We start from the raw sequence: 288358 nt of genomic DNA, 5'->3' as shown, positions 1-288358 counted from the left end.
ATTATCCCCGAGATTGCGACGCGAGACGATAGAACATAGCTCGTCGAAAACGACAGGCAAGGGGGCGGCTGTCGATCATGGTGAAATAACAGCGTAGGTGGAGAAATCCCCTGCGGAGAGAAGTACAAAGGTTGTGAGCAGCGGAGAGAGAGTGCTTTGTTACGGGAGTGTTTTTGGTTGCCAGCACTCGCTTGTGACCACGCCGAACAATGCGAGATGCGTGCTGTAGCAGCTGGACCTAACAGGTCAATTCACAGGGGCTGGGACCCAAATTAAACAGGGGTTATTTAATACATAGCTTGTGAACTGCGTTACAGTGAAATGCACCTGTAAAACCTGCATGAATATATGTAAATAGCGGGAGTCGCATTCATTGAAGTGTGAGTGACATTTTTAAAAAGATATATTTTATTTTCCCAGGTAAGGCCCACCGAGCTATGTAGCTCTTTTTCAGAAGCGACCTGGGCACAAATGGTTGCTCAACGAAGTGGCTTATCAGGTGGAAAGGTACAACAGCCAAACACTCTACAATAAAACTATGAGCGAAAACAGCGAATGCATACAAGCCGCTGTAATACTGTGATGCTCAATGCATAGTCTGAACTGAACTGCGGTCACGTTTGCATAATACATTCCAGTATGTATATCTGAAAATGTCACAAACCATGGCCATGAAGCATTTCTGAAAGACAAATCAATCTTTTTTTTTTAGAAAATGGCACAATATATAAACTCAAATTGAATAACCTTGAATAACTCAAATTGAATAACATCAATTCGTAAAAAAATTAGGAGGGGGTACCGATGGTGCAGTCTTTATTGTACGATACTACGAACTTGGTCACATAAGTTCAATTCCAGGCCACGGCTTACATCGGTGGTGAGTTACATAGTGAAGTGGAGGCAATGACAAACGGCTATACATTATCCTCTTTCAAGCCATTCTCTTTCCACTGCTAGATGATGGCCCCTTGAAACTGTCACCGTCTATTCCCAATCTTGCGACGTAATAACCTGGTTCAATCATCACTCCATCTCCCCAGTGAATGCTCTCTGGGACACGTTCCGATTTTTCGTGATCAGTCATTATTATTATTACCATACACACATAAATAGTACACTGCACAATACGCATAAATACATATTATTACAGGGCTAGTATGGTACATGACATCACTGTAAAACCCAGTGGTAAAGAACAATTCCTTAATTTATTAAAGTACAAACGTTTTTTTTTACATATGTAGAGACATGCCTAGCGACATAAATATAAAATGCATCATTAATAGAAAATATCAACACGTACGCGTAATACCAAAGCCACACACACAACTACGTTAACCGTACGACGTATGCGGTGGCAGGTTCATACGTGTGGAGGCAACCGGGCAGAATGATCAGCCCAGGAGATTGGTGTTACAGGGAAGTGACATTATGCACCTGCGAGGCCATGGGATCATACGCCCCCCGGTCCCTCATATCTCGCAGTGCACTTACGGAGCCCTTCGCGCTCCGCATACACGCTCTCGTGAATGCGGCTCCAGCATTAATGGATCTCACCCGCGGATTTCCCTGCCACCACAGGGCACTCGAGTGTGCCCAAGCGAGCCTCAACCGACCGCCGAGTTATTTTGCGAAGTGAACGCCTCACGGTAAAGTAGCCCCAAGATGAAGGTCCCTTAAAAAAAAAGCAGGAGCAATACGGTGTTGGTGCTCGAGATTGAAATTCGATGACCTTTCCCATACGATACACAGTTTTCTTTGTTTACCCAGGGAAACCTTACTAAATCACAAACTACTTTCTTTCAAGAGGGCCTTGTTTGGAATGTTGAGGCCATTCTTAAACTTAAGTGTGGAGTGTATTTCTGCATGCAGCAGACCTAAAAGAAATCAATTCATACGAGGAAATGGGGAATTCTGGACAAATCTCTCTGATGCTAACTCATTGATAATAGTGATTTGCTTTCATCCCTTTGTAAAGCCAAGGCCTGCTGACGATACCATTGGTCATGGGGGTTTTAACCGCCATTCACCACAATGGCAAGTCGGTGAAGGGATGCCCAAGACGAGTTGAGATTGTACTCATCATCGATGTTAGCCGCGAGTGTGACATTGAACTCAGGTTAGCTCCAACCCGTAAGACAGCATCAAAACAATATTATTTTGTTGTTATCAATGAGAAATCAGGAGAGATCGGATGAGTCTCATTTGCAAGAGTTACCTCGGTCAGCAAAAATGACAAAAGCGAAAAAAATCAAATAAAAGTACAGCAATTAAGCAAAATGTAAATTAGAGCAAAAAAACTAAAAAAATAAAATTCAAAAAGAAAGCAGCGGAATAACACAGTCAGTATGGGGGCCTTGGTGCTAAAAATGAAATGGAGACAGGGATCCAATTCTTGTCCTGATCATACCATTGTTGATGCACGACCTTGCCATTCGGAATTTGACCGTGTTTGGTTATTTTTGGATTGTTTTGTCCACGTTGTTGTTGTGGTTGCTGCTGCTGTAACCAGGTGTCTGCAAACCAAGTCCACATCGAAAATCAGAATTGACTGCCCAGTGGGTTTTACTTGTGCCAAATTAAACCTAAAGCCACACTTTTTGGCATGTCCGTTCAGCCAACCTGAGGTGCAATTAATCTCAGGCTTATGGCAGGCTTGTGTTAAATCAACTCCAGCTGAAGAACTTTGGTTTAATTTATTCATACCGGAAATATAGCACAGCACCATAAAAAATACACGACACAAACGCTAAATACACTACAATTACAACGTTATGCAAAAACCATTTCGCGATAAGTCACATCGTGAAGATACATCTTGCATCAAATCGTGAGATGTAATGTCGTGGCAGGCCTACTTCAAAGTATAGGCTGGCACCAAGGGGGGCAGGAGGCAAAACCAATTCATTAAGATATCAGAGCTTTGTTCGTGCAGGCTAACTAGGTGAAAAGATGCGGGCTATGTGTCCTTTACGATGTAAGTAATGTTGGTGCCATACTTTGGGTTGTTGGGGATTAGCACACCATTTAACGCGTGTATGCTGAGAACGCAAACTGCCAGAGTGGAGGAATGAACCTCCCGGCGCTACGATACTTGTAAAAGTAACTGTGGATTCGTCAGCGCTCGAGAAACACAGGCGAGCGTTGCCTGAACTCTCACGCTGCACACGCTGTGCACCCAAAGCAGAGCTTCATGCAGTGCAGATCCTGTTCGGCTCGCAGGATGAACTGGTTGACAAGGTTGCTTTTAATTATTTGCTTTAAAGGCATCTGGCCACAGCGGGACAATCTAAAATGAGCTCATGGGGAGACACAGATTCCCAATCGGGGAAGCGGCAGACGTAAGCAACGGCTGTGCTGATAAACTCAAGGCAAACACGCCGCGTGTATTGCATTATACAAATGCCGCGAGTTGCTTTACACTATCAGTGAAATAATAGAGACAAAATTTAAAAGCAAATAAAATATTACGCGAAAAAAGATGTTTACTCTTGGCATAATGTTTGTTGTTTACACCACATTGGCATCATGCAATTATTTGAATGCGGTATTCCCTCGTTATTCACAAACTTGCTCTCCGCAAATTTGGCTATCCACGAACTGCATCTGGAACTGGAAAAATGCATCGAGAGAGAGAAATAAACAAAGAAAATGATGAGATAAAGTGGAGAGAATGTGATGCGAGAAAGTAATGAGATAAAGCGATAAATTCAAGTGATGATGCGTAGCATGATCATAATTTAAGGTAAGTTAATTTATACATTATTAACTAATACTTAATTTCTTTTTATTTAAAGCTTTTGTGACTGCAGGGATTAATATTCTTGGTTCTTTCGGTAAAGTCACGTAGAAGGGAAACAATAAAAATATTAAACAATACAATTCTCACGACGTTTCGACTGCAACACAAGCAATCATCATCAGGTGTGAAACGTCGTGAGAATTGTAATGTTTTATATTTTTATTATTTTATTATACGAAGGCCGGTGATTGGTTAGGAGGGTGAGTGGTTAATGACCGGCGCCGCTCTGGCGGGAATAACAAGGCCACGTGAGGCTGGGGGCCTGGGGGCGAGTAGCGAAGCGGGGGGTGAGATAATTGATTGGGACTGATTAGTGTGGGGATAAAAGGACAGCGTAACGGAGAGACGGGAGTCTTGGTGGGAGTTGGAGTGATCGGTGCCCAGGGAAGAGAGGAGCAGCAGTGAGTAGAGAAGATACGATAACGGTAGCAGTGGATAGAGAGAACGTAGAGATATAGGACAGAGTACGGTAGCAGTGGATAGAGAGAACGTAGAGATATAGGACAGAGTACGGTAGCAGTGGATAGAGAGAACGTAGAGATATAGGACAGAGTACGGTAGCAGTGGATAGAGAGAACGTAGAGATATAGGACAGAGTACGGTAGCAGTGGATAGAGAGAACGTAGAGATATAGGACAGAGTACGGTAGCAGTGGATAGAGAGAACGTAGAGATATAGGACAGAGTACGGTAGCAGTGGATAGAGAGAACGTAGAGATATAGGACAGAGTACGGTAGCAGTGGATAGAGAGAACGTAGAGATATAGGACAGAGTACGGTAGCAGTGGATAGAGAGAACGTAGAGATATAGGACAGAGTACGGTAGCAGTGGATAGAGAGAACGTAGAGATATAGGACAGAGTACGGTAGCAGTGGATAGAGAGAACGTAGAGATATAGGACAGAGTACGGTAGCAGTGGATAGAGAGAACGTAGAGATATAGGACAGAGTACGGTAGCAGTGGATAGAGAGAACGTAGAGATATAGGACAGAGTACGGTAGCAGTGGATAGAGAGAACGTAGAGATATAGGACAGAGTACGGTAGCAGTGGATAGAGAGAACGTAGAGATATAGGACAGAGTACGGTAGCAGTGGATAGAGAGAACGTAGAGATATAGGACAGAGTACGGTAGCAGTGGATAGAGAGAACGTAGAGATATAGGACAGAGTACGGTAGCAGTGGATAGAGAGAACGTAGAGATATAGGACAGAGTACGGTAGCAGTGGATAGAGAGAACGTAGAGATATAGGACAGAGTACGGTAGCAGTGGATAGAGAGAACGTAGAGATATAGGACAGAGTACGGTAGCAGTGGATAGAGAGAACGTAGAGATATAGGACAGAGTACGGTAGCAGTGGATAGAGAGAACGTAGAGATATAGGACAGAGTACGGTAGCAGTGGATAGAGAGAACGTAGAGATATAGGACAGAGTACGGTAGCAGTGGATAGAGAGAACGTAGAGATATAGGACAGAGTACGGTAGCAGTGGATAGAGAGAACGTAGAGATATAGGACAGAGTATGGTAGCAGTGGATAGAGAGAACGTAGAGATATAGGACAGAGTATGGTAGCAGTGGATAGAGAGAACGTAAAGAGATAGGGCAGAGTACGGTAGCAGTGGAGAAAGAGAATACAGAGTACGGTAGCAGCGGAGTAACGGACCTCGAGAGAGCAGGAGAGCGAGCGGAGAGACATAGAGTGTCGTTGATGGCGGATAGCATAACGGAGCGAACGGGGAGACACGGAGCGGTGATGAGGAGAAGGTGTGAACTCTAAAGTGTGAATAAACGGAATTATGAAAGACAACCGGAGTACGAGTCCTACAAAGGTAATGTGTATGTAATTCGAAATTTGCTATTCACGAGTACGGGACTTATCCCTCGTGGACAACGAGGGAATACTGTACAGCAATGGATATCAATGAAATATAAACACATGTCAAGTTGCTTCAGAGTAAGGATTGCCACTATTAATATCCATACAAATACATGTACAACAACAGCTGTCAGTGTCATCACGACAGCACGTGTGCCAGACGAGGTTCACTTTGAGCCCAACCGAAGTTGAGAAGGCTTGCTGGCAGGAGGTCACAAGACAGACTCAAATGTTTCAGATTAACCAACCAAGATGACTGGCAGATGGAATGTACAATGATGCACTCGATCATACAATATATATGTACTGTACTGCATAACTAAAGAGAGTTGTCTAAATAGTTTTAGTAAAATTGACAAAACCCAATTTCGTGCTTTTGCTATAATAACCTGGAACACAGAAATAAAAAAGGAATATACACAGTACGAATATATATATTGCATTGGGAGGACTGCAGTGTATTTAAAATATTCTGAAGATTTTGTGACTAACCTTTGTAAATTTAAATAATCCTGTTACTTTAGAAGTTAATATAAGATTGGGAAGAAAACTACATTCTTTCATATAAGCTATGCTGTTCCGCTTACCTCATGGGTATTCTATGAGTGGATATATTCTCATAAATATTCTACGTGAAAACCGTGACTATTCACTAGTTTTACTAATTTTATACTTCTAACTCTCAAGACAGATTAGAGAAATGTGTTGTTTTTAAATGAGGAGAATGGAGGCCTCTTTTATATTATGCAACAGTAGGTTACTTGAAGCATCCTCACAATAATATTGTCTGAAAGCTGAAAACACTTAAGAGAGGTAAGTACAATTGAGGGTGTCCATGCATGTAAAATAACATCAACAATTCACAAATATCGCCTGTGCATCGTCTCCCTCTTTAGGCTAATGGTGAGGGACATTTTAAACATTAGGTAGTCCTTTCAATTTTTTGCAACACAAAGGATATCTCAGTGGCGATCATCCCCCAAGTCTGACTATTAAAGCAGTTGCCATTTCGGGCGTGAACACAAGAAAATACAAATAAAGCGAATGCACACGTGACCACAAATAGCTGCACGTGCACGCACGTCCACAAAGTGGGGGAAATTATTAGCAAATGCAAATGAGCGACATCCCAAAAAAGTAATACCTTTCATGAGGAAACAATGTCAGCAGAGTTTACAGCGAGCTTGAAAGGCTCCCTGCAGTGGCACAACATTGGCCGATGCCAACATACCGGTGTGTATCAACGAGATGGCACGGAGCCGAAAGCTTAGCCAAGCCCGAGCCGGGCACTAAAATGCTGAGATCGCAAGAGCAGCCGGTAACACACCCCAGCTTGCCGCAATCACTCCGCGCGAACAACTCGAGCACCAAGAGCACCGGGCTCGATGGCATCCGGTGGTAGCCGGCCAAATTCGCACGCACAACCCAACGACGCGGTCAGGGGTGAAAACGAACGTGCCGCAACGGGGCACGTTGTGACCGTCGTACCGTAGGGCTCACGTGACCCGAGGCCTCCTTGCACTGGTGGAGCCAGTGGGGGGTGGGGTGGCACGTGCCCTCCCCCCCCCCCAAATGATCCGATCGAAATCCCTAAATTCGATCGGACCATTGGGTTTATACAAAATATATAATAGTCAAGAAATGTGTGTAATGCGCGTGACGTCACTCCACATGCTGCACCCTCCCCCCCCGTCATTAATAATAAAATAAACAATTTTGATTTGAAGCTTTCGTGACTGCAGGAATCCATACTCTTTGGTTCTTTCGGTAAAGTCACGAAGGTAGAAAAATAAAACAAAAAATAACATATCACGACGTTTCGATCGCAACACAAGCGGTCGTCCTCAGGCGGAAAAAATAATCCAGCAGTGGAACTGCTGAACCAGCGAGAGAGCTGTTACAACAAGAGGTTATTTATGTGGCGATGGGCAAGCAAGCGGGGTCTGAGTTGGAAAGGAATTCCATCCCCGAACGCAAGCACATCAGTTGTGTTAATGGGGGAGATTAGGGAAAGAGATTGGCATGAAATGAGCTTCCGTTGCCGCATAAGAGTATCATCTCCTCCGAAACGTCGTGATTAAAATTTATTTTATTTTATACCTACGTGACTATACCGAAAGAACCAAAGAGTATAGTATCATCCCCGTATATATGCACAACGGCAGTGTTAATGGGAGATTAGCACTATGTTGATGGGATAGATTAGGCAGGGAAATTAAGGGGATTAGTAAGTTAATGTCATGTCTATGTATAACACAAGCTGCGCTATGAGGTAAGAGCGTCCACGCAAGGGAACCACCGTAACGGTGGTCGCGCCAGTGAGACACACAGCCCATCACACCGCCCATCACACAGCCAGAACCATCGGTACATCGAAGCTAAGGGGACAGAGGTGGCCATGCTAGTGAGACCCTAGCTCGTTAATGCAGAAGCACCAAACAGGGCAATGCAACCCAGAGAGTCGGAGATAACAGCCAAACGGCAAGGAAGAATGGAAGCACTGCAGCAAGTCACGACTTTGCTTGGTTAATCAAGTCCTTCCAATGATTGCTCAGCTTATACCCATCTTCTCGGTTGAAATTGTCTCAGTGTTTATATATTTGGATGGCTTCATGGACAAATCTTTGATAGTAGCCCGAAGGTTTGCAGAGTACCTTGGTCTCGTAAAAAACAATATCGTGCGAGCCCATTGCGTTATAACAATGATCAGCCACTGCAGAGGTATTGGTTCTGCCTTGTTTCAAATCTGCCTTGTGTTCGCGAACACGGTCCGAGACCTTCAGCGAGTGCGATGCCGAGCATGCACGGTTCGAATTCGACTCTCGATCGATGGCTTCGCCATCGCCGCACACCCGTCGAATAAAAAGCAAGGGACAAGTCCTTACTAACAACTCCTATCATTTTTCATTGCTGGAGGGGTTGCCCCCTCTATCTAAAAATCCTGGCTCCGCCGAAATATTTGTGCGACGCTGCTGCGTCGGCAGTGGTGCACAAGCACAAATAACAACAACAACAAAATTCGCATTCATCAATAACACTGCCTTAAAGGATGACAAAAAGTCAAACAAGAAGCAATGTTTTTTTGGACATTGCACAAAAAGTTGCGTGTTCACCCAGGGGTTGTTTTGGTAAATTTTAGACACTAGCATATCCAGGAGTTGTTTGTGGCAGCCAAACACGGCCCCTGAAGCATGTTAGAATAAATAAATAGAAAACAGGTATATTCCAATATTTCATGTGTGATGTGCATGTTACTGTATGCATGGGGAGCGGTCGTGTAAGCGGTTAGTGCTACGCTGCGCTACAAACCCAGCGACCCGAGTTCGATTCAATCTCACGGCCAACACCACTGACAATTATCTGAATCAGTCCTGGGTCTCCCCGAGGTTGACTCAGCCTCAAATGAGTACCTGGTAAAGTGTGTAAACATCGCCACTAGGGAGACAAAGGCGGCCAGGCTGGTCACCTACTCCCTCGTGTGCCTTGCCGGCCTTCATAGGTGCTTGCCAACAGCACTTGCCCCATCAGTCTGTTAAGGCTATAGGGGGATCTTCGTCTTTGTTTGTATATATGGTGGGCGAGTAGGTATGTTATGTATGTTGAACTTAATTCGCACCACACGTTGCCAACCGTGCTTATCGGAGGTGCGAGGGAGAGACAATAAACTACAGACAAAAATCAGTATGTGTATATCCAATCCAAGGCCGTAATTATAATACACATCCCCCCCAATATTCAAATATGCTCAAAATGTTCCCCCCAATATATTGCTATAAAAATTTAAAAAGTAATAATAATTGCTATGCAATGTAAATAAAAACAATTTGCTCAACCTTGGCCACAAAATCTGGACTTGTCTTCATAGAAATCAATGCATAGATTTTTGTTTATATGATTGTGGTTTTGGTTGCACTTTATCAATCCCTAATCTCAAACATTACATACAATTAAACAAGAAATGGTAAAAAATGTAAAAACAGAGCAATGTAATACAAAGCACTATTAGACATTATTGTAAAAAATAAATAAAAAGTCCATCCCATGTGTTAGTGAATTTTTTTATATTTTAGGCAGGAAATGGCAAGAAATTAGTTTTCAAATTTAGATATTTTTCTGGGTTGGGACCCCTAGACCCCCGGGAAGATTTGGTGCCCCCCAATGTTGACTCCATGGCTACTGCCTTAATCCAATAAGATTGTGTTGTAGTAGAGTTCAAATCACAGTCACAAGTTTTATTATGTAGGAAGTCATCAAGACTCAATTTTCAAACAGACTTGTCCCAACCATAGGAACGTGCAATTTCCACCACTGGGTCAGCATCACCAACGGAGGATAATCTTTGAGCACGGGCACTCTTTGATGCGTTTAGCTGTACATATGATCTGCATTGGCAGCCATAGACAGTTCAAATCATTATTTCCCTCCAGCCGCCACAAAAAACACACACAATATGACCTCCCCCCTGCCTCCCCCATAGGCATTGCTCTTCAATTGCAATTCTGTCATGTTGCCACTGTGCTGCCATCACACTTTCATTCTGCTGTCACCGAGCTTTCATTGCCGCTCCAATCACAGTCTCGACCATCGCACAGTCTCACCGCACCTCAATCGCGCATCCACGGCACGCACGCCATTCTCCCGTCACGCATTTAATAAGAGTCATCATGTTACCACCGCCAGCACATTTCAATCGAATGTTACCGATGCCCGAGTGCTTCTGTGCATTTGTATTATTTTCATAATCAGGATTTGCTTTTGCAGGAATTATAGGCTCACTGGGTGTGGAGACGAGTATGTGTGTGGTTTTTCTGAATCTGAAATAAAAACCTTTCTGAATTTAAAGGGGTCCACTGCTTGGGATGCTGAGGAAAAAGTAGAGAGTATTTTATTTCACGTGGGAAAAAAGTGGAGTGCCTGAGAACAGCCACGCTTAAACATGGTACTTATATATCATAAACCTACTTGTAGCCCATACTCTTATGGGCATCCTCTTGCACTGCGTAAAGATACGTAACACACAGGCGATAACCTCATCTCCAATTCGGCATGTGCCACCACATCCGTCTAAAGAGCAGGGCCACAGAACTCACGTGATATTTTTCTGCTCCATGCACAGGCACACTGGGTCCACGGTTGTAGACTGCACAACGCAGCCATTTATGGACAATTTGTTCAACCGGTACTCGTCGCACACAGGCACGCACGGACGCACGCCGACTTGAATTCAGACCTGGGTTGATGTGTTCTTAGACGTGACTACCGCGTCGGTTTTGTCGGATGTGCTGTACAGCTCCGACGCCTTTTGCGGGTTGTACCGCGTTGTTGTTGTTGTTCAGCAAGATGCCCGTTGTTTCTCGCCACAGGGCTGGAAGCTCACGGCACGTGATGGGGAAAAGTCAGAGCTCATGCAGAGCAACACGCGGTGAAACCTGAAAACGCATCGGAGAGCGACCGTAGACCTGATGCAAAGTTCACAGTATGCTCCCCCCCCCCCCCCCCCAATGAATCATTCAAGCCCTTCCATATGTTTGGCATGCATCGGGCCGATACAAAAAGTGTATCCTGGCTGCTGCGAAATTGGAGCTTGGCAGACTTGCCTTATTAAGATCTCAACCCAGCCCAGGGCTGATTGTCATCAACAAACACGAGGGAGTGTGAACGACTGTTCGGTGGACTCCTGCAGATCTGGGCGATGTGCCATGCTGAACCGGATGAACTGGGCAGCCTTGGCAGGTACGCAGCCTTGAGCTGTACTCAACAGACTACCCAGAAGAGTTCAAAGCAACATAAAAAAAAATTTATTTGAATTATTCCAGCTGCACTGGCCACCATAGGCAACATACTCAATACATTATAGATTTGAAGTTTTCGTGACTGCAAGGATCCATACTCTTTGGTTTTTTTGGTAAAGTCACGTAGGTTAAAACATTTATTCGTTTCCTTTTTTAACCTACGTGACTTTACCGAAAAAAAAACAAAGAGTATAAAATACGTTCCTGGTTTTGTATTTGTAGATAGACAAGTTTTTTATTTTCATGCAGGCGGCGCTGTGGTTAAACCAACACTGGAAAGTGGTAATCTCATATTTCAGTTAATTGTCTCTCAGCCCATCTGATGGGTGATCCGGTGTGAACATTTCTCCACCGGCTTTGAAGTTCGTTACGTGGTGGTGCCCTGCAATTGCTTGCTCACGAAACTGGCTGGCAAAGGGTCCTCCACTCGAGGAACCTCCAGACAGGCCCCTGTGAAAAGTCTTTTTAAATCCTTTATATTAAGTTCACTTGTTCGCTTGCTTGCGCGCTTACGACCGTGCAAATCTTTCGGTCGTTTTTTAGCCCACTTCCCGTGATCCAATCGAGCTGACATTTTGCACACAGACTCGTTGTGCGTGACAATTAATTTTCGTGAAAATTTTTTTCCCTAAATTTTAGGAAACTTTTTTTTATATTTACTTACCAATTGCTTAATGGTGGCAGGCAATTATCTGACCCATACGTGGCAGCCATCTCAAGCCAGAGGACGAGAGGACTCTAGCCGCCCGTTTCAAAGACCAATGTGGGCTGGGTTGTGGCCCATTGAACACGCATATAAAGGATTTATAGTGAAAAACTTTGTTTTTACGGGTTAATTTTTTTGTTGCCCTGTTTTTCAATGCTGGCCCGATGTCTTGTTCTTGTTGTCCTGTTTGTTGCTGTCACGTTCTGACCTCCCCCCCCTTACTGGACGTCTGTGCAAGAGCTTTATAGATAATCGGATTCCCCCAGCATAAATACATACAGTATTTTGATTCTGTTTTGAGAGAGGTGTTCAGAGCCCACACTTCACCCCACCAAACGTGCCATGCCGAACAACTAACTGTGGTGTAGGGATTTATGCTGCTGGATTGCCCGATGATGCTGGATGCAATTACCAGCGAAACGTCGCACTACTCAAATTGTAAATGTTGTGGTTTCACGCTTCAACACACCGGTGGGCCAAAGCAGTGAACTATTTGTCTTTTGTCAACGTGACACTTTTTTACTGATTGGCCGTGTCGGGTGGTGGAGGGTTACGACACATTTATAAATAACGCGATCTAAACCCAAAAACGTTGATTATTAATAATATTGGTCGCGAAAGCCTGCTACGTGTTAAACTGGATGGACATAGTCGGGGGGGGGTGGGGGGTGCATTTAAGAAACTTGCACCAATACTGATTGTAGTCGACATTGTGTGTTAACTGGCCTGAACAATAATCTTAGGGTGCATCTATTTGCTCCCAAACCAATTCAATGAATCGTTCCAATTCATAATGCAATTCGCTTGAATTATATATATGTGTGTGTGCATTTGTTTACATTACGGCGAATGAAGCAGAAGTAGCTTCTAGTCGCTGGATGTATCACGTGAACTATTTCACACACACAATGAAAACACATGATGGCCAACCGGATTTTGAAGCAAGTATCTCAACCTTAAAAATGTATTTACAACCTTGAAATTAGCTTAGAAATGCTATACTTAGTCATAAATTGCACAAAAACCTCGCATTAAGATTTCAAAATACACAACGGTGTCCTCACAATCAGCAAGGCAGACACAGCTCCCATGGCGACTTGCATGCCACATCATGAGATCGTCAGTGTGTGCACAATCATCTCAGCCCCGTCTAAGTGATCAAATTGGAAACTGAACACGTGGCCGCTACTTTTTCCCACACGCAGTAAGGTCTACTAATATGAATGTGTAAAAAAAAAAGCCATTAAATTATCAGCGCGGTTGATCCACTTAGAAAGTTATCTAAAACTAGAAGGGTGAGGGGTCTTTTTGCTTTTCATTCTCGAAATATTTTTTTAAATAACCGAGCACTTTAAATGTTTCCCGAGATTAAATTTGCGTTTTTTCTCCGTAACTGCTTTTGGGTCATAGAGTACTTGCGTGAACATTCCATAACTAACATACACATGAGAACCTTCAAATATTAACATAATTTTACGTAAGGATATGCGCTGCATTTCCGTATATTACAAAGCACCTCTACAGCGGGCGAGACTGTTGCTTTATCATGTGGAAAACACCCACGCACATTGGCAATTCGTAATTCGAACATGTCATTGAGTTAATTAGCCAAAAACCGATCCACTCCAACTCATAGCATTCAAATGTAAAATAATGAGCTCAATAACTTACATTCAAAGTCACAGACCACCATGAAATATTTACTACGAAAAATATTTATCTTTAAATAGCACTAATTATCAAACACAAATAATTGAGTCAATATGAAGAATGCAAATACGAATTTCTGTAAGGCAAATATATAAAAATAATCCCAAACTAAACAGCAGTTATTCAATTGAGCTTTCCAATTATTTATTTATACAAATATGATCCCGTTTATGACCATAATTAGTGTGTGAAAATATAAACAAAGCATTGTCCATGCATTGGTTGTGCTATGCTCAACTACTCTAAGAATGCGCACACAATGTAGCCATGCAAATCTGAATTGGCACAGTAAAGATTAGTGCCTTTTCCAATTCTTTCATCATTATATAATTATATTTGTGTCTAATGCCTTGTAATGTTGTATATAATAACTTATAGTATTAATCTTGAATTAAAGCTTTCGTGACTGCAGGCATTCATATTCTTTGGGTCCTTCGATAAAATCACTTAGATAAAACAATAAAATAAAATAAAAATAAGGAATATTTATTTATTTTATTCACTTTATTTGCATTTTTATTTTATTGTTATATCTACGTGACCTTACCGAAAGACCCAAAAAAATAAATTATAATATAAATTATTCTATATAATATTACATTTTATACGATATATATCGGGTGTTGTTGTTTTATATATATAGATAGATAAATATATTTTGAAATAAACTACCAGCTGTATGACTAATTTTCGAAATCGTTCATTTGCATATAGGTGGTCTGATAAAGCAGCGTGCTATTTATTTCAGCATGACGTGTGATTCATAATATTTGATGGTTTGGGACACACAGGTGCTTGTCCTTCGCCGGCACTGAATATTTAGAAATCAAAAGACCCAAGCCACCGTTTTCCACAAATCGGCTTGGTTGTCAAAACCAAAGGCAGCCTGGGGGTAGGGGGTGGGGGGTTAACGCTCTTGACAAGCACCAAGTCACATCGTGCAGGCGAAGACAATCATAGTCACTTCGCATTGTTTGCCATGTCGGATTATTTCATTACATAATACTAATGCGGTGCTTACATCTGTACGCAGCAGCAGCAGCATGAGGTCTAGAAATGCCGAGCACGTGTTATATCAGGGTTGTTTTTCTTTTAAATAAAGGTTTCTGGTTACTACTATTTTTTTTTACTTCATGTGTAATGGAATGTTTTTTTATATATGCAAGATGAGGTGAAGGAGTGGCCATTACAGCATCTTCTTAGGTTTTTTCGGTAAAGTCACGTAGGTAAAACATGAAAATTAATGAAAATAAAATAAAATAAAACAAAAATCACGACGTTTCGGAGGCAACACAAGTCGTGATTTTTGTTTTATTTTATTTTATTTTCATTAATTTTGATGTTTTACCTACGTGACTTTACCGAAAAAACCTAAGAATATGAATCCTTGCAGTCACGAAAGCTTCAAATCTAACATTACAGCATCCTTTAATAGTCTTACCATCATCAGCAGCCGCTGCTGGATGAAGGCATCCCTTAAGCCACCATCATTTATCATTGCCTCGTGATTTATCATTGCCTCGTGATGCAACAATCCACGTTGCTCCTGCACACGAGCTGAAAAAATCATTGCTCCAGCTCCCCATGGGGCATCCTTCTCGAGCACGTTTCACCGTTTTGGCTGCCGTTCCATCGTTAGTCTCGGCCACCTGCCATCATCCCCGGTGTATCCTGATCAAACTCACCTTTCGTAAACGATGTCTATAACTTGTATGTGTCTTCTGAGTCATGTCTTCCTCGGTCTGTCTCAGCGCAATCCCCACCGTTCACCCCTCCATGCTTCTTTGGGACACTTTTCATGTTGTTACATTTTCCTTGTCAACGTCGATATTACTGATCCTTGTCATTGCAGGTAATATTCACCGGCAAAAAATATATGTATGGCGGAACAATGTTGCTTTTCATTAACCACATTAACTGTTTTAACGCATTTCAACCTACTCTCACCCACCTATTTATTTAAAAGTTTTTTTTTTTATATTCCGGTCCACATTCAGGTGCGTGCCTCCAGGATACCTTCAACTGTTTCTTGAACTTTCTGCAGGTGACTTTATTTTGCTCGTGTTTATCTTGAGCCCAAGCTTGCAAGCTTTCTTCAAACGGTTCTTGAATTGTTTCCGGTCGTTCTTATTCCACTGGTTACTCTCATAAACCAAGACCTTCATTATTAATGTAAGAGATAAAAACCCCGCAAGGATGGAACTGCTTCGTGGGAATTGTGCAAATACCAAAACACACATCACAAAGGGCGTCAGACAAGACAACACCCGCAAGCCACAGTTCGTCACAGTGATATCCATACGATCCGGTGTCTCAAAGATGGAGAAATAAAACACGACTTAAATTGAGAAACGTTAACCGTCTTAGATTTCCAAATGATGGTAAGCACAACTACTTAAAAATAAAGTACACAAAATGACTGAAAAGCGTAGCTCAAGATTTATCTAATCGTGCACACGAGTAAGACACTTTCACATCCAACAACCACCTTCATGGAGCGAAATGATGTGTTTTTTTTGTATTCAGAATCACCAAGTAAATTAACCTTATCACAAATGCCTACTTTTAATTGACTCTTCTGGCAACGACAAAACTGCTTTTTTTTGCATCGCTCAAGCTGGTCTGTGTTGCAGCTTTGAAAATAATTGGGGTAAAATAACATTATCTACTGGGCTGCCAGATGGAGTGAGACTGGTGCAGCCCAGTGCTCAAGCTGTACATGTGTCTCCTGTAGTCACGTCCGGGAAGCAAGCAATGCAGCCTAGTCACGGCAGAAGGCGACCTACCCCCCCCCCCCTGCCCTTAAACCTCCATGCATTCCTGGCTATACACGGCACAACTGCTAACCAGCATCATCTGCACCACCCCTGCATTCATTGCCATGACCTTTGGGAAAGAATCGTTCGGATGGTTGTGTGCCTCCCAACGGCAGCAAGCTTTCCAACCGCGGTCCAAAGGCACATTGCGCATTATGCACAATATACAGCACAACAACATGCAAGAGACCGTCCACAGCGCCCATCAGCCAGCTGTAGCAGGAAACCTAGGCTCATGAATCACTTCTTAACCCTCTAGCTAATGTGTTTTTTTTTTCATTCATCAGTGGGCAACATTTTTTTTTCATGTATGAAGACTGTATAGCATTTGATAGTAACCTACCTTTGTGTTTAATTAAAACAACGTCTTTCAAGTGTCACAATATAACGGTCGGCTACGTATGGTGTGAAAAAAAGGTTCAACAACATACTTGACATATGTATAATGTATACTCGCATGCATTCTGTAAAAACGAAAGTTACACACATATATATACAAATATCTTTACTGAACACCTTCAACTGGGGTTGTTTGGGATGCCTGCCCAAATACATTCGAATAATATTTTGGCGTGTGGAAGAAAACGAGAAAATAAATTGAGGAAATGCACGCATTCAAGGACATCAGAACTATGTCTATAGCCCGTAAACCTACTTGCTGGACAGCCACGTGCATACACCAAATCAGCCTTCAGGGTGCATACACTGGTAGGAACCCACTGGTTCCACCAGCTCACAGGGGATTATTGTGTCCGTCCGTCGTGCAGGGAGGGGCTGGGTGGGGAGGGGAGGGTGGGGAGGGGCTGGGTGGGGAGGGGCTGGGTGGGGAGAGTGGGGCTGGGTGGGGAGGGGAGGGTGAGGAGGGGCTGGGTGGGGAGGGTGTGGAGGGGCTGGTTGGAGCTGGGTGGGGGGTGGGAGGGTCACCTCGTGGTGCCCTTATAAAACTCAACGTTTAACCTACTCACGCCGGCTTGTGCCTGCCCCCACAGTCGGGCATATTTGCGGAGTACACCACGCCGCCGTTGACCCTGGCAATTGACCGAGCAACCCAGCGTTCCTACCAGCTCCCTCCGCAAGAATATGCTTTCATGACATAGTAGTTTCTAAACATGGTGTTATGAACTCAATTACCTGCGGAGTTCAATTCCTGGCCATGACTAACAACATCCATCACACAGCGAGTAACATCCCAACCAGTTCTTCCCCCAAAGATCGACACGGTATGAGGAGGGCGTCATCCAGCAGTGGATTAAACGATGAGGTGAATTTGTTTCACGAGATCTCTGTCTGCGTACGATTCACCAAACCTAACCGCAATTATTCGGTCTGCAGACGAGTGCCACTACACAAGCAACATGTATGCTATCTATATATATAAAATCGTGAATGTCTGTCTGTCCGTCTGTGTGTGTGTGTGTGGATTTCGGACCATAAGCACTTTCATTGGACGGCGGTTGCCCCTGGCAACGGATAGCGACGCCTTCGCCGCTTTCATTGGACCTGGCAACGGCTAGCGACGCCTTCGCCAAGGGCTGCAGTTTCATTGGACGGCGGTTGCCCCTGCCAACGGCTAGCCACGCCTTCGCCACTTTCATAGGCTCCGTAAATAATTAAATAATAGCCATTACACAGTGTTGTTGGAGCGCTGAGGGGGGGGGGAAGGCACGCCACCCGTACCCTGCCTCTGCCGGGTGGACAATTTAGGCGAGGCCGCAGGCTCTGCACGCTACTAGGCCTCGACACCCACCACGCCACTCTGAGGTAAATTCCGCAAAGTTTGTCCTACTCTTCACTCCACCCCCACCACAATGTGTGCAATTTATATTACTTTTAAACCCAACGCGCCAACAATTGATTACTTAAATGTTCACTGTACAAATAGTCACTAAGCTGGGTCAGCGTACTGCCAGTCTATCATGTAGACTGTAGCCTGCTTATTAAGCTCGGTGAGCGTACTGCCACTCTATCATGTACACTCTAGCCTGCTTATGAAGCTGACTGCGTGTACTGGCAGTCTATAATGTGGACTGTAGCCTGGTTATTATAATCGATTCTTTATATGTTCTTTGTACAAATAGTCATTAAGCTGGTTGAGCGACCCCAGTTCGATTCAAACTCACGCCCACCACCGCTGACGATTATTTGAAACGGACCTGGCCCTCCCCTAGGTCCACTCAGCCTCAAACGCGTAACTGCTGTCGTGTGTGAACATCGTCACTGGGGAGACAAAGGCGGACGGGCATCGTGGATCCAAGTCCCGGGCGAAGCCGGGTCTTTTGTGTATGTGTGTATGTGTTTATGTGTATCTCTGTGTGTCAAGATCGGCCTCAGTGGAGGAGGCTCGTGAAGGACGCTACTGGGCAGTTGGAGGCAGTCGCCCTCCAACAACAACGGAGGGCGGAGGAGCGACGCTCACAACAACGAGCGGAGCGCCGGGTGGCTAAAGCACAGCAAGTTGGCACAGTAGGGGGCACAGTTGGTGCATCAGCCAGTCATCTCGGTCATCTCGGTCAGTCGACCCGTGGCACCTGGGTCTGCCCCGTGACCTCCTGCCAGCGGGCTTTCGACACTTCACGTGGCCTCAAGGTGCACTTGGCCTGGCACAAGCATCGTGGTGACGTCACCGCCACTTAGTGGCGAATGGCGGTTGTTGTTGTTGTATGTGTTTGTGTGTGTGTGTATGTATGTGGGTTTTTTTCTATGTCTTTATGTGTATGTCTGCGTGTCTGTATGTATGTGTGTATGTACGTGTGTGCATGTGCTTGGGTGTATGTATGTGTGTGTCTATGTATGTGTGTGTATGTGTTTCTGTGTATGTATGTGTGTGTATGTATGTGTGTTATGTGTCTGTCTGTGTGTCTGCATGTATGTGTGTGTGTATATTGTGTATGTGTTTGTATGAGTTTGTGTCTTTACGCTCGCATTACACAAATGTGTTGCAGGTCTAAGGCGTTCCTTGCGCAGCATTGCCGCTTTATTATTTCAGTCGTTTCCTGCCGTACGCACCCTGAAAGTCGTGTGTGTCTGCAGCAAGCGCGTGTATGTGTACCTATGGACGCGCGCGCGTGTGTTGTGTAGGGGAAACGGTAGTGTAGTGCTTAGCGTGCTGCCTGTGTCTGTGTGTGTGTGTCTGTGTGTGTGTCTGTGTGTGTGTCTGTGTGTGTGCGTGTGTGGTGTGTGGGGAGCGGTAGTGTAGTGATTAGCGTGCTGTCTGTGTGTGTGTCTCTGTCTGTGTGTGTCTGCGTGTGTGTCTGTGTGTGTGTCTGTGCGTGTGTGGTGTGTGAGGAGCGGTGGGTGTAGTGCTTAACGCTACGCTGCGCTACCAACCTGGCGAACCCAGTTCCATTCCCGCTCACGGCCACCACCGGTGACGATTATTTGAACCTCCCCTAGGTCGACTCTGCCTCAAACGAGTAACTGCTGTAGCGTATTAACATCGCCACTGGGGAGACAAAGGCGGCCGGCCGTGGTGGATACAAGTCCCGGGCGAAGCCGGGTAGTACAGCTAGTATGTGTGTATAACTTGGAGAAAAAATATCGATGTTTACTATTATGGTGATGTATATTGAAAGAAAACTGTGCGGAACATATTTTATTTCAAATTTCATTAAACATTTGTAAACTGCAGATAGCAGTTTGCCTCTTTTGAAACGGGTTGGGTGTTTGATGTGTTTACAGCCAGTTACATTTACTGCTATTTTCACATTTCACATTATGAAAATAACTGAAATGGCAAATATTCTGCTCGCACGTCACCATACAGACTCGTGTTATTGCAAAAAAATATAAACATAATTTCCAATATAGAAAAGAGAAATTCTGAAGATTATTTTTGATAGATATTCATTTGAACTCGACAGAAAGGTAAACTCAAAGCTTTTTTTTGCATTAAATCCGTTGGAGCTTTACAAACAAACATTCCCAACGCAACACAAATTCGCCACTTTATAAAAGCAAAGCACCTCAAACAAAGTTACACCACTATACGTGGCATTTTTTCCCCTCCCCGTGGACCTAGAGAGAGAGAGACCGGGCCACAGCGTATTGCACGTTCGAGCATTGTTTGTGAAATTAAAGTGGCGTGGTGCATCCACACGTGTAATTCAATGCTGCTCATGGATAGGTGCATGAATATTGATCGCTTGGGCACAAATCGGTCATTTCCCCCTGCGAGTGCAACCAACATGATTTTACACGCATACAAATCATACAAGGTTGCCAAGAACGTCAAACTTTATTTTCTCTTTGAAGACAATTCAATACCTCCGTAAAAATGATCTACAATAACATGAAATAAAGTTTTCGTTTTTTTTGACTGACCAATCATGCATTTCTAGCAACTCCTGCTGTATTAGCATTTACCTCAAAATGACATTTAAGGACTAACGTTTCAGCACCCTGCACTGTGCTCTAAACGAACCAAGTCACCTGGGTTCCACTCTGAAACAGCACCAGTGGCCCTTCGTACCCGATCCTGTATAGTGCCACACATTGATCAACTCAGACTAAATTAAGCAGCAGGTACAATGTGCCAACATCAGCCATGGGGAGACATAGGTGCTCGCTAACAAACAAAAAAAGACTTGTTCCAACAGTGTATAACAATAAACATGGATTTGTCCTTCCAGGCGTGAAGGGGCGTGACGTGTTGAAGTGCTGCACTAAATCACGACCTATATTTGATTCCTGATTGCACTAGATGGACGAGGAGGTGGAAACCGCAACTGAATGTACATCCCTCAGCTCTCATTTTAGCTCAATTAGTGAAGAAAGAGTGAGAAAGTACAGACTGTGTTTTCACGAGCATTAACAAACCAGATCGGACCAATGGCGTGCTGGTCCTGAACACGGTCAGTGCATTAAATCACGACCTATATTTGATTCCTGATTGCACTAGATGGACGAGGAGGTGGAAACCGCAACTGAATGTACATCCCTCAGCTCTCATTTTAGCTCAATTAGTGAAGAAAGAGTGAGAAAGTACAGACTGTGTTTTCACGAGCATTAACAAACCAGATCGGACCAATGGCGTGCTGGTCCTGAACACGGTCAGTGCATGACTCATACTCTTAGTTTTATCGGTAAAGTCACGTAGGTAAAACAATGAAATTAAAATTAATAAAAGTAATAATATAAATAAAATAATAAAAATCACGACGTTTCGGAGGCAACACAAGTCTTCGTCATCAGGTGGGACCGTCACAGCCAGATTTGCTGTATCACGTGACTTTACCGAAAAAACTAAGAGTATGAATCCTTGCAGTCACGAAAGCTTCAAATCTAGAATTAAGTGCATGACTCGTTTATGATCTTGGCGAGCTCAGAACCTCGCCTGTGTCCTGCGCACCCACTCCCCCTTCCTTCGCTCCACGACTGGAGGTTTTTTGATTATAAATTGTTTAAAACAGTGGATATTACCGTCTACGAGACACTGCTCGAAAATAAGGTAACTGGTGGGAAAATATCTGGCAAAAATGTAAAGAGCGATAGAATGGCAGACAAGGAATGGAACGCGTACAGAATAATCCACAATAAAGGTTTTTATAATAAGATTGCGTAAAATAAAAAATAACCCGGCACAACCCAACACAGCCAATGAGTAAGGTTTGTCACGTAAACAGAAATTAGTTACTACTTCAGCACACCGGTGTGTTGGAGAGTAAACCCACACCATTTACAATTTGAGTTGATGATGATTACAACCAGCTTCATCAGGCAATATCCAGAATTGATTGTGTCGCTGGTAGCAGGTTTAACACTATGTTTATATTTACGCGATCTAACCCAACAAAAAACTTTATTATGGATTAATATTGGTCGCCAAAGCCTACGTGTTAAACTATTAATTTGCACTTTTTCATCTAACAAGCATTTCAATTAAATTCCTTCCAGTTAAAATGTATGGCTTACAAGGTGATTTGCCAGAATTGTGAAGAAATCTTCCTGTTTTCGGTTTAAATAAAGTGAAGGTGATGTCATCACTGTGAGCCCGTTCACGTAAATGTAGTTTGCAATAAAATGTTGTTAAATAAGTGACAATAGATTATGTTAATCAGAGAATATGCAGCACATTATTCGTTGGGTAACTCACAGTTAATCAACATATAGTGGGATGCTTTTATGTTTAGTGTGTTGTTCCTCCCCGCACCTCCGATTAGCAGAGTTGGCCATGCATGGTGCGAAAGAATATGAGAACATACAGTACATATTACCGGTTGTATTAGTCAGTTAATGAAAATTTGGTAGCCTACATAGGCATGCAATTAAACAGTGTATTGTTTAATAATACGCTTCCAAACAGCACTAAGCCTGCAGCTATGAGAACGGTTAAAAACATTTTATTTCTCTCAATTTCAATAGATACGCTAATTAGTCTTGGCGAGTAATAATTAGTTTTACACAAACATCAACATTAACAAAAGCAATTGAATGTGCTTGTTGGCATGCTTGTTCTGCAACTGCGTCGAACAGAAATAGAAATGAGAAGACAGAAGAGAGAGATAAAGATACACACGAAACAGATGCGGTGAATTGAGAGCGAGATGTGGAGAGAATCATGGCACGAGTTTCAAGCTAAGTTAATTTTCTTTGGATCTTTCGGTAAAGCCACGTAGATAGAAAAAAAAAATCACGACGTTTCGATCGCAACACAAGCAAATCGGTCGTCAGGTGAAAAATGACGAGTTGCTTGTGTTGCGATCGAAACATCGTGATATTTGTATTATTTTTTCTTCTTCTATCTACGTGCCTTTACCGAAAGACCCAAAGAATATGAATTCCTACAGTCACGAAAGCTTTAAGTCAATATTTAAGCTACGTTTATTTTAGTTTAACCAGGTTGGAACTCAAGAGACCAGGATAAGTTCAATTTTGCAAGAACGACCTGGGTTGCCAAAATGTAAACAAATAAATTACAACAATGAAGTAAATATATGACAGACAAGATGGGCATTAATTAGCTTTTTTTAATGTTTCTGTAATTAAAGATGATTTTGTCTTAGAAATCCTGGGCCCCCATGAGCTGCTTGGGGACCTGAACATTAGCTTAATTTGAATATGCCTCGTGCCACTCCTGACGACGCGTCCCAGTACAAGTGGGCCGTGTGGCCCGATTGCAGCTTGCTTTGCTAGATGAGGCTGCCTTGGGAACTGAATATCAGCCACGTGCCGATTTCGCGAACTGGAGCAGCCGAATATTGAGTGAGCATGGGGGGAATACAGCCTTAACCCATACTCGTGTGCTGACCGTAACAGATGGTCATTAAGAGTATTTAGCCATAGGATGAAAAAAGTTAATTATTAAACGTAATCAGGTAATCGCTTTCGTTTGATTCCCAGGTTATGTCACGTTTCTTATAAATGTTTAAAAAAACAGTTGAACATTCAAGCATGTCGATTGTCATCTGAATGTTTATTTATCATTTTAATGATGAATGTTTACAGTCTTTGTGGCTGCTACTGCAGAGAACCAAGAGAATGCATCTGTTACTTTTCCAATTTAAGTAGGGAACTCCTTTTCTAAATGATCATTAACTCAAAAGTTCAGTTTTATACGTGACAAATTAGGCAATGTTAAGTGTACACACATTAATCAGTATCAAATGAGTCATAATAGACCCTATTCATTAAACATTAACCAATGTACATTATTGCCTTGTATGTAATAAAAAAAAAAATTCCCACCCAAAATTTGGACGTGTGTTTTTTAACGTTACCCACAATTAACTCAACAATCAAGCTTTTGTGTTGCAACATGTCTAATCCGTGGATTGTATTTGCCGTGGACTGTATAAGCCGGTTCAAATCAACTCCCCCGCCCCATAACACATCGAAATTGAATTTCTAGCAAAGCGGCATCTGCCTTTCAAACTAAGGGAGATACTGCATTGCTCTCCGTTCAAACCCCTATTGCCTTGAGCAAGCCCAAGCGCTTTCCTTTCTGTACTATACAACGACAATACCTTCTGCAGAGAGGCTAAGTGACAGCCAATATTTTCAATTTGTCAGCTTTCATATCTTTATCAAATGTTACGTGGCCCTTCCGCCCATCAATTTGTCCATCGCCATCACCTTTCCTGCTGCAGATGGTCGTACACACGTCGGAGAATCACACATTTCAAATTCATGTTTTCATTGCGAAAACCACGTTGTCTTCACAGCAGCAGCAGCAGCCACTTGAGAATGTAAATAGGTAAGTTTTAGCATAATGAGAAGCCCTTAACTTGGGTTGCATTGCAGTACAAGGTCTTGCCTGCACGAAGCAATGACTGGACTGCGAATTTTAGCAGCGTTGTCTCGTAAAATGCATACTTACACAGTACATATTCGTGGTTCTTTCGGTAAAGTCACGTAGAAGGGAAATAATTTAATAATACAAAATTAACATAATAAGATAAAATTCTCACGACGTTTCGGCCACAACGCAAGCTTTCATTATTTCCCTTCTACGTGACTTTACCGAAAGAACCAAGAATATTAATCTATGCAGTCACGAAAGCTTTAATTCGAAATTTACACAGTACAATGTATATATGTACAACTTGCACTGACTAGTGTGGTGAACCATTGGTGGACAGATTCTGATTCTGAAATGGCTAACAAATGCAGTGTTGGGGTGCCTTCATCCAGCAACAGATTGACAAATGGCTGTAATCTACCTATACCCAATACATTCAGACATTTCATAATTTTACTTGGATTAATCTCAGTCTAATTGGCAGGCTACACTTGGTAAAATGCATTTACTGTAACCAATTATTGAGGATACGCATTTCCATTGTATTTAATTAACATTGATAATATAAGTCCACGCTTTCTTGGAAATATAATTATATCGCATGTAATATAATTGCCTCAACATATCGATGACTGGTTGATCTTTCTTTGGTGAAATGTTCACTTTGTTTTCACGGCTATCCTCTCCCTTCACATCCGCGGAATCTAAAGTACGAATGGCTCGATGCGCCATTACTACATTTTCACAAACCACCATCTCTCAGCCGCACCGATTGGGAACTTCAACCTCAGCCTTTCTTAGACGCTGATCTTCGCGAGAGCTTACGATGCCAAACCGAAGCTGACAGATATTTCGCAGCAGATGTTGCCTCTGCTCATTCTAATGCCCACCCAGAAAAAAAAAACATGTAAAAACCTCAACAGCAACGGGATGCTGCAGGTCTCACTCAAATAGGAGGGCGCATTTAACAATTCGCATAGAGGCCGTCCATAAATGACGTCACGCACCTAGGGGGGGAGGGGTCAGACATTTGTGACGATGTGTGAAGAGGGGGGGGGGGGGTGAGAAATGTGACGTCACATCAAAATGCGAAACTTTAAATAAATATAGACAACACTTAGTTATGTTAATTAAATAGACTTTTGAATCAATGTTTTCTCCTACAACATCAAAGTGCAGCGCCACATTAAATACGCACTACAATGACAATAGTTTAAAGCGATTTGAAGCATGTTTATATATTTGAGGGGGGGTCTGACTTTTTGTGACGCCATGTGACGAAGGGGGGGGGGGTCAAAAATCGTCCCAAAATCGCGTGACGTCATTTATGGACGGCCCCATACCACAGCAAACACCAGCATCTCGAGTACACATGCTCTTCTTGTACGAAGCGACTGAACCCCAAATGTCAATACATGGCGGCACAGGCTAGTTGCGTTCACGCTGTCAGAATGAACTCCGCTACTATTCAGCGAGCCGGCCAATATCTGTGCTCGCAAGAGAAAATGCGAAATCGCTTCGCTTCTCATCGATACGCCCATTGGGAACGCAAAGCGGCCGTGGTGACAAAATTAAGCGTCCGAAAACAAAGCACATCCCGAAGATTTCCAACAACCTTGTCCAACTCTTGAGCAAAGTCAATGAATAAAATAAATAAAGGCAAATAATAATTTTCATCATCGTTAGGATAATCACAGTTTGGAATACAAAAATGTGCAAATTTGAATGATGGTAATGAATTACAGTTGCCTAGAATTAATGAAAGCCATTGCTCAAAGTTAATTTTCTAATTCACCATTTGCAATGTATGCAAAAGTGTGCGGAGAGTATATATTTGCATGCGATCTGTCAAGAGCAGTGCATCATTCACGTCGCACGAAAATGTGCGATTCTGTAATGAAGAGCTTTCATGTGGCTGAGAGTTTATTGCCTTCATTGCAGGTATATGTAATTGGTGCGTTTTAGCAAAGTGTATAAAGGAAGATTGTAAATGCTAATGAACCTTGAAATACATCTCCCTTGCATTCTAATGCACAAAGTGTATTGCTTAAATCCTCAAACCTTCCCTTCCCATTTGCTGATAATGACCATCAACTATTTTTAATTAGAAAATTCCATGCATGACAGATCCTGTCACTTTTCAACTGTTTAACCCTTTCACATTGCAATGCCATACTTGCCGTCTTCATGTAAAATTGTATCACTTTGAAGCAAAAAAAAAGTTTACGTGTTTTTATCATTTAAAATATCACCTTGCATTCAGAAGTGCACATGCCTAAGCACACACGTGTCTCATTTTGCCACGTAGCAATATAGCAACAGTTGAGGCAAGTGCTGTTCGCAAGCACCTATTAAGGCCAGCGAGAGGGTTTCTGTATGGATGTATACACATTGCTTCAGATAGTCACGTAATGCTGAGTAGACCTAGGGGAGGCCCGGAACAAGTTCAGATAATTACCACTGACAAACTCAGGGCATTGGGTTTATAACGAAACGCATGAACCACTATCCCACAATTCCAAGCACACACACGTGCACGTACAGAGACACAAATCCCCGTTATAGCCAGGACAGACTGTTGGGGCAAGTGCTGTTCGCGAGCACCTATAAAGGCCGGCACAGCACACGAGGAGGTGGGTGGCCAACATCACACAACATTAGGTACTCATTTGAGGCTAAGTCGACCTAGGGGAGAACCAGGACCGGTTCAGATAATCGTCACCGATGTTGGCCGTGAGCGGGAATCCAACTCGGGGCACCGGGTTCGTAGCGCAGCTTGCTAACCACTACAATACCTCCACACAGACATACACACGCTAAATACCGTACGGTTGTATTATTATCTGTTGGGAGATTATACTATTGTAGTCATGTTGACTGCATGTCATTGCGCTTTTTGTGTTAGTTTATTCATCACATTAGTTTATATTCCTGTTTAACTGTACTTTCCCATCACAGGAGACAAGCAATTTGTGTGTGTGTGTCAGTTTTCCCTGACATGAATAGACAATCTGGATTTCTCAAACGTAGCAAGAATAGAAACACTGACAGTCAGTCGGCTCACTTGCAATGCTGGCTCTTGCATCTTATTTAGTTCCAGGGTCTTTGGGCTTCCCAGTAAGAATGCAATGGGTACTCAAACCAGATTTAGGAGAGGTGGCTGGCTGACTCAGGCTGAGTGACTCTGGCTTCGTGGCTCAGGGGGCCAATGTTGTGCTCATATCAGTGCACTGAGTCAGCACTGCTGGGATCCTTGGTGAATATCACAGGTTTCCCATTGGAGATTAAAAAGGAGGATTTCAAAGTGTAAAAAAAAAAACTCATGGTATCTGCCTGGTCACCGCTTTGGTTTGTCAAAAAATTAGATCGAGCCAAATTCTGAGACCCATATATATATAAAATTTGATAATAAAAAAAGAAAGACTTATCTAAGTCATCTACACCGCAAGAAAAGTAATTGACAGTTGATTGCTGGTGAGAGAGCTATTGAAGGTGCCAGATGTAGACACTTGGGACCCGATTCATGCACAATTTTCTTTCACACTTTTGTAGGATTTTGTTAGCTCGGACTGAGTTTGAAAAAAAATTGTCCACGTGGAATAGGTGGAGTCCCATTCAGCAAATACATTCCACAGCCTTTCAGAAGCTGGGAGGAGAGGCAATGCAAATCAGGCCTCGTGTCCTGATGTCAACAGGCTCGCGCATACAACGGGCCAATTCAACCAATCAGGCTCCAGCCTTCTCACATGTGAAGAGCATGATGAAAGTGAAGATGATTGTGATTCATCAAGATGATGGTAGTAACGATAAATGAAGTTGATGATGTTGATGATGATGATAATAATTGTGGCGGTTGGAATAATCCGTGTGACAAATTCGGTGGAGGATCGGGGTAACATATGCCATTGGTAATAATACACGTAGAAGATGATGATAGCAGTTCTCAGGAACGATGATGATTATCATCATAATATTAATCAGTCGTGGTTGTTGCAATTGTAATAAAAGGACTCAGACACTTCTTGCTGACTCCGTGTCCTTTATTTGGGGTTCGCGTTCTCCTTCCCACACGGCACTCCTCCTGAGACTCTCTCCCTGGCAGCCCCACATCTGCCTTCGCTCCCGTAGCCTTCCACGCTCCTGCAGCTCCGCTGCAGGCTCTTGGTACAGCCCTCTGGCTGCTCCCCCAGCAGCTCCATCTCTGCTCCCTGTTCCTCCGTGCGTGGCGATCTCGCCACCTCCCAATGTCAGCCCTTCGTGGCCTCTATGGCTATCTCGCCATTTCCTACCTCAGCCCTTCGTGGCCTCTGTGGCTATCTCGCCATTTCCTACCTCAGCCCTTCGTGGCCTCTGTGGCTATCTCGCCACTTCCTACCTCAATCCTCCACTCTCTCTTCCACCCCGCTGGCTGGCGCCGTCATGAGCCCCTCAGCCACCAGGCTGAGGCACGGCGACCACCCAACGTGTTCACCACCCTTCACTCCCCCGACTGACCCAGATAGCTTCCTGTCTCCCCGCTATAACTTCTCCCCCACGTCACCCTGACTCCTCCCTCTCGGATCGTCATATCCGCCCCGCCCATTTACGCCCGCATTACACTACCCTCCCCCGTAGAGAAAATCCCAGCCGTCCTCGGCTGAAACAGAACAAAATAATGCGGGCGAAGGCATCACAATCAGGAGTCCCCCAGACACAACGGAGATTATAACAACAACAACACAAGCAACGAAAGGGGAGGTATCAGGAACTGGAACAGAACACCGGCCTGTCCTCCGCGCAACATCAACAAGAATAAGAATGGCACAATGAACAACAACGGCAACTGACACGCAAGAACGGCCAACGCGCACAACCCAGAATGTGATGTTTTAGTGCGTGTCCATGTTGCAGTTCCATCCGCTCGGCTCAAGTCCAACGTCAAAGAGCAAGTGGTAGAGCAGAATGACGAACGGCGCTCAATTGCTCCTTCAAGTCCTCATCCAGCTAGCACACCAGGTAATACCCAGTGCGACAGGAGCTGAAGAATCTGTGACGAGAAGGAGAATCCAATCCCCTGAGGCACAGCACAACAACGCACATCCGCATGTCGTACACGACAGCCACCCGGCCTCAGGGTAGTGGAGATGATGTAAATCCGGCCCGCTTAAAAAAAAAACCCCAATAATTACCCAAATTAACCGCGATCGATGCCCCAGTATTTACATTTTAACAACAATATTATTTACACGTAACAACAACAACAACAAAATTTCCTGCTCTTGCCCACCAGCAGTCCTCCCTTGAGGACCAGCACAGACATTGCACGTACACAGCATGTACCCACGGTCACTCTCAGCAACCCAACAAAACACCTAATCACACACCCTCGCGTGGAGAGAGCCACGCTCCCCAGCGGTAACGTTTAACTCGCCCTAACCCCCACCGTGGTCGTCAACCCACAGCAACATCCACTGACCATACTCTCAGCTAGTGCAATTTCGGGGATGAGCAGCAACTCGGCCATGCTCCTCCCTTACTATCCCATCAGAGATGGACACACACCAGCCTCGTATAGTCCGATGCTTTATAGCCCAGGGAAGGTTCATCCCCCAGCAATGCCAGACCCCATGTACTCCCCCCACGGGGCAATGTTCTCTTATAGAGACAATAACACCCTAACCCAGATCCCGTGAGCCCCCGGCACACCAGGTTCAGTCTGCCACCGCACAACTGAACCATGACTCCCCGAGCCATATGAGCACATGGCCCATTAGGTTAAGACATACCACGGAGGTTTCGCCTCCGGGCTGTCAGGTCAGCCATCAGCCATAGGCCGATGTGAGCACAACTCGTGCATCACCCAATCAACAATGGCAGGCATAACAGATGGAATATTTGCCCCACCCCGGTTTTTCCCGCGCGCTCAAAAATGGCGTCCCCCTTCGCCCAGCGCGTTCGCGCAATCTCTCGCGCGCACTCAAAATGGCGGCCCTTTCCGCAAAGCGCATCGTCGCCATACCCCGCGTGCGCGCAAAATGGCGGCCCAACGTGCGAACACGTGGCCAGTTTTCTCCATTCGTGCACCCCAGCTTCCCTTAGCTGGGGGTCACAAGACGCATCCCCCGTCACGTTATAACAACCCCACCAACGATAGACGCACAGCCCCAGCTTGCTGCGCACAGCTGTCATATCGTGGAATTTTTAACCAATATTTTACCAACCACATTGGTTACACAACCCAACTCGCCAAGCAACTCGTGGCTGCATGCGATCAACCGAATACGCGACGCCACTTGGCGCCAATTTACGGTCCCATTAGCATTAACCTTTGAGACACCCACAACGGCGTCATCGCGCACCCTCATTTTCAAAAAGCTCAATTACCCCTATAATATACACGCAATCTCGTGTGCACAACACCCATACAACCAAATTTTATGGTCCCCCTCTATAATATACACGCAATCTCGTGTGCACAACAACCATACAACCAAATATTTGGGTCCCCCTCGAATTTGTTAGCAATTTCCAACAGGTACGCACAATATAATAACAATCTCAATTCCAATAGTCAACCACTGCATCGCACCCCATAACCATACAGAACGGTATAACAGCACATGCAATCAGCATATCGCGATCACACGCGTACATTTAAGCACAATAGCAAGCAGATCTGCAGGCAACCAACACACCATTAATCCTGTCGTAACTTTGCAGCAACAACACAATTATTCTCTCTCTTGCAACAATCGCATCGCACACAGCACCTCGCAGCACAATACACCAAAAAAATATATATATATTTTTTTCCCAATTAAGCCCATCGCACAAGGTAACCCACAAATAATACAGCGCAAGATACCCCACGCTCCCAAGTTAATAATTAACTTCACCATCAAGATAAGAACTCCACGCAGCAGCACACACACACAATTTGACACTCAGCAAATACAGCAGACTCTCCGTCCATTCTCAACACACGCACACACTTATATTGACACCAAGCAACAAGCAGATAGCGCGTTCATCGTCATTACACACACATACACACAGTCCGAACCGCGCTCCGCACAATCGAGTCATAAGAGAAAACCAAAATAGCCCCCCCCCCGGCCCTCGAAAGATGAGTGAGGTGTGTGTTAAGGCCGGGTGCGTATCGTTATGACTCGCCCGGGGCTGCAGCAAGAAGAGGACGGCAGGGTGGCAACTTGAGACGCCTCGCAGAACTCGTTCGGCGACTTGACGGCTCCGTTGTCACGCACCCGAACCAGGACGGGAAGCTCCCGCCCCAGCAGCTGCAGCATCGGCGTCTTCTCCTCGCAGCACCCCCTCGAAAAACAGCAGCTCACAGCAGGCTGCTCACCCCGCGGCACCTCCAGATGGCAGCGCAAAGCTGCCTCTCCGCCGTGATGTTGAAGATGGCGGCGTCCTCCCGCCGCGGTGAAGACAAGATGGCGGCTTCCCGCCGTTTCTCCCCTGCCACGCCCAAGATGGCGTCTTCGTGCCACGTGGCAATGGCGCTGGCAGCGCAGGAAAGGCAGAGGCCTGCGGATCACCACCGGGCCTCCCCGACGTCGTCCTCGGCGTGGTGAACTCACACAGTCGCGCCAGCACGATTTTCAAGGTCCCCATCTGCATCACCATCTGTCTCCATCGTAAGTTGGCATCCTCCGGCACAGACAGGTCCACCGACGCGGCGACACCTTGCTCACCCGGACCCGTACTCGTTCCAGAACGGATCTCCTCTTCCATCGCAGGCAGGTCCACTGTCTGAGGAAGGTCGTCGTCGTCGGATGATGTAGCAGGAATATTTTTTTTTCTTCTTTCTCTCAGTTGTTTTGAGATGCCGTTTCACTTCTGACTCCAGTGTAATAAAAGGACTCAGACACTTCTTGCTGACTCCGTGTCCTTTATTTGGGGTTCGCGTTCTCCTTCCCACACGGCACTCCTCCTGAGACTCTCTCCCTGGCAGCCCCACATCTGCCTTCGCTCCCGTAGCCTTCCACGCTCCTGCAGCTCCGCTGCAGGCTCTTGGTACAGCCCTCTGGCTGCTCCCCCAGCAGCTCCATCTCTGCTCCCTGTTCCTCCGTGCGTGGCGATCTCGCCACCTCCCAATGTCAGCCCTTCGTGGCCTCTATGGCTATCTCACCATTTCCTACCTCAGCCCTTCGTGGCCTCTGTGGCTATCTCGCCATTTCCTACCTCAGCCCTTCGTGGCCTCTGTGGCTATCTCGCCACTTCCTACCTCAATCCTCCACTCTCTCTTCCACCCCGCTGGCTGGCGCCGTCATGAGCCCCTCAGCCACCAGGCTGAGGCACGGCGACCACCCAACGTGTTCACCACCCTTCACTCCCCCGACTGACCCAGATAGCTTCCTGTCTCCCCGCTATAACTTCTCCCCCACGTCACCCTGACTCCTCCCTCTCGGATCGTCATATCCGCCCCGCCCATTTACGCCCGCATTACACAAGTATTGATGAGCCACAAACTCCAAATCCACCAACCCACACCAGCCCCTATCCTCACGACGATCCACTTCACCGTTAAAGTGCACACCACGCAAGGCACCCATTTAATGCCGAATTGCCCTGGGGGAGTTTTATAACAAGTGGGCAATGATATGCTACGTGGCCAGTAATCAAACGTTAGTTATTGGGTTCATAGCACAATGCGTTAAACATTGTAGCCCCAAAACACAAAGACGCTCCGTAAAGCCTCAACCGAATGTTGGGGCAAGTGCTGTTAGCGAGCAACTATGAAGGCCGGCTCGGCACACGAGGAGGTGGGTAGCCAACACCTCGCTCGGCCGCGTTTATCTCCCCAGTGGCGATGTTTATACACTTTACTAGGTACTTATTTACGGCTGAGTCGACCTAGGGGCGGCCCAGGACCGGTTTAGTTATTGATCACCAATGTTGTTCGTGAGCGGGAATCGAACTCAGTTTGCCAGGTTGGCATGCTAATCGCTACACTACCGCTCCCGGTTGACGATGCTCAAACGTCTGTATATTATTATGACTTATTATTATGAAAGCTAAATGAGTGATAATGCATACTCTTTGGTTCTTTCGGCAAAGTCACGCAGATAGAAAAACAAATAATAGATAACGACGTTTCGATCGCAGCAACGAGCAACCGTCTTCAGGTGACAAAGAGAAACATGCCGCTGTGACGGGGCATTACAAAGATCCCATTGAAGTAGGGAGGGGAGGGGCAGCCGCAACCGGGGTGAAATTCAGAGGGAAACAAGGTGAGTGAGAGAGCAGTGGCGACGATGGTTGGCACGCTGCGCCACAAACCCGGCGACCCGAGTTCGATTCCCGCCGCTCAAGACCACGACCTAGGTCCACTCAGCCTGAAATGAGTTTCGACGTAAAGTTGTTCGGGAAACGTAGAACATTAACTGGTGTCCTGATGATGGTTAGGGGCCGTCCATAAATGACGTCACGCGATTTTGGACGATTTTTGAGCCCCCCCCCCCCCCTCGTCACACGGCGTCACAAAAAGTCAGACCCCCCCCTCAAATATGACGTCACAAAGCTCTGCCCCCCCCCCAAAACCATATTTCCATTTTGAAAATAAAACATGCTTCAAATCGCTTTAAACTATTGTCATTGTAGTGCGTATTTAATGTGGCGCTGCACTCTGATGTTGTAGGAGAAAACATTTATTAAAAAGCCTATTTAATAAAAAAAAAATAGAGAGAGAAAAGGATGAAATCCTTAAAAAAAGTGTTTAAAAAACAACGGTTTTATTTTCAAGTGCACTGAAAAGTAAATAACTCGACTGGACAAGGGGAAGTGGACGACATCTTGATTACAAGAGACACGTGGCACCTGCTTCTTGTGCGAGGCGATTCCAGAGTTTAGGGACCGCGGCATTTTTGAGCTACCCAAATAAATATTCAATTAATAAGTCAATTAATTGATTAATTGACGCTGATTTTGATACAGGCATGCATTGTCACCGGATCTGAGTACGTGTGCTAAATGTGGAATTGATTGGAGAACGGGAAGTGGACGAAATTTTGATTACAAGATTTGACCACGACAAACAGAGCAATCAAGTTAAATAAAACCGTTGAAAAGAAGATCCAAACCTAGCAAACTTAGAAATGTAATGCGACTCAACCAGGTAAAGTTGACACTTTACCTGGTTGATCAACGTCCAACCAAAGATTGCTGATAATACCTGCTGAGATAACACGCCAAGATACCAGTAATGCCAAGAAATCCATCCAAAGTGCATACAACAGTAGACTTCCATTCATTTTGGCAACCATAAAAACAAAACGTTTATTATCATAATAACTTTTAACAACATCCTTTTATTAACCCACCGCCGTCCCACATCCATCTATGGACAAGCAACCCCCATGAATGACACCACCCACTCTGATTGGCGCGAGTTGGTGAAGGGGTCAAAAAGACGTTCGCTGTGGCTGGAAAATCGACCTCGGGTCACTGGATTCGTGGCAGTGTTGTTGTAACAGTGCCGTCATTTTCCCACTGTTTAGTGAAATTATGGCTAATATAGCAAACATGAACTGGGAAAATGTGTTTCCGTGGGTCAGTCCATACTCATCAGGCTATTCCTGAAGCACGCTGCTGGTTCACCAGCATTGACGTGAAGACATAAAGATGTTATGCAACTCCCCACCAAATGAAAGAGTGTGGCGGGAAGCTCCGCTGTATGTGGATATATTCGTAAAAAATACCTGTGTTCTTTTAACTCTGCGTCTAAAATACAACACGACCAATGGACTATAATGTGTGATTTAGTGCATATTCTAAAATATCACGTAAAAAGCGATTGGTTTACCACAGCAAACAGAGCAACGCCATTGCGGGCTGTCTGCAGCTGTCATGTCCATAGCATGGTGACATGTTACTTGCACAAGACTAAACCGACACGGGGCATTATGGATTGAGCTAGGGTTAATTGTAGGTCAGTGATATTTGTCGTTAATTTGATTTTGATGGAGACAATGTGACGGGAATTAATGCGATACAATTAATTTCTACAACGGACGTGGAGCGTTTCTTGTCGACCAAAATGGTCACAAGACGTTGCGAGCCCATCTGATGCGATGCTGTATTATGGCATCGTGAAAACATAATTTTTTTTATTTGTGAAACAAAAATGTATCCGTTTATTAACTGCAAAAGAGCCTCACAATAGGAAGTAATGTCCGTTGTTGTGTTTTTATTGACAATTGACTGAGTTGTACGTAGTGAATCGTGTACTTGTCGACATATGTATGAGTATTATGGATTTTTAGATGGCAACCACTTGACCATAATACGATATCTCAAAGGCACAGTCAGATACTTATCAAAACGTGATTTGGAGGTTGTGGCCACGTCCGATTAGCACGGTTGGCTACATCCGGTGCGAAAGAAGTTCTACATACGGTTCATAGATCTGAGTGAGCCATGACAAATCACACCTCCTTTCCCATGTGTCTCTTCACATAAAACAATATATACACACACACAATCCATCAGCCAAACGGCCTCCTGGGAATGCATCTTAATCAGCAGCATTGGTTCAATTCAAGCAAACGCCGAACCGCTTTTGACCTTCATTGTCAGGCTTGCGTGAACCCAATCTTGGTGAACTGTCAGATGTTTGTTGTTCGCATCTAGATTAGATGTTTGTTATTTTGGCATTGAACCCTTTCTGTCTCTACAGTCAGGATGTGAGTCCTATTTACAGAGGCAACGCTAATTGGCCGTGTGCACTGATGCGTGTGTGTGTACGTGGGGTCATCAGCTATGCGCGTGTGTGTGCGTGCGCATGTGTGTGCGTGTGTGCGTGCGTGTGTGTGCGCGTGTGTGTGCACCCGCACGTGAGCGCACATGCGCACGCACGCGCCTGTTGGACCATACACTCGGTGCTCCGTCCCAGCACTTACCGACGGATGACTTAACAGGCCTCCGCGTCACAAGTGCAACTGTTTTTAAACGGGCCCACTTTCCCTCGCCATGTCATGCCAGCGATGCGGATCAATGGGAGGCGAGAGCAAACCACCTGTCGGCGGCGACACTCTCGTTTCACAGCCCGGCTTTGACAGCCCCTTCGCTTGAATGCTGCCATCACTCAAAGGGGGTGGTGGTCGTGGTGGGCTCCCAAAATAAAGTTGCCTCTCTCTCGCATAAAACCAAAAAACAAACGCAGCCGCAGCAGCATCCGTAACCACCATTCGAACCGGCACGCAGCCAGTAGGGTCAGCCGCCAAACGGGACACACAAATCTTCTTGGTTCTTTCGGTAAAGTCACGTAGAAGGGAAGTAATAATATAATAAAAATAAAACCTAATAAAATATTTTTTTATTATTGTATTACTTCCCTTCTACGTGACTTTACCGAAAGAACCAAGAAGATGAATCCCTGCAGTCACGAAAGCTTTAAATCAAAATTTGAGACACACAAACTTGCAGATCTCGACAAAGTGACGATGATATTGACAAGAGGCGGGAGATTTGTGTGGAAAAAAAAATATCCCCAAACAACAAATTGCAATCTGCATCGATCTTGCCAGATTTATGGATAATTTCGGTGGAATGTGGCAAGAGGTGAAACTCCAGTGGCTTGTAAGTTATCTTTTGACATTTTGAGAACTACGGAACAACCAATAAGAGCACGATGATGCACACGAGAATCAGTTTATTGTTAGGATATGTTTTGTTATGGTTTTAATTAGGATGGCTGAAATTCAACCATTGACCGTGTAAGTACAGTACACATTTGGTTTATGTTAGACGCTGCGTGGACTTAAAGATTGCGTGTTAAATAGTTAATGTTAATGCGGGTTTTCAATCATTATTTCCAGCCATGATCGTTCCACTGCTGGATGAAGACATTTGCAAGCTGTGATGCCCCCCACCCGCTCCACTGCCCCCTCCATCCAGTCTCTCCGTTAATTCTAAGTACTGTATGCGTCTCTCCGTGCTTTTTTGAGCACTCTACAGTGCTTGTTCTATTACCTTTGAAAAATGGGCATGTTTCGGATGCATTTGTAAATGGAGATAATATACACTGATTAAAAAACATGCCTTTTTTAGGTGAATTGGCAATGTTGCTTTGCAACATCAGGTTCAGTTTTCCAAAAGCACTGCGAACTTGCTTTAATCCAGCTGATGAAATGCAGGATGTATTCAAATGAAAATAAAACAGTCGTTAAAATAATTTAACATAAATAAGCTTCCTCTATCTATGGCGACATGACACATTTTAATAGTGAAATTCATTAAGATATCATAGGCAGGTCCACTTTAAGTAAAAACTATCTAAATTTCAATAAACCTTATCTGTCATTGTAAAGCTTTCATTCGATGTGTTTTGATGTGAAAAGCCGGATTAAAAGTGCCAGTGTAGAAATGCTTGATCGCTTTACGCATGCCACGTCTGACATGTAGACTCACTTGCATAGACCGCTTAAAAAAATAGGATTTCGATTTAAAGCTTTCGTGACTGCAGGGATTCATCTTCTTGGTTCTCTCGGTAAAGTCACGTGACTTTACCGAAAGAACCAAGAAGAAAAATAGGATTTTTTTCCTTCCTAAAATCAGAATGAATGCTGCCTGATTAGTGGCCCAGGATACCTTCATCCATGCCTGATTTGCCCGACCTGTTACTTGATAGCACCATCGGACAACGTTTGCCTCCACGAGCACTTGACTAACCTGGCAGACACTGGACTTTTTAAGTGGAGACAATGTGGCGTGTTCAGCTGGCACGACAGCAGCATGTGCCACCAAGTGAGAGCTACAACTGATGAAACTGGATAACGATCAGCTCACGCAGCTGTGTGGGTGCGTGTGCGTGTGCCTGTGTGGCACAGGTGGTGCATCAGCCAGTCATCTCGGTCATCTCGGTCAGTCGACCCGTGGCACCTGCTGGGTCTGCCCCGTGACCTCCTGCCAGCGGGCGTTCGACACTTCACGTGGCCTCAAGGTGCACATGGCCTGGCACAAGCGTCGTGGTGACGTCACCGCCACTTAGTGGCGAATGGCGGTTGTTGTTGTTGTGTGGGGAGCGGTAGTGTAGCGGTTAGCGCGCTCCGCTATAAACCTAGCGACCCGGGTTCGATTCCCGCACACGGCCAACACCAGTGACGATTATCTGAACCGGTCTTGGGCCTCCCCTAGGTCGACTCAGCCTGAAATGAGTACCTGGTGTGGTGTGTAAACATTGCCACTGGGGAGACAAAGGCGGTCGAGCATGGTGCTGGCCACCCACCCCTTCGAGTACCGTTCCGGCCTTCATAGGTGCTCGCTAACATCACTTGCCCCTACAGTCTGTTAAGGCTATACTGGGGATCTTTGTTGTGTGTGTGTGTCTGTGTGGAAAGAACCGGCAACATTGGGGCCCCATTCGTGGCCAGTCTCACGAAAAGCTCTTCAACAACCGTTGAAAGAGGCGTATATAAAAGTCAAGAGCAAGCTTGTCTTAAGTGGTGATATCAAAGACAAGTTTAATTTCAGAAACGTTCCTTAAAACATTTTTTCCGACCTTCCATGAAATATGAACAGTGCACGATTTAAAATGCGGTTCACCGCACATCTAAAGAAAACCAGTGCATCTTCGATAGTCAGCATTGCATTTAAAAAAGTAAATTATTACACGATTCTACAAACGGCAGTCAAGTAAACGCAGCCTTTAAATGCCTCACTGCCGACCTCTACCACTGTCGCTTATGGAAAATGTATGCATGGCCAGCATTTGGCCCAAGGGACATTTTCTTCCAAGCAAACAGATCTGTGGAGTACAGTCCTAACTCCAATGACAATGGCATCTATTGTCTTTGTGTCATGTTGCCATAACTATTATTAACGCATTCCCCCCTCCCACACCCATAAGTATGTATGTGTAACTTACATAAGCACCGCACATAGCCCACCGTGCTCATAGGAGGTGCAGGTGAAAGACAACAAACGAAACACAAAAAACCGTACAAAAAATAGATATAAAGGGGACAGCTCCAGTGACTTCCTAATATCGGAAGGAAGAGCGGTCCAGATGGCCGCAGAAGCGAAAGTGCTTGATACAGTGACCGTCAAAAAGCTTCTGTAGCAGCAGAACATTATTTTACAATATCACATGACAAATGTTTCATTTGCGTTACCTTTATTGAGATTATGTTTTTAAATCGGCACTGCAGCCCTCAACTTCGACGTGAAAAACATGGGCAATAACATTAATCAAATAAGACCGTTATGGTAAATGACGCAAATCAGGCACGGTGGAAAATGAAATTTTCCACAGTCCAGTAAAAGGGTCACGCAACTTGCTGTCCGTCAGAGAAACACAATCAAATTTGAGCGGTGCAGGCAAGTACGGAAGACTGCAATTACCCATAATGATCAGCCTCGGCAAATTAGAATATTAACGTTGCCACGTTAATGCACTTCAAACAGACTGAACTGATGCTGCTTAATGAGCTATAATATATCTCAGTACAATAAATCATTTTGTTTTCTTCTTCTGCACTCATGATGCGTGTATTTCAGGGCATACCGCAGGTTTATTTTAATTAAACACGTTTGGCTGACGAGCGGCAAAATGTGGTCGAAGTTGGATGGGTGACGTTTTAAATCATTGTTCATTTCTTTGCGTCTTTCGAGGAGAAAGCGCCACTTTGCCGAGGTTAAAGTGTGACCCGTTTAGTTCAAAACTGTGCCAAGGCAATAATTGGCACGCAGTTAAAGCAATTATACAGTTGCGAGGTAATCGCAAACAGCACCGACCTGAAAATAGTTGTCACATGCCACTGCTGACAGAAGAGCCTCCAGTAAATGGCGAGATATAGATGGTATTTTTGGCCTACTCTTCCATACCCAGCTCGGAACATTTGAGAATAGCCACTAACCACACTCTACCCAAGAGAGCCTGAATGGATGCACCGCTGTTAATCGACAGACAGGTTGTATATCCTCTTAGTTTTTTCGGTAAAGTCACGTAGGTAAAAAATGAAATTAAAATTAATAAAAATAAAATAATAAAAAAATCACGAGGTTTCGGAGGCAACACAAGTATCCGTCATCAGGTGGGACTGTCACAGCTAGATTTGCTGTATCAAGTGAGGAGAGGAGGGGAGCTTATCAGAATGTGATAAGCTCCCCCCCTCTCCTCCCCCTTAACTTGTATTTAAGAACTTGCATCTTGGAATCCCTGCCTCACTTGATACAGCAAATCTGGCTGTGACGATCCCACCTGGTAACGGAGACTTGTGTTTGCCTCCGAAACGTCGTGATTTTTTATTATTTTACTTTTATAAATTTTAATTTCATTTTTTACCTACGTGACTTTACCGAAAGAACTAAGAGTATGAATCCTTGCAGTCACGACAGCTTCAAATCTAGAATTAGGTTGTGTATCGTGAGGTAAGTGAGAATAATAACAATCGGAGAGTATTAATGCCGTTTTGGTGGAGAAGCGGTGATGGGGGAGGGATTTACAAAACCTGCACGTGCTGTATAAAGCCATTGTGCTAACCACATCATAGACCGTAGTAGTAGTAGTATTCGTACCATGGAATACGATATTGTCGTCATATTGCAACATTAGTTTGCCAAGATGGCAAGATTTTGCCAATTCTACGATCCTGCTATGAATCACATTGAATTCTAATTGTGATTCCAATATTGGAATTATGATCATTCTCTCGTGCTAGTTGCAGGTACTATCTGTATCTGCACCAGTCCAGTGAGCTTTCCTTCACCAACCACCACTGACGAGCATGGTGAAGTATCGTCAAAACACCCCAACATAACTGACATGGCATGGGAAGGCCTCCTTTCAGCAGGGGATAGGAAAGAGCTGTAAATTATTGTATTTTTATATTCATGTTGTGGTTACAGTGTTATGGTTACAGTTTGTGAGTAGCCAGTTTAATACTACATCATTGTAATTTGCAGTGCATTTATCTAGGATCTCTCAAACGAATGTTAGATCAAAAAGACACAATTAGCATCACGCCACGATGCAAGTCTAAGTTAAAAGCAAACACCTACTACGTAGCGATGTGTAGCTACAAAGGAAATATTTTAGGATATAAGAAACGTAGACTGAAGGATGTGTTGTTTTCTTCTCCTGGCACATCTTCAAATTACGAAGACCATTCAGATACATGGTTTGGATTAAGCTGCCAACATTGGCCTGGAACTGCATACCACTCATTGTTATGACATCTCACAACCAAAAATACACTTCACAAAGTTGCACGGTCAGTATAACAATCTCACAATGCTGTAGTAAAAACAAATATGGTCACTTTCATCTGGCTGATGACGATGGTGATGACAGTGATGATCTGTGCCGCTTTAGAATGTGCACCTCACATTTTCCTTATCAGCAACTTCTCTCGTGATGTTTATTGGTTCGTGCCTTGATGTAGACTCCGCACTGCAGGAACAAAAAGGTCGAGTAATAAAAACCTTAATTTCAAGCATCAGCAATATTAACCGGTATTATCGGTTATAACATTGCTTCTTGAATTAAGTCAGGTCCTGTCCACGTGTCCCCCACCCAAGCTTCATTTCTGAAAACTGCCAAGGTCAGCTGTGGCCAACACAATAAACTGAGTGATTAATAGTTCTGCATGCAACTTACATTAATTACATTGGCCACACTATGACCTTGCGGGCTCTACAAAGCTCAGCTTGGCCGACGGTCGAGAGAGAAAAGGGCCACATTTTTCAAGTAAAGGTTAATGTGTAATCTGATATGCCACTAATAATTGCAAGAAGCTAGCGGTGGACACAGCAATACCCATGACATTAAGAGGCTCAAATAATACTTCCTAACATGATAGTTACATCCGTCCTGGGCATCATAGCGAATTCTCATCATTGGACGAAGAAACATATATGAAAATACATAATCTCTAGTGAGATGAAAATGGCCATCGATTTATTAAAACGCGTGTGGAAAAAAATGCATGTCCTGGGACAACGCATCTAAGAGACTTGATGACAACGTCTTGGTAAAACATGGGAAGTGAAAGATAAGTCAGCACCAGGCACATAATCAGCACGCTTTGGCATGTGCTGTGCTCGGTTTAAACTTAGCCTTTCAAATAGGGACAACTCCGAGCCTGTGTTACAGATGAAATTGAGCTTGGTGTTTGCTACTGATCAGGGCGATTCCACAGAAACGAGCTCCAACTCATCATGCACTCCATTTCGTTAACCAAATATGTAAATCTAGACCAACCCCTACGTTTATTCCACAGCTAATTCCACCCACTATATATGTCAGTACGTATGTTTAACTTCGTAGGCACCTTATGTAGACAACCCTGCTAATCGGAGGTGGAGGTGAATAACTAACTAAATACAAAAAGCAGTTCTAAAGAAATTAGCTTTCTATTTAAATGTAAACGAGCATGCCTCCAATGGCGTCCAAACAGAAGGAAGAGCATTCCAGACGGCCGCAAAAGAGCATACGAAAGCGCACAATGCAGTGACTGTCTTTGTTCGCCGGTTAGCCAAAAGCCACTACGAGGATGGAAACGCGCATCTATTCCACAGCTAATTAAAAATGAGAGAGCATTTGAGCAAATTATGGAAAGTCCACCCAGGACGCATCGTGTGGACAGACTGCTATCCAAGCGCGTCCAAAAATATGCCATTTCGACAGCTCTCACGTTGCAGCATGCGCGCGTGAATTCCAATCTTTGGCTTTGGGTATCTTTTCACTGCGAGCACAATTAACACTCCTTTATTTGCTCATTAAACGTAATCGTATGCACGAATACACCTGCTCAAACCCATCACGCATCAGCTAAGCTGCAATGCACGGATCAGGCATTGACTCTTGTGGAATGGAGATGCATTGGCAAGTGTGATGATTTCCATCCCATTTTGGGGGTATGTCGTGTACAGCGGTCGGGAGGGTTTTTTTTGTTATTTGCGCGTGCGCAGTTACAAAGCAGTATCCCCTATTAAATCAAGTTAATGCCTCTGTAGCCAATACATTTCCCTTGGTTTCAATTTCGGCTGTCTCAGCAGATTCGGAGGGGGGGAGAAATGCATTTGCACACTTCTATTTCGGTGAACGGACTTTACTCATCCTATTGGCAAACTGACATGGCAGTGGCTTGCTTGGCAGCTGAGGGTGATGTTTTGTAATCTTCTGATATGGCACATTGAGGCCATAACCTCTAACGAAGCCGGGGCAGTTAATATTGACCATAACCCCTTATCAGCTCTCAAAAATAGCACTGACAGTCGATTGGCTATAAACTTGACATAATGGTTCAGTAACAGCACGGTATGTTTAATTTAGTCACATTCATAGCCGGCGTAAGATGCATCAGCGCCATTTAAATGCATTCGAACATGCAACACACGAAGTCTTTAATTTAAATTAATGGGAGACGTTGTGACAGAAGAAACCGTTTCATTAATAGTGACAGTCGAGCGATCCTTTGGATTTTTTGGCTGCAGGCCACTGAAGACGTTTTAATGTATAATTAAAGTGATTTCATGAAACTCGTACTTTTGCCTTTCTTTTGAATGTTAATTTCATCGTCCTCTAGGTAAAATAATATTTGGTTCTCTTTCTAGTTCAATGTCAAAGATGAAGTGTTCCATTCTTTTCCAGGAACTGTGTAAACATGATGGTCACTTGTGTACAGCCAATTCAGCATTTCAAAATTTTTATTACATTCTTAGTAGAAAACTTAAATCATGGAATTTCGCACGGATGTTTTGTTTACACCTTCACTTAAAATTACAACATTTTAATTCTAAATCTGGAATAAAGGAGATTAAACACCGTGGGTTTGCAGTTCCCATTGCTCTTGTATATAATTGTGGTATAGTTACTGCAAGCTTGTTGGTCTGTAATTAACGATAAAAATCTCAAGCAATTTTTTTTTAAATACGTATTTGTTTTTTTATAAAAAGGCAGAATTTATTTTTAAGAAACCATACGCCCAATTTAAACATTTCCCACCTATAACGTGACTTACAGAAACAGACGATAACATTTAATCGTACACTTTGGATGGAACGTCTATATTGTGCACCAATGGCATCGCATTCACCCATTTACGGAATTACGTCGTAAATAAATCACTGGAGGCAAACGCATTGACGCGTCGATAGACTAGCTCATTTTAAACCTACTGTATAGTAAATAGATTTTTTTTGAAATACTAAAAAAAAAGTTACAGACGTTTTAATATTTCACAAAGTAATTACGCTACAAATGAAATGCGAGAGAGAGGAAAAAAAAACCTCAAGGACATTTTCTCTTCGGCTTGTTTCCATCTGCACTCGTAAGCAATGCATTACCCCCCCCCCCCAAAAACACATTAACCTCGAGACATTGACGCGTGTGAGGGCGTCCAAACAAAGCGTGCATAAAAGGACACTCCGCTCCCAAACGAGACAATGACAGATCATCGGACAGAATGAAACGGTTGTTGGGCTCAGCTTGGCACCGTTGTCGTTCAGACCTCGGACTGGGATGAAGGGCTGCTGTTTGAGGAGGGGGGGGGAGAGTTGTGCCCCCCCCCCCCCAGTTGAGCGAAACAACGACCATCTCCCTCCACGCGCTCGGGCTTTGCTCGGCTCACTCTTTCTCTTTCTCTCTCTTCCGGCTGCCACCGCCACCCCCTCCTCCCACCAGCCACCAAAACACCCCAACAGGAACAAAATAAATCTCCATTTCAACGGGGCACCCACTCATGTTACACTTCAAGTGTACTACTGGCGGAGCAAATCCACGTCCGTTCCGCTAATGTCAGTGTCAAGGTGACCCACCGAAGCAATGGAGACGAAAGAACGCGCCCAAGCAAACGAGGGCGGGCCGAAAAGGTTGCGACAAAGACATTTCGCGAAAAACCTTTTTTTTTCCCCCGCGACATTTTTTTTTGGACGGGAAATGAACAACCCCTGAGAAATAGGTCGGTGTCGACGTGACGCTTATAGGCATTTAAACGACGTGGACATGCGTAATTTTTCACGTAAAAGGGCATATTCATTTATCACACGTGCACGCGTGTATACATGTTGAATGTGAATGGCCCTATTATTTTGTCTACCCAATTTCCAGGGCACTAAGGTTTTGATGTAAATGAGCGGTGTATTTAGAGTTTGGCAAGGAGGAACTTTCCACTCCCTAAAACAACTCACAAATATCGCAATGCTTGCCAGGTTAGTATGATGAAGTGGAAAAGCTTTCAAAGTCTATATTCTGGAACGTTTCACACGTGGTGTTTTTTTTTTCATTTATCCTGGAAGCACAATGCCAAGGAAGTGGGTACCGCCTTGGTTTAAAAGCACACTTGGAAATGTTAGATGTTAAATTAAATCACTTGCGGCGGTTGTTGGTACATTGTTGAAATTGTTTGCTGGTTTGCATGTTTCTGATTACAAAAAACAACTTGTTGCATTTAATGTTCTGGAAAGGGGGGAGGGGGGAAATGTTCATATCTGCATTCATATATATGTGGAATTAATCTTAGAATATAAATTAAAATGTATTATATTCAACAAGGAGATCTACCGCCTGTTTATGTTTCAAATATTATTTCCCAAAGTTACTTCAAGACAATTTCAAGACAACCTTTCATTCACGTTCAATTGTCCCTTCTCACGCTGTCATTTCCACTTCCCTTTTACCTGGGGATTTTTTGTTGTTACTCTTTAACACGACCTTGGGAACAGATGTAGCACGAGTTCTGGACACGTGACTCCCTCAACAAGTCACTTTCTCCGTATTATCCCACTTCAGGGATGTCCGGGCTGATGTATTGCACAGCTCACCGCCTGATGCATGAGCTTGCCATTTGATTTCAAGACTCCCACCAATACAAGACCTTTGCAGGATGTCATAATTCTGCCCAGACCAATTTGTCATTTTATAAAACGACTGTCTAATTGCTTTATATACAGCCATGAAGACTCTTCTTTCAAACTGTCCATATATTTGGAAGGTAGTCAATAATAATGGATTGGTAGGCAAGTAATACAATATGCCTGAGAGGATGGTCAACTGGGGGATGGTCAACTGGGAGATGGAGCAATGAAATCAGTTCGTGTGCAGGTGCCTGATGGCTTGATACGTCGCAGGATTATGAGAAGCGTTCGCAGCTTGGAGGTCTTCATCATCATCAGCCATGGGCCGAGTATGGCTGATGGTGATAAAACCAAGTGCATATAAAATATAATGTATGCGGTACTGTGCAAATCCTGTACATATAAATATGTATGCTCAAGAGTAAAGGATTTCTAAGAAAGTCGGTGCACACATATGCGAGTTTGGATGTGGTGTCATGATGTAAAATAGAAGAGGTAATGAGAGCCTCTAGAATTTGTATAACAAACCGAGACGCATTATAAAATGATGCCCTCTGCATCCCAAGTGTCAAACACCTTAACAGCCTCCTAGCAGAGCCAAACTACAGGATCACTGTCATTCATTTTTCATCACTCCAGGGTGTCTATCCTGTTGTATTGATGCACCCTTCTCCACAGATGTTTTTGTTGTAATGATGACAACAACATTTCACCTCACCATTTCACCTGGAGCCACCTTTACATAGATAATGTATAGAATTACGTGAAGTGGAAGTCTCGGTTTTTTTGGTGTTTTCCTGGAATGCCTTGTAACACGTCATTGAAGACATGGTGAAATGCGCGTATGTGATCCTGAACAAGACATTTCAATCCGACGTCATCTCGACATTGTCCCAGAATTGCCAAGTGCCACATCAGCAGCGATGGCAGTTACAGATGCGGCACAATGCAACAAGTGTAGAGGCTCTGAAGGCACACACAGAGGTAGCCCAGCAGTAGAGCTAGCAAGTCGCAACTAGATGCGTGTGCAAATTAAAATCCTGATTGGAGATCGACTCAGCCCATCATCCTGCCAGGGTCTGTTAAATAACGCACCAATTTTTTTTTTAACAAAACGTTAAATGGTTTTCCTATGGATGGCCTCACTAACCCCCCTCACCCCTTTCCATAGCAATGTAACAATTTGCAGATAGGACAAGAACACCACTTCAACACTCGTGCCAGCAGGAATCACATTGGCTCCACTTTGTACATGCTGTGCAGGAACATCGCCGGAATGTTTGACCGACACAGGCTACCAATTTAGAATACATTTCCATCCCATACTTGATGGATGATGGCCCCATTGATGTATATTGAGTTTCTTAATTGTAGCTTATGGCGTTATTCATTGGTGGTGTCACCAAGCCTTAGGTGATTTGGATTGAACCACCAAGTGCTCGTGTTGTGCTTTATTAATGTTGAGGCCATTATGGATCAAATTACTGTACAATTTTGTATTTAAAAAACAACTCCTCCCATGAGCACGATAAGTGTTAGCATGACAATACTATTTCACATCTAAAATAATACATTGTATCATATGCTGTTTATATAATTACAGAACCTGAAACATTTAAAAGCAAGAACGTTATCCAAAAATTCCGTGTGAAAAAAAATACATTCTTTTGTCCGAGTGACTTTGATTTAAGTTAATGAAAGTTGCTGTAATCAAATTAATTTGACAGCGGTGGTGATGACGCCTTTTGGCGTCATCTGGTCCAACACCATGTGAGACTAGGTTCTAAGAAAAGCTGTCTCGGGAGTGGATCAATCAATTTCAAGGACAGTGCATACATTATCAGAGTTGCGTGTTTTTGTTGGCATTCCGACCGCAGGTATTGTGGTCAATGCAAACATGACTCCTCGTAAAAAAGGTGTCAGTTTTGTTGCCAGATAGAAGGGTAAAAAAACTATTTTCAGCGGTGGTGTTGTTGTGAGGTTCATGGAAAATTCGGAGCCGTGCTGCTAAATCAGAATGTGGATTCTGCGTATCGATCATTAAGAACCATTATTTATGAATGTTTAAAAAAAAACCCTCAATAAACTGCACACGAGGAAGGCATACACCTCTTGCGTTTATAAAATGGGATTTTACGTGCCCATATGCCAAGAAATCTCCGCTGTAGTTAGAGATATGGTAATTTTCTGTTTCCTCTGTTCAGGGAATTCTGTTTCTCAGTAAGTGACAACCGGTACCTCAACTGGAAATGTAAAAACCACCACCCACCCAACAGTGACGCAGCGTCTCTTTCTCTTAGCCATGGACTTATCCCACACGTAATTAGTATATGTACATTCCCTTGTTCCCACAACACGCACGTCACCAACACCTCCTATTCATTGAATGCACTTTAAACTTGGAAGCGTCATCTCGAGTGGCAACCATTAGTCCCTCGCTGCTCTTATAGTACAAATATAATTCATTAAAACACACACTGCTGCTGCAGAGATGCTGCGTTGCACATTAACATCGGTTCTATATTTCTGAATCTCAGTGAGAAAAAGAACAAAGATGAAAACAATATTTCGCATGGTAAAGTGTCACGAGGTTAGCCAAAAGACTTTCAAATAACGAGTTTCACATTAGGCAAACGAACAAAATGCAACACTGCGGTGTGCTTATTACGCGACGAGTTGTTGCACTATTCAATCTCAGGAGTGGCTTATGGTTATTATAGCAACATCTCGTTTACAAAAGATCAATTCTGAAAATGCAAATTTGCACCCAAGCCCCGTGCAGCAAAGGTCCTCTTTAAAAAAAAATGACAGAACTCTCCTGCACTGTGATTAATTTGTTTTTACGTTTCGACAAAAAATTACCTTGTGAACAATACAATGTATGCCATTGAAAGCCCCATTTCTTTGAAAGATGTTATTAAAAGTATAAATAATCTATTGTTGCTACTGGCACATCAATTAATTTTACCCCACTGAGAAGCAATCTGTATATATCGAATAAACCCATACAGTTGTTGCTCCATTGATTAACTGATCCAAACCAATTATGGAATTTCCAAAATTATATTAAAAAAGTAACACGCCTGACTTCTGATGAGACCCAGAAGGTCAAAACCAGTCCAGTTTTTTTTTCGCTTACTTATTTTATAAGTAACTTCATTGTATTTTCCCACATTGATACATCAACTACATGATCGCCATGATGTTCAATCCCGACACTGACGATGCCCATATATTTTGAGTCCACATGTTCTTCCCATGGCCAGTGCATTTTTCTCTACGTCCTTCGGTCTTGTCCTCCACGCTGAGAAACGTGCGTCGAGTATTTGGTCGCTACTATAAATTCCCACCGTGTGATGATATCAGCCACCTACATGAGCTAGCATGCGTGGCCAGGTCGCCTCTGAAAGTGAGCTAATAGCTCAGTGGGACTTTACACGGTAAATAAAAAAGGTTTAGCCTAATGATGTCACGAGCAAAAGAGTCTATTTGAGACTATCGAAAAGCAGTGCATCACCATCCTGTGTTCGAGAAAGGTCTGCAGAAGAAAGACATCACTGAACTGCTTTTTAAATTTGCTTCAAATGACCTGTTATTTGCACTACGAAGGTGGATGGCAGTGGGAGGGGATGGCACTTCCCCACACGACCTACTAAAGAGAGAAATGTCTGCCACACGATGGTTAAACTGATATTGTTTTCTTTTCAAGAACCCAAAAACGCAGACAGAGGGAAACACGGGTCATGAGCACGCAACAAAACCCGCAGCAATACACCCTCAAATGGAGCGACCGATTGGAGGCACTTGAGCTCACTGCCCGACCTCAGTAGGGGCAACGATCGCGAGCGGTAGATTTGCCGGGGAGGGGAAGAACAAGGAAGAGGCGGGGGGGGGGGGAACCAAACATAACCGGAAAAAAAATAACATTAGCGTGATGCTCAAGTTTATCATTCTTGATTTGAAGTTTTCGTGACTGCAGGGAATCCATACTCGTTGGTTCTTTCGGTAAAGTCACGTAGGTATAAAAGAAAATGAAATCGCGACGTTTCGGGCGCAACACAAGCGTCCGTCATCAGGTGGGACAACCACAGCAAGAAACAATTGTTGTATACCTACGTGACTTTACCGAAAGAACCAAAGAGTATTTATCATTCTTGTTTTTCCCTGAAGAGCAACGGTTGCCACGCGTCTGCAATAATGGTTGCAATGTGTCAAGAGTCCAACAGACATTGTTAATTCTCGGGGAGCTAGCAGATTGCCAACGTAATTGAAAATCCAAACTTTTATGCGGAGGGCATGGCCTTTGGTCAGTTTGCTTGTTTTAAAAGAAAAAGTGTCCCATCCCTGGGCTCAGCACTGCCAACAATGTGGAGCGCCACCCAACCATGCTTGTTCGAGCAGGGAGACCATTTTAGTCTGCCCTTGCATTCTATTCGTGCAACGCACACAGATTACATGCGAAGTGAATTGAAAGGCTAGTGCACGAGATCACTGTGCACAGAGGCTCAAGACCCCAGTTATCGGACACCGCCTAAAATATTTTTTCCACTTCCACTTGCATGCAGCAATGTTCGGCAATGCTTCACAGAGCCAGCTGTAGCTGCAGTTGTGCCCTAATCGAGGAATCGCAAAATGTCACGCATGCCCCTAACATATATTTGTATGCAAGCTGTCATTCATTTCACGAAAGGATATCAATACTGAAAAGCACATTTTTGCTAAATCATGCATTTGTGAGTACCATGATACAGCAGCTGCCCATAAATGTCTGCTTTTCAGCGATTATTTGTAAAAGCTGTGACTGCCAATGCATGCGGATTAGATACACATACCGATTTGCCCATTAATTTTTTTGGAACAAATTTGCTAAAAGTTCTGCAAAATTCGTACAATTTAGACACAATTATTTCATGTTCTTCTGTAAAATGTCATCAATTAATGGCTGCTACCATAGCATATTAAGTTGCACTGGCACACATCGTGTGCTTTGCTGGCAAATTAAGCCATTGATGTTTATTGCAGGAAATTAGTTCTTTAAGTTAACATTTGCTTGCAAAAAACTGACTTTAAATGGCCAATTCCATCACTGTATGAATGGTATGCTAACGTGTACTGCCATAACCTTGATTTTTTACTGATATTTTCGAGATGTAGGTGAGATATTTCAGAAGAAAAGTTTAAAATAAAGCGAACATCAATATTATGCAAACAAATGTGAAATGCCACCATGTCTCCCCCCCCCCACCCTCCTCAAAAGATTTGGTGTGAAACGCAATGCCACCATGAAATAAACACCTGCCAATACGTTGCTAAAACATTTGGACAACTTAATTATTAGATGCAAAGGGGCGTGGGGGCAACAAAAACATCAAAACATCCAACAGTTAAAGAATACAAAAATATTCATTTTCAGCATCATACAACTCAGACATATATTCATAAATAAAATTTAAAAAAATCTCATCAGAATGTAGCACTATCGTGGCAATGTCTTGCACGCCATGTAAACTCGTGCAACAATAAATGTTACACATTTTTAGTGTCCTGCTCGTATACGAGAAAAACTGGAGTGACGCAAAGTCCACAAACCACCAAACAAAACACTGCATCGAGTCTTCACCCGCACTCGGCAGAGCCGATAAACTTCTTACGCCTGCCATCATTCAAGACTGTTTTATCCATGTCCTTTTTATGTACAAGGAGTGGAGCAACAAACATTATCCCCATACAGCAGACAACACACAAACACTATCCAGTCAGATCGTGCACCACAACACACAAAAAATACGATTCTCCCCATGGTCACGCCTTGAGAATATTATACTTTTGTACATGGACTAAAGCTTAAAAAGTGAAAAATCCATCTGGCTTAGGCGAGGAGTTTCTTAAAACTAGGATTCCCCCCCCCCCACCCAATGCAAGATCCAACAAGATTGTAACAGTGATTTCCAACAAAAAATTGTCAGCCTGGGACAACGAACACTGCTGGTATCGGTGTGATGGCAGGAGAGGAAAATGCTACTTTCTTTTTGTACCCAGAGCGCCGTATCGAAACTGGACGTCTACAGCTAAATTTAAGCTGCTGTGATGGCAAATATTCAAATTATAATTTATCTGCGTTAAAGTGTCACTCAGCCAAAGTCGTCTTGAGTGTCATGTGGATGAATGGCAGTGTAGTCACGTGATCAGAGCAACAAGTATGGCTTTGTACATACAAGTTCAAATACACAACACTGGTCACTGCATATATTTTTAATCCTCAGAAAATTTCAAGACACTTTTAAAAGGAACACAACCCTCATTTTTTTTTCCTGTGAGAAACACTATTTACTGCTGCGCACCAATATATATGAACTTTTAAAAGAAGAGTGTAGGACGGATGATATGAAGGGGCACAGCTTTCGATTTAAAACTTTCGTGACTGCAGGGATTCATCTTCTTGGTTCTTTCGGTAAAGTCACGTAGAAGGGAAGTAAAAAAATAATAAAAATAAAACATAATAAAACAATTATCACGACGTTTCGGCCACAACGCAAGCAGCCGTCCTCAGGTGAAACCAGGTCTGTCGAGGCGACAGCATCTGAAAGTGTTTCTCACCTGAGGACGGCTGCTTGCGTTGTGGCCGAAACGTCGTGAGAATTGTTTTATCATGTTTTATTTTCATTATTGTATTACTTCCCTTCTACGTGACTTTACCGAAAGAACCAAGAAGAAGGAGCACAACGTCAGACAAAAAAAACTTGCACAAGGCAAAGAGTTGTGGTGCAAAGGGACCACTTCATGTCTAACTTTACAAGTTAAGATTCCAATTGCACATTTGGAATTAAAATACTGTGTTGCCAAAACCACAATGCCTATTTGCCCTTTGAATCATCAAGGAGAGTTCATTCCAAAGAGTAAACTGCTCTACTTAAAACGAATGATGGACCCAGCTTCAGTCGAATGTGAGAGCCATCAACATTGAGGTTCTGCTCTCAAGAGATAAATCTTCAAAAGGCAAGCCAACTATTTAAACAGCACAATGTGTGGGAGGGCAGGGCCCAGCGTTCAGGGCATGGACCAGAAACCAGATATTTGGAACCTATGGAAGGAAATAACATCTGCTAAAAGCAGATGACAAAATGTTAGAGGCAAAATACTCCGTGGAATATTTTAATAGCCGTTTCAATTAGGGCTTTTTTTTTTACCAAATGTTGATACAAAGATGCAAAAATGTGAAAAGCAATAATGTCGGTATGCCCTTATATTCTTGAAACCAACACCATAACCATAGCTGCCTTGCCGAGTGTAGACAATAACGCGCATGGCTGTGCATGCCCACAAAGGGCTGTCCCAGCCACATTTTCAGTCTGCATGGTCAGCATTATAACAACAGTCAATGGGCCCCCATTGCAGACAGGAGGTACAATCCCATCTAAACTTAAACGGACATTGAACATAATAGTTTATGGTTACAATTAATAATTTGTAATAATTGTACTTATTCATCCAGGAGAGACACCGCGAGTCATGTGACTTTTCAGGAGGGTCCTGCATTTGGGTTTTTGTTATAAGATGCTTTCAGCCAATTAAATCATGAGTCTTCTTGGTTCTTTCGGTAAAGTCACGTAGAAGGGAAGTAATAAAATAATAAAAATAAAACATAATAACTATTATATTATATTACTAGCATAAGTACCCGGCGTTGCCTGGGTGAAAAATATATTTCTTAATAACCTTACATATATACACAGATGGGCTGCTACCCCTGCCCCCCTGCCCCCCCCAGCCACGATCTCCTCGGCCGCTGTGCAGTAATATGTACGGCCTATAATGTGGTGGGGTGTCGAGGCCTAGTAGCGTGCAGAGCCTCCGGCCTCGCCTAAATTGCCCACCCGGCTGAGGCTGGGTACGGGTGCCATTCCCCCCCCCCCCCCCCGCGCTACAATAATACTGTCTAATCGCTATAATTTTATTATCTACCGACCCTATAATAGTAATTGCACACATTGGGGTGGGGGGGGGGGAGTGAAGAGGACGTGAAACTTTGATTAATTTAATGCGTGCGCCTATTTTTAAGGGGAATTAAAAATGGCGTCCACCCCGCGGCGAATGCGTCGCTACACGTTGCCAGGGGCAACCGCCGGACCAATCGTGTCTCGCAAATCCCTGACATTTCGTCCAATGAAACTGCGTATGGTCCGATACACAGACACACACACAGACAGACAGACAGATTTGCGATTTTATATATATAGATTTTATTATGTTTTATTTTTATTATTTGATTACTTCCCTTCTACGTGACTTTACCGAAAGAACCAAGAAGATGAATCCCTGCAGTCACGAAAGCTTTAAATCGAAATTTAAATGATGAGTGTTTATTATACGAGTGGGAGGAAACCAGAGCACCGAGACAAGACCCACGTGTTCAAGGGGGTCAGACAAACCCCCCGTACAGATATAGACCGATGGTTCTTGTCTTCTCTTGGCGAACTAGGGTATAACCAGGGTATAACCAGGGTATAACCAGGGTATAACCAGGGTATAACTAGGGTATAACCAGGGTATAACCAGGGTATAACCAGGGTATAACTAGGGTATAACCAGGGTATAACCAGGGTATAACCAGGGTATAACCAGGGTATAACTAGGGTATAACCAGGGTATAACCAGGGTATAACCAGGGTATAACCAGGGTATAACCAGGGTATAAAACCTCGACATCTGTGTGTGATCCACCAATCCTCGCCTCCACAGTGCTAGATTCAGGTGTGCATAGCCACAGTCTGAAAGTTCATGATTTCCAGCACGTGACTTGTAGCTGATAAAATATACCATTAATCTTTTTTGCATGTTTTCATACACGTACATTACTTAGTACAGTTGAGTCCAATAACACAATGGATCAGGCGCCTTTAAAACGGACTAGCCTTCCAATTCTGCACGTGTGGAAACACGTACCGAATTGACTCCCAAAAACACATTTGTGCGTACAGTACAGTTTACAGAATAACATAATATTTGGAGACGATGGCGTTGAGCCATGTTTTATAAAAGAGCCACTTTGCACAAAGTTTATGGTTTGATTTCCATCACGAGTTGGGAGGGGGGGGGGTATATTCTCCGGAGGACCACTGAAGCACAATGCGTTCTGTGCCTGTGCTACGACATTAAACACCACGTGGCATGGAGTCATTTAGAAGCATAGGTCAGCCCGTGTATTGGTGTCATGAGCCAAACCCCAAAATTGAAAACATCACTACATTAGTCTGAACGTAATTATGGCCACGTACGTTCCTCTTGGGGAAGCTGCTGTAAGGACAAACACTTTGGATTTGTAATCCAATAATTGCCAGTTTGAGCTCCTGTCCAACCAGCTGTATGGATGGGTATACCAAGGGTAGATTGTGCAGCTTGCCATGTGGTGGGGTAAAGTGTGGGTAGCCCTGACTTTTCCAAGATATCTACACTAAAATAGCCTTGAAAAAGGAGCTTTGGAGAGCTTTCTCCAATAGAGAACCTTGTGCCAGTATTGGCCTGAGCAAGATATTGACCTTTTTTTGGTGTCCTTGAAAGGGCAATTTTGAATCTCAATAAATTCTCCCCTGATTATGCTAAAATGGAGATAATTAACATGAATACTCCAACCAAAGACTCTATTTTGGATGAAATTACACAAGACTATTGTTGGATTTACAATTGGTAGCTAGGCGTTAATGACGCAGGAAGTCTGGCATGCAATGACAGCACCTTGGAAGGAAAAGAAGCTGCAACTTTCGAATAATATTCTCAAAATCATGGGACTGTTGTCGTTAAACAGAAGCCGCTTTTAAACATACAATATACGCACTGCACTTTTGATTTGTTACGGAAAGGCTGACAAAATATGTGGCAGATGTCATGTCGTATATATCTTTTCCATTTAATATTCAGGCACAGACATATTCCATATATGACTATACAGTACATTGTAATACAATATAACACATTGTTAGTCCGAGGAGATATATTTCACTACAAAAGACAACATACCCTTTCAGAAGATTTCAGTGCTATTGTGGTACGGTTGCAAAACATAACAATATTACAACAGTGTTGTTTAATAAGCGTAGAATAGAACATGAGGAGATTTGCACTCCAGTAACAAACACGAATACCATTGCAACATTATTACATTTTACTACGTGTGAAAAACAGGGCCTGTGAGATGTCTAAACAATCATGCTTATTCAGGATATTTAAGATTTTAATAACGTGCATATTCTAGGTATAAAATCAGGGCTTTCTTTCTCAGAATATTTTCTCGGGCCCCCGTTAACCCCATTACCTCCCCCCCTCATCCCTCCACCTTGTGGGAGGTGGTCGGGAGGGAACCACTTTCTGGAGCTCAGCCCCAGACAGCTCCAGCTGAAACCACTTCCCCTTGGGTATTCGAGTGCATTCACATACATTACACATTTTGCTCGTCATTACACCGTAGTGTACAGCACGCTATATACACTCATCTCACCAACCATTGGGAATTAAAGCCCCGTGGCTGTATACACGAACGGAGGACACACTTGCAAGTTAACCACACATAGCTTTTCGAATTCAAGGCAAAAAAAGGCCCTGTTATTATTAATTTTCAAATTTGGAATTTGGGTCATGACACCAACACCCAGTGGCCAGCTCTTGCAAATGATGTCACAGAGGTTCCTGACATGCACTTCACCAGGGAGGACTGGGCGGTTTGGTAATAACCACCTTGCAGAATTACCCAGCTTCAAGAGAGAGGTCTGAGCAATGAATCCCAGGCAAAAATGGCCGAGCGAGCAAACACGCTCACCTAACCACAGGTTCAGTCGGGTTTCGGCAATGTGCATGTGAAGATTATGAAATCCAACTTTGCATCAGGGCATGCGTCCTTGGTAATTATTTTTTTTATGAACATGTTACTGCTTTCTATGCATACAATTCCATTAAAATGCTATAACCTATATAAAGGATAAATAAAATCAACAGTAATTCACTCCGAGGTTGACCATTATGTATAAGAAATTGAACATGAAGTCGTAACTAATTTTATTACGAGCTACAGAATAGCATGTAGTACTCGCTTGGTTGCAGTTTGATAATTATACTACACAACTGTATTGGGGTTTCCCCCCGATGACATGTAGCCAAATTCACACGTAATTTTACGCATATTTTTTTTTACGAACGATGCAGCTGAACATTTTACTGGATACATACTGTGCTATATTGTTAATAACACAGGCAGAATACATTATACGTGATACATATTGCACGCACTGATGTATAAATAGCACGTGCCGCAGGTTTACTTGTGATTTATTACCCATGAGCAAAGAACAATAACCAAACCGCAATAAATGATACAAACCTGTTATGGAATGAAGACTGCAATGGCATCGCTGTTTGATGGCCTCCATCCTTTTTGGTGGACATCTCTCATCCCTGCTCTTTGATTCGCATCACCTGGCACAACAACTAAAAACCACACACAATACACTGTTATTTTTCAAAAGTCCGTTTGTTTCGGCTTACATTGAACAAGGCCCAAAACTTGGTATAACACGACTCTGCACAACGAGACAATTCGGTTCATCTACAAGGTGGCCGAGTAGGCTCAGATGGTTCCTGTTATGTCCATTGTCATAACACTTCGGGGCCAGACAATCTACAAGATGCCGATTTTTCAAAGCAGGTGCTGCCAAGCAAGAAAACAAACAAATAACAGTATTTTATTCTATGGTTCTTTTGGTAAAGTCACGTAGATAGAAAAAATAAGAACAATAAAAAAAAGTGAATAGAAATATCACGACGTTTCGATTGCAACACAAGCGGTCGTCATCAGGAACAGGGAGGTTAGCCTCTGAGGGCAAGCTGTTTATAAAGGATTAGAGATGGGCGGCGCAGCTAATGTTAATGAAGGAGAAAGCTCCGACACCGGCAGTAGGTCTACACCAGGGGTCGGCAACCTACGGCTCCGGAGCCGCATGCGGCTCTTTACGGGCTGCTTCTTGACGATATGTACGTATGTACAGTATGTACTCAGATGCATTGCGGCTCTTGAAATACTGAATTTTGTACCAAATTGGAAAGAAATGGCTCTTCTTGTTATTTTAGTTGCCGACCCCTGGTCTACACCAATCAAAGAGCTGTTTATAAACATCATGTGACCTCCTTTGCCAGTAACAAAATATGAGAATATGTTTTCCCCCTTTTTCTGGCAACAAAACAGGTGTTAAGATCTTGACTTAAAGCTTTCGTGACTGCAATAATTCATACTCTGTGGGTCTTTCCGTAAAGTCACGTAGATAGAAATATAATAAATAAATGAATCACGACGTTTCGATCGCAACACAAGCAATCGTCCTCAGGTGACAAAAGACAGCAGGCGGACTGCTGAGGCAGGAATAAATGTAGTGAGAGAGCTACTGCAGCCAAAGGTTATAACGGTTTTAGATGGGTACAACCCAAGGGTAAGTGGGCGGGGCTAGAGATAGAATTTGCAAGTAAATGTAAGATCGCATAGCTAGGTATACCTCGGCCATTGTGTTGCTAGAGATGAGCATGTCAATCTGTTAATGTAACCCCGCGGCTACGGTGCTGAAGAAGCCATTGCATTGCTCGAGATTAGAGATTAGCATGTCAATGTGAGACGGCTCCTGCAGCAGCGGCTGTGTTAATGAGACACATTCAGCCTATTAAACAACAAGAGCCAACGCCACATCGGGGAAAAGGGAGCAGCAGCTATGTTAGTGAGACATTTAGCCTGTTAATGTAAATACATTTAACAAGGTAATGTAACTCAGAGAGTTGGAAATAACTGCTAACATAGGTAGGTAGGATGGAAGCATCACATACCTTTACTCGGTTAATAACGTCCTTTCAATGATTGCTCAGTTTGTACCCATCTTCTCTGGTCGAACACGGTTTGAGACGAGGCTCGAAAGAAAGCTGTCTCTGGTGTAGACAAATCAGTTTCAAAGACAAGAGTATATTTTTCTCTTCTTGGTTCTTTCAGTAAAGTCACATAGAAGGGAAATAATAAAATAATAAAAAATAAAACATTATAAAATAATTCTGACGGTGTTTCGGCCACAACACAAGCAGCCGTCCTCAGGTGAAGAACAGGTCTGTCGGGAAGACAGCGTCTGAATGAAACACCCCAGGCTTGGAGCGTATATTTAAGCTGGGTTGGAAGGGGAAGAGCGCCTTGACAAAATAATTTGCATATCAAGATGAATTTAGCATATTTATGGGAAATGCAGATATGGGATTAGTACTACTTGTGAAATGCGTAGGAGGTTGGGTTTCAAAGTCATATTATGCCCGTGCATTATGCAGGATTAGCAGCATCAAAGGGAGGGGATAGGGGTAGCATTAATAAAAGGAAGGAATGTTAATAGTATGTAGCTGCAGTAACTAAACCACCACATAACAAACTAACGTATAAACTACATAGTATCATCAGTATACTAAATATACTCTCCTATAAGCTGAGCTACTAACAGTAAGTAATACATTACAATTCTACGTCGCAAAAAATATAATATACTTCCAGCTAAACTTTATTTTTTGGGGGGGAAATTAAGTGACATGTCTCGGACCGTGTTCGTGAACATAAGGCAGATCTGAAACACGGTAGGACCAATACCTCGGCCGTGGCCAATCATTGTTTTAACGCTGTGAGCACACATGAAATGTATTTGTCCAAGACGAAGGTACTCTGCAAGCCCACTGGCTATCAACAAAGATTCGTTCATGAAGCCATCCATATATATAGACACGGAGACAATTTCCACCGAGAGGAAGGTTATAGACTCAGCAATCATTGGAAAGATGTCATCAACCATTTTGGGTCAGGACTTGATTTGTGTTTTCTTTTCAACCTCCACCGTCAGCATTGTGGGTGTGTGGAGCGAGGTGCAATACTTTGATTGGTGTCGGCGCTTTCTCCTACATTAACATTAGCTGCCCTGCCCATCTCTAAACCTTTATAAACAGCTATTTGATTGGTGTAGACCAACTGCCGGTGTCGGCGCTTTCTCACACATTAATATTAGCTGACCCGCCCATCTCTAAGCCTTTATAAGCAGCTTGCCCTCAGAGGCTAACCTCCCTGTTCCTGATGATGACAGCTTGTGTTGCGATCCAAACGTCGTGATGTTTTTATTCACTTTATTTTGTATTATTTTATTGTTATTAATCTTCCTATCTACGTGACTTGACCGAAAGAACCATAGAATATTAATTCCTGCAGTCATGCCATTTTTAAGTAAAAATTTTACAGTCTTTTAGTTTGCGCATACTTAATGGTCTCAGTAAAGTCGTAAATGCGAGCACAAAAAACATGTTTGAGAAGAAATAATCGACTTTAGCACATCATAAAATCAAGTGCCACTCTAACGGGCTTACATTGGAATTGGACAAGAAACAAACGTTTTGCTTGGGCTGCACAGCTATAGAATGTACACTTCATACGATGCGCTGAGGAGTCATGTTTGGATGGCAGTAGGCCTCGTGTGCCTACTGCAATCAGGGACTTCTCAAACTAAAACATACAATTTTCTAAATAATAGGTTAACCTTATCACGTGGAATCTTTGCTTTAGAATGGGGCCCAATGCCAGAGCTCATTGGAAACTGCTCGCAGTTGGCAGATTTTATTTTTATTCCGTGATTTTAGTTAACCTGCTTTTCTTGAAGTGTTTCTAAAATTTCGGTGCTATTTTAGAGAAAGTAAAAAAAATGACACTTCAAGCCAATTTACTTTCAGAGGTTTTTTCCCACGGCTAAACGTGTTCCAGCATGGCGCAGGTTGCGAGTATTTATGGCCAGGAGTTGATAATTGAAAGTTCACCGGAAGGGCAACGCTTTTATTAGCGTGCGGAACTGAACTTCTTTGGAGAGTAAATATTTTATTAAGCGCTGTGCATAAAGTTGCCGCTAATAATTAATTTTGCTTTGGTGTGGTATTTAATGGTTGCAGAAAATTAAACTTGGTCAGCATTTATTGAAAAGTGTTCGGACCTATTGAAACAATTATTTTAACCGAGTTGAAAAATAAAGCCCAGCCCAAATTTGAGCGAGCGAGCAGTGACGCAGCAGTTTTCACAACGTGCTGTGAACTCTGCGCCTCAAGGTTCGATCCCAGGCCATGCCCAACACCTACCAAGCCGTACGCACCGACCAACGTGGTGAAGCATGGTCAAGCATCCCCCGTGACTGATGCAGCATGGGGAGACCGTCACCCAGCAAGTGCATCTGAAATCGGCTATACATCATTATTTCTTTTGTGAAACTGTCTTAGCTTGACATTATTGATACTCATAATGCATTTCTGTTTTATTTATAGCTACACTGTGGTTTTGTTTTTGTTGCGTTTATATATTCTGTACGCGAGTTGTTTCGTTTATTTTATCCGACAATCTGTCTCAACAAAGCAGACAAATTGCTCAACTTAAGCACGAATTCACGTTTGTGGAAGGTAAATGTATATTAATATACCTTTAGGCAGCAAGATAATAGCAACAAATCCTTAAAAAACAGACATTGATCGCTATAAACATTAACCTGATAAAATCAACAGCATGGTACATTCTAAGTGTTGCATAGCTTTGGACTAAATTAATTGTCTTTGTAGTTACAAATACCATGAGCAAGTAATTCCACATTTGTATCTAATTTATGAGGGCTGATATGGTGATTATGTTTCAACAAAGAGGCAGTTTCAATAAATTAGCATTGCTAATAAAAAAAAAACGTTCTTGCTGTTAATCATTTAAATCCTGTAACAAGTAATTAATATAATCTTTAAGCATACTCAGTGGCTCACAGCAGTGCAAGACAACAAAACCGTTTTACCTTTGCGAATGGACGGCTTGGCAAGCAACACGGACAACTTTCCCCAAAACGTGCGTGGCACTGTTTAAAGAAAAACACGGATGCTTTTGAATTAGATAATACTTTCGTCAAAAAAAAGTTCCAGCCCGGGTAAATCTTGAACTTGGGACTTGATTAAGTCTTCAGCAGAGCACACCACACATCAGGGAATTACTCCATTCAGGTGCCTCCCTGGACCCCTTCCATCCGCTCCTTTTATTTTCGCTTCTTCGTTTCTCCTAACGGTCTCCCAAACGACCCATCATTTCCATGTGGTATTTGCCAGGCTCTTCTAAATTCATCCACCATTCCAAAATCAGATTGTGTGCTCTATGTTGGCTCTCCCCATGATAGCTCCCCGCCAATGAGAGAGTCGAATGCGCCATTTGAACTCACGAGCCGTTAGACGGTTAGACCCTGATGAGTATATAGAAGTGTATTTCACAAAGAGTTCATACGTCAGCCTCCCTTACACTCTTAGCAAGCAAATCTTGGACAGTCCTATTAAACTCACTTGATCATCAAGTGCACCCAACTGTGATGCACAATCTTGATTTGAAGCTTTCGTGACTGCAGGAATCCATACTCTTTGGTTCTTTCGGTAAAGTCACGTCGGTATAACATAAAATAAAAATAAATCACGACGTTTCGGGCACGACACAAGCATCCGTCATCAGGTGGGAAAGCATGGTCTGCTGATGAGGCAGACTATTTTAAAACAGTCTGACTGCTTTCCCACCTGATGACGGACACTTGTGTTGCGCCCGAAACGTCGTGATTTATTTTAATTTTATTTTATAAATACGTGACTTTACCGAAAGAACCAGAGTGTGTGATGCACAACACATGTGTGCCTTTATACCTTAGCCTCCAAAACAAATCACCACAACATTGTCAGCACATGGTGGTTTACACGTCTGGTCCAATAAACTAAAAAGAATACAATTGTACAGTACATGGTTACATAGCGCACTGGCTCATTATTCCCATTTAGAGATAATCTAATTATGAGCAACACCTGCAACCGGTGTGGCAATTGAAATTAAATCCTTGATATGAATGTAATGCGAGTGGTTTAAATGCAATGCAACTAAAGGGGCCTAATTGAGAGTTGGGCAGTAGCTCAAAAAGAACCCTTCTGTTTCGTGAGAACCCCAACATGGTGTATTTTACACCAATCTAGTGAAGATATTGAACTCATGAAAGTGTGTAGCTTAGCATAGCAGAATTGTGGAATATCAAAAGAGATGTGACTTGCCATTAGGGCTGTTGTCCCTGATAAAAAAAATTCTCACAATACAATGATACAATATACATTTCTGCAATATGACAATTATTGTAATGTCAGTTGTTTTTATAATGAATTCATTATATATGGCATTTTATTGCTATTGATTAAATATTAACTATCATTTATTTAACTGCAATTGAAGTAAAGAACCCTGCAATGTCTTCTAATCATTGCAACTTTGCAATTTACAATGCTTATATTTCAGTCAGTTTAAAATGAATGAATCAATTCCATAACCGAACGATGAAAATTATGAGATGACAAGAACCTTTGTTGTCAATTACATTGACAATTTTTTTTGTGAATATTGGTAACGTGTAGAGGAGAGAAATACGCAATGCGCACAATTAAGTGGGTGCAACGGAGGGCAAACAGGTGTGCGCGTTGCAACACAAGGTTTACACCGACAGTAGTTAAGGGGAGAAGCGGGTGCAACGGAGAGCAAACAGGTGGGTACACTGTGACCGGAGGTTGCTGTCAAAGAGATGGGAGATGGGGGGTGATTAATGGGCCAACAGGCGCCGGCCTGGCCACAGCTTGAGGGAGAGCGTGTAAGGACTCGGAATGAGGGGGGGATATACAAGGAGAGTGTGCGTGAGCGAAGGGAGTTGTTGCCGGGGAACCAAGAGTGAAGACATCTCGCCGCTGCCGCTCCAGCCGTCAACGGGACCTCAACCCTCACGCCGTCGCCGGGCAGGTTTTGGCTGAACCCCCCGCCCGGGACAGATGGGTGAGCGGGTCTCAGGGAGCGTAGGTGAGGGCAGAGGTCGAGATGCAAAGGCGCTGTGTGCGGAGTCACTGAGTGCAAAGACGCTGTGTGCGGAGACACTGTGAGTAAAGACTCTGTGTGCGGAGACGCTGTTTTGCGGAGTCACTGAGTGCGAAGACGCTGTGTGTGGAGTCGCTGTGTGCAAAGACGCTGTTTTACGGAGTCACTGAGTGCGAAGACGCTGTGTGTGGAGTCGCTGTGTGCGAAGACGCTGTGTGCGGAGTCACTGAGTGCGAAGACGCTGTGTGTGGAGTCGCTGTGTGCGAAGACGCTGTGTGCGGAGTTGCCGAGTGCAGAGCTGCTGAATGCAGGATAAATGAGGTGCAGAATAGATAGGAGCGGGGAGAAGTTGAGTATTTGTGACCGTACAGATAGTTATAGGAGTGCCGATAACTGGCGCAAGAGCAGGTGTGTAAGCAGGTGACTTGTTACAACGTGTCGGTGTGCGTAATTTTTTGATTTAGAAGCGAGTAGTTTTTCGAGAGAGAACTCGATCCGCTGTGGCCAGTCCGGCCTGTGGCAGTGCGCCTTGGTGTTTAAATATTTTGTAGTAATTTTTGTATTACCATAGTATAAATACATGTTAATTTTAATTTATATGTTGTTGTTTTTCTGACTTTATCTGAACGAAAAGACACAAATTCGCCCGTTTTCTCTTTGAAAATAGGTCATTTTCAAAATATCAATGTCCTGGTCACAAAAGCAAAGTTTGTGGAAAATAATAGCCATTTTCTGTACTTTTGAGGCATAAGCAATTAGGAAATAAGACTTACTACCCAGGACCAAAATTGTTTTTACACAGTGCTATTTTTGCCAGTAAATAACATAATTAACGAATAAAATCAGTAACGATAATCACCACATTGCAATATTTTTCTAGATGGCCAATACAATTATCGGGGACTTTATCCTAGTCAAACCCTGTCGTGGCAACCCTACTTGACATATATATATATGTTTAAAAGCAGCCTCGAGTAAAGATACGTGCAATACAATCCCGTGCTGGCCCTGACCGTGGTCGACATTCCATGATCACGAGGCTTAGGCAGGGTTTCCCAAACGCCAGTCCCCACCGCGACGCCGTGTCTTTCCGCGTTTGCCGATGTCCTCCTCCTCCCCATTTCAACACAAATGAATTCGCGTCACGCTGCACGCGCCCGATGATTGTTAAACACGTTCCACGTGACGCGCTAAGAAATTAATGCTGTCCGTGTCACGTGGGACACGAGCCCACACTGAGATCTCAATGTTAATTAAAATAGGCGCTATTGTTTAGCGTGTCACGTGGGACGTGTTTAACGATATTCGGACGCGTGCAGCGTGGAGCGAATACATTGGTAAACGCGTTCAGTCGTAGCGAGGTGAGTTTTGAACACTGGTGTTTGGGAAATCCTGATCACGAGTCAAAACAGTGGGAGTTGAATGCTACAATTTCGATTGTAATGTAAAGAATTCATTCAGCTGGGCATGCCCAGAGTGTCAACGAACGTGGCATTTGCCAAGCATTCTCAAACGTACCGGCATAATCAGTTATTAGCGCACGCGTCTAAAAATAGTTGAGAGTGGCACTTAAAAAGATTGCGTTTCTTTCACGAAGAAACAGTTAAAAGTGTCAAGACTTTTTTTTACTTTCGGTAAATTGAGATAGTTGTCCTCTAGTTTGGAAATGATAAAACAAGTTCCGTGTAACATCTCCCACTGATTAGGCTTCTGGAAATAGGAACCGCATTGGCAATGTTAGCAATGGTACAGTAAAACGTTACAGATATGACGAGTCGGGCACGGTGGTATAGGTGGATATATGAGAAGGTTGGAAAAGTGAACATTGAGAGAATATAACAGTCACATCACCGTGCACAAATGGGTAAATGGACAAAGATAAAGCAGGCAGCTTTAAATATGGAAAATATTTTACTGTGTTTCAACGAAAGAAACATTATACAACGATGCGGTGGACTTAAAAGTAGACATATACAATAGGCAATGTTTCTGGGCAATGACCCTTCTTTGTAAAACGTTTATGTGCTCATTTATGTGCTATGAAAAAGGGCCGTTGCTTGAAACGTCACTTATTATACTTTTTCTAAGGCAGTGTTATTGACGATCGTTTGACTGTTTTTGTTATTTATGTTCGTGCACCACTGCCAAAGCAGCAGCAGCAACATCACTAAATAATTAGTCGACTGTACTGTAGAATTAAGAGAGTAAATGCAAGAGGCGTATTACAACACTGCGTGTGAAAAAGTGGATTTGTGAACATCTGTAGAAAATAGTAATTATGCCACGCACAATTACAGCCCGAGGATGTTGGCGGTTAATCGGACGTGACGGTCGGATATTGGATGATGTTGTACTTTATAGAACACACGAAAAGGGTTCTGTATAGGACGGTCCAGATGTATTGTGACCCCCATTTTTTTTTCTATCAAACTTTTTGCGTTTTACGTAGGGTGTTTTTAAAACAAATGGATGGATATGCAAAGATAAAAACACACGTTCGGGGTCGATTAATTCGGGGATCACAAGACATCTGGACCACGCTGTAGAAAGCGAGTTAAAAACACGAACCGCAACTACCCCCAGAATCAAGACAAAAATCACCACGTGTGTGGATTATGACACACAATGGTGCCGTAACATACGCGTCAACTGGCCTAATTAGGATACGCCAATGAGATAATTGCTCGAAATTAAATCACTTTAACAATGAACTCAAATCGGCTTAAGAGGCCCCCAAACAATCAGGTCTGCAATGCTAACTGTGCGTAACACATGTTTGAGACACGTGGAGAGAGACTGGTGATAAAACAAACAGGGCCATGGCTTGAAATGCGTCGTGGCTTTAATAAAGGGCATACCGGTGTTTGGGAGGAGGAGAAAAAAAAACATCGCCCGTCTGGATAATATAAAGAAAAGTATGGAACTGTGAGTGAGCGTCTCTGGCAGTGGCAATAGATAGGACGAGACAAGAATAAATGTTTAATACCGTGCTTCGCTTTGAAGACACATCTGCTGTTGCAATGGTTCTGCCCATGGATATCCCAGTAAACACGCAACCTAACATTGCACGTTAACATGGAGTATTGTGGTGAATATGAACTCCAAAGAGTGGCCGTGTCATACACTTCTCTGAGGACCAACTACGTCCCAATGTGTTTCTCTTGATTTCTGTCTCCAATTCGACAGGGTTGAAATCACTTGTCTGATTAAATCACTTGCAGGTGACTGCCCAGAACAAGGTACGTTGAATTTCGATGTAAAGCTTTCGTGACTGCAGGGATTCATCTTCTTGGTTCTTTCGGTAAAGTCACGTAGAAGGGAAATAATAAAATAAAATAAAATACAACATTATAATATAGAATTCTCACGACCTTTCGGCCACAACGCAAGCAGCCGTCCTCTGTTGATATGTAAACTCCTTTGTCAAGGCTTTCTCCTCCTCCGATCCAGCTTAAAAATACGCTGCCAAGCTTAGCAGTGTTCATTATAGGACGCTGTCTTTCCGACAAACCTGTTCTTCACCTGAAGACGGCTGCTTGCGTTGTGGCCGAAACGTCGTGAGAATTGTATTTTATTATGTTTTATTTTTATTATTTTAGTATTTCCCTTCTACGTGACTTTACCGAAAGAACCAAGAAGAAGCTACGTTGAGTCAACGTTGGCTCAACTTGGAGCCAACATTGGTCAACCATTGTCCAACGGTTCCAGCCACGAGCCAATTTTGGCCCAACGTCGCACCTCCTTTACTGGGTGAGTGCCGTGGTTGAAGCTGCCCGACACAATGGTGAGTAAATATTTGTCCAAAACTTCACCATGTTGGTCAGTTTGGGTTGATAAAGATACCTCGTCGACATGAGGAGCACACGACTCGCACACATCATACCACCCTAAACCACTACCATAAATATAATTATGATCATTATTATTTTAAAATATATTTTTGGGAGTTTGCTAAGCACTGTGTTGAAAGTCAGCTTGAATAATATAAAAATATGAATATCCTTATAACAATACAATATTGCTAACAATATTTAATATATAAAATAGTGGTACTATTATATAATTTTCTTGGTACAGTATACATGTGTGTTCTCATGATGCAACGTATTCAATAATTGTTATTGTAATTATGCCATAATCTTGAAATTGTATTATCAATCAAAAAACTTGTGACTGTGATACAATACAGTAATTGAATAAATTCAACTGATAAAAGACAGTTGCACACACCTATTGTGAATGTGGAGGAACCAAAAAACGTGTACATTTCAAACGCTGCTAAACGATACCTCCGGTTAGTAAACATCCCAGCGAGGAGAAAGTTACGATGCTCGTCTCATCTCTCCTGGGCTGATTCCAACGCCCTATATCTCACGCACACTCAGACGCTGCGATCGTGGGGTGCGCATCACACGACGTGTCAATGGGAGATGTCACAGGAGTTGTTGTTGCCTCACATTTCCCCCCACTCGTCGTAGCTGTCACTGTGGAAGGTTCACGAGAGGTCATGGCTTTATCGATACGGCTCTGACTCTTGACCCCGACTGAAGCAGTACAAGGAAATCAGTCTTAATCACTATTGTCTTCGCGCGTTTCCACGCCGAAGAAAAGCAGCCGTAGTTACCACTGCCTTGAACCATAACCCCAAAGCGAAATGTTAATCCCAACCCGAAATCCTAAACCCTCAATTCTAAAACCTTAAATCGAGGCTTCGCCGGATTCTGGAGCCCTGAAACCCTGGAGCTGGAGCTGGAGTTTACCGATGGTGTATGGGATCATTGGCTATAGGGTTATCGGGGTTGGGGTTACTGGAGCTGGGGTCACTTGAACAACTGGAGGCTGCAACCAGAGCGGAGGTTCTGGAGCAGCTCCACTATTGTCTTCTTCCACTCTTACATTATGTAGTAGTCGTAGTACGAGCGGTGGCTGGGTTTAAAAAAACCCAATAAGTCCTGTATATGCCACAAGGTAAATTGTTTCAGCTGCCGCGCCTGGAGATCGAACCGGCAACCTTTGGATTGCAAGTCCAGTGCGCTGCACCACGGCAGCATCTAACGAGTATTAATCACATATATTATGGTTTTGATATGCAATATATCTGTTAATCGATCTACAAAGCAAACATTGTTTTGTATAACTGTATTATGATTAAAACACAGGCTTTTCACAGAGCCCAGAACAAGCTGCGATATCACAATTCACAAGGCATGCTGTGATTCATAATAATAATAACAATACAAAATTGGGTTAGGTCACATAAATATAAATGTGTCGTTAACCCATCATCACCGGACACAGCCAATTAGGTAATGTTTGTCACGTGAACAAAACATGACAATTAGTTACTGCTTCAGTGTGTTGGAGAGTAAACCCACACCATTTACAACTTGAGTACGACTTCTCGCTGGTGATTGCAACCAGCTGCATCAGGCAAGTTGTCAGAATTGTCAAGGAGTCTTCCTGTTTCTGGTCTTAAATAGAGAACACAGGGCGGTCTATAATGAGACCGTGCACACTATAAATAACGCGGTGATGTCACAGACCACGAGCAACTTGTGATTTTTACAGTTCACATGTCACAATCACATCGCATGCTGTGATGTCACAGACCACATAGCATGCCCCGGTGTCACAGAATACAGAGGACAAACACAAAGATTGCTGTGAAATCACAGTACACCGAGCAGGCTGTGATGCCGCATTGCACAGGGCGTCCAGCGACATCACAGTTCAAAGTATGTTAAGCTGCGAACTATTAGTGCACAGAGGAAGGTGTAATTTCACGTAGCAAAGAGCACGCTGCGAGGTGACGACACGCAAGGCGCAGGGTGATGTCACCGTGCACAGAGCTCGCTATGATTTCACGGAGCCCAGCGCATACCCGTTCGTATTCTCCTTCTTCTTGTTGCATATGGCCTAAGTGAATAACAACTTCAAGATCTATATTTAAGTTTGAAAGCCATGTGACGTGTTCAGGTAAGGCTGAATGATTTGCTCCGCTGAACCTCCGTTGCATTTCCAAAGTTGGCTGTGGTTCAACTTTGGAAATAGGATGATGCTGTTACAGTACTGTCAAGAAAATACTTTACTGATTATAGTTGGATTTTTTTATGGCTCCAAAGCAGGAGCCATCTAAGAGTGTCTGGAGTTGAAGCAGCAGTGTGGAGCTGCTTTGTAGCTGGAGTTCTGTGTATATCACATTTCGTTTGGCATTTTCATGCCTTTTCATAACTCTCTCTTATTCTTTAACATACGTTGTTCGTTTGAAATATCTTCTTCTATGTCTGCTGCATTGCTTTGCCCAGCACGTTCAGTTAACTGTCCATGCCAATATTAGTGTGTGATTAAAGTGGTAACATCTATTTCATCAATTTGCTTTCTCGGGGAATTGAATGTCTTGCTTACAATAAGTGTAAATTCCCTAACTCATTAACTAAATGTTTGATGTTTGCCTGTCTTTCTTTCGCGTGTAATTGGGTTTGTTCTCTTTGTGGCGATGTGGAAGTGTAACTTCCATCGCACCAGCGTTTCTGTACTGAGTTTGTTGAGAGTGGAGGGTCCTCTGACAATGTGGGGTTTGCCCATGATAATAATATAAGTAATAATATAAATCGAATCTCTGATATTTTCATTTGAGCTTCTCCATGTCCAATTTCTAGCCTCATTTTTGAAAAAGATGTTTATTACTTCCACGTCCCTGCTGGCTGCAAACTCTAAGACATTTTCTATCAGCTCATTACTCCTCTACCAAAAGTACTGTCATCATCATCATTTAGTATTATTCATACCATGCCTTACATGCTGAACATCTCAAGACGCCAATCATCCTCTCATCTCTGCTGATTTTATCGACCTCATGGATAGCGTGGTGTGGTTTGCCAGTATTTATATTTGGACAATTTTTTCACACCTTTGGACTACGTGTGCATCTTCGTGGCTTCATGTTGGAGCGATTATTTGAATGAACTTCATGTTCTAGTAGTTAGAGAGCCTTCATGTTGGCTGGACAACTCTTTCTGAAGTACCCTTCAACCTTAGAACCGTATGCTGTATATGTTTTCTGGTGAGACCTAATATTCCCTCTCGCCCATAACTCCTGTCATCGTTCCCGATGTGATAGAAAAGGTTACCCACTTATCTTCTTGGCTCTTTCGGTAAAGGCACGTGACTTTACCGAAAGAACCAAGAAGATGAATCCCTGCAGTCACGAAAGCTTTAAATCGAAGGTTACCCACTATTTAAATGTATGAAGTCAACTGCTTTTCTGTTCATCTCACTGAGGCCGACTAATTGATTTCTCCCAGTTCTATCTCCACTTTGACAACATTGATTAATAAGCATTTCAGTTTCGATTTAAAGCTTTCGTGACTGCAGGGATTCATCTTCTTGGTTCTTTCGGTAAAGTCACGTAGAAGGGAAGTAATAAAATAATAAAAATAAAACATAATAAAATAATTCTCATGACGTTTCGGCCACAACGCAAGCAGCCGTCCTCAGGTGAAGACCAGGTCTATCGGGGAGACAGCGTCTGAACATTGTTTTATTTTTATTATTTTATTACTTCCCTTCTACGTGACTTTACCGAAAGAACCAAGAAGAAGCATTTCAGTGTTAACTTCTTACAGACCCCACAAAAGCCCCTACATTTTAATTGTATTTCTCCCTACGTACAACGATTATGTTTACTTATTTACAAAATTTAATGAGCAATACATGACGATAACAATCACTGTAACAAATAACAATTGCTCAAACAGTCCACAATTATAGCAATGGTAAACTCCAAGCATAAAATTCTAAGTGAAAAATCGCGGGTTTCGACTGATAACTCAGTAATTGGATCGTACAGCTGAAGATGCAAGGCAGAAGGTTGTTATTTATAACTGGTGATGTTTCAAAAGCATTGAGAACCCTGGCTATAACAACGTTCTTTACCCAGGGAATCCATCCGAGTTTGAAGACTCTTCCTCAAAGCATTCTGATCTTTCCTAAAATTCCAATTCCATTGACGAGTCATTTTTCTTTGTAATGTGGAAACTGCATTACCCATAAGAAAAAACTCATGAAATATGTGGGGATAACATTCAAAGATTTCCACATGTGGCTTTCAATCCATCCATTGCCTCACTGCTATCTACTGGTCACACCTCTTGAAGTTGGATTATATATATAAAGTAACGGCTAAGTTGCAGCCCTGGAATCATTTTGCAGGGCCTCGACTAAAGAGAACTCGATAAAGCTGGAGGGTACGATGGACTTCTCTTCCACACTGACCAGACGTCTTGGAAGAGGTGGGAGTAGCCACACTTTACCCCATCCCACACGGCCCTGCTAATCAAACTGCAGTGTATGCTGCTGGGTCGAGAGAGGTTGGTGGCATTTAATAGACTTGAACCATTGTTTCAACTGCCACGCCAGGCTATGAAACCTGCAAACCTCCGGATTGCCAATTTATTGCGCTACCCGTTAGAATTCTACGACGGCAGTGAAATGAACATCACGTAACAAAAACAACCACGCACAAAAAAACACAACAACGCGGAAAGGGGAAGCGATTGATATACACGGGTTGCCAGCAAAGTGCTAAAGAGCAGCACCGTATGAGGATTTGCATAAACACTCATTGATTGGCTGAAAACACCTTCACATCTGCACCTCCGTGCTTAGGGACCGTGCAGCGTCGGGTGACGCGCTTGCATACCTAACGCTCCGATATAAGCGCTCAATTTGAGCGTCATCATTTCCCTCGGTCTCCTCGAATGGTTTTGTTATTTTAACTATTGCATGTGGGATGTCGTAAAGCTAATGCATGGCCAGAGTAAAGGACAGGTCATTGAACTTATTGCGACCGTACGCTGCATTAACTTTACGTCGAGCATTCATTCAGAGGATCGGTATATGTTCTCTGGAAATGTTATTCTCATTAATAGACCAACAGCGCTCGTATTCTTTGTGTTGTTGTTGCAATTTAGCGCGCTTTATAACGTCATAACAAAGAGGTATATTAGTTAATAGTACACCCATTACGCAATCGCTTGCGTGAGTTCCCTGTACAAGCGCGCGCACTCGTCACACACGCAACACGTGCCACACACTGACAAACACGTGTCACACCCACAGCGGCGCCACGTGTCCATTATACAGGGACAGCGATGTATGCTGTATGCAAAGAATACGTATTCGGGCTCTCGAAATAGATATTGAGTGCATGGCAAACGATTGAAGCCGACGTAGAGCTGCGGTTTGTCGCACGTGAAAACATATCTCGAACAACTCACGCACCATTGTTACCCTATTAACTTGACACGCGAAAGGAGCTGTCCGTCGTGGTCTATGATGGTGAGTGCATTGGACTTGCAAACCACAGGTCGCTGGGTCGTATTCATCCGAGACAACAATGTACATCTCTTAAATCGGTGGGTTCGCTATAAACACAATAGCTGAAATTGGTTACCAGTTCGAACCCGTAATCACTTCGCTTATGATCTAACAACCCTGATACGTGTGCGGGGCGGGTGGTTGGTGGTTTTAAGTGGTGCTCGCTAACAACACGCGCACCCACAGACTTAATGCACGGTGTGTACACCATGCATTCATGTCTACTACATACTGCACTACATGATGTGATTATTGATTAGTGTGTATACCTGCCGGGTTTGTATGTATGCCTTCGTCATACATTGCCTACAGTTGATTTTTTAAATTATTGATACCCAGGAAAACCTCACTAATGAGGCATATTCATGTTGTGCAGGAGGATCTTGCCAAGTTTTCGCAGCAGGTGGGCGATGACTACTCTGTACAATCCAGTTGCGTCTATCTCGTTTACATGGTGACAGTGCACTACGAACAACACGCATCAGAATCAAAACACGTATTGGGGGGACATGGCAATCTACGAAGCTCCTCTTCAACAGAAAATGCGACAAAGGATACTAGAGTCAGATAGATGAGAGTTAAGCAAGTCCCTTTAACATAAATAACATACATATGAATAAAGCATGGAAGTACAAATTGCACTCGTACATAAAATTCCAAGTGCAAGCTTTGACCTGGCAGCAAAACATGTACAGAAACGGGCGTTTTTGGTGTTACTATTTACAGCTAGCAAGATGCATTGTAGTCTGCGTTTTCGTCACAATGTACACAAATGCATGGGCATGGGTACGTCATCGTCGTGTGCGCATTGAAGAGTGTGTCTCAGTCGGACGTTGCGTGTTCACGTGTTTACATTACAATCAAGTAGCCCTGCATACAAACGACAGTCTGTTGGGGAAAGTGCTGTTAGAGAGCACCTATGAAGTGCCGATGTTTACACACCACACCAGGTACTCATTGAAAAGCGGAGTCAACCTAGGGGAGGACCAGGACCGGTGCAAACATTCGGCACTGTTATTGGTCGCGAGCAGGGATCGAACTCGGGTCGCCGGGCTCGGAGCACAGTGCCCTAACCACTGCGCCACCGCTCCCCACTGCATACGAACATACACGTACGTATGCAATACTGCATTGTGACGCATTTACCCAAATATGTAAGTGACGACACAAACACGTTGCGCTTCTGCAGGAAATGCTGGTGGATGTTGCATAAGCACGGAGGCTGCACCTTTGACACATGTTTGCTGCGTGTTGTGTAGTGACATATAATGGGTCACGACGGCGGCTAGCGCCATCTACCGACAGAGAGAGGAGTTGCGTGTGTAGAGTACACGATGTCATGGAAGAGGTCTCGAGGGGAGCATGGTTCTAGGGGCTGGCAGAGTAGGGGGCATTTGAGAAAGTCGTAGCCCGGTTGACTGGCAAGGGACGTGATAGGACAGGGTAAGGATGTGGACCAAAGGTGACAGAAGGGACACGTGGTGTATGGTCCAGAATCTTCTGGGAAGTTCCGGAAGGGGGCGTGGCCGAGGCCGGAGCCAGGCCACGCTGGGGGGGGGGGGGGGGCAGGGGGGGCATAAAAGGGAGGTCCCGGGGTTCCATAGGGGCTGTCCGCTGGAATGGAACCCGCCGTGCTACGTCTTCTCCTCGGTCTCCGGTCTTCGTGCTCGGCATCGTGGGTCAGGCAGTGTGCCGACGTGACCTGACCCGTTTATATAGTTACCCCGTGGTGGTTACCGGTTATGTAGTTATCCCGTTGTGGTAACTGGTTATGTAGTTACCCCGTTGTGATCGTAAAATAAACGTGTTACCTCCAGAATGTGTGTGTCTCTCAAGTGAACCCACTACAGTTGTTTGAAACTTGAATCATTTGCATTTGACACTGGTTCCATACACACCTCCGCAGTCAGCATGTCCACGTACATGCTCGTGTATACGCCATGTACACATACACGTACAGCCCTTTGTCAATCCACTGCTCGATGAAGACCTCCCCCATGCCATGCGCATCGACGGAGGGTTGCATGACCATACTTCCCCACACTGATCATGAGTGTGGACTTGGTGAATGCAGGGAATGGTGACGTGGGAGCTTAGAGTGTACAATACAACAATGGAATTTGCTGCTCTGCTCTGTACTGCCGACAGCGCGGCTCAGAAGTCTATGCCACCTGTTATGCGTAGTGCATTCGCCCATCCAAGCACTTGTCCAGGTTTAAAATTCGCTTCGGTTATCCCGGATATTTGATGAGATCGTGCACACATTCCAGGCGATTTTGATTTTGTCTTTTGCATACCCAAAATCTCTTTAGTTCTGCACGAAAACTCACTTGCACAGAATTCGTTTGTTGTCCTTCCCCCGCACCTCCGATAAGCACGGTTGGCTATGTACGGTGTGAAAGAAACACGACGTGCATATACATACAGCTCAGGTGTATGTACATCTCCGCACCCGAGCTTACCCCAAGCTCTACGTAGTCTGCACGCTACACGTGTATGTCATCATATTCATACATGGAGCTATTTTTTTTCGCATATTTACATAACAATGCAGTAACATACAAAACGCATGCAATTTCAGTAGAGATAATTTCCTCTTTGCAGTAGATGCTGGTTATTCTATAGCTTTGCACTTACAGATCAATTCACAAGGCATACAATTTTGCATGTATGGGCGTGTGTGTGTCATAGTCACGTGGTTATTCGTGCGTATGTCGCAATCATGCATGCAGATATTGTAGTACACGGTCCATGTTTTTCTCACAATGCGCTTCTGTGGCCGTCTGGAACAATCTTCCTTCCGATATTAGAAGCCACTTTAAAATCGAGATTGAAAATTCTTTTTTTTGAGAACTGCTTTTTGTGTTTAGTTTGTTGTCCTTCCCCCGCACCTCCGATTAACGCGTTTGGCTACGTACGGTGCGAAATAAGTTCAACATGCATACGTAACATATGTGTCGTGACGAACTCAGAGACACTAGGAGTAGGAGGCACTCTATTTATTAACAGCCTTCACAGCTCACAAGAGGTAACTACAGCTCCCAGTCAGGACAGCCGGCAGACTGCCTGACTGACGACGCAGAGCAGGCGAAGACTCCAGCAGCACGACGAGGGGATCCCAGCTTTCATAGGTCCTCGCTAACAGCACTTGTATGCGTGTGTATGTCTTGTGTGTCTGTGCGTGCGTCTGTGTGTGCCCTAACAGTCTGTTGAGGCTATACGAGGGATATTTATCTTCGTGTTACATATATAGAGTGTGATCGGCCAAACTCCAAACGACAGCCCCGAGTTCCCACTTGGGGCCCTCTTTTATCTTACCAACGTGGCCTCGCTCCGTCCCGGCCACGCCCCCCTTCTAGAACCTACTAGCGGGTTCCCGGGCTTCCCCCACGTGCCCCTTCCCCCACCTCTCCCCAACACCCCTCTCTCTGACTTGTCACGTGACCTTCTGACAGACAGGACTGCTGCAACTGCAGATGCCCTTCTCTGCCAGCAACCCGCGCTATGCTACGTAGTGACCCATTCCATGTCACTACACACGTATTTACAAGGTATGTGTATTGCAGTGTTCAGCATTTACTGTTTACATTGATCTCCCACGCGCCATACAGCCCGCACCTGCCAGTCATTCTCAATGGCTACGATGCATGCACGTGCAGGTTACATCACATGCGTTGTGTACAATGTGCACACGTTTGCAACACTACATCTACACGACAGGCGTTTCTGAAGAGTGCATTCTTTACTCTTTACGCTGAGTGGCCGATCACACTCTATATACAAAGATAAATATCCCTCGTATAGCCTCAACAGACTGTTGGGGCACACACACACAAGACATACACACGCATACAAAGATCCCCCATATAGCCTTATCAGACTGCAGGGGCAAGTGCTGTTAGCGAGGACCTATAAAAGCTGGCACAGCACACGAGGGGGTGGGTGGCCAACACCACTCCTGGCCGCCTTTGTATCCCCAGTGGCGATGTTTACACACCGCACCAGATACTCATTTGTGTCTGAGTCGACCTAGGGGAGGCCCAGGACAGGTTTAAATAGTTGTCACGTGAGCGAGAAGCGAACTCGGGTCGCCGGGTTTATAGCGCAGCGAGCTAACCGCCACACTACACAGAGACACACACACACACATCTACACACACACACAAACACAACAACAACAACAACCGCCATTCGCCACTAAGTGGCGGTGACGTCACCACGACGCTTGTGCCAGGCCAAGTGCACCTTGAGGCTACCACGTGAAATGTCGAACGCCCGCTGGCAGGAGGTCACGGGGCAGACCCAGCAGGTGCCACGGGTCGACTGACCGAGATGACCGAGATGACTGGCTGATGCACCACCTGTGCCCCCTACTGTGCCAACTTGCTGTGCTTTAGCCACCCGGCGCTCCGCTCGTTGTTGTGAGCGTCGCTCCTCCGCCCTCCGTTGTTGTTGGAGGGCGACTGCCTCCAACTGCCCAGTAGCGTCCTTCACGAGCCTCCTCCAATGAGGCCGATCTTGACACCGCTGGTACCAGTCATCGGCAAGTCCACTCAGCTCCACGTCCTCCTGTACCACATCACTCCATCTCTTCTCTAGCCCGTGCCGCGCCCGTCTAGCCCCCTCGATCCGGCCGAACAAAAGCTGTTTAGGCATGCGGTGGCTGGGCATGCGGGCTACATGACCCAGCCAACGCAGCCTTGCCTGCCGGAGGAGCTCACTGATGGGACTTTGCCCACTAAACTACACAAACACACACACACACATCTACACGCACGCGCACACAACGGGGCACGCTGCCACGCACGGCCCCGTGTTCAATTTCCCTGCGTGACGTCACAAGGGGGAGAGAGCCGTGTAGCTCCGCCCCCATCCCTCCCCTCCCCCTCCCTCGCTCCCGTCTCGGCGAAGCGCGCCCCGCAGCTGCAGCGTAGACAGCGCGGCCGCTCTCCAGCGCTGCAGCCGCCTCTTGCGCCGGGCTCCGCTGGTGTTGCCGTCAAGCGGCGTTATCGACTGTCGTCTTCTCTCTCATCTCTCTTCTCGCTCTTTATCTCCCTTCCTTCCAACACCAGCACCACCAGCAGCAGCAGCAGCAGCCGGATTGTTGTCCCGCTTCTTGTGAAGGCGGTGAGTAAAAAGGCAAAACCTGCACCCCGAATGGCACCCTCCTTTTGACGAGCGGTGTCCTTTTTTCACGTTCTTCTTTCTTGACTTGCTCGTTATGTATACTCCCCCCCTCCCACACCCACCCACCCACCCTCCCTCCCCTTCCTCCTCTCAATTGAGATGTTTATTTTTTGGGGGAGATGCGGTTGGTGAAGTCTTCTCTCTTACTCTTACACACTGCGTCGTTTTTTTTTAACTGCTGCTGCTGCTGCTAGAAATTGCGTGATGAACCCTGACTAGTCACTCCTGCTGCCGTGTGCGGTGTCTGCAACGTTGAAGCTCGACACGGGGGGGGGTGGGGGGGTGAGGTTGTTGACCGGTACGCGACGTTACAAACCTACCTACCCACCACCACTGCTGCCTTCGTCGTGATGCATCTGTAGCGTGATCGTGGTGTCCGTCTGTTTACTGCCTGCAAGGCACGGAGCGCTTCACATCCATTTGATCTGTAAACGCACTGCCAATGACGCAACGAGTAGCTCTGTGTGAAATCACAAACTACTGCTGTGCTGTGTGTATGTTTGGATTCGCTGTGCAGTCTCTAAAATATGAAGTGTAACGGTGCGAAATTGTTTCATGTGTGTTGGGACGCGGGTCTCGAGTGGTCGTTCAAACGCAGTCCCGACGACTGCGACTGGCTTCTTGTTAACTGTCTCGGTAATGCCGTGTAACACGCACGCACACACACACACACGCGCACTTTACTTTTGCTAGTTTAATTGAAAAAGCCCAATTAGACGCAACGGCGATTCGCGTAACCTTCTTAGCACGTTGAAAAGAAACAATTCAGATTCGATAATGTGAGCAATACATAGTGGCCAGGCTGCTACAGCATCCGTCGTTTTAGAATGTGCTCGTGTATACACACACACACAGTGCTTTATACAAGTATCTTAGGGTTTGTTTAATATTCAGTCGATGGGTAAGCTTCTGTGATTAAATGTGGATCAACTGTTCCGTCTTTAATTGTGCTCGTGTCTAATTTATCTTAGCCGTGCGCCCGCCCGCCCGCACACACACACACACGTGGTACACGTGGTACACGTGTGTGTGTGTGTACACGTGTGTGTGTTCATTTGGTATCTTAACAGGTGCTCGCTAATAGCTTTCAATCGTCCTGTGACAGTCTTTTGATGAATGGGGTAATCATCGTCGGTATCCATTTGTCATTGTCCTCATTTTCGAAATTGAATTTAGCTAACTTCCTGTTGAAAATAAAAACCCTGCTGTAGACACCCCAGTGTGTGAAGGTAACGGTCACAAAGACGTCAAAATGTCATTGTCACTACTCCACACAGCACTATTATACATCAGAGAATGCATCACTCACAGTGACGCATTGCCATAGTTGGGAGAAATTGGTCGTCTGGTTAAAACGTCAAGGCGGCTGGCCTGAATAAGCCAGACTGCACGCGAAGTGCAAATCCCGTTGTGCAGGATACCAACTACGACGACTAACTCCGTGGCAGCGCGTATGGCATGCAAGGAGGCTTCGCATCGGCACACAAGTTAGAGACACCGGCACTTGCATAGTTAAAAAATCGAGGCAAAGCGAATTGGAACGGAGCTGCAAGACGGGGGGGGGGGGGGGCAAGTGACGGGAACGTCGGGAAGGGTTTTGAGCGACAGGCACGCGTACCTTTAGAAGCATCCGTCCGACTGCGGTGCGACCTGGCATGGCATCTTAAGATTCTGCTCGTTAGGACTTGGCTCCGAGCCGACGGCAGTCGTGAAGTCTCGGCGGCGTCCCATTGCCACACATACCCCCTTAAGCATTTGTTAAAGTGCCGTATTAACATGAATACTTTATGCCTCGCCTTTGGTTTATCCCTTTATGATCAAAGCCATTAACTGCGCAGGCAATGCTTAGAAGTCTTGCCTCGCACGCCGTCAAATAAAATAATAATAATAATGATTGGAGCTGTTTTTCTGCAATCCACTCACCGCTTCAATAGTTGCTGAGGAGAACTGCTATTTTAAATTCGCCCGTGCCGTGGGGAGATCTACACGGGAATATTATCACATCATTGAGTGCTGCAGGAGTTCAATCGTTGACATAATTAAGCAGCCCTCATCATTCGATCCGCTCGTTTCTAAACAAGTGCACGAATTACACTGCTATTCTTGAGACAATATAATGCATTGTGAAATGTGAATTGCACGTGCGCGGCTTCCTGTTGTCGAGGAAGGCGCATCTTATTGCCACCTACTGTTGCCTATGCATACCCACATTGCTATTTAGTGTATTGTAGTTCCTGTCAATGTTGATAATGGATGGGCGATGCTGTTGACAAAACACGGCACTTAATTCCACCATAACCTTGCAGCTAAAGCCCCCTTCCTTCCACTGTCTGTACAACTGTGGGAACTGACGACTACCACTGCAGATTGACGAATGGCTAGACATGAATCATTTTGACACAGTGTGTGTGGGCAAACTTTTTTTGTTTTCGATTCAAGGCTACCGGGTATGGAGTAGTTCTCTACAATGCTGGGCGTCTTACACACTTTCCGAGCAGATGGACGACTGAGGTCTGCAAGTGTCTCCGGGTTTTTAAATCAATGTAAAATAAACATGCAAAAAAATAAACTGACAGAACGTAAGTTAAATGCAATTTAGTTAAGTCCCTACAATCTACTAAGTTGAGGCATTTTAAGTCGTTTATTTTAGCACCTGTTAAAAGTTTGTCTTCTTGTACCGGGAGCCCAATGATGAAAAATATTGATCGGCCCGTTTTCCGAAAAGTTATTGCCTGCCTTGTGCGCACATGCAATGCGTAATTGCTTGTTTCATTTTCTTCCGCTGACAAGAGTTCACGGTCATCCAGAGGTGATAGTCCCCACTGTCACACTCTGTGACGCTGATAGAGCTCCATGTCCATGATGCTCCCCGCCAGCCAGAGGCTTTCCATTTCTTTGACTTATTAAGGGGTCATTGTTCACAGCATCAGCTCGTCGTATATTAAGTTAACATTAATAATACATTTACACAACTTTGCCAATCCACTGATGGGTCAAGACCCCCCTCCATCTCATATAAGTCGTGGGGATTGTTATCTGAACGTGCTTCGTGTTGGTCGGTGCGGGTTTGCGAAGTGAGCTCAGGCCCAGGTTCGGTTCAGGCATCATTCGCCACTGGCACTTGCCTTGGCCAGGAATCGAACTCGGGTTGCTGTGCTTACCGCGCAGTTTGCTAACCGCTGCATCATTACTGCCCACTCTTGTGCATTGCTGAATCTTCGATAAAAGGTGACTGTGGTTATGTACTTTAAGCCTGTATCTATTGGTCAATGTTTTATTTTTATGCACAGTCTGCGTATGTACGGACCTTTATGCATAAATTATTTCATTGGCAATGATAATGGCTTGAGCAGAATGCATTTCCATTAACATGCAGTGGTGATTCCTGTGACACCTTGGCTTGTGCCAAGGTACAGAGCTAATGCTTTTTTTTCTGCCTGATTGCTCAACTCCGCACTGATTTTGTGGTCAGTGCCGCGAGTGGAACAGAGAAAGTTGTGACTGTATGTCTGAGCAGCACGCATCCTGTGCATTTTGTACAATGTCAAAGGGAGATCTAAGTCACTGGGGACAAACAAGAAGACAGGTTTTCATTTGATGCCCTTTTGCAAGCGAGTAGCAGGAGAGGCCATGCGAGCATTGAATTTTAATAGTTATTTTGAATTTGGATTTATTTCATTTGTTTAAGATATAAAAACGAATGGTATATCTGAAAATACTGCACCTTCAACAAATTAATTTCTATCACGAGGTATAATGCTGATTAGCTGGAAGACGGCGCTGTGTAGAGAAACATGAGCAGAAAAAAAAATCCTTAATGCTGCAAATGAAAAAAATGCAAGACTTGTGAATTGTGCAAGATTGCAGAGAAATGCTCTTAAGCTGGGTTAATCATGCTACATTGTTGTGTGCGCTCCTTTTCACGGGGACGGGGTGGAGGGTTGGGGGGGGCGATGTGATTTGTTAACATTATACACGAGAGGACAAATCAAAAGTTCAAAATTCCGAAGCTTGCATTTTTAAGTCGGCCGAGTCAATTTCAAAGGACATCACTGTGTCACGCTGCATCCCTAAAAGACTAGTGATATTTATTAGGTGATTCTGATAATAATCGCACGCGTGCATACGTTCGAAATATACTGTGAAAATAATGGCATGTGTTTGAAAAAGACGTATTTGCATATTTTCCTGGTGATGATAATACACCACATTCGAATTTTCTAGAATGTATTCCCATTATGTGGATATGAATGACTCGTGTTCTTTTATAATTAAATACACATGTAGAGTAATATATGCTGATATATATTTTTCATAATATGCATGCACTCATTAAAAGTGCCATTGCCAAAAAAAAAAATTCTAATATCCCCCAATTAGCATGAAATTGGCCAATGGTCAATGCTAATGATGGAGCCGCAACCTAAGACTATAATGCTTCGGAAAATCACGTCCGCCGAGGAGATGGAGCGATAAAATAAGCGCGTGTGCAGTTGCTGGGTGGATTGTCCCGTCGCAGTTTCGTGATAAGATGGTGACAGCTTGGAGAGTCTTTCCTCCACCAGTGGACTAATCGTGGATGATGATGATGCGCATGCAAGTTGCCCGTTGTCGTGAGCGAAATATCGTGAAAGTTTACTCAACGTATCATGAAAATGTGTGATGTTGTTTGCTCTGTGCTGACACTTGCACCACCAGGACCAAATAATAAATGTGCTGCCACATTTTAATAGCTGCAGTGATTCCAGTGGGAAAATGTGATATACATACACAGTTGTGGAGTTTTCTCACTTGTATTAAAATAGGTAGTTAATCGTGAATGTAACAAAAAATTGCATTTTTCTTGGTAGCAATGTAGCAAGCTAACAAATCACAGCGTGTGTTTTTGCACTCCTAACGAAATGCCATGACATAATGAATACTGTATCGAGTATACACTGTTGATCAAAGGTTTCCAATATGTTGTAATGTTAAAGGTCTGTTTTTATTGTTTATCATTTTAATAGAAGCATGGTAAGTCTATATATGTTTTATTACATCCCACTTATGCATCACTGTCGGAACAAAAAGCAGTCTGCGGCTTGTAACCCACCGCTTGTGAATATTTCCCATATGCTACTTTGTATTGAGGTAAAGAAATAGATATATGAATGTGCACACACAATACAGCAGACACCCTAGCCCTGGTTGTGTAAAATGAGTGGCTCTGATGGCAGGACAACGTAATTTTGCAGCAATGTCCTCATCTGTAGCCGCAGCACCCACACCCAAAGGGTGTGGTGTTAATGCGGTGAATGAGTTTTCAGAGAAATTGCCATTGTCTCAAATTGCTTTCATTCCTATTGCACCTAAATGAAATGTGTCTGGGGAAAATGTTTAATTTGACCTAAAGACAAAGAGAGGTTAAAATTGATGGCACTGCGTGTGTGTGTTTGCAAAGCAGTGCATGCTCTGGCTCTGGTTGTAGGAGCACATGTGGTTTGATATGAAATCCATTGCATGTTATTTTTGTTTGGTGTTTTTTTTTTCTTCCTCCATACCACTACACCTGTCACAAGTCTAAAATAATGTTCATAATTCCCAGGTATAACCCATGGCGACGTGATATGTTATTAAACCACGTTCAGAATACTGCGTCTTGCAGATCATTCAAAGTGTGGAGTTGGCAAAGAAAAATAACATTCGTGATGCAATCATCTAAATACAAAGCGACACTGTAATGTTTAAACGCTCCATGTTGCATGCCTTCTGAGCAATTTTTCGGCTGCAATTTAAGCTTGGTGGTTTTGCACAGGGTTGGGTTGCACCAGGTTTGCTCGGCTGTAGGGAGCAATGCAGAATTATTAAAATGCAAAACGTTTTTTTTAGCATAGACGGGCTATGCCTGGATGTTTGTGTTGCAATAATCAAATAATTTTTCGAACTTAGAGTTGCACGTGAATGAGGGAGACACAGATTCTTAAGTACATGTTTTAAAGATTAAAAAAAATTAAAGTCATAATCATTGCATGCTGACACATTTCTAACCACCATCGTAGTGAGGTGTATTAATAGTTATCATCCACTGCTGGACGACGGCCTCCACATATCGTGGCAGTCATGGGGGATGTTCGACCAGGGGAGGACCAGTCAGAACTATACAATTAACCACTGGCATTAAACATGATCATGAATCTAACTCAGGTGGTTGATCAGTGAGCTAATCACTGCTCAATTCTCCCTGCTCGCCTGCAAAGTCGTTACAGGTAACAATATTTGTATTACAAATGCTGTGCTTACATCAACACATTGAACTACGTGATTTCTAAATCCCAAGTGCAATAATAATTATGTTTATTGAATACGCTGATAATAATTTACAGACATTTTGTCAATCCGCCAGATGAAGGCTTTCTGAGGCCATGTCATCGGGGTTATTGGTCAGTACCAGTTGGTGATGGGAGGACGCAGGAGTGGGTAATACATCACTCACCACGAATGTTCGCCATGGACAGGAATCAAACTCATGACGGCAGGTTTGTTGCGCCATACGCTAACCCCTGTTATGCCACTCTGCTCCATAGTAAAGCATGCTTCTGTTTGATACACCAATGTCAACTGCATGCACAGTACTGCATTTTAAAATGACAAAAAAAATACAATTCTGCAACGGTTACTTTGCTCAGTATCGCACGGTTGTGATTTATTTTGGGCATAGCTTGAGTGACTTGTTATTATAGTACAGTAACACAGTAATATACTAACATCACAGGATCAAGGGAGATGGCGGTTGCTTTGGGAGGCATCTATCCAGCAGTAGACTGATCATGGATAGTGACAATGGTGAATACAGTGATAAATGACTTATTGTTTCCATGAAAAAAAAATGCATGTTTAAATGAAAACACAATATTTTGTATTTTAAGGTGGATTGTGGCATAAGGGTAGGTGAACTGTCGTCTAGTGGTCTAGACTAGACTGACTGAACAGACAGAATCTGAATATTTTATCAGACTATTTATTTGTCCTGGAGAAATCCGAAGAGCTCTGACACCATTTTCACGGATCTCCAGTCGTAGGGCATGCTCCTGGCTCTCTTTGCCTTGTAGTGGACTGTGCTATGCACCTGAGTTTGATTCCTAGCCATGGCTATATCAGTACGGAGCGATATCTGAACCAGTCCTGGGGACTGCCCCCTTCCCTAACTTGACCAGCACCACACTAACCACCACGGCGAAGTGTGGTCCACAACCCCGTGACTGACACGGCATGCGGAGGCGTTTGACCAACAGTGGACTTAACAAAGGGCTTGTCGCTTATGAAGAATAATCTGAGAAGCGAATTCTGCATGGTTGAGCCCACCTTACACACCATTACTGTCCTTTGTTAAGCATGTCCCCGAAATCACTCCTGATCCGTTGCCATCGGCTAGCATTGAAGGCTGCGATTATGACTAAAGATGATGGTGTCTTACCTATCGTTGGCCCTGAAAAGGCAGACATTGAACATCATGAGAGGCTGTCAACATAGTTACCAATAGTGGCAGCAGTGTAACATTTGAAAGCTTATCGCGAATTAGACCATGGCAACTCTAAAAAGAAAAATGCATGACCACCCACAGTTAATGCAATTTGCTTGAGGCATTGAAGACGGTCCCATTGAAAGAAGAATTGGTATACCATATTGGGCTTTTACCGAGCTTTTAGCGTAAACAGAACAGCTTCATAAGAAGAGGCTATATTAAGGGCAGTGTATAAGTCATGATATTCAATGTGTGCTGAGCAGGTTTTGGCGTATTTCCTGGTATTACATCACTGCTGATGGACAGAATGCGTCGTGCAAATTCGTAAATATGCTGGCGTTTGTGGACCCACTGTGCTTTTTTTTCGTCTTGCATAGCAGGTGTTCAGCTGTAGAAGTTGCCAGCCTCGAACATGCAATAATTTGTACGTTCCATTGGCATTAATCTCACATATTGTGATCCGTTAATTTTCATGCACAATCCAATTAGAAAATGCGTATTACTGCACAGTAACAACCTGAAGGTACTCAGAAAGAATTTAAGATGTTTAACTATTGGATTTCGTATATTTAAGCATTATTTTGGATTGCATTTTTTCGAAGATAATTTAGAAGTTGTAATAATTTCATCTGTCTTGGTGCTCACAGAAGTGATATCAGCTGATGTCAAGTGGCATCACTTTTGGTAGGAAAAGCACACACGTGATGCCAAGTTCGTTTGTTCGTGGCATCACTTCCTGCAATGTCATATTGCCAGATCAATTGAAACATTTGTACGGATCATCTGACATTTTTGCGATTTAGAAAAAAGTCAGGAATACTATCGTAGCTCGGGACCTTGTTTCAGATAAGACAATCCATGGATAAGAATTGTCTTCCAAATAGCCACACAGTAAAAATTACTTTAATCTGCAACTTATCTGCAATAACGGTGGATGCTAGTATGGCAAAGTGTGCTCGGATCAGCGTAGAGTGCTGTATCTGGAACAATGATGTGAAGAAATGCAACACTGTCCAACACCAGCACAACCCCTATCCACCAATATGTTCATTTTAATCATCCATCATTTTAATAATCATCATCATCATCATGCTGCTGCTGCAACTGCTGTAATTGGTACTGGCCTTCCAAGGTCTCCTACTGTACCTGCACCACGTGGCCACAGCAATTGTCTCGATCTCACACTTGGTTGCTGGCTTCTCCTCGTGCTGCTCCGGTGCTAAGTGTCCCAGTTTTCACGGAACATTCCCGGTTTTATAACTTTTTTCTCGGTGTCACACTGAATATGCAATCATTGGGTATTTGACCCCTTTTATAATCTTCTCATGTTCATTACATTGCATTGTTCAGGTATCCTTCGATTTACGGAAGGGATGCGTTCTTTAAAAAACGCGCGTAAAATTGTATTTAGTAAATCAGAATGACTTTTCCCATTAATTTAATTGAAAAAATGAGGGATGTGTTCCAACTCTACTCCTAACCTAAAAATATACACCTATATGACGTTTCACAATGCAAAAAGAATGAACATAAATATAAAAAAAGATAGAATAATAATGTATTGCAAACAAACAATTATGAACCTTTTCTGGGAACTCACCAAAACATTTGCATTTTGGAATGACTGTAAATGTGATGTGGAGGCATTACTGTTGCACTGCAGGGACACCGTCACACTGTTGCAGATGGATGATGCAGCCTCCCAGGTGCTTCTTGTTTGATCTCATGGTGGCGTGTCACGTGATATTTAGTTCATGTGGAAATTCGATTTCGTTCATCGAAAAGTGTCCATAATTTGCCAATTGCGTGAACGCGAAATATCTGTAAACCGAACGTTTGTAAATCGAGGGGTACCTGTACTGTATTGGGAAAGGGTTGATCTACCTAAGTGGTGTAAGGTGGGAGAAGGGTGGCAGACAATTAGACGGGGATTCATACTCTTAGTTCTTTCGGTAAAGTCACGTAGGTAAAAAATGAAATTCAAATTAATAAAAATAAAACAATAAAATCACGACGTTTCGGAGGCAACACAAGTCTCCGTCATCAGGTGGGACCGTCACAGCCAGATTAGCTGCATCACTTGATGGCTGTGACGGTCCCACCTGATGACAGAGACTTGTGTTGCCTCCGAAACGTCGTGATTTTATTGTTTTATTTTTATTAATTTTTATTTCATTTTTTACCTACGTGACTTTACCGAAAGAACTAAGAGTATGAATCCTTGCAGTCACGAAAGCTTCAAATCTAGAATTAGGCGGGGGCCTATGAGTCGTGGCGGGGGCAAATGTTAGAAAGAGCAAGGCCACTGTTTGGGGCAGGGCTAGTGATTGGGTGGGAGTGACTGTGTAAAACTAGGCGGGCTGAGAGAGGTTGGAGCCACCAACTCACTACGGCATCCCGGTTGAGTCTCCAGGAAATCCCCCCCCCCCCACCCCTCTTCTGGCAAACTGTCTCTTTTGGCAGTGACTGGCAAACAATCGGTGGAAACAATCAATGCCCATGTCACCATCGTCATCATCCATCATTGATGGTGGCGAAAATAGTGGCAACGGCTAGAGCAGTGGCGAGGTCAACAATGATGACCGCCATCTTCTTCCATCAACATTATAGAATGGGCAGTCACTGACTTACAAATGGGTTAACGTTCCTGAGACCCATTCGTAAGTTGAACAGTTTGTAAGTCAGAACACAAAAGTGTGTTTAATTTGCACGTACGGTCGGTGGTATAGAATGTGTTGCGGTTCAACAAAAATGGGAAGCATTGTTAAACTCGTAAATAAGAATAAATATTGTACATTTGCCAAACCGAAATATTTCCGTGGTTCGGTTCGCAAGTGCGAGTTAAAGTTCGCAAGTAGGATCGTTAAACAGGAATATCTTGTGGAAGTTATTTCGTAAGAGGGGATTGTTCGTAAGTTGGCCGTTCGTAAGTCGGGGACTGCCTCTAATCCATCATCAGTTGATCACGGATAATACAATTAATTTATTGCCATCTGCCTTTCTATTTTACATAAATATAGATATTATGTTAACACCCACGTTCAGCTCCTCCCATACTCTTCCTATTGTCGGCAACATTGTGGATAAATGGAAGGCCAATTCATGGATGACTGGAATATTGTTTTATTAGTGGCCAATGATAATGTGGCAGACAATATAACTTTTACTCTATTGTGCATTATTCCTCCTTTTCACAATTATTATTTTCTGTATAGTATTACATACAGTAGTTATGACTACAAATGCAAATTACATATGAATCTGACGCATGATCTGTACCAGTGGAAAGTGCAGTAATACCACACATTGTTTCATTCGTATCATAATTTACAATTCAGTTCATAAATATATGTAACAAAACCACCTGACAGACAGAGTTTTAACATTCTACACAGCCCAATATACTATACCTTATGCATTATGTACCCTACCTTGTTGGAATATTTATGGTAATGTGTTTTAAAAATCGTGTTTTACAATGCAGTAGCTTTCATAAATTCATAGAGCTTGAGATGTTTTTTGTTACGGAACTTTCAAGACTTCTACGATTTTCAAAAACAATTTGGCAAACTGTCATCGCCAAAAGTGCGGGCACAAATATCATTTTGTTGAGCATGACCTTCGATCTTATGAGATGAGTCGCCACGAAGCGTTTTGACAATAACACGCAAAAAATAAATATCTGACAAGACCTAATTTTAGGCCTGTAATAAAGGCCTCATGTTTATGAACCGTGCGACTTTATAGCACTCTAATAGGATAAGTGCATTGATATTGCCGGTGACAATTCAGATTTTAATTAATAAGTGTTGGTTAGCATGTACATTTGATTTCTAGCTCTCGAAATGCTTTTATATACATTGCCCCCACAATCTGCATGACGCCATTTTGTTCCCTGTCCAAAATCATCCCGCTGCTTTATGTGGTTAGTGGCAATTTCCTAACACTGTCCGATCTCACCATTGTGCTTATTAATTCTACAATGGGGGGGTGAGTTTTGTTTCACCGTTATTGGGCACTTAATATCCAGCTAGCACTAAGATAGTGGTGATCAGGGTGGCCCCAGGGCCGCTGTGGTAGTTTGTAAAAGAGGCATGTGATTTGCATTTGTTCAGTAGAGTATTAAAGTGCTGTCAAAATATATCACAGCTGCAACAACTAAGATGTTGTTTTTGTTTACCTACTTATTTAGAATTTGGAGACTGTGGTAATCAACCGTGAAGATGGCAGTGGTTTAGCACTCTGCACAATGGTCTGATGTTCCCTATTATGACAATAGATTGGGACAGGAGTGACACTCAGGGGGCCATTGCTGTACTGATTTATCCAAAAATGCACATATACCTGGACAGTGTTGGTATGCTTGTGCCATTAATGTAAATGCATGTGAAGCTATTCTCACTCCAAAGAAACCTGCAGTTTATTTCAATGGAGCAGTCCGTTAAAATAATTAAATTGATGCGTTAATGGCATGCACAGATTATGTATTTTCTGCAAAAACCAACAGCTACAGAAATATTACTGTCATAAGAATGTCCTATTTGTGGCCCTTTAAATGGTCTACTGTTTTTAAATCATTGCCAATTGGAAATGCCCAAGCGTATGCGTGAGACAATTTTTCATTCCTTTCCGTATACATTTGTTCCTTATCTCTAAATTATGTTTTTATTCGACTGCTCGTTAATGCCCAACAATTGCATTCTCGATACAAGTACTCTTATTGAGCCTCTCCGTGCACTTGGTATTTGTTTTTATCGTGAATAAATAAACAAGCTGCGTCCTCTGTTGTTGCTGGCCATGGAAACAAGCAATTACAGGAGCGCTGGCTTCCGAGATGTGTGTGTGTGTGTACTTTTTTCCGTGGTCAACTTTAATGAGCAATTGCGAGGTAAGTTTTCGAAGGGATAAAGGTTGTTTTCATCGAGTCAGCGAGGGCACTGCCATCGAGATTCCGAAAAACAAACGCTGCTCTTGGGGTCGCGGAGTCATTTTGGAAGAGACAGGAGTGAGCGCAAGTGGCCAAATTAAGGTTCCCCCCCCCCATTGGTTATTATCAACCGAAATTCTGACATCAAGTAATAAGTCTACAGTGAGCAAGGAAGCTTAGGCTCACATCTAAGTGCAGCTGCTGCCCGTTCTGCCAGGCACCGATTTTATCCAACGGTAAATATATCTGTTGAAGCTGCCGCGTCTTGCGCGACTCATTTCTTTTCATGAAGGAGTGGGATGACTGCAGTAAACGGCGGCACTGTTATGGGCCTTTGCCAGCCCAGGCATGACCCCTTTGGGAATGGCAAGCCACCTGCTTCAAAAGTCCCCCCATTTACTGCGCAAGTAACTGGAACCTGATTTGTGGTAAATATCATCTTGGTACCCTGGCTTTTGTCTACGGAAGGGGTCATTAGCCCAAAATGGCATTTCTTTAGCGACAAATGCTGTGCCGAGTTGACAAATGATGCAATTAAGATGCCGCTCTTGCATTTTTAATGTACTGCCAGAACTGTTTATTATAATTTCATGTATATACTCAACACGCAAGGGATATATAATGTTTTTGTGTTCGACTATACTGTAGTAGTTACAATATTTTTATATAATTTGTGGCGCATATGCATTGTGTACCGTGGCGTAAGAGGTGTAATGGTCACATTTTGGGGAATGCATGCACAATAATTTAGTTTGCAGTGTTAAACCTCCTATGTCACAGTCTGAAAAAGAAAATGTGGGTAGCAGTTGCGTAAATGATCATGAATTGCGATACAAACACGTTTTTGGAAAAATGACAATTAATTTTACAACAGTTGTGGTTTTAAGTCAAGAATTATCCACGCAAGTGTTTTACAATATTTGGTAAAAATCTTAATGATCTTTATACCCTCACATGTTTTATTAAACAGGCACTTAAGATTCCTAAAGTTGCTCATAAATACTGTACACTGCAGTATATACAATCAGAAGCATTTAATGTTTAATGTTTGTCTATGACTCTATCGATCCGCACGCTTCGTGGGAGAATGTGCATTCTATATTCATTCCGGAACTCTCTTCCACAAAAAAAACACTACTTGTGCTGTACTGTGTGCCTGAAATAGGTAATGCTATGCGATACATATAAATCTATCGGGACTCTTAAAATGTATTCTTGGCTCTGACCTTACACTTGCTCTTTTGTATCATTCCAAAAAGATACACATGCATACAGATGTGACTTTTTAGTCACTAGCACCATGATTATCCAACTGTTTGTGTTGCTGCGGAAAATGTAAATGTGATATTTGCAGCATCTTGTCCCGCAGTACGTCGATTTTACTTCGAGGCTCTGCGTGATTTTGATGGACATTTCGTTTGATTTTTACTGCATTTTATTTCTATTTTAATTCACAATTGTCAGGCCCTTTTCTCAATCCACTGACGGATGAGGGCCTTTCCATGCTGTCACACATTGGGCGGGTTGTTTAGCCATGCATTACTTCACTCTGCTGGACAGTGTGAGCTGGTGAAGATGAGGAAGGGAGAGAGGGAGGGGGGTATGGGGGGGGGTGCAGGACCAGTTCAGATATCATGTGTTTTTACCGGTGTTAACCGTGGACACAAGGAATCAAACTCAGATACTCAGGTTCGTAACTCAACGTGCAAATCGCTTCGCCACCTCTCCACACTTTTGTTTTACTGCAGCATCTAGTACAGTGTTACACTACATGCAGCCCTCATATCTGAAACTCCTAATATCTGCAGGCTTGGGCTGATTCATCGTTATTATCATTGCCTTTGGATCGGTATTTCTAAGGCGTCACAGTATGGCACTAAATTGTGCACGCAAACCACATACAAGCCATGAACTGACAGGCGCTAAATTAAGTCTATTACCAGTGATAATTCATTAATAATAGAGGTGATGATGAGGATGATGGTGGTGGCTATGATGTCAATCATAGATGCTGCTGCTGCTGATGATGATGAAGATTATCGTTTTCCCCATTACTACTCGAGCGCTGCCACTACTGACGTTGCTGACGATGGCCAAGGTGGTCGATGTTTGTGCCATCGTTGTTGCCAGTTGCTGCTGCTGCTGCGGTGGCTTGTTATGACGGGCGACACCCAAAAAATTGGGTGACCACGTCAGAGATGAACAGTCCCACGGTGCTGTACCCACATGATAGGATGCGATACGACAAACCTCATGGTACAGCAGAGTACACCAAAACATCTGAGGATGTTGGTAATAGTACACCGGGCGGTTTGCCCCATTACTGGTAATGGGGCATGTTTTACTAATCCATAGGTGTCTTGGATTGTGTTGTGTAGCTCGTTATTGGGTTGTACCACGTGTTATTCTGCGTGCTGTCGAATGTTTTGGCATCATGCTCAACTATTCATTTTCCTGAAGGAGCTCGCAGATCGTTGAGCGAAATTGTTGAAAATCTTGCCAAACAAGACACGGTACCCACTCTAAAACACATCGGAGAGCTACGGGCATGCCTTCACAAAAAAAAAAACTCTGATGAAAACAAACATTGTTAAAGATCAGGCTCTGGGCCCATAATCTGGTTATGTTTGCTTCGGGCATGTGACTCACAATTGGAGGGCTTGCAAATTCAAATCCTAGTCTAGGTTGACTCAGTTCTATCATCCCACAAGGTTGTCCTGTGGATACATCTCCCCCACAATTGGAACGTGGAACTTCTACCGCTGGTTCTGCACTGTGCACCATTCAAATATAATTTTTACTCCGTAAATCATTTTTTTAAATAGTTTAAAATTTGGTTTCAGTTGTTTTTGAAGAGTGGTGCGGGATTTGGGTTGTTATGATACTCAGTGGACGACGATTACAAATGATGTCAGATGTTCTTTGAAAGGCTTTCAATTAGCCGTGAACGTCACACTTTAGTTAGCAAAAAGAGTCACTCGAAAATTACAGGAATCATGTGCGAATGGAAGAGATGAGACCCCGGAGTAAATTGAGATCTCTCAAGTCTTGCACATTTGGTGTCGTCTCTCTCTTGCCGTTGACACTCGGGCATTGGGCGTTCCTCGCCCTGTCGCGATAACGGTGGTTAATCTCATGCACGGTAATGAGCACTTCTTGAATTGCAACAAAGGTAATGATTTCAAGTGCCAGGATAAAAATATATACTCGTAATCATCTTCATCATCATCATCATCACCCGTGATCTCTACACTACTGGGTGAAAGTCTCCCCAAGCCATCGGCATCTTTTGAAGGATCTTATGGCGCAACTTTATCTGGCCACAGCACGAAAATTGATCTCATGCCCCATTTCCATCCCTGCATGTTTTTTTTAAACAGGTCTTCGTCTGTCTGTTTCTCAGCGCAATTCCAAGCATGCGCCTCTCTCCGTGACTCTTTTGCACATTTTACCGTCCAGCTTGTCATGTGGTCATGTTTCTGATCCATTTGTCGTAAGCAGGTACATTTTACTGATTAAAATATAATTCTTCTTGGTTCTTTCGGTAAAGCCACGTAGAAGGGAAATAACTAAATAATACAACATAATAAAATATTTATTACGTTTGATTTATTATGTTTAATTTTTATTATTTTATTATTTCCCTTTTACGTGACTTTACCGAAAGAACCTAGAAGATGAATCCCTGCAGTCAGGAAAGCTTTAAATCGAAAAATAAAATATAATTGTTTAGGAACATTGGTTTATTCTAGATTTGAAGTTTTCGTGACTGCAAGGATCCGTACACTTTGGTTCTTTCAGTAAAGTCACGTAGGTGAAAACGAAAATAATAATACAATTTAAAATTAACATTAAAATAACTCAATTTGTATTTTCACCTACGTGACTTTACCGAAAGAACCAAAGTGTATGAACATTGGTTTGTTCTTTTCTACGATTAAGCTCTGTTTTTTTCAAAACCCCTCCGACCTGTTCTCATCTGCCTCTTTATTTCCTAATTTTGATACTGGTCCACCTTCAGTAACTGCCCAGATGTGAATACGCAAATGCGTTTTCTCTGATGTGTTATCGTCAGTGGTTAGCAGACTTGTAGCATATGACTTTGCTGTTTTGCTCTTTTTAAATCCTTTATATTAAGTTCGCTTGCTTGCTTAGGACCGTGCAAATCTTATGGTCGTTTTTTAACCCACTTCTCGTGATCCAATCGAGCTGACATTTTGCACACAGACTCGATGTGCGTGACAATGCATTTTCGTGAATTTTTTTTTCCAAAATTGTACACTGTTGGGGAAAATAAATAAATATGTAATTACCAATTATTTAATGCTGCCAGACAATCATCTGACCCATAGGTGGCAGCCATCTCAAGCCAGAGGACGAGAGGACTCTAGCCGCCCCGATGCCACGCATATAAAGGATTTATAGTGAAAAACTTAGTTTTTACGGGTTAATTTTTTTATCTTGAGCGCCCACTTTACAGCTGTCATTATCAAGTTATTTAATTGTTTCCTGTTGTTATTTTGCATTGTTTGTTATGATGACTGTGTTATCAAAGGATTAAAATAACGTATTAGAAGGGAGGAGTCAAACAAAGGCACTTGCTTGTGCTCATTTAATTCCATAGCGACATGAACAGACTTATTAAATCCTTAATATTAAGTTCACTTGCTTGCTTGCTTGTGCGCTTACGACCGTGCAAATCTTTCGGTCGTTTTTTAACCCACTTCCTGTGATCCAATCGAGCTGACATTTTTCACACAGACTCGTTGTGCGTGACAATTTATTTTCGTGAAAAACATTTTTCCAAAATTTTACACTTTTTAGGAAAAAATTAATTATATTTAATTACCAATTGTTTAATGGTTGCAGGCAATCGTCTGACCCATAGGTGGCAGCCATCTCAAGCCAGAGGACGAGAGGACTCTAGCCGCCACGCATATAAAGGATTTATAGTGAAAAACTTTGTTTTTACGGGTTAATTTTTTTTAAATCTAGATTGGACAAAATTCAAGCATAAAGGACTGACACATTATTAACCACCTGAAGACACCACCACCTGAAGACACCTCATACGGCCCACACCTTACACAGCCCACAAATGTGTAAATAGCATCGGCCCCATCCTACTGATTGTGACTGATCAATTGTTTTACTCAAAAGAAACCACAAACGCAGCCACTGTGCCCCCACACTGCCCATCCACCGCATGTGCCCCCTCCCCATCCCCACCATCCTTCACGGATCACATCTGTTCAATTAACCCTCACAGACTTCCAGTATCACGCCCACCACAGTCCAGTCGGGCACAATTCACCTTTGCCAGCTTAAGAGCTTTAGTCAGATGGCTTAGTTGGTGAGCGTGCCATATGGTAAGTTCTGTAACAACCCTGGGTTACCACCCGTCCTGATTATCCCAGGATATTTGAAGTCCCAGGATTCATTAGTCGCATAACAATCATCCGTAATAGAGTTTTTTTGGATTAGATCGCGTAAATATATAAATGTGTTGTTAAAACCCGCCACCACCCGACACAGTGACGAATTGGCATGTTGAATGTGGTGGGTTTTAACGACACGTTAATATATTTACGCGATCAAACCCCCCAAAAAAACCTCTATTATGGATGATATTGGTCGCGAAAGCCTACGTGTTAAACTGATAATAATCATCATACACCACTCAAGATAATGCAATTTACATTTAGATCTCCCCCGTTCTGGTATTGTGAGATATTTGGCTTCTTCCCGTGACATGTCCCAGTGTTTTGTACCGCAGAGGTTGGCGACCCCAGCACAACGAAGCGTGTGCAGTGCTTTCGTTATGGGCGCATGTTGAGTCTTGCTTTATTCGCGGTGCAACAACAACTGCTGCACGTCACTTGCAGTAGGAGGCCTTTGCTATTCGCAGTACAGTATTGTCCTGTGCAATTTTCAAATCACATCTTGCACACCCTGCTATCGCTGCTATTATTTATGGCGTTATGTCATGCATTACTGTACATTATATTAACCCCGTGAGCAGTACATAGAGCTCTCAGAGTGTATGATGGGGTATAGGAGCAACCTGTTTTTGATTCAGATCCTCACAAATAAATGCATTGTCCACATTTAAAAATAACAATTTAAGAAACTTGTGCTGCGGTGGTATTCTGTAATACCGTTCCTGGGTCCACTTAAAATACCCATCCATGCGGGAGTTTGGGACAGCTTGCCATGCAGCAGTGGTGTGTGTTTTTTTATTTTAACAGGGTGTTTTGATATTTAAAGTGGTACATTGTACAATTGTTGCACTACACTGACCTTGCATTAATGCTCAGAGAGCTGCTATTCCGAATGGAGACGTAATAGCTCAAATAAGCACCCACAACATTTTTTAAAATCAACGTTTTTGGGTTAGATCGCGTTATTTATAAATGTGTCGTAACCCTCCACCACCCGACAGGGCCAATCAGCAAAAAAAGTGTCACGTTGACAAAAGACAAATAGTTCACTGCTTTAGCCCACCGGTGTGTTGAAGCGTGAAACCACAACATTTACAATTTTTTTTTTAATGTGACACTTTTTTTGCTGATTGGCCGTGTCGGGTGGTGGAGGGTTACGACACATTTAAAAATAACGCGATCTAACCAAAAAACGTTGATTATGAATAAAAAAATGTAAAGTTGAAATTCTCTTCTCTTTATTGTGTCAATACAACAAAAATCCCCCCCGCCCCTCTCCAAAATGTTACGAACGGGTCTGTTGCAGCGAACACTTTTTTTTAAATACATAAATATCACAAAAATGAACAAAGTACAGCGATACAATACATGTTAAGCTTCACAGCTGCCCTTCAACTCGGAGTGCTTATTCTGTGCGTTTCCCAGACGCCAGTACACCAGGGCCGCTCTTGCCCTGTGTAAATATTGTATCGCTGATTGTCACTCCACAGCTATACATTTACTCAATCCAGCCTCGGCATGTATTTCTTTCAAATGTGCCCCCCCCCCCACCCCGATCTATATCGATCTATATGTCACAGTACAAACAATACGTGGGACGTGAAGAAAAAAAGATAGGCCACACCAAACAAAAAAAATCAAACGCCTCCTCCCCCCCCCCGCCTCTCAACAATATTTAAAAATGCTCCGACAGGCGTGTGATTCCATTGGAATGTTAACCCCACCTTATTTAAGGTTTAATGTCGAAAATTGCCGTCGCTTAATGTGCGTGGCTCCTGTCCGCCGTGCCTGCTCGCAACCACCCCCGTTGCTCGTTAGGTGTAACAGAAGTGAATGGCATCTCCTATCTCACGAGCAATCCCTCCCCCCCTCCTCCTCCTCCTTCCCGCACGCAACAACCTACCTTGTCAGTGATGGTTCAACAGAAGCCATTTGATATCCGCAACAGGGTGGCAGGTGGCTGGGTGGGGCGGCTGGCTGCCTTGCCTCCATGCAACTTGAGAGCCTTTAAGCAGCAAAGCAAGGAACCAACATGCAAGACGATCACAGATGTGTGTGTGTGTGGTGGGGGGGGGGAGGGACCTGTGCTGTCGATACGTGAACTCACTTCCAAAATCGAGTTTGGGGGGTAGGTAGGGAAGGAGGGAGGGAAACGCGTTGTCAGCAATGGTGTGCCCGTGCATTCCAATCGAGGAATTGATGGCAATTTCACACACATGCTTATAAATAGCTTCACATCTCCGTTTCAAGTTCTTTGAGTTCATTAAAAAGCAAAGAGTTGCTGTGTCTCGGTTGTGTGAGGTGTGGTGGGGGTTAGTTGGTATTTAGGGGTTTTCTTCGTAAGTGTGATCGATTATCACGTACAATTATACATGTATATTCATCCGTATACCAACGTTCACAAACCCACACCGATCAACACGATAAAATAAGGTAAAAAAAGAGTCCCATTGCCGACGCAGAATTGTGAGGGCGATTCATCCAGCGGTGGACAGCCAAATGGCTGTGTTTTTTGTAAATGTATTTAATATACTGTAATGGGTTTAAACAACGCGTGCCAATTGTCTTTGATTGTTTTAAAACAATTATCATCGATTATCGACAACAATTATCGTTGATTAACATCCATATTGATAATTATGCAAATAATTCATAATGGCACTTCCCTTAACGCATTAATTGGGCACATCCACACACTCGAGTTACTGGTGTAAGGTATGGGAAAGTCAAAGCTATAATATACACTATAACGTGAAGCTATAATGAAATTCCCATGGGTGTAAATGAAAGTCTTGACTTATCGAGACCTGTAAATACTCTGACCACAATGGCTTTGTAAAATTAATAGGGGAAGAAAGAAATCCCACTCGTTTTCGTCACGGGTTTTTTTTAAGGCGGTTTGTACTTCTTAAGCCTTTTCAGTAAAAAAGAAAAAGCTGCAATTTGAAACCATGACTAAAGTTGTTAAACCAAGCGCACCTATTCATTGGTGATAAAAGTGCGTACACGAGAGGAATGACATTACGCTACGCTGGTTAGTGGCACCATTCCATTGCATCAGTGGCCCGGGTGCTATTTCTTGCCCGTACAGATCAGTAGCATGTGAAATATGTACGTGGCGCAGGCCTCTATAAAATCAATAACATTTTCGCCGTATGAACAATTAACCCATTAGCCTCTGATCAAGCCACCCGGTATGTGCCCACGTCTCGTCACATCTCCAAAGCTAAGTGGAGTCGAGCCTGTGCAGTGCATGGATGGGTGATAAATGCGAAGAGAGCAAATGCCGGAGGATGCAGTAGGGGGTTACGTTATCAGCAGATAGAATTGCAGCAAACTCCATTGTTTGTACTGAACTATACTCCGTTATCTATATTCCACGTCTTCACTCATCCGCACTGGTGCACGTGGCGAAGCATGGGCAAATAACACCCACGACCTGCATGGTGTGGCGAGGCCCTAATCAGGCAGTGAATGGACCAGCGCGTGTTACATGTACGTGTGTTAGCAGTGTGCTTAAGAAAACGGCGACATCTGGATGTGTGGGTAGTCCCCCAACACCTTGCTACGGGCTGCATTGTGCGAAACTGGCGGTTATAGGTGTTTGTTGACATTGACGAGGACGAAAACAAAATCATGGTTTCCGTGATGCTCTCAAGCATGTGCGTGTGTGTCACTGGAAGTATTGGAAAGCGTTTAAAAGAAAATAAAAAAGGCAGTGTCACGTCATTGTAAAGTCTATGCCTGTGAACGGCAGTGCTGTAAATGTTCTCACCGCACTCTAGACCCCTGGTGATAACACGATTAGAAGATAACTGGTATGGCTGAGGCTTCTACACATTAATAATTCGCACACTTTACTGTTTCTCAAGTCCAGGCATTTAAATCTCCGTAGCAGGCGAGCAGACGTGCTATCTGCTCGTAAGGACATGATCAAATTCACTGGCGCTTCCACGGATGGGTGAGGCTACTTGATAGTAATATTTCAATGTCGTTTATCACAGAATTGCCTCAATGACTCTCGATATTCACTTTCTGGAGGGTCCTGCTGTTTTTGGATGTTCGGACAATTTATTTCACTTGAGCACGTCGGTTTTCGCGACCAATATTATTCATAATAAAGCTTTTTTTTTTTTGGGGGGGGGGGTTATATCGCTTAATTATAATTGCTTTCGTGACTGCAGGGATTCATCTTCTTGGTTCTTTCGGTAAAGTCACGTAGAAGGGAAGTAATAAAATAATAAAAATAAAACATGATAAAATAATTCTCACGACGTTTCGGCCACAACGCAAGCAGCCGTCCTCAGGTGAAGAACATGTCTGTCGATAAGACAGTCTAAATGGCACGTGTCATTTAGACTCTGTCTTATCGACAGACATGACACGTGTCATTTAGACTCTGTCTTATCGACAGACATGACACGTGTCATTTAGACTCTGTCTTATCGACAGACATGTTCTTCACCTGAGGACGGCTGCTTGCGTTGTGGCCGAAACGTCGTGAGAATTATTTTATTATGTTTTATTTTTATTATTTTATTACTTCCCTTCTACGTGACTTTACCGAAAGAACCAAGAAGATATAATTGTGTCGTTAACCCACCACCACCCGACAGAGCCATTTAGTAAGCTTTGTCACGTCAACAAAACGTGGCATTTAGTTGCCAATCAGAGTAAACCCACAACGTTTACAATTTGAGTACGACGTTTCGTTGGCAATTACAACTAGCATTTCTGGCTAAATCGCTGATGAAGCTGGTTGTAACTGCCAACGAAACGTCGTACTCAAATTGTAAATGTCGTGAGTTTACTCTGCAAAATGCCAGTGTGCTGATGTAGTAACTAGTTGGCACGTTTCGTTTACGTGGCTAACCTTACTAAATGGCTGTGTCGGATGGTGATGGGTTAACGACACATTTATATTTACACGATCTAACCAAAACAAAAACCTTTAATTATTGCATGTTTAGTTGCGGTGTTTTTTTATGCGAGAGGAAAGTAGTTTGTCCAGAGAATGCTTCAAACTGACAGATTGTTGCCATCCTACTTGCTGATCTGCCACCTCCTGGCCACCTTGCACAAATCTGTGTGATGCATCAACTTTTGCCTGCAAAGTTCTGGATCACAGCTTATTCTCCGACCGTATGTCGTTGTTCTTTGAAGTGCAGTGGCAGTTTATAGCTGCAGGTGGTGGATGTTGTTGTTTTCCGCCCGTAACTTCCCACTGCTGGATAACGACTGCCCGCCCTCGTTTTCTTCATCTCCTGAGTTATTCATGCTGAGTAGTGGCCTATGAATTTGTTAATTTTGTCGCAACTGCCATCTCCTCCGCTGTCTTCCTCTGCTTATTTCGCTTACTCTTAGTGTCCACTACATAGTTAATTGTATCCATTATCTCTCGTCAGCTGTTCTCAGGATATATCTCACCAATCTCCACTTGATTAATAAAAACATATTTTTCTTATTATTATTATTTAATTCCTTAACCCACCTCTTCGACTGACCCTGGCTCCAGGTTGAGGAAGCAACAACATCAGCCTCGGGATTTCCAATGTCAGGTGAAAACGCCGACAGGTGGATTCTTTCGGGAAACTGAAATGTGCTGGCAGTAGCAATTTGTCTCATAGAGGCCCGTAGGCTCACATAGAGGCCCATATTCTCACATAGAGGCACATTGGCTCACATAGCGGCCCATTGGCTCACATGAATTCTCAACCAGACTGGGTGCACGCACCCTATACTGCTTCCCAGATTCCCAGGAGAACTGGTCTGGCGGAAGCTCAGCACTGGCACATTATCACATGTTGCCTTTGTGTTCCATTTATTAATTAGCCTACCCACGCATTGTACACATCTCCGTTGACTGGGAAAGACAACCCAGACTTTATTGCATCCTCAACGGGGAGCTATGAACCACCACTGTTAAGCATGTAGCCACACACGCATCACTGAAGCTACATGCTGGCATTGCAATTTAAGGAGTATATTAATTGATTTGTTTACGTTGTATCAATATCAAACTAAGCAATGTTACGTTTTTTAATTAATTAAATGTGTGTTCAAACCACCTGTTGGATAAATATAACAAAAATACAACGTAGAAGATCCCTGGTTTTGATCTTACACGAAGCTCATGGTCCACCCTAAATTGCATCCGCACAGACCATGGCACATGTGGATACCTGATGCTCAAATGTAAAATGTTAAACTCTCCAATGTGGGACTGTGGTCATCCAGAACAGACCGTGCAGCGTACAACGACGCAACGCCCCGATCCACAAATACGAAGGAAACATCGCAGCGATAACACTCCGCTGCTCCTGATGCGGTTATCTGGGCTTGACCAACCTGAATTTGAAATTGTAGTCGTTGTCCTGCTTCTACATCAGCCGTACAAAAGAACAAGAAGAGTAACATGCAATGGGGTGTTTGCGCAATTAATCGTGGAGAGGGTATGGCATAATGAGTGGTACAGTGAAGCCAATTTTGACAACGGCAGAACACTGGGCAGTGCTACATAGGACTGAACTCAAATCGAATTATACACTCGCAGTACTTTCTGTACCAGGAAAATTCTGTATCATTAAAACAGCAAGGATGTAACGTGTGCTCTGTAGCTCTACGTGTACAAAATACTGTCCACTCGGCATCTACGGTTCGGATCGCAATAAAAAATCCAAATCTAAACCGATTTGATGCAATCAATATTTCCACAGATCAAATTGGTTTGGTCATTTGATCCAATCCTCATCGATTGGGATAGGATTTTAATTACAGTGAAACTCCTTTTATCCATGACCCTATTTATCCGCAGGTCCGAATCGTTTTGCAGAAGCTCCCACGGATTTGATTCTTCCTGTGTCTCTTGATATTTTTTTTTGTCGGTTCGAACGAGTCACCCAGAAGTGGTCACGACAGGCAATAAATCCCTCGTATTATCCGCGTGGTCCACTGATGAGAGGAGTTGGGCCCATGCCAGGGGACCAAGAAACCGTCCCGACTGGAGGCTGTTGATCTATCGGCAATGCTGCAGATTAGAGACCTATCTTGCTTCCATTTCACTCGCGGAGATTAGTTTTTTTTTACATTGTGATTAATATATCGGCCTCTAGTGGCTGCTGGGGTCACGTGAACCTATTATGTACAACACATACTAATCGATAAACATCGATTTTTATATACGTGATACGATGCACGTATAGTTAGCTTTAAGGATCAATATTCATTCATTAATTGACGAATCATTACACGAGATTGGAGTAGTCACGTGACTACGAGCCACAGCTTTGGCGCAAGAGTTATACTGGATGTGGTGTGCTAGGTGCAGAGTTATGTTCTGAATCGCTACAGCTGGACAGACCGAGCTGAAATAAAAACTGGGTTACACCCCTAGGAGCTCTTCCAGGTTAATGCTTAAAGCAACTTTCCCAATGTGAGCCACGTCATCCCTGAATTTCCTGTTGCTGTTTGCTTTGCCTCAAAATTTCTGTGACTGACAATTAGCTGTAATTGTAAATGATACACAATATTGACGGATGACTGTCAATAAGCAAATTAAAACGTGAACAACACGATGCTCCTGTAATGTATTAAATTATTATATAATGTTTTTTTTTACACCGAAATGTAACCAAGTCTTCTGCCGTTGTATTCTTATGAAGTAGGGGGTGTTAGTAATGGATATAAATCTAAATCTTACTCGATGAAAAGTTTGAGCCAGACTTTAAACATGAAACAGATGCGTTTATGTGAACATATATGGGAGTTAATTATGCCTGCGTTATTATATATCTAAGTGTATCCACATATTAATCTTAGGAATTCTCACGTATAGTATTCAAACTTCACAATAATATTTAAAGTTCTGATTAATAGCGATATATGGGAGATAATTATGCCTGAGTTATTATACATCTAAGTGTATCCACGCATTAATCTTAGGAATTCTCACGTATAGTATTCAAACTTCACAATAATATTTAAAGTTCTAATTAATAGCGATTACCCATTAAACAAGTAAGTTGAGAAAACAATTCCTGGATACATTTACGGGACAGTGGTTACATTGTGTCGTTTTTTTCTAATAGCATGCACATATAAGCATTATACATTGTAACATTGTAACATTATAAGAACTAAGGTAGGCTTGTGTTGATTGAACCTGCAGTTAAATTACTCTGAAGCGATGTTTATCCATACGCGGTGTAAACCACATGAAATCACAAAACCAAGACGACATGAATGCTAAAGTCAATTACTGTGCAAAGTGCAGAGAAATCAATGTTCGTCGTAGTCGTCCTGTCATATATTTAATATCATCTCGGATCATCAACAATGATATTACAGGCACGCACAATATTTATTAATCTTGTTTTGCAAAAGCCCATTTAATTATTTATTTGTTGCAATATAGGATGTCGTATATAATATTTGATAGTAGCTTTTAATCTTTTTTTGGAAGCATAACATGCAAAGATTTTACCTAATAATGATGAGCACATGAACTTGGACATTTACAAGAGTTAAACCATGCCACAATGAGTAAACCTAGCTGCCAACATGGTCCTTGATCGTTAGCCCCGGAGCATGAATTAATTGGAGCAGCAATTATACAGGCTGCCAGGCTGCACAGCTCACTCGGCGAATCATAAAACATTTTAAAAGTGCACTATTAAAGTGTTTTTTTTTATGGAGGCAGTTGTGTGAAGTGCCGTCTTGAGCACGGAATAACCGCATGCAAATTAATTCAGGCTCTAAGGGCAAATGGTCACTTGGGTGATGTGGCAGCGAAGTTCACGAACGCTCTTCACTCCGAGCATAACCACTGTGTATCTGATAACATCCTCCCCCAGCGAAAAAAATAAGGAAGCGAAAATGTCAGCGACTTTAAATTTGTTTTAGAAATACGCCGAGTACGTTTGTTTCAATAGCAGTGTACTAACTATGTTTCAGTTTTGAACAGATTTGTAATTTTGTCGTGTATAATATTATATTGAACGTGTTGCCAAAAAACATTTTGATTAAATTACGTAAGAGGAAAAAATTCTAACTAACAAAAATATACAATGCTCTACATATATGCGTGGTATGACGGACACCACCAAAGGTAACACCTTCAGTCTATGTTTTTATGTCCGTAACTTTTTATTGCCGATAAAATGTTATGCACATGCACTTCCAAGACGCTGACGGAAACGAATTTTCACATTTGGTGAATTGTGTCTGCAGGGCAATCAGATGCCACCCAGTCCTCCTCAATCACAGCAATGCTTTGCTGATGTCGTCAATGAGCATGAACCATCACGCAAACTCCGATCATTCTCGCAGCGGCTTTTAGCTAATCGTCGAACAAAGACGGTCACTGCATCGTGGAACTTTCAGATTCAGCTTCTACGGCCGTCTGGAACGCTCTCCCTTCTGGTGTTAGGAAGCCACTGAAGCTATGCGCTTTAAAATTTAGATTGAAAACGAATTTCTTTTAAACTGCTTTTTGTGTTTAGTTTGTTGTCCTTCCCCCGCACCTTCGATTAGCACGGCTTGTCTGCGTACGGTGCAAAATAAGTTCAACATACATACGTCAATACAATGTCAGACCACACGTGAACCAGACAGAGAACAGAATACATTGCTACAAGCAGTGAACAACAACAAGCATTGCACAGTTCAGGTGAACTATGTTGCCCATCCCCTGTACAGCCCAGATATGGTACCTTCAGATTTTTGATTCACTTTATTTTCATTTTTATTGTTATTATGTTATTGTTATATCTACGTGACTTTACCGACAGACCCAAACAATATTAATTCCTACAGTCACGAAAGCTTTAAGTCAATATGGAAACCGTTGTTTAGTTTAGATAAAAAGTAATTGGAAACACGTTCTTGTTGTATTCATTTTGGGGCATCCCTCGTGCTATTTATACAATTGTGTCAATTGCTACAATTGCATCTGTAATGACTATTTTAATGTGTATGTGTATATTATGGCTTACAGGTTTACTGCTATTTCACATATACAGCCCCATCTGACAAAATATAAACCAAGGGGAGTGCATTGCCTCCACGAGATGGGAATTCAGTATATTTGAAAATAAACAAGGTTTCCCATAATAACTTTTGTTTTACATGCACACTAATCTTAATCTAAGTAGCACTGCTTAATAGTAAAATCTAACGTTCAACAAAATTAAAATGTGTTCTCTGGCAGGAGAGTGTTTTTTTGCTTTCTAATTTGCAATCGCTGATTCTGTTGACATCGTGTGCAACCACTCTCACTGCAGTCTCAAGAAACAAGAATGGAAGTTTGCTCGACTTGAGTAAGTTTCCAAGTCACAGGATTTACAATGATGCAATAACATTGTATCGCATTGTAAAATACCTTGCAGGCACCATGGCAAGCGACAGAGTAACTGGGTAGGCAATTTAAAGTGTGCGCGTGTGCATGCGTATGCTTATGTATGTTTGTTTCTTTGCATGTCTGCATATTGTGCCTGCAGACCTTGACATATACAGTCATGAAAAAGTAAATCGAGAATCCACGCAAACCAGTTCACACACGCATAATTAACTTATTTTCATCATCATCAGCAGCAGCGGTTAAATTTCGATTCAAAGCTTTCGTGACTGCAGGGATTCATCTTCTTGGTTCTTTCGGTAAAGGACGGCTGCTTGCGTTGTGGCCGAAACGCCGTGAGAATTGTATTTTATTATGTTTTATTTTTTATTATTTTATTATTTCCCTTCTACGTGACTTTACCGAAAGAATCAAGAAGAAGCAGCAGCGGTGTTATCAAAATCTACTGCTGGATGAAGGACTCCCCACATTGGCATGTTCCCACGTGGTCTTGCGATGCCACATTCCATCTTTTCTGTGCTCATCCTATCGGGCATGCCGCATCCTTTGGCTGCCATTCTGTCACCAGTCTCGTCCATCAACCACCGTGCCTCATTGCGATGTGGTCACGTTCAAGACCACTTACTTCTTTTCACAGTCAACGTGATGTCACTAACTTGTGTTTATTCTCCCAACCATGTGTTCCTCTTTCTCCTCTGAGTGCAATTACGAGCAACACGACATTAACTATATCCTTTGGTTTTTTCGGTAAAGTCACGTAGGTAAAAATAAAATAAAATAAATTTAAAATAAAAACAACTGAATTAAATCACGACGTTTCGGGCGCAACACAAGCGTTGCCCCCACCTGAAGACGGACGCTTGTGTTGCGTCCGAAACGTCGTGATTCAATTTAGTTTTCATTTTAAATTTATTTTATTTTATTTTTAGGACAACGCTTGTGTTGCGCCCGAAACGTCGTGATTTAATTTAGTTGTTTTCATTTTAAATTTATTTTATTTTTACCAACGTGACTTTACCGAAAAAACCAAAGGGTATAGTTAATGTCGTGTTGCAATGATTTTCTCCGCTTAAGGAGCACAGAGTGCAGTGGTTTGCTACTTTGTCCAGAGTTTGTGTTGCACGGCCACAATCACGCTGCGGATTGGGTGGGATTCGGTAGCCTTGTTGCAGTCCACCTGTAACCTGTTTTCACGTTGCCTTAAACATCTTTAACGTAACGAATCGTGTCATCTTGACGGATGTCGTAAATTTGAATCCAGACGTGATCAGTAGAGACCGCCCCCCCCCCCCCCCCCCCATTTATGCTTCGTTATTCACTGCTCCTATCCAATGTTCGGTTAAAAGGTTTTCTTATTTGACGATGAGTATAATTCGTGAGAGTGTACCACTTTGCCTGACTCCTCTTTCGAGTTGTATTTCATTATCCTCGACATGACATCTCACTGTGACCATTCTATCTTTATACATGGTTTTCATTATTTCTAAAGTTTCTTTTTTAATAAGATCTTCATTTGTGAGTCTGGATGACTGCATCAGTGTGCATGGAATCAGCCACCTTTTCCTACTCCACAAAACCCGGGCATAATAGCATTTGATATTCATTTTTCATTTCTAGAATCGCAGTGTGTGTATGTGAGCAGTGATATCAAACTTTGTTTCTATATCCAGCTCGTTGACTTGGTTGGTTAGCCTCCAATGTGTTCGTTATATGGTTCTTTGTGATCCTGGCAAACAATGCATTTACGTGTGATTTAAAGGATGCTGAGTCTTATCGTTTTTCAAATCAGGGTTGTCACCCTTTTCAATAGGAGAATGATGTATCATTTAATAATTGAAGTCATTCACGTCTGTGTGTGTACACGCGTATGGTATGCATATAGACTGCCCAATATCTGGTTCAAGCTTTTGATGATGTCCGCAGTTATTTGCTGACCGATTGTTTCATCTCATCAACATTTGTTGTGTTCAATGTTCAACTATACCATCGCATGTGTAAACACTTCTCTGTCTGCTTCTTCCCTCTCACTGCTTGACTTTGGAATTCCCTCCCGCCGTCTCTTTCCCCAAGCCCTCATAACCTTGCTCAACTCTGATAATGGTGCTGTTTTTCTTGGTTCTTTCGCTAAAGTCACGTAGAAGGGAAATAAAAAATAATTTAAAAATAAAACATAATAAAATAATTCTCACGACGTTTCGGCCACAACGCAAGCAGCCGTCCTCACGTGACTTCACCGAAAGAACCAAGAAGATGAATCCCTGCAGTCACGAAAGCTTTAAATCGAAATTTAATGCTGCTGTTTGTTTCTGGCCTCTTGCCTTTTTGGGCATTTGGGCCTGTGCTCAGTAACTGTATATATATCAAACAAACAAATTTTGTTTGGCAATGTTTTCATATTTTCATACTACAAAGAGCTGTGGTTACTAATTGCAGTGTGACATCTGGAGCATCCTCCTCCTTGCCTGAATAGTGATTCGTTTCCTGGGGTGTACACTTCGAGTTTGCTATAGAAATCTGTATAATGCCTCCACTCGTTTCATTATTTTTGTCTCTCTCGGTCTCTCGCGCAATTATGGCTCCGTCTGGCTCCTTGAGGCCCACTGTGTGATTGGCCGATCAACTTCCTTTCACTGCCTCCATGCTCCAATTTTCTTCTTTAACTTTCGTGGGTTTTTTTGGTGAACCGGACCAACCGAGGTTGCAACCGAACACAAACCAACTGACAGTTTTACTTGATGCAGCAGTCGTGCTGTGACGGTTCCACCTGAAGACGGAAGCTTGTGTTGCCTCCGAAACGTCGTGGTTTTTATTTTATTTTTTATTTTACTTTTATTAATTTTAATTAAAAAAAAATTTACCTACGTGACTTTACCAAAAAAACCTAAGAGTATGAATCCTCGCAGTCACGAAAGCTTCAACTCTAGAATTAACTGACAGTTGCCCACGCCTTGAGCGGCCATTTTTTTGGTGTTCAGAATCTGACCTGGAAGAATAAAAAAAAGAAATGGCTGCAGAAATCATGACTTTATTCACTAATCGATCCTTGTTAACCGTGTATTTATGATTATAATCCATTGCAGCTGCCTGAGTGTGGCTTTGAGGCACAAATCAACACTTCGATTTGTTTTTATCTTGTTTACATTGAAATCGATAGATTTTCCAGAGTAACAGCCATATATTTTTAATAGATTCTTATGCTGCATTATGGAGCTATAGTGCATACCTGTGATCAGGCAGCACTGAGGTGGCAAGGGGTTCGTCGAGGACATAGATACGTGTAAAACTCCCAAGCCTGCCTGTGTGGGCCTCTGCGTTTTATCTCCTCATATGTGTGGGTTTTCTCTGGGTTATCCAATTTGTTCCCAAACTAAGCCAACCTCTAATCAATTCTATACATGTCTATAAAAAAGCTTTTGGACAAACATCCTAATGCAGTATACCCCTTACAAAAGCCTAAAGTTTAATATTAGCATATCATGTGTCTACCGTTTACATAAATCACAAACAAAACTGATGCTCACATGAATGATTTGAGGGTGTGCCATGAACATAAGTACCGAGTTGGTTAACTGATGCAATTAAATTGTAATTAATGACATTGCATGCTTTACAGTTTTTCCTCAAAAGCAAACGGGGAGTACAGTGCTCTGTTAAACATATCTTCACCGTTATCGTTGGGCCAGATGGTGCCTTGAAAGGCTTTTGTATATATCCCTTCAATGTGTGCCCGTTGCATATACCTCAATATGGGCTCATGCAGGTGTGTGCCACCAACCGAGAGTACTGCTGCATATTTATATAATGTTGGCTGTGGCCCAGCAGCAGCTATCCACTTTTGACAAGAACGCGCTTTCCATGTTCAGCGGAGACACACACACACACATCAGAGTGGTCTATCGTGGATTTTTTTCTTTTTCTTCTTCACATTTCACACCCTAGGTGAGTCCAAGAGAGGTAATTGGAGATCGTATTTATAAACGGTATTTTGGCAATGAATTAAGTTTGTCACACTCGGGGTGTGGGGAATTAACCCAAAGGGGGGAAGAAAAAAAAACTCATTTTGGATTACGCCACTGGGTTTAAAGGGAATCTCATGCGAACCAGCCGACTGCTTGATCATCACACGTGCTTTGTGGTCAGGATTGCCGTCCATGTGATGTGTCATTTAATTGAGAAGCAACAAATGCAATGTTCCAACTTCAATTTCACAATTCGGTGTTCAAAAACGCAAACCAAGATAATGCTGAGAATTGGTGGCTCCTGTTTGCGAGATCCTTATAAAATCTTAGAACGGAAAATTGCAATGCAATAAGTTGGCACATTATGAAAAATGTTAGTAATATCTTAATACCGAGTTATTTTTTTTGATTATTTTTTAAATAATTATTTCCAGTGCTTATATTATGAACTTAAATTGCCTTACAAACTTAGATTACATTTTGCGTAATTAAATTGTCCACTTATGAGGCACCACACAAATGGTTACCATGCATTACGATTGCAGGCTGGTTAGCTGAGTGGAAAGATATTTAAAGTCTGAAATTTGACTTTTAAGCAACGATGGCTGTTGAATTTGTGCAGGCTGCCATCCTAAATCACCTCATCTGACAAGCTTACTTATCCTCCTACTTTCAGTTACTTTAAATCCACTAATCCCCATCCCATTAGCCGAGCCTTTCCTTTTACCAATCCCGCTTACTTAGGAACTCGTTGTCTTATTTTGCCATTCGACACACAAGTTATACGTTTTCTTGTTTCTTTCGGTAAAGTCACGTAGAAGGGAAATAATAAAATAATAAAATGTAAAAGAAAACATAATAAAATAATAGTGAGAATTATTTTATTATGCTTTCTTTTTATTATTTCATTTCCCTTCTATGTGACTTTACGGAAAGAACCAGAAGATGAATCCCTGCGGTCACGAAATCTTTAAATCTAAATTTAAGTTATACGTTGTTAGTGCAACGCATAGTCTGGAGTTCAAAAACTATCCACAATGATGAGTCAGAAACGCAATTGTTTAAATTACTATACTACGTGTGGAACGTTATGTTTTGCGTGTTACAACATACCCGCGTCAGGATGCTAGAATTGCCTCTGGAATCTGGGTGTCAAAAAGTGATGTGGGTGGCGCTGAGAAGCCCTGTTTTTAATTTCGGTCTCCCCAAACAAAAGGGCTCTGAGTGCAATTATTACTGTCCGGTCAGCTGATGGATGAAAAGGGGCTGCCATCAATTTTTCAGTGTCTTGTATTGCTGAAGAATAAATCAATTATATCAATTTCGCTGGATCCCAATTACAGCCCTACCCTTCAGTTATTGGCAAAAGTCTAATCACACGCAAACATCTTACCGCATATGAAAAGGTCAGAGGTTTTTTTTTTTTCCAATTTAATTTTTAATGCACAAAGCTGACGCAAATATAAAAATCGTAATATTGTCCAGAATTAATAAATGATACATTGCAAGCACGTCGCATCGCTGCTTGTGCCTCTCGAATTTGGCTTAAACCAAAGCGTGCTTTTGTCCAGCCATACGCAGGTGTGTTTATGTTATCATTCACAGTGTTACGACGATTTTGACTCTTTGGGAAATTGGAACGGTGTGAGAGAAACTGCGGGTAGTTTTCATTAAACCGTATGGTGTAGAGGTTTGCCACGGTGATGGTGGTGGGGAGGGGTACAGTTGGGTTGCCTGGTAAGGGCAGAGGATGGGGGCTAAGCCATTGAGGTTAAGGGCAAGCTGTGGCTCGTCAAATGGAGGACTGTGTAAGTCAGAGACGTAAAGGTCATGTCTGTGAAGCCGTGAGCAGGAGGGCTGATCGATAGCCGAAACAGGGCCTTAATTGGTTGTCTGGCACCTCCCAAATAGTCACATTTGCTACATGCATTCTCTCTCGCTCTTTCTCTCTCTCTGTCTTGCTGTCTCTGTATTGGTGTGTCTGTGAAGGTCTCTCCTATACCAATTGCTTCTCTCTCTCTCTTGCTCTTAGAGGCAGCAATGGGATAGGACCAAGCTCTCGCTTTGTCAGTGCCTGGTTTGCGAACGGTTTCGGAGAGTGTGGCACAATGCCACTGAAAGTAAATAATTCACTTTTTGAAAGACCTTGTAGCTACGCCAAAACGTGGATGAAAAGTCAAAACAAACACCCACAAAAAAATAGATTTTAATCAATAAGAATTTCACCTCATAAATCCTACGGGTAGTTATGCAACATTTTATAAACAATTAATATAAATATTTCTGTATCACAATGCAGAATTATACCTACATGTGAAAATCCAAAAAAGATTATTATTTTTTTAATCCTCAAGAATTGTTCCCTTCTTTACATGAGCCATCGTCATGAATTTTCAACTGTATATTTATCACACATGAGTTCATTCAATCATTATAGTTTATGTTTTTTTTTTACTTTTCAACTTCGCAGATGTGTATCTGGAAAATAGGGTAATGTGCGGAAATAAGCCTGCTTTCTGCTCCCATAATGATACATAGGGGAGTGGAATTTAAGAGAGTTTTCACTCAGAGTGCATAGGAACAGTCGAATCTTTCACAGTTATTTCCTCGTGCAATTATTTTCCCACTTTTTCTGAATTTGTTTTTCATACATCGATCACTTGCCGTGGCCGATCTGTGTTGCATGGATAGTTTTAACTCTTTGAAGATATTTTAAAAAAAAAGTTCTTTCCACGTAACATTGAATACAGTACGCCAAATCTTTCGACCTTAATTACCTGCCGCTTAATTTTCTAACAAAGTGCATTTTAATGCGTGTCGCGGACTTTAAAAACAAGGCTCTTTGAGTGAATCGCTGCTGTGGGAATAAATAACATAATGTGTCACTGATGCCCAGAGTTGTTGAGTGTCTGTATAAATGGATAAATGCAAGTCCTTCACAAAATCTCATGACAAGCGATTACAGTATTTCCTATATATACAAAGCAATATACGTTCACTTGGGAGGCGTTGGATATCGGTTGTTTTGATGTGGAATTTTTGCTCTTACTCTGCCAGCACTTATGGGATCGTTTTTGTGCAATGAGACAGACAGCCTTCTTGCTGTTGGAAATCCCGGACCTCTGTCTTCCTGGCATTCAGAACGATGGAAATGTGAGCGTGTGATTAACGCCTGTATGACCATGCTGGCCAATTGGCTACTGAAAGTGGTTAGCACACTGCCAGATTATTAGACACATTTTAAACGTGAGATCTCAGCTTGGAAGGTGTAGGGAAAAAAGCTATGGAATATTTTTGGCTTGTTAATTTGTTTGAGGACAGCACAAGATGTGTTTTGATATAAATACCATACAATATATGATATTTTTTATTTAACTAGCTGACAACTCCAGAGATCAGTATAAATATCTTTTGCAAGAGTGACGTGTCACCAAAATGGACAAAAAAAGCTGATTAAATGAAAGAAAGCACAGTGGTGAACCAAATCGAAATAAGAGCAAAAACAACTGTAAAAAAATATTGTTTATAAAGTAGAAAAAAATGTGATACAGATAGAGTATTTAAAAAATGTAAATACATTACGATACCTGCAGCTGTTCTAAAATGCATATACAAGTACCATTAAGAGCTGTGTCATGCATCCCTGCAAGCCATTTCGGGTTGACAACATGTACTGTAATGGGTTAAAGATAGGAGCAATACCACTGAATGATAGAAGCTGTCATCAGAGATTCCAGGTTGATAATGGATGGTTAACCTTTGTATTCATTCATTCATTCAAAGGTATAATTTTGCTATCTGAAGCCGCTCTTTAATGCCACCGCTATGCAGATTATCAGCTTTGGCACTGGGTTTGGCTCCCAAAAAACCTATTGCGCCATCTGCTCTGGGGAGAAGAGTAAATGTTGTTGCGCATCATCAATTCGTATCTACCAGCAAGTTTGTAGGGCAAAGCCAGGAGAGGATTTTGAATAGTACGTTTGCAAATCCTGCCATTATGCCTCAAAGTCTAAAAATAAATGCACACGCAAGCCCGAAATGTTACATACGCGTCCTGATTTTTTTGCGAGGTTATTGAAAGATTAATTGGCCAACGATTTTGTTGTTTTATTTCAGCACTCTACATGCATGCTGTGCAGGACATGTTACGTGTATGTTCGTCTCCAAAGTACATGGATGGGTTTTACATGGGAATTAGAATATACTGTAATGCAAAAGACTAAGACCCCCCGTATAGCCTTAACAGACTGTTGGGGCAAGTGCTGTTAGCGAGGACCTATGAAGGCCGGCACGGCACACGAGGGGGTGGGTGGCCAGCACCACGCCCGAATGCCTTTGTCTCTCTAGTGGCAATGTTTACACACTGTATCAAGTACTCGTTTTGAGGCTGAGTCGACCTTCGGGGAGGCCCAGGTCCGATTCAGATAATTGTCACTGTTGGTGTTGGCCGTGAGCAGCAATCGGGTTCATAGCGCAGTGCCTTAACTCCTACACTATCGCTCCCCACATACTGTAATACACACAAACACATCCGAATGTGTAAAACAGTTGCCTGTTTACTTGAAAGGCCGTCGTGGTGCAATGATGAGCAGCAATGGACTTGCAATCCAGAGGTCGCTGGTTCCGAATCCGTATCAGAATATGTATTGATACTGGAGGAATCCGATGAGCTATGAAGCTCTTTTTCACAGATGCCGAGTAGGGGCACGGGGTCAGAACGTTAACAACAAACAATGCAAAAAGTCGTTCTCCCAGCGTCGCAGCTGAAACAATTATGCAAGTTTCTTCAATTCTCTGCCATCTGTCCACCCAGCACCGTAAGTGGGAACTCCTGTTAATGAATCAGCATTTCGCGTGTGGCGGGGTAAATTGTAGCTACGTCCACTTTATCCTAGACGTCTGACCAGCGTGGAAGCGTAGGCTAAATGCCACTCAAAAGGGCCTCTCTTGAGCCCCCTCTCGTAGCAACAGTGGCACAAGCCAGCTGTTGTCGGCCTGCACCTACATCTTGACCATATTTACTTATACAATAAATGCACGGATTAATTTATTACCGTGTATTTTTCAGGCCACTGGTTAGGCTGGCGTAGTCACGTTATTTTTAGCCGCAGCATACTGGATGTGGTGAGCTGGGTGTGGATACTAAACTATTCAAACTATGATAATTGTTTTTTTACCCTTCTATCTGGCAACAAAACTGACACCTTTTTACAAGGAGTCATGCTTGCATAGACCACAATACCTGCAGTCATAATGCAAACAAAAAACATAACTCTGATAATGTGCACTGTCCTTGAAGTTGATTGGTTCACACCCGAGACAGCTTTCCTTAGAGCCTAGTCTCACATGGGTTGGACCAGATGACGCCCACCCACCCACTCAGTCACTCACTCACCCACTCACTCACCCACTCACTCACTCACTCACTCACCCATCCACCCACCCACCCACCCACTCACCCACGCACTCACTCACCCACTCACTCACTCACTCACCCACCCACCCACTCACCCACCCACTCACTAACCCACTCACTTACACACTCACCCACCCACCCACTCACCCACCCACTCACCTACTCACTCACCTACTCACTCACTCACCCACCCACTCACTCACCCACTCACCCACTCACCCACTCACTCACCCACTCACCCACTCACTCACCCACTCACCCACCCACTCACTTACACACTCACCCACCCACTCACTCACCCACCACACTGCAGGTCACAACACTTCTCTTTCTGCTGCTTCTCTCGCACCATCAATTGAGCGTTGCCGTGTTAACCCTTCTCTATTCAAACTTTACTCGTGCTGTTTGTTGCTGGCCGCTTTGCATTTTTAGCCGTTGGCCCTGTGGTCAGCAACTAGGATTTGAAAAGTACAATTGAAAGTTAATTATTTCAGTGATTTAAACTCAACGTTATATTTGCACAACATCGCTTCATACATTAATCATATCCTGTTCAGCACAAAGACAATGTGCAATGTTGGCCGCTCTTTGTACTGTAATATGATTTATACATTGCGAGTGTTTCTTTACTTTCGTTGTAGCTTGCATAACATACTTGTGTAATGTAGATACATTTGGAAGTTGGGCTCCACTAGAAACGAATACCTTTGTAGAACAAAATGTGTTAATTGAATGTTCGTGATTAAAAATGGATTGTCATTAACGTGAGTCACTTTTACCCATCTGAAGTTAGTTCTCTAAGAGGCTTACAACAACAAAAAAAAGCTCACCCCGACTGCATAATTCAAGGTACAATCTGCTAAAATGTCAAGAATGCACTTTTGGATGTGCACATTGTACAGCACGCTACACTACTCAACCAACGCTACATCTGTTGGGAATTCATCAGCTGTGGACAGGTAATTAAGCGTTGCTACAGAATACCATTTGTCACGGCGATCAATCTTGCTGATGTCTAATAGACGGCTTACTCAAACAATTGCTCTGCCATGACGGAATTAGAGGAAATCAACGGGCGCCTTAGTTGCAGTAATTGTGGACGCTGGTCATTGTGATGACCAGCCGAGCGAGAAGGTTGCAGCTTAGGACAGCGACGATGAAATCTCACAATCCATGTGCTTGACGCGTGGCCCGAGTTCACATCGACTTTATGTACTCACTGATTAAACAGTTTTAAAGATTTTTGTACTCAACAGGGGGGGGGGGGGGGAAGGAAAAAAAATACTTGCCGGTTAGATTTCGCACGAGCCGAGGACTGCGTGGAGCAGTATCGTGTGGCAACGGTCTACATTTCCACGCGTTGCAAAAAAATCAATTTGTGAAATTCGTATTGATTGTGCTTTTCATATTGGCTGGGAATACTGAGCGTTTGGCACTGGAACTCGTTGTTTTTTTTTTGTTATTTGTTGCGTTTTTAAAAGTGACAAATCACCTGCTTTGATAATACGCAGCATTGGATTGTGTGTGAGCTAGTGACACAAAGCCCACTTAAGGGCTGTGCGAGGATTGTTATTTTAATGTTACCACTTTACAAATCTGTCCACGTCCAGCCTCACCTTTGTCCTATTTGGCCACATGGGAAATCATCTATTCAGAACAGTTTCCTGCCCCTTGTCAAGATACTGCTGGGTGATGGCCTCCGCATGCCATGTCGTTCATAGAGGTTATTTTTTTTACATACTTCACCACGCTGGTCAATGCGTATTGCTGAATGGGAGCCCAAAACAGTTCAGATATCTCTCCCCTCTGACGATAGCCATGTTCGGTAATCAAACTCAGGTTCATGGTCCAGTGCGAGGACTACTCTACCACCACTACCGCCTCGTGTGTACACAATCACGCGACTGATCGCTTTGTCTTCCACAATTTATTAATTGCTTGCGATACTAAACCATGTTTAGCAACTGCAGAGCCAGTAAAATGCCACGCAGTTCACTGCAATCTGCAGGGCGTACATGGTACTGACATTCAGTAGTCCGGATATTTGTAGGTTTTCTCTGGACACGTGTCACAGAGAAATTGCAGCCGGAACAAACATTGTGATTTGTAATACCTGTCCGCTTCGAATTATACGTACAGCTGTCCGCACACAGCCTTCGGCCACACCATCCCGTGTTGGTTGAGTAATGGTCTCACGAACTGGGTGCTGGCTAATGACACCATTTTTTTCGGCATTGTCCAGTACGGTATAGAAACATGTACAAGAAAATGCTTAATTCAGCCAGAATTTTATCTGGAACCAGTTCATAGAAGGTATCGGAATATGGGCAATACAAATATAGGATTGTTATAGATAGGCATACTCTTTGTTTTTTTCGGTAAAGTCACGTAGGTAAAAGATAAAATAAAACAAAATAAATGAAAACAACTAAATTAGTGATTTAATTTAGTTGTTTTCATTTATTTTGTTTTCTTTTACCTACGTGACTTTACCGAAAAAAACAAAGAGTATGAATCCTTGCAGTCACGAAAGCTTCAAATCTAGTATGGATAGGCATACCTAGTAATCTCGTGATGGAAGTGCCTTATGCCTATAATCCCTATACGAATCCAGCCTAGCAGCATACCATAAAATATCGAGTGAGACATTATTCCGCTTTGTGCAGGCATTGTTGATTACCTGAGAGTGGTTGTCCTATGGGATGACTGAGCCCTGCCACGTGAATGTGGAATTTCCACATCTGGTTCTGGGCGGTGAGTGGAAATGAACACCACCCAATGCTTGATTAGTGGTAAACACTAACGTTTTTGAGTCTTAGACATTGGGAAATCTTCGTACAGTCGTTATTTTTTTTTATGCAGCATGTTCGGAACGCTTATATACATAGCATCGAAAAATTACTTTCAAGATCTTAATAATTTTAGTTATTATCCTAAAATCACCGGTAATGAGTGCAATGAATGAGCAACGCAGACAGAGTAATTTTTACTTTTTCGCCTCAACCTTCTTGATTATACCCAAGTGCCTCATACCAGTGCAGCCTCTTTTGTGTTGCTATCCACCTATTGCATATTGATGTGTGTGCGCCCTCAATATCAAGTCAGACTAAATTAAGCAACAATACCATGTGGTGCGCCTTTTTCACTGATTAATCCATAGAGATTAACCCAGGATCATAGAGTGCCTTTGCGTGGGCATTAGGCCCCCTGATCCACACGGCAACCTCAATCCAGAGATTTCACATTGAATGCACTTTTTTTTTTATTCTTCACAAAAAATCACTCATACTTTTCAGTGTGCCAAATATCAGCGTTTGAGGTCCAGAAAAATCAGCATCCATCCTTTCATGCCATAATCTTCTGTATGCTGCAAGTAGTAATTTCAGCCTTTGATAGTCTATCTGGCCCAAAGATCCATCTTTTCACAGATCACTTAGGCTCTAAACTGGAGCAAGCTGCTTTGTGTCACGATAAGGACTTGATAAACTGTGAAAACGTATTGCGAGACGAAAAAGCATGATAGACACGCAACTGCCATGTCGCGCCTGTCCCATCCTATTTAGCTTTTCCGCTTCACGTGTGCATCAGCGCTCGTGCAGCCGGCTGCCCGTACCACTGGAGGATATTTGTGGTCTGAAGCCAAGGTGTGCCCTCTCTATCTCTGTGTCTTTGATTTCCACCGGTCTCCCTTAATCCACGTGACCTTTCCCGTGAGAGTTTTGAGTTGAAGCGGTAAAAAGTGAGAGACTGGATTCTCAGGAGTGCGAAGCATTGAAGTGCCGTACATTATTTGTTGTGAAGCATTTGTTTACGTAATGTATCGTTACTTTGGCAGCTGCACGTCATGAACACGAATAAAAAACTGCTTTTGAGCGAACGCATTTTTTTCTGCTGACTCTCCATTTTTTTAGAGCTCCGTTGTGCGTTTTTTTTAAGCCTATCGTAAAAATGATACCAAACAACAATAAAACGTGTATTTATAGAGCGATTGTAAATGCAACCGCATCTCAAGATGCTGTACAAACCTCGAGATAGCTGCATCATGAAAAAAAGGAGGCATAGTATATGATTGTATATATTGTCCGATATATTTTCATTATTCTCTCCATGTCCTTCCAGAATAATGTTGAATCGTGTTTGAACGAACATTTAAACTACGATACAAATCACGTTACATTAATAAATTATCTCATACTGTAGTTCACAATTATTAAGTCAGATTTGATGGCCGTCACTGAAAGAAGATACACCAATCTCTCTTAAGCATTCTCTTGCATCTTACAGTAATGGCCCTTGATGTACATTGCCACAAAAAAACCTGTCATACACGGCAGGACTTGGCGTTGGCTTTATTTCAATATTGATTCCTCTAGTGCCACACAAGTAGCTGCACTCAATTGCATCACCGAGAGCATGCAAGGGATAAACAAAGGCAAATAAAAATATCTCAAAAATAGCACAGGAGGTGATAGCAATTCATCGAGTTAAAGCAATTACTGGTCAGCAAAATGCCAATATTTTACAAAATATTGTATTACTTGTTTGACATTAATACGAATTAATAATATAATGCACCTTATTAAGGAGACATGTTTTAGTTACACGGCGTGTTTTCTGCCGAGGAATTACTGAGCCAGCAATGTTATTAGAACACAGAATGTGGTGTTGCGGTGTGTTTTGTTGTAGTGTGTGAATACAGTGGGGCAATTATAGTGGCCGCATAGCACACGACGTTGCATGCTGAAAATCCATGCAGGTTCATTATTTTTGTTTAAAGCTGTGCTGGGAAAAGTTTTTTTTGGGATCCCTGGGTATGTCTCAGCGTAGCGGCAGCTTTGGTGTTTGATGTCCCATGCCAGGCTTGAGTGTTGACTCATGAACAAATTGCGAGGCTTAATTGAAGTGTTGTCTTAAAAAAAAACATTGCACGTCTCTGACCCAATAGACGGCGCAGATTTATATTTCTTTGAGAGTTATCAATACAAATCGACCGCTATGAGACATCTCCTTTACCAGTGGCAAAATATAGTAAGTAGGTTTTTACCCTTTCAACTGGTACAAAAACTGACACCTTTATACAAGGCATCATGTTTGCAATAACCACAACACAAGCAGTCAAAATGCAAAAAAAATAAACAACTCTGATGATGATAATGATATCCAACACCAATGGAGACTAGGCTCTAAGAAAAGCTGTCTCGGGTGTGGACCAATCAACTTCAAGGGCAGTGCATATCATTATCATCATCAGAGTTCTTTATTTTTGTTTGCATTTTGACTGCTTGTGTTGTGGTTATTGCAAACATGATGCCTTGTATAAAGGTGTCAGTTTTTGTACCAGTTGAAAGGGTAAAAACCTACTACTACAAATCGACCGATGCAACACTGAGGATTGTAAATGTGGGTACTTGTCATCATTCATGTTCTTACTTTTTCACAAAGGTTTTGCACTGGCGCAGCAACTGAGAAGGCGACGTGAGAGTACGCGGGTTGCTGTACTGCTCTTCCTGTGAGGACTTCTACGAACCGTAGTTTTTTGTTGTTGACAAAAAACCCCACTGATATTCTTGCTTGTGGGGCTACATTGTGTATATGTACATACAGTATACAAAGGGACTCCTGTTATCCACAGAAATGCGGAATTTATTATATCTGCGGAGTAATCAGCGGATTTGCTCCACTTATCAGCAAGAGATTTTTTTGCAGATAAAAGGATGAATTTACCGATGAACTCCTGTCATCTGTGAAAGATTTCTTGATAATAGGAAGGTAACCACATCGCGAGATATGGAAAACTGACTATGATCGTGAATCATAGGAGTTTTGTGAAACCTACAACTCCTGTGGATAGTAATAGGAGGCACAGGTAATAGGGGAACTGTATGAAGTGGAATTCCTCGAGTTCACATGAATGAGGTGGCCGGCACTGTTTGCAGATAAGCGAGCCCACAGATGGTCTCATCCTATTATCTGCCTAAACAAATATCTGCTCTTATCTGTATGATTATCCACGGATGAATGCAAACTCATTGTGGATGATAGTATGAATGTAGTGACTGCTTCGACCTCTTCCGGATGAATCTTCATGTTCACAAAGACAAGCAAATAGCAGGATGCAGAATAAGTTTAGTGGTGTAAAACAATGTAGTGGTGCGGTGTGGTGTGGTGATATAGTCCTGTATCATGTGTGTCTGACCACTTTTCTGCGGCAGTATCACCAGTCTTGCAGAAAATGGCATTATTATCTTTTTTGTCAACTTCATCATTGTATCATCATCATCATCATCACCTTTTTGTCATTATTATCACCATCTGCCACCGTTTTGCCACTGCTGGACGAATGTCTCCGCATGCTGTCGAGACCTCAGCGATGCCACAGTCCATATCCAGTCTACTTGACTTTACCGAAAGAACCAAGAAGATGAATCCCTGCAGTCACGAAAGCTTTAAATTGAAACATATCCAGTCTGTTTCTGTTTCGCCAGGTGAGAACTCAAGAGAACCAGGATCTTTCCATTCGGCACGGGGACCTTGTAAATCGTTCTGATTAAGAGTAGATCTCAAGAACATTTATAATGTATGTTTTTATCAGACACATGAATGGCGTGAAGATAGTGCATTGACCACATATTTACGTTTTATCATGTTTTGAGTAAATTCTTGGAATAAGCAACAAAATGTTTAAATTCACATGGTTATACTCTACTTGGCCAGCAAGAGAATGAGGGGACGGTGATCGCTACCCATGAATGTTAAGTGCATCTTGTTATCACACATCTCCTGCACGTGAACAGATTTCATCGCTCCATCCATGTCGCCATTGTGTTAACTACCTCGCCTGTTATGCAGGAGGTCGTGGGTTCAGTCCCAACCCCGACGCATGTATATTTGGAGTTTCCATGTTCTCCCTGTGTTCGTGTGAATTATTCTCCGGATCCTCCTGTTCCCCCCCTCCCCCCATGCATTTAGAATATTTGTCTGCTATAAATGTCCACATGATAAGCCACTTGGTTGAGCTATCGTTTGTGGCCAGGTCTCTTCTGAAAAAACATCTATATATCTCAGTGGGCCGTACCTGGTAAAAAAGAAATGAAAACTAGTTTCGTTTATGCACGGGCAGAATATGACTTTGAAACCCCCAGCCCACCTCCTGCGCATTTCACAAGTAGTACTAATCACATACCTGCATTTCCCATAAATATGCTAAATTCCTCTTGATATGCAAATTCATTTGTCAAGGTGCCCTTCCCCCCTTCCAACCCAGCTTAAATATACGCTCCAAGTGTGGTGGTGTTTCATTCAGACGCTGTCTCCCCGACAGACCTGGTCTTCACCTGAGGACGGCTGCTTGCGTTGTGGCCGAAACGTTGTGAGAATGATTTTATTATGTTTTATTTGTATTATTTTATTATTTCCCTTCTACGTGACTTTACCGAAAGAACCAAGAAGATAGTTTCGTTTAGTAATGTGGCGGTCATTCCACTCTGACGCGTTCTCTCAAGGCATTTCCAGTCTCATGTACGCATGCGCAATGCAGATCGAGTGGGCGACTACGCTAAGAAGGAAGGGGGGTGGGGGTGACTGCACCCTTAACCAATCACTCACTCGTGGAATCGGCCAAACATTCCCTCCTGCCTGATCAAGACTCTTCGGACTCAGAGAGGCTTTCCTGATGGAACAAAGGAAATCATAATCGGCAGCAGCAGCAACAGCTTTAAGATGATGATGATCATTGTTATAATTGTTGCCATATTCATCGTCATCCTGTCATCCACATTTGCAGATAATGGGATGAATTTGCCAAGCAGTATCTCTTATCTGCAAATACACGCGGATAATAGAACGATAGCAAACACCCATGTTGATCATTATGAGTGACTCCTCTTCACCAGGGCAAAGGGGATAATAGGAAGGTTCCACCCCACTGCCATGTATAAAATACATTGCAGATAATTGGTTCACGGAAGAGTTGAGCTTCACTTATACATATTTATTCTAGATTTGAAGCTTTCGTGACTGCAAGGATTCATATTTTTAGGTTTTTTCGGTAAAGTCACGTAGGTAAAAAATATAAATTAAAATGAATAAAAGTTGAATAAAAATAAAATAAAAATCACGACGTTTCGGAGGCAACACAAGCTTCCGTCTTCAGGTGGAACCGTTACAAGGACTGTTTTCTTGGATTTTCTCATTTACTTGATACAACAATCGTGCTGTGACGGTTCCACCTGAGACGGAAGCTTGTGTTGCCTCGGAAACGTCGTGATTTTCATTTTATTTTTAATTTACTTTTATTAATTTAAAATTTTTACCTACGTGACTTTACCGAAAAAACCTAAGAATATACATATTTATTCTAGAAAACACGTTACTAAAGAAAGAAATGTGCAACTAATATTCGGCGTGTTATGTACAAGGGTTCATGACAAAGTCCTGGGTTATACCCGGAGCAATATTAATTAAGCCGTCAAATTCACACACGTCTCGTTTCTTTCTCAACATAACCATCCACCAAGTGGAAATGGTTTTCCCAGCAGTGTTCAGGTATCTGGACACCCTTCACGAAGAGTGATGGTTCTTGGTGCTTGAGCCGGTCAAAAGCACAGCTAATGAGATCACGATTGGAACCGAAGTGCTTTCCACTCAGCAAGGAAGAGGTCGTCACATTGTCCTGGAGCATGCGAATGTCCTCGATGCTTCTGTTCGATTTCTTCTTGTAGATAGAGGTTAGTTTATTATTCCCCCTGTGATTGTGGAAACATCATTTTCTTTATGTATATTAGACAGTTCTGCCTGCTGCACAATATGTTTCAGAAACACCGCTATCGTCGGAAAAAAAAGAACAGGGATTGAAAAAGAAGCCATTGTGAGATACATGCTGGGAATTACACCGCGAAACAGAAAGAGGAACATGTGGATTGCTGAACATACACAGGAGAATGGCATCATTAAAACTGCTGGTGAGAGTAAGTGGCTTAGTAAGGACATGTTGCTAAATGGGATGAATGATGAAGGTCAAGAACAACAACGGAGTGGCAGCCAGGGAATGGAAGATGTCTGAGAGGATGTCGACTAAGGAAATGGAGTGATGGAATAATTAATGTGCAAGTGTGAGGTTGATTATTTAATCGCAGGATCTCAATGGGTGGTGGCCACTTTGGGAGGCAGTGGATTTATAACGGCCGATGATGTTCGTGATGATTTGGGTAATGAGCCTTGATAATATCCCATGAATCCCAAAGCAGGAATGATGTAACCTTTCCTGCTGATATATGAAGAGGCTGTCCTTTGGATTCTTCTATGTCTCATCTTGTGTGATAATTTGGGATAGAAAAAAAACTGATCTCAGTATTCATGCATTCCCGTCCGAATTGGTAGCCAACTAGAATTGTCTAAAAGCGTGGAAACGGTGAGCGGAGGAGGCAACTCGAGAACATATGTACTCTAGTTCCGTGGGCCATGGAAACAGAGTACGAATAAAAAAGGTTAGACTGGACTCCTGGCATCCTTGTCTCAAATCGCATGGACGTGCACCGCCCTCTTGGTGTGCTCCATCTCTTATTTAGCGTCTCTTCCCTCGCATGCTTCCAAGCCTCGTGGCCATCAGGTGGTTAGAGGTCTCGCATTTATCTGTTGCCTTCTATCGTGATCATGTCACATGCCAGGGTCTGTTTGGTTTTCTTCACAGCGAGTGTAAGATCGTTGCAGGGTACAAGTCTGGTTATCTTGTCTTGAGTCTCTTATTAGCTTTGTCTCTGACTCAACAGCATGCATTGTTCACGCCAACACAATAGGTTAACAATATTGGAAGCTTGCCACGAGGATGTTGCAAGTCCTTTATCGCTTGAGGATTTAATAATCACGTAAAACAATGTTTTATTAATACTGCTGGACAATGAAAGAACATCGACAAATAGTTGAACGCGTATGTTCTATCTTTCTTGATTTTAAGCTTTCGTGACTGCAAGAATCCATACTCTTTTGTTCTATCTTTGTCGGATTCTCATTCTCTATTTCTCATTATACGTGCAACTCTTGCAACAAAAGACAACCCGAAGAGTTGTACCGCTGTTTGAAGTACTGGACTGTGTGATCGTAGGTGCCTTCAAAGAGAGAATAAAAAAAGCCGTTGCTTGGCTCGCCTACGCTATCTGCACTGAATGTTTAAGGATTTCGAACGCTTGCTCGTTTAAGCATTAAAGCGGGTGTGTCAGCACCGCAGAAGTTTTCGGCGAGAGATGTGGCAGTCCCAATGATAATGGGCAGTCCTTACCCACCAGCCCCAATCGTTGTACATTCCTCCAGGCAACACCGCCCATAATCCCCTAACTACGTTGTTGGAAAATTATAATTAATTGATTCTGCATAATGTTAGCCAATGCTTACGGGAAAAAAATGCATGGATTGTTTCGTAACATTTTTTTGGGGATTAAACACAACACCATTAAAAAGGAGCTGATCTAAGTAATTTATGAACGGTATTGGGTTTTTTTTTTGTGTAACGTAGTCATTTCTTTTTTATTCTCTCACATTCTATTTAATGTGAACATGGCATGAGAATGCGCGCGTCAGAAACGCGATAGAGTATTCTAAATGCGGTGACGTGCTGAATTGTACGCCTTGCTAATAATGTAATTAATGTTACTTCTGGTGCGGTAAACCATACTTCGAAACGTCTACTTCCATTAGCACAATGCTTAGTCAAGCCAGACGTATGTAATATGTATGAACGTTATTAATAAGTGATATCCCACTCTAATTACTCCACGTGAAGAATGAGATGCCGCAAACGATTGAAATCCAAATTAATTACAGGTATGTCAATGGGATGGACTTGTTTGATTGGTTGAAATTATTTAAACTATCACTTTAATTTGCTCTTTGCATTTGCACAATCTGTGCATGTGTGTATATGTAGACACTGTCATATCTGATCATATAATCGATTTCGATTTAAAGCTTTCGTGACTGCAGGGATTCCTCTTCTTGGTTCTTTCGGTAAAGTCACGTAGAAGGGAGATAATAAAATAATAAAAAATAAAACATAATAAAATAATACAATTCTCACGACGTTTCGGCCACAACGCAAGCAGCCGTCCACAGGTGAAGAACAGGTCTGTCGGAAAGACAGCGTCTGAATGAACACCGCCAAGCTTGGCAGCGTATATTTAAGCTGGGTTAGGGGGGGAAGAGCGCCTTGACACAGGAATTTGCATATCAACAGAGGAATTTAGCATATTTATGTATTATTTTATAATGTTTTATTTTTATTATTTTATTATCTCCCTTCTACGTGACTTTCACCGAAAGAACCAAAAGATGAATATAATCGATGTATATATCAATTCCTGCTTTGTGCCAATACCTGTACATGGCCAGTAGAGAAATCTCCAAAGACAATAACAGTGCAAGATTTTATTTTTCTGCACCATCCCCAACCACAATGGCAGTTGGCAAATCCACTTCGAGGGCTTCGTTCACATCCCGTTTGGCCGTTGACTCGGCTTGTCTTCCACCCACGAGGAAAGATGTGTGGGAAGTCACCATATGGTGCTCTGCCCGCAACATCGTTCATTTGAGCACGTTGACTTGTTTTGACCTCATTATAACGCAGGTGGGTGGCGGTCGTGGCGCATTGCCATGTGATATCTTAACCGGTCCTGGGCCCCCTCTAGAGAGACCCTCTATTATATGGCATTTGGCCTACTCATCCATTCTGGCCGGAACGACTCTGGAAGGGGTGGACGTACCCACACTTTACCCACTTGCAACGCGTCCTGCCGATCGACCTACGACTGCCGTGGTGAAGCCATTTATACTGCTGGGTGGACAGAAGCAGGGAGGAGGAGGATTTATGAAACGTACACCGTTTGTTTTCAACCGCCGCACTGGCCAATCGAACCAACGACGACCTCTGGGAATGCAAGGCCAGTGCACTACCCGATACGCCACAACAGTGCGCAACACGGTCTGTTAAGCATGATGGGGGCGACAGCACAATTAAACCATCAAGCCCTCGCAAACGCAGTGGGAAGAGCGCGAACCGCTGGGCTATCCGCTCAAATTTCCGCTTCACGTTTCCTTCTTTGCTCGACACCAGAGGCATCGGCGTTTGCAGGAACAAACATTTGACTTGGGAGGTTGGGGGGTAGACGGAAAACTGTCATCCGCTCTGCCTCCCTGGCCACGCTCATTTTGTGTGGACAGATTTATGTGGCTTTGGCTCAATTCAGACGTCATGACTTCTGTAATTCCCCACACGCAGTGTTTAACAGTCATCACTACTGTCGTACGTAGCTTCATACCAATGCAATTGCAGTACTTAATTTAGCAAGTCGTTTATTCATGACCAATAGTAATTTTGCTGGAAATGGGTAATAAAGCGTGGTATATGCACATACACGGACATATTTGTCAATCCACCGCTGGGCGATATCCTGCCCTCCCCATGCAGGCGAGATGCGGGTTATATTTTGACCATACCTCGCCACATCCTGCTCAGTGTGGGTTGGTGAAACGTGGAGGGAGGTGAAGAACGAGAACGCAAATTTCGATTTAAAGCTTTCGTGACTGCAGGGATTCATCTTCTTGGTTCTTTCGGTAAAGTCACGTAGAAGGGAGACCTGGTCTTCACCTGAGGACGGCTGCTTGCGTTGTGGCCGAAACGTCGTGAGAATTATTTTATTATGTTTTATTTTTATTATTTTATTATTTCCCTTCTACGTGACTTTACCGGAAGAACCAAGAAAACGAGAATGCACTTTCGATGCACTGCCCTCTCCTGTCCACGATGCCTACTGCACCTGATCTCGTGCAAAAGTTGGCCACCTTATTCACGCACTTTCCAGACTCAGAGCATGCTTACGGTTTCCAAGGTCTGATAGAAGATCGGGCACATTCTGGGTCATTTTGTCATAGGCATGTAGAGAGCATAGTCGTGGTATAAAAATTAAATTACCCTGTTGAGCTCATGTAAGTTCTTGCCATAAAAAGTAAAAATGTTATGACGTGAAAATGTTATGACGTGAAAATGAGTGGGTTTTTTTTCGTTTTTAAGCTCCGATTAGCATGGCTGGCAATGTACAGTGCGAAAGAAGATGAAAATATATACATATGTAGTGGAAGAATTTATAATAACGGTAATTTGTTTATCTCAAAACGCCCACCAGAGTCTCATGACCCGTTTTTGACGCAACGACATTGAGATATTTGGCCAATTCCTTAATGGCTGTTATCATCCCTAGCTTTAGGAACCTTGTGGATTTTAAAAGTAACGTGCCATTTTAATGTTGTGCTTGCTTGCTGACAACACATGCCCTGACAGTCTACAGGGCTATACAGGGGATCTGTTCACATTGTCACTCATACACCGTGTAGAAACACATACTTGTTATGCAAAGTACACAATCACATGGATTGTTTCTACCTCGGCATATATTGAATGTGAAATGGTGATGCCGGAGATTTGTACAAAAATCTAAATTCATTGTTCGGCAGTTGTGGCCTTGGCTTTGACAGGGCACCGTAATTTTATGTGCACGCACGTGCTTTTGTGTGTGTCCTTCAACTTGAGATTATGCACCAGAGGTGGTTGTTAAAAGGAGAATTCTGGAAAAGAGCCTTGATTGTACTGGGCATGTCAGCAGATTGGCGATGTTCCGAGGGACGAGATGATTGAGAAAGAGTCAAAGGATCAGCGGGTTTGCGTGAAGGACACTTCTTGCACATGTGGGGGTGTGTGCGTGTTCTGCCTGCCATCCGTAAAATTAGGAAAGCATCTTCGTGCGGGCCAAATGGAGGGATGAATAAATGTCATCGCCTCGAAAACAACCCAGCAAATCAGAACAATGAGCTCTCTTATTTAATCGCGGTTTCATTAGCATGATTTTCAGCAGCCACTTCCAACTTTGATGAACAGTTTGTGATTTGGAATTCAGAATCCAGCATTATTGGCTTGCTCTACAAACAAGTCATTTTTGGTGCATGCAATGCTCAAACAAATATGTTTGGTAATTTCAAATCTTGATGATGCATTGTGCAGTCTCATTGGCAGACAGACGTAGTGAATATCGATGTTGAGGGCTATGCTAAAACCCAGCAAAAACTAAGGCTTGGTACATTTTTTGCACATTTCAAAAAATGCCCAGTTTATCAATACCATGTCCAGGTCTGTTACGTCAAGCTCTTTAAAATACAATGCATTAACCCTGTATAATTGTTATTTTATTACCTGATAACACCTTCAAAATTAATACATGGACATTGTAAACACTTTGAGCCTTTTGTGAGTGAATCCACTTCTGAATTATGACCTCCCATGGCATGCCAGCCATAGAGGTTGTTTGATCATACTTCACCACGCTTGTCTATATAGGTTGGTGATGGAGTTGGGGTCTTAAACAAATTCAGATACCGCTCACCACTCATGTTAGTCCGTGGCAATATTAATTGCTTGCTCAGTACACAAAACCCTGTGCAGTTGCTCAGAACTCAATGGTAAATACAAGCCCGTTGTTTTTTCCAGTGTACAGTAATTTGCCTTAATTAGAGTTGTATAATATGGATAGTTATACAATATTATGCTCTTCATCATAGATGTCTTGCTAAGGGGAGATATGCTTGTCAAATGTGCCACGTTTTAGGGAAGCGAAGTGCTTTGGCCTTGGTTTGTAAATTTAATGTACCAGGGGGTGCAACGTTGCGTGAGTATGCAATGCATGCTGTTTTGCCGAATTATTATTTGGTGAATCGTAGTTACATCTCTCTCGCTCTAAAACATTAATTGGTGCTTTGATCTCTCATTTTAGTGTTATAGAGGTTTTTATTTTCAAAGCAAAAGATGTGTTCTTTTCAAGAGGGCATTAAAACTGCTGTTGCGAGTCTGCCTGTTGCTTTTAAAGTTCCCAGAGCACTGCTTTAAAGAACACGAGGTACACTTATGTTGGTGGCAAATATGACCACTTAATCCACACAAAGTTTCCGGATGAGCATGCTGTACACGTGCGTGCTCTTTGCTTTTTCCAATTTGTCTCTTTTTACTGTTTACCTCTTTCATGCTGACTGTAAATGAGAGAATGAAATATGAATGCGAAGAATACAAATGTTTCGTTCTTGAGGAAGACGGCAAAAATAACCTCCGACAGTCGTGATGCAGAGGCATTTTTTTTAAATTAAATTTTCCATGAGGATTTTTCAGGATTTTTTCCCACATTCGTGTAGTAACTAAATAACGTGGCTTTTATTTCTCTCTTCTAATTATTATTAATATTTCAAGTCATGCATTTTTAACGATGAACAATTTCCCAACAATTTATTGCAGCATTTTCAGCAAACTATAATTACGGGTAGTGTATCAATTTAAATTTTCTCTTGCACTTCTGTGCGATGGCAGAGTATGTAAACACAATTCGCTCGATGATTATTCCAGACGTTAATTTACATTTGTAAAAGTGAACATTCGTACAATATTTTGGCAAATTGGGCAAATAAAAAATAGAAATCTGGCTTTTGTTTGCAATTGAATTACTGTTTTCTGGAACATCGTACGTGAAAAAAACATACATTGCGTGTATTTACTGCTTATTATTTCAATCACCAATTTTCTTTGCCGTGAATTGTAGATCTTAATTGTAAAGAGCCGACCTTTACTATAACTGCAACATTTCCACGTACATGTAGTACTGCATAAGCCGAGTATTTGGTAGGTTTGCAATTTTAACCAAACCGAGTGTGTTTTCACAGCAGTATTTATGTTACACAGTAGAAGCTGTCTAAATTTTGCACCTGAACTGTACTATTTCAAATCAGCTCACGTGCGGGGGCATGATGGATGGTTTCATTGCAGAATTGTGAGCAGTGGCTTGGGTAGGCATTCATTCAACAGTGGAATGACCATGGCTGATGATAATTATGACCATACCATTTGATTCCTTTGGAGGTCCTAAATGATAGAGAATATTGAAATAATAAAGGTATCGCCATCATTTATTGTGGATCAGCTCAAATATTCTAGTGGAAGAGGATAGTTTGGCTTCGTGATTTGGTTGTGAATTTGTGAAGAAAACTACGATCAGTTGTTGCAAATTGAGCTCCGAAACATAATGTAAATTTGCCCATCTGAAATTATCTCGCAAGTTCATTGTACAAACTATAAACTTTGTATATCAGCGCAAACATTCAACTCCACGTGTCCATGACGGCCGGAGGAACTCCGTAGTGGATGAACAAACTTGCAAATGAGAGCAGATTGACTCCTAAAATGTGTTGCCAAAAACTCCACTAGTCCATCCAGCATCTTGCACTGCTTATTCACAGGTACTCCAGCAGGTAACTTTGTGAAATCGATTAGCTTGTATAACTGCTTACAGTAAAATTAATAATAATAATAATAATAGGGGTTTTCCCCTTTTTTCTGGAAACAAAACTGAAACCTTTTTACAAGGATTCATGTCTGCATTAACCACAATACTTGCAGTCAAATGCAAACAAAAAACACAGTATGATAATATATGCATTGCCCTTGAAACTGATTGGTCCACACCAAGGGATGGCTTTCTTTAGAAAGAAAGCCGTCCCTATATATTATCATAGTGTGTTTTTTGTTTGCATTTGAATGCAAGTATTGTGGTTAATGCAGACATGAATCCTTGTAAAAAAGGTTTCAGTTTTGTTGCCAGAAAAAAGGGGAAAAACCCCTATTATTATATTTTTGTACTGGCAAAGGAGGTCTAATGATGAAGTAAAATTCATGTTAACTGCAATAATTCCGGATAGCAGGATACATTTATTTGACCCGTACATTGACAACAAATTATTGATATGGCAGATACCGGCACTAATGTATTGTTCTGTATATTGGCATTACTACATTTGGATTCGGGAGTTGGTGTGGAACAAGGGAAACGATTATGGTAATGAAAGCGATACGCAAGAGCAGTCTAGAATATGACCGCGGTATTTTTGCGTTATTTGTTGAGAAAGCTTGTAATCATGTGAAATGTGATAACTTGCTGGAGGTGCTCGAGACCATTGTAATAGATTGCAGTGGCATTGCAGAATTAGTCATTACACACGGGGCATTCAAGCAGTGACACGAGTCGCAGGTGTCAAGTCAGAACCAGCAGTCATCGGAAGGAGCGAGACAGGGAGGGTCACTATCCCCGCTTCTGCTTGATATCGTATGCAGAGAGAGTGGTGTCGGAAGAGTGAATGGAGTTTCAGGAGGAAAATTGTAAAATCAGTCAGATTTGCCATTGGCGAAGCTCGATTGGCCGGTTCTACAATGGCTGCTAAACAGCTTAAGCAGGACGGCAAAAGGGTTTCGGAGCGAGAATAAATGTATAAAGCACCAAAGTGTTAAAAATTATGTTGGAAAAGTAAAAGCAAGTTAAATATCACCGAGGATGGAAAATAGATAGAACAATGTGACAGTTTAAAGGTATCCATGCACTATTTTGGCATTGTTATGGCAGGGATATAGCAGACGTTTGAAGGTGATTATTACTCGAATTGCTATGAAAAGGGGATATTCAGCGAGGACAAGGTACTACTGATAGGATGGATGAGTATGTAATTCATAAAGAGACTTGTAAAGACCCCATTATGCAGTGTGGTGTTGCGTTCGGCAGAGATGTGGACTCTGAGAAAATGAAAATGAAGGCATCAGAATGCTGGGAAGTTGAATGTGGAAAAATTCCGCCGGACGGAAGGGGAAGTTTGCGAATACACTGTTCACAATTCTGGAAGTGAGACTGTAACAATTCGAAGTGGGCAAAAGATCGGGAGTGATAATATTCGCGGAGGTGACGGGCTCGCTGATGCCATCACTGGAAGGAAGGGTAAATCTATTTTGTAACAATTCAGACAAGCCACGTAATCTTGAATTGGGCATTTTTGTCAGAGGTGTGAAGGCTTGCCGATGGAAGCTCTCAGAAGGAAGGCCGTTGGGAGAAAGAAGAAACAACAGCTGAAAAAGGCAGAACATTACTCGACAGCTCGGAGAATTTAGGGGGCTTCGGCACGGAACTTAAAGGAGCGCGCAATATCAGAGAGGATGTGGGGGGGGGGGACGGAACATGACCTCGGAACCTGCCCTTAGGCAGAGCATTCAACGACTCTGTGGCGCAGTGTCGGTACCTTCCCGTTGCGGTGTCATCGCCCATTGACTGTCGATGGCAGTGGAGAGCGCAGCATCCTCAATGTTGTCAATCATCATGATCATCGTGATCATCGTCATCATCATCATACCACATTATCCTCTCATGTCTTCTGGTCGTGCATCCCAACTATGATCGCTGGGTTAAGGCGATAATTAGATATATCGTACAAGATAAGGTGCACGATAAGTGTATTGTCAACCATTATGCTAAATATTTGCCACGTTATGATGATTATTGTTGATAATTTTATTAAAATATATTTACAGACATACATTACAGTTCTAAACGAATACCCTCAGATTAATATCCCATTTTTGGTTATGTAATGATTAAATAGTTATTTGATTACTGACGGCATGTGCCTTTATAGGCATGCAGTCATCAGAAGACTTACGGCGGGACTTTTGTTGAGTTACCCGCAGTGGAAGAACTTTTAAGCGGTCTTCATTTGTACCGAACGCACAGCAAAGTATGAAAACAGTCAAATAAATATGCTCGATACCCGTACAAAGTTAGAGGGAACTAATATTGCCAAAACGATGAGACAGCGAAATTTGATATTGTATCGCATTGTGAAGAATCATATCACGACAGCCCAAAGCCCAACATGTATATTGTGGTGACTTCCAAGTGGCCACTGACCTTCCCGGATGCCGCTCTAACACCGGTGCCGATAGCCATCGCGACAGCGGTGATTGGCGGCAGTTGACAGTGATCATTGACCACCATTATCATCGTCATCTACATCAATCAATCAATGGCTTTAGCATTGGCAATGGTAACTGCAGTAGAAAATTACCTCCATCTATCATCATCATCTCCATTATACAGAGATAATAGGACGACTGTAGTACGGTCTTTATATATGGCATGGAACTGACAGATAATAGGAAGCCTCAGTTGCAGATATTGGGGAGAAACCTCGGATCGGTCAAACCTCATGGATGTTAGGAGCCACAGATTATAGGGCTGCAAAAAACAGGGACTTCTCTGAATAGTTTTTTTCAAATGCCAAATAGTGGAAGTACCTAATTAAAAATCTATCTTCAACAAGGTGAGACAACTGAATCATAAAGAATGTCTCCTCCTCTGAGGAGAGAAAAAAATAAAGTTTTCGAAACTTTCTTTAATTATTCCGTCTATATATGCTGATACAGGACCCATTCACTGAGATATAACACGAAATAACATGTCCGTGTGGGCTCATGTAATGAAAAATTCTGTCATTTTGACGTTCATAACAAGGCTCAAACTTTGACCCTAGCGCAAACATGTTGGGATTTCTGCCAAATCACTACATCTTTCTTCGAAATGCTCCCGATGGACCCACAAAAAATCAGCTTTGGCAAATGTTATTGGTTTTTGGCTCAAGTGTCTAACTATAGCTTTGGCAACCATCTCTGTCTTCTTTGAATCTGACAAGTCAATCAAATAGTTGATGTAGCTATTTAAAGAAATGCAACCAGGCCTGGTACATCGTGGCTATAAATCGTGTGCAAATATTGCAGCTCAACACTTTTCATGCAGGCTTATTTACGGGTCATTTGAAGGTGTTTATCACCATTATATTACGATGTTGCTTTATGTTACCGTCAGCTTCGTGTGTTCACAGAGCTGCGGCTTTTTGTTCTCATGCATACAGTCCTCCGCTATACATATCACATTTGCTTGCTTTGCCCAAGCTAAAAAAAACGGTGAACTTTCAATAAAGTGAAGGTGCCTTAGACACAATGATAGGGAATGTTCTGTTTAAGTGCATTGGCTTTATTTACCCTAAGCTACGCGGCTTAATAGACAATATTCTAACCAGCAGTCAGTTGCATGACAGCTTAAGTACGTTTTTCCTCTGAACTTTTACTCCTTTGAATGCGAGAGTATGGGTACATTTCAACTTAAGTTGTTTATTTTAACCAGCCACAGGGGTCAGTTGAATAAAATAACTTAAGTACAGAAATCCCTTTGCTCATATTTAATTCAGTGTCAATTAAGGGCCATTTTTCACTTAAGGCGTTTCATGCAATAGCCCATTGAGATTTTATTGCAGGGGTTGGGATGAGGGTAAACCCCATGCGTACGTTGCATCTCTGTACATTTCTCATCGACATTCAAAACATTTAAATATATGGTGAGAATAAAAAAAAATTCAAACCGGGAATAGAACCACAATTTCGCCAAAAACCGTTTCTGTTTTGAAATCCCCTGTGGGAAATTTTGCTCAATATGAGTAAAATTCCATCAAAGGACAATTGCCCTGCGTATAATTCCGGCAGATCCCAGGCCAGGAATAGACTCCCGCATTGGTGTTTCGGCTGGCTCCTTTATTACCGCATCGGTTAGCATTACAGTCAAGTTAAAGCAAAAGCGCAGTTTATTCCATTCACGCTCATTTAACTCAGCGAGATAACGTCTTTTTGGATTATTCGCAAAGATCTTTTAACAGCACGGCGTTAAATAACGCCAGCCTTTTCAAGTACTGTACGCAGCTTTAATTTTTGCCAATGTTTTTTTTTTCCGAAGGATCCATGTGCGTTTGGGGGGGGGGGGGGGGCATTTGTAAAGCCGGCCATCCTGTAACTCGTTTCATTTACAGTATTCCAACTTTGCATTTCCGTTCACTGTTCCGTAGGTGGGTGATTGGGAGATTGGGGGAGGGCATGAAGGCTAACTCTGTGGCGTTCCGCGCGATTGAGCATGCGTTACGGTGCTTCGTTTGCCACAAAGCTGAGCCAAGGACTCCAACGGAAGCACACCCAAGCGCATCTACGTCCTCGAAACGATGTGTTTGGGTGCTGCTGGGCCCGGAGACAGTGATAGAAATTCGAAATTTGCCAGGAATGTTGGAGCAGCATTCCGCCAGGACGAACACCGTTGACTTTGCAAATGAGTGGTGAAGATCAGCAGCTGGTGCTCATTTGTCAATCCTGGATGGGTGATGTTGCCAAGTCATCCCTTGTTGGAACTTGAACCCACGCTCTTATGATTAAGAATCCTGCTTCTCGACCGAAAAAGCCGTAATCATGGATGGTCCTCCGCTACTTTTCCAAAGCATCAAACGTCGAGGGGCTGCTACGTAGAGGGCAAAATTACTCATTCTGCGAATGGGATTATGGGCATGTTTCTGACATGAGAGCTACAATGGAGCCTCGTTGAGCAGCTCACAATGCTGTGTTGAACGTTGAGTCCAGTAGTTTACGTGCAGTACTCTTTGCGCGTAACTACCTGGCAATGAAGCAGCATTCGTAATTAACAAACGTTACTCTGCGGATGCCTCCGAGTCGAGATCAAAGGATAGTCCGTGTGCGAAATTGTGCGCGTTGCGAGTTAAATTGATTCTAGATTTGAAGCTTTCGTGACTGCAAGGATTCATGCTCTTGGGTTTTTTCGGTAAAGTCACGTAGGTAAAAAATAAAATTAAAAGTTAATCAAAGTAATAATGGAGATAAAATAATAAAAAAAATATTTCCATTATTACTTTTATTAACTTTTAATTTTATTTTTTACCTACGTGACTTTACCGAAAAAACATAAAAGTAGTTAAATTGATCTATGCTTAAATGGTTCTATGCTTGAAACTGTTGGTAGGGGAAAGGTTATAAGGCTGATGGACTCCACAATATTGAGTCACAGAACAAAGTTCCGCGAATATGTTTTACCCATAAATGTGTAATGTGTTTGTTTACCATATTAAGGTATTACATTACAGTCTAGAATAAAGTAATGCAGTTATCAGTGTGCATCTCTGTATAATCGTGGTAACCAATTCTCATTATTATATTTTTTTGGGAGGAGGGATGCTGTTGTAGTTTAATAGTTAACGCACTGAACGTGCAATCCATAAGTTGCCAGCAGTTCTATCTGCCAGCCTGATAGCTGAAACCATAGGCAGGCTAATTTACCTTACCTCCTTCACGCCGCTGCACACCCAGGAGAATAAATGGGTAAACCACAGTGAGTCGATCAGCAGGTCACGTTATTGCGGGATCAAGTGTGGGTACTCACACCTCTTCAAGGTGTGGAAGAGTAGGCAGAAATACATTGTGGATCGGCTCTCTCGAGTGCCCTGCAGTGGAAGCCCTTCCACCAGCATTGGCATGACAGAGACGTTGCAGGGCTGCACCTTTACCTGCACCCCGTAACCTTAGGATTGGCATCTTATGCCCTTGCACACAGCGTTGAAATGCGGTGTTATTTCTGGAAGACTTTGCTGTTTTTTCCTGGATTTTTCTGTTCCGTGTAGTCACTTTAAGATAATTGGTTTTTTTACCCTTTATCTGGCAACAAAACTGACACCTTTTGTTACGAGGAGTCATGTTTGCATTGACCACAATACCTGCGGTTGGAATGCAAACAAAAAACACAACTCTGATAATGTATGCACTGTCCTTGACATTGCTTTGTCCATGCCCAACACAGTTTTTCTTAGATGACGCCAAAAGGTGTCAGTTTTGTTGCCAGATAAAAAGGGTTAAAAAAAACACCAATGATCATATTTTGCTACTGGCAAAGGAGGTTCACTTGAAGATGTTTCTTGTTCATGTTTTCGTTTTGTTGCGGTTGCACCCGAGTCAAGAGGCGCATGGCTCACAGGGTTATACTGTAGCTAATAAATGAAACTGAAAAAATGAAATCACCGTGATTTTCGCATGAGGTCCACACTGCGCTCCATGTTGGCCGCGCTCACTGCGTAACATTTCGACCAGTCCCGCAAAACGTGGTCAAGCCCGGCCTGCATTAGAGCGGTCGATCTACTTACACTTCACGCGTGAGCACTGGCAAAAAAATTGCTCCCCCAGGAATTACCTGAACGTTATCGTGGGAGCATCTGTCCCCCCAGCACTAAGCAGATTGCGCACAGGAAGTGGCTAGTGTTTAATCCTCAGCTGTGTCCCTAGTGCCCACCAGTGCACTGGGCACACTGAGCGCCCGCAGACTTCGGCCCTCCCAGCATCTCTCTGTAATTGTGGAGCGAGTCCCAGATGGTCGTGCCACGTTCCCCCCCTACAGCGATTCGCTATGCGCAGATGCCTCTTGATAACAAAATAATGCAAACTGCTGTGCGAGCGTTGTGTGCAGCTCACGTTCGTGATCTTCGCCAGGCATTGTCAATCCACTGCTGGATGGAGGACCCACAGTCCCGCCGATTCCGTAATGCAACAGTCCCCCAAAAAATTATGAAAATCATGTCATCACTCCCATGTCCACAATGGCTGCCATTTGATCACTGGATCTTGTCCATCAGCCATCGTCCGACACTTTGCTTAGGGGCTGTCTATGAATGACGTCACGCAATTTTGGACGATTTAAGACCCCCCCCTCATCACACGGCATCACAAAAAGTCAGACCCCCCCCTCAAATATTATGTCACAAAGCTCTGCCCCCCCAAAAAAATAAAACATGCTTCAAATCGCTTTAAACTATTGTCATTGTAGTGCGTATTTAATGTGGCGCTGCACTCTGATGTTGTAGGAGTAAACATTTATCAAAAAGTTTATTTAATTAAGTAGAACGTGTTGTCTATATTTAAAGTTGCGCATTTTGATGTGACGTCACATTTCTCAAACCCCCCCCCCCCCTCGTCACACATCGTCACAAATGTCTGACCCCCTCTAGGTGCGTGACGTCATTTATGGACGGCCCCTTAACAGTTAAAAAAGAAAATGTTTCTTGATCCACGTGTTCCTCTTTCTGTTGCTCACTGATGCCATCAATCAAGCGTGCAGCTCTCCAGACTTTTTTGGGCACTTTTAAGTTTTCGTTCCATTTTCCTCATCATTGTCCACGTTTACGATCCGTGTGCAATGAAATACACTCAGGTTTCCAACAGCACTTTAATGATGACGTGATTATTTACATCACAGTTCTGATACCGATCTGCCTTAAATAATTTCCGCGAGGTTTACATAGTCTTCCATGTGTTCTGGTTCAAGAGCTTTAATACATATATTTCATTTTATTACACTTGTTTACCCAGGAAAGCCTTTACGAGTCTCATGACTATTTTTGAGGAGGGCCTTGCCACGTTGTTGTAGTGATGGTTGCTATATATAATCCAAACTGAGTAATTTGCGGGTAGTTTTTTTTTCTTCTTAAAATGCTGCAAATACGTACCATCACGTCGGCACACAATGGCCCTGCTCTTTAATTTCCACTGCGAAGCGGACGGTGCGTCGTATTTTATTACAATTAAGACACCCGCAGTATTAATCAGGGCGGCCGCTGGGTTCAAATATTGGAGGAGTGAAATTCCAGAAGTGCCATGGACGGTGGTTGAGGGGGATTTATCTATGCACGCTTATAAATAAAATAAAACAACTCGAAACATTATTCAATAACACTACCTTAAAAGGAAAAAAAACCGGATTTAAAGTATAAAAATTAACCCGTAAAAACAAAGTTTTTCACTATAAATCCTTTATATGCGTGGCGGCTAGAGTCATCTCGTCCTCTGGCTTGAGATGGCTGCCACCTATGGGTCAGATGATTGCCTGCCACCATTAAGCAATTGGTAATTCAATATTTTAAAAAAATTCCTAAAAAGTGTACAATTTTGGAAGAAAACAATTCACGAAAATTAATTGTCACGCACAACGAGTCTGTGTGCAAAATGTCAGCTCGATTGGATCACGGGAAATGGGTTAAAAAACGACCAAAAGATTTGCATGGTCGTAAGCGCGCAAGCAAGCAAGTGAACTTAATATAAAGGATTTAATTATAGACAGTATTATGGGGCAATTTTCCTTCTTCATGGCACAAGGCAAGGCCAGAGAGGAGTCCTCCTTTTGTGTAAGTCTCGTTGGACACGTGTCTGTACACAGCGTTATGTTTTTTCTAGATAGATTCCTTAACTAGAAGAGTCAAATGGAAGAGACGTGTCATGAATTGTAAGTGTAATGGGAGAAACATCCCAAATCAATTTGTTAAACATAGTACAAATAATAATATAGGCAAAGAAATAAGCAGACACTATGTCTATCAAACATCTGTCCCTCAACGGTTGACTTCGTATGGTGTGAAAGAAGTTCAACAAACGCACGTAAAAAACAGGCTTTTTTTTACATCCCATCAGCCACACGTTCTACGGGAACTGGATTATGCCAGCAGCATTGGTTCGACATGCAAGAAAACCCCTCGATGGGTGTTGACATCAGTTGTTTCATCAGTTGTTTCATCAGCAGAGTCAGGCTCGCTTCGACCAATGCACAGCCTGTTGGCAAAGACCGTATCTCTTCGACATGAGGTTCCATATCTACTTTCAAAATAAACTTCAATGCAATTTTTCGATTTAAAGCTTTCGTGACTGCAGGGATTCATCTTCTTGGTTCTTTCGGTAAAGTCACGTAGAAGGGAAGTAATGAAATAATAAAGATAAAACATAATAAAATTATTTTATTATTAAAATTATTTTATAATGTTTTATTATTATATTACTTCCCTTCTACGTGACTTTACCGAAAGAACCAAGAAGTTCAATGCAATTGTTTCGTGTGTGAACTCGCTAGCATATCGATTGGAACTGGGGATAACATGAGGACTACTACCCGGGTAAGAATATGTTTAAATATTTTACATCTTATACCCATTAAGTTCTACTTCTCATTATTTACTCTTGAAAGGGAATCAATGCAATTAAAATTATGTCGATACATTGCACGTTAAAATACTTTACTTATTACCAATATACAGTGTGCCCTTACACAATGCCAATATATAATCTGGCAAATGTTCAAAGTTATTCAATCCAATTACATTTTTATCTAAGAAAATGTCAGATATGTCACGACATTTTTATTTATTTTTCAAAGCACTGTACTGTAAATAATTTTAACAGCAGTGCCAAACATTTTAAATGTGCATCGGTGATCATTGATGTTTCTTTCAGATAACACTTTATATCTCTCTTTGCAGCACACTGATAACCACAGTAGGGCATCCATTTCTTTAATAAGTTTTTTTCATTGGAATCAACGTTCTTTAAACTATAAGTACTGGCCACACAAAATATCAGTAGCAAGTGGTTTCTAAACCTGGTTTGAGACTTGCCTAGGACAATTTAGCCTAAATATGAACACATATATTACATATAACAAAATATATTTTATACGTAACCCATTGCCCGCATACCCTTCTGAGAGTGCATCGCATCAGCAGCAAGGGAACTGATTTCAATATTCAGTGCCTCATCAGCAGAGTCGAACTTCCCGGCAGAAATGTTGGTGAACTACCCAATATTTATGGACAAGGACCCTCTCTGTACGAATGTGATCCATTACGCGCAATTGTATGTGAATTTTAGCCATGGCGAGACAGAGGCCCTTGCCTGGCATGCTGGTCCCATTATGGCCTGGATTTAAAAAAAAATGTTTCCCCCAGTCGTGTATCTGCAGGTCAAATAGAGGTATTGGTCCTTTATTGTATTTGTTATGCTGAGCACATGGTGCTTGCAGCATTTGAAGCACAAGACATCTCGCGGTGGCAAGATGTTACCTACATCGCCTCCTATGCAGGAGGATCATGGGTTAGATCCCAACCCCAAGGGCTCTATATTTGGAGTTTGCATTTACTCCCTGTGGTCACGGGAATTATTCTCCGGATCCTCCGGCGTTTCCCTCCACGTTTAGAAACAGGCGTCAAGAGTTTTTGGCCGCCATAAGAATGGTCCATGTGATAAGCCACTTTTGCTGAGCCTTCATTTGTCACGAGGTCGCGTCTGAAATAGAGCTATATAACTCGGTGGGCCTTACCTGCTAAAATAAAAAGTTTAGTTAGTTTAGCAATTTTCTTAAGGATGTTAAGCCCTGATTTGAAGTTTTTGTGACTGCAGGGATCCATACTCTTTGGTTCTTTCGGTATATACCTACGTGACTTTACCGAAAGAACCAAAGAATATGTTAAGCCTTGTCCAGATTAGCCAAACAGAACACAGGAGATAGCAGTACTAACACGTCACTTGCACGTTTCTTCCCCCTCGCATTTTAACACTTGTCCAAGTACTAGCGATGCATTGCTACTGCTCGCTGCTTGGCAGGTCACTGGATAAATAAATAAAGACGTGCTCGATGCTTCAGCCTTATGACTGATCGTACCTCATACCCACTGCTTTATCTCTGCTGGGACAGCCTGGAAAGTGTGCTCTGGGGAATATTGTCGCGAACAAAACAACAACAACAACAGCAGTAAGTCCATGCATGTTTTTTACGAAGAAAAAAAACCAGTTCAAATATTTCCTATAATAAGAAGATTATTATGGTTATGCATGCCTTGTACTCTAATGTTAGTGCCTTACACCGATATTCCAAACTAATAGCACCGTTGCTCAAAGTGTCGAGTGATAAATTCAGCCGTGCTGGCACCATACCTCTGAAGCCTTGCTTTCTAGCCACGGTGCTGTACAGTAATAGTTGATGCATGCGGTACATGTCCGTGATGGGTATTAAAAAAAAAACATTTTAAAAATAGTGGCATATATATTGCTGTGGCTTTGGCAGAGTCAAAACACGAAAGGGTAAAGGTTCAGCCCTGTGCTTGCTTGCTCACGTCACCGCTGGCAGAAGGGCCACCACTACAACAAGCTCTAGAGAGCTCCTCTAGAGGGAATTTTGGCTTTACCTAACCACACGCGAACTTGCGATCGATGAATTGCGGTGTACTCATTAATATTGACGGGTGAACAGAGACGAGGGGATTTCAGAACCTTGCCCATGATTTCAACTGCCGCCTCGCGAAATCGAATACAACTGGCAACCTCTGGATTGCAAGTCCAGTGCGCTCACCATTACACTGTGGTAGCATCTGTGCCATGTGCTATTCATGCACTTCCATAGCGAAAGAGAATATCTGCATGTAGGAGTAAAATAAGCATCAGTTGATTAAAACTTAAGTTAATTGCTTGGGGTGTACATTTTCAGCATTGAGCACTCTCTGGCGGTACCTGTGTTTCTGGATATGAATAGCAGATATAATGCAGCGATGCCCTTCTATATGCGTGGCTTTGCAAGATTAGCATTTTCCAGAAAATGTCCTTTTTTTTGCAACGTTGCCCCTTTCGCCACGGGGTGGACTCGTTTCTCCCTGAGCAAAGCTTCCCGCTAATTTTAGCCCTTCTACCGAGCTGATGAGTGATGGTGGCAGGTGCTCACTGATGAATGCACACTGCCGGCTGTCACGCTTGCATCATGTCACGGGAATAAATAAAAAAGGTCGTGCCGCAAGCATGAAATATTAAAAAAATATTTTAAAAAGTCTTGCGATTAAATGCATCTCCAATAGAATAAACTTACATTTTACGTTAACCCTTCCAATGTGTATTGCATTCTCCATTAAAGTATTATACAGAACGCTTAGGTTTCAAACATGTTGATGCATTCTAAACACACACGATAATAATGTAAGTGGGTTTGGCAAGTGGCTCGTGACACGGTAATAAGAAAGTGGCTTTCCGCCACTGAATTTCACATCTCAAAATGTATTTGTTGATATAGCATCAGAGTTATGGTAATATGATTTCTGTAAACATAGTCCAAATCAATTAGACATGAATGATAGCTAATAGACCATAATACGGCATAAAAAAGAAGGGATCTTTGCCCAGTGATGAATCAGCAAGACTACAAAGCACTTTAGCATCCAAAAGCAAATTCACTTACCATACATATCCCCGTTGTATAATGCAATTATATTAAAGATGATTGAAAACAATGAATATTACAGCATGTCAACTTAAAGCATTATGTGCATTGCTTGTGGCTGCACCACCAGAAAAACATAGCTTTTACTTAAAATTGCACCATTTGCTTTGGAGTCATTTCATTGTAATAATGCCTGCTGAAAATTTCAACTTTATCTGTAAACTTTCACATCTGTCGTACGCAGGTGTGTTTTAAACAATGATGACAATACAACCTGGCTGTCATGTTAAAGTCAGGGACACATGGTGAAAGGCATAACGCATGCACGCATGTACACGTGCATGCGCGCACACACACATACCGCACGCGTGAAATCTCGCACACATGCACAGCCTCAGCGGGAATCTGTAAACAATACATAAAACGAGGACATTTATTTTCGTTTCTCCTTTACGGCTGTCATGCAAAACTGGACACCCTTAAGCCCAGCCATGTCAGCTGGCTTGCTGGCCCAGCATAACGTGGAACTGCTAGCAGGTGGCAAGGTTTCACACCGACATCAGCAGATTGGTGCTCTCTTGGTGTGTGCGCACCAAGGGCCCGTTTGCGTTATTCAAGGGCCCACCTCAAGAGTAGCCATGCGTGCGTTGCTGGGCACGGTTCGTGTGGTCAATTATGTTAATGAACCCGGCGCCTGCCAGGATTGCTGCTTAATTTCTCAGCTCGCTCACCAAGCCAAGGGTAATGATGGAGAGGGGCTAACTAAATCAAGATTGCGGCCGGCGACTTTGCCAGAAAATATGTATTGTGGGGGGGGGGGTTGCTAGCCCACACCTCCTTTTTGCAGTCGCCATCAATTCAAAATCGGTGTCCCTAATATGTATAAAGGTTGAGTCTGCAAGCGATTAAATATATGCACCAGCACGGCCAGTGCTGCAACCCTGGTGGTAAACACAGCGTTCGGATTTCATTTTACATTCCATGCATCTCGCACGCCGTCAAAGTGGTTCTTGAGATTCTGTATCGTGCTCTGGATCAGGAAATTATGAAACAAAAAAACTTTTGCTTCGTAAATATTGGCCACGCTCCAACGTTGGCAAAAAATACCGTAACATGTTGTTGAATCATGCACGCAGAAAATTACGGCTCTAAAATGGGGAAGCTCGTCATTTATCCTTGGGATGGTCAGGGAGACTCCCAAGTCACTTATATGCTCCATAATCAGGGGGCCTTGCCAGTTTGAAATCTAATCTCAGCCTTGGTGCCGTGTGGTGGGCAGTGTCTCACAGAGAATAGGCTCCTCCATGGGGGATATTACGCCTGCTGTCCCATCCACTTGTGCAATTTACAAATCCCATTATACCCGTCATGAGTGGGCGTCACGGAACACCAATATCGTGGCCAAACAACTTTCCACCATAACGTCGTAATAAAAAATATGCACACTCCGTGAGTGAGCAATTGTCAGCAAAGTTCACGCTATAGAACCTGGACGCATGTACTCGATGCAGTGATTGTGCCTAACCTTCAATGAGTCTCACAGCTTATAGTTGACTTTGCTGGCTTGAGCAGCACTGTGCTGTATGGTAAATATAAAGTTAAGTATGTGTCTTCAACAATATTCTGGTCCTACTCCCACCCTCGGTATAGATTTTTTGATTTAGTATAGATTTATACCTAAACAAAAATTCTGTAATGTATTATGATTGTTATTGGGATGAAACATCGAAATTAATTTTCTTGCACTTTCTGTACGCAGCATGGACGGGTGGTGCTTTTTCTGTAGGATTATATTGTTTACGTATGTGATGTTTAGATTTGTGTACGATGAATTTTAGGTGTATCTTGTAATTTGATCGTTTGTTGCGGTTGAACCCAAATCAAGAGCCGAATGGCTCACAGGGTAAATCCTAATAAATTAAACTGAAACTGAAACTTCTTCTGATTGCACCATACTTTGTCACGAGTCAACAGTGGATAGACTGGTCCCCACCATATTACTGTGGAATTCCCACCACTGGCTTAGAACAACAAACAGAGATGCTCACCATGCAATTATTGTTTGAGCATGTGGCCAAACCAATGCTGTCGTAACAGGTCTTTGACCACATCACTTTGTAGTTCTAAGTAGATTTCTAATAAAATATGCCATATGCAGATGCAAAGCAAAATGATGTGACGAATGTGATCGTGGACTTAAGGCTTAATCTTGGCTTACATTTCTCATTAAAGGCACGTAACACTCTGCTGCGCTGCACTGTTATTGCTTCTGGACATTCATTCATGAATGGGCAGTACTGGCATGTCTCCTTCAAAATTGGTGGGATAGTTATGATTTTTTGTCACTAAAAAAAATCATTTCCCACACAAATTGAATTCCTTTGTATTTTGAATAACAATTTTCTTGACAATCGCCATGAGAAAAAACCCATTTTCGTTTTAGATGGCATATGCTCCATCAATAGACTTCACACGCTTTAAACAATTATTCTGATAACCATACTGTCACGTAATCAAATGCAATCCTTTAAGGATATGCGTGTACCTTAGGTGCGCGCATATCCCCCCCCGCCCGCCCCCAGCGTCCCCACTACAATGACAGGTGGGTAGCCCCCTCTATTAATTGCTCAATAAGCCTGTGCCACCTAAAGTGTGACAGCCCTCGGGTTTGTGCAAACCCACGGAGCATGCCATGTAATAAGCAGCGGCGTTCATCTGGCATGTCCATACATTTTTTTGAGTTTTTGTTGCTACAAACTATGTGCTTTGTGTGCTGGATAACTAAAACGAGCATTTTATAATCAAGACATCCGATGGTTTGTTTATCCAGTAAAACCTCACGAAGTATCGGAAATGTTTGGCCAGTTTTCTAATTTGGGGGACAAACATACAATTGGGAACACACCGATTTACAAACCAGAAGCCTTCCTGTATAGAGGGAGAATTCCCAAGCTCGGCACAGATAACACAACAACCGATCTTCTTCGCCCCGTTTCCCCCCCACCCACTCGTTCTTGTAACGCTAATCGCAGACTATCGGTTCCAATTACAGTCGACAGTGGTCACTTGTTGAGCCTCATAAAATGGAAGTTCAAAACTTTTCAGAACTACGTGCTACAAAATAACAGCAGTTCCTGCCTCGTGTTCGATCATTATGCCATCATAACGCACCAAATACAACACATTCCTGCGGAGGGAGCTGGTAGGAACGTTGGGTTGCTCGGTCAATGGCCAGGGTCAACGGCGGCGTGGTGTATTCCGCAAATATGTCCGACTGTGATGGCGGGCACAAGCCGGCGTGAGTAGGTTAAACGCTGAGTTTTATAAGGGCACCACCGGGTGACCAGCCCCTCCCCACCCAGCCCCACCCCTCCCACCCCCCACTCAGCCCCACCCTCCCCTCCCAGCCCCTCCCCACCCTCCCCACCCAGCCCCTCCACACCCAGGCGCTCCCCACCCTCCCCTCCTCACCCTCTCCTCCCCACCCAGCCCCTCCCTCTCCACCCAGCCCCTCCCTGCACGACGGAAACAATAATTCCCTGTGGGCTGGTGTAACCAGGAGGTTCCTACCAGTATTATGTTATAGTCCATGTATGTCTATGCACTGCTGGGTGAAAGCCTGACTACACTGAGGATTTATTTAACCACATTTCACCACGCTGGTTGGTAAAGAGCTGGTCCAGGTCCGGTTTGGATATCACCGCCGATGTTGCCCATGGCCGGGATTTTTAATTCAAGTCGCCAAGTTAATGTCGTGCTAGACATGAACCACTGCGCACCACTCCACGCACCAATTCAACTGCAGTCCTGTGGCTTGAATATTCACCCTGAGCAACCCACACTGAATTGCATGGTGAACTTTGATCTAATGACTCCCATAGCTGATAGAACGTTGGGAGGTGCTCCTCCAGTAGTGGGTTAATAAAGGGCTACATATCACCGTCATCTCATCATGTCGTAGTCTTGGCACTCTGACGTGAGAGGCGAGTACGTGATGAAGTACGTTGTTCAAGGGTGTTCGCGTGTGCGTCTGCAAATAAGGAGCGGTAGTGTCGTGGTTAGTGCACTGCGCAACAAACTCTGGCCCCCCAAGTTCAATATCTTTTAGCCGGCCATGGGACTCCCCTAGGTCGACTCCGCCTTAAAATATACCCAGCACGGTGTGTAAACATCAGCACTGTCGGAGACAGAGGCGAACAGGCGTGGTGCTGGCCACCCACCCCATTCGTGTGCCGGTCCATAGGCGATGCCGCTCACGGGACATGGCCCTCGCCAACCAGTCTTGCTCAAGACTTGACACGTGGAGCGTGCGATCGATTGTTTTTGCACTTGGGGCAATGTACGTGAACGTCCCATTGGTCAACGCTATCCGTCCTCCGCCGCCGTCGTGCACACGCGAGCACGAGTTTGGCTCGCTCCGCGAGATGAGTGGTCGCAGGAGCACGTGGCACGCAAGGCACGCCTGGCGGGCAAGGCACGCCGGTCATTCTTCGGGGCTTTACTTATCTGAGCGCACCACGTGTGCACATCCCGGGCTGCACGGGCTGGGTGCAGACAGGACGCATGCTTTTCTAATTAGATTGTCACGATTGGTCGCGCGTGGCCGTGGAACATTTTTCAGACCATGCGAGCACGGTCAAGTATGCTCACCTACACATACACGCACACAGAGACAAAGATCCTCCGTAAATATTCTTGGTTCTGTCGGTAAAGTCACGTAGAAGGGAAACAATAAAATAATAAAAATAAAACATCATATTTTATTTTATTATTTCCCTTCTACGTGACTTTACCGAAAGAACCAAGAAGATGAATCCCTGCAGTCACGAAAGCTTTAAATCGGAAAAAAATCATCCGTATAGCCTCTAACAGACTGTTGGGACAAGTGCTGTTAGCGAGCACCAATGAAGGCCGGCACGGCACGCGAGGGGGTCGGTGGCAAGCACCACGCCCGACCGCCTTTGTCTCTCCAGTGGCGATGTTTTTTACACACACTGCACCAGGTACTCACTTTGAGGCTGATTTGACCGAGGGGAGGCCAAGCAGCGATTCAGAAAATCGTCACTGGTGTTGACCATTAGCGGGAATCGAAATTGCGTCGACGGGTTCGTAGCACAACGCGCTAACCGTTGCACTAACGCTGGATAGCACAAAGATAAAGATCCCCCGTATAGCCTAAACAGACTATTGGGATAAGTGCTCTTAGCGAGTAGCATCTGTGAAGGCCGGCACGGTACACGAGGGGGTGAGTGGCCAACACCACGACCGACTGGAGAGCACACACACACACGTTTGGTGGGTAACAGTCTTCTCCGGAGCAGATCTACCTCTCTCCCCACTAACCCCTACCCCCCGTTCTGGAATGCAGATCTGTCAGAGCGCACAGCTGGTGTCCGATTAAAGTTTACGGGGAAAGAAATGGCTCCGAGCCATGCAAACATTGCGAATCGCACCCACCCATCTCTGAATCCCAGAGCCAACATCCCTTTTGAATATGAGAAATGTGGCGTCATTAAATTAGCATAGACGGTGGAACACAGCGAAATGGCACTCGTGGGCCACTCTACATCATTCTCACCGTGTCCCGTGTTGCAGAGCGGACTTGACCACCTAGGCGGTGTCACGTTGGCTTCTCTTCGTGCGGCATCTACTCTGGTTATTGTCACGACTGATTGAGATCCCGGCAAGCATGATATTAAGCATGATATTAAGTGGGTTCGTAAGCATTTCAATATCCGTGGCCGAAAATACATTATCGTGTCTACTGCGTCCCAAAAATAGCTTCTTAAAGCCTGTGCCTGGATTGTTTAATATCCCGAGGCTGTTTTCGTTTTCAGTTAACGCACTGGTAATTTGCTAGTTGACGTTTAACCAGCAATTAAGTGCACCGTTTATATTACCGTTTTCATTCTTGTTTTTATTGGACCCATTGCAGCAATCACAACAGAGAACGTGCAAAACACGAGAGCACCGTTTTCATTCTGAATAAAGTGAGCATACGTTGCCGACAGGGTTTATAGAGGAGCGGTGGTGTGGTGGTTTTCATACTACATTAATACCTCGATATGCGAAGTAGATTGCGTTCATAGAGTTTCGTTCGTATATTGAAACTTCGTATATTGAATAAGTAATAACATTAGTACTTTGATAATACGTTCCCAGAATTCGTAGCTTCCTATTTCATACTGTAAACACTTAATAACTCCCCATTCATATTGTAAACAAACACAATTTATATTAAAAATAATATATTTTATTCTGTACCTTATTAAAATTTATAAACGACATGAATAAAATAAACATAGTGATGAAACACGGTTGTTTTCTTATTTATATCGTACTGGAGATCGACAAATGTTTTATTTAGTTAGTGATTACAGTATTGATTTGTAATTTTACTTTATTTGTATTGCCACGAAAATAATAATGGTAAGACGTCCAAAGTTCGTTTTACTGAAACTTCATATGACGAATATTCGCTGATCGAGGTATTTCTGTGGAGTATGAAATTGGTGATCTGAGTTCAACTCCCAGTCAAGGAATGCGAAACTATGGCAGGGGCTTCCCTTCCCCAAGCGCTACTGAGTAGCCTCAAGTCATCATCATCATCATGGCTTGGCTTCGCGAACGAAGATCTAGGAAGGACATCCACGTCTTCTGCAGGCGCGCTGGTGGCTGAAGAGGCCTATGCGGGACAAGCAGGTCCTGCCACAACAGCTGCAAATATAGGTCTCATCTGGGATGGGTGCTGAGGGATCATGGTTCTTCCGCCTTCTCCTTTTGTCCTCCATACGGGCCCTGCGGGTATAGCTCAGTGGTAGAGCATTTGACTGCAGCCTCAAGTACCACTGCATGGTCAAACAAGCCCCATGGCATGGGAATGCATTCATCCAGCGGTGGATTATAGAAAAGCATGTATATGGATATATGGTGGGCCAAATGTCAGACTTGCTTGTCTAGAAAATGTAACTTATTGGAGTCCAGCACGGTCTGTGATGGCTTAGAATACGGCTATTTTGAGTGCACTTAAATAATAATAATCACCACCAGCCATAATCTATGCACTGGACACAATCTATACGCCTCTGCTCACTCGCTACTTGCTATTTCATTGCTCCGTCTCCGGAGTAGACGTCCTCTCTCTCGGGCGTGATGCCTCTGGTCGCAATTCCGTCATTAGTCTCGACCACCATTCAGCGACGTGTCTTTTAGAAGAATGCTTACGTTGCTTACCGGTGAATGTGATGTCTCTAATTTGCATTTGTTCTCTAATTCACCTGCAAATTGTATCCCTAATTCACATGCAAATGCAAACTTTCATCAGCATGAGGCCATTGTGTGGCAATGTGGTGAGATTTAGCACAGACCAATTAAATGTAATCACCTGTAATGGTTTGCAAATCAAAAGCTCCTTTAGGAGCCCTACAAATTCTTGAACATCATCAATTGTATATTGTATTAGTTATGTGTTCTCAATGAACGGGTATTGATCTATCACATGTCCACATGTTGAATGTGGACATGTAATGTAGTTGAGATTTTTTTCGATTTAAAGCTTTCGTGACTGCGGGGATTCATCTTCTTGGTTCTTTCGGTAAAGTCACGTAGAATGGAAATAATAAAATAATAAAAATAAAACATAATAAAATAATTCTCACGACGTTTCGGCCACAACGCAAGCAGCCGTCATCAGGTGGAGAACAGGTCTGTCGAGAAGACAGAGTCTGAATGATAACGCCCCAGGCTTGGAGCGACTATTTAAGCAGGGATGGAGGAGCAAAGAGCGCCTTGACAAAATAATTTGCATATCAAGAGGAATTTAGCATATTTATGGGGAAACGTCGTGAGGATTATTTTATAATGTTTTATTTTTATTATTTTATTATTTCCATTCTACGTGACTTTACCGAAAGAACCAAGAAGATGTAGTTGAGATGTTAATCCACAGAGATTATTCAAATACAAACTCATACGTTGTGTTACAGCAACAGTGTCTTTGTGTTCTAAGCAATATTGGCTCATTTCATTTGACAAAGCTGTAGAGCACATCGTTATCATCATCATCAGCAGCCTTGATCTTGTCACTGCTGGATGAACGTCTTCCCGAGCCGTCACCATCTTTAATGGCCTCGTGATACAATAATCCATTTAGCTCCTCCTCGTGAGTTCTCATCACTCCATCACCACAGTGGACGGCTCTTACTCTCCGGCACGTTCTGTCCTCTGTTGTATGTTTTCGGCCCGCCGGTCATCATCCCTTCCAACGATGTGTCCTTCCAAAACCCATGTTTCTCTGAAGTTGTAGTAACATCATTTCTCTCACTTGCACATGTTCCCTGATTCATGTGTCCCCACCACTCTATTCCTCTCAGTGTGATTCCAAAGATGCAACTTTCCATGCCTCTTTATGCACATTTCAGCATTTTTTTCTATATCTTTATTCAAGGTCCATACAGTAATTCTGATCCATATGTCAGAGCAGCTAATAGACAGTGATTTACAATTTGATTTTTTATTAAAATTAATATGACACGATCGTGCATTATTTAGTGCTATAAATATATATTTTACGAGTGCTTATTAATTACAACACACTAAAGGCATGAATAAGTAAAATATGAATTAAAACACATCAACCCATAAAGTTAATCCACGGATATGGAAATGTCGATCATAACATTGACAAATTTTCACATTTATTTTTTGCCAAGACATTTTAATTTCCTATAATTTCGCTAAATGCCACTCTGAGCGTCCGCTGCCTTGAATGTATTTTCCCTCTTGATCAATGGATGCTCGCAGGCACATTGCATTCACCACGACACGAGAGCAGCGGTATTGAAAGCGTTCCCAGTCAGTGAGCTTTTGGAGATTGGTGAGAACTATCTTGACAGTTGCCCTGCGGCTGATCTCTTTCAGACGCTCAAGCAGTGGAAAACACAGTGCCCGCGCGTAGACAAGTCAGCAGTTGGCGAGGTTAGCGTCGCATTTACACGCACTCGGTCCGTTCATTCCCCGCATCCAAGCGCGTCTTTCGCGCAGACTTCACGAGCGAGCTCGTTCAGACGCGAGGGCTTTCAAATGGACCTCCGACGGCACTTGACTTTCCGACGTGGCACGGAGAGTCACAGCGGCGAGCGGCAGCGGGCTTTGGAAAGGGACGACCCGCGGGCGCCGCTGCGACACGTGACAAATGTGAGCCGGCGCAGCGCGTGCTCAAATGGGTTAGTGGCACGCTGGCGGCAGGACATTAAATGCGTTCTGGCGCCGAAGAGCCGGTCCCGCCATGCCTCCCCTGGGCTCAGACGCCCGCTGAGGGATAAGCGGCACAGGCGTTGCTCGTCTTGACTGTTTGGCGGTTGGCTTTGCCATCACTTCTAATCTCCAGTCGCTTCGCGTGGTGCCGGGCTCACAGTGAGTGCGCCCGCTGTTCATTTTGCTTGACGTTCGCCGCAGACGTTTCCGCGGCAGCCGGAGAAGATCAGTGCGGTGTTTTAGCAGGAAAATGATTTGAAAGCATTCTATCTCGTCCGTTAGTTTCGAGAAAACATTTCGTTGAATTTTTGTTTTGCCCTTGCTGACAACCTTGAGATGAAAAAAGGGAGACATTACATGCCCAATAACTGAAAACATTGCGCAGCACCACATAAGTGCTGCAGATAAAATGTTTCAAAGCTCAGATGGAGCTTACACGTGCGGTGATGCATCGGTGTGACAAACGTACGTGTTATCTTATTTGCAGTTTTCTAAGCCTTGACTTATAAATAGTTGTCTTTAAAGTACGAAATTTGTTTGCATGAATGTATGCAATGTCGCTTCACTGGGCTAAGCTTAATATATAGAGAAATGTCTTGCAATTGACAGAATCCTCTAAGTGATCAATGGCTATTCTGTCTGTAAGTATCATTGTATATATGCATGCATTTTCATTGGTAGAACTTCTCCTCGACCACTCCACCAATCGTAATGAATGGGGAGTTATTTAAAGGCTAATGATATGTTGTTTATTAAAATGAGGGCTAATATAACTATGTTTTTACCTTTGACCCATTAATTTGGCTCATCGATTCTCACGCTGCTTATCTGCTCTGACATTGGAAAAAATAAAACCTAGCATGCGATGTCTCAGCAGACATGCCAAAGCTGTCACGTGGTTGAAACCCTTGGACTAACGTTTCTTCGACATTGATCCAACGTTCCATGTTTCATGGGGTGGGTCCCACCGTTTTTCTTTACGATCGTACTACATATGCAAGTTATGGGATGGAGGGTGATGCAGGGACTGTGGGGGAGGGTGAAGCGGACTTCCCACTGTAGAGTATAACCTGGTGAGCGGTGAGGGTCAGGTGAGTGGTGGATGTCTCACGAGGGTCACGTGAGTGTCACGTCACCCAGACCACAGGACAGGCTGACCGCTAGTATGCTTAGTATACTGCAGCAGAAATCCAAAAATCCATGCGTTGATACGTTAAATTCATCCACGATGAACTTGTGGACTACTGGGTTACAAGTACTCCTAAGACCCAAATCCCATATATATATATATATACACCATATGGCTCTCTGATTCATGTTTTGTTTGCATTTTTACTTGAAATCCCTGTCTAAAACATCTCGTTTTCAAGTGAACATATTCTGCCAAGTGGGAGTGTGTTTCCTCCACCGTTCGTGCCCATACTTTTAAGATCTTCGCCAAGTCTCCTCCAATTATTTTGTGGTTCGCCCGATTTTCTTTTTGTCTCCTGGTATGCAGTCCCTAACTTGTTCGGCTTTTCGGTTGTTACCCATTCATTGTACACGTCCTAACCACCTTCCTCTTTTGTATTGACATCCCGGAGTATTATATGAAAAGAAATTCCCAAAGCAATACAGAACCAAACAGCATCAGCCTTGTGGTTGTGCATCATTATACTTTAAAGATAACAGGGAGGCTTTGGAGAATCTGCGGCTGCGGATTGCAGTAGGGCTGGGATGATGCATCGACGAAGCTTGATTCTTGACCCAAACGATGCACGATGCTTCGAATCGTTTCGGAAAGTTTTTATTTTCTCTCTGTAACACGTAATTGTGCGTTCATGTAAAACAAGTAAAGTCGTTAATATGAATAACAAATTGTTGAGTAAGGGCGCCGAATGATCTTGCGAAAGTTGAGTTGTTATATTATCGGCTGCAATAACCTACACGTTTAATTGTGATATTTGTATGCAATTGATATGCACTGCGAATGGTATTGTGCATACACTTGGAAATCATCTTATTGGTTCTTTCGGTAAAGTCACGTAGAAGGGAAATAATAAAATAATAAAAATTAAACATAATAAAATAATATTTATTATTTTTATTATTTTATTATTTCCCTTTCTACGTGACTTTACCGAAATAACCAAGAAGATGAATCCCTGCAGTCACGAAAGCTTTAAATCGAAATTTACACTTGGAAAGTTGTCCCATTTGCGAGCCTTGAAAAGACCCCTTTAAGAATAACACCGTTAACATAGATTGTGCACAAAGAAGGCCTACTTAGTAGGATTCTGCTCCCCTTGCGATGCAATGTATTAAGTGTAATTCAGTGTCACAATCGAATTCAATCAAGAAAATTCCATATTTGGGTGAACATAATACAACATTCAAATTGAAAAGCATCGATTCTTAACGCATCGTGACCTTGTGAATCAATATTAATCGTTTCGTGTTTACACCCCTTGACATGTAGGCGCTACAGCGCCTCTCATACATCTACGATGAATTCTATCGGGGGCAGAAACGCATTGTGATCTATATTAACGACTCAAATCTCATATATGCGCGCGGATGTATGGACACAGCGCGTGGATATTAATGCTCTACTGTATGCCACTTCCAATGCATGTTTTTTTTTTAACCTCGCTAATAGTAACCGTGCTCTCAGTGGACGTGTAAATTACTTGCTGATGAAACGTTGATTAGATACTGCACAGGGGTTTTGAGCCGGGGCAGCAAGGGCCTTTGCAGCCATCTGTGATAGTTGGGCCGTGATTCGTACAAAGGGGGGCGGGGGGGGGGCTCTGGATGACCTTCTGATATGCGCTGGATTAACGAGTGATTGAGTAGAGCTTAATACAGTTAGGGATCGGCAGGCTGCCCTGCCCACATTTAAATTAAACACAAGTACAACACTTTAATTGACATCCCTCCGCACTGGAGGAATAGCGTGTTCCAATGGAGGTAATCCTTGTTTAATGATTTAATGAGAACTTTATTGAAATGTTTTTGGACATTGATTTGGCTTTTTGTTTCTTCTGCTGGAATATTGTTATTTGCATCGGGGATAATGCAATCATATATGTGTGTGCATCACCAAGTGTTAATTTCAAGTTACTGCATGCATTTTGTAAATTACTAATTATATGAGGAGAAGAAAAATTATAATGAATGATTTATTATTAATAATTAGAATTTCTAACAAATTTTCCCTCGTAACTACTTCACAAGTATATGCGTGTATAAAATCATATAAAATCACATGCTTCGTAATTAAACTAGCACATTTCATACGCGGCCGTGTCTCTTTGTAGCGGTCTTTACAGGTAACCATAAGAAACACGAAACATTCATGCAGAATCCCAAGAAAATTAGACTTTAAGTTTAGGGTGATTTAGAAAGCAATTTAAAATGTACGATGGGATTATTCATAACCTCTCTGGAAAACAATTTACACCGGTGAACAAAATAATCAATTAAAGGGTTTCATTCCGTTTTCTGCAGTGTAGCCCAGGCCGGAGGCAGCGTATTGGATTATGTAGATGCAATGTTTGCAGTTTGACATTCCTTATGTCCTAAATGCTGACCATGAGGTTATTTTACTCAGATAATGCCCTAAGCAGGCGTGATTCGCCGATTTATTTATAATGTTGTTGAGACATTTTAATCATTAATTCATGTGCTCATGTAAGTGGCAAGAATAAAGAATTCACCATGAAATGAGTAATGCAGTACAAGATAATTGCTTTCATTCTCATGATTATTATTAATGAGTTATTTTCTCATTACACAAAAATGAACAATTACTCTACTGCTGTAAATAGAAAATAGACTGGTTTGATTTTGCTCCAATTTAATATTTATCTTTGTTATTTTTTTTCCAGAAAACAAAGTTGAGTTTTGGGGATACGGGGCCGCGGCATAGATAAATAATGTTTTCATAATTATTATGTTTTACTAAGTTGGGTGATGTGAGTTGTTGTTCATTCGCGTGCAATATTTATACAATTTCATCGCTGTGATCTTCGCGTGCCAAGTTTATTGAGCGAACCCCGAGGAATTTTGAACCTGGCCTTGTGAAGTGAATTACGAAACTTGCTCCTACCACCCCACCTGACAGGATTGAGGTGAAGTGGGGGGCTGTGCAAGAGACAGAGATAAGGACAGAGCAGCCTATCAGCTTCTCCACAGTTGGGCAAAGCTTCATTTCCATGCTGTGTTTATTATTAGTTATATATATTTTAATCTGGCAATTACACTTGATGCAGGCTAGTACTGATTCTCACACACTCGAGGTGTCAACAACTGAAAACATTTTTGGAAGCAATGGACTGGCCAAGTCGCTCTGAGTTTGTCCGTTCTCATCAGATCTTTGGAAGTTAAGCGGGGGTTAAGCTTAGTTATTAATTGGATGGGAGACTACCAGGGGGGGGGGGGAACGGCTATTTTAGGATACAAATTGAGCAATCATTGGAAGGATGTTATTAACCAGGTAAAACCCTAACTGCTTCATGGTTGTTGTCTATCATATCTGCCGGGTACTAGTCTATTTTTCCGAGTTAACGCCCCCCCCCCCCCGCATCTCCAGATCACTCGGCCTCCCACTTCCAGCCTCACCCAAAAACATCCTATATTGAGAAAACAACTTGAGCAAGACCACGGCGAAAAAAAATCCTCCTTCCAACTCACTAAAGTGTACAAACCTCTTAAGATGGAAGATGGGTAACGGTGTTAGGCCAGTGGGGAGCTCGATATTGGCTAGCGGTGGCGTGAGACCAGCTGTGTGTGACGAGGAGAGAGAATGGCTACGGTGGCTATAAAAAGTAAGGATTCCCATTGACGGGAATCGAGTGAGGATCTGCACTGCGCTGCGAGTGACGGATGCTCACCGCGTGCGCGTGCGAATACACAACTCGAGGCGCCTGCACAGAGTTTGGTGAAGCAAATGGGCTGAAGCACGTGCTTAGTATAGGTTAGGGCGCCATCGCGTATGCACGGAAACAAACTGTCAATATTGCTCTCGATTGGCCACTTTGTTCTCCTTGGGCTGTCAGCCCGTGAGTGTGACACAGAGGATTTTAAACTGACACACCAAAAAACCATTTGGCTCGCAACAACTGAATTGCGTGTGACTATGCCAGAGACAGATATAGAAGCTTCCAGGGAGGGAGGGGGCATCACCCTCCCCCCCCTTAAAATCCATCACTGGACTAAGCCCACGCAAACAACATGTTGCCCAAAGACGAAAATCATCAAGCATATTTCGAGCATGTAATGTATGGCCACCGTGTGTACCGAACCAGTAGTTCTAAAGACCGTATTCGTGTTAGTCGCAGCTCGGGCTTGAACCGTTCAGTCGCTTATGAAGATTTGTGTGCGGCTCAGCAATGGCTCAGCTGCGGCTCGGCTCTAAACAATCCCGAGCAAGGTACAGTGAGGGAAAAAAGTATTTGATCCCCTGCTGATTTTGTACATTTGCCCACTGACAAAGAAATTATCAGTCTATAATTTTAATGGTAGGTTTATTTGAACAGTGAGAGACAGAATAACAACAACAAATCCAGAAAAACGCATGTCAAAAATGTTATAAATTGATTTGCATTTTAATGAGGGAAATAAGTATTTGACCCCTCTGCAAAACATGACTTAGTACTTGGTGGTAAAACCCTTGTTGGCAATCACAGAGGTCAGACGTTTCTTGTAGTTGGCCACCAACTTTGCACACATCTCAGGAGGGATTTTGTCCCACTCCTCTTTGCAGATCTTCTCCAAGTCATTAAGGTTTCGAGGCTGACGTTTGGCAACTCGAACCTTCAGCTCCCTCCACAGATATTCTATGGGATGAAGGTCTGGAGACTGGCTAGGCCACTCCAGGAACTTAATGTGCTTCTTCTTAAGCCACTCCTTTGTTGCCTTGGCCGTATGTTTTGGGTCATTGTCATGCTGGAATACCCATTCACGACCCATTTTCAATGCCCTGGCTGAGGGAAGGAGGTTCTCACCCAAGATTTGACGGTACATGGCCCCGTCCATCGTCCCTTTGATGCGGTGAAGTTGTCCTGTCCCCTTAGCAAAAAAACATCCCTAAAGCATAATGTTTCCACCTCCATGTTTGACGGTGGGGATGGTGTTCTTGAGGTCATAGGCAGCATTCCTCCTCCTCCAAACAAGGCGAGTTGAGTTGATGCCAAAGAGCTCCATTTGGTCTCATCTGACCACAACACTTTCACCCAGTTGTCCTCTGAATCATTCAGATGTTCATTGGCAAACTTCAGACGGGCATGTATATGTGCTTTCTTGAGCAGGGGAACCTTGCGGGCGCTGCAGGATTTCAGTCCTTCACGGCGTAGTGTGTCACCAACTGTTTTCTTGGTGACTATGGTCCCAGCTGCTTTGAGATCATTGACAAGATCCTACCCGTGTAGTTCTGGGCTGATTCCTCACCGTTCTCATGACATTGTAACTCTACGAGGTGAGATCTTGCATGAAGCCCCAGGCCGAGGGAGATTGACAGTTCTTTTGTGTTTCTTTCATTTGCGAATAATCGCACCAACTGTTGTCACCTTCTCACCAAGCTGCTTGGCGATGGTCTTGTAGCCCATTCCAGCCTTGTGTAGGTCTACAATCTTGTCCCTGACATCCTTGGAGAGCTCTTTGGTCTTGGCCATGGTGGAGAGTTTGTAATCTGATTGATTGATTTCTTCTGTGAACAGGTGTCTTTTACACAGGTAACAAGCTGAGATTAGGAGCACTCCCTTTAAGAGTGTGGTCCTAATCTCAGCTCTTTACCTGTATAAAAGACACCTGGGAGCCAGAAATCTTTCTGATTGAGAGGGGGTCAAATACTTATTTCCCTCATTAAAATGCAAATCAATTTATAACATTTTTTACATGCGTTTTTCTGGATTTTGTTGTTGTTATTCTGTCTCTCACTGTTCAAATGAACCTACCATTAAAATTATAGACTGATCATTTCTTTGTCAGTGGGCAAACGTACAAAATCAGCAGGGGATCAAATACTTTTTTCCCTCACTGTAAGTGTGGCTTTCTTTGAGCCGGTTCGCTTGAGCCAGAGCCAAGCCTGAGCCGAGCCGTGACGAAGCAGATGGACGTACAAAAAAACGGGTTCGCAATAGGAGTGAGTTTGACAAGTCTTTGCCACAAACGCCAACCAAGAGGACGCACGCAACATCTTCAGAACAACTGTCCTGAGCGCTTGTTTTAGATGGGACATAACTTCTGTCAACTTATTTATCGTGACAAGCTTACAGCAAACAACGTGGGCATTTGCACGGTCAACGAAAAAGAAGGCAGCATTGTCAGTCGATTGTGTAAGAGAGACTCTGGAAGGATATTTGGCAAGCCCGTGTATGTTTAATAAAATCAGCGAGACGTGGTGCTCTTCTGACGTGGAAGCATCAGTGCAATGCCCGATTTAAAAAGTTGTGAAAACAAATTCAACAAACAAGCACCATTATATCTGAGCACTGGAGGATGCGTTGACGTGTTATTTCTGGTGGAATGCCACACACTTCGTAGGGGTGTTCTAATTTGTAAACACGCCTGTAGACCCGAGGGATCTGCTCCAAGCTGGTCGTAAGGTCCCCTGAGATCACACCCTTTGACATGTGGCTTGTTCTGCAGCGTTGCTTCCCTCCAGAAATGCATGCCAATGTCAGCCGTCACACATTAGGCATGACAGACACACATCTAGCTCGTTTATAGATGCCAGAGCCCGAAGGCGGCAGCACTGTGCTCTGTGATACACGGGAGATGCTTCGGGTGGTGGTGCATGAGTGGACACTGACACCAGCTACGGTAATTTTAAAAATGTCCAGGGGACATTACATGACCGGTCACTCACAGATGATCGCTTAATGTTTGAATACCTGATGGAAGCAATGTCCATCGTCGGGTGGGTGTGTATGTGTGTATGTGTGCGCGTGTGTGTGTGTATGTATGCACGTGTGTGTATGTGTGTATGTATGCGCGTGTGTGTATGTGTGTATGTATGCGCGTGTGTGTGTGTGTGTGGAGCGGTAGTGTCGTGGTCAGCACGCTGCGCTACGAACCCAGCGACCCGAGTTGAATTCCCGCTCACGGCCATCACCGGTGACGAATATATGTACCGGTCCTGGGCCTCCCCTAGGTCGACTCAACCTCAAACGAGTACCTGGTGCGATTTGTAAACATCGCCACTGGGGAGACAAAGGCGGCTGGGTGGGGTGCTGGCCACCCACCCCCTCGTGTGACGTGCCGGTTTTTATAGGTGCTCGCTAACAGCACTTGCCCCTCCAGTCTGTTAAGGCTATACGGGGGATCTTTGTCTTTGTGTGTGTAAGTGTAACGGCCACCGCGCTGCGCTGTGAACCTGGCTGTGCGAGTTCGATCCCCGCTCACGGCCAACACCAGTGACGAGTATCTGAACTGTGCCTAAGTCGACTCAGCCTTAAATTAATATTTAGTGCGGTGTGTAAACCTCACCACGAGGGAGACAAAGGCGGCCGGGCCTGGTGCTGGCCACCCACCCCCTCGTGTGCCGTGCCGGCTTTCATCGATGCTCAATAACAGCACTCCCACCTGAGGACGATTGTTTGTGTGGCGATCGAAACGTCGTGATCTATAATTTTTTTTATACCTACGTGACTTTACCGAAAGAACCAAAGAGTAATGGATCCCTGCAGTCACGAAAGCTTCAATTCAAGATTGCCCCAAGAGTCTGTTAAAGGCTAAACGAAGGATCATTGTCTTTGTGTGAGTGAAGCAGAGTTCAGCGCACTTTCCGACGAACCCGGTGACTCGACTTCGATTCCTCCTCGTGACCAATAACATCATGTTTGAACCGGTCCACGACCTCCACCGAGGTTGACTCACTGTTAATGGGTGCTTGCCGAGACCCAAAAGTCTATCAGGTATAGCAGTACAGGGCATCTTTGTTATTGTGCATCCTCTGTGCCTGTGTTGCAATCTGGAGTATAAATGCCCGGAAGACTTTCAGAGAGAGAGATACGTACTTTAATTATAATTAAAGTATTTATTCAAGATTTAATTTTGTACGCTTTGCTCATCTCGTGATTTTGCAGTGCCACGGTGCATCGCCGTTGGCTGACAATGTGGTTGGACAATGCTTGCCGCTGTAACCTGGTATTCATGGGTGTTCAATGGTTTGATTCCTACAGCTGTCCATTAGAGCCGAATGGCATACCCAGAGAATGCCATTTATCAACGTTGATGGATTGTTTGGTGGATGTCAAATAGCTTGTCATTGTAAGCAAGAGTGACCAATTCAAAGCAGGTGTAACGGGTTACGGTTTTCTGAAATGGCCTTCAAATGTATTGTAAACAAGTACAGTACATTTATTTCATACATGAAGACATTACAGCACTGAAAGTTATTTATATATACCGCAAACTGCATACTAATTTCTCTCACTTGCATAATCTACTAACTGAAGAAAACGAATTTGGCCATTTTAATTAGAGCATCATTTTTTCATTTTACTTTTTTGGTTAAATTACCTTGATTGAACACAATTAAAGTAGTGTAGTTGTAAAACCTGCAGGTACATTGTTTGCGCACTTATTTCTATATTTTGTGTATAACCCAGTAAAATAACTTGTATATGCCTTATGCAATCGTGCTATATTTACATTGGTCTAAGTATCAGCAATTCGTTATGCAATTATAACGTCTGAGTGCATCACAGAAATGGCCTATTAAATGCATCGCTCAAAACTAAGAGTCAGTCCCAAACCGCTCTCACCATTATTTTGGTGTGTCACAAAATTTTAAGGTCCAAGTGTTTTTTTTTCTTGCACATTTTGCGCCTGATTTTCAGCAATTTAACGTGATGGGCCAGCCATTTGCTTATTTAAGTCGTTATTTAAAAATGTATCTTTCCCACTCCAGTGGTACTTTTAGTTTTTAAATCCTTTATATTAAGTTCACTTGCTTGCTTGCGCGTTTAAGACCGTGCAAATCTTTCGGTCGTTTTTTAACCCACTTCCCGTGATCCAATCTAGCTGACATTTTGCACACAGACTCGTTGTGCGTGACAATTTATTTTCGTGAATTTTTTTTCTCCAAAATGTTACACTTTTTAAGAAAAAAGAAATTATATTTAATTACCAATTTCTTAATGGTGGCAGGCAATCATCTCACCCATAGGTGGCAGCCATCTCAAGCCAGAGGACGAGAGGACTAGCCGCCATGCATATAAAGGATTTATAGTGAAAAACTTTGTTTTTACGGGTTAATTTTTTTCCCATAGAGACTTGATGAGGTTCCGTTTTCAGCTGTTCATTTGTTTCAATTAAATACGTATGAAGTATTTTAAAATAAATGCATTGATTAAATATACAGGTCGCATTATATTTTTGCTTGTTCCCCACCCAAAGGGCATTGCATGAAATAGTTACTCTGCAGGAATAGAAGTGTTCCTTTGAGGTGCAGGGGGGGGGGGCACATACACTTAATAAAGGGGGGGAACTTGAGATGTGAATCTTGAATGCTCTTCTGAGTGTGGAGGGCAAATCACAAAGATGGGCCTGCTGCGCCGTCACCCTCTTTTTCGTTTCTTTATTCTCAACCTGAACACCGGCTGCTGCACAATTGCACGCATCACACGCTCACTTCTGTGTTTTCACCCTGCCGAAGCAATTCGGAGCGTGTGAATAAAGGCAGTGAGTCTGTGGATCGAGTCACTGTGGTGTAACCTCTTTGCAGAAATTCATAGGACGTGCACGGTTAGAATATTCATCTTTTTTATGAACATAGTACCTCCATTTGCTAATTGCCCACTGATTACCTTAAGTTGATTGCACGTGCAAAAGTGAAATTGGCCTAGTATGCGATTTGAATTCGAAATCTTATTTTCACTGGGATATACCTTCATTTCCTTTATAAAATAAGGAGGGTCCTTAATTAAATATTAGTCTTGATTGCAGCTAAGCTTCTAATTCAGCTATTGCCACTCATTACCTGAAATGCCATTTAAGGGCGCCCTAATGATTTGCTTGGATACACCACTGAGTTTAGGTATACTGCGATTAAAATGCCATTTAGAGCCTTCTAATTATAGTCTTCTGAAACTGATGTTAATTTCCACTGCATATTATTTGCTTATTTTGAAAGGCGTATATTAAACTGCAGCTACAGGTTATAACTACAAATAATTCGCACGTGTCTCAGTTGTGGGTTGTATTAGAGCCGAGTTAAATGTTTTAGAAATTACACAAATTTAAATTTAGATATACTGTACAGAGTTTACATTTTGATTTAAAGCTTTCGTGACTGCCGGGATAACTATTATTACTTCTTTCGGTAGTCACGTAGAAGGGAAATAATACAATTATTAAACAATACAATTATCACGACGTTTCGACTGCAACACAAGCAATCATCATCAGGTGTGAAATCCACAGCAAGAAAATTAGAAAAAAAATATTGCTGTAGATTTCACACCTGATTATGATTGCTTGTGTTGCAGTCGGAACGTCGTGAGAATTGTATTTTTTTATATTTGTATTATTTTATTATTTCCCTTCTACGTCACTTTACCGAAAGAACCAATAATATGTACAGTTTACCCCCAACAAGATGTGGTTGTAATAACAAATGGTGATGCTATCGACCCATCATCGTGTGAATATTGTCTTTTGTAAAGCGGTACCCGGCTTTTATAATTGCTGCATTATCTCCAGAGAGTGCCTATCTCTAGTGCGGTTAGTAGATCTGGTTGACCAATTAATAGCCTTGTAAAAGTATTGCACTGCACTGAACATTACCACAATGCAAACGCTTGCCCAGGAAAATTATTTTTTTAGACGCGTGAACATGCAGTTAATTTTGACCTGCACGCATATATCCAACATGTGCCTAATTTCCCAACCCTTTTTTGTTCTTGTTACCCACAGGACACTTAATTTTAATACCGCCCAAAGAAAAGAAGATAAACAATAGAAAGAAAGAAAGAAAACCCCACAAGCCCAGCTAACTGTTTGAAAGAATTCGCCGGCAAAAAAAGGACACAAACATGACCGGCAAGGCACAGACAAGCAACGTGACCAACAAAAACGACCCGAGGTCAATCAACTCTCGCGTCTTCATCGGCAACCTCAACACGGCCATCGTCAAGAAGCCGGAGGTGGAGACCCTCTTCTCTAAGTACGGCAAGATCGTCGGCTGCTCGGTGCACAAAGGCTACGGCTTCGTGCAGTACGCCAGCGAGCGCAGCGCCCGGCTCGCCGTGGCCGGGGAGAACGGACGCGTCATGGCTGGCCAGCAGCTCGGTGAGATGGAAACAAAAAAAACGACGACGACGACGATGATGACGTCGTTGTCGTCGTCGGTGCGATTATTTTTTTTTGCGTTTCCGTGATTTTTTTTTCTTTGATTGTCGCTGTTTTTTTTTTTGCTACGTACAATTCGCAGCAAAAGGTTGTCACACTTCTACGCGCGTATTATAAATGCTTTAAAGCGTCGTCATCATCATCATCAGACTTGATCGATCCACTGCTTGAGCCTCCCAAAGCCGTCACCATCTCTCACGATTTAGTGACTTAACAATCCACATCACAGCTGCACACGAGGTCATTTAATCGCCCTGTCCCCTTGATGGGCGTTTTCTCAGACGCGTTCCATTCATTGGCTGCCACTGTGCTTTGAATCGGTGCTCTTACTGTTAAACTGTATATTTAGTTGAACGTTTACTGGCTGTAGTTACCACGCGGCAAAAGAAGAACAGAAAATATAATGGGTATCAAGAATTTATTTTAAGACAACAGGAACATTTCGATGTAAAGCTTTCGTGACTGCAGGGATTCATATTATTGGTTCTTTCAGTAAAGTCACGTAGAAGGGAAATAATAAAATAATAAAAATTAAAATTAAAAGATAAAATTCTCACGACGTTTCGGCCACAACGCAAGCAGCCGTCCTCTGTTGATATGTAAACTCCTATGTCAAGGCTCTCTCCTCCGACCCAGCTTAAAAATACGCTGCCAAGCTTAGCAGTGTTCATTAGGACGCTGTCTTTCCGACAGCCCTGTTCTTCACCTGCTTGCGTTTTGGCCGAAACGTCGTGAGAATTTTATTTTATTATGTTTTATTTTTATTATTTTATTATTTCCCTTCTACGTGACTTTACCGAAAGAACCAATAATACAACGGGAACAATAAGATAAAACAGTCACGAATAACTGTTTTCATGTTTCAAAGCAGGGAGTAAAAAAAAAAAAATTCGCTTCTAGGACAAGTACATTCAGGAAATGTGACGATACAAAAGCTATGTTCACCCAATTTGTTCCCTCGCTGCTAATCAGTGACCAACAATGTAAGATTAGATCTCCTTTGTAGCTTTTTCACTTACACAATTCCTGATTACAATTTTCCATTTGAAGAGTGGAGGCCAAAAGCAGTGAAAGACGCGTCATGCAGTCTGGTTAATGTGCACGTCCATAGCCTCCTGTAAGTTATACTTACGCAGAAAGTATTTGTTTCAACCATCTTCTTGGTTCTTTCGGTAAAGTCATGTAGAAGGGAAGTAATAAAATAATAAAAATAAAACATAATAAAATAAAATAATTCTCACGACGTTTCGGCTACAACGCAAGCAGCCGTCTTCAGGTTTTATTTTTATTATTTTATTACTTCCCTTCTACGTGACTTTACCGAAAGAACCAAGAAGATGGATCCCTGCAGTCACGAAAAGCTTTAAATCGATATTTGTCTCAATTTATTCTATGAGAAACAAAAATACCAAGCTGTCTCAACAATGTTTGCATTCATCAAGAGTTCACGGTGTTTTGTTTAACATTAGTTTCACTACTACATTAATTGTCTGGAGGTCTGTGGATGGTAAGCAATAATGATATTATTTAATTCACAAATCAATTGAAAATCAGTTTTGCCACAGCTTAAATTATATATCTTGAATGCGTATGTAAAGCTATTATGACATGTTCTGTTCTTCATACCGTGTACGTTTAGCATGTATTTCCACTTAAACTGATTGCACATTCCACATCTATTGATCACCCATTATGTCAATTTTATACGCTCGCTGGCTTTGTTGATTAAAATCATGGGCTTTGTTTCCAGGAAACAATTGCATCTCGATCTTCCATAAAACACCATCAACTCTTTACGCTGTTTGCTGTTACGCCTTTTGCTGTAAACAAGGCTCTGTTATGCCCAATCAAGCCGCAATGCAGAGGCGCGGCAGAAGCTTCGGAAAGCCATTTTCCTTCCCTAGCGGAATAACTATTTGCATGGCTGGAACAGCCTGCTGTAATTTTATTATTCTCCGACAAGTTTAATGCCCCAAGTAATGCGTTTATAGCACGTTTATGGCAGCGCCGATAAAAATGCAAAAAAACGCCTTGTTAATTTGTTACTTTCGTATTAAGGCAAAGCCATTCGCCTTCTTAAGGTACAATTTCATCTCTTATTTACTAAGTGAGGTTCAACGAGAGCCACCGGCAGTGTCCTGTTGTTGTTGTTGTTGTAAGTCTGCTTCAGCAATTCGAACTCTTGGGCAGAGAGTTACCCTGGGCACGTGCTGCCAGCACAGTACCATTAAGTGCACCACGTCCTTGGAGAGGACGTTAAGCCGGGCTGTCCTGTGTGATTGTTTTTCCAACGTACAAGGTCCCGCGAGTGTACTGCGTGATGAATGCATGCCGCGAGTCAGGGCCAGAGATGCTGCTGCTGCTGCCGCCGCAGATGCCGCAGATGCCCCCACGTGTCCTAAAAAAAAAAGAGGGGAAGCTATCCACAGAGCAACTCCGTGCGACGACGCGAATGCACGGGGCGTCGTCTTCGTTGTCGCGGAGAGAAATGCACGGAATGAATCCGGAGATTATTGAGCGGAACGCGACGTCGAGCCGCTCCTTGAGAAACTTCCCCACTTAAACTCGCAACGTGGCGATAATGTGGTCGGAACCGTTGTATGAACGTTAGTCAAACGTTCCGTGTTCACGGGGTCACCATATCTATGTATGGAATTTGCACCGTTGGGTACCCCGATGTGCTTGCGTGCATCAAAAGATGAAGACGTCTCTTAGGCCGCGTTTTTTTTTCGCGTCGACCTACCGCAACTGAAATGTATAATGCAGAGACATTTCTGAACAAGGGCAGTACGTAAGAAGGTGAGTATATAAATAATATAAACACTTCACTAGTACTCCCTGGTCCGTAGCGTCTTTGCAGTTGACAGCGGCTGCAGTGGCCAACGAGTGTGAAACAAATATTGCTGAAATACAAACCGCAGCTTCAATTATTCACGTGCACATGTTGTGATGTTGCCTTGATGCATTGTGTGGACACTTGCTTATTATAGCACCATTTATGCATTTTTTAAATGACCCAAAGGGGCTTCTGCATGACTAGAAGACCAGTTCTGGGCTTTAAAGCCGTGTGTTTTTTTTTGTAAGTTGAAAGCGATGATGGAATGGAGCGCCAAATAGTGCGATGTCATTTAACATTTGGGAGGTCACAGATGACACAGTTGTGTTAATGCTGTAAGCCATCTTACAAAATAAGTCTCTATAGGATTTTAACATGAGCCTTGCTTTGCTTCTCGGAGTCGTGAAGCGTAATAAGAAAGCCATTGAACTGAGAGGAGAAACCCAGTGTGGTGGTAAGGAGAGTGCATTACTGTGTTGGGAATTTACATACTGCGATGCTTCGTGCAGCAAAGCTAAGCAAAAGCCAGTTGAGTGTGAGCATCACACTCGAGAGGGCTTGTGAATTATAATGAATCACTCCGCCTATGACTCCTGCGGCTGCTCATGCCTTTGGTGGTGGTGGTGGTGGTCGTGGAGTCTGATCTGGGTCAATTTACCACGCTTGTCCGATGATGCCCTCTACTGGCATCTGTGGGACATAACCCTCACATGTTAATTGGAACGTCGACAACGAGTGGGCGATACTGCATCTGGGCAATATGTATTGGAAGCTTAGGGAGGGAATATTGTATTGTTCTACATAGAAGTGTGTGCTTCTCATACATTTTAATTTATGAACGCGTATTTAAGACTTGGCAGGGTTTCTCAAACCTTTATTTAAACTTGTACATGATGCCATTTCTGTTAAAATATAAGGGTTGTGGTTAATCATTGATTTATTGCTATTTCATAAACAAACAAAAACATTAATCCGGTCCCATATATACTATACATATATTCAGTTTTATGAAAATAATATTCATGATTGGTGTTTTTCAATCGTCAAATTTGGATGGCATCTAAATATAATTTGGCAGGGTAAAACGCTATCATTAGGTGTACCTTTTATAATAAGACATTTCTAGCAAAAGTATTTATAGTAATGATACATTTCATGCAGTTGTCAGTCCACCCCTCAGTCGTGGTCGTTGTTTTGACCATACTTCACCAAGCTGGTCACTGGGGGTTAGTGGACGGAGGGAGGCCCGCAACTGGTTCTGATTACACTCATGGCAGGGAATCAAACGCATGTGAACAGATTAATATGGCAATACACTAATAATAGCTCCACAGCTGCCCCCGTATACGCGGCGTATATATACAAGTAAAACATAATTGTCCTGAGTGAAAATGTCTCTGCCAAAATAACGTGGAATGGGCTATCACTTGGAACAGGACCACCAGCCAAGATCAGCGACAGCACTGCCCCAGTGCTCATGGGAGTGAGCAGGCACTTATTCAAAACTATATTGCGAATACATTTTGATTTAAAGCTTTCGTGACTGCAGCGATTCATACTCTTGGTTCTTTCGGTAAATTCACATAGAAGGGAAATAATAAAATAATAATAAAAATATAAAACAATAAAATTCTCACGACGTTTCGACTGCAACACAAGCAATCATCCTCAGGTGTGAAATCCCCAACAAGATTTTTTTTTAAAAACGCCACTTTTTTCAAATTTTCCGAAAACGTCATGATGTTGAAGAAAGCTGCAACTACAGACTGTTGGAACAATCATGGAATTATTTCTTTGAAAAATCTAATTAAATATTGCATATAAATTGCAATCAATTTGCGCGCTTTCGCCGGGCCACGCTGGGTGTACACTGCGGCGAGTGTCCTACGTTTTGGAGACTTCATTCGACAGGGATTTCCTCCCCTTCAGGTTTTCTCAGAATCCTCCCTTTATTATTCATTATAAAGGGTAGTTTTTGGGTTTGACCACATAACTATTACTGTGTCGTTAACCCACCACCACCCAACACAGCCAATTAGGAAGGTTTGTCACGCAAACACAACGTGGCAATTAGTTACTACTTCAGCACACTGGTGTGTTGGAGACTAAACCCACAACATTTACAATTTGAGTACGGCGTTTCGCTGGTGATGACGACAACCAGCTTCATCAGGCGATTTGCCACAATTGTGAAGGCGTCTTCCTGTTTCCAGTCTTAAATAAAGGGCCATGTCATCACTGTGATGTCATCATACCAGAGAGTTAAAATCCTCCGATTATTGTCAGCTGCACAGCAATGCAACATTTCGATTTAAAGCTTTCATGACTGCAGGGATTAATCTTCTTGGTTCTTTCGCTAAAGTCACGTAGAAGGGAAGTAATAAAAAAAAACATAATAAAATAATTGTATTATGTTTTATTTTTATTATTTTATTTCTTCCCTTCTACGTGACTTTACCGAAAGAACCAAGAAGAGCAATGCAACACTCAAGACAACGCAATGCCATTGACATCAAGTCCTCCTCTCCTCCGGTACTGTGAAATACTGTCTAATATGCATCCCATCATATATCCTGGATCTGTTTTTAAATTCCTCGAAACGGGTGGCAACTCTAGGCCGGATGTTCGTCATCCGACATTATAAATTGCCGCAAATTAGCCGGTGATATGGTTTCGGCGATAATTATCGATGCGTCTCAATCTCATCGCTTCGCCGTTGTGGGCACAGAAGGCCGAGGGGTCCGTGCGGCTGCCGGTGACTGCGCGGTTTGCCTTTTGCAGGGACCGCCGGCACCTTCTTGGATTTATTGCGGCGCGGACACCGATGGCACGTACAAATGCGCACAAGGAGAAATTTAATTCCAGGCGATAATGGTGTCGGGCGTGTAAACAGTTGCGCGGTTTACTATCTCGTCGGCCACGGTTTGTCATCATTACCGACATCAGTCACATGTATGCCGGTGCCTTTCACACTCGGCGTTCACCCAATGCGTTCACAAGGCCACCCCGGGTTAGCAGGGGCCCGGCAGCTGGCAGCATCAATGCACACAAAGCCATTACATCCAACAGGGCCACATTCACGGGGAACATTGAGCATGAAAGCAGCAAATAATGGCACGCTCTTGCTAATGGTTGCCACGATAGCATTGACTTTGACTCTGCAGCATCCGCACGCTTTGTTATCACCCAGCGGACGTTATCGAGGTGTTGTATTGGCAGGGCTCGAAGCTTTGACCCCATTACACACCGGCCCAGCGGCAAGCACATTAACCCGTAGGCTATCTAGCTGGGCTGTGGCGTGGGTTAACGTTTACAAAGTAATGATCCATAGAAAAGGTGGTGGGAGGGCGGCGCAATGATTTTTTGTTTTAATCGAAGCACAGAACGCCGTACGTCTTTATGTTCTCAGCCACGGATCCGCAGGCGCTGTTATAACTTATCCGAGCTCCGAACGGAAGAGACTGCGAGCGACAAGCCCGTCGATTCTGCTGGGTGGTAGCGGCGGTACACACCGGGTGTCCGCTAAGTGCCTGCCCGGTGTCCGTGTCGCCGCGGGTGTGCTGGTTTGGAGACGCTGGCGCGTTGGGATTGATGTCGCGTGCACCGGTGCATGCCGCTGAGCGTGCGCCTTTCACACGCTGGCACGGCACACCACTTACCTTCCCTTGGCTTTCAGAGCCCGTTCAACTCAAGTATTGGCACCGTCGCAGCTTCGCGCTGGTCTCGTGAATGTTGCAGACCCATCATCACGCTGCATTAGAAGGTTAAATCGAATGATTTTTTTTTGGTTGGGAAATTGATTTTCAATTCCAGCTTCGTCGCTATTATTACAGAGTAATGATCTGAAGTGAGGATGTGGAGATGAACACTATTTCCCAATTCCTGACTGACTTTACAATGTAATCTCATAGTTGTGCTCGTGTTATTCGTGTTTTGTAACCATGTCTTAGTGTGTTATACATGCATATAGATGGTGTGACAAAGCAGTATGACTGGAACAATGAATTTATCCATAATTAGTATTAGTTACAGTACTAAGCTCACGATACATGCATTGCATTGCGTGGGTAGGAATCGAGTTCTTTTTTTCACGAAGTGCATGTGACGAGTTCGCATCACTCCTGCAGCCACTAGAGGAATCACAGTAAAAACAAAATTGAATTAAATCCTGATCCTGAATCATGATAATCAATCAAATCACCAGATGGGTTATTTTAATCCATCGAATGGGTATTATTAAATATGTAATAAGGCAATATAGTAAGTCTTTGCTCTCCTGTTGCCCGGGTAACACGTTGGCTATATCCTTGACCAAATCCTAGCCAGCCGGATTAAAAAATCAACAAACACAAACAAAACCCCCTCATAATTAGCTCACGTCATTATGGTCCCACTCACATGAGGGTCTGAAGTGTCTAAGCCTGACATTGGCATCCTCTGAGTCAATTCGGCCTCACGTGTATGTGTCTGGTGCAGTGCATTAGCATCGTCGTTGGGGCAACAAAGTCTTCTGTGCTCAGTGTTGTACTCACCGCCCCCCCGTATGGCACCACAACGGCATCAATGTGCTCGCTGAAAGCAATTTTCCCAGGAGTAAAATGCGACGACAATGATGATTATTTGCCTTTGTTTTGTTATTTTTGCACGTTCATGAGGTGCTGCTGTTATTCTGCAACATCTGCTGTGTGTGCGTGAATGCATAATGCATGTGTGTTCTCGGCATGTGCAATGTGTCAGGTAAAAAATGCCAGTACATATGGGATGTGTATATACATATACGTGTGTATATATATACACAACAGTTAAGAGCTTCTGTACTTGAATGCCTCAGCCATCTGCAGCGTAGTGACCTTGCAAACGAAATGTGTTTACGTATTCCAAAGGCTTTAACGCCATATACATATTTTAAAATAAATCATGGCGAATCCAAAAAGTTTATGTGCATTTCCTTTCGCTGTGGGAACATTCACAGTGGGATAACATTGTTTATTGGCAATTCAGTGGCTCAAATCTTCAGATTACAGCAGGATATAAATGCAGGTTATTATTATTATTCATAAGAAAAGTGATGAGAATGCATTGGGCGAATTTCACCTTTCTCTCCTGCTACACTGGAAGCCGAGAGGGTTATGCCTGGCTGTTGCAGCGCTGTTCTCTCAGGGCCCTGAGTAGGCCTGTGTCCCTTTAAGTGACCACTTTAAAGTACGTGGGGTTAACTCTCCAGGGGCAAGAGGTGAGGATTTACTCCTTTCCTCCTCTTCGACGTCCTGGGGTTTCTTGTGAATTAGTGTGGGGGGGGGGGGGGCACACCCCTGACCCCCCTGACCCCCCTGACCCCCCCCCCCCCATTGAGTTATTCTGGGTGGGTTGTTGTTTTTTTATTTTCCAGGAAGTTGACAAGTATGGCCACTTAGGGGCCATCCATTTAGTAGGTACGCAAAATCTGTCAACTTGTCCCCTCCCCACCTCCCTGTATGCACGCATACTTTTTACACCCCCCTCCCCTCACCTTCGTACGTACGCTTGATGCACCCCCCCCCCCCCCCCATGAATCGTATAGAACGGCCGAAATTTAATCCACCCAGAAACGACCAAGGATTAATAATTTTAACGCGTTTATGCAAACAGATAGTCCACCGCTGGACTATCTAACTCATTTGAAGGCCAATGTAGACGAATATTTATCGATGCTTCACCCCCCCCCCACCCCACGTTTCCTATGCGTATGCACATTGTCAGTAGACCCCCCATACGCAAGCGTACGCGTTTGGGTTAACCCCCCTCCCCCCTCCATGCGTACGTACTAAATGGATGGCCCCTTACCTTAGGTCAGTGGATTGTTTTTTTGCCACGATTGGCAAATTGATGGGCTTACTCTAAATTTCAGCAAGAGGAGGGGATTGGTTTTTTTTTTATATTTTATCTTTCAAATATTTTCCTGCACCACGTCCTGATGCATAACACATCGCAAAGCTGAAATCGCTCACTTTCACGTGGATCTGGTCACCGGCCTTGGTTGCACATGTTTGTGCAGTGATTTATTCAGCTTTGATGCATACAGGTGTACCAGCTTGACAACGACACGTGGGTCTAATCAATGTTTATATTATATGTTGTTACTACAACCTTAAAATAAAAATTGAATTCAGGATAGCATTAATACTATGGTGTTTACAAAGCAGGGTCTTCTAACTCTTAGCATTATACTCTTTATTTTATACAGTAAAAGACAAATTGTTGTGTAAAGATGAAATGTAACAACAATATTGAATGAAATATAAGGTATAGCACAAAGTATTCATGTGTAGCTCATACTAAACAGTAATTATTAACTAGCAACTTGCTGAAAATTGTATTGTATGTGTTTTACTTTTCATACATGTGAGTTATTTAGCTCCGATCAGAAATCAGGAGTATATTAGATTGCATAATCTGAAGACAGGCACATAGCCAGGGTAGATAATATAAATACGTGGTTTTCTTCAATGCGAGGCATTTTCAAAAAATGCACAATTCCTCTGTAATCTTGAAAACACTCCAGAATTTCATCATATGTCCTATTAGAGATAAAACCATGGATGTGCCGTGTCAGTCGCAGGGGTTGTTTGACCATATTGCATTACATTGGCCAGTGTGAGTTGATAAAGGAGGCCCCAAGACAAGTTTAGAAACCACTTGCCACTGACGTTAGCCATGGCCGGGAATTGAACCCTTGGTTGGCAGCTTCACAAGTAAATTTTTACAACCCCTGCTCCACTGCTCCATCCTTGGATAGCCTCCCTGAGTGTCATTCCTCTATTTGAGGAGGGCCTTGTGTTGGGATGTTGGTGCCAACTCAATGAATGCACGTGTCTTCAATAATTATCTTCATGCGAGACATGGAGGGCACCTACATAACTCGACAGGTACAAGGAGAAAACACTTAAAGCACTACAAAGAGTGGATTCAATCCACCGCTGTACCGGAATTTTACGGCCACCGCACAGCTCAACAGAATTTCACGAATGTTTACCATCCACCAACCCTCACCTCTAAAGTGCTGGATTGTAGGCATGCAAAGACAAAGATCCCCCATATAGCCAGACTGTTGGGGCAAATGCTGTCTGCAAGCACCTTTGAAGACTGGCATGACACGCGAGAGGATTGGTAGCCAACGCCACACCGAACCGCATTTATCTTCCGAGTTCAAGACGTTAACACAATGCACCAAGTACTAATTTGGGCTGAGTCGACCTAGGGGAGGCCCAGCACTGGTTCAAATTGTCGTCACTGTTATTGGTCGTGAACAGGAATTTAACTCGGGTCGCCAGGTTTTCGCAACGTGGTGCACTAACCACTGTGCCACCACCACTCTCTTAAGCAAGAATTCATATTATGCCCAGTTCAATGTAAGAAAATCCAAGTGGGTCTCATCGTAGAACGCAATGGAAAGTGGTAAATGATATCATTGCTTATATATGTGTATTCGCGCGCTGTGTCCATCCTTGGCTTACAGAGATTAGAGGCCCAGCTTTTGCCAGCAGAGGGCATCAATGCGTTTTAGTGACAGATGAATGGCTCGAAAATTCTACGTGAAAAAAATAACTATTAAATTGATCATTTCCTTGTGTGTTTAAAACTTATGCTGCCAATGTGAACGGAATCAATGATAATATATTATGTAAATGCATCGCACGCTACCCATTCTTATATTTTTTTATTTCCCCAAAACAGAGATGAAAACTGATACTAATATATCTCGAATAGTAATCTGCAGCAAAAAAATGAAGGTTATTATTTGTTGATATAAAAATATTGATTTTGTTTTTGGCAGCCGTTTCATTATTTATTTAAAGATCTATTTTTACTCGCTCGCATCTTCTCTGAATGACATTTTATTACACGTGAGATTTTTGTTTCACGCTTTCGTTGCTTTTCACACCATTGCATTAATATTGCTGTCATAGTTGGTGCACACTGGGATTATGTCAAATTGTGGAGCAAAATAAATGAACGGTCTTCATCGATTCATGTCAGTAAATAGGCCTTTCATTTACCTTGAAAACCTCCACTAAGTGACAAATTTTGTTTATTTGGTGATGCTGCATTGAGAGTGGCACACAATAACACGGTGGCCTTAAAGATTAATTTTCGATCAATGGTCCTTCATAACATGTAAAATGGAGGCCATGCATTTGCTATGTATGTGCTATGGAGATGGGACATTGCCAGAAAAGTCACATTATTTACTTCATTATATTCTGTATACTATTCTTCTTACTATTATGTACTCATATTATTCCTTTATTATAATATACTATTAGTTACTTAAATACCATTTTATATACGTTTCTTTTTTGGCAGCATCATTGGAATATTTTTTTCAAGAATGTCTGACTAATTTATCCTTCCTGTCCATCACTATCATCATCATCATCAGCCATAATCAATTCACTGCTGAATAAAAACCTCCCCAAACCATCGCTATCTCTCACAAAGCTGCGATGCACAAGCTGATTACATCGCTCTGATTTCTTATTCAAAATACGATTGCCATAGGAGGAAGCTGAAGCGATGATAGAATGTAAAACAATCCAGAAATATGTCAAAAATGTATATAGGTGACCTCATGGGCCATGTAGAGAATCGTCTTGGACAATGTTCCTGCACTGTTGGTATAACTCAAGCGACCTGTCACTTGTAGTGGGCGCAGTTGTTGAATCAGGGAGGACAGCTTTTAATCTAAGTTCCTCCGATAAAGTGAAAAATGTCACAAATATTGGCTGTTGGTGAAGAAGCCGTTTGACTGCGATGCCAACTGTCCCATCAATGAATGCATTTTTCATGACATTCAGTCGCATGCCCAGGCGATAAGCAGCCAAGCAGTAGTGATGTCGTGACATCAATAGAATTATACTGTCAAGCAGAGACATGCTCCAGCAGTGGTGCCTTGGAACCCAATCATTGAGATAATTTACAAGTATATGGAAAGAGGCAACATTCTGTCTCTCAAACACTCTGTTCACCCTTCTCCCACCGCTACCTCGACAGCTGTCTGTCACTCATCTACCCCCCCCCCACCCCCTTCATTTTTAATCTCATTCTCTCGCTAATGCAAAGAAACACAGCTATATGCTGATTTTCACATATTTTGCCGTAACAAAAATATTTTGTCACGAGAATTGCACGACGCTGAAATAGTTGGCTCATGTACAATGCACGAAGGGTTTTGTTGATGATACTAATTATTTGGTGATAATGCGTTGAGAAAAAAATAATCTATCAGTCCCACTGCCTTAAAAGGGAAAATGATTCAGGGAATTTCCCCTACTTCATAACACATGGTGGCCATTCTTAACGTTCTAAGGCAAAGGGTCATTGCCTGAAACGTCACCTATTATACATTTTTTTTCCTTTTAAAGCCACACTCTTATTGATCATTTTTTTAGTTGTTTTTTTATTATTATTATAGTTCACATCGAAAATACACACGATCATATCGCACATCTTTAAATATTAATTGTATGAAATCTTACGCTCAACACGTCATGTACTGATTCATGAGATGTTGTGAAATGATGCAGCTCATGACTTTCTCATTTGTTAAGATGCTGTAACCACATTTCCGCGTTAAATTAGCTGAGCTATTTTCTTTCTTCATGGGTTAATCCCCCCCAAAACCGTGGTCACTTGGTACATCCAAACGGCATCATGTTACCGCCACCATCTGGAAGCATGCAGAATTTTGTCTGCAGATACAAGGAAGATACTGACTGTGTTTAAGTGTCCTCCACCGAAGCATCTCACTAGTAAGCAGTGTGTAGCACTCACAACAGCAAGAACAATGTACAAGGGAAATCGCTACAACTACCGATGTAAGTATTATCCATTTCCTTCGAAATGCAATTAAGTGTCAAATGTTTAACTAGCTTTTATGCCAATTGCATAGTGATGCTGTACATAGTGTAGTTTCAGAAACATAATATACCGTCTGTCTTGCCGGCGATATTGCTAGTCTGTGTATAAAAAATATAGAACTTGGTGCGTACTTATAAAAAAATATATTTGCTGTTGTGCATTAATATTCAAAGTTATGCTCCTTTTTAAAATAAAAAAAGTTCCGACACAGAATCCATCGTTACAAAAAGAATGAGATATTTTATTTTCGAGGAATTCCCATATCCATAAAATACTTGTGCAATACGTGGTGTTTTTTCTTCGACTATATGTTCATCTATATGTTTATCGATGACTTGGCAAAAATAACTGGATTTAAAAAAAGATAATAGACTTTTCTTCTCTCTAGGACAAGTAATTTAACTGAATAATCTATTGCAATTGCCTGGCCTCCATTGACGCAAGCTTGCTATTTTATCAATTTAATGACATCGTGACAGCTAGAGGTTCCAAGCGAAGAATTTAACCTCACAGGACGTTGCCTCCATCATTCATTGACCTTGCATTTACACTATCGGGATAAAATAACGTCCGTTAAATTGGAACGCCTCCTCTTTTCTCCAAGGGAAGTTTTGTATGGCAATCATCGTGCGCTATTTGGAACATTCGCCAGTCTCCGTTGTGCGCATGGTGAAACGCCTGCGCCAGTAACAACAGTGCACACAGGAAAAGTGGGGAATGCAAACGGTGAAAGTTTTGTGCGGCAAATCTCCGCGCCCTATGTGAGACGTCCCCCCCCCCCCAATTTTTCACGTCCGCACGGTTAAACGGTCACGTCAGTGGCAACGGCATACACGGGGAAAGTGGGAAAGGCAGAAACGATTTGACAGTTGGAGTGACAGTCGCGTGAGGCTGCAAGCCTGCTGAGATGTCACGGGTGGCAGGGCTGCCATGTGTGTAATGTGGGGATGGCATGTGGCTAGGTCCAAGCATGACACGTTACAGCCTCCATCAGCTGCGCGTCCCCAATGCACCAAGGCAGGCCCTTTCATTGTGGGAATGGGAAGTGATTACATTCACTCAGTGTGGAAGTGTTCCATCTTTCATAAGCAGAGCTTCACGATTCAGTATTAAAATCGTGGCTTATGATAGAAATGTAGTGTTTTATTTTGGTGTTTTGGAAATTAACTCGTCTATGGGTGAAGCTTGAAACCACGTATGTGAAAATATATTTTGATTTGTTTTTAGCTTTTACACTTTTCTCAGCTTAGATATAAAACTTGTTACATATATCTCGAGAGAGCATTTTGTTTCACATCGGTTACACAGTGTTCATGCAAATATATACAGGATTTGTTATAATTGGACCTGTTATTTTGTATCAGTGGCAATGTGAACTGAACAGAAAGCATACGAAATCAGAGCTAGCGCTTCTTACCTTCAGAGCACTCATGAAATGGAATTCTTATTTATTTAGCAATTATAGGGCATATTTTTTACTTGACAGATCTGGGCCATGGCGTCAGCATACAGTGCCTAATATTTAACTTTTTACAGTCATTGGGAGGTTTTTAAATTTATACAAAATAATTTGGTACAATTTGGTGCAAATTATTTGGTGAAAATACTATCTAAAAGTCACCCAACAACATTGTATTGTGTGTTCGGGTACAAATGTCATGTCTATACTTCTGTTATAAATGCACATATTGTGATCAATTATTTTTGCACGAAACACTCAATCTAGAATGTGTGATAATCTGGTGTAATATTTTACGTAATGCAACTAATTATTGCCACGCATGCCTTTGATTAGATCAATAATGTTTTATCTAAACAATGCAAAGAGCAGTTTTATTTCAACAATAAGAGTGCCACGTTATCATTTGGCAAATGCTTCAGGAGGCAAGTATTTGTTTCCAATCCATACATGTTTTTGTATTTCACATTCACTCATTAAAGTAGATAATTTTTAATCAAGTTTCATTTTTCTTACTTTGGATCTGTCGTAACCATTTTACCGAGTCCTGTAAGCCTACAGTAAAATGCAGATTGCTAATTATTTGCTAAATATATACGACGGCAGAATCTTGTAATAAGGCATTACTTGAGACTAACGAGGCTTGATGTCTCAACATATCATCTGGTATTTTCACTCAAATTCTGGCATCCATTTACAATTGCTGTGACACTTAATCTTGGAAAATATAATTATATTCATCTTCGGGTATATATATAAAGATATTTATGCCCATGCTGATAGATTGTCCTCCAAGCAAACAGAGACATTTCTGAACGTCACTGTATACCATTTAGCCTGTGTATTATGACGCCATGCTCTGTATTCACCAATTTAGGCCACTGCTGCGAATGCACTATTTGTTTTTTTATGTATGTGTGCATGTGCGCACTATAGCTTGGATGTAGGATATTTACAAAAAAGTAAATATCCTACATAAATGGTGCCAGTGGAGGGTTCGTCTTCCATAATTTTGTCTATCAGTGAACATGCACACGTTGTTCTCCGATCCACTGTTCGTAGGGCTTACAACAGCGAATAATGAGTTTGTCGGTACAAACTGATTTCCTTATACAAAAAACCCGTCATTAAATATAAAAGATAAATGCCCATTTTTATTATTAAACAGTGTCCAATTATAATATTGTATGATTACAGAATATTTTGTACAATAGCGCACAGTCGTAACCCCTTGTCAAGTCATAAACATTCAAATAAACCATTCTATATTCTTACAAAAAGAATCTCTCCAAAATATAAAAAAAAATATTTACCAGTTAGAAAACTGACCGTTAAGAAGAGAACACATTGCTAATTCTAACAATGTATCCGGTGGGCGAGGCTGGTGATGGAATGGCTGAGCGGATGCCCACCACAGAGATGGAGCGATGAAATTGGCTCGTGATGGAGGAGCAAAATGGATTGTGGCATCACAGCACAAAAGGGGGAGAGGGCGGAGCGGGGGGTGGCGATTAAATGCAGAGGCCTTCATCCAGCAGCAGATTGATCATGGCTGTTGAGGATGATGTTGAGTACCATTATTAGAATTCAATAGGTGTTTGGAATGTGGGAGTAAAACAATCTCATAGTCCAGGTTTACAGATTGTGAACGACCTGCATTTACTCTAGCCGTGTTTTATGTGGTGCCCTATCACAGATAAAGGTCGTTCGTGAGCTCATAGTAATTACAGAGTGTCCGCACGAAAACCCTCCGTGGATTGATGGCATACATTGTTGAGGCATGCATAATAAACACGGACGTGATGATGACTAACAGAGACTGCACTGCAACTTTGTCCCTGTGGGCTAAAAATCCCATTCTCTCCAATGGCATCTTTGTCAATATCACAATGCCACTCAGAGAAGGCATTCGTTCGTTTTTTTATCCAACCCATGCTAGTTTGGTATCCACACTTGAGGCTCTGTTGTGTGTTTTGCATTGACAGCCATAATGCCCTTGAGTGTTAATGTTCATTTTCCACTGGATTTCTGAAATTAAATGGCTTGCCAAAGTGCAACCATTCAATGCTGCAGTAAAACCGTTGCTCAGTGGCATGGGTTTGCAAAAGCCCCACAAGATACACGCCCTTTAAAATCCTCCTAGTCTCATGCACCCCACATTCTGCAGTAATCTAGGCAGCTGAATCACTGACACAAATGAGTTCCACTGAGACAGGCTTACTGCCATAAATAGAGTAAGCTCATTTATGACTGAATGGGGGATGGTGGAACTCAAATACATATATACAAATTAATTCATAATAGATGTAGGAATTTAGGCAACACTGAGCAGATCGAATGCAAGGAAATTAGCATTTTGCTGATAGGCCAAGTACATTTCATGGCTGATTTACGCCGCACCTTTATCTTTAATGGTGAATTTTTCATTAAATATTAACTAACGTGAAATGTTGATATGGCAATTTTAATGCATAATGTATGCATCCATAACTTTTGCTATTCTGTGTCAATTAGCGTGGGTCTTTGAACAGTCGTTTTTTTGCCAATTTTAAATGTCGGCAATTAATTGGAAAAAAAACAATGGCTCGCTAGCATTTTTCCGCGTGTGACACTAACATAGGCACATGGACCGATCGAGAGGTACTCGGTATCCATGTACTCATCGTTCTTCCCCCAAAATAACATTTTTGACCCTATTTAAGGGAAGCATGTCACCACAGCAGCGAAAGCCTTAGGACGTTCTTTTAGGAGTGAAATAAAATCCCGTAACTCTTTTCACTCGAAAATAGGAGTTGTATTTGTTCGTCAGTACCTTTTTTTCTTTAACAAGGGTCCATTGAGACCGAAATGTCCCTTATTAGAAGATACTTTACGACAAAAGGTGTTGTGCAGATGTCACAGACAACCAGTTGTTGTTCTGTAACACCATCTGCTACACTCAAGACACATTGGAAGAATATGACCAAGTACTTAAAAAAACGCCATTTAGGACTAATACGTGACTATACATTAGTGGCCATTCTCTTTATTTATAGTGGTTACGTAAACGTGTGTTTACCTCTCATTACGTGCAACCAGCTGTGCCAAAGTAATGGATGTTCTGTTTTTCTAAAGCAAAATGCCTACGTTGAATATGAAAGTACAGGTCTCCGCTACGATACAGTAGATTTACATATATACGTAGATCACCTGATGGAATTTGATACGAGGAGAAGACAAAAGTCCGTTATATTTGAGCCTTGATTTTTAAGTCTTGAATTGTACAAATGAAGATGTAAAGGTGTGGCTCTGCAATAGCTTCATACTGCTGCTGGCAACAGGACCTATAATCAGACGGAGCTCTAGAGAGTTCCTCTAGAGGGTGTTTGGCCTACTCTTCCATGCTGGCCAGACGTCTCGGAAGAGGTGTGAGTATTCACACTTTACCCCACTCTACACGACCTGTCGATCGACTAACTAATGCTTGTTGCTAACACTATGATGATACTTATTTTCCAACTATTGTATATAAAAAATTATCTACATATTATGCTGAACGCAAAATGCTTTAAAGGCATTCCTTGAACAAACGTTTTGGACAAATTGACCTTTGACACCAGCACTTATTGTGGAATATTGTGATATGAAAAAATTTGGCCAATACTATGATATACACATGATTCATTCTTGCACACTCATTACTGGCCGCACATTGGTAATCTTTAAAGGGTAAATGGTGAGCTTTTGCTTGGTAAATTTTGTTTATCAAACTAAGAAAACTGGATCATAATTGCACGCCTTGGTAAAATTACTCGTTCAGTACCAGCAATTTTTTAATCAACTTGCAGTTAATTTTAATAGCATTTGAATAACTTTCTCAAAAGTCGATGGCCTCAAGGTGAAAAAGAAATTCCTGTAGGAGTTAAAAAAAAAGTTTTCCTTCAATAATTTATGCATTTAATGCAATTAGTTTCGCTGTCCGTTTAGATGGTTACATAAGAACATTATTGCGTTCTTTCGGTAAAGTCACGTATAAAGATAAAATAATAAATCAAATACTAGCATACGACGTTTCGATTGCAACACAAGCAATCAACACAAGCGATCATTAACATTATTGCGGTCAGAACAATATTTTTGTTACTACCGTCAGACGTTCAATATCACGTTCATTTCAAAGGCAGAACGTTTGTTGTGACTACATTTTCCGGGAGTTCTTTCATCCTCTTCAATAATAATGTAACACACATCCAATGGAGAGTTGTATTATGATTCCACGTGAATTGGCAATCGGAGTGCTGGGTGACTTTATGGAATATTTATTTATTTATTATGGTAATTTTCACTTTTGCTATTTCCAAATTTGCTTGCTGCTTTTGCTTTGGCCGCAATGTAAATGATGAGGCCTTACGGTGATTTTGGTTGTTGCATATCATGAGGCGTCTAGCTTGTGTAACTTTTTTTTATCTATGTGATCATCAGACGTGCATACATCTATATCTGACCTCTATGCACGAGCCAGTTTAACGATGTTGCATTTCTACCTGTGTTGGTAATTAACATTATTTATCCGCAGTATTGTGAATTACTCATAATAAATTGTCACAACCATGGCTGTATTAGTAAATTCTATGCCAGTTTGAAACACGAAGTCAACACGGATTATTTCATCACTCTTCATTCAGAGTCAAGTGAGCCTTCCAGCTGAATATGAACATTATGCACGCGAAAGAAAATACGCGTGAAAAAACGACAAAGGAATACAGCTGAGGCTCACATTGTTTTGTTCGCCTACTTGCGCTTGCAAACTGCTTCAAAGAGTTTGATGCTCGACAAAATCCACCAGGAAGATGACTGCTGCTGGGCTTGGGTGTTGTGGTGCACGCCGATGAGATCATGTATTACTGGACTACCACTCGCAGGGGTTAGTGAGCTGGCTAGCAGTACATAAAGTAAATGACTTGTCGGTGTGGAACTTGAGTGTGTATTGTTTCCTGAGTTGTGTGGGTGGGGCGGGGGAGTTCTTTACCAACTCCAGTTTGCTTTTACAGGTTTCCCTCGCTTTGTGCAGAAGATGCATAAAAAAATTACGCACAAAACGAAACTGCACGGGACAGCTGCCTGCCGAGTAGTGCATGCACCACACACAATGTTGTCTCACGTCCGACCGCGTAGCCGCATATGAGCGAATTTAAACCACATATATAGCGATTTTTTTGGTAGAAATAAATTATTTGCATTTATACATCGAATCGCCCAAGCCGAACCCGCATAAAGCGAAGGAAACATGTTCTTACAAAAAATATTTTCAAGGAATTTCCCAGACATTCCAAACAGGACCCTAATTGAAAAGCCTTGAGACTTACTGAGGCTTTAAGGACTAAATGTATAACTTTTTTATATTATTAAAAAAATGCCAACATTTTATCAGGCAATTGCACACATCACTTTTAACACATACAGAATAAGCAAAACATGTTCATGTTTACAATAAAGGAGCGTTAAGCAATATTTTTAAACAACACACTGTATCATCTTCAAATATATATTAGCAACTGCTAATACATTATGATGTTTTTAAACTTGTAATATTTTTTTTACAAGTGCTTTTTTTGCTGCCGAGAAGATTTTTCTTGTTGGTCTTTTTTTTTCAACCCAACATTTTGACTCGCTGAACAGAAGCGCTGCGCCCTTCTGTGGGAGTACTGTAACCGTGTCGCATATTTCCGTTTTGACAGATATTAACATGGCGGGCGAGCCCAAACCAAACCGGCCCAAGACCAGTGGAAAGAGGCCAGTTGCTGCTCTCTATGGGTAAGCTCTGCAGTCATGTGCTTGTAGGTTAAACACTGACAACCATTAAAGGGCAACTCAAGTTGGTGGTTGTAGTAGCCGACTAAAATAAAAAAAATTAACTGCCCACATATATATATTTTACATCGGCACCATTGTACACTACCAAATGTGTTTTTTTTTGTGGGCTGAAACTCAAGAAACATAAAGGTAAAGGTGCAGCCCTGCAGTTTTTTTTGCTCATACCACTGCTGGCAGAAGGGCCTCCACTAGAGGGAGGTCCAAGAGAAGGCCCTATTTTATTTTTGGACCTTACTCATCCATGCTGACCAGACTGTCTTGGCAGTGGTGGTAGTACCTACACTTTTTCTCACCACACACGCACCTGCCTATCTTACTGTGGTGAACCCATTTACACCAATGGGTGGACATAAGTGGGGGGGGTTGGGGAGGGTTGAAAAAAAACTTGCACCGATGTTTCAACTGCCTCGCCCGGAGATTCAGCCAGCCACCTCTGGATTGCGAGACCTGCGCGCCAAACATCATGCAAAATAACGTCGTGCAATAATTGTAGAGCGCAAGCTTGTTCAATTTCTTCATACACAATTGCATACGTCGGTAAATTGATAGCATCCAAGAGTGATTTTTTTTATTCCTATGGAACTTGACTGTTTTGGTTTTGCAGGAGACAGGAGTGAATTTCGTACCAAATCATTGCAGCATTTAAACTATAAAGCTCTGGGGTCATGGTGCAATCTCACTGCAATCAATATTTCACTTGATATCCACTGCACTGTGGAGCTGCAGAGCTTTGAGCTAAACAGTTGGATGCTATTTTATTTTACATTCCTATGTATTGATGTGTTCAAACAATGATAGGTCAACCATTCACCAATGCCTGTCAGTCAATGGATAATGCATTCTTCCATTGTAAATGGACAATGTCAGAACAAAACAACACTCCGACTGGCCGTGTCTCACATCAACGCATCACAGATCGTGTCTCCATTCGTGAATCAATGAGATTGATCATTGTTATGCTTCGAGTTTTTTGTCAAGACTTCAGCTGGTTTACATTTCTATGAACTCATCGGTGGCCATCGGGCTGGATGTCACTGTCGTGAGAGTGCTTGACTGTCAATCGGAAGGGTGGCGAGGTGTTTACTTCCTCGCCTGGTATGGAAGAGGTCGTGGGTGCGAGCCAGAGCCTGACTCCTGTATATTTGGAGTATGCATGTTCTCCCCGTGGTCGCGTGAATATTTTTACGGGTCCTCCGTTGTTCTTCCTCCACATTTAGAAACATGCGTTTAGAATTTTTGGCTGCTATAAAATTCCACATGATAAGCCACTTCCTTGAGCTATCACTTGTGGCCAGGTCACTTCTGAAAAATATCTATATAGCTCAGTGGGCCTTACCTGGTCAAATACAAATTGTTCATAGTTCACAACCCAATCCTGTCCTCGTCATCCCTCGACATTCAACAAAGTGAGTGCCACTTGGTGTGAAATCAACAGTGGTCATCCCATACAGCACGGGTGGACAAACTCCATGACCCGATCTGCACACCAAAACCTCCATATGGCCGAGAGTCACGAAGCGCAGCACCAATCGCGGTCACGTGTGGTGACCACACAGCCAGCTCGCTCGCACTGGTTGGCTGTGACGATTTGAATATTGAAATCCGCGAGAGTACACCCCGGGGAGTGCTCGTGACTTGGACGAGTGCACCGGGCTTGCTGTGGCTTCTGCAGATTTTTTTTCCCCGTTTCAAATAAAGTTATATTTAACAAAAAAAGTTACAGACCAGCTGCGTCTCCACTGGGTTGCACACTTGAACTGCTCAGGATCTGCACCATGGAATCTCCTGCAGCGCCACACAACCCACACCCCAAGAGAGTATTGAAAGTTCACCAAGTGGAATTTACATCGCTGGCTCAGAATGAATGTTTTACATTAAGTTGAGGCCAGAAATCATATATCGGCACCAATGGATAGGGGTGCTATTTACGTATTTACATTCGTTCAATAATAATGATTTACACTCCTTCTTAAATCTACTGCTGGATGAAGAACTCCGCATGCCATCGGGGATTGACATTACTTCAACACGCTGGTCAGCGTGGATTGGTGAAGAGAGGAGGGCCCGGAATTGGTTCAGATATCAATTGCCACTCATATTAGCGGTGGCTTTAGACTCTAGCGCTGGTCGTCGAGTTTGTGGTGTGACGCGATTCCCATTTTGCCGTCGCCCTTATGCAGTAGCTGACTGCTCAACATTTCTGAATAAATTTTGATTTAAAGCTTTCGTGAGTGCAGGGATTCATATTATTGGTTCTTTCGGTAAAGTCACGTCGTGAGAATTTTTATTGTTTTATATTTGTATTATTTTATTATTTCCCTTCTACGTGACTTTACCGAAAGAACCAAGAATATATTTCTGAATTAGTTTGTTTAAATTGCACTGCTGCCATAAAAAAAATTATTGCTTATCCAATAGACAGCGGTTCATAGTTACGTCCGCTTTCTCTCGGGCTTTCATACAGAGAGATCATCATGACGCTCGCTCTGCAGCCTGGCATGGGATGGGTTCATTGATGTACCCAGCAAACCCAGTCTTTTTCAATTCCTCGGAAGGCTTCTGATGCGAAGTGTCCGCGTCCACATTAAATTATTCATCATCATACCAATGGACACCGCTGGCAATAGCTGATATTTGAGCAGACAAATTGACTCCTAAAAACAGATTTTATATTCGTTAAAGTCATTGTCAAATATAACCATGTTCTTTTCTTATAAACGTGTCATTAAAATGACAAAAACGTCTTGTCTAAGAGTGTTACACCATCACTGTATTACATTGTATGCATTGTCGTTATTATTAACTTATAAGGTGTGGGTGCAGCCCTGCAACTGCTTGTTCGCGATGGTAGGGCCTCTACTAACGAGAGCTCTAGAGAGCCTATCTGGAAGGTATTTTTGGCCTACTCTTCCAGGCTGGCCGGACACCTAGAAAGTGCTGGGAGTACTCGCACTATACCTCCGACACGCACGTGACATAACTGCCGATCGACCGACTGTAATGTACCAACACATGCTGCCGGGCAAAACGAGTGGCACAGTTAGGGGCCGTCCATAAATGACGTCACGCGATGTTGGACGATTATTGACCCCCCCCCCGCTTCGTCACACGGCGTCACAAAAAGTCAGACCCCCCCCCTCAAATATGACGTCACAAAGCTATGCCCCCCCCCCCCAAAATAAAACATGCTTCAAATCGCTTTACACTATTGTCATTGTAGTGCGTATTTAATGTGGCGCTGCACTCTGATTTTGTAGGAGAAAACATTTATTAAAAAGTCTATTTAATTAAGTAGAACGTGTTGTCTATATTTATTTAAAGTTGCGCATTTTGATGTGACGTCACATTTCTCAAACCGCCCCTCCCCCTCGTCACACATCGTCACAAATGTCTGACCCCCCCCCCTCCTAGGTGCGTGACGTCATTTATGGACGGCCTCTTAGTCTCGAAGCGTTGATCTTCATTGGCCGTGTGCAGGGGTTGGCAACTCAAATAACAAGGAGAGCCGGGTTTGTTGTCGAATTCGGTAAAAAAAAAAACGGATCAAGAGCCGCAATGCACACGGTGAATACGAAACGGTGGTTCTCATTAATAAGGTCACGAGGTAGTCCTTAAAGAGCCGCACGTTTGGTCCGGAACCACAGGTTGCCAGACTCCTGGCCGTGTGAATCGTCAAATAATCAGTGTGCAGAGTGAACGCTAAAAGCGATAACATCCAACAAACAGGCAAGCCAAAGGACACTGTGGCATTGAGATCTGAACGCGAAGAAATAACACTGTGTTGTATGCAATTCAGTTAAATTAGGGTTGGGTTTTTTTTGTCGCCCATCAATGATGATAATGACAGCGATGGAAACTCGGTCTGAAGGTAATAAGGTGCTGTGTAAATCGATTTAGTAAATCTATAAGCGAATCAGGAAATATATAAGTGAGAATGAACTAAACGTGAAATGCATGATAACACAACACCAACCTTGCATTTAAACTGCGTATTTTGGGGTCCCATATTCCCAGCAATTTGCGGTTATTTTTGCTGACACTACAACACAAATTGGGACCATACTTGTGTCCAAGGGACTGCCAGTGCACTTCTCATTCAAACGGCAGAAATGCACTAACTTCCTTCAATGTGCTGAAGCCTATATTTTCATGCCAAAATCCATTCATGAGCCTCTCCGAGGCGACTGAGAAAGTGTTCATTGATTGTTACCGCGCGCACAATAGGCATTGCCTGATTGCAATGCGGTAATTTTGTCACAGCTCAGCGAACTGTTTGTGTTTGCGCTTGCATTGTGAACACTCGAGACGTTAATGGGGTAGGTGTCCCTGAATGTGGTCAGAAATTCAGCGATGTACTCTGAACAACTGGAGCCCATTCCCTGCGCACACCTGCGTCACAGGGATGTGGTCAAATTTTGATTCAAAGCTTTCGTGACTGCAGGGATTCATATTCTTGGTTCTTTCGGTAAAGTCACGTAGAAGGGAAATAATAAAATAAAAACAATAATATTTTTATTATTTTATTATTACCCTTCTACGTGACTTTACCGAAAGAACCAAGAATAGGGATGTGTTCTAGATTTGAAGCTTTCGTGACTGCAAGGATTCATATTCTTAGCTTTTTTCGGTAAAGCCACGTAGGTAAAAAATTAAAATTAATAAAAGTAAAATAAAAATAAAATAAAAACCATGACGTTTCGGAGGCAACACAAGCTTCCGTCTGCAGGTGGAACCGTCACAGCACGATACTTTTATTAATTAAAATTTTTTACCTACGTGACTTTACCGAAAAAACCTACGAATAGGGATGTGGTTGATGGCATTTTGTGGGGGCCATGCTGTGACATAACCATCGTGCACATGGGACACCCACTTGCAGAACAATCAAGTATTTTCTTAGTAGGCCGTATTGCAATTAGGTTTCTTGCTGTGACTTTGTTTTGCCCAAGAGAAGCCCCACTGAGTCTCAAGTCCCTTGTAAAGAAGCTCCTGCATTGGGACATTGGATCAATCACATTCGGAGATGTTTGGTGTGTGGTAGGAAACCGGAGTACCCAGACAAAACCCAAGCGCTTGAGGGGTAACACTTGAAGCTCCGCACAGATATATTCAAGTATCTATTACTTGTAAGGCCATCTCTCTTAGCCACCTCATATAGCCCAAGCCTAAAACACATTGTAACTTGTGGCTGTCACCTATATAAGTAAGAAAAACTGTCTCAAACCTGTTTAGCTTCTGAGATGTGAAGACATAGGTTTGAGTCATAGGAGTGATTTCATCAGGGCCTCTGGTTTTTTCCCACTTTAAAAATAATAATTGGAAAAAAATACCAAAGCAGGACTATTATTGAATAGTTTCGACATTTATTTATAAATTCCTAGATTCACATAGTGAGACGTTCGCATACAAGTATTTGTACCATAAAAAAAAATTTGTATAATGGTAGGTAAAGGTGCAGCCCTGCAATTGCTTGGTCATACCACTGCTGCTGGAAGAGCCTCGCCTTGGGGGGAGCTCTAGACAGCCCCTTTTCAGGGGGATTTTAGCCTACTCTTCCATGCTCGTCAGATGCCTTTGAGAAGGTGGGATTACCCGCACATTCACCCACCGCGCACGAATTGCCGATTGACTAAAATGTCGTGACTGCATTTATACTACTCGGTGGGCAGAGGTGTGTGAATTGACTAAACTTGACAATCATTTCAACTGCACTACGAGAATGTAAAATTGAACCAGTGACCTCTGGATTGCACAATGACAGCATCTCTTAATGCAGTAATCGGAAACAATTGTTTTTAACTCCTTATTTTCGTTTTTAAATAGGTTTTCTTATCTGAAAATATATATAATACACATTCCGTAAATATGTAACATAATCGAAGGCAAATATATCACCAAAATATAAAATGGCTTTAGTGAGACTGTGGCTTATTATAATTGCCGGTTTCCTCTAGCAGGATGCAAATAATTTGTTTTAATTGAAAGAAGCAGCACTCCAATTCAATTGAGCAAATACAAAAGATATAAACGGAGTTAAATTTAATTTGCCAAACACCTCTACCTGGTGTATTTGGGGAGGGAAATAACATTAAAAAGGCACTTTAAATAAGATTAATTAATACCGTTGTGAAAAACCATTTCAATATAGCACTGCATTTCCTTGTTTTGAAAGCTGAAATAATCAAGGCTGTAACAAACGTATGGCAGGCAGCCAGAGCATGCCACTTTCACTTCTTTTGTCATTATCTTGCGACGGGAAGGTCAACACGAGACATTAACAAGTTACACACTGCAGGCAATTCATGTATCTTTCACGCTGGACTCTGAGATTTTTTTTTTCCTCCATGGTATACACCGATCAAATTCCAATTCGATATCTCTCGACAACATGATTGCCATCAGACATTATCTTTCTACTTCTGGATGAAGGCCTCCCCCCACGTTATTGATATCTTTTGTATTCTCATCATTTTTAACAGGCCGACTAGACACTGCACATGAGCTCATTGGATTGCTCCATTTCCATGGCGGTTATCATCCTCTTGGGCGATGTTTTCTCCCTTGGCTGTCGACTTCATCGTCAGTCTCAACAATCGTCCGTCAACCCTTTTAGCCAACTGTCCTGTCTGAGCCCACTTATCGTAACAGACAATGTAACGTCTCTAATTTATTCCTGATTTGAAGCTTTCGTGACTGCAAGGATTCATACTCTTAGTTCTTTCGGTAAAGTCACGTAGGTAAAACATGAAATAAAAAATAATAAAATTAAACAATGAAAATCACGACGTTTCGGAGGCAACACAAGTCTCCGTCATCAGGTGGGACCGTCACAGCCAGATTACCTACGTTACTTTACCGAAAGAACTAAGAGTATGTCTCTAATTTAGCTTTGTCCTCTAATCCATTGTCCTCTTTCTGCCTCTCAGTGTCATTACCAGCGTACACTCCTCCATGTTTCTTTTCATAAATTTTCGTCAGAGCCCATCTACGTCATAGCAAGCAATTGATGTGCATCATCGATGTCTGCCGAGAGATGCATATATAAAGACAAAGGACCCCTGTATATCTTCTTGGTTCTTACGGTAAAGTCACGTAGAAGGGAAGTAATAAAATAATAAAAATAAAACATAATAAAATAATTCTCACGACGTTTCGGCCACAACGCAAGCAGCCGTCCTCAGGTGACGACCAGGTCTGTCGGGAAGACAGCGTCTGAATCAAACACCACCACGCTTGGAGCGTATATTTAAGCTGGGTTAAATATACGCTCCAAGCCCCTGTATAGCCTTAACAGACTGTTGTGAGGGAGCACCTATGAAGGCTGGCACCTCACACGAGGGGGTGGGTGGCTAGCATCACATCTGGGCGCCTTTGGCTTCCTAGTAGCATTGTTTACACACTGCACTAGGTAATCATTTGAGGCTGAGTCGAGGTAGGGGAGGCCCAGGACCGGTTCAAATAATCGTCACCGGTGTTGGTCGTAAGTGGGATCGTACTCAGGTTGCCGGGTCCGTAGCACAGCGAGCTAACCAGTACGCTATCTCGTCCCACCGTTTTATATTTTGTATATATAAGTTAAAGTGACACTTGGCATAAAATGTATCTATGTGTTTAAATTTTCAAATATAAACACAAATTTGCATTGCGTGTGCCGAACGCACAGGTCAGGTGGCCCTAATTTAGATTAGTTGAATCCCTCCCAGCATAACGAGTTTAACGCAAGCATTTTCACAGCAATTTAACCTGTAGCAGGAAAAAATGCGATGTTTGTGAAAATTGCCACTGGTTAATAAAACAGATGGTTTATAACAAAAAAAATGCATTCATCTCTGCAATGTTTAAATTTTACAGCAAGTGACCCCAAGATGCTCATTTTATCTTTGGCATCCAAATAAAAGGTCCAGTTATGTTTATTCACGACAAGAAAATGCCTAATTTACTGGCCCCACTTGCACACTGTTCATAGATGCAATCCGGGCAAAAGGCAGTGGCATGAATATTATTTCAGAGATTGATGAAAAGTGTTTCAGCCTCCAAGAATGAAATGGAATTTTAATGCATGCTACCGTGCACATTATTCTGTCGACCTACCTTCAATACATGACAAAGGACCTTGCAAAATATTCTACAAGACATCAGAAAAAAAGGCTATTGGACTTGCAAAAATCCTACAAAAACTGGTAACATATTTACAAAACAATACTGGTGCGATTGTATTCATTTTAAGATTGTGCAAAACAAGCCGGTCGCACAGCTTTTATGATCAAAATATGTATTCATTTACTAGTTAACTAAATCATGAATTTCATGTTTATTTCCTGCCCTCTGTCGTGTACTTTTTAGATTTTATTTTTATGGACTGCTGCTTGTTATGTGTGTCTTCTATGTTGTTCATATATATGTGTTAGTAAGCTCCTGTGTTATTATTATTCGTTCGTGTTTTAATCAGTGGTCAAATTATCTTAGTTTTTTTTGCTGAAGCCAAAGAACTAAAGAACACTGCTTGGCTGGAATTTACGTATGATGAAGCAAATTAATTGGTCATTAGACCAACACAATTGTCACAACATTTGGTCTTAATATGTATGCATGTATTCATTCTTCAAAGCACAATGATTGTGCGTGTAATATATTCTCACTCAAAGATGCACTTGGATAACCATAAAATTCACCTGCAGACGTCGCAGGCATGAATATAAATGTGAGTGTCAGCATCGAGATTCCGAAAAACACAGAGATAAACACTGACACATTCACACGCTCCGATGCACAGAGACACCTATGCACACTCGCAAAGATACGGTGAGATGTACGCATAGAAATGTACGTTTCCACTTTCTGTGCGATGCAAGAAGCCGATATTTCTCTGACATTATCACACATTACAATTGCTTCACTGCTACAAAAATAATGATAAACTCTTGCAAATGCACCTTTAAATTTGTTACGGTATTGAATTCCAACAAAGAACAAGTGTGTTTTTTTTTTCAGTTGAGCTGTGTGCATATTGAGAATTTATACCCTCAAGCTTTTGACATGTACTACTGCGGCATCTTCAGGGATTTAATTATTTCAGCTCAATCCAAGTTTTGAAGATACCCGCAGTAGCACGTGGTGAAAGATTGAGAGAAAAAAATGCGTTGGCATGCAGCGCAGCCCAGATAAGCATTGCGACACAACTCCACTTTAATTTAAATTTTTTTTATATTTTCTGGAATTTCACTTTGCACGATGAAACGTTTCTTGAAAGATGCACATACTGTTTTGTAAGAGTCATTGTATTGGCTTTCTTTCTCTCTAGTATTTTTTTTATTGTAGGAGCGATGTGTGAAAGTTATGCATGCATTGCAGGTGTGGACACTGTGCAATGTCTTAGTGCTGTGTTATGCATTTTGTGGCAAAGTGCTGCGATTTTTGCACGGGAAAAGCAGACCTGCCTCATAGATGCCTGGGACTTAGAACTGTAGCATTTTCAAGATGGACGCTGCGGGCGCAGAGAATTGAGACCTCCAAGAGAGGCTCACAGAGCTGTATAGTTATTTTTGCAGAAGCTTCCTGGCCACAAATTAGATAGACATTTATATCAGCCAAATACTCATGTTTCTAAATGTAGAACGAAAAACCCAAGGACCCAGACAAAAATCCACGTGACCATATGGAGAACACGCAAATTCCACATATGCAGTTTAACATGTAGGCTTTCGCAACCAATATCATCCATAATACAGGTTTTGGGGGTTAGAGCACGTAAAAATTATAAATGCGTCGTTAAACTGCATATGTGGAGTAAAAATAAAAATAAAATAAACACAGCAAATTAGTAAGGTTTGTCACGTTAACAGAACATGCCAATTAGTTACTAGTACAGCACACCGGTGTGTTTTAGAGCCAAGCCACAACATTTACAATCTGAGTATGACGTTTTGCCAGTAATTACAATTAGCTTCATCAGGCGACAACCAGATTTGTGGAGTCCCCCTGTTTCGTTCATGAAATAGAGGGGTAGATGTGATGACAGCACTCGTGTGCCTTTCTTGCGCGAAGTGGGGGAGGGGATTAATGAATGCATATAAATTACTATGGTTATCCATTGTCGTTTGGGTTATTTACATGGTAATTTGCGCATATTATAGACGCGCATTATGCAAGCCCGTTGTTCTTTTACTTCATGTCGATTGTGTGTACTAAAATAGGCGTACCAATGGTAATCTCAATTGAAGTATGGTGACCTGTATAAACACACATATGAACGATGTATGATTTGATGATTCGCTTAAATTACTCCAGACTCTAGTAACGCACACAGGGTTGGCCAAATATATCCCACAACTAGCTGAACATTGTCTAAAAAACATCTATTTCTTGTGGAAGGGTGACTTCTATAAACAAAAGAAAGGAGCAGCAATGGGCTCTTCTTTGTTTCATGTGATAGCGAATTTGTACATGGAAGATTTTGAAACAAAAGCAATAGCTTCAAGCACACTAAAACTCTCTGCTTGTGTTAGATATGTGGATGACACATTAGTGATCTGGCCACAAGGCTAAGATACACTTAACGAATTTATAAATCACCTCAACTCGCAAAACCCATCCATCCAGTGTAAAACATGGAAGTAGAAGCTGACAGAACGCTACCATTTCTGGATATTCCGCTTGGACGCGGTCGAAATGTTAAAATAACACACAGCATTTACCAACACTGACACCTATTTGAATGCAGAGTCACACCATCACTCCGCACAGAAATCCGCTCTCATCAAGACGCTCATACATCGGGCTAAGAAAGTGTCAGCTGGTGATAGTCTGAGAAGTGAAATGAAACATGTTAAAGAAGTGCTGCAATTAAATGGTTACAATGATGCACAAATCAACTTGAATGCCAAAACCAAATCAAATAACACGAGCATTGAAATTGATCAAGTAATGAAAACTATTAAAATACCGTACATTGCGGGAGTAACTGATAAACTAGCCAGATGTTTGGAAAAACAAAACATCCGAGTCAGATTTGGCACGGTACATAAAAAACTAATTAATATCTGGTACAAAATATTTATTACCGAAGCTATCAACAGAAGGTGTGTACCGGATTAATTTCACTTGTGACAAATGCTATGTTGGGCAAACAGGATGAATGATCAGCACGAGACTAAAAGAACACCAAAGAAATAAAAAAATTATCCCAAATACAACTGTCAGCAGTAGCAGAATACGCGTGCCAACAAGGATTTTGATAATGCTTACATTCTGTTTAAAACTAGTTACTACTGGCCAAGACTAATTAGAGAATATATCAAAATTGAGAGAAAGAAAAATAATGTAAACATTTTAAACGTTCCGATAGCTACAGACTTAGTGCCGCTTGTAAGCGATCATCGAATAATACATTGTTAAAATGCATGCCTATACAGGTCACCATACTTCAATTGGGATTACCGTTGGTACAGCTATGTTAGTAACACAATTCACAGGAAGTACAATAACAATGAGTTCCGTAATGCACATGCATAATTAACCATGATTACCATATGCATAACCCAAACGGAAATGGATACCCATAGTCATTTATATGCATTCATTAACCCCCCCCCCCCCCCCCACTTCGCGCAAGAAGAGCGCACAAGTGATGTCATCACATCTACCCCTCTATTTCAGGAACGAAACAGGAGGAGTTTTCCACAAATCTGGATGTTGCCTGATGAAGCTAGTTGTAATTACTGGTGAAATCTGGTACTCAGATTGTAAATGCTGTGGCTTGGCTCTCCAACACTCTGGTGTGCTGTACTAGTGACGAATTGGTATGTTCTGTTTACATGACAAACCTTACTAATTGGCTGTTTATTTGTATTTCTTTTTTTATTTTCTATCCACGTGACTTTACCGAAAGAACCAAAGACTATCATCTAATTGGCATTTACAGGACAAATGCAGCAATGGGATTGTTATGTTACATTTAAAAGGTGCTTCAAATTTTGTTTTAACACTTCCGAGACTTTTCAACAATATTACAAGAAACGTGCCTCCGGGCTCTGGAGACCACCTGGAGAAGATCCCCGGCATGCATTTGACAATGATGGCGGACATGTGTAGTATTAACGTACATTTGTTATAATGTTACAGTGTATTACCTGTTTTTTTCCCATGAAAAACGATTGTCCCCTCAAAATTGTAACAAGTATAACCCGTAAAAACAAAGTTTTTCACTATAAATCCTTTATATGCGTGGCGGCTAGAGTCCTCTCGTCCTCTGGCTTGAGATGGCTGCCACCTATGGGTCAGATGATTGTCTGCCAGTATTAAGCAATTGGTAATTAAATATTTAATTTGTTTTCCCTAAACAGTGTAAAATTTTGGAAAAAAATGTTCACGAACATTAATTGTCTCGCACAACGAGTCTGTGTGCAAAATGTCAGCTCGATTGGATCACGGGAAGTGGGTTAAAAAACGACCGAAAGATTTGCACGGTCGTAAGCAAGCAAGCAAGCACGCGAACTTAATATAAAGGATTTAAAACAAGTATAACCCGTAAAAACAAAGTTTTTCACTATAAATCCTTTATATGCGTGGCGGCTAGAGTCCTCTCGTCCTCTGGCTTGAGATGGCTGCCACCTATGGGTCAGATGATTGTCTGCCAGTATTAAGCAATTGGTAATTAAATATTTAATTTGTTTTCCCTAAACAGTGTAAAATTTAGGAATTTTTTTTCACGAACATTAATTTTCTCGCACAACGAGTCTGTGTGCAAAATGTCAGCTCGATTGGTTCACGGGACGTGGGTTAAAAAACGACCGAAAGATTTGCACGGTCGTAAGCAAGCAAGCAAGCACGCAATCACCCAAGCAAGCGAACTTAATATAAAGGATTTACAAAAAAAAATCAGGACCCTGTAGCCAATGTATATTCGCTGCACCGTGCGTAGCCAACCGTGCTCGTCGAGCAGCCATCTTGGCTCCGGTCAAATGCACACGATGAGTCTCGCCTCTTTTAAACGGATCGCGAAAGAGAAAACGAGTGCAATCGGTGAGGTTAAAGCAGAGTAATGTTAATCACGAGACATGTGTTGAGAGGATTACGCAAAGTGCATCGTAGAGAGTGCAAGAATTGCACACTACTGGTCACCTTTGCAATCCCTAGTCCAGGGGTGGCAATTCCACGTAGTCTTTTGTAAAGGTCAGTTTGCCGATAAGACAACCACTGTTGTCATCTTAGCCAGTTGATTGTATACTATGTGGCACTCAATTTTACCAACCACAGAGCAATGCAGGGGCTTATTTCACCTTGGTGACCATGGAAGGGGTTTCAAGTCCACTGAGTTACAAGTTGTACCAAATCAGTTGCTGTGATACGTAAAATATTAAAAAAAGATGTATGACCTCCACACGCATCCGCTTGTTATAGGAAAACACTCATGCTGCCACGAATGTCCTGTGCCCATGTTGTGCAGCTTTAAAACCACGGTAATTGATTGGCACGCAGCGATATGTCCTGTGGTGTCACAGTCGGGGGCTGTCCACTGCCAGCAGGTATCCAGAATGTAGGTGGTGTAATCGGTACAGCCCCATCACTTATACCCAAATATACGTCGTAGACCAAAGAAAGAGGTCTAAACAGACACTGCATTGCTTTTGTAGGTGCAAACCGAAATAGAATGAGTATAACAGAATAAAAAATGTTTGGACTGGAGGAATTCAATGAGCTCTTGAGATCTTTATTCACAGACCTCATTTACGACCATTTGTGAAGCCATACCCACAAGAAAATGTGTTAAAGCCAAGATCAAATTAATTAATGTCATGATAATGTGCAACCCTTTGTCAATACATCGTAGGTCACGGGGGTTGTTTGACCATACCTCACCACGCTTTGTCAGTGCGGGTTAGTGAAGGAGATTCCGAGAATCTTTTAAGATATCACTAAGCACATATTGTGGGTTCATAGCGTAGTGCGCCAGCTACTGCACCGATAATTCACCCCAAGCCTATTCGTGTTTCAAAATCCGTCCTTTGTGAATAAGAAACAGAAATTATGATAAAATAATTATGTAGGAAAAAAATACTTCCTTTGTCAAAAGTTACAATTTAAAACCGCATCGAATGGAATGCCACTGAGCTGGAGGCATTTTCAACTCTGTCCAAAAGATAACCCGATGGACGATGAGATCACTGCAAAAGAACATGTCTAATAATGCAGTGGTACTTATGCTGCTGTTGCTGCTGTTTTGGGACTTCTCCATTGCCTGCGGTTCCAAAATTAATGTGACATTTCTTACGCATGCATTGCAAAATAATAACAAAAAAACCTTGTATATAAATCAAAAATTATGGTCTTTCGGCCTTGAAGAAGTCAAGAATGTGCCTCTCTACGACAGCTTTTACATGATTTCAATAACATTCTCTTTTATTCGATAAGATCTCAAATAATTTAAATATGTAACGTGTGCAATAGAATTACATATACAAAACATTCCTTCCCAGGGACTCTTATCCCTTTTGTAAGCTGTGGATACATTGAAATGTAATTTTTTTTAAATCCACATACCATGTAGTTTCCACTCTTATTATGCGTTGATTTTTATTTTCAGCAGTGAGCTCTGGTTATGTTAATGGACAAATCAACGTGCACTTTTCTGCTGCGGTAATAGCACGGGTTGAATGGTTCAATGGATTAAATAAAAAAAAACACGTTTGTTTACTTTGCTAAGCTGGCTGAGTGTCAACGTAAAGCTCCCTTAAGTGTCATGTTTGTATATTCTGCTCGGCAACATTCATAAAAAAATTAATCTGTTTTACGTGTCATTCCATAAATAAAAGCATTGTCCTGAACGTGGAATTAAAACAGTTGGTCAAATTATTCTTAAGGTCTTCCTGATAGATGTTCTCTGTTATTTTTCAATAAAGTAAATACCAACCAACAAGGCCTGTCTTTTGTTAGTTTCTGTTTAAGCCCATATTTAGCTTAATCTACACTTGCAGTTCAAGCTGTAATTTTTTCTCAACACTTTCGACTACATTGCGTGTGTGCGTGTCTCTGTGCGTCTGTGTAGGGAGCAGTGGCGCAGTTATTATCTTACAACGTTGCAAACATCGTGAGCAGGTTTAGAGTCTTTTCCTTACAGACCAATGCCACATCAGCAGCTGAACCTGCCATAGGTTTCCACCTATGGAAACCTATGGCAAGTTTTCCACTGATCTGTGTTATAAATGTAATTTCTGTATGATTCCAATCATTGCAGTGTCTGAGGGGTTGCACAATCAGAGGTGAGGCTGAGCTCGTCGCTGCCTCACCTCTCGTCTCTTCCTGTATTTGCAGTGGAGCTCCGCAAATTTGGCGATTTTGACTATAAAAATTATTGGAATCATACAGAAATGACAACGCAGATCAGTGGAAAAAATCTTAATCTGTATTTTATTATTTTTTATTTTCGTAACAGCTATTTTCATTGGAGTATGACGGGTGAGGCTGTACCTCCCCTGCCTCCCCTGACCGCACGTTCCTGGTTTCCACTATATATGGGGCAACACGGTGGCGGATATGTTCACTGCCTCGCTTGGTATGAAGGAAGTTGTGGGTTCGATCCCGACACTTGACGCCTGTTTATTTTGAAGTTTGCATCGTTGCGAGGATTTTTCTCCGGCTCCCCCAGTTTTTCCCTCCACATTTAGAAACACGCGTTTAGAGCATCGGGCTGCAATACATTTCCACATGATAAGCCACTTCGTTGTGCAATCATTTGTGGCCAGGTCACTTCTGAAAAAGAGCTAATATTTCAGTGGGCCTTAAGTGTTAAAATAATAACGTTAGTTCAGTTAGTATATTAACTCATCCTTAAATAGGTACGTACTTGGTATGATGTTGATCATCAACACTGCGGGTGGTGGTGGTGGTCGTGACACCACCCCTTCGTGCTCGTTTTACTACAGTGGTGCCTGATGGCAGAGCTGGGTGGCTCTTGCAGAGTCCATGAGTGGAACTCAATCCCAGGCTAAGAATCAGAACTGTTCCACCTACACCAGTGGTGGCTCCTGCAAAATCTCTCAGGGGGGGCAAATGTCTGGATGATTGATAAGGATAAGGTCCACCCATGCAATGGATAAATTAACAGCTTAAGCATGTAAAGGCAACTTCACTTCTTTAATATTAATGAAAAATAAAGTGACTCTTACAATATATCTCCTTGTTTGTTTCTATACTCACTATTAATACAATCCACTCAAGTTTATTTTATTAAAGATTCCACTAGGTGGCGACAAATTATATTGTTGGATGAAACGTGCTTACGTATGATGACGTAAGCACGTTAGGGCGAGCCCTCCCGGAAGCCATAGAGAATGCATTGCAGCGCCCCCCGTTCGAAAAAAAACATCTTTGAATGTAAGTCTATGGGGCCACTCGGGGCGATTCTCAGCCGGAGTGAAATCGCCCAAAAAGAGGCGGTACTCCACAGAACGTAGCATGACGCTGATTGGACTATATCCAGAGGCACAGTGACGGCTAGCGTGACTCTGTGGTTGAATGACATTGGTGGTGCGTCGCCCAATCGCCCTAATGAAGAAACCGCCCCTGGCCTACAGCATATAAGGCTTCGTAGAAATCTTTGCGTTATAACAAATGAGGAATTTCGATAAATCGTCACGACTCGGGGTCAAGATTTGTTTTGTTTGTCTCTTTTTGTTTGTCTCGTTTTGTTCCCTCAATTTGCATCAATGTCACATATTCATTACGCTTGGTCGCATCTATGTGAACCGACACTGTGAGTCAGCCCATCGGTCACAGCAACTCGAGCAATATTTTTTAGATAGAGCTGAGTAAGCCCTCAAACTAGCCAGAATGAACCAGTGGCCGATGGTATGATGATGATCAGCTGTGACCTTTGAATTACGTGAATAAGGTGGCCAAATGTTATGACCGTGCGAATCTTGTGAAGTAAAAGAAATGTCTAACCGCTCTTCCCAATACTCTATTTCTTTTTTTTCATTTGAGAGTGTGGAATGATTTAGTGAAATTGGAGACAATTCAATTCATGTGATCCATACCTTCCATTTTGTCCTTGAGGGTTAAGGGCACTCATGTGCAATATAGTTGTTCTTCATTGAGTAAAGTAGATGAAGTAAAACACGACTAGGGTAGTAGAGGAATGCAACACAAACTCTTTTCGGTCACCATTGCAATACAGTTCCATAAATGAATGTCGTTTAGATATCATTCTTCCAATCTTTAGGATGGGATAGTATAAGGTAAACGCACAGCCCTGCAATTTATTTCTCATGTCACTGCTGGCAGTGGGGGCTCCTGTAGAGGGACATGTAGAGAGCCCATCTAGACAATGGGTTAGTTCCAGTTTATAAACCGCACACATTATCAGCACTCAATTCTCCCGTGCAGATTTCAATCGTGAGCATCGTGAGCATAAGAATCGCTCTTCTTTTGATGAATCGTTCCATCGCGTGACCTAGCAGCAACCGTGCATTACATGCCAGCGGTTGACCTTAGTTGGCGTTCTTGCAACGTGAAACACGAGTGAAAAATTAATTTCCTCGGAGTATTACGGCAAATGTTGTATGTTCACCTGTTCAACCACCCTCCACCCCGGCATGAATGCAAGATCATAGTGGCTCGTTTAAGTACACATGCAAAAACCCATTTGATGGACTGTGAACAGAGGCTGCATGCAACTTGTTTGTAATAATCCTGTACATGTGTTTTTCTTTCCCCAAGGGGACCTGACTTTGACTATGACTACTACAGAGAGGATTTCTATGACAGGTAAGTCTTCTTCTGTTATTCCCTAGGCTCTGTCTGTGAGTTTAACAGTACCGTACGTCGATTGTTTAGTAGAACTTGGCAGGAGAAATGAATTGTATTTTCATACGTATAAAAGCATCAAGAACACGATGTTAAACATTCAACATTGTGCAAAATTAAATTGCAGCTTATTAACTAAATTAATGTCATACATTGACATTTACGTAACAGAAATATCGTTTAATTCTGTTAAAGCGATCTTTGGAGTAGCACAATGAAAAAGTAATTTCAACATTGTTCATTTTAATGTCATTAGGGAGCAAGCTTGAAACTGTCTATTAATCTACATGCAATCAAGTACTTGATGTCATCTATTGATGGCCATTTAGAAAATTGCATTAACATAAGAAAGGTACTCTGTCCATTCATCAGCGATGGTAGTTGAATACGATATTAAATTGTATTGTAATTATTAATGTTATTTTATATTAACGGGGCGATGGTTGGCGCAGTTGTTAGCGCACTGCGCTATGAGCCCAGTGACCGGAGTTTCGTTCCTGGCCATGGCTGACTGGACATCTGTGAGAAAGAGCTTTATAGCTTATCGGATTCCTCCAGAATAAATAAATATTCTGATACCTTTAATACCCACTCCCTCCCACCAATAGCCAGCATGAACTAGCTTGGTGAAGTATGGTCAAAAACCCTCACAAACGCGGTGTATGGAAAGCCTTCATCCAGTCGTCGACCGACAACAGCGGCATTGAAATGTTTATTTTCGTGAGAACATTCAAAGCCCGAGTGAATCGAGCTCTTGTTGTGGTCTCCTGATTAAAGAGACATTTCAGAGACGGCTGTTTGAGTTAAGGTCATTGTGACCGTTTGTGTTATTGCGGTTTGTTTCCCCCCCCCCCCGCACCCCCCCCCCCCCCCAGCGTGAGACGAGGCTTTTGTGACCAATTGTAAATGTTGTGGATTTACTCTCCAATGAGACCGGTCTGCTGTACTCGTAAGGTATTGGCATCTTCTTGGTTCTTTCGTTAAAGTCACGTAGAAGGGAAATAATACAATAATAAAAATAACACATAATAAAATACAATTCTCTAGTGAGAATTGTATTTTATTATGTTTTATTTTATTTTTATTTCTAAATTTTATTATTTTATTATTTCCCTTCTACGTGACTTTACCGAAAGAACCAAGAAGATGAATCCCTGCAGTAACGAAAGCTTTAAATCGAAATGTAGGTATTGGCATGTTCTGTTTATGTGACAAACCTTACGAATTGGCTGTGTCGGGTGGTGGCGCGTTTAACGACGCATTTATATATTTCCTCTATCTCACCCAATAAACCTCTATTATGGATGAGACAACAAAGCTTGCAATTGGCAGCTTATTTCAAATTAGCATGTTTCGTAGAATCTATGCTCCAATTTGTTCCACGTATGTCCATGGTCACATCTAAAATGTGTCCTTTGCATCAGGGAGAATTCATACATGAGAGTTGTGCTTTGCATTAGTCGAGAGGCAGATTTTTCTAAGCTGCATCTCAATGTCATTTCTCCTGCACGTCCACCACCGCACCGCGCATTACGCCTATACCATTTTGAATTAAATAAAGTGTCTTTGCACAAAAAGGAAAAAAAAACACCCTTTCGGGGCTTGAATTAAATTATTCACACTTATCTTCAACTCCAAGTAAAACTCAGATCCTGTCGGTATATTTTATGTGTAGAGAAAATAACAACTCATAGCCACAGAGTCCTAGATTTCGGTTGTAGGGTAAAAATGTGGACGTCACTGTTACGAGATGTTAACTACCTCGCCTGGTATACAGGGGGTCGTAGGTTCGGTCCCGACCCTGAGGCCTGTATAATTGGAGTTTGCATGTTCTCCCCGTGGCCGAGTGGATTTTTCTCTGGGTCTTCCGGTTTTTCCCTCCACATTTAAAAAAACATGCTTTTAGAGTATTTGGCTGATATTAATGTCCACATGATAAGCCACTTCGTTGAGGTATCATTTGTGGCCAAGTCGCTTCTGTAAAAGAGCTCTATAGCTCAGTGGGCCTTACCTGGTAAGTTTAGTTTTTATAGGTTTTTTTTTTTAAATAGTTTTTTTTTAGATAATGGTGGAGTTCGTAGAAACCGCATTCCCATACTGATGGATACCTGTAGCTGTAACCACGGGGGTCACTGCCGTGCAGGTGATAGAAAAGCCGTAACACGAGAGAGAAACAAGACGAGACAGACGAGAGAGGGTTTCAGCCCTGGGTGGGACTGTGACCACTGCATGGTGAACGCTGTTGCACATCTCGCAAAAGCAAGGCTGCAGGTTACGAGCGTTGGTCGGTGTGCTATAACTCCACCCTTCATCCGTATACGGGATCAATAAAAACAAGCACCGCTCTGTGCGAGGTGAACGGTTGCTCATCGGAGCGACTGACACTGCCTGCTCGGGGCCAGTAGTAATGGGGATAAGCACCACCGCTCAGGCAGGAGCTTTGACCTGCTGTCGCTCTCCGGTACACCCGGGTTGCGGGTTGTGCCGCGTACCGCTCGGCATTTACGTCGGGGACTCAGTACCTGAAGAAGCCCCCCCGCCCCCCTGCCTCCCGACCGCGTGTGGAGTGAATCGTCGGACATCACGCCAGACGGCACAACCCGAAAACAAACCGGGGAGCTGCAGTCCGGCAGCAAACGCACGCGTGGTTTCACACTTGACCAACCGCCCTGTCCTTTGCCGTGCGCTGACACAGAGTCTATGAGTACCCGGTGAGGGGGCCCCTGCCCCCGCCACGCACGCTGCTGCCCATCAAGCGCCCACGCATCTCCGTGCCCGTGCCACGGCGCGGCAAGGGGGGGTTCCCCCTCAAGGGGGGGCCCCGCTCCACCGTGACGGGCACGGCCCCCTCGGGCCCCAAGCGGCCCACTAACGACGTCGCCACCGTCAGCCCGAGCGCTCCGGCCTCCATCCGGCCCGAGCCCACAATCAGCCCATCCACCGTCCAGGGCTCTCAGTCCGTGGCTAATAACTCCAATGGTGAAGTTCCTTTCTCCGTGTTTCCTTGTGCTGGCTTAATGTAGATTATCTCCGCTGACATGTAGAAAACACGTTTTTTGTTTTTCATTATTGTTATTATGGGATATAAACGCGCTATGTCCGTGTTCTGGGAACGAGACTGAGCAGCTATATTTCTCACTTGATAACATGGGCAGACAATACGCCTCCTGCAAACATCTATTTCTCCGCGTAACAAAAATGAAGCTCTTTTTATTCTTCACAACCCATCAGCCATATCGTCTTCTGGGAGTTCATAACTTAAACAACATCGCTTCAATGGCAACAAACGCTCGATCGGTTTCAGCTTTCAATGTTTCATCAGCAAAGCCAGGCTCGCTTGAACCAATCAATGCTGGTGAAATCCAAAATGTCTAAAGACAAGGGCCCTCGTTATGATAATTTCGTGTTATGTACCCTTGATAATATAATAGACTTCTAGTCGTGAGCTGCTCGGTTCAGTTCCAGCAGAAGCTTCCTCGCGCGTGCAGCGAAATGTCGGAGATCGTGCCGAACAACGCGCGGTGTGACATCGGAGAGCCGTTCCGTACGACCGTGCAATCAAACACAAAAAATAATGTGATTCGCTTGCTGAACTTAGACACCTGTGAATATAAACATGAGAGCTGGAACCTCTGTGAAATGTCACAGTTCAGCCGTTTCTTGAATAATCCAACTGCCCCTTTAATCGCTGGCAACTGTGTTCTCATTAAATTGTTAATATCCTGTCCTGTGTTCTTTCCGCATGAACTCACATCATTGCGACTGCAGTATTTATTTTGATTGACTAGATTTTAATTTTCATTACAAATTTAATAAGATTTTTTTTCATTCATTCACTAGAGTAGAGGGACTGATGTGCAGTCCCGTGGATAAATAATACTTACCTAATTTTAAATACGTTTTGAAGTTGCACATTTAAGTACAAGTCACGAGAACATATTATGAACTGGAGTAAATAATAATGGTTTAGTACACTTTCTTTGAAGCAATTTGGTAACGTTTCATAAAATCTGTATATGTGTTTGGACAGATACGACAGCCGCCTTTCATAAAAAATATACATTAGCCGAAAACAAAAGTCACATTTGATTTGTTGTGATCAACAGTGATTTAGAACTGCACCATCGGATTTAATATTTCAGCATAGATGCGATGTGTCTAAAATATGTCCAGGAGACTTAATAGATGTGGAGACTTATTGCAGCTTGTCTCAGAAGCCTTATTGGTTGTGATATAATGAAAACAGCAATTGATGGACAAACTGTCAAAATGCAAGGCTGCTGTTGTGTATTGTGCGTCACATTTACGAAATCTATGTTGAGCTAATTCATTTCACTGATGTCATACGGAGCGGCATTGCCATTTATTACATTTGAGACTTCAAAACCTGTTTATCATCTGGTCGTGGGGGACGAGGAAAATTCGAAAGCACCCTTTGTTATGGTCTAATCCTCCAGGACCCTACGAAGGAATAAAAACAAAAACGGCATTACGTGATTCTGCTCAGAGTATTGTGAAACCCAGAGCTTAATTCAAATTCCTTCTGGATTGCATTGGACATCTGTGAAACAATTTCTTGTGTTTCACTCTCACCCCAACATAAGAAAAGAATTGACACCAACACCAATTCCGTCCCGAGTTTATGGGGGCCATGAGGGTCAGCAAACCGATTTTGAAAAGTTTTGCTGGTGTAGTTTTTTGTTCTCTTAATGTTGTTCACGATTGCATTTTTCTCACCTTGTATGGAAATTTCGCTAATGTCACTGAAATTCTCATAATATAGTGCCTATTTATTGATTTTATGAAAACCACATTTCAATACGCAATGAAGGATAGATGTTACGCACGTGGTGTTTGCACACCGATGTACTTATAAACGCCCTCGCTGCTAACTATATTTATTTTTTTGAGCCCCCCCAAAAAAAATCCATTATAAGGTCTGTAATAGGATTTGAACATTTCGACGGGCTTTACCATTTTTTTGTGTTCCTTACTGTGACATTTCTATTGTTTTGTTGCAGTGCGGAGTCACGACCTGTACACAATAAAGCAAGAGCTCACACAGATAAAAACTAAAATTGATTCGCTTCTGGAGAGCCTGGAGAAGATAGAAAAAGATCAGAGAAATCAAAACTGTATGTAGTATTCATTTATTCATTCACAACAACACACATTTGTGCATTACAATATTTCTGTATTACGATATTTGTGCATTGCAATATTTATGGGTTTGTCAATGTTGTCGCTGCTGGTGGGTTTTTTTTACTCCCCAATGAAGTTATCGGTACCTTTGGTGGCTTAGTGGTTTGCGTAGTGTGCTGTGAACCTGGTAACCCCTGTTAAATTCCTGGCCACGGCTCACATTAGTGACGAGTGATGTCTGAACCGCTCCCTGCGCACCCACTTCTCACCAACCCCGTGGAGACCAGCATAGTGCAGTATGGTCAGACAACCGCCATAACCGACGTGACAAGAGGTGGCTTCCATCCAGCAGTGGATTGACAGAGGGCTGACAATTGCTATGAATTGGTCACGTTCGAAGTTGCACGAAAGGTGCGTGCGTTTTAATTGAATATAATATTGCCCAAGCGTTTGTTTTAAGACCGGGGGTGGTGGTGGGGGGGTGCGAATGGCCAAGAAAGTTTAATTTACCCACCTGTCAAGTGATGGACAGCCTCGGACATGTGCTGGAAGGCAATGTGCTGCTGTGAAATGCAGGGCAATTTAACCTGCCAAAAGAGACCGATCGCTGGAGTAACACGCTTTGTCCTCCCATTGGCATTGTTAAAGCCATCCTGGTGAGTTTGGATTCGGCTTCATCTCATCCCATTACTTCCAGTGTAGCGACCTATTCAGCACCACCTGGCATTGCTTCATTCTCCCTGCCTATGTCCTTCACAAAGAAAGAGGTCCCAAAGTTTATTGAAAACGCTCGGCACCGGGAGTTGGAATCCTAGAGCTAGGCGGTTTTAACTCCTGTATGCAATTCAATTTTTTTTTAATTCATTTTCGGATCATGTCATCATCATCATCAGACATGATCAATCCACTGCTGGATGAATGCCTCCCCAAATCGCCGCCATCCCTTGTGATTCTGCGATGTGACAATCCACCTGTCACCTGCACAGGGGCTGAGCAATCCATTTCCCCGGTGGACTTTCTCTCAGATGCGTGCCATTCCTTGGGATCATGTTGGGCCATCAAACAGCTTAAAAAAATCACCTTTTATGATTATACGTAAAATGTATAGTATTATTATTAATTCGAAAGTTTGTCTTTACCCACATTTATGTTTATTTCAAATTGATGCTCGTATTGCTGATGTGATCTGCTACCTTTTATTTTCACGATATCACTTTCTGATGTAAATGTTTCTTGAAATATACTTCAACACTTTTTAAAATGTGCAAAAACATTACTGCATAAACCGAATGCGTTTCCTATTGGAATCTCTGCCGCCTTATATTAAGCGTTCGATTTTACAAGCCGGACAAGCGGTCGAAGAATGAACTAAAGGAATGTGTTAGGTCAAGATATGCCGATAGAGCAAATTGTGTGCTGTGTCCACAGCTGTCTGTGACCACGTGGAAGGAAATGGGATGGAGGAATTGGTCCCTGGGACTCCAGAGGAGCCAAACACAGATGATGCCCTGGAGGGAGGGAGCGAGGAGGTGGGAGACAGAGACAGAGAGGACGATGACTTTGAAGAGGAGACTGTCCATGTGGTGAATTGCTTTTCAGATTGCAGTTGTACATTAAATGGAGGTTGTATGCACTGCACGAGATCACACAAATGATTGATAATTGCCCTCTACCCTGTAGAAGCATAAATAACTATGCTTTAACATTTCGTTCTCAATTTATTTCTCTGATGCAGCAAAGTTTTCTTATGTAAATATGTACATTCTGTGAAAAAGTCAGTTTCCCCATCTTCAAATTTATCAAGCATGTCGTTTACATATTCATAGATTGGTAGATTTTTCCAGCAGACCATCAATCCACAAGTCATTACACACACTGCAGTGTGCAGATGCCGTAACATAATAAATTATTTGCTAAATAAATAATGAACCACATCACTGCCTGAAAGGGCCATATCTGCACCGCAAATCGTGCAAATAACCATTATCTTTACACTCCTGCGCCTGTGTCGATGTGCACACGAGAGAGCTGTTTCAAGCAGATACAGACGTCAAATATCACGGGCACATAAATATCCGTATCTTACTGCTCCGCTTGGCAACTCTGTGAAAGCGAGTATCACTCGGACCTGTGATTGACGGGATGTCATTCTTACTCTTGATGGACGGTGGAAAATAAGTAAATAAATCACTTGGGTTGCACATTACTGTCATGAAGTTGGAGAAACTCCCTTCTTTTGTTTGGCGCTCAAGAGTACGAGCCATTCCCATTACATGCCACCGATTCACAATGAGTGGTGCCCCAACGCTGGTGTTTAGTCCGTGTGGGTTGCTCTGAAGGTTATATGTCCACGCAGTTTCGACAAAAAACAACCCGATTGTTAAAATTCTAATTTAATACATTTTCGTTGGGTTACATAATACAATATTATTCTAAAATACTATTACGAATGTATACATTTCGATTTAAAGCTTTCGTGACTGCAGGGATTCATCTTCTTGGTTCTTTCGGTAAAGTCACGTAGAAGGGAAATAATAAAATAATAAAATAAAACATTATAAAATACAATTCTCACGACGTTTCCGCCACAACGCAAGCAGCCGCTGTCTTTCCGACAGACCTGGTCTTCACCTGAGGACGGCTGCTTGCGTTGTGGCCGAAACGTCGTGAGAATAATTTTATTATGTTTTATTTTTATTATTTTATTATTTCCCTTCTACGTGACTTTACCGAAAGAACCAAGAATGTATACATGTCGAACTTGCACCGTGCATAGCCAACCATGCTAATTGTACAGAGTGTTTTGAGGCAGATGTGCCGTTTTGATCACCATGTAACGAAATGAAATGTTCGTTGAGGAAATGGGGCTCTGTTATACCGATTCAAAAAAGATGACCTCTGATTTCCAATCCTTCAGTTCAATCCAAGGGAGTTGAACAGTGGCACTGCTGTGGTTAGTTTGCTTCAGCATGAACTCGGCGACTTGAGTTTTCTCAGTCACCGATAAAGTCAGTGGCAAGTGACACCTGAGCTGGTCATACCCTCTGCCTCACTCTCCCTCTTGAGTTATGAATTTGAAACGCTGTTGTCCTTCCCCAGCACCTCCGATTAGCACAGTTGGCTACGTACGGTGTGAACAAAGTTCTACATACATACAAACAAATCCCATAGCCGACACTGCATGGGATGGCCTTAATCAAGCAGATAATTAACAAAGAGCGCTGCAAGTCATTACTTTTGTAAAACATTTTTATTAAAAGCCCATTGAGACTGGCACTTTTACAGGTAGGAACAATATGTTCCACACTGCCCACCAGGGATTTTTTGTCTGTCTGTCTGTCGTGAATAAATAAATATATAATATAAACAGCTCTTTGATTGGTGGAGACCTACTGCCGGGTACGGAGAGGGGAGGTGGCTAAGGGAAGAGGGTCAGGGGAGGGGCCTAAGGAAGGTGGGAGTCAGGAGAGAGGGCCTGAGAGGGGGGTCAGAGGAGGGGCCTAAGGGAGGGGGGGTCAGGGGAGGGGCCTAAGGATATGTGGGGGGTGGTCAGGAAAGGGGCCTAAGGGAGGGGGGGTAAGGGGAGGGGCCGATAGTTAAGGGGGCTGGCTGCCAGCGTGGTGGGGATGTAGCTCAGGGGGAGAGCGCACGCTTTGCATGTGTGAGGGCCTGGGTTCAATCCCCGGCATCTCCATGTAGGAAGCTTTTATTTAATTCATTTTTCCAACAAAAGTTGAATTCCAAAATCAATTGGCTGTGTCAATGTCCCTGTAATCGGGGTGCACATGAACTCTCGTAAATATTACCCGATATGAACGATACCTTCCGATGAATTTGTGTTGATTTCAGGAACTTGCTATTTGTATAACTAGCGATGCACACAGTGATCAAATGGTTTACTTAAACATTTATAAATGAAAGCAAGTGCTCAAAGTATCCAGAACACTTTTATTTCCGAATTAAATATTTCCAAGAATAAAACACGTTCCTTCGGAGTGGGCAGGTAGGAACTTGGTTGGACAGCGCATTCGTGCACGACAGAAAGCTCGCGGTCACGTGACGCACTTCAACCAATCCCGGAACGTACATGTTTGGGAGGGGCTATGCACGACAGACAAATAATCCCTGGTGGGCAGCGTGAAACTGTTGTTCCTACTTGTATAATTCCACTCGTTGAGTTATCCTTCAGCGATGAGGACTCCAGACTGATTTTCTTCTCACCCACTCCGTTCGACCACCACTCGGCAGGTCACAACACTTTTCTCTCGGCTTCCTCCACGCACTGCTAAAATTTGGAAGTCCATCCTACGGTTTCAAGACTAATTATCTTGTTAATTCCATAAATATTTTGATTTCACACTTGATGATGATTGCTTGTGTTGCAGTCGAAACATCGTGAGAATTTTATTGTTTTATATTTGTATTATTTCTCTTCGACGTGACTTTACCGAAAGAACCAAGAATATGAATGCCATAAACATGTTAACTCTTATCGACTACAACTTTGATTGTAGTGCTGTTCATTGCTGACCGTATGGCATGTTGGTCTTCTGGATCTATGCTCAGCAACCATAACGAATGAAAACAAGCAGACGTTTTGTGCAGGCCACGCATATTCCTTCCAGTAAAATTGTCCACTGGCAAAAATATGACCTCGTGGAGATGCCGGGGATTGAACCCGGGGCCTCACACATGCGAAGCGTGCGCTCTACCACTGAGCTCCATCCCCATTCTGGTTCTACCGGGGCGCAGTTCCACCTAGGTATGGGTTGAAACTTTGTCATCAGCTTCTTCCTCTCCCTTGTCACCCCACTCACTCTCCTGTTGGCCCTGGGCCCTGGACACATCGAGTCTCCAAGCAAAATGTATTTCTTTGAAACAAAAAGAAATAACAAGAATACGTGTGGATGGATTATAGTATCCATCCACATGAATTCTTGTTATAGTATCCATTCGCATGTATTCTTGTTATTTCTTTTTGTTTAAAAAGAAATACATTTTGATTGGACTCTGTGCAGACTCGATGTGTCCAGGGCCCAAGGCCAACAGGAGAGTGAGTGGGGTGACGAGGGAGAGGAAGAAGCTGATGACGACGTTTCAACCCAGAGCCGGCCCAGCCACTAAGCGACCCTTGCAATTGCAAAGGGCCCCGTGGCCAGCAGAGGGCCCCCTAGAGTCACTGCTAGCTAGTGGGTGAAAAAAAATCATACATCAAAGGGGCCTCCAACCAAATTTTGAATAGGGCCCCCAAAGGTCTAGGGCCGGTTCTGTTTCAACCCATACCTAGGTGGAACTGCGCCCCGGTAGAACTAGAATGGGGATGTAGCTCAGTGGTAGAGCGCACGCTTCGCATGTGTGAGGCCCCGGGTTCAATCCCCGGCATCTCCACGAGGTCATATTTTTGCCAGTGGACAATTTTACTCGAAGGAATATGCGTGGCCTGCACAAAACGTCTGCTTGTTTTCATTCGTTATGGTTTCTGAGCATAGATCCACAAGACCAACATGCCATACGGTCAGCAATGAACAGCACTCCAATCAAAGTTGTAGTCGATAAGAGTTAACATGTTTATGGCATTCATATTCTTGGTTCTTTCGGTAAAGTCACGTCGAAGGGAAATAATAAAATAATAAAAATATAAAACAATAAAATTCTCACGACGTTTCGACTGCAACACAAGCAATCATCATCAAGTGTGAAATCAAAATATTTATGGAATTAACAAGATAATTAGACTTGAAACCGTAGGATGGACTTCCAAATTTGAGCAGTGCGTGGAGGAAGCCGAGAGAAAAGTGTTGTGACCTGCCGAGTGGTGGTCGAACGGAGTGGGTGAGAAAAAAATCAGTCTGGAGTCCTCATCGCTGAAGGATAACTCAACGAGTGAAATTATACAAGTAGAAACAACAGTTTCACACTGCCCACCAGGGATGATTTGTCTGTCGTGCATAGCCCCTCCCAAACATGTACGTTCCGGGATTGGTTGAAGTGCATCACGTGACCGCGAGCTTTCTGTCGTGCACGAATGCGCTGTCCAACCAAGTTCCTACCTGCCCACTCCGAAGGAACGTGTTTCAAAGATCTGCCATTTGAATTTGTGAAATAGCGAGCAATACATTGCAATGAAGTGTAAAGAAAGCAGAAAATACCAATTGAGAAAAATACAACATTAATAACAAATCTTTTAAACATGAATTCTGAATGACAAAAATGCCTGATCATGTGCGCTAGAAATATATATTCATTTTTACAATATCATCATTTAAAAAATGTGGTTTTCTTTAAAACATATGATGAGTGTCTATCAGACTATATTTATACAATGTAGCCCACACACACACATGACCATGGGTATATATGCTTTTTTTTAATATGCAGATTGTCTATGTGGAAACAGTGCTAACTATTTTCTTGTTTCTTGTTCAATTCAGAATAACCACATATCAGATTCTGAGGAAACACAGTGACCTTGGACAATATGAATCAGGTTCGTATCTCACGTGTTCTATATCATTCGTATCGTATATTTAATTGCAACTGAAGCCGGTATTGTGGTGAAACGGTGTCATTAAACATGACAAATTATCGTAACGATTGTAATGTTTTTTGCTTTTGCCGAAAATCAGGTTCTTCCAGTGTAGATGCAATGTCTACTTGCCTATTGCCTTAGGTGGTGGTGCTGATGCTGGAGGTGTATTCGGCAAAACGTCACAGCAAGTTGTATTGTGCTGGAGAGTAGTGTGTGGATGTTCTTTCGAATTATTTTTTGGTGGAATGGGTTCTCATCTCTGACCCAAACCTAAACCTCAACCAGAAACGATTTTAAAATGTGGCCAGGGGGAGGGAACCCAACCACAGACCTTTAATAGAGTATCAGTGGCATTACGAGTCCAAATATTGACTCATATGCAGGTCACTATGATCACTGCTATGTTATTTGGCATTTCTAGCTGTCAACCTGTAAAGATGGCCACGCAAATTTACCAGCTGTAAAGGATGCCATTTTACAGCACCACGTTGCGTGCAGCTGCTGTCATGCGCATTACTTTTTTAATAAAATAAACGGAGATGTAAATTCGACATGACCGTTGTGAATACGCGTATTAGTATGCATCCGTGTAATGTTAAATTCTAATTGGGTGGGCACATGTATGCAAATTATAAAGTTGTTGCCACAGAATGCTTGCCATGGACTTCGCACTGACAATCATGTTTTTTTTATATTTTTCAATTACACACACACCTAACAGTTGTTGAGTCGAGAAAAAGGGGGGTGGGCATTGGCACTTGTTTGCACAATTTAATGAATGTGAAATTATTTCCTTAGGTGAAAATGAATCATAACAGATGTGCATCGGAGACACCGGCAGAAGTTGCGAAATCAAGAGGAAGGATCTTCTCCATAATTGCAGACGGAAATTAATTTTGTTCACTAGCTCCAATCATCCACATACACAGTGCCAACATTTTACAAATCCTCATTATTACACCGCTCAGCGATAAGGTGACTGTGTAATTATGACTACTGAGAATTTGTTTTAATTAGGATTCTGAGAAAGAGCTGTGCTAGAGCTGGGATATATATTTACGGTTCAGATGTTATTATGCAGCTCTCCACCTGTTTGTGTTTGGCATTTCTACAAAAAGCCTAGTTTGTGGTTTTGTAAGGGTTTGGGCTTCGTAAATGGATAGAACAATTGTTGTCAATCTAATGCTGATTCACACTGATGATTTAACATTCTACCTGTTTTACCGATTTGTCGTCAAGGTCCCCCTTATTTATTGTCAATATGTTTTACAGTTCTTTGTTTGATGATATTTATTTTGGTCGCATGGACGAGCGAAGGAGTCATAATGCTTTGCACCCAGCACGGCGTCGTGAAAAACACTGCTGTAAGATACGTGGCCGCGTCGCGTAGACACCGAATCCCCATCACTGCTGCATCCCACCCTGGCGTTGTCTTTTGATGGTAGTGACAAAATGAAGGCGATGTCCCTGCAGAATTCAAAGATGCTATTTACACTTGAGTGTATAATTAGGCGTGGTGTTTACCGTTGCGGTGTGTTTGCAGATTGTCAGTTTTGAGTGATTCAAGGCCACCATTTACAGTTAAATTGTCTGCATTGAAGCCAAACCACTGCGCAGATTTGGTCTCTTTATCCGGGCTGTGGGACATGTATTTATCTCGATTGTTACCGAAAGAAAACACCGGGGGAAAACGGCAAGAATGCAGAGAATGTTGCATTTCTCTCGTGAAACTGGTGTCAAAATCAGGGTTTCTCAAAGATGCAGCTGTTATAAAAGAGAAAAAAAGCCTATAATACCGTGAATAAAGTTATTTTAAAAAAAGACTACCTATATAATTTATGGAATATGATTATTGTACATAACTCCCGAGTCATCTCCATTAAGCGCTGTACAAAAAAGAGCGTGTTACTTATACTTTGCTGCATTTTCGATGTAATGTCCATGCATCTGTCCAACGCGTTTCTTGCCTGTTCATCTGTCCAACGCGGATCTTGCCTGTTCTCATCGGATCGTGCGCTCATGCGTCCAAGCTTCGGCTTTGTTTTCCTTCTTTTTGGCTCATAAAACAAGTATAACCCGTAAAAACAAAGTTTTTCACTATAAATCCTTTATATGCGTGGCGGCTAGAGTCCTCTCGTCCTTTGGCTTGAGATGGCTGCCACCTATGGGTCAGATGATTACATTGCACCATTAAGCAATTGGTAATTAAATATAATTTTTTTGTCCTATAAAGTGTAAAATGTAGGAAGTTTTTTTTCACGAACATTAATTGTCACGCACAACGAGTCTGAGTGGAAAATGTCAGCTCGATTGGATCACGGTAAGTGGATTAAAAAACGACCGAAAGATTTGCACGGTCGTAAGCAAGCAAGCGAACTTAATATAAAGGATTTAAAAATGGGAGGGTTTGCGGTGCCGCACGAACCCACGCCGGCTCTCGCCCACCGCTCCGCTGTTGTCCGCACAAAGCAAACACGTGGAACCCTTCGCAGCGGACTTCGCGGAGCGCACTTTTATACATATATATATCCCCTAGATTCCTAATACCTTGCCCAAAGGCACAATACGAGTAGAACACCTCGAATTTGTTTCCTCTGCCAGTTTTGATACAGCGCTTTCCTTTGTTGAGTGAGATTTATCGTGTCCCCAGACCGCCGTGTATATTCGTGGATTGTTATACGCAGCAATTGCCACGTCGTGCAGAGTAAGAGATGAAGTAAAATTGAATCGTCACGTGCATTACAAGATGTTTTCTCAAAATGCTTTGATCTCTAATGGCCCCGCTTGTCATCATTTCGGTTTTTTTGGTGTTGTGTGGCTTTGTGAGGTTTTGCTTAGAACAAGGTAAACACAAACAACACTTAATTAGTAAATTCAGCTTTTTGTCTAATTCTGTATTCTAAGTATGTGCGCGTGTCTGTGTTAAACTGTACAGTGTGTCGTGTGCCTCGATTCGCAACGAAGCTTCAGTGTGCTGCAAATGCCTTCATAATTCAAGATGGGAAACCAGTCAACTTCCCCAGACGTAGCGCAGACACAGTCGGTCTTTCCCATGTCAACCAGTCTAAAGGCGTGCGTGAGTGTATCATTCTTGAGATATGGGGAGTGGTAGTGTAGCGGTTAGCGTGTTGCGCTACGAAACAGGCAATCGGAATTCGATTCCCGCTCACGGCCAACACCAGTGACGATTATCTGAACCGGTCCTGGGTCTCCCCTATGTCGACTCAGCCTCAAATGAGTATCTGGTGCGGTGTGTAAACATCGCCACTAGGGAGACAAAGGCGGCCGGGCGTGGTGTTGGCCACCAACCCCCTCGTGTACCGTGCCGGCCTTCAAAGGTGCTCGCTAACAGCACTTGCCCCAACAGTCTGTTCAGGAATTTTACGATTTAAAGCTTTCGTGACTGCAGGGATTCATCTTCTTGGTTCTTTCGGTAAAGTCACGTAGAAGGGAAAGAACCAAGAAGATGAGTCTGTTCAGGCTCTACGGGGGGTAAAAAAAATGCTTGAGATCCAATCTGCCAGTGAATGGCAAAGATTGACTGTGTTTGGCCGTACATACTTAGTTACCTATCCCTGTTCTAAACCATTACTTGCCAACGTGGCTCTGTTCTATCTGTTAATTACACCCAGTCCATGTTTTATGTTTTTTACAAGGCCACCCATTCAAAGGACAGATCTATTGCAATTATGCAAACTGTCTAAGCGAGAGAAATAATCAATTCACGGTACTTTACCTCGCCATTATATGTTTTATGTTTATTTTATATAAACTCAAAAAAGTGTTTAGTTTTTTGGCAGTGGTTTGAAAATTTACAGATTATCGAGTATTTAAGGGATTATGTGGCACAATCGCAGGCCACATGCGGAAGTCAACTCAAGGGAACACATGCAGTATATGCACATAGAACGCAGATACAATTCCTTCAAACCGAGCTGTCGCTCACTGAAATAGGTTATGTGGCTTAATCCTGACTGATTCTGTACATACTTAGACTTTAAGAACACACTCAACAATGTGAGAGTCAATTTGGAGGCATCTGAGTGCAATTACGATAATGAAATTTGATAAAACAACCCGAATTCCCTTGTTTCGATTAATTAATAAACATCGAATTTTTATTTTTTCGCTCACAATACATACATCGACTCGTGCATGTAAGAATCAATGTGTATTAAATGTGTATGCTCAGCATGCTTGTGCAGCGAACCCAGAGACCCCGGTTTGATTTGCTGGCCAGAGACACCTGAACCCCCCCCCCCCCCCCACTTCACCGACCCACATGGTGAAGTATGGTCAAATAGTGCCCACCACAAGGCACGGGGAGGCCTTTATCCACAATTGGGTTACAAAGGACTCATGCAAAAAAATATTTTAATTAATTTATATATTGTATGTAATGGGTTCAAGTGACCTCTGTGTCCACTCGGGGCCACTGAATATCACCACAATTAAAATTACATTTCTCGAGAATAATTGCGATCGCGAATTGCGATGATTCAACGAATTCTCGGGAGGATGGGAGGTTGCCTCGCTAGATCGTAAATCATTAACACGTCAGCTGCATTGTAAAGCCTGCACTGGGTCATCCGACAGGAGGAATGGAGCCACATTGTCTGATTAGCTAAAGTACAGATTTTGTTTTTGGAAAAAAAAATGCTTGTTCATATTGTAATTAAAGTATATTAATAAAATGTGTTGTGTGAGCGCTTTACTTCATTCACTGGTTTATTTGTTAGTCTCTAGAATGCAAACACTCAGGAAAGTCTCACTGCCTGTCTGAGGCATGTTGGTGTGCTATAAAGAAGAGCCACTGCCCAAAAGGAGTGTTATTGACTAATGTGTTTGTGTCATTTGTGCTAGCACACCAAACTGCCAATGTAATATCACCAGAAAAACTAAGGCTCATATAACAATCATATATATTCTATAATGCAGTTTTTTTTGGGTTAGATCCCGTAAATATATAAATGTGTCGTTAAACCCGCCACCACCCAACACAGCCAATTTAGTAAGGTTTGTCACATAAACAGAACATGCAAATTCGTTACTATTACAGCGCACCGGTGTGTTGGAGAATAAAGCTAAAACATTTACAATCTGAGTACGACGTTTCGCCAGTAATTGACATGTTCTGCTTACATGACAAACTTTACTAAATTGGCTGTGTCGGGTAGTATCGGGCTTAACGACTCGTTTATATCATTGGAACCTCATTTGCCAGTAAAAAATATGATATGATTATCATATTTCTTACTGGCAAATGAGGTTCCAATGGTGTAAATGCTTACCCCGAGCTCTCATACTCTGATGGTGCATTGTCTTTTAGTTGTGCGCCTTTTGGCGTCATCTGGTCCAACCCATGTGAGACTAGGCTCTAAGGAAAGCTGTCTCGGGTGTGGACCAATCAACTTCAAGGACAGTGCATACATTATCAGAGTTATGTTTTTTGTTTGCATTATGACTGCAGGTATTGTGGTCTATGCAAACATGACTCCTTATAAAAAAGGTGTCAGTTTTGTTGCCAGATAGAAGGGTAAAAAACAATTATCTGACTCGTTTATATATTTACACTATCTAACCCAAAAAAACCTGTATTATGGATGATATTGGTCGCGAAAGCCTACGTGTTAAAATTACATAAATAATTTTTCAGCAGGATCCTGCCAGGGAATGCTTAGCCCATTTGACCCATGAGTGTTTGGCATGTGGAATAAAACCAGAATGCCCAGAGAAAGCCCAGGCATACGAGGGGGGTGACACTTAGCACTTCCATATCCTTGCCTACGTTGTTAATGCCAATGAAAACAACACGTAGAAATCGCCCATGGTCTCTCATCCAAATGATAAACAAGCTCAACCCTGCATAGCCAAAGAGATCCCGACATGGCTGGTCACAATTTACGTCGGTTTGACTGTAATGTCAATTGCGTTGTCATGCAGTAAAGAGAGAACGCAAAACCCCTATTGTAAGGAGCAAGTGCAAAGCTAAATGCTGAGAAAAATTAGGGAACCTCATCTTTCCAAATAATTGCCAAGAGCGGCTTTGGTTCCTACGGTCGAATAATTATCAGTACTCTTCGTAAGCACTGCATTTCAGCAGACTCGTTAATGGCAGAGCGTAAAAAAAGACATTTGCTGTGCCTCATTTGGCTAATTGGAATGCAAGTTCACTGTGCACCGTAGCAGCAGCCACACTTTAATTGCTGAGCGTTTATTGCAGGCATCCCTTAAATAATCATCTTAGTTTGCGTGGGTCGACACAGGCCGAACAGGGCCTTGGCTAGCAAAGGGCTGGCCATGGCAAAAATAAGTTAATAAAAATCGGCATCGACACTGCTTGCTGTCGGGTCAGTGTCGGCATTGGGGAGGGAGAGGAAGGGGGTCACTGGCCGAGGAGTGGCGGTCTCTACCTGTCAGCCGTGGGGGGAGGGGGATGGGACGAAGTACAACATGATAACAGCACTGCCCCTGCAAAACGCTTATATTTTAACCCACGTTGCTCATTGCACAAGCAGGTTGCCAGCCCCTGCGGCGCAGTGCCACAGTGCTATTTAAACGCCAAGCGTTATGCTTAATGTTTGTTGGTTACAGTAGAGATGCGAGTGCTTGCCGCGGCCGGCACCTTTCGGCCAAAACGTCACATTTCGTTGGGAATGTATTAAGCGTTCATTTTGGGGGGAAATAGCCTCCTTGCCCAAGTGAGGATTTCGGCCGTGCTCCTCTGTGCTGAGCCCTTGGTGCAAATTTCACATCCCTATAATTGAACATATAGAAATATATATATATATCAAAAGCATGCTCAATTTATGTTGTTGGCACAACAAGAAACATTAAACGAGACGACAAATAGGGGGAGTAAAAACAACCGAGCGAAACAAATAAAATACAAAGTTTGACAAATCGTCATACAAGAAAGGAGATCGTGAGCGCTTGCACCACTCCCCCCCACTCCCCCGCGTTGAACATGAAGAGAAAGAATATCTCGACGGTGCCCAAGGCGGCCGACTCGAGCCCCAAGGAGGAAGGCGGTGGTGGCGGCGATGATGATGGCCACGATGGCAGCAGCGGTGGCGTCCGACTCGCACGCACCATCGGCTTCGCGACGGGCGTCAACGTGCTGGTGGGCAGCATGGTGGGCTCGGGCATCTTCGTGTCGCCCGGCGGCGTCCTCCGTTTCGTCGGCGGTGACCCCAGCTGGGCCCTCCTCGTGTGGGCCGGCTGCGGGCTGCTCTCCCTGCTGGGTGCCCTCTGCTACGCCGAGCTGGGTGCCGCGGTGCCTACGGCGGGTGGCGAGTACGCGTACGTCCGGCGCGCGTTCGGCGCTCCGCTCGCGTTCCTCTTCGCGTGGACATCCGTGGTGCTGCTGCGACCGGCCATGAACTCGGCCGTGGCGCTCACGTTCGCCGAGTACGCCCTGCGACCGCTCTTCCACGGCTGCCCCGCGCCGCCCGCCGTCGTCAAGTGCCTGGCCATCGCTTCGCTGCTGGTCGTGGGCATCCTCAACTGCGTCAGGTCGGCCGCTCGTAAACAGCAGCAACAACAACCGGCGCGGTAGTTGCGCGCGGCTGTAAACCAGAGGTCGCAACCGGGTACCCGATACCCGTACCCTACCCGATACCCGGCTACCCGTACCCGGCCAGGTACGGGTATGGATACCCGTTTGCGACCCTGGTGCGGCCAGGTGCGGGTAAGGAATCAAACCCCGTTTGTGACCTCTGCTGTAAACCGTTCCCGATATCTGCCTCTATCTCGGTTGCCCCGGTGCGGGTCGGATATGCGACGCATTCAGCGTTTAATCGATAATCGAATTTCCATAATTTTGCATGGGTCGTCTCTGAACGTCAACTGCAGTGGCAGGCAAGATAAATGTGGCTAAACGAAATCTGTAGTAGCACTAATTTTAACGAACGCAACTTTATAGCCCTTTGCAGTGATAACACGAATTAAAGTTGCTCCCCATCCGTGCATTTAAATTACCCTTAAACCCAGGAAGACATCGACGATTCTCCGGACTCACGTTCGTGGGAGGTGGGTCCTAACCTTGGTTTGTCTCTCCAAATCCCTTCCCAATATATTCTGTGTTTGTCGGAGGCAACCAGAGTAGTTAGAACCCGCGCTTGCGATAGCAAAGGGCTCAGAAATGTTGCACAGATACGGTAATGGACCCAACGTGTTGGGCTGCCTTCTACCGGCCACCACATTGCCCTGCAAGTTCAGTGTCACACACACACAACAGATGATTATTACCACAATCAACCAAGGCCCTATAATATAATCAATCAGTTTATTGGCATCACTCACTGGCAATCAGTCGCCTCCTCGACACTCTTCGACCGCAAATTCCATGGTCACAGATACCATGACGTTCAATCATTAATTCTTCTTCCAAATTTGAAGACTTGATCTACTAGACTGACCGTTTTGTCTCGTCCATACTGAGTTCAGCCACCACATTGCAGGTCACAACAACTCACTAACTCACCCACTCACTCACTAACCACACTGCAGGTCACAACAACTCACTCACCCACCCACTCACTCACTAACCACACTGCAGGTCACAACAACTCACTCACCCACCCACTCACTCACTAACCACACTGCAGGTCACAACAACTCACTCACCCACCCACTCACTCACTAACCACACTGCAGGTCACAACAACTCATTCACTCACCACACTGCAGGTCACAACAACTCACTCAACCCACCCACCCACTCACCACACTGCAGGTCACAACAACTCACTCACTCAACCCACCCACCCGCTCACCACACTGCAGGTCACAACAACACCCTCACTCACCCACTCTCTCACCACACTGCAGGTCACAACAACTCACCCACCCACTCTCTCACCACACTGCAGGTCACAACAACTCACTCACCCACTCAGTCACCACACTGCAGGTCACAACTAACTCACTCACCCACTCTCTCACCACACTGCAGGTCACAACTAACTCACTCACCCACTCTCTCACCACACTGCAGGTCACAACTAACTCACTCACCCACCCACCAACTCACCACACTGCAGGTTACAACTAACTCACTCACCCACTCACCCACCCACCAACTCACCACACTGCAGGTCACAACTCACTCACTCACCCACTCACCCACCCACCAACTCACCACACTGCACGTCACAACTAACTCACTCACCCACTCACCCACCCACCAACTCACCACACTGCACGTCACAACTAACTCACTCACCCAATCACTCACCCACTCACTCACTCACCACACTGCAGGTCACAACTAACTCACTCACCCACTCAGTCACCACACTGCACGTCACAACTAACTCACTCACCCACTCACCCACCCACTCACCCACTCACTCACCACACTGCACGTCACAACTAACTCACTCACCCACTCACTCACCCACTTACTCACCCACTCACTCACCCACTCAGTCACCCACCAACTCACCACACTGCACGTCACAACTAACTCACTCACCCACTCACTCACCCACTCACTCACCCACTCACTCACCCACTCACCCACTCACTCACCCACTCAGTCACCCACTCACTCACCACACTGCACGTCACAACAACTCACTCACTCACCACACTGCACGTCACAACAACTCACCCACCAACTCACCACACTGCAGGTCACAACAACTCACTCACTCACCACACTGCACGTCACAACTAACTAACTCACCCACTCACTCACCCACTCACTCACCCACTCACTCACTCACCCACTCACTCACTCACTCACCCACTCACCAACTCACCACACTGCAGGTCACAACTAACTCACTCACCCACTCACCCACCCACTCACCCACTCACTCACCACACTGCACGTCACAACTAACTCACTCACCCACTCACTCACCCACTCACTCACCCACTCACTCACCCACTCAGTCACCCACCAACTCACCACACTGCACGTCACAACTAACTCACTCACCCACCCACTCACTCACCCACTCACTCACCCACTCACCCACTCACTCACCCACTCAGTCACCCACTCACTCACCACACTGCACGTCACAACAACTCACTCACTCACCACACTGCACGTCACAACAACTCACCCACTAACTCACCACACTGCAGGTCACAACAACTCACTCACTCACCACACTGCACGTCACAACTAACTCACTCACCCACTCACTCACCCACTCACTCACTCACCCACTCACTCACTCACTCACCCACTCACCAACTCACCACACTGCACGTCACAACTAACTCACTCACCCACTCACTCACCCACTCACTCACCCACTCACTCACCCACTCAGTCACCCACCAACTCACCACACTGCACGTCACAACTAACTCACTCACCCACTCACTCACCCACTCACTCACCCACTCACTCACCCACTCACCCACTCACTCACCCACTCAGTCACCCACTCACTCACCACACTGCACGTCACAACAACTCACTCACTCACCACACTGCACGTCACAACTAACTCACTCACCCACTCACTCACCCACTCACTCACCCACTCACTCACTCACTCACCCACTCACTCACTCACTCACCCACTCACCAACTCACCACACTGCAGGTCACAACTAACTCACTCACCCACTCACTCACCCACTCACTCACCCACTCACTCACCCACTCACCCACTCACTCACCCACTCAGTCACCCACTCACTCACCACACTGCACGTCACAACAACTCACTCACTCACCACACTGCACGTCACAACTAACTCACTCACCCACTCACTCACCCACTCACTCACCCACTCACTCACTCACCCACTCACTCACTCACCCACTCACCAACTCACCACACTGCACGTCACAACTAACTCACTCACCCACTCACTCACCCACTCACTCACCCACTCACTCACTCACCCACTCACTCACTCACCCACTCACCAACTCACCACACTGCAGGTCACAACACTTCTTCTCTTTCTTTCCTCGCATTGCTCGACTTTGGGATTCTCCCCAATCGTTTTATTTTGCTAACCGTGTTCAATTCAATAAACCCTCTTCTTGGTTCTTTCGGTAAAGTCACGTAGAAGGGAAGTAATAAAATAATAAAAATAAAACATAATAAAACAATTCTCACGACGTTTCGGCCACAACGCAAGCAGCCGTCCTCAGGCGAAGAATGAAGCACCACCAAGCTTGGAGCGTATATTTAAGATGGGTTAGAGGGGGGGAGGTGGGAAGAAGAGCGCCTAAACAAAATAATTTGCATATCAAGAGGAATTCAGCATATGGAAAATGCGTAGGAGGTGGGCGGGGGGGGGGGGTTCCAAATCAATACTATGCCCGTGCATTATGCAGGATTAGCAGCATCAAAGGGGGGGGGGAGGGGGTAGCATTAACAAAGGAAAGGAATGTTAATAGTATGTAGCTGCAGTTACTAAACAACCACGTAAAAAACTAAAGTATAAACTGCATAACAAACTAAAGTATAAACTACATAGCATCATCAGTATACTTACTATACTCTACAATAAGTTGAATTACTAACAGTAAGTAATACATAAAACATGTTCTACGTTGTAAAAAATTATATAATATGCTTCCATCTAAACTTTATTCTCTTACATCACACGCGTCTATACCGTACTATATACTGCCATAGGCAAACCCAACATTAAATTACATACTGTATTGCTGAATTCATCTTGATATGCAAATTATTTTGTTTAGGCGCTCTTCTTCCCACCTCCCCCCCTCTAACCCAGCTTAAATATACGCTCCAAGCTTAGTGGTGCTTCAGTCTTCGCCTGAGGACGGCTGCTTGCGTTGTGGCCGAAACGTCGTGAGAATTGTTTTATTATGTTTTATTTTTATTATTTTATTACTTCCCTTCTACGTGACTTTACCGAAAGAACCAAGAAGATGAATCCCTGCAGTCACGAAAGCTTTAAATCGGAATTCAATAAACCCATTAACCCTTACCTACCACGCGCTTAGTCGTGCTGTTTGTTGCTGGCTGCTTGCCATTTCGGTCCATTGGGCCTGGACTCAGCCACCGTAATTCACGCAATACATTTAAATGCACCAGCTTGATCACCGGTTATTGTCTACGTGCAGGTGCGGCAGAAGTTCAAAGTGGGTACAGAAGCGATGCCGCAGATGTATCTGCGTTCCATAACTGCCTCCAGGAGGAACATCTCTCTCTCTCTCTCTGTCTTTGTTTATTGATATCAATGGTTCTTCTCAACCCAGCTTCAGCATGCCACGTGTGTGGGTGGTGCGGGGTGGGGGGCTTACGAAGTTTTTCAAGAGAGAGATCTTATTTATGCGATTGTGCGCGTGTCGCCTTGACGCTTTCGGAATCGGGAAGCGCTCCTTTGCGAGGACAAATCTAAGCCAGTGCCCACTGGAAATGTATTTCTCCAGGTTATTGGTATTTTTTTCTCCGTCTCTTTCCACTTTGTATCGTCAATATGAATACGCTCGCAAGAAAAAGTTGCCAAAGCAGAGCGTGGTGGGGCTGCGTTTGTTAGAAGGCCCTGAAGGAGGTTGTCGTACACGCGGAAACCCGTCCGCCACGTGCAAAAAATGTTGCTCAATTGCGTTTGCGATGGTGCACAGCTGGGAACGCCGCACGCATTAGAGCACTGCGTATTGCTCAGAGGCACACACATACACACACGCACACACACGCACACACGCGCACACACACGCACACACACATACACACACGCGCGCACACACACACGCGCACACACACATACACACACATATACATACACATGCGCGCATCCACACGCGCGCGCTGGTCGGCTGGGTTTGCTAGTGACATTGGCAGCCTTTTCGAAAATAGGAAGTGAATAAAAAGTATGATGAATTAATAATGGTTAAATAAATGCTTTGTCTCCAAATACTAAACGTATGACCCACCAACGCGATTGTGAATGCTGTAATAAACAAGCAAAAAACGATGTTAAATGAAACATTTAAGAAAATAATTAATCAAGGTATAGCGAACTGGATCAAGGCCGACGCAATGTCATTACTTGTTTTGCTCATAAATTGTTCCAGAATCCACCGTCACGACAAGCCAATAAACACTTGTTCCTCCTAAATTAAAATGAACAAAAATCTTACTTGGAATTGCCAACTTAAACTTTTAAACCTCATGAGCTGTTTTAATGGATCAGCCCTTGTTTTCAAGATACTTGTCAATCAACATTTAATTGGAATCTTCTTTGGAGTGTGTGGCATTTCACAAACCCACTGTTGTCACGACTCTTCACGTTTATTTTCACTTTTCCATTTTCACCGGGTATTGCCAATTCAAATGTAAATGACACGTTGCAAAGCACCTGTTGAATAATAAAATGGATCCCATGAGCATACACGAAAGCTCAAGTCAAAGCTCTCCTGTTATTGGAATTAAGGCACGGGTAAACACGGATATGAATATTTCATGTTTATTTTTCCAAACTAGAGAAATACTTTAATAAGACTGCCAAAATCTTATTGCTTTAAGATATCCTCTAACCTGATGTATTTAATGAGAGGCTCAAGTCCCCTTATACCGAAAATTGTATTTTAATTAATTGTGTGTACAAGGCTCAAGTACTGTAATTGTAACATTGCTATCTTAACGTAGTAGTAATAATATTTATTTAGCCCCTGCAAATCCATCGCCGGATGTAGATTTCCACACTCCCCATCTCCATTGTGGAGGCTGTTTGACCATACTTCACCACTCTGGTCAGTGCACATTGATGACGCGTGATTCAGGACTGTGTTTCTCACCGCTGATGTTGGCCATGGCTGGGAATCAAACTTAGGCGACGGGGTTTATAGGGCAGTGACTTGACCACAAAGCCACATTGTTTATCATATATTTGCATAATAATGTCCTTTGCGTATAAATCCACCCATTAGCAAATGCAAATTGTTTATTCATTTAAATATAGGCAACAGGTTGTTCAATGCAATCACCAGCAGCAGCCAGAATAAATCCACTGCTGGATGAAGGCCTCCTCAAGTCATTGCTACCTCTAGCAGTCCTGCAATCTAGATTTGAAGTTTTCGTGACTACAGGGATCCATACTCTTTGGTTCTTTTGGTAAAGTCACGTAGGTAGAAAATAGAATACATTAAATCACGACGTTTCGGGCGCAACACAAGCGTCCGTCATCAGGTGAGACAACCACAGCAAGAAACAATTGTTAGAAGACCCTGAAGGAGTAGAAACAACTGTTTCTTGCTGCGGTTGTCCCACCTGATGACGGACGCTTGTGTTGCGCCCGAAACGTCGCGATTTAATTAATTTAATTTTTTTCCTACGTGACTTTACCGATTGAACCAAAGAGTACAGTCCTGCAATGTAACGACCCACCGAGCATCTGCAAACAAACCAATATCATCGTTCCATTTCTGCGCCAGATGTGCCCGTCGGAGAGATACTCTGCGATGTAATATTGCATTTAAATTGCAACGGAGCCATGGGAGTGAAGCACTGGTAACTGATAAAGGGGAACGTAGCATTATGGGAAAGGCCCTATATCCAGATGATGGGCAGGGGATAGCAATGCTCCAACTTGACGATACATCGTGCCCAACTGGTGCATTACGCAAAGCAGGGGATTATCTTCCCACTGGCAAAAAAATGTATATATTCTAATGGCTCTTTGGGTTTATAAATATCAGCCCTACTACCACCATCCTACCCTAATCCCGAACGGGTCAAGGCTGTCATGCGGTCAACATCACTCAGCCTTGCTTCCCATTCCGTGCCGCAAGTCTAAAACCCGCTCATATCTCTACTGTCGTCATATTTCCCATTGCAATTTCGCCACCGATCTCTTACTTTAATCCATTCAATTGTTTTGCCTTCGCTCTGCTCTAAACATGGGCCGATTGCCTAAAGCATTGCCCTCCTGTAAAAGTGTTCTGTTATCTAAGGCGGTGACAACGACAAAGGTGGTGATTTTATTTAATTTTATACCCCAGCTGTTCCATTCATGCAGCACTTACACCCAAAGTCGGCATGGCAGGCCGTTATGGACAGAAACATCAGTTCTTTTTTTATACATTTAGTGCAGTCGTCTCTGCCAAGTTAAACCATTGCTCGTGTTTAGTTTCTCAGTTGTGCGTCCTTGATGCCGCAGTGAGTGATAGAATACTAAATTACGACCGTGAGCTCGCCTATTATGAAAAAAAAATCTAAATTTGAAAACGAATTTCCTGCCTAAAACATTAAAAAATTCACTAACACATAGGATGGACTTTTTATTTATTTTTAGCAATAATGTCTAATAGTGTATTGTATTAGATTGCTCTGTTTTTTTATTTTTTACCTTTTATTGTTTCATTGTATGCAATGGCAGAGATTAAATTAATAAAGTACAATCATAACCACAATCATATGAACAGAAATCTATTTTATTGCAATATTTTGGGGGAGGGGGGGACATTTGGAGGATATTTGAATATTGGGGGGGATGTGTTCCCCTCAATATATATTATAATGACGGCCTTGGCTCTACTGATGAGGCACGTGTGTATACATGAGCACATTGACCAGGCAATCTCAAATATTCCCTTTGTTGACATTAATGCCAAGGGCGTCTCAACATGTTTGAATGCTAAATGAAGGCACTGAGTCGCGTGCAGTATGTTCACACGCACACAAAGATAACTACTCCCCGATAGCAGTAGGTTTTTACCCTTTAAACTGGTACAAAACTGACACCTTTATACAAAGCATCATGTTAGCCGTGTAGACTGTTGGGCCAAGTGCGGTTAGCGAGCACCTGTTCACCGCACGAGAGGAGATGGGTTTTGCTAGCAACACCCCCGCCGGCCGTTTTTGTCTCCCCTCTGCCGATGTTTACACGTTGCAACTAGGTACTCATTTTTAGTCCGAGTCGACTTAGAGGATTCTCAGGGCCGGTTCAGGTATTCGTCGGCGATGCTGGCCGTGGAGCGGTTCTCCAGCTTCGGTCTCCGTGTCTGGAGCGCAGTAGAGCGAACCACCGTGCCCAGACATCACCATGGGCCCTGTCGACTGATGGGGCGAGCACAGGTACATTTCATCAAATATTTACTTACATCAGAATATTTATTCATACCGGAGGAATCCGATGAGCTGTAAAGATTTTTTTCACACACGGTGGTTGAGTCGTCCAGTTCAATATCAGGCTTGCCGATTACCCCCCCCCACCCACCCCGCCCCCGTTGCAACTTGGAAGGGGACAAAGTCCAGATTTCGAAAACTGAATCGTCCCGAGTGTTGAATGCGGTCAGAAGTCAAGCTCGAGGTTGCTGGAAATGCCAAGCAGTACTCTGCTCATGACCACCGCACCACACCCCATCATTCACCGCGAGCACACGGCGACGCGCGTAAACCCTGCGAGGTGCCTGCCAATCTGCTCAAGGACTTGACAATGCGATCCAATGCTCGCGAAGAATGTCTCGTGAAAATCAAGCAATTACAGCGGGGAAAAAAGTCCTCGCACAACTTCCTTTTATCTAATGAATAACGCGTCGCTTGTAATTGCGTTTCCTTGTGCGATTTAATCCAATTTGTGTTTAACTGGAATTGTTCATAATTTGGCACAATAAAAAAAGCGTAAACACTGGGAAACATTAGCCAGCTGGATTGGTGACGTGCATATTTGACATGTTTACTCTCACTGTGCTCGCGTGCTGTTCTACATGTTCATGAATCGTGGCAATAAAACGACTGACATGACAGCTCTTCATTTATTAAAAATCGATTCTTATGGCCAAGATACATGCATCGCATAACGCATCTGACAATCGATTCTTGACTATTCATGCATATTAGTTCCTTATGTTACATTGAATACAATAAAGCAAACAAAACTGTGTGAGACCTAGACTTTTTTAAAATCCTTTTTATTAAGTTCACTTGCTTGCTTGCGCGCTTACGACCGTGCAAATCTTTCGGTCGTTTTTTTAACCCACTTCCCGTGATCCAATCGAGCTGACATTTTGCACACAGACTCGTTGTGCGTGACAATTTATTTTCGTGAAAAAAAAAATTGCAACATTTTACACTTTTTTGGAAAAAATAAATTTCATATTTAATTTAAAATACCAATGTGATAAAAATTAAACTCTTACTCAAGAAAAACAGAAATGAATAATAAAATAAAACCGATGCCATGCATTTAAAGGATTTATAGTGAAAAACTTTGTTTTTACGGGTTAATTTTTTTCTATTTAAAAACTGTATGAGATGGCATAGAAACCAATGAGAAAAAAAAATCTGATCTGGAGTTATATCACATTTCAAATCATGCCAATTCATCACCGGTGTGAAGCAGGCGGGGAGCAGGGGGTATCGGGTGGGTGTTAGTAATCCGTTTCAGTCGTTACATGCCAATTAAACGTGCGTTGGTAACTATTCTCTCTCATAATAAAGGTTGTTGGGTTAGATCGCGTTATTTATAAATGTGTCGTAACCCTCCACCACCCAACACGGCCAAACAGTAAAAAATGTGTCACGTTTACTAAAGACAAATACTTCACTACTTTAGCCCACCGGTGTGTTGAAGAGTTGAATGAACATCATTTACAATTTTTGAGTACGACGTTTCGCTGGTAATTACATCGAGCATCATCGGGCAATTTAACAGAATAGTTGAGGCCCTCCACTTGCTCCGGTCTTAAATAGAGCAGCAGCAGGGTGACGTCATCATTTAACCCAATCTGGTGCAGTGATTTGATGACGTCACCCTGCTGCTCTATTTAAGACCGGGAGCAAGTGGAGAGCTTCGCTATTCTGGCAAATTGCCCGATGGTGCTGGATGCAATTACTAGCGAAACGTCGTGCTCAAAAAAATTGCAAATGATGTTGATTCACTCTTCAACACACCGGTGAGCTAAAGTAGTGAACTATTTGTCTTTTGTCAACGTGACACATTTTTTACTGTTTGGCCGTGTCGGGTAATGGAGGGTTAGGACACATTTATAAATAACGCAATCAAACCCAAAAACCTTTATTATGAATAATATTGGTCGCGAAAGCCTACGTGTATTCTCACTCAGTCGACGCGACTCTTTACCGCCGACGCTTGCCCCCTCCCCTGCCCGCTCCCACTCCCCACCCCTGTGCAGCGTGAAGTGGGCAATGCGTGCCCTGGACGTGCTGACGCTGCTCAAGATGCTGGCGCTGGCCATCGTCAGCGTGGGCGGCCTGGTGCTGCTGGCCAGCGAGCGCACGCACAACCCGCTGGGCTCGTTCGACGGCCCGCTACCAAGCCCCGCGCAGATCGGAGAGTCCTTTTACCAGGGACTGTGGGCGTACGGCGGATGGAACGCTCTCAACTATGTCACAGGTCCGCAGACAACATTGTTTTGGGGCAGAAGACACTTATGGGGGGGAGGGGGTCGGGTGTAAAGACACAGTCGATGTGAAAAAACACACATTTAAACACTATAGGTAATGATTATGGTGGTTAAACAATTAGAGGTAAAACGGTGATTGATTTCAAATTCAATTCCAATGGAATTTCAGGAGTGAATGCACCGGTTGGCACGTGCGTGCGGACGTATGAACGAATCGCAGGCACGGCGTGTGTGATGCTGATTGGTCAGTGGCAGTTATCTACAAGCAACAGTGGCAGGCCTAAGTCAACGCGTGCTAAATTCGTTCTTGGTTTCTCAGTTAAAGCCTGAAGGTGGGGTGACCCTGCAATGTCTTGTTCAAGGCACTCCTGGTCGAGGGTCCTCCACAAGAGGGATCTCTGGAGGATAATTGGTCTACTCATCCTTGCTGACCATACGTGCTGCAAGAGGTGGGCACACTCACACTTAACTCCACCAGACGTAACGCGCCAATCGACTGCAGTGTACCGAATTATACTGCCGGGTGGAGAGAGATGAGAGGGCTAACTCTTTAAAATGGGTTAGTGGTATTATAGAGCAATACACTAACTCCAATACGATTGCTCGAATAATAAAGTACATTACGGCCGTCATGAGCATCACGTGCGATCACGTCTCCACGATACTTGTTCTCGGTTTCAAGTGCACCTTTCCTTCACACACACACATGCTGAGATAAGGACAAATATCTGCTGTGCATCCTTTTAAACGTTTGGAACAAGGACAAGTGCTTTAGCGAGCATCTATTAAAGCCGGCATTACTCAGAAACGGCTGGTTTGGCCAGCGGTGCCATTTATTTATGAAAACCTGTTACTCATTTAAGACTAAGTTAGCCTATAACAAACTCAGGATAAGTTCAGATACTATTCCCCACTGATGTGAGCATAGCTCAAAATCAAAGCCAGATCACTGGCTTAGTTGAACTAATTGCTGTGGCAATGTGCCTCCACACATATTGCTTATTATGCCCAGATGCACACAGACTACAGATTACATGCAGCACACACATATATACACACAGCACAGTGCCTGCAAGAGAAATGAGTCACCACCTCTGTATCAATCCCTTACACATACTAGCAAATATTATAAAAATATGTGGTGACAAGCTTATCATCGTGAAGATAATTATAAGTGCACACACGCAACTCTCTGTACTTGTTGTTGCGATTGAAACGTTGCGATCTATTATTTTTTCTACCTACGTGACTTTACCGAAAGTACCGAAGAGTATGGATTCCTGCAGTCAAGAAAGCATCAAATCAAGATTATCTGTACAGTATATCCTTGTATTGTATATTCTATCTGTATTTGTCCATTGTGATGGATGTGTAATGACAGGGCGACACCTGCTGGATTGGAAGGAGAATCACGGGTACGGGCATGGTTAGAGTAACAACTAATCATAGAGGGAGGTGTATCTGGGGCAAAGGTAACAGGTGGGGCTAGCCGAGATACTCTGGCCACCTGCTCGAAGGTTCCACGAGAGGGCGTGGCCGGAGGCGGGGCCGAGCCACGCCTGGGGGGATATAAGGATGAGCGGGGCTCATGTGTGGGGTCCTGGGTCCTGGCTGCGTCGCTGCTCGCCGACATCTCTCTCCGCCGTCCGGCCACGTGGAAGATCCCCTGCCTGGTGTCCATCGCCATCGTCATGGCGCCAGCCAGCGGCGTAGCCGAGCGAGGGCAATGGGACCACGCCGAGTGATCGGCTGTGTGTAGCCAGTAGAGACGTTATATCTCGTGTTGTACTCAGTGTGAGGAAGAATAAGTGTTGGCCTGTGTTGTGCTCAGTGTGAGAAAATAAAAGAAGAAGTACCCTCTACACGGCGTGTCGCAGAAGTCGCTGACTACAGATGTATTATGGCAGGGTTTGAAAAATTGGCACTAGTATAATAAAACTACATCATACTGCCGTTACAATAATCTCTGCCTCGAGTTTCTTGGCTGGCTACTGGCTGGGTGCCTCTCCACCCCAACAATAACTCTGTTGTTGTAAGTGGTTTCGGGCTACTTCCACCAAAACTAGCTGGGTAAGTGGCTAAAATGGATTTCCCGTGTAACAAATGACCATTGAAAGGAATTTCAACGGCGAAATAAATTCAAAAGACGTATAATAGGTAGAAACATCACAGAAATGGGTGAACCGTATACAGAAGACTTAACCGGTTAATTTAAAATTGCTCTAACTTTTCAATTTGTGCTCCTATTCATGGCATTTTTTTGCCGGAACATTCTTTAAATCCTAGAGAGTATAAAAAAAAACTCACAATACCTATTATCTTGCCTTTTTATTACTTTAAAAAAGCTGATTTATCTTAGTCGAACGAGTACTGCATTGTTAGAAGAGTGTGAGATTGACAGCCGTCTCTTATTTCCCATTGCAAAGCAATTGGTTATCTGCTGGAGATAAAAAATATATATTTTTTGACATTTTGGACACCTCGCGCGTATAAGTGTACCTGCTTGTGACGGCGGGAGTATCTCGCAGCTCGTATTTTGTCACCGCTCGATGTGATTCTAAGCCACGAGATACACAGCGAAGAAAGCCCTTTCGTCGGCCTTGGCCACTGGAAGCACTGCAAGCTTCGGGCTTCCCTATTTAAAATTCGACAGGTGGGAGTGGAGGACGGTAGATCAAATCGTTCCATCATCTGCTCGCCAATTATCGTGCTGAATGAGCCCGAGCGTGCGTCACCCCGAGCTCAGAAACGCGTGCTCATCTTCCCCAGCAAGCAAGCGGACAATGACGGGACACTCTCATTTTTCATTGTTGTGCTCCTATTTGTAATCGTGGGTAATTTGACAAAAAAAAAATTCTCAAGTTTTGGGACTTTTTGCTGGTGCACGACGACCTTGTTGAATGTCAAAAAATCTTTAAAATTGAATTAAGAGAAGACCCTGCTGCTGCTGCTGCTCTAATATTGTACCAAGGCATTACTGGCAAAATGTGAGCCTGAACCATCCCCAAACCTTGCAATCTGCCACCGAGGTGGCTAATCGACAAACTCCCACTCCCCCCCACCGATGACCCATTCATGTAGATTGTGTTCAAGCTACAATTTACTCCCGTTGAACATTAAACCGCAGGAGTCTATAGGAGGAGGCTGCGTGGCCAATCACTTGTACGTAGTTCTGTTTAACTCGGATCTTCCAGAGCAATCAAGCTCATCCCATAAGGAATCGATTACGAGTTTACCATTACAGGCTGTTTCATTGATCTCGACCCTTGTTGCCATGATTACTCGCGTGTGCGCAAGCGGCCAAACGCTACCCTCCTCCGCACGGCTCGCTCGGCGCTTCGGCCTTAAGTGACAAGCGATTGGGGTCGACAGGGGACATGCCTGTGGCCCGTGAGCGACGCTGAAGCTGCCCGTGCGTAAAAATGCACGAGGGCAAAAACCTTGCAACGCAAAATAGACGCAGTTTCCCTCTTTTTATATATTTGTTAAATGTATCTCCAGAATCATAATTTTGGAAAAACGCAGCGACGAATTTTGCACTTTGTCATAACGTTTGTTACACACGAGGTGGAAAGTAAATAAAACACATCCTACATTTTGATTTAAAGCTTTCGTGACTGCAGGGATTCACATTCTTGGTTCTTTCGGTAAAGTCACGTAGAAAAAAAAAATTCTCACGACGTTTCGGCCACAACGCAAGCAGCCGTCCTCAGGTGAAGAACAGAGCTGTCGTGAGAATTTTTTAATTTTTTAATTTTATTATTTCCCTTCTACGTGACTTTACCGAAAGAACCAAGAATATGAATCCCTGCAGTCACGAAAGCTTTAAATCGAAACATGAAGCCTGCCAGGTGGCACCGTAGTAGAGCAAGCGGTTCTTAAGCAGTAGGATATGAGTTCGAATCCTGGTTGAGGGCTTATCTCGGCCCATCACCCCTCTGGGATTAATAAAATGAGCACCACTTTGCGGGGAAGCTCTGAGTGGCTACTCTACGGAGAGATTCGCCCTTACCATAGGAATGTGGAACTTTCATCAATGACTCAAGGCTGTAAACAGGAGTTAAGCGCTGCCTCAGTGCTCATTTGAGATGGAAATCATCACGACGTTTCGACTGCAACACAAGTAATCATCATCAGGTGTGTGGATTTCACACATGTGACTTTACCGAAAGAACCAAGAAAATAAAAACGCATCCTAATAAGCGGTGACGTCACATTTTCAGAGGAGCTCAAGGATGTGCACAAGAACATCATACGCTGCATCTTGGTGTCAGTGCCCCTGGTCACTGCATTCTACGTGCTGGTGAACATCTCGTACCTGACCGTCTTGACTCCGAGGGAGATCATATCTTCAGGTGAGTGCAAGCCCCGCTTCCTGTGTTGAATTAGAATTTCAGCAGCATTCCGTGCACCACCACACTCCTCTCACCTATAGCACATTACGTTATTTTCTTCACCGTCGCCTCTGATTAATGTACAGATTATAGCATGTTGTGTGTGTGTGTGTTTTGTGAGGCCAGTGCATTGTTAAACATAGTTGTACATTTCTAGACCAGGTAAGCACCGCGGATTCTAAATGCAGTATATATATTTGATCTTGCTTACATGTTTATTTACTTGGGCTGAGTGCACTGCACTTTGAACCCGGGGACCTGCGTATGATTTGTGGACATGGCCAACATCGTCAGTGTCAAGCGATATCTGAACCACTCCGGGTAACCATCTTCACCATCCCACGCTGACCAGTGTACAGTCAACAACAACAAAAACCCCACGAATGACCTTGCGTGGGGAGGCCATCACGCAACATTTGATTGACAAACGGCTGTAAATTATTATTATTTATTCACTCATCCGTGCAGGCGTGCTCATTGACATTCGTATTCCTCGCCTACACATAAATAACACAAAGGTAGAATAATGTACATGGGGCAGAGGCGCATACCTTATTGTACGTAAAACGCACTTTTTAAAAATCTGGATATTGATTTCACATTCACTTCCAAAATATTCACTTTTGTTGAGGAATGTCCTAATGGAATACCGAGATATTTGAAAACCTCACAGGATCCTTCAACACAGCGCGTTGGAACATTGTTAATGTGACTTTCCACGGAGAGAGTGTAGTTTAGGTGTGCATGTGCAGTCCTTTTGCCAATCCACTGCTGCATGAGGGCCTCCCCACGCCCTGCAGGTCATGGGGGTTATTTGATCAGAATTCACCACACCGGTCAGTGGGGTTGGTGCATGCGGGCCCCCATTCCACGCGCTCTCCAGCGTAAACCCCCTGTTAAGCCTCTGAGCTCTGATGGGATCTGGTATATTCTGGGTGATTTGGTAATAGGCTATACTTGTATATCTGAGACGTTCTTGAATTGTAAAACTAAAAGCATAATAACGTGTATGGCGATAGAGTAGTGGTTTTTTTTGTAATTATATAACGAAAAAGCATGTAATTGTTTGGTTGCTGATGACCATCATAAACAGAGCGTAGGAATTCACGTTGAACAGAAACAGCTGAATAAGGCCCCACGGGGAATTAGGTCTCCCACCCAGGTCAAGAACACGACCTTCAGTCCTTCAGTCCTAAGACACCTGTACAAACAGGTGCAGCATTCAAGGCCACCGACACAGCCAGACAGATTGAGCAACGTGCGTTTTGACTGCCTTTACTGCCTTCCAATTATTACCCACACGAATGTGCTCGCCAGCCACCGGCGCGAGACTGCCACGGGTCACTAGCAGCGGTTGGCAGATTGTTATGTTATGTTCATCGAACGTCTTTCGCACCGTACGTAGCCAACCGTGACTTGCTGGGCTTTTCAGTCTGAAAAACCCAAGCCAGTGTTTTCGGGACGCGCCACGTCACGTGAGCGCGGCAACACCCTTGTAGTTAGTGATGCACGCGAGGAAGAACAATGGACGTGCGCTATGCTCGGTTTTTCATTTTAGGTTTTCAGTTTAATTAAATAGGTATAACCCTGCGAGTCATGTGGCTCGTGACTCGGGTGCAACCGCAACAAAACAAAAACATGAACGAGAAACATCTTAAAGTGACTACACGCAAAACAGAAAAATCCTGCAAAAACAGGTCTCTGCTGCTGCATTGTTGTTGGCTTTTTGCTCATTGGGACACTTTCAAGAGGAAGATTATTACTGCACAAAGTCGTCACATGACAGCTCAAGGGTTGTGTTATGATGCTGTCTAGACAGCATTATTATTACGTGGTAGGTTTACTCCGTAGCAATAATTTTAAGATGCTCTGCAATTATATAGATGACATAGCTTGCCCTGTCACATCAGTTTGTTCCCATAACCTCTTTAAAATTAGCAAGAAAACACCCAAGGCATATAGAGAACGAGTTTTTTCTATTTCAATATTTTCACTGGATATTGCTCACTTTATAAAACTTTATACATGTCCCAATTACCTGATGCTACAGAGCTCAGTCGTCATTGCAAGAACATTGTCTTTGTAGCAATTTACTTACGATTACATTCCCATGAACATGTTATATTTATGACAATGTTTCACTATCAGATATTACGGTTAAAATAATATGATGCTAAACATAAAATAATTATTTTGGTTTGTGCAACTATTTTTTATCTTTTTTCCGTGCAATCTTACTTCTCCAAATTTACCAAGCTTAGCTTATGCTTAAAAATATATATTGTGTTTCCTAATAAAATTTCTGCTGCACAATTCAGTGAATGAATCATCATCAATATCGGCCATAGTCAATCCACGACTGGATGAAGGCCTCCCCAAGCCACCGCCACCTTTCGCGACTCTGCGATGCGGGCAATCCACCTAAGCGCCTGCTAACGAGACAATTTCGTCGCTCCATCTCCCTCCTGGACGTTCATCTCAAACGCTTTCGACTGCTCGGTTGCTTATCCCATTGTTGAGCATGAGTCATCATTCCTTTTAGCAACGTGTCATGGCCAAGCCCGGTTACTTCCCTCAACAATTTGAATTATGCCATTAGCCTGCGTGTCTTCTCGAATCCATGTGTTTCTCTTTCTCAACGTAATTCCAAGCGTGCGTCTCCACATGCTTATTTGGGGAATTTTCAGTGTAACCTTAACAAGCATGTTTATAAACTACATGTCAGAGCAGGAAGGACACTGAAGTGGTTTAATATCTGGGGTCTCTATGGTTAATCGCCATAACTATTTAATGACTCCTAAGAATGCACCCAGTTATAATGGTATCATTGTTTTTACATGGATTTTGATAGAAGGAGCAATTTCCCATTATAATCGTTTCATTGGACACCTCTCACATTCCAAACATGAACGCACATTGCATTCTAAACTTTAAAAAGCTAAACGAAAACATTTACTTACAAAACAGTTTGAGCATGGTGTGCAGTTTGAGAAGCAGTTTAAGGACATGCAAACTATTTTCTTTTGTTTATTTTGAGTCCTAAACCGATACATGTTGGAACATTTTTGATTACTGCTTCCATCTTGAAAAAAACTACCGATGCAATTCGATATCACATTATATTTGTTATGGCCAGAGTGACAATAGAAAACGCTTCACTTCAGTAGCACATTGATCATATACACCGTGCTTGGCAGTTCCACAGTTCAATTGCTATTTCTTAATGGCCATGCACATCATACTAAGTAGGTATGTTGAACTTTGTTCGTACCATACATAGCCAACCATACTAATCCGAAGTGTGTGGGAAGGACGACGAACTAAACACAAAAATCAGTTCTGAAGAATTTCGTTTTCAATCTAGATGATTAAAAACTACATAGCTCCAGTGGATTTTTAAGATCGGAAGGAAGAGCGTTCCAAACGGCCGTAGAAGAGGACCTGAAAGTGTGCATTGCAGTGACCGTCTTTATTCGGTGGGTATCCAAAAGCCGCCGTAAGGATAACACGAGTTTGCGTACTTAATTTGGAGCTTTCGTGACTGCAGGGATTACTCTTTGGTTCTTTCGGTAAAGTCACGTATAAAGAGAAAATAATAAATTAAATACTAGCATACGACGTTTCGATTGCAACACAAGCAATCATCATCAGGTACAAAATAGAAACGCAAATCTAGTATACTTAGAAATGTAATGTAATACAACAGAGAGTCGGATAACATAACAGTCAACATCCTACCTGGTTGATTACGTTCTTCTTCTCTCTCAAATTTAGCATTCTCAGGAAGAACGTAATCAACCAGGTAGGGTGTTGACTGTTATGTTATCCGACTCTCTGTTGTATTACAAATTTAGCATTCTCAGGAAGAACGTAATCAACCAGGTAGGGTGCTGACTGTTATGTTATCCGACTCTCTGTTGTATTACAAATTTAGCATTCTCAGGAAGAACGTAATCAACCAGGTAGGGTGTTGACTGTTATGTTATCCGACTCTCTGTTGTATTACAAATTTAGCATTCTCAGGAAGAACGTAATCAACCAGGTAGGGTGTTGACTGTTATGTTATCCGACTCTCTGTTGTATTACAAATTTAGCATTCTCAGGAAGAACGTAATCAACCAGGTAGGGTGTTGACTGTTATGTTATCCGACTCTCTGTTGTATTACATTACATTTCTAAGTATACTAGATTTGCGTTTCTATTTTATACCTGATGATGATTGCTTGTGTGTGCAATCGAAACGTCGTATGCTAGTATTTAATGTATTATTTTCTCTTTATACGAGTTTGCGTGATGGTTTATGCTCTTTGACAAGATCACCAATGCATTGTGGTTCAAAGCAAGGGATTGTGGGAGAGCACATTAGCACCCAACTCCCGTCCTTGCGGCCACACAACGGTTAATATACAACACTCACGATAGCCTAAATCCATTACTTACCTTCACACAAGATACCAATTCCTTGTATTAACAAGGCTACTGTGATAATTACTGTCGGAACTGCAATAATATACGTGTTATGTTAATTGGCTGATGTTAATGGCTTGACGTAAGTGGGCCACACAGAATGGAAGATGTAAACAAGGTTCCCATAAACTTATGAATGGATACACTCGTGCTCACCTCCCATATGCAATGACGCCATATTAGCAGCTGTACAGAGTATGTAAATAGCAATCAAGCAACATAGTCTATGCTGTGTAATGGGGCATTGCTTAGTCTCATGGGCCAAGTCAACATTATACTGGTAGGAACGAAGTGGACCAAACCACCAATAGAGTAATGTGTCCGTCCGTCCGTCCGTGGGAGGGGTGGTGTTGAGGGTGGTGTTGGAAATGAAAGACTACGAGTCTTTAAATCTCACAGCGTTTCTTGTCAAAACAAACACTTTTAATTAACGTTACACTAGAATACAGTATTTTTTTCTTTAACTCCTCTATACCCGGTCGATATCTCTGTACCGGTACTAAGTATTATTCCTACCAGCCCACCCCGCAGGGTCCTGTTTTTTCTATCGCAGTTCTTTAAAAATGTTGAGTACAAACGTTATCATCCACTTTAGTGAATTCATAATATTGTATTGGTAGATGTGTTAGCATGGATTTTTTTCCTGGCCAGTTAGCCCATCCTTATCATGGGGGGGGGGGGGGGGGAGGTTGTCAGAGTTTGATTATCTAATGGTTCATTTGTTTTAAACATTTTCTAAGATTCTTGCTCAGTTGACATACAAATCAAGTTATCCATTGCGCTTAGACATAGTTTACTCAATCACCTACTTTCCATAATTTCCATGGATCGTCTCTGAACGTCAACTGCAGTGGCAACCAAGATAAATGTGGCTAAAATAAATCTGTTGTAGCACGAATTTTAACGAGCGAAACTTTACAGCCCTTTGTAGTGATAACACGAATTAAGGTAGTTCCCCATCCGTGCATTTAAATTACCATTAAAACCATCAAATTCTCATTACAATGGATATTTTAATTCTAAAGTATTCCTGTGAAATTGCTGTTGTTTAAACATCTCATGGGATCCTTATAAATTATTGCATTTCAAAGGGGTGCAATAAAAGCATTTATTTTTTCATGTTCCAAGATGCAAGGAGAAATACATCATTTACATGCCCAAATAAAATTCACAGAAATGCACAATGCTCGCATCAAAGAGGACATCAGCGTGGTGATTTAATTAGCAAGCCTTTGAGCTGGGTTTTTTGTTTATGGAATTCATTCCATTTCAATTTAGCAAATAGCATAATATGTAATTTACTATGGTTCCGAGTTGCTTTAAAACCATTTCACATTTAAAATTACTCTCAGCAGGAAACTAAAATTGGGTCGAAGCTAAAAGGTTTACTATATTTTAGCGTTATGAGGTTTGTATCTCTGTAGAATTGTTTTCATTGAACATTTTCTTTATTCACTTGATTTTTACCAGAAATGCTAATGCTTCACTACCCGTCACCGAATTTTTTTATTTAAACAGAAATGTATTTTTCTTTAAAATTACAATTACTCCTTGTTCTCACACTTTCCATGAGCGACAAGCGACTTTAAATTGTGGCCAATTCTCAGAGATTCCTGCAACATTACTCGCAACTGTTGTTACCCAGGTAAAATGTATACCAGTCAAATCACATAATACCCACAATGGATTATCAAACTCTAAGACCAATTACCCATAGTGTCAGCAAGGGGCCTTGCAAGGTCAAACAGCTGTGTTACAGTCACGATTCTGACAATCCAGGTTTACCTTGCTTCGTGTGGTTTCGGTTTATGCGTTTTTCCATACGTGCGGTCAACCAATTTATACCTAAAATTCGCTATATGCGGTTTGAATTCGCTCATATGCGGCTATGCGGTCGGATGTGGAATAACATTGTTGGTGTGGACTGTCTGCACCACTCGGCAGGCAGCTGTCTCGTGTGGTGGCTTGTGGGTTGGGTGACTGTGGGGTTCGTGCTATGCGATTTCACTTTGAAACAATTTACGGCATAAAGCGATAGAATCCTGTATAGCAGTAGCCACAGCACACGTGGGACTGTATCCAAGGCGGCCTCAAACATTCACGATTCGGAACTCATCATTTCTCTAAACAAATGTCTCCCTTGAAAAATGTGAAAATGACTCTGAGTAATGACATCGCATGCGAGTTGTGAAATGGAATTAAGTTAAGCTGATGTATGACGGAGTGCTCTGATGTGTTTCATGTTGTGCCGCTCATCATTCGGCACAAAGTCTGGCGCTTCTTCGCACACGCTGGCAGCTTCCTCAGGAACTGAATTCAGTTAATCATGCTGAACGCGTCTGAGAGGAACGTACAGAAGGGAGATGGAGCGTCGAAATTGGCTAGTTAGCAGGCGCTTAGGTGGATTGCTGCATCGTAGAGTCGTGAAAGATGGCGGTGGCTTGGGGAGGTCTTCATCCAGTAGTGGATTGACGATGGCTGATATTGATGATGATTAATTCACTGAATCGTTCAGCAGAAATTTGAAGATTCATAAGAAGTTCTCAGGACGTGCAGCAAAATATCAGACTAAATTAAAATAATATATTTTGTATTTCACCAGGTAAGGCCCACTCAGCTATATGACTCTTTTTCAGAAGCGACCTGGCCACAAATTATAGCTCAACGAAGTGGTTTATGATATAGAAATTTGTAGCAGCTAAATACTCTATTTGCATGTTTCTAAATGTAGAGAGAAAAACTGAAGAACCTAGAGAAAAATCGACACGACCACGGGGAGAGAAACATGCAAACTCCAAATATACAGGTGTCAGGCTCGGGATCGAACCCACGACTACCTGCATACCAGGCGAGGGAGTTAACATCTCGCCACTGTGGTGGCCTCCATTATTCCAAACAACGTGCAGTGCAATCCGAAATCACATCGGAGCGCTAAACAGCACGCGTGTGAGATTCCCACGGTCCTGCTGCATCCCTCGCCTTGTTCTGCTGCATCTCTCGCCGACCCCCCCCACCACCCCTACAGCCGCCGTGGCGGTGACGTGGGGCGACCGCGTGCTCGGCTCCTTCTCATGGATCGTGCCACTCTCGGTGGCCGTGTCGACGTTCGGCTCGCTCAACTGCAGCGCCTTCGTCATGGGCCGCCTCAACTACGCGGCGGCGCGCGAGGGTCACTCGCTGCCCTTGCTCGCCATGCTGAGCGTGCGCCACCAGACGCCCACGCCGGCCGTCGCCTTCTCCACGCTGCTGTCCGTCGCCTTCGTCCTGCCCACCGACCTCATCATGCTCACCAACTACTTCGGCTTCGTCACCTGGTTGCTCGTGGGGCTCAACTGCGCGGGGCTGCTGGTGCTGCGCTACCGCGAGCCCGACCTCCGTAGGCCGTACAGGGTGAGCGCCACCGTCACATGATGCCCTGGCACCTCCGATCGGGACGGCGCCGGAAGGAGTTCCACATTCGCCCGTGCCCGTTCAGTGCTCGCCGAGCCGCATTGGCTTCCGTTTGCCGAACAAATCGATCAGGGGCCATTTGGATATTTGTAACAGCATTCGCGGGCCATGCGAAATTATCAACTTCAAAAATGTGCCTGTTATATTTGGTCAAGCATTTCATTAACTCACCCCTAATGTGATGGCTGGAACTGCTTCTCTTTGGTGAGGCGTGTGATGTTAGCTGGTGTTGATGATGTTGCTACTCGCAACTGCTTTTCCAGGTTTGCTCCTAGATTTATTGAATTTCGAGTCCCGCCTGCGGTTGTCTTGGCAGGGCCAGACCCAAATGATTTTGCGGGCCTTATACGGCCCGCGGGCCGGACGTTCCCCACTTCTGAAATAGATGATAGGGTCGCACTCAATCAACACAAAACCGTGCTGATCTCGTCAAGGAGCATAAACCATCACGCAAACTCCGGTCATCCTCGCAGCGGCTTTTGGCTCAGCCATCGAACAAAGGCGGTCACCACATCGTGCTCTTTCAGATGCGCTTTTGCGGCCGTCTGGAACGTTCTTCCTTCTGATATGAGGAAGCCACTGGAGCTATGCACTTTTAAATCTCGATTTAAAACTCATTTTCTGCTTCTTGGTTCTTTCGGTAAAGTCACGTAGAATTGAAATAATAAAATAATAAAAATAAAACATAATAAAATAATTCTCACGACGTTTCGGCCACAACGCAAGTAGGTCGACAGACCTGTTCTCAACCTGAGGACGGCTACTTGCCTTGTGGCCAAAACGTCGTGAGAATTATTTTATAATGTTTTATTTTTATTATTTTATTATTTCAATTCTACGTGACTTTACCGAAAGCACCAAGAAGATGAATCCCTGCAGTCACGAAAGCTTTAAATCGAAATTCATTTTCTGCTTTTTGTGTTTACTTTGCTGTCCTACCCCGCACCTCCGATTAGCACGGTTGGCTGCGTACGGTGCGAAAGAAGTTCAACAAACAAACTCCGATCTGTTACACACTCAACGGCGATGTTTGTTTGCTGACTGCTTGGCATTTTGGGCCATTGAGTCTGTGCTCAGCAAACACTTTGACCGATGATCTCGACTGTTATCCGTCGGAATGACGAGCGTGCCGACATCAGCACCTCCTGCTCCATTTCCTTTTATGCCTTCCTCTGGCTACTGATTGCCTGCCCGCCGTACCTTTCTTCATTATTGACAACTTGCAGCTCAGCACACGGCAGATGCCTGCGCAGCGCGACTCACGACCTCCTCTTGATACCAAGATCCAGGATGGTCACGTCTATGCGCCGCTTCTCGGTGGCAGCCCCAACAGTCTGGAACGATATCCCTCTGCACATTCGCAGCATCACCTCAATCGCCTCTTTCAAGAGAGACTTACAAACTCACCTCTACAATCACGCTTTTGAGCGACTCTGAGCTTGGCTCCACGCCTCTGAGTTGCGGCCACTACGTCTGCAAATTTGCGCGCGTTACAAATTGAACTATTATTATTATTAATAAATTTTGGCAGAATCGCTTTTGTAGAATGCGCGCTAACTATTAGAATTCCACAATCGCATCACACCAAAATTGTACATCAATCAGTCCATCTGTTTATGCCTCGAGTCAACCTCCTCTCAATGGGAGGTTGCTTATTTTCTTCTGCTGCACCAGATGGCAGGAGACACCTCCTCCTATTCCACATTTCTGAGACACCTCGGTTCATAACCAGGCACACAACGTTGCTCCTCTCCGACTGCCAAAGAAGGGCTATCTCTATGAATTGTATTCATCTGCGTGTTCACGATTTGCCTCTGTCTTGTTAGTCCCCTGCCACCTACGAAAAAAATCCTGAAGCGTGATCTCTTTCCTTCCTGGCACGTTCTCCACGCTTGTACAGCGTCTTGATGAAATTTGGTCACAGATAGATGCCTCGCGTATCCAAATTTGTATTATAATTTATTATACAATGTATGCTAAACAGTCCAGTCATGTCACGGTATCTCCAAACTCGAATTCATATTGGGGCACACCTATTTGGGGGAGGGGGGGCATGAGTCAGTGATGAGAATTCCACATTCTTATGGGGGCAGCCAGCCTCTTCACAGCACAACCACAACCACGCTTTCCCCAAAAATCGGTATTTATTCTGAAAACCAAAGAATGCTAATGAGTGGCTGAGTTGATGCCTGACTGGGATTTGAATGGCAGCCCTTTGGTTGTTCGCTGCCATCCCCCGTGGATTTTCATTCCACGTCTTCGATTGCTGAGTGGCGCCCTTTCCTCTGGGCCGATAATGCAAGCAATCACAGCATTTGAGTATCAAATTAAACCTTGAGAATCCTCAAATGTACCTTCTTTTCGATTTAAAGCTTTCGTGACTGCAGGGATTCATCTTCTTGGTTCTTTCGGTAAAGTCACGTAGAAGGGAAATAATAAAATAAGAAAAATAAAACATAACAAAATAATTCTCACGACGTTTCGGCCACAACGCAAGCAGCCGTCTTCAGGTGAAGACCAGGTCTGTCGGAGAGACAGCGTCTGAATGTCTCCCCGACAGACCTGGTCTTCACCTGAGGACGGCTGCTTGCGTTGTGGCCGAAACGTCGTGAGAATTATTTTATTGTTTTATTTTTATTATTTCCCTTCTACGTGACTTTACCGAAAGAGCCAAGAAGATGTAGCTTCTTTGTCTATTTATATTGACAACATACCATGCTTTTAATCTTGGGGGTTATTTCCACCAGCCCAGAGAATAATGTCGTGCCGGTCTGACAAGCCAACATTGCTCTAATTTTCTCTCAGCAATGGGCAGTGTTTTTTTTTTACAATACTTTCATCACAATAGACGCACTTATTCTGGCAACAATGTGAATAGATCCGATGCACGAATTATCAACTGGCTTCAGCCTGCATAGAAGGCAACGTGCTGCACTCAAATCGCGTGTGGACAACGCAAGCTCAGCGCGCGACTACTTCCTTCACGAATGGAACATGAAGGAGTCAACCCTACCCATTGTGAACATTGTGAAGTGCAATCTGTTCAATGCGTAACTGGCCTCTACGCTTACACGGGAGGTACTAACACTATAACACAACGCTCTGCATCAAGAATGGATTACCCGACTCAACAGAGAGTTTGAATGTTAGAAAGAGAGAGGGACTGAGGGACTGAGACCAAAAAAAATAGATTTTGCTTAATCACACCAACTTCAGTGAGGCCCCTTTCCAAATTGCAGCAGAGATAAGGTGGTATTTAACAAACATCCAGTGCCTGGAGGAAGGCAGTACAGCAAATATATGCATACGTTATCTTTGGACAGGCTGGTTAAAATCACCAAAGTAAATTGATTATTAAATGTCAATTCAACGTATCACAAATTATTACACTCAGCTCGTTTTCACAAGAAGAATCCGAGCCACGTGACACAAACCATTGGGTGCAAACGAAAAACCATTTCACCGCTCATCTCCCCACCACCACCCACCCGCTCTCATTCACCTCTTATCCACCCTTCTCCTTTCCCACAGGTGCTGTGGCCTGTACCCGTGGTGGTGGTGCTCGTGTGTGGGTACCTGGTGCTCGCCCCCATCGTGTCGTCTCCGCGCTACGAGTACCTGTTTGCACTGCTCTTCGTGCTCGCCGGATTTGTCTTCTACGTGCCCTTCGTGCACTTCAAGCTGCGCGTGCCGTGCCTCCCCGCGCTCACCTGCTGGCTGCAGCTCCTCCTCGAGGTGTCGCCGACTGTCGCGCCGGCCACGTGCGTCGACGATGTGCGATAGCGAAGAGGCGCGCGGACGCACGCGTGCAAGTTTCATGGTCCGCAGCGACGGCTCGCCGCGCCTTCACCTGTCTGCACCTAAGGTGGAGGGCCAGGCGGGTGCTGCCGTTGTTAGCGCCGCGTGGTTAGAGTCACGTCGTCAACGACCCGACGTGGCCAAGCGGTTTAGCGTGTCCGCCGCTCATTGTAGAGGTCTGCGGTTCGAAGCCCAGTGGCCGCCCTGGTTAATGCTGTGGGTGTATTGACCACAGATTTGCGAAAAATGTGCTTCGTTTTTGCTTCACGGTGGTAGTTCAAGGTCCCATTACATTACTTTAAAAAGTAGGCCGAATCTGGAGAATTTATTTTCAAAATACCAGATATGTTCAAACCTCAGAGCACCACTGCCACCCCCTCCCCGACTGGCAGACTATGCTCGTCTGTAAAACATGTTGCTTGAGTGCACTTTAACAATGCTATGAATACCAAATATACTCAAGTATTCCCATTGGTATAATGCATCATAATATCCAAATTAGCATTGTTTGTACAGCACTCATTCGACTGCTGATTCTAAGACGATGGTGGAAATTCAAATATATGTCTGACAGGTGGGGACTGTGGCCCAGTCTACTTAGAAGAACAACCACAAATGAGTTCCTTCAAAATCAAACTAAACTATTTTTATTGTTTGTACAGCACTCATTCGACTGCTGATTCTAAGACGATGGTAGAAATTCAAATATATGTCTGACAGGTGGGGACTGTAGCCCATTCTACTTAGAAGAAAAAACACAAATGAGTTCCTTCAAAATCAAACTAAACTATTTTTATTTTACCACGTAAGGCCCACTGACGTCCAGTATATAGCTCTTTTTCAAAGCAACCTGTACACAAATTATTGCTCAATGAAGTGGGTAATCATGTGGAAATGTACAGCAGCCAAAGGACTCTAAACGCATGATTCTAAATGTGGAGGGAAAAACCGGAGGTCCCGGAGAAAAATCCACGCGACCACGTGGAGAACATGAAAACTTCAAATATTCAGGAGTCAGGGTCGGCATCGAACCCACGAGGTGAGGTCGTTAACATCTCGCCACCGTGGCGCTGCATGATACTTATTAACATGTATTTTACTATTATAATAATTATACTTATTTCATCCACCACGGGGAAGAAATCGGCTGAATGGACCACTGAGTGGGATCGAAATCTCTGATTGGAAGCTAATCGTACTGTCAGATCTCCACCTTGACTTCTCGCAAATGTCAAAGTGTGATATTACTGAAGTGAATACGTTTAACGTTGATGCACTTGCGTACATTTAAATAATTTAAATAAACATATCAAAAAACGTGTTCTTTGACTGAGAAATTACTGAATCAAAGCATATTCACGTTTTCACATGTGGATTAAAGTCACTGACATATTTAAAGAAGCATAGAGAAATGCATGCTGGGAATTACAGAGGTGGAAAGAGGGACACAAGAATCAGGCAACAATGACATGGCGACTGTTAAGTGAAGCACGCTGTCCTTGGGCAGGACATTTCACGAGATGGGATGATAGCGGCCTATGGATAAGAATTGCGATGGATTTGTATTCCAAGGGATAGAATGTGCACAAGAGAACGACCACTCTGGAGGTGGTGCCATGATATCAGTGAATGTGCAGGAATGGCATAGGGAAGCCGTCACCCATTCGTGGACTATGACTGATGGTGATAATAGCAATGACATGTTTGGCCTAAATTTGGTTGCTTTTTTAAAGAAAGGCCACGTTATTCGCATGCTTTGTCATGCTGCCTTAAGGGAAGAAATACAATAATAATATAAATGAAATAAGAAAAGTTTTAATTACACACCCTAACAAATGTAACTTTGGATTTTGAAACAGAATTTTTAAGCAAGCGTACAACCGGAATTTTGAATGACCTCGTTATTTTTCTCAGGTGTAAAATGCACCGTGCATTTGAATTTATGTTTTTTACACGCAGCAAGGCTTTTGCATGTTGCTGTTTGATCTCGAGATAGCCATCTGAAGGAACTGAGAACAAGGGGCATTTAAAAAGGCCACGAATGCAGTATTTACGTTTTACAAGGTTGAGTTCACACTTTGAGTCAGATGTGTTTAAAAATTAAGACTCTATGGGGAGAAAGAACATGGACATTAAGCGCTCTTAAATTAATGAGCAAAACCGCCAAACTTTTTGCAACGTTTAAATATATACTAGCTATATGTTATTCCGCACAGTGGCGTACTATATTTTCAGCTGTAAATGTTATGAGCAGCTCACGTTAAGCGCATTGCACACTTAGCTTGCGCACTTGCCGTTTTACTTGCGAATTGGGTTGCAATGGAATCATTTTTCACGATGTGATAAAATATAAAATTTCACGATATGATGATTTTAGCGATATCGGTTTCTCAAACTTTATAATTCTAATTCACATTGTGATTGCGTTGTTACCTGCTTTGTTGTATTCAGAAGAATGTTTCAACTACTTACTATGCGTATATATATTACAATATATAACGATTATAACGTACATGCTGTCAGTCACAGAAGAAATTATTATATGATGATGAAAATGCTGATATCATATAAACTGCCTTGCTGTGAATTACTCTAAAAACTTTGTCAAGGCACTACGTTAAAAGGTATTTATTTACAGCTTTAATTTGTGTTTTTTTGGTTATTTTATACTGCTTGAAGAAACGTGTTTTTTATGATTTTTATGAGCAAACATAATCAGGTTGTAACACTATTTTGAAAAATGGACCATACGACGTTCACTGAAGACCTATCATATCACGCATAAATGTATCATTCCTCTATCTCAGCAAACTCTCGACTCGCTCCTCTCGAATTTCATGTTGCCAAGTCGTGGTCAAAACTGAGCCTGAGATAAAAAAAAAACAGGGCCTGGAACTAAACCCAATTAATTGCCCTTCGTCACCCACAATGCCCCTCAAAATAGCCTTCTAAGCAACCAGAAAACCCAATTGGAGCCGTAGGATTTAGAAAATTATAACATGCATGACATAATAGCCCCTCACTTCTCACACGCTGCCACTGCTAATGCTGATTGTGCCATTGATACTGGAAATGTGTAACTGTGTGCAGCCTGTTTTGACGTGACCTTCTTAAATAAGTTATGCTGAGCTATCCCATTCCGTAGGCCTGAATCGTAATTTTCCTCGTCATGAGATGTTTTGCCCTCCCGTGATGCACATTACAATATTATGCGAATACTGTTCTCCACATATCATGATTTCTGTTCAACGTGTCATTGCTCCAGTGCCAGGAGTTGAATTGATGTAATAAAATCATGAAATGAAAAAAATTTAAACTCACGTGTGTTGATTTCCCTTGTGTTTAGCTGTATGAAATTCAGAGTGTGCCAGTGCATCTATGAGCTAAGTTGTCACCCATTGTTTGCTCGTCCGCTCTCTGGTTAGTTAACTGCTCGATACGACTGCGTGGGCTTCGTGGTTGTGCTAAAAAGTGCTCGGATGTGTTTTCAGACTGCACGGCGCATTGTTCGACACGATGTCTGACGTTTTTGCTCAACGTCCTGGGTGCTTCTTCAAAAACACGTTTTTTTGCCGAAAAACATGCAGGACAAACCAATGATTAAGGGAATTATTACTCAAGTCTCATCAATTAATAATGAAAAGAAGGAAAATAAAGTCAGCAACTATTGCCTAATTGTATTACACTGAGACATGAGTCAGAAGATATGTTTTGGTTTTTTCAAGATTGAAGGCCACTGTGCCTAAAAATGTATCATCATCATCGTCATGAGTAGTGACCTATTGACTGCTGGATGAAGGCCTCTCAGGAGGCATCGAGCTAGTTTGACCATAATTCACCATGCTGGTCAGTGCGTGTCGGTAAAGGACGGTGGAGGAATTGACGAGTGGGTGGTGAGGGGTGGTGGGTGGATCATGACCAGTTTAGATACTGTTAATGCCACTGGTGTTAAGCCGTGGCTGGGATTGGTCATCGTGATTGCCAGTGAAGTGCGCTGCCAACCTGGTCACGTGACTTTACCTCCGTCTATGCCTGTTTAAAATAGAATTTATAAGAGCGCTATGAGGCAGGCCCCATGCTCCAATCAAGCAAAATATATATGAATATAAGTCTGAACGCCTTTTGGCATTTAATATAGCATGCAAACAATCAAAGTGTTTTCATTTTCGTTGATGTGTACGTCCACGCAGAATTCAGAGCAATTAATAATAGTAATTTACATTTATAAAGCGCGTTTAACCCAGAGGTCGCAAGGCGCTGCACAGAGCTAAAAACAAGTAAATAACTCTCACAATTCTGAAAACTGAGCATGCGGGCTCATGATTTCAAGTTCATTTATTAGGTATAGCCCTGTGAGCCATTCGGCTCTTGAATCGGGTGCAACCGAAACAAACAAAAAACTAAAACATGAACAAAAAACATCTTAAAGTGAATATGTGACTAAGTGCAAACAGAAAATCCAAGAAAAGACAGCAAAATATTGCAGAAAAAATCACCGTACACCAACGCTGTGTGTAAAAATCCCAGTGGGATGCAAGTCAAACAACCAACAACAACCACAAGACAACTTAGATTAAGGCCATCAGTCTAACTCTGTACTACAACAAACAAACATGGCTAAACCAATAAACTTTTCGAAAACACCAAAATAAAGCCATGATTTAACCACAGATACAAATATCCCCCCCCACCATGCCAAGCTGTAATGTAAAAAATAATTTGGGAATTACATGCTATGCAAACTTGACTTGCTAAACCAATCTGAATTGTATTTATTTCACAAGCAAATTCGCAACCACGTCTCATACGATCCGGAACGCAAGAATGTGCTAACTAGACGGAAGGAAAAGTTAGCAAAGCTTGGCATTGATAATATTCAACCATTGGATAAGTTGGGTGATGAATTAAATTTCGATTTAAAGCTTTCGTGACTGCAGGGATTCATCTTCTTGGTTCTTTCGGTAAAGTCACGTAGAAGGGAAGTAATAAAATAATAAAAATAAAACATAATAAAATAATTCTCACGACGTTTCGGCCACAACGCAAGCAGACGTCCTCAGGTGGAGAACAGATCCGTCAAGTAGACAGAGTCTGAATGAGACTCAGACTCTGTTCTCCACCTGAGGACGGCTGCTTGCGTTGTGGCCGAAACGTCGTGAGAATAATTTTATTATGCTTTATTTTTATTATTTTATTACTTCCCTTCTACGTGACTTTACCGAAATAACCAAGAAGATGGGTGATGAATTGTTACGATTTAAACTTGAACAAAGACCACATGTATTCGCTGTCAAAAGGGTTAAGTTTAATGTGATGCCTGAGATGGTTCCTGTTGACAAGATCGCAGCCGTTGTACGTACAGCCACTGCCGCATTAGAGGGTCATGCCAAATAATTACTTTACACAAACACAATTCATGGAATTAACAAATGCCCAACTACTTCAAATTTGTCTGAAGAACAATGTACAGCACTTCCTAAATTGAAGAACACTCAATACATTACCACCTTATAAGAGGATAAAGGCAACACTGCCGTTGTCATGAATACAGAAGATGATATAGATATAACGTGGAGCAATTGTTGAATGATGATGAGATGCATGCTCAGAACTCATAATGGGAACTGTACGAATACACGAAGATACTTAAAGATGCAGTCAAACTGAGGATCACTTTTATCACAAATCACGTACATCAAAGATCAAAGATCCCCCATATAGCCTTAACAGACTGTAGGGGCAAGTGCTGTTAGCGAGCACCTATGAAGGCCGGAACGGTACACGAGGGGGTGGGTGGCCAGCACCACGCCCGACCGCCTTTGTCTCCCTAGCAGCGATGTTTACACACCGCGCCAGGTACTCATTTGAGGCTGAGGCTGAGTCGACCTAGCGGAGGCCCAGGACCGGTTCAGGTAATCGAACCCGGGTCGCCAGATTCGTAACGCAGCACGCTAACCGCTACACCACCGCTCCCCACTTCACGTACATACACACATACACACCAACGAATTCGTTGCAAAATATAAAGTAATCCAAAATACCCTATTCCACTAAAGTATAAAAGTTGGGTGGTTTTATAAATTCCTTGCAGCAATTATGATGTTTTTTACGTTGGTGACACTGGTCCTCAGTTATATGCCCACATTAAAGAACACGTTTCCTGTTTTCGTAAGTGCAAATTGTGAAGAAGAAAAAAACAGATGTTGCCTTCTATAGAAACAAAATATGTAAAAACATGTTTATTTCACTGCAATTATGGTACAACCCCTAAAACAAAGCCAGGAGAGTAGAGAATATTTTCAAGTGGGTAAATCAAACTAGTCTGCTTTTAAGAGGTTTGAAACCAATAACTGCGATTAATAGGGCAGGAATATTTCGGAAGCCACATGCAGTGTTGAACATTTTGGAGGCCATAGATCATGCGTTCGGCTTCAACAACAGCCAAGTTTACAATGTAGGTGATAACGATGAATGCAAATTATACTGATAGTAACCTCCTGGTTACACCAGCCCACGGGGGATTGTTCTATCCGTCGTGAATTCCAAATATGGTAGGGGTGGGTGGGGCTGGGTGGAGAGGGGAGGGTGGGGAGGGAGGGGCTTGGTTGGGAGGGGAGGGTGGGGAGGGGCTGGGTGGGGGGTGGGAGGGGTGGGGCTGGTGAGGAAGGGTTGGTCACCCCGTGGTGCCCTTATTAAACTCAATATTTTACAGGTAGGAACAAAAGGTTCCACACTGCCCACCAGGGATTATTTGTCTGTCGTGTATCGGAATGCAGCCCACCCATGCACCCCCCCACCGACCGCCGAGCAGGGCCACGATTGGTTGAGGATGTCGGGGAGGGTGGGGGGAAGGTAACCACGCCCAATCATCCAACTCCCCCCCCCCAAACGCCGAGCGGGGCCGCCATTGGTAGAGGTGGGGTGTAAACACGCCCACTCATGCAATCCCCTCCCCACCGAACACCGAGCAACGCCCCGATTGGTTGACGATGTCGGGGAGGGTGGGGGGAAGGGTAAACATGCCCACTCATCCAACTGCCCCCCCCACTGAACGCCGCGCTGTCCAATCAAGTTCCTACCTGCCCACTCCGAAGGAACGTTTAACCTACTCACGCCAGCTTGTGCCCGCCCTCACAGTCGGGCATATTTGCGGAATACACCACGCCGCCGTTGACCCTGGCCATTGACCGAGCAACCCAACGTTACTACCAACTCCCTCCGCAGGAATGTGTTTACCTTGCAATCACCCATGAATAACTACTAGCAGGGGGAAATGAAATAACGTGAGATGTTGAAATTGGAAAATGTCTTACGTTAAATTGGATTGGGATCGATTTTAGTAACATTTTTAATACTATTTTTTTAATTAAAATGTTAATGGCTAATGAATTCCAGTGAATTAATATTTGAAATAAAAATATTTAGTATAGGTTTTCCCCTTTTTTCTGGCAATAAAACAGGTGTTAAGATTTTGAAACACCAAACTGAAACCTTTTCATAAGGAATCATGTCTGCATTAACCACAATACATGTGGATATGCCAACAAAAAACACTGATAATATATGCAAACATACTTTTATAACACTGGTCAACAAAAAAAAACATTTTTTCTGGCCTGGACTTTTGCAGCTGTTTTAGACTAATTTCAGGATGCTGATTCCAAATCTGATCTCAGATTTGCTCTATCACATCTCATTTTATGCTATCGGCATACCCCATTTTCATTGATTTTACCCGAAATTAACTCTGTCACTTATGATTGCAAGTTTTTTCGAGTCAGTGACTGCTTTAGTATTAAAATATGGTGCTGTATTTTTAGGATAGTGTGTTTATAATATAATTGTATGTGGATATCCACATTTATTTAATATTTTTCTTCTGCAGTTTTTATTGAAAATGCAATATTTGATATCTACAAAACCTGATGTGATAGACAAAAACTGATGCCAGATTTGGAATCAGCACCCCAAAATTACCTTAGAATCGTGGAATACCTTATGCCAGAAAAAGTGTGTTGACCAGTGTAATATATGCATTGTCTTTGAAACTGATTGGTCCACACCAGAGACAGCTTTTTTTCGAGCCTGGTTGTTGGCCTTCTGGTGTGTGAGGATCTGAGCTGGAACTTCACTGGAGCTAGCGCCCAGTTCTGCTTCGTTGGGAAATAACATTGGTTGTCCCATGGTCAGACTCTGCCCTGGCATGGGAATGTGGAATTCCCACCGCTGGCTCAAGCCTGTAAACAAGATGAGCACAAAACCTCAATGCTCATTGGAGTAGCAAATCGCTTAGAGTTTAGTGTTTAGTTTTGAGCTCACAACCACATGCATGTCAATTACAGCCAATTAAGCGAGGGGGGAGATTAACGCAAATCAACGGTTAACCAGTGCCTGATTATCCTAGTAGCAAAAGTAGCTACATAATGCTACGACCCCGCACTTTCAAGGGCCCCGCGCTAAATGCTTTCAAGCTATCAATTCCAGTTCAGTGATTCTGCACTTGATCTATTACTGTAGTACTATACTGCCTTCGACTTTTATGAACGACTGGGTGTTTAAGGTTAGCAATTTGTCCTATTATCTGGCTGTATAGCAAGTGACAAAATACAATTACTTTACTATGCAATAAAAAATTGTGTGTTTTAATATTACGTGTTTTTATTTTATTTAGGGCCCCTTCATAACAAATGCTACAGGCCCCGGCACTTGCGTTTAATTTCTCTATATTAAACGTCTCTTTTGTTTCCGATGTATCGTATCAACTGGTTTGGGTTTACTCGTCTCCACCTGGTGGGTGAGTGCATCGAATGAAGCACTCCAGGGCTGGGGGGGGAGGTGTTTGTTTACACAAACGCGGAGCCAAGGTCCACGCCGCTATGAAAGGAGCGGCACTTGTCAAAGCAACGGACATAAATGACGACCCATTTGACAGGAGGGGGCATTGCTTGAGTAGGGTGGGGTGGGTGGGGGGCATCGTTAACGTCAGCTGCAACTGTGGTGTGTGTCTCTGTGTGTGTGTGCCTGTGTGTGTGTGTGCCTGTGTGTGTGTGTGTGCGCGCATAGTGGGGAGCGGTGGTGTAGCGGTTAGCGCGCTGCGCTATGAACCCGGCGACACGGGTTCGATTCCCGCTCACGGCCAACACCAGTGACGATTATTTGAACCGGTCCCGGGCCTCCCCTAGGTCAACTCAGCCTCAAATGAGTACCTGGTGCGGTGTGTAAACATCGCCACTGGGGAGACAAAGGCGGTCGGGCGTGGTTGCTGGCCCACCTACCCCTTCGTGTACCGTTCCGGCCTTCATAGGTGCTCGCTAACAGCACTTGCCCCTACAGTCTGTTAAGGCTATACGGGGGATCTTTGTGTCTTGAGGTGTCACTTACCAGGTGGCAACCCCCCCGTGTGGCACTGGCGACTAAAGTTGACCCCTTTAATTGTGCGCGCAACAAACGAGTATCCCCCCGAGAGCGGTGAGGCAATTAACCGTGGATGTTCTTCATACAAATATTTCAATTATTGAAACGTCTCCTCTTAATAAACAAGGCGTTTCCGTGTGATTACAACGCCAATGTCACCCCCATGTAATTCTTAGAAGTCAATTAACCTATTGTTTTTTTATTGTATTATTGTAATTTTTACGTGGGGAGCGATTCGCCCGTACGCTCACGCAAACAGTAAACGCGACAAGAACGCGCAAAGCAGAAGCAATATCCGCTGTTATTGTCATTCGCTCAGCAAGGCGTCAATTCCTCGCGTTCTGCGTAGCTTCGCATCCTGATGTCGCGTCGTCCAAGAGATTCGCTCACGTCGAGGCGAGGTGCTCGTAATGCGATGGAATCTGCGGGACTAACAGACGCATTCGCCGCCACAATCCTCGCATAACACCCCCCCCCCCTCGGCCCATTGTGGCCATTATTACTGTGGCGTTGCGTATTGTCGTGAATCGATAAACAATTTTCCCAGGCACATTCCTGATCATGGAAATGCGCAATCTATCGCTGCCCCTACCCCTGCCGCTATTCTGCGTTGTCAGGAGAGGCTGGTTAAAGGCGAACCCACTTGCAATCGATGTTCCTGCATTGCCTCTATCGACGAAAACGGAACACACCAGCAAATGCACGCGGACTTTGGCTTTAATATTCACGATCTTGCTTCCGATATCTGCAGCAGCCGCAGCGCTTCCGAGACCCGTGTTTGTTCGAAGACCGCAGCATCCGCGGATATTATAAATGTTAAGCCGTATCCTCACGGCGAAGAGGCGGGGTGAAAGTCGTCTGTTAAGTTTACTGTGCCCATGGGCAGAGTTTGCGGGGAGGCAACACACCGCCCAAACTGGACACCTGTATTCATTTACTTTCAGTAATTTGCAATTAAGATTTTTTTTTAATTAGGGGCCGTCCATAAATGACGTCAGGCGATTTTGTACGATTTTTGACACCCCCCCTCGTCACACGGCGTCACAAAAAGTCATACCCCCTCTAAAAAAAAATCGCTTTGAACTATTGTCATTGTAGTGCGTATTTCATGTGGCGCTGCACTCTGATGTTGTAAGAGAAAACATTTATTAAAAAGTATATTTAATTAAGTAGAACGTGTTGTCTATATTTATTTAAAGTTGCGCATTTTGATGTGACGTCACATTTCTCAACCCCCCCCCCCCCTTCATCACACATCGTCACAAATGTCTGACCCCCCCCCAGGTGCGTGACGTCATTTATGGACGGCCCCTCATGTGCACCCGCAATTCCTAATGTGAGTAACAAAGCGGACACATGTCCCCTCCCCAAGTATAGAATTCAAATTCCGCCTATGGAGCCCAAGACCAAATCACTTGGAACGCACCTGGTCCCGTTACATTTCAGAAGCTAAGCAGACTTTGTGCTCGAATAGTGCATAGCAGGTCATTATAGGCTGCCGTGGGGCTATGTGGCAGACTCCAGCAACACCCATTATCCCCAGTCTGTGGCTCCCTGCCTCCACCAACATGCATGCACCAGCCACGTGAAGTTTGGTTCAATATCTCCCGTGACCCGAACGGAGTGGGGAGGATCCCATCCACCAGTGGAATGACACAAAACTCTACGCGTACACTGCACATAGAGTCATTTGCTTGTGTGTATCCATACTTATAATGTATGACAGTTGGTTATTTTCAATAATGCTATCTTTAGAAAAAGCCATCGCTTACTCTTAATTCTCTTTTTTTCACGAGGGCGCTGCTGTAATTGGATGTTTAACAAATCCCTTGGACATTTGTGACTCTGTGCAGACGAATATAACCAGGATGCCCGCGTAAAAAGACCCAAGCATACATGAGATTTTTTTTTAAGAAACCAAGCAAAAAAAAGTAGATAACCTGCTTGCTGTACTGCCTCACATAGGTTAGCTTATTATACTGCTGAAAGGTGTCAAATGAACATTGCCTAATCTGTGCAAACAACCAAACTCACTGCAAGTTACAGGATTACCAGTCTATGTCGACACTCGGCAATGTGTTTTAACACATGTGACCGTGTACGGTATAGCCGTGTATTTTAAAACGTGACTACATAAGTGCTAACTTACCCCAGAAAATCAAATTTTCAATTGTCCTGCAACGGATTGTTCACAGTTTTTCCAAGCACATGACGTAAACATTTTATTTGATATCAGATTATTATTACCATTGAATCACAATGTTTTGAGATCGCACAGACAGGCACATAACAGGAGTAATATTTTATTACGCGATAATAAATACCAAAGACATCCAAAGTCCACTTCATTGCAGGTCATACTGTTAAGTTACTTATTACTATAAAATACAAACCTGAACGAAGCCATTAAAGTAGGACGTTCTTGAGCTGTAAATGATGAGATCTGAAACGCAAAGACGCTTCGTTTCTGTATGACAATTGTCTTTACCCGGATTTCGATGTCACCAGCGAAACATCAACTGAGTCTCAAGATTCCCTTTCACAGGAGGATCTTGCTTGCTATGTTTGGCTGACGTAATTACCGGGAGCGGACATTTTTCCATGCGGGGAGAAGTTCCGTGTGCTCGAAGAGAACCCACGAATACTCGCCTTCGCGTAAGAAAGCAGGAATTTCATCTTCGTAATCAGCCATGCGGGCAGGGGTCAGCAATCTACGGCTCCCCGGAGCAGCGGGCGGCTCTTTAAGGACTTTTTCGTGACGTCATTTATTAAGGGTCACCGGACTCGTTATTCATCACATGCATTGCGGCTCTTTAAATTTTTTTTTTACTGAATTTAAAAAAAATGTCCATTCTTGTTATTTTGGTTGCCGGCTGCTGCCCATGGTCAACCCCCTTCCAGATGAAATCCTCCCCCATTCGGCCACCATCTCCCACGATCTTGCGATATTAATACCAGCAACATCTCACAACAGTGCGCGTACAAATAAATCCATTGGCAACATAATAGAGTTTGTTTGGGTTAGATCGCGTAAATATATAAAAGTGTCATCATTGGACCTCCTTTGCCAGTACCAAAATATTAGAATAGGTTTTTCCCTTTTATCTGGCAACAAAACAATTGTGTTAAGATGTTTCATACACCAAACTGAAACCTTTTACAAGGAATCATGTCTGCAGAATGCCAAAAAAACTCTGATAATATATGCATTGTCTTTGAAACTGATTGGTCCACACCAGAGACAGCTTTCTTTTGAACCTAGTCTCAAATGGGAACACCATTTGAGATTACTGAGGCAACGTACATTATGCATTATGCGAGCCCTTTGAACTTGTCCTTCCTGTCTATTGTGTGTATTACAATAGCCGTACCAACGGTAATCCCTATTGAAGTATGCTGTCCTTTATAGGCATGCATTTAAATAATGTATTACTTGATTATTCGCTTCCACTGATTTCTCTGATGTTCTTTTAGTCTCGTGCTGATTTAATATTAAATTCTCCTAAATGCAACTGTCAGCAGTAGCAGAACACGCGTGCCAACAAGGACACTCAATTGATTTTGATAATTTAAAAGTTCTGTGCAAAATTAGATACTACTGGCCAAGACTAATTAGATAATTTATCCTAATTGAAAGAAATAAAAAAAAATTACTTTAACCGTTCGGATCGCTACCGCCTTAGTGCTGCGTGGAAGTAAATAATCAAATAATAAATTATTGAAATGCATGCCTACAAAGGGCAGCATACTTCAATAGGTATTACCGTTGGTAGGGCTATTTTAATACACACAATAGACAGGAAGGACAAGTTCAAAGGGCTCGCATAATGTGCATGCATAATGTACGTTGGCTCATTAATCCCCCCCCCCCCACATCTACGCCTATATTAAAGGAACGAAACAGGTAGACTTCTCCACAAATCTGGCTGTCGCCTGATGAAGCTAGTTGTAATTACTGGCCAAACGTCGTACTCAGATTGTAAATGTTGTGGCTTGGCTCTCCAACACACCGGTGTGCTGTACTAGTGACGAATTGGCACGTTTTGTTTATGTGACAACCCTTACTAGTTGGCTGTGTCGGGTGGTGGCGGGTTTAAAGACATTTACATATTTACGCGATCTAACCCAAAAAAAACCTCTATTATGGCTATTGGTCGCGGAAGCCTACCACGTGTTAAACAATTGGCAACAGAGAAAGGTGTTTTCGATTTAAAGCTTTCGTGACTGCAGGAATTCATCTTCTTGGTTCTTTCGGTAAAGTCACTTAGAAGAGAAATAATAAAATAATAAAAATAAACGTAATCAAATACGTTGTGGCCGAAACGTCGTGAGAATTTTATATTATTATGTTTTATTTGTATTATTTTATTATTTCCCTTCTACGTGACTTTACCGAAAGAACCAAGAAGAAAAAATGTGTTTTCCATAGGCCAGCCACTGACGCCACTGTTGACGTCCCCACAAAATGGTAATCGTTTTATCGACTCAAGAGGGACAAAGGATTCAGTCGACCCCTTGACCAGGAAGGGACAAAGTTTTGAACTCGCGTCGTTCGAATTGCAAGACACGCACTCCTCTACACCTCACCGGCCATCAAGGCAAATTGTCAAAGTCACATAGCTTGGTTGCTTGCTTTATGTTATCAAAATGTGAATCTGGCCCCATATGATTCACTTTTATTCATTTTATTTCAGAGTGGTGCCGCCGTGGTGTCATCGTCAGCACACGTGAACTTGTAATGCAGACATTGCTGGTCCAGTCTCAAACTAAATTGCGCAATTTTTTAAAGCCCCCCCCTCTCCCCCCGCTTCTGTCCACCCAGGTTGTACGTCGTGGGGTAAAGAGACGTCGGTCCAGTGTGGAAGAGTAGACCAAGTACCCTTTCTCTATTGGTGGAGGCTCTTCTGCCAGTTGTAGCGTTCCCAAGTAATAGCAGGTCTGCGCATTTACCTTTTAAAATGTAATAGCACGATTCAACGGTTATAAATACAAACAAAACATCGTAATCTAACACCTGCCCTCATGTCAGAATGATCTCCTTTGATCAACGTTAGATCTGCTGTAGTTGTGTGCCAGATTAATGGATTTTTTTTACAATAATAAATCTTCTTGTAATAATCCCTAAATATAACGGTCATTATCACTTAAACGGGTACATTTCATCGCTCCCGACTCCAATTATGCGCAGCTATTGTTGCATACACAACACCGGAAATAGTATTTTTACATTAAACACACGCTCACAGCAAAGACGAAAATCCCGAACTAAAATCCTCAAACTATTGGGGGCAAGCATCGATGAAGGCCGGAACTGCACACGAGGGGGTGGGTAGCCAGCACCACGGCGGGCGGCCTTTGTCTCCCTAGTGGCAATGTTTTTACACATTGCACCGGGTACCAATTTGCGGCCGGTTCAGATAAGCGTCCTTGGGGAGGCCCAGGATCGATTCAGATAATTGTCCCCGGTATTGGCATTGAGTGGGAATCGAACTCGGGTTGCCGGGTTCGTAGCGCAGTGCACGAATCGCTACACTGCCGCACGCGCTCACACACACACACGGTAAACACACGCCCAAAAATGTGAAAGTGCTGTAATTCTTCTTGTGATGTAGGCGTTTCAATCTATAACTGCACTTTGTTAAAGACACACTTCATTCTATTTTAAAAGTACGTGGAAACATTTCCATTTGATACTTTAACCTCGTTACATTCTTTTTTGTCAAAAATCCACATTTTACATTCGTTCACCGCTGATAATGTTTGACAATTCGTACAGCTGTCGTGCAAGACACAATTTAAGGCAACATGCCATTAAAAACCTGATACTTTCAAAATTACTATCTTACCCCCCCCCCCCCACCATTGAGTGTATTCTGGCTGCTTGCGAAAGCATGTGCCATAAAAATATGACAGTGTCTTCAAAAAAAGGGAAATGTGCCAGTCGGCTATCAGTGGATGGGACTTTGCCATCTGTCTGTTCTGCACGGCACTGCGCTCATCTTAATTCTGTCCCCAAAGGCAGCCGTGCACGCATGCATGTTTAAGCTGTATCCATAATTGGGCAACCGAGTGACAAAGAACCCACCAGCAAGTGCAAAAGTTCTTGACTTCAGAGTGTACAGGTACGCAAATAGTGGCATATTAACTATTCTAACATTGTAATCAGATTGTGTGGGTGAAAAAGAGAGAATTTGTCAAAAGCATACGAGCAGAGTGAGCAATGAACATGTGAGCACCTGGCTATGCCATTGATCATCACAAGTAAAATATATATGTATATAAAACCACATGCACTTGCCGGATGGAGTGAAGACACTATGGCTGTATAGTGTGGTTCCACAATACAAAAGCTGAACAAAGCAAGGCAAGATACATAGAGAGGGGCACTCTTGAGATGACGCAAAGTGGGCCACGTGGATCAGGTAACGAATACAAATCGAGGCATCTTATTGTCTCTCAAGAAAAAGCAGGCCTAGGCAGAAGGTACATGTGGAGGGATGATGGTGGACGGAAGCCAAACGAGAGAACGTGACGCCGAGAGGATAGCCACCGTGGTGATGGACTATTGAGGTCAACTCAAGTTGCAGGACCACGTGGGCTGGAGAATGTGGCAGCGAGGCCTTCATTCAGCAGTGAATAGACCATTGACAACAGTGAGGTTGACGATGAGGAGGTATTGAATGGTGTCACAGTGGTTTACACGCTGCGCTGTGAACCCAGTGACTTGAGCTCGATTACGTGGCATGGCTAACATCAGTGGAAAGTGATATCTAAACGAGTCCCAGGCTTCCCCTTCACCAACCACACTTACCAGCATGGTGAAGTGTGGGCAAATAATCCCATCACCAACATGACATGGATAAGTCTTTATCCAGCAGTGGAGTGACTACATGCTGAAAAATCCTTCTATGATTTGACAAAAAATTCAACCTTTCATATCACAATTATTGGGCTTTGTAGTCACAGGACACTAATTAAATTTGACCCAATGTTCACAATTTGGAGCGCAGCATTTCTGAACTGTGATAATATAATTAGACAAATTGTACTCTTCAATCGACAGGCACCTTGAGATACACTGACAAACAATTACAGATATGGTTAGCAACATGGATGTTTTTGGGTTTGATTCTCAGCATTTGACATCGCAGTAGATGATTCAACTCTAAATTTGGAAGAGCACTGGGCTGCATCAATTTTAAACCTTTTCCACTGCGCAATCAATGCGCCTTACCCTACACAAATGCGAGGGAGCATTCTCCATTTGACCAGCAATAACACTATCCCAATAAGCATCGGTCTGTCAACAAACCTTCCCCCTTCCTCGCTAGTACACGAAATCATTTGTCAATAGCATAACCGCACGGATGATTTAACGCCGTGAACCAATTGCCAACGCACGCGTGAGACCGGAACGTTGCAATCTGTGCAACAACAAAAAAAAGGGGAGCCAAATAAAAAAAAAAGTATAATTTCGCCTGAAATAATTAAATAAATCGAAACCTTGGCAGTCGGATCCGGTTCCGTTAGGTAGAGCCGCAATTGGCAACGTGCGTTCATCGGCCAGGAGTTTTGCACGATGATGCGCGAGATGATGGGTGGGAGGGTGCGTTGGGTTTGGGGGGGGGGGTGCAATTGGGGGGGGGGGGTGGCGGCACGGGGGGTGGTGGGAGTGAGAATAAAATTGTGATCAGCCCTGGGACTTAACTACTCCCTATGCCAGGTGTGGCAAATGAAGGCAATTAAAGAGCTAATATATAAGTCTTGTATTTAGATTGACATTATTGGTCACACTTTAGAGTGGGGGGGGGGGGGCGGTTGGAGTGTGGGGATCGGGGATGAGAAACCCATGAGCAGATCAATCTCTCCACAGCTCAATGTCTTGACAAGCTCCGGCTTTAGCCAGCTAATTCTAAATTTGAAGCTTTCGTGACTGCAGGGATTCATATTCTTAGTTTTTTTCGGTAAAGTCACGTAGGTAAAAAAATTAAATTAATGAAAGTAAAATTAAAATAAAAAATCACGACGTTTCGGAGGCAACACAAGCTTCCGTCTTCAGGTGGAACCGTTATTAATTTAAATTTTCTACCTACGTGACTTTATCGAAAAGACCTAAGAATATTTAGCCAGCTAACCCCATTCAACTGCCTGTAAAGTATTTCGCCAATTGGATATCTGCTAATAGACAGCTTAGATGGCATAGGCAGCATTGGGATAGTAAACTAACCTATCCTGGTACATTGGGATAATTCTTGCTTGAGTAGTTATGCCCCCATGGTAGAAAATTCTTGCTTGATGTCACGGCCTCTGGACGGGATGTAAAGCCCTCCAATATATCTCCATGGTGTCGTATGGCTCGTATGCAGAGCTCGTTTTCATTCCGCTCGTCACTGCCTGCGTTCCACGGTGATTTTCAATATAATATACCGTATGTGGCCTTTACGGCTTCACAAGAGTAAATATTAGTCGAGGAAAAATGTGCCCCGTGCACAGCTGTGTCAATGCAGGTGAAAGCACCCCGGAACTCTACTGGCCAGACAGCGAGGTTATTTGAAAAATGCTTGGGTTTAGCCCTCCAGATGTGTCTTCGAGTTGTACCACGTGTTGTCCGGCACGATTTCACTCCTGTGTGCTGGGGGGGGCTTCTTCGCGAACTGAATTTAGTCCGTACTAACACTGACCAGCACGGGTATGGACAAACAACCCACACTACTGACGCGCTACGGGCAAGCCTTAGTCCAGAAGTGGATTGACTACGGGTTGAAAATTGTGACGTCGTACTATAACGAGTTTACCTTTGGTAAAACAAACGATCGTTCGGTTTTATTGTCACAGTAACCGAACTTCTTTTTCGATTTAAAGCTTTCGTGACTGCAGGGATTCATCTTCTTGGTTCTTTCGGTAAAGTCACGTAGAAGGGAAGTAATAAAATAATAAAAATAAAACATAATAAAATAAAATAATATAATAATATAATTATTTTATTTTATTATGTTTTATTTTTATTATTTTATTACTTCCCTTCTACGTGACTTTACCGAAAGAACCAAGAAGATAACCGAACTTCGTTGACAACGGAGGTGCGTACGAGACTTCAGACACCGTGCCGAACCCGAAAACCCCATCGGAGTGCGACACAGCAGCACAAGCTGCGAACATCAACGCGTTTCGTGTCGTACAAATCGAGTGCTCACCACAATACCTCCCCACAGCCTACTTGTCATTAAACCTGGAGCAGTGGACACATTTCACTAATGTATGCAACAAAATCAATGGTGGTTTAAAAAGGCTGCTCGAGGCATCACGAGGCCAGATTTGGAATTAAAAACTGCTCATCTGGATTTGTGGATGCGGTGCACTATTCATGAGAGACACGTGGATTTCGAACGCTGCTCAAATTATCCAGAGTAACCATGCATGCTTGATAGTTTAATTTGGGCGCGACATCTTCTGTGCTGTGAAAATAATTTGTTCCAGTGAAACTCGGCAGTACACAGAAAAATTATATTTAGTCCAAGAAACCGTCTTTTAAATATCCTACATCATGAGCCAAACAATAACAATGGAGGTCTAATGATTATCTGAATCATACAAAATGTTTAACTCACGATACGCGTATCGGATTGCAAGTTGCAACAAGCTGTGTTTCGATGAAGTCGTACGCAAAAGCAATGTTTTCGCACGACATCTGCAGTCACAAATAACAGCGACATTCGCCCCAAACTACATTCAATCTTGGGGCAGAATACCGACAGCGAATCACCAGGAGGGTAGATAGTTACACCTGCAGTTGACATTGACTCTATTATATGACGGATGACATGATGGCCGATTGACCCGACTGGTGACAAAATGGGAGCCTAAGGAGAGAATAAAAACGAAAACAGCTAAAACTCTTTTAATTTAACCGGGTAAGGCCTACTGAGCTATATAGATATTTTTCAGAAGTGACATTGGCCAAAAATTATAGCTCAACAAAGTGGCTTATGTGGAAATGTATATCAGCCAAATACTCTGAACGCGTGTTGTTGATTCTAAATGTGGAGGGAAAAACCGGAGGACCTGGAGAAAAATCCACGCGACCACAGGGAGAACATGGACGCTTCACATATACATAAGGTGTCAGGGTCGGGATCGAATCCACGTCCTATTGTATACCAGGCGAGGTAGTTAACATCTCGCCACCGTGCGTCCAAAAGGACAAAAACTGTGGAGATAGAGTGATGAAATCAATGCACGTGCAGAAGTTAAAGGGATCGTAGCAGTACTGTACTGAGCGGGAGGACGATGGTATGGATATGCCTTCATCCTGCAGTGGTTAGACAATGGCTGATGATATCATACAAATTGCACATTATTATAATTCATCATCGTACAATTGACAGACCAAAGTTCGATGATCTCAAAAAAATAAATGACAAATTATCATCTTCCTAACAGAATGGAGAAAGCATAACAATCAAGAATTAAACACGTGCATTTTTTACGTATTAAAAGACGACAAAACCATCTTAATAATAGTAGGCAAAAGGGTAAACACCCACCTTTTTGACTGATTATAGTTTTACTCCCTGATGTATGCTATCTACAATTGTGCAACTTTAGTGTAATTGACATTTATTGAGCAGCAAATTGTCGCAGGTGCATGCTCATTGGCAAGTGTGTTCATGATGAGCACCATGCGGATTCAAAAGCACGACCTCTCAATCGCAGAAGACACCATCACAGTGGAACAGAACGTGCCGCAACGCCTGTATTGTAGCAGCAGCAGCAACAAGAGACACTTTAATTGCCGCGTGTAATTTGTAACAATTCTGTTCTGACAGGAACACGTTAAAATTATTATATTTTGACACAGCCAAGATCCTGTGGCTTGAAACCCCAGCAATACAAAGTTGATACGTACTTTTGCCCGTCTCAGCAGCGTAACTAGGTAATGCTGCAGTACAAGAGCAGGTTGTGAGCAGCTGGGGTCAAGTGTGGGTACTCTGACCTCTTACAAGAAGTCTGGCCATCGTGGAAGAGTTGGCCAACATTTTCTCTCTTTCGAGGCTCTTTAGAGCCCTCGATAGTGGAGGTCCTTCTACCAGCAGTGGCGTGAAGAAGCACTTTACTTTTATGCAGCATTATTACACGACAAGATGTACACATTCTTTGGTTCTTTCGGTAAAGTCACGCACATAGAAAATAATAAAAAGGAAAAAAATACCACGATGTTTCGATCGCAACGCAAGCGATCGTCCTCAGGTGAACAAATACAGCTGGCGGACCGTTGAGAGAAATATAGTGAGAGAGCTGCTTGAGCCAAATGCAGAGCAATTGCAACCAAAGGTTATATATGCTTGGAGTAGGCGGGGCCAGAGATAGAATTTGCAAGTAAATGCCAGATCGCAGAGCTAGAAATACCTCGGTTAATTATGTCTGTATTAACCACAATACTTGTGGTCAGAATGCAAACAAAAATAAGGCGATCGGTATTACCTTGGTGTCGCGGTATCTCTTCAGAGACGTGAGAGACTCGATCAGATGAGCCCTCCTGTCTCTCTATCTGCGTGACTTTACCGAAAGAACCAAAGAATATGAATTCCTGCAGTCACGAAAGCTTTAAGTCAATATGTACACACTTATGACATTTTCTCCTGCCGCTTTCTTCTGCTTAAACGAGAGTAGTGAGTCATTCGGAGGCAACAACGTTTATTCTACACTTCATGCCACACCGTTACACACGAGACTAAATACACCTATTCTCACTCTTGTTATGCAGAGGACCACAAAACACCTATTTCTCTTACATACGGGATAACTATAATCGGGTCAGAGCAGCCAACGTGCTGCCTGACCCACGATGTCGAAGATGGGGATGAAGACGTAGCACTTGGGTTCTACTTCACCTGCAGACAGCCCGGATATGTGATCAGGGCTTCCTTTTAATCTCTCTCGGCGAGGCCTGGCTCCACCCTCGGCCGCGCCCTACGTCCAGAATATTCCCGACGGTACCAGGCTACACCGCACCTGTTCCCTCTCTGGCTCCGCCCTTAATCACGCCTCTTTCGGGAACTCTCTGGACGTTCTCAGCTACCCCCCCCGTGCCCCCTCATTCACTTTTGGCCCACATTACTCACGCTGGCCCATCATGTGCTTAACCCGGTGCCGGGGTGACTCGTCCTCATATGGCCCCTACCACCAGCCGCCCCCCACCGCACTCTTCCAGTGGCCCCCTCTGTAGTGATTCCCTGAGGCGCTGGTGGAGGCTGCAATCCCCTACTCTGTCGGTAGGACTCATCAGACTTCCTTCTGCTAGCACCCAGTACCATGCCCCGAGTGACCCACTGTATGGTCCTGCACGGTGTGTTCGCCTCCGTGCCTGTTTCAACGACACGTGGTGCTATGCGCCGTAGTGATCCATTTAACATCACTACACGAGTATGCAATTATCTACGTACGGTGGGAAAGAAGTTCGACATACATATGCAATTACGAACATATATAAGGGCACACTTTTAAATAAACGAGATTGAAAACACATTTCTTTAAAACTGCTTTTTGTGTTTAGTTTGTTGTCCTTCCCCCACACCTCCGATGAGCATGGTTGGCTATTCACGGTGCCAAAAAAGTTAAACATATATTCATACAATGTAATGGGATCCTGGGAAGTTACCCTTGCACAAATGTGAAACTCCTATTTTTCGATATCTAAAAGCCCTCCGAAAAAATGTCTAAGCGTCTCTGACCAGCACTGCTGTGTGATGAATGTGTGATATTGCTGCTTGCCAAGGTGCACCACAAATAGCAGCAATGAACTCTTGCTGGCCTCGCACATTCAAGGCACTAGAAAAGACAGGCAGAGACATTTCACATCTTGGGGCCATCACGAAGCTGCAGACAAATTGAGTGCACTAATCACATCTGCAAATGATGAGAAACTTTCCCAGCACAACAGAAACAAGGAGGCCAGAAACCCAGAAGTTTCAAAACTTTTTCTTTCTCATCAATATCTAATTTTTATCTCATCATTTACGAATGTGATCACTGTTGGCATTAGCCAAGCTAATGGACCCCAATAGTGTGGATGTGAGGACTCCATATATCTTGCTTCCAGCACTGAACACTGGTGACCACACTATACTGATGAGTCCGAATAAGGATGATAACAGTCCACAGTTGTCGCTGTCACACTGCTGCTCTCAATAATTTTCTCAAAATTTACATTGATGGTGACCTATGGCAAGATGACCACAGTGCAGCTAGTCATCATGAACCGCAGGTGGTTTTTGCATTGTGCCAAAGAGTATGCGTGTATTTTGTACACATTTTTAAAAATGTACACGAGGAGCATGTTGAGAGATCTGAAAAAAACTCCCAATGCCAAGTGGTGCCAATAAAGTCATTCGAAATTTACTGCCTTGCACCCGGCTCTTCAATTACGATGCCACATATGGCCACCAGCAACCTTTCCCAGGCTCTGTGCTCAATTGAGAGGTGGCAGAATGATCTACAACGTTGTTCTTAATAAAAATGTCTATTGCCAGTCATGATCAATGGAGTTGTACAAAAAACACTGTGAGATGTCAAAGTTCGATTACCACTATTCATCACAACTGCTCTGAGGGATTTAATAAAGAAACAAAAACCATACCTTGAAGTTGATTTTTCCAATGAAGAGTTACGGAAGATGACAACTGTAATATTGACCATGTATGATGGTCAATGCTTTAGAGCTTAACCGTGAAAACAATCATTTACAGCCCTGCTGAACGAGGGCCCTCTCATGCTGTCAGTAATGGGGGTTGTTTGACCATATTTCACCATGCTTGTCAAGGTGGGTTGGTGAAGGTGGTGACATGGGCTGTGGGATGGGAGGGTGCAGGACAAGGTCATAGATCAAATTATCTCGATTACAGATTTTCCTCGATGCTCGTGAATAGTACATTTCACGGATAATGACATTGGCCGATAAATACCTTAAATAAAAACATACATAAGTTGTTAAATACATGGCAATCATCATAATAGGACATCTCTTTATCTCATAATGTTATTTCTCATTACTTCATCTCATCACTTTCCCGCATCGCATTTTCTTTCATCACTTTATGCCATTACTTTCGTTCTCTAGCTCTCTGGATGCAGTCGTGTAGAGTTCCAGATGCGATTTGCGGATCGCCAAAATCGCGGATAGCAAGTCCGTGAATAACGAGGGAATACTGTGCAAGACTCCCACTCAAATCCGGTGCCTAAGTGCTCTTCTGACGCCTTATACTTCAATGAATCGTAGAAACCCTTGCAGTGCGACGCAGAACCTCCTTGAAACTGCCAAGGACAAGGAACCGTCATTTTATTCTCGTCGTTTATCCGACGAGAAGCAATGGAACGTCATCTCCCTTTTCATATCTGTAACGATCGATGATTTTCTTCGTTCAAAAACCATCTGAAGGCTCATCTCCTCAGCTCGACATTTGACCACCGAGTCTCACCGGAACCGCGCGACGCGATCTGACACCGAGCTCGCCTTCGCGCCTCAGAATTGTATTATTATAAATTAAGACGCACCACAAACTTGTACCTGTTGGCAAATGTTATTTCACAAATATTGTCTCACACACCCCCTACTGGATTAAATGACAAATCCCCCAAAACGTTGCTTTGAAATACAGGGAACACATTTTTATCTTTTAAATGAAGAGACGACATTATTGCCTGCCACTGATGGTTTGCCATGGCTGGGAATGGAACTTAGATGGCTGGGTTCATAAGCACAGTGCAAACTACCATGCCACAATTCCACATTGACGGGTTACACACCGTATAACAATGCTTATTCACACACACACACCGTATTGTTTGCACAAGCACATAAACTCCATTCAATTTAAATTACGAGCACCTAAGGAAGCCGTTTCTGATTGAGAATGTTTTCTTCAATTTATTTTGGCTTTATCACGATATGCATTCATCCTTCTCTGAACTACTGAAAAAAGGCTCGCGGTGCAGATTATAATAATCAGATTCAGCTGCTTCAAATATAATTTAAAATTATAGACGAATAACATGATGCACATGATTCGAAAAGCAAAGGTTGGGCGTGTGTAATTTAATTCTTTAGGGGTGTGTTTATGTGCATGAGACCAGATAAAAAATAAATATCGTATTGATACCGAAGAATCTTGTGAGCTAGAAAATACGATACATTATCTTATCCTGCATTTGCTGGTTTTTAAATGTATAGTGAGAAATATTAAATTAAACGCCTCATTATGCTGAAGGATATTTAATGAAACCACAATCCAATGTTCTGAAAATATGTTTTTTATGTGGCTGTAAACCGCCTTGGTGAGGGCATATCTTTTTGCTGGATTGCTCTTACAATGGGAACTTTGTGACTTTGTGTGCAGACAATTTCAGTGTAGATGTTCCATCATTATAAATGGATGACAGAATATGTATTTTTTTATATCGAGGCCTTGGTTTGTGTGAGCCTGGATGACTGCATATGTTTTCACATAATCAAACTCCTTTTCATTGTCTACAACAGCCAGGTATAATCAATTGTATTGGATAGTTATTTGGCTTTTCTACTATCTGATTGACAGTAAATATTCTTTAACCAATCACCAATCATCATCAAGATTAATTATTAATACCGTGCCTCTCGTGAGGTACAGCTTACTCACACTGTTGGTTCGCCTTTACAGTGTCCGTTATTAATTTGTCTATGATCTCTGTGAATCAATTGTATACATGTGTAGTGTACTAATTCAGAGACACCAGTAAGAGGCGTTATCCCTCTTGTTTCTTCCGGCTTTCACAGCCATAGGGGATAACTCCATACCAGGTCAGGACAGCCAACATGTTCCCAGACCCACAGCTTGAAGATGCGATGACTACGACGACAGCAGCATGACGAGTTCCATTGCCAACGGCAGCCCCGACTGTGAGTCGGAGCTCGCCTTTTATTCTCCCCAGCGTGGCCAGGCTCCACCCTCAGCCACGCCCCTTTCTGGAACCCCCAGAAGGCTCCGGCTTGGCCCACAGGACCAACTGGTAGAGCGCGCTGCTAGCCCGAATTCCATTGTCTACCAATCTCCCAGCGCCACGCGCTACAGTGACTCATTCAATGTCACTACACATGTAATAATGGAGCAATGGGTCTGTTATTATTCCGATCGGAATTTGTACATTTCATCATCATTCTAAATTTATTTATTTCATGTCTGTGTAAAAATTAAGTAAATAAGTCCGCAAATTGTCATTCAGCAGCTGGTCTCACTTCTTTCATGATGGCTGTAGTTATCCCATCTGTTCTGGGAGCTTTTGGCTTTTTAGCAACTTCATTAAGTGCGATGTCTGGAACTTACCCCCTTATGTAAGGGGAATTATTTGTAAATTACAATTCATCTCTTGTTTGCTACTTTATGCTGTCATGATATATTAAATATTTTTTTTGATGTTTTGCTAAGTAATTTATCATTCTATTTCTAATGGTTTTATAAACTTGTTCATATTCTATAGTGCGCTTGAAATTTACATTATTTTTCATATATCTCTCCTTATCCTGCTAGATTACCTGCTATGACATATGGTTTGGCAACATTAACACTGACAAAATGGCTTTACAGGAAAATAATAAACACGATTTCTGATGAACAGGACTGTTTACCGAATAGCAGCCAAAAAGGAACCATGCATGATGAGAGACCACCACCACGGAGATGGAGTACGGAGATCAGCTAATGTGCAGAAGTGACTGATAATGGCATCACGATACTGAGGAATGGAGATGTTGGGAGGCATCTAACCAGCAGTGGATTGATCATGGTTGTTTGATGATCATGATGATGATATATACGTCTTTCGCATTGTACGTAGCCAACTGCGCTAAATATAATTGGAGGTGCGGGATTAGAATCGCACTGTGATTATATTACAGGAGAAGTGTACCATCAGATCGAGTCATCGCCAGAAATCGCACCGTGCCATCTGCAGTTTCGGGGGATGACCTTTTTAAACTATGAAACTATAAACTATTCAATAATTATTATGTTTTATCAGGTAAGGTCCACTGAGCTATATAACTATTTTTCAGAAGCACCTGGCCACAATTGATATCTAAAGGAAGTGGCTTATTACATAGAAATTTATAGCAGCCAAATACTCTAAACGCATTTTTCTAAAGGTGAAGGGAAAAAGTAGAGGACTCGGATGCAAATCCACGCGACCACGGGGAGAACATGAATCTCATAATTAATTGGAATGAAACGCGGACGAAAACTAAATCGACGCATCCGATTATGTTTGATTCATTTGTTTGCATCAACGGTAGATAGTACAGGCAGGGAAATAGTTAAAACCCCATAGGGCACATTCAGCAGCTGTTAGTCACACGTGACATTATGTTTTAATCCCCACAAACATTTAAAACACACGTCTAAATATTTACACTACGCCGAATAATTTTACACTAAATTTGTAACAAAAAACACATTAAATAGCACCAGTCAATATAGAATAGTAAACAATACATTATTCTGGATTTCAGAAAAATAATGAAAGCCCACTTGAAGCATGCAAAAATGCACCTGCTTTCACCTCCACGATCTCTCATGATTCAGGATCACACATCATTCCAGAAATGTAATATTGTCGTCTAGTTCTTACGGTTGCATTTGTTTGGTCTCCTTTTTGAGTGCTATTCATGAGACTTAATGGTTACGTGGTCCTTCATCCCATATGGTGCTTCGGGGGATGTGGCGTAATGTAATATTTCATGTAACATTTAGAACATAATTTGCAAATATCATATATGTAGTGCTCGACTTGACACAACAGCTTCTTGCTTTTCTCTCTCCTTTTATTTCGCGCATACCGATAAACATTCCTCTAGCTAACACCGATCAACATTCCTCCAGCTAACACCAATCAACATTTCTCCTCCGCGCTCTCTGCTCGCTCGCCGCGTTCCGCCGGCCTCACTCGCTCCGCGTCTCTCCGTCGACTCTCCTCTCCACTCTCCCTGTCACAGTTCAGCCACTCTTTATCGGCTCCGCCGTCACACTCAGCCGTGTCTCTATCAGCTTCTCTTCCCACACTCCAGCCGCTTTCTACTGGCTTCGTCGTCTCACTCCAGCTGCTTCTGCTGGCATCTCCACTGCTACCCTACACTTCTCCACTGCTACCCTACTCTTCTTCACTGCTATTAGCTCCGCTGCTTCGACTCCAACATCCTCTGTCTCCTCCCAGACCTGAACTCCCGTCTGCTCCAAAACCCCCTCTCTTTATCCCCCAACCAATTAATCTCCAATTAATCTGAGGCATCCCCCGCGACGCCACTCGCCCCCAGCCCCCGCTGGCACCTGGCATGTTTTCCCAGACAATGCGGCGCCACTTAGCGACAACAACTCCTCGGCCAATCAGCACCCTGCGTCCTAAATTACCCCTTACCACCTTCTACCGTCCTCAGACAGCGCGTCACCTCCTTTGGACAACAACAACTCCCAGCCAATCAGCGCCCTGTGTCCTTAGTTGCCCCCATCTCGTCTCTGACCTTCTCCCTACGCCTAGCAACAACAACCCCTCGACCTCGTTTGCTCCCACTGTACTCCATTCGCGCGTATACCCAATCTCGCGTGTGGCACGTACTTTCAGGCACTACATATGTATGTTGAACATCTTTTGCACCATACGTAACCAACTGTGCTAATCGGAGGTGTGGGGTAAGGACAACAAACTGAGCACAAAAAGCAGTACTAAACAAATTAGTTTTCAACCTAGATTCAAACGTGCATAGCTCCAGTGGCTTCCTAATATCGCAAGCAAGAGCATTCCAGATGGCCGCAGAAGCACATCTGAAAGCGTGCGATGCAGCGGCCGTCTTTGTTCGATGGCTATCCAAAAACCTCTGCGAGGATGATTTTCATGAGACTCATGGTTGCACTGTCCTTCAGCCATCCCACATGGTGCTTCAGGGGATGTACCAGAATGTAATATTACAAGTAACATTTTACACATGATTTGCAAAGATCATATATGCTGTCATTGGTTCTCATACGATACATTCAATGCATACACAATCCAAAATAGTTTTTTTACGTCAATGAATCGACCCAATACATAATGTAAGAAATGGATCCTAACCATGTCAGATCGAATCTACTGACCGATTCTGATCAGTTTTAAGAAATTGTGGATATTGGCTTTGTTCAGAATATCTTGATAGTGATCTAGGCCATATGATCTTATATATAAACACAACTGCACAAAGCAAATAGATTACATATATATGAAGACAAAGACATATATGTAATGACGACTTGACACACTTCTCCTGAGATGGAATTTCATGGAAGGTACAGTGAGGGAAAAAAGTATTTGATCCCCTGCTGATTTTGTACGTTTGCCCACTGACAAAGAAATGATCAGTCTATAATTTTAATGGTAAGTTTATCTGAACAGTGAGAGACAAAATAACAACGAAATCCAGAAAAACGCATGTCAAAAATGTTATAAATTGATTTTAATTTTAATGTGGGAAATAAGTATTTGACCCCCTCTCAATCAGAAAAATTTCTGGCTCCCAGGTGTCTTTTATACAGGTAACGAGCTGACATTAGGAGCACACTCTTAAAGAGAGTGCTCCTAATCTCAGCTTGTTACTTGTATAAAAGACACCTGTTCACAGAAGCAATCAATCAATCAGATTTCAAACTCTCCACCATGGCCAAGACCAAAGAACTCTCCAAGGATGTAAGGGACAAGATTGTAGACCTACACAAGGCTGGAATGGGCTACAAGACCATCGCCAAGCAACTTGGTGAGAAGGTGACAACAGTTGGTGCGATTATTCGCAAATGGCAGAAACACAAAAGAACTGTCAATCTCCCTCGGCCTGGGGCTCCATGCAAGATCTCACCTCGTGGAATTGCAATGATCATGAGAACGGTGAGGAATCAGCCCAGAACTACACGGAAGGATCTTGTCAATAATTTCAAGGCAGCTGGGACCATAATCACCTAGAAAACAGTTGGTAACACACTACACCGTGAAGGACTGAAATCCTGCAGTGCCCGCAAGGTCCCCCTGCTCAAGAAAGCACATATACATGCCCGTCTGAAGTTTGCCAATGAACATCTGAATGATTCAGAGGACAACTGGGTGAAAGTGTTGTGGTCAGATGAAACCAAAATGGAGCTCTTTGGCATCAACTCAACTCGCCGTGTTTGGAGGAGGAGGAATGCTGCCTATGACCCTAAGAACACCATCCCCACCGTCAAACATGGAGGTGAAAACATTATGCTTTGGGGGTGTTTTTCTGCTAAGGGGACAGGACAACTTCACCGCATCAAAGGGACGATGGACGGGGCCATGTACCGTCAAATCTTGGGTGAGAACCTCCTTCCCTCAGCCAGGGCATTGAAAATGGGTCGTGGATGGGTATTCCACATGACAATGACCCAAAGCACACGGCCAAGGCATCAAAGGAGTGGCTCAAGAAGAAGCACATTAAGGTCCTGGAGTGGCCTAGCCCATAGAAAATCTGTGGAGGGAGCTGAAGGTTCGAGTTGCCAAACGTCAGCCTCGAAACCTTAATGACTTGGAGAAGATCTGCAAAGAGGAGTGGGACAAAATCCCTCCTGAGATGTGTGCAAACCTGGTGGCCAACTGCAAGAAACGTCTGACCTCTGTGATTGCCAACAAGGGTTTTGCCACCAAGTACTAAGTCATGTTTTGCAGAGGGGTCAAATACTTATTTCCCTCATTAAAATGCAAATCAATTTATAACATTTTTGACATGCGTTTTTCTGGATTTTGTTGTTGTTATTCTGTCTCTCACTATTCAAATAAACCTACCATTAAAATTATAGACTGATAATTTTTTTGTCAGTGGGCAAACGTACAAAATCAGCAGGGGATCAAATACTTTTTTCCCTCACTGTACGTACACTTGACATCAGTCGGAGATCCCACTGCAACAGCCCCGAGTCTCCCGGGCATCTCCCTTTTATATACCAACACGAGGCCACGCCCCCCCTTCTCGATCATTCTCGCTGACTCTGGACACTCGCTCCACCGGTAGACTCCACTGTCCTCTTCCGTCACCTGACCACCAGTCCGTTCACACTCACAACTGATACCCCTGTCATTACCTCCCGTGGCCACTAGTCCCCCCACATCGCATGCAGGTTCTATTGTCATTACATATATATAAAGACAGTCTTAACAGACTGTTGGAGAAAGGGCTGTTTGCGAGCACCTATGAAGGCCAGCATAGAACAAGAGGGGGTTGGTGGCCAGCACCACGCTCGACCGCCTTTGTCTCCTCGCTGGCTATATTTACACACCGCACCAGGTACAAATTTTGCATAAAGGGTGACGTGGTCTGAAAGTAGAACACACTCTTCCCGACATCATCTCATCTCTCATTTGTTTAGAAAAAAAATACTTCCATTTCAACAACTCGCTGGAAAGGAGCCAGCAGAGATGGTGCATCGGCAAGAAGGAATGGCCTTAATCGCACCTCCGATTAGCAAGGTTGGCTATATACGGTGCGAAAGAAGTTTCACATATGTACATAGCATAATCATTTTTTGTTTGTTATATTGCGTAAATATAAATGTGTTATGAAATCCGACACCACCCGATACAGCCAATTAGTAAAGGTTTGTCACTAGTTCAGGACACTGGTGTGTTGGAGAGTAAACCCACAACATTTACAATTCGAGAAACGACGTTCCACCGGTAATTACAACCAGCCTCATCAGGTGACAGCCAGAGTCCAGTGTTGTGGATACATCCTCCTCCTGTTTCGGTCTTAAATAGAGGGATGACTGCGATGTTGTCCCTTGTGACCTCATCATGGTGCGAAGAACAGGGGGGAGGGGGGAGAGATTAATGTATTCATCTAAATTACAATGTATATCTATGACTATTATCATTGTTTGGGTTATTCACAGTTACGTACATACACAAGGCACAGCAATGGGTGCTGCCCTTCTCCCACTGCCAACAACACCCACGATAGAATCTCGACATCGCACGCCATGCTGAGAGAGTTAACAGACCACAGTGCTAACGTGTGCCCTTTTCAATTAGGTTGTTTGTATGTTTGACGTTACTCGAAATTAATTACTTTCGTAAGACAGCATCGGTCCGTGTCTCTTTGCTTTATTTTGTATCTGTTTACTTTGTGGTTTGCCAACTGCAAATGTCAAACCATGAACAGATGCAGCATCCAAACTCATTGCTGTGCTGCCTTACCCGTGCCAAACAAGTGTTGGGAAAAACTGGACACGTTCGAAGACTTTGCTTAACAGTTGATTTAAATAAGTTGAATCACCATCACCTGGTATTCCGTTTGCAATTATTCATTGTCGCTGTTTACACTGCGTTGCACAAATGAAACAAATAAAATCTTAATGAATTTTGATTGAAAAAAAATTACTGTGATAAAGGAATTTTGAAATCTACACTATGGGGACCTCATTTGCCAGTAAAAATATGATAATTGGTTCTTTACCCTTCTATCTGGCAACAAAACTGACACCTTTTTGCAAGGAGTCATGTTTGCATAGACCGCAATACCTGCAGTCATAATACAAACAAAAGAACATAACTCTGATAATGTGCACTGTCCTTGAAGTTGATTGGTCCACACCCGAGACAGCTTTCCTTAGAGCCTAGTCTCATATGGGTTGGACCAGATGACGCCAAAAGGCGCACAACTCAAGGACAATGCACCATCAGAGTATGAGAGCTCGGGGCAAGCATCTACACTATGGGGACCTCATTTGCCAGTAAAAATATGATAATTGGTTCTTTACCCTTCTATCTGGCAACAAAACTGACACCTTTTTGCAAGGAGTCATGTTTGCATAGACCGCAATACCTGCAGTCATAATACAAACAAAAGAACATAACTCTGATAATGTGCACTGTCAATCAACGTCAAGGACAGTGCACATTATCAGAGTTATGTTCTTTTGTTTGTATTATGACTGCAGGTATTGCGGTCTATGCAAACATGACTCCTTGCAAAAAGGTGTCAGTTTTGTTGCCAGATAGAAGGGTAAAGAACCAATTATCGAATTTTGAAATGTTGTCAAAAGGCACAGATCCATGGGACATGTCATTAGATAATGTTGTTACCTCTCCAATGTTTACCCTCCAGCGAGTGCAGTTCTGTTCGGGTGGGGGGCGGGGGCGAGTTACGTCCAACTTCTATACCCAAAAGAAAACACACACGGGTAAAGACTCCCGATAGGAAATTCATCTGGAGCATATGAATTGGCTGAAATGTGCACTGCCATGCTTTATTTATTACTGACTCTATCTTAACTCTTGTATCGTTTAATTATTATTGTTATTTGTTGTAACTTTCCGACCTCATCCTTACTGGACGTCTGTAAAAAAGAGCTTCATAACTCATCAGATTCATCCAAGGGAGAAATAAGGATTCTGATTCTGGGTATACCTGAGCACCTGGTATGCCATGCAGCCAACAGCACTACGGAGAAAAAGCGGAAAAGTGTGGCGCTACCACACCCTCGTGTGCTGTGCCAGCCTTTGTAAGGTGTTTCTAATAGCACTTGCTCCTCCTAGAGTCCGTATGGCTTTACTGTCTTGGGCAGTGAATTTGTTTTCTGTGCGATGTGTGTGTGTGAGCGCGTGTATGCCTTTAATGTACGTGGGGGAGCGGTAGTACAGCGGTGAGCGCACTGTGCTACGAACCTGCTCACGGCCAACACCAATGACGAATATGTGAACCGGTCCTGGGCCTCCCCTACGTCGATTCAGCCTCAATTGAGTATCCGGTGAGGTGTGTAAAAACATCGTCTCTGGGGTGAAAAAGGCGGTCAGGCGTGGTGCTGGCCACCCACACCCTCGTGTGCCGTACCAGCCTTCATAGGTGCTCGCTATAAATACTTTCCCCAACAGTCTGTTAAGGCTATAGGGGGGATATTTGTCTTTATATTAATGCACTTGTGGGAGTCGTGGCGCTGCATATAGTGTTGCTGCGCTACGACCCGAGCTCTAATCCCTCATGACCAATAACTGTGATGAATATTTGAACCGGTCTTGGGCCTCCCCTAGGTCGACTCAATGGAGACACCAAGGCATTGCCGGCCTTCATTGACACTCGCTATCAGTATTTGCCCTAACAGTCCATTAAAATCCATACCCGGGACCTTTGTCTTTGTTTATAAAGTGATTATGTATAGGATATTGAGCTGTGCTATCAACTGGGTTTGATTCCTCGCCAGGCTTAACATTTGTTCGGCTCACTCCACCTTGAATGAATGCCTGGGAGCCACGTGTAAAAAACATCATCATCAGTCTGCACTGGCCAGACAAGGGCCAATGTGCGTGGTACTGGCTGCAACACCTCCGCATGTGCTTTGCTGGTCTTAATAGGTGCTTGCTCGTCTGTATGAATGGAGGATCTTTGTTTTTTTTTCCTGTAGGTACATGCAAGTTTGCACATGCATGGCACACACTATCCTTTTCACAATTTACCAGAGGTTAAAATATACAGAGAGCATAATGGCTAGATCTTGATCGAAACAGGTCCATTTTCGGTTGTATTTCCAGGCCTGCAATCAACATGGAATTCCAGGCCTGCAATCAACACAGCTCTGCAAGTTCCACCAGCTGGAACATAGCCACTAAACTTTGTTTGTTCGTTTCTCAATCTGCTTGTCCTGGTGAAGGTCACGGCGGCAGCATGTTGAGTATGGCGGTCCAGGCCTCTCTTTCCCTGGCGACAAACTCCAGCTCTTCTTGGAGAATTCGCAGGCGTTCCCAGGCCAACTGAGTGACATAGTCCCGCCAGCGTGTCCTGGGCAAGCCCCGGGGTCTTCGCCCAGTAGGACGTGCTGCCTGGTAGAGTTCAAGGGGGAGTCTATCGGGGGGCATCCTTACAAGGTGCCCGAACCACCTCAACTGGCTCCTCTCGGTCCGGAAGAGCAGCGGCTCAACTCTAAGCTCCTCACCCAATCACGGAGAGTGAGCCGGCAACCCTGCGGAGAAACCTCATTTCGGCCCCTTGTACCCGTGATCTCATCCTTTTGGTCATTACACATAGGTGAGGGTGGGAATTAAGATCGACCTGTAAACCGAGAGATTTGTTCGAGAACTCAGCTCCCGCTTCACTACTACAGGACAGTATAGTGCCCACAACACTGTGAACGCCGCGCCAATCCGTCGACCGACCTCCCGCTCCCACTTGCCATCACTCGCGAAAGAGACCCCAAGGTACTTAAACTCCTCCACTAAGGGCAGCTGTTCCCCCCTTACCTGGAGGGAACAATCCACCGTCTCCAGGGAGTAAACCATGACCTCAGATTTGTAGGTGCTGATCCTCATTTCAGCCTCTTTCCACTCGGCATCAAACTGCTCAAGTGCACGTTGGAGATCACAGACTGACGAGGCAAAGAGGACAACGTCATCTGCAAAGGCAGAAACGCCACCTCCATACCCCCATACTGGATACTCTCCATACCTCAGCTGCGCCTTGATATCCTGTCCATGAAAATCACAAACAGGAGTGGAGACAAGACACACTTTTGTCCAACACCCACAGTAAACGACTTTGATTTAATGCCAAAAATTAGAAAAACAGCTCTCACTCTGGGAATAGAGAGACTGAATTGCACACAAAAGTGGCACTGGTACATCATACTCCCACAGCACCTCCCACAATACATGGTGGGGAACATGGTCATATTCTTTCTCCAAGTCTACAACGCAGAGGTGCACTGGAAAAGCGTACTCCCATGACCCTTCAAATATCTGTGAGAGCGAAAAGAGCTGGTCCATTGTTCCAGGATCATGATGGAATCCACATTGTTCCTCCTGAATCTGAGGCTCGACCACCAGGCGGAGCCCCCTCTCCAACACTCTGGCGTAGGCTTTACCTGGGACGCTGAGGAGTGCGATTCCTCTGTAGTTTAAGCAACCCTCTGGTCCTCTTTTATAAAAATGGGAACCACAATCTGAGTTTTCCAGTCCAGATGTATTGTACCTGTCTTACATGCAACTTTGAAGAGGCGTGTTAACCACGACACTCTTACACTGTCCAGCACTTTCAACAACTCTGGGCGAATCTCGTGCACCCCAGCAGCGTTGCCTCTACAAAGGCCTTCGACCACCGCAGCGACTTCAGCAACCGTTATGGATCCGACCCCCCCAGCTGTTTCCAGGGTTTCCTCCTGAAAGGAGGGCATGTCCACCTGGTTGAGGAGCTCCTCAAAGTGTTCCGTCCACGCCTCGACTATCTCCCTAGTTGAGGTCAATGTTACTCCACCCTTACTGAAAACAGCCTGGGCCACGTCCCATCAACCCCTCCTAAGGCGTCAGATAGTTTGTCAGAACATGTTTGAGGCTGCCCGAGTTTTTGGTGCAGTGCCTGCTACAGCTGCTGCCCTCTTAACAAGCCAGTACCTCTCAATCGAGTCAGGAGACCTTTTTTTGAGCATAGCTCGGACAGCCTCCTTCTTCAACTTGACAGCTTCCCTCACCACTGATGTCCACAGCGAGTGCTAGGGTTGCCACCATGACATGCACCAACTGCCTTCAGGTCACAACTTTTCACAGCTGCATCTATAATTGAGGTCCTGAACATCGTCCACTCAAACTCGATGTCCACGACCTCCCCTGGAGTGCAGGAGAAGTTTTCCCGGAGGAGGAAGCTGAAATATTTCTGCACTGGGTCTTCGGCCAGACGTTCCCAGAAAACCCACACTATTTGTTTCGGCCTTGCACGTCTATCTAGTCAGTGCCCCAAGCGTTGGATCCAACTTACCACCAGTTGGTGATCAGTTGACAGCTCTGCCCCTTTCTTCACCCGAGTGTCCAGAACATATGGCCTTAAGTCTGATGATGTAACTATAAAGTTAATCATTGACCTTCAGCCCAAGGTGCTCTGGTACCAAGTACACTTATGACCATCCTTGTGTTCGAACATGGTGTTTGTTGTTGACATTCCGTGACTAGCCCAGAATTCCAATTACATCTCACCGTTTGGGTTCACATCAGGGGGGGCATTCCTCCCAATCACGCCTCTCCAGGTATTTCCATCATTTCCCACGTGAGCATTGAAGTTGTCCAGTAAGACTATGGAGCCGGTAGGTGCTAGTCTATTAAGCACTGCACCCACCGTCTCCAAGAAGGCCGAATACTCTAAACTGCTGTTTGGTGCATAAGTACAGACAACAGTCAGAATTTTCCTTTATGAGACCCGAAGCCTCATTGAGACGACCCTCTCATCTACTGGGACAAACTCCAGCTGAACAGCACCCAGCCGGGGCCTTGTGAGTATCTCCACACCCGCCTGGGGCCTCTCACCAGGTGTGTCTCCGGAATAGGAGAGAGACCCCCCCCCCCCCCCCAATCGAGATGTCTGGTTCCAGTGTCAATGCTTGTGTGTGGAAGTGAGACTGACTATATCTCGTCGGTGCCTTTCCACCTCTTCTACCAGCTCTGGCTCCCACCCCCCCCCCCCCGCAGTGACGTGACATTCCATGTCCCAATAGCTCGTGGCCATTGGCAAGGTCCAGTCCGTCTGAGACCATCCCTCTCCCTGCCATACTAGGATCACACCTGCCCCTCACCCTTCGTCCTGTGGATGGTGGGCTCACAGAACAATTATCATGTCCAACAGTTAGATGTTCCATTTTCATTTAAAATATATAGCACTATTAGCACATTCATATCCTCTACAGTGCTGCAGAGTTATCCTCACACCCACCGACACTCGGTGACCTACAACGCCCTCATTCACTGCGATTGCA

General features: G+C 43.1%; 2 protein-coding genes and 3 non-coding genes across 8 annotated transcripts; 4 read left to right on the top strand and 1 right to left on the bottom strand.

Annotated features, from left to right (window-relative positions):
• Positions 1–78999: 78999 nt before the first annotated feature.
• LOC133350842 (RNA-binding Raly-like protein) lies at positions 79000–221434 on the top strand. 4 transcript variants are annotated; one of them, XM_061565619.1, is made up of 10 exons: positions 79000–79180; positions 154542–154598; positions 166779–167153; positions 187123–187198; positions 204974–205021; positions 207756–208039; positions 210082–210195; positions 211631–211785; positions 216634–216689; positions 217530–221434. In XM_061565619.1, the coding sequence occupies exons 3-9, from the start codon at positions 166898–166900 to the stop codon at positions 216667–216669; spliced, it is 969 nt and encodes a 322-aa protein (XP_061421603.1). In that variant the 5' UTR covers positions 79000–79180; positions 154542–154598; positions 166779–166897; the 3' UTR covers positions 216670–216689; positions 217530–221434. The 4 variants fall into 4 exon arrangements, with proteins under 4 accessions (XP_061421603.1, XP_061421604.1, XP_061421605.1 ...); XM_061565620.1 differs by lacking the exon at positions 154542–154598 and having other exon boundaries at positions 205004–205021; XM_061565621.1 differs by lacking the exon at positions 154542–154598 and having other exon boundaries at positions 211631–211731.
• On the top strand, positions 213825–213896 carry TRNAA-UGC (transfer RNA alanine (anticodon UGC)). Its single transcript has one exon. It is a non-coding gene; the product is annotated as a tRNA-Ala (tRNA).
• TRNAA-CGC (transfer RNA alanine (anticodon CGC)) lies at positions 214860–214931 on the bottom strand. Its single transcript has one exon. It is a non-coding gene; the product is annotated as a tRNA-Ala (tRNA).
• TRNAA-CGC (transfer RNA alanine (anticodon CGC)) lies at positions 215519–215590 on the top strand. Its single transcript has one exon. It is a non-coding gene; the product is annotated as a tRNA-Ala (tRNA).
• A 1816-nt stretch (positions 221435–223250) lies between the features above and the next one.
• Positions 223251–254385, top strand: LOC133350841 (b(0,+)-type amino acid transporter 1-like). Its single transcript, XM_061565617.1, has 5 exons — positions 223251–224246; positions 234823–235043; positions 239277–239408; positions 246940–247304; positions 250896–254385. Exons 1-5 carry the CDS (start codon positions 223699–223701, stop codon positions 251145–251147), a joined length of 1518 nt encoding a protein of 505 aa, XP_061421601.1. The 5' UTR covers positions 223251–223698; the 3' UTR covers positions 251148–254385.
• The last annotated feature ends 33973 nt before the right edge of the window (positions 254386–288358 follow it).

The sequence above is a fragment of the Lethenteron reissneri genome, chromosome 35, assembly GCF_015708825.2.
Source record: "Lethenteron reissneri isolate LAM-NWPU_2019-01 chromosome 35, ASM1570882v1, whole genome shotgun sequence".
In the NCBI taxonomy this organism is placed as follows: domain Eukaryota; kingdom Metazoa; phylum Chordata; class Hyperoartia; order Petromyzontiformes; family Petromyzontidae; genus Lethenteron; species Lethenteron reissneri.
Note: the sequence above shows the minus strand (reverse complement) of the source record. Positions and strands in the feature narration are given on the sequence as shown.

What these genes read in the sequence shown, in the direction of transcription:
- LOC133350841 (XM_061565617.1), top strand. Translation starts at nt 223,699, where the DNA reads ATGAAGAGAAAGAATATCTCGACGGTGCCCAAGGCGGCCGACTCGAGC. An exon ending in GGCATCCTCAACTGCGTCAG is followed by an intron (nt 224,247 to 234,822) that starts GTCGGCCGCTCG and finishes ACCCCTGTGCAG; the next exon opens with CGTGAAGTGGGCAATGCGTG. An exon ending in GAGGGAGATCATATCTTCAG is followed by an intron (nt 239,409 to 246,939) that starts GTGAGTGCAAGC and finishes CCACCCCTACAG; the next exon opens with CCGCCGTGGCGGTGACGTGG.
- LOC133350842 (XM_061565618.1), top strand. Translation starts at nt 166,898, where the DNA reads ATGACCGGCAAGGCACAGACAAGCAACGTGACCAACAAAAACGACCCG. An exon ending in AGAGAGGATTTCTATGACAG is followed by an intron (nt 205,022 to 207,755) that starts GTAAGTCTTCTT and finishes GCGCTGACACAG; the next exon opens with AGTCTATGAGTACCCGGTGA. An exon ending in AAGAGGAGACTGTCCATGTG is followed by an intron (nt 211,786 to 216,633) that starts GTGAATTGCTTT and finishes TGTTCAATTCAG; the next exon opens with AATAACCACATATCAGATTC.